Source organism: Anas acuta, chromosome 1 (genome assembly GCF_963932015.1).
Source record: "Anas acuta chromosome 1, bAnaAcu1.1, whole genome shotgun sequence".
Lineage (NCBI taxonomy): Eukaryota > Metazoa > Chordata > Aves > Anseriformes > Anatidae > Anas > Anas acuta.
Genome location: NC_088979.1, coordinates 9,195,222 through 9,483,579, shown reverse-complemented (window position 1 = coordinate 9,483,579; position 288,358 = coordinate 9,195,222). Strand labels below are relative to the sequence as shown.

The following is a 288,358-nucleotide window of genomic DNA, read 5'->3' as shown; positions in this document are numbered from 1 at the left end:
CTGTGGCACAGGGTGCAAGGTGTGTCAGGAAACACGTAGTAGCCCCAGCCACCAGGATGAGGAAAAATCAAGCGTTAACCCCACACTCCTTGTGAAGGGCTTGGGACTGCTGATTTCTGGCTGCAGCTGTCCCACGCAGGCTGAATCCAGTGAACTCAGGAGCCAGCAAGGCAGTGGAAAGGGTAGATACTAGGCAGTATATATTTAACTATGTTAACTGGATTTAGTTTTTCTATAATAAATAGACACTTGTTTGGACACTTAAGATTTTAATTACACTAACAGTAAACTTGGCTTTACTTGTAAAGTGTTTCTTTCTGCCCCTAGTAGGACGGGGGGATGCTTGTGTTTTACTCCTCTGCCCTGGCAGTGGGTGACAATGCACCAGTGCAGTTCCTGTACTTCCGCAGGGCCATGGGCTAAGATAATTCCCTCTGAACTGACCTGTGGGCTAAAGACTGAGTTTTAGGCATAAGGTGACAGCATGCAGGCTCAGATGGAAAGAGTATGGAAACATGGCCAGAGAGAAGCAGAGAACTGAGGAAGCAAAACAGTGCAACTTTGTTCAGGAGGGAGGTGTTTTGGTTCCAGGAAAATCAGAAGGGAGAAGTGATCTCGGAGCTAAGTTTTTCAGTGCCCAGTGCTCGCAGCTGACCGCGCTTCCCCAGTCTGATGTCCTACTGCGTATGGGTTACCTAAGGATGTGTTGCCACAACAGTTGCTGTGTCCAGCAACTGTGGCTTGAGTTTCCTTCTAAAAATACAGCCAAGTTTGGAGATAATGTGGATGGCAGCCTCAGGAATGCGTCAGCAGCTCACTGCCAGTAAGCAAGCTATCAAAGCACATCTGGGGAAGGTGCCATGTAAACATAACAGGTCTATTCTTATCTGATCCCCTCCAGTGAAATGCTTTTCCCATTATCGCTTCTCCTGTTCTTTCCCTATATGGAAGACTATCATACACGTTTACTTGAACCAGGTCCAGCCCCTCCTACATGAGGTGCTTTGCAAGCCAGTCCTCCTCCTCTTCTCCCTCCTACCATCTCCCCTTCCTTCTCCTCCTCCTACATTCTTGGAGCTCCCCAAGGGCTTCCATCCCCAAAATGGCTGGGCCTGACACTGACTTGAAGAAAAAACGTAAGTTTTCTTGGATGAGAAAGAAAATATTTAAAGGTGTCAGATCCATCAGGAAAAACACTGTTGGCACTGTGGTGAGCTGCCTTGACTTGGAGAGCTTTACTCAGAGCTGAAATCTAACCATGCTATAGACACAGCTAAATTACAGGGTTAAACAGCAGCCACTTGTATTTTACTGGAGATACTTTAAGTCTCAGGGGTGTAATGGCAACAGACCCTTTCAGACCCTGCCGGCATTTTCCAGAATCTCCTCCTGCTGCTGTTTTTCTCAGGATTAATTTAGGGTCACTGTGTAGCTTCGCTCTGTGGATGCTGCACAGCAGCACTAAACCCCAGTGGCATCACTGCAGGATAAATTATTTCTGCTTTCAAGCAATTTTGTTATTTTCAGAAGGCCTGTGACTGACATTTTTGATCAGTATCTTTGCTTAAAGAGGGGAACAAGCAAACTTTAAAGGATATATTTATTAATTTTCATGGGTTTCAATCAAGTGCACATGAATAGGGGAGCAGCAGCAGACCCAGAGGGGATGTCTACTTGGAGAAAAGCGCTACTCTGAGAGTGTGAAGTGCTGTCTTTCCTAATAACCCCTCCATCACAAATGTTTCCAGCAGGGAAAGGAATGAAGCAGGCATGTTTAATCCCTCCATGCATGCATATGTTTTAATTCTCAAGTCAGTGCTGTAGGGCCTTCTGATTCAAAGGTTGCATCTGGATCATGAGGCTGGTCTTTTTATGAGCACTCCTTGCATGTGTCTGAGTCTTTTTTAACACTTCTCACCTTTCACGAGCTCCTGTAGCAATGAGTTTCACTGTACAATCACATATTTTGTGGCTAGTCCCTTTGTACGTGTGAACACACAGAGATTTTAGAGGTTATCTGAAGAAGGGCTGAATGATACAAATGGGTGGTGCCGAAAGTCAGCGCGTACGGCACTGGGACCGATTGTGAACATCTGCTCATGGGCTGGGCACTGCTTTGGACCTTTCTCTTGCAATGCCTTCTCCTTAATAGAGACACTGAGTTACACAGTGTAGTTTATCACTGCTGTACAAGAATGCAATTTTAGGTCAGCTGAAGCAATTTAAAAGTTTGACCTGGGCCCGACAAATTGCTTTGGTTAAATCAAGACCACGGACAGGCCCAAAGGCCCTGTTCTAACAGATGAGCAGTGTAGTTACTGAGAAGACATGAAATTTCTCCAGCCCCCTTCACCAGAAATTACAAATTGATGGTGTGCTTGTACTTCAGTTGTCAGGACACTGGAAGAGCGAAATTTTAATCTCGTTTCACAAAGCAGTCTTTCAATGCGTGACTCAATGAGAAGCATTGGCCTCACTTAATCCCAAACACTTCATCTTCAAAGGTATTCAATTAGCTTTGTTTTTATTAAGCTTAACATCTGCGAGACATTTTTGAGGTTGTTCAATATTTATTTATTTATTTATTTATTAAAAAGCACAGCCAACGAGCTATTTTAAATTACAGCCATTTCGAGTGCAAAGGAATGTGTGTTGTTGTATTATCCCTTGTCACAGTAGAGAATGAAGCACGTGGTTGTCCACACCTTCCAACCATTTCTACACTGAACAAGAGTTACAGCTATTTTTCCAAAGGCAAACCAAAGGTATTTCAACCTCAAGAGAATTTGTGATAAACTTCATGGCCCAGTTCCTTTCAAACCTGTTTCCAAGGGACAATGAGCTAACTTAATATCAAGTTTCATCCAAGTTTAATTTTGCCAGATTGTTTTGCAGCCCTTGTCCCTATGCTCTGAAGGATGACAGCCTGCTCCCATCAGGGTGTGTGAAAGAATGGTGCAAACAGAATTTATAAAGGACAGAGCAGGTGACCCAGTGCTATCCATTTGTTTGCAAGGAGGGTCTGAGAAATCCCTACACGTTTTGAAATGGTGGGCAGCTGGAGCTACACAGATAGCTTGCAGGAGCAATTGCTTTGCTGCACATCTAACGAAAAGGAGATGTGACTGACGAAAAGCATGGAAGGCAACATCTGCTCTGAGCAACTGATCCTTTCAGTACCAGCAGTACAGGGCTTTATGGAAATCAGTTAGCATAAGCCATTTATACACGGTTTGGTTTGCTTTTAAATACGGATTTGGTAATCAATCTACCTTTAGAATGTAGTAGAGAGGAAGAGAACGAGATTTAAGCTACTTCATACAGTTTTCAGGATGTATATGCCTTCATAATAGTTACCAATAAAGTCAAGAAGAGGAAGGAAGCAATAGATTCCAGCTGTGCACTTACCCTGATGTGATATTTAATTTCTTTGTACTGCTTCAAAACAGCACATGGAAGTAACAAGATAATATGCTACATTGCAGCTGCAGTGTCATGGCACAGGGCTGCAAAAACTTTCACTGCAAGGGTATCATAGAATCATAGAATATCCTGAGTTGGAAGGGACCCATAAGGATCATCAAGTCCAACTCCTGGCACCACACAGGTCTGCCCAAAAGTTTAGACTATGTGACTAAGTGCACAGTCCAATTGCTTCTTAAATTCAGACAGGCTTGGTGCAGTGACTACGTCCCTAGGGAACCTGTTCCAGTGTGCAACCACCCTCTTGGTGAAGAACCTCTTCCTGATGTCCAGCCTAAACCTCCCCTGCCTCACCTTAACGCCATTCCCACGGGTCCTATCACTGGTGTTTACAGAGAATAGGTCACCTGCCTCCCCACTCCCCCTCACAAGGATGATGTAGACCGCGATGAGGTCCCCCCTCAGCCTCCTCTTCCCCAAGCTGAACAGGCCCAATGACCTCAGCTGCTCCTCATACACCTTCCCCTCTAGTCCCTTCACCATCTTTGTAGCCCTTCTCTGAATACTCTCCAACAGTTTCACATCCTTCTTGTACTGTGGTGCCCAGAACTGCACATAATACTCGAGATGAGGCTGCACCAGCACAGAGTAGAGTGGGATGATCACTTCCCTCGACTGACTAGCGTCATTGTGCTACTTTAATGCTCTCTTATGTGCATGCTAATGAGGTGAGCTAAGGTGACTGCATTTTTCAGAGGAAAAGGTAAGGGATGGACTGTGGAAGTGTAGTCTCCTCATGTCCAAAAGGCTTGATTTGTGAAAAGCAAAGTAACAGTATGTTATGAGCATGGTGTCCACAGGTACACAGTCCTTCCTATTTCAGAGATGCTTATGGAAGTGATGCCAATGCACACCCTTCTTCTAGGTGGTATCTTCCCCTCAAGCCAACTTTTCAAAAGACTAGTGATTGGCATTACTGGTTTCTTTGTCTGAATTCAAGGTATCTGCGATGAAAACAACTCTTTCGGTAGCCTAGTAGCTGTTATGTCCACTGCCCCGTTTTTCAATTCCGTCTTTTTTAGTACCCCATCTGTTCTACTCCCCATAAAAGAGAAAGCATTTTATTCCCACAACCTGCTGCAATTTATGGTTGTGAGATAAGCTGCAGTATATTTTGCACAAGAGAAAATACCAGTTATTATCAGCTCCCTCACAAATTGGAATGTGATGTAATAAAATTCTAGCAACTTTATTAGTTGTAAAGCAAGTGGATGAGAAGTACATTTAAAGGGGAAATGAAGCAAGAATCAATTTTTTTATTTTCTTTTTTTTTTTTTTACAAATTACACAGTTTTGTACAATTATCCTTCTCATGCGTTTCAGTTTCTCTTTGAATGTATATGCAGCTCCTGATGGAAAGCTGTCTCAGGCCTTATTAGAAAACAGAATTACTCCATAATCTCAAGTCCCATTCCAGTAGTGACCACATTGCCATCCATCTCCCTCAACTGGAAGGAGACATCTCTGCATGAAAAAGCCCTCCCAGGGGAAGAAGGGAAAAGAAAAAACAAAAACAGCCGAGATAGTCGTTGCTGCAGTGCTACTCCATTCTGTAGCCATCATGCAGGGAGCCACGAGCAAGGATCCAACTGCTCCCTCGGCTGCATGGCCCAGGGTGCCTCCTCCCACCCCAGAGCCTGTTGACTGTACAGCAGTTGATGAAACCGGAGCAGTGGCTACTCCCTTGGCTACGGTTCCTGGGCACCAGGTAAGCCCAGCGCTGGGGCGCTGTCCTGTGCCTCCCTGTGATGCTTCTGTGGGTGCTGCAAAGCTCCCTGAGGGCCTCGTGCCCACTACGCGTTCTGTGCTTACCTGGTGCCCAGGAAGCAAGGGAGAAGCCAATGCTCCTGCTTCATCAGCTGCTGCTGGGCTGAGTAGATCTGTGCTGTCCTCCCTAAGAGGCTCTGCAGTCAAAGGAGAAGCCATTTCTTCTTCTTCTGGTGCTGCTGCTGGACCAAGAGGGGCTTCACTGGCTTCTTCCCCAGGTTGTCCAGCCCAGCAGAAGCCACTGCTCCTTCTTGCGGCACTGCTCCTGGACCGAGAGGGTCTTTGCTGACTTCGCGCACAGGGCCTCCAGCCAAAGGAGAAGCCACTTTTTTTCGTTCTTCCTCTGCTGCTGCTGCAGCGAGAGGGGCTTCGCTGGCCTCCCCCACAGGGCCTCCAGCCAAGGCAGATGCTGTGGATGCAGAGTCTGCAGGCTCTGCTGTGGGAGGAGGCACGCTGGGTCCTGTGGCCGAGCGAGCACTTGGTGCCTTGCTCACGGCTCCCTGGCTCATGGCTACAGCACGACGTAGGACTGCAGAGATGATGATCCGGGCTGTTTCATACAGATGTTCATCACAGGCACCGGAGGCATGTTGGTCGTGTCCCTATCTCTCGGCCATCGCCACAGTGCTGTGCTCACTGGGAGTGGGACAGGCTGGTGGCTTTGATTCTTGCAACACTGCTGTGGGGGGAGGCGTTTCGTTCTGCCAGCGAAATAGCTGATGGTTCATTGTCCATGGACTTTAGTGAGCCATGAGAGGTGCTTTTTGGGTGTTCTGCTTCTTGTGCTGCAGCCTCCCTATCCGCGCTGCTGGCTGAGCTGCCCTCTTCCTGGGGAACGTCCTGTGCATCCTGGCAGAGGCTGGGGAACCTGGGGTTGATCCAGGAGTTGAGAATGATGATCTCTTCCTCTTCATGCCATCTGAAAGGATTCCTTTATTTCCTGCCTGGCTTTGATCTTCAGCTGTGTCTTTTGCCCTTGCTTCTCACCCCTGCCTGGGCTGGCTGGGCAGGGGCTCTGCCGCCAGCCGTTGTTCCTTCATGTTCCTGGGGATCCTGGCAAAGCAGTGGTCCACCTGCTCTCCATGACTGTCTGGACCTCCACTGCTCTTGTTGGTGTCACTGTGCACCCTGTGTGTGCCACGTCCCCCAGGGCTGCTGGTATTGTGACGGAGCTACGTGAGCACAAGGAGCTACGTGACTCCTGAGAGCACGCACTTCACCTACTTCTAGCTCAGCCAAGTTGCTATTCTTTTTGAGTCTGGTTAGAACCACGGACTCCTAGTGACACTTGCATCTGGTTACAGGACTTTGCTGGCTCCCATGGCTGGTTACTTCAGCCTTCCTGAGGAAACAAACCTTGATCTTCAAGGGCAATGGCAGGGATTATGCTATAGCAGAAGGTGTTACATTGTGGAAATAAAAAGCAAAAATACCAACAAAATGTATTGTATTTATTGTATTTTTTTTTGTTTGTATTTATTGTATTTTTTTTTCTTAAAGGTTTCATCTTTGCTAGTAGAACTGTTGGAGGAGTCTTTAAGAGTTTAGAGAACTCTTTAAGAGTTCTCTAGCCATCTACAAGGTTGCCTCATTTCAGCTTGTGCTGTGTGAGTACTGACGGTGTTTTGTTCTTCCTGTTCCAAACATCTTTTATTTTTATTTCTTGTATTGCTGGATACACTAAGAAACATGGCTATGCTGTCACAGAGCCCGAACTGTTTCTTTTTCTGCTGATGCCTCCTGGAAATTTGATTTGGAAAATAAACGCCAAGCCCCAATTTAAAATGTTGAAATTAAAAGATTTGGATCCATACAAGTCCATGCATCTGGATGGGATTCATCCCAGAGTGCTTGGAGAGCTGGCTGACATCATTGCGGGACCTCTCTCAATTATTTTTCTATGGTCTTGGCGATCTGGAGAGGTCCCAGTAGAGTGGCAGCTGGCAAAAGTTGTACCAATTTTCAAGAAGGGCAAAAAGAAGACCCCGGTAATTACAGGCTTGTCAGTCTCAGGTCAGTGCCTGCTAAAATTAGGGAGAAGATTATCCTTGAAGTTATTGGAGAGCGCCTGGGGGACAGTGCAGTCATTTCTCCCAGCCAACATGGGTTCACGAGGGTTAGGACCTGTTTAACAAATTTCTTTTCCTTTAGAACAATTTTGATTTCCATGGGCAGGCACGGCCCGCAGATCCCAGGCTGCCAAGCCCAACGTGCGGCCGCCAAGCAGGCGCCAGCTGCCAGAGGCTGCAGGAAGGTTCCAGAAGCAGCGGCAGCAGCCCGCGCAGGGGCAGCCGCGAGTGCAGGAGCCGCTCCTGGGCTGCGGGCTCAGGGGCAGACGCCTGCCCCTGCAGGGGATAAGGCAAACCCAGAGCCCAAAACCAACCCCAAGGGTACTGCATCCCCAACTTTCCTAGGCCCTGGAAGCAAATCCCCTAAAAGCGGAGCAGTGGCGGCGTGAGCAGAGCCCCTGAGGCAACCGCGACTGTCTGAAAGGCAGGCATCAAGAATGCGGACATGTCAGAGAAGAAGCAGCAAGATGCTGTTGATGGTGCCACTCAGGCCTCCCTGCCCACGCTGCTGGATGAGCTGCCCTATGTGAGAAACACTCCGTAGCCAATAACTTAGGCTCAGGCGAGGATCTCAGTGAAGTAGTAATTTATTTGCGATTGCAATGGCGGGCGCCCCACAAGCAGGAGAGCGTGCCTACTAGTTCCAAAACACAGTTTATATACCTTTTGGTGACAGGACCCTCCCCTGTTTCCCCACTGAGTGAGTAATCCAGGTTCACAATCTATCTGATGCTTCACAAACAACACATGGCCTTCGGTTGCCGGCCTGTTAAATTTCAAATTTCTTTTGACGTTTTTACTGCTTGAAGGGGTAATGTTTCTTCACTTATCTGACTTGACTTAACACTGCAATTTTCACCTAATATTGTCCTAAGGAATCTGGTTGTCTGCATTTTACAAGGTCGCCTGCTAAGCTTTCTCATCACTGTAAGCATATCTCAGTACCACATTCCTTCCCTCTAAACAATGTAACTCTGCAAAAACAACATTTCTATTCCCACAATTCCCCCCTTTTCTTCTTCATAAACTGTTGATTTTTGCAAAACCTTTCTCTAAGGTGTAATTTGGTAGATTTCTTCTTCTTTGCTTTCTTTGCTTTCCATCTCCTCATTATCACCTTATCTGAGTAAGGTGGTGGCTTCATGGTCATTTGTTTCAGTAGTGCGGTTTCAGTTAACCACTGTACTAGTCCTCTTACACAGGGGATAATGCAGCAACCAATGGCTGTCAAAACTCCTACTACAACTGCAATCAAGGATGTAAATATGCCTACTTTTTCTGCCAATTCACTGGCAAGGGTGGTAAGCCTTTGAAGTGCTTTGAAGTGAGGCAGGATGCCATGGAGTATGAAATTCCCATTTTATTCCCAAGGCTTTTCCAAGTTTCCACTTGACCAAGGCCTCCTCTGAGAGGTACACAATTAATAGTTGATTCTTCCCTATCATTGTTTTTAAACCTTAGGCTTCCAAATAATTATTAATGCAAAGAATAAGATGTACACTACTACTATAATAAACTCCTCTTGGGAGCACTTCAATTTGTTATAGGTCTGTCCTTTTTAGTTACCTGTGAAAATAAAGGGTTAGTTTACAATGGTAAGCTTTTATCCTGCTCAGAGTCTGTTCCGAGATTTTTCTTTTTGATTTTAACTTTCAACAAGTCATCTGTAGGAACAACTTCCCAGGCGCTAGGGTCGGTAGATGCTTTCACTCCAGTATAGTGAGTCCAACCTTTTTCCGCAGCTCTTACAGCTGTTTCAGTGCTTAGCAGTACTTGGAATGGTCCTTCCCATTCAGGCCGAAGTTTTGATTCTTTCCAGGTGCGTATCAGGACCCTATCTCCTGCATGGAATGAATGTACTGGGAATTCCAAAGGCGGAGTTTGAGCCAACAGTCCACGAACCCTGAGAGATGCTAAGGAAGAAGATAATCCAGGCATATAATTTTTGAGGAAAATATCTTTAGTTTCAAAAATAGGTATCTCACCGTTTCTACCCAGGTATGGTAGTCCAAACAACATCTCATATGGTGAAACTCCTACATCTTTTCTAGAAGCAGTTTGAATTCTAAGAAGTGCTAAAGGTAAACACTTTGTCCAGGGAAACTTAGTCTCTAAAACCAGCTTTGACAGATGTTTCTTTAATGTCTGATTCATTCGCTCCACTTTCCCTGATGAGGAAGGATGCTATGGAGTATGAAATTCCCATTTTATTCCCAAGGCTCCCACGAATCCTTGTAAAACAGATGAAGGGAAATGACTTCCTTGATCTGAATCTGTATTTTCAACAGTCCCATATCTAGGGATTATTTGTTCCAGGATTACCTTTATCACCACACTAGCTGTTGCTGATGCTGAAGGAAAAGCTTCTACCCATCCTGACAAATGGTCAATCAACACCAGCAAGTACTTAAATCTGCCTACTTTAGGTGATTCAGTAAAATCGATTTGGATGCTCTGAAAAGGTTGAAGCCCTGGCTCCCGTCCGCCCAGGGGTTGTTTCCGTAGAGCCTTCTTATTCACTCGTTGGCATGTTATGCAACTATTACACGCTTGTTTAGCTACAGCGTACATGCCTATACGTATACATTTTCTTAATACGGTGTCACACATTGCCTGGACTCCCCAGTGGCTTCCTTGGTGTAGAACGGCTAACATTTCTCTCATTATCTGTTTGTTTACCATTTCTCTCCCATCAGGGAGAGTCCACCGTCCTTCGGACTCCTTTGCTCCTAATTCCCTAAAGGCTTCTATTTCCTTTTTACTGAATATTTGCTTTTCAGGTGGAGGTTTTATTTCAGGTACAAGAAGCAGCTTTGCTTCTACCTCTCATTGCAAAGCTGCTTCTTTAGCCTTTTCATCTGCAATCCTGTTTCCCCATTTAACTAGGGAGTTTCCTTTTCGATGTCCTTTCACGTGCACCACAGCAACCTCCTCTGGTAGTAACAGACTTTCCAAAATCTGTCTAATTAATTCTTCATGAACCAATTCCTTTCCCTTCCTGTTTACTAAGCCCTTTTCTTCCCATATTTTTCCAAATGCATGTACCACCCCATTTGCATATTGTGAGTCAGTATATAGAGTTCCCTGTTTCCCTTTTAATTATTTTAATGCTTGATTTAATGCATATAATTCACAGGTTTGAGCTGACCAATTGTTAGGCAGTCTTCCCATTTCTTCGACATTCCCATCCGTTCCTTCAATGATGCAATAACCATTACATCTCTTTCCTTGTACCACCTTAGAAGATCCATCTATAAACAATATTTCCCCTTCCTCTAAGGGCACCTCTTGCAAATCTAATCTTACCTTTGTCTGGTAATTTATTAAATGTAAGCAGTTATGTTCCGTATTTATTGGATCCTCAATTCCCTTTGACAAGAAGGAGGCAGGATTCAAAACAGACTCTGTAGTTATAGTTAAATCATCCTTTTCAATTAGTATAGCTTCATATTTTAGTATTCTGGAGTCTGTCAGCCACCTTCCTGCTTTCTGAGTGAGAATAGCCTTCACTTGGTGAGGGGTAGCAACAATCAGTTGTCCTCCAAAGGTGAATTTCCTGCTCTCTTCTACTAATAAGGCAGTTGCTGCTACTGCCTGAATGCATTCTGGCCATCCCTGGGATACAGGGTCTAATAATTTAGACAAAGACGCTACAGGTTTCTTTTTATCTCCCATTCTTGGGTTAACACCCCCAAAGCAGCACCCTCACTTACAGTTATAAAAAGATAAAATGATTTCTTTAGGGCAGGAAGAGCTAAGACTGGTGCTGTAATAAGGTCTTTTTTTTAAAAAAAAAAAATTTCCATTACTTCTTCTTCCTTTTTAATCCAGTTCAGTATATTAGGTTCTTCCTCCAATAATTTGAGATATAATTTCTCTGATTTCTGTGCATATGCTTCTATCCACAGTCTGCAATATCCAGTTCAACCCCCAAATTTTCTCAACTCTTTCTTTGTTTTAGGGAGAGGAAGTCGCACAATTCCCTGAATCCCCTCAGGGTTTATTCTCCGTCTGCCCTCAGAGACTAAATGTCCCAAATACTTAACCTCTTTTTCTACATACTGTAATTTATCTTCAGATACCCTTAGCCCGTGTTCTCCTAAAAAATTCAGGAGTTTATTGGTGGCTTCTTTTACCTCCGATCTTTCTTCCCTAGATATCAATAAATTATATACATACTGTAACAACATCACCCCTTCTGGAATCTGAAATGTTTCTAAAATCTTTTCCAATTCTTGCCCAAACAAATTGGGAGATTCAGTGAATCCCTGAGGCAAAGCAGTCCATCTATATTGCTGTTTACGACCTGTCTCTGGGTCTTCCCATTCAAATGCAAAAATGTATCGACTTTCAGGATCTAGTGGGCATGCCCAAAAGGCATCCTTTAAATCTATAACATTGAACCATTTGTGCTCATAAGGGATTTTACTCATCAGGGTGTAAGGGTTAAGAACCACAGGGTGGTGCTTTCATGTTATCTTGTTAACTTTTCTCAGGTCTTGTACTAATCGGTACGAACCATCTGGCTTTTGTACTGGTCAAATTGGAGTGTTATATGGTGACATACAAGGCTCCAAAAGACCATCTTTAACTAAAGTTTGCACTATAGGTTTCAGGCCCGTTTTTCCTTCACAAGAGATAGGATACTGTCGCTGTCTAACTCTTCCGCTCCCTTCTTGAACAGTTATCTTTAAGGGAGTTATGTTAAGCCCTCCTCGATTTCCTGCCCTTACCCATACCGTGGGATTTATTTCTTTCTCATCATTTTCTGTTAATAATTTCATTGTGACTGTTCTTCCTTTTTCACAGGTCTTCAATCATAATCCTAATTTGACTATTAAATCTCTCCCTAATGTTATATATGGAGTGGTAATTCGTGTCGAGAAAATGGTTGATATTAATAAAGAAGGGGGAGATTTAGGAATGTGGCCATGGGGGTTGGAAAACCCCATGAGTGAGACAACATTAGACTCTTAACAATGAGGCCATCAGGAATATCAAAGAGTTTAGAGGGAACACAGGGTGATTCAGGAGACTCTGTGCAGTCTCCGGTTTCTTGTTCTCCAGCTGGTTCTCTTTTTCTCCAGCTGGTAAGGCATGGATGTTTCTGTGTGTTTGCTGTTGTTACATTCAAAGTTGTTTGACCAATGAAAAGTTGTTTTGAAAAGAACTGCTGTGGGAAGAAGGGGATAAGAGGGGAAACCGCCCTCAAGATAAAAAAGGCAGCACGATGAAGTTACATCAATAAAGAAGCAGGAAAAAGAAGTGAAGAGGAACAGGCTGGCAGAACGCAGACCAGGACGGTCTTTTGACACTTTGCTGTGCTGCAGGAGCGGGCTAGCTTGCAGCTTAACCTCCCTTGCCCCTGCTTTCAAGGGACTGGGAGGGTTTGGGGTGCATTGTCCCAGTGCATCCCAGCAACTCCTTGCACCTTCTGGCCGCTAGCAGCTCCTGGAAACTTCCCTCTCCGAGCTCTTGGCACCCTGATGGCTGCGTTGGCTTTCTGCCTGAGGAGCCCTGATGCCTTTGCTGGCAAGGGCATCCCTTCCTGGCCATGGTCTCAGCCAGGACTGTCTCTCCTGCAGAGGTTAGGCACAACGGATTTGGCCACATGGGACCGAAGAGGTGTCCTCGCACAGCCAGAGTCTGGAGGAGTCATCGTCTTTCCCAGGTGAGTGTGCTGCGTCTGCAGCCCATGGCTGGCGTCAAGGCCAGGGCACTGCAACTACTGAGTGTGGTGGCCTGGAATCACACTGCTGTCCTCTTCTTGCTTCCAGGATTGGGCTCTACATTCCATCTGGAAGAGCTGCAGGGGGTAATCCAGTTCAAAGTCCCGAGAAGCAGGCTGAAAAGAAGGGAGAGTCAAGGATGGGGGAAGACTCCAACAGAAAAGGTAACATGAGAGCCGTCATGCCCAAGACTCCGCCAAGGGTTTCTCTTACCAGCCCTCCTGTTGCCTCCTTACAGGGATGCCTACGGCTGACAAGAGCTAACTGCTCTCACGGCAGAGTCTCTCTCCAGCCAGATTCCTCAGGGTGACAGAGGAGGCACAGCTGGGCCAGGCTGCTGGGGGAAAAGACGCCTTATCCCCTGCAGGGGCAGGCGTCTGCCCCTGAGCCCAGAGCCCAGGAGCGGCTCCTGCAGTCGTGGCTGCCCCTGCGCGGGCTGCTGCCGCTGCTTCTGGAACCTTCCTGCAGCCTCTGGCAGCTGGCGCCTGCTTGGCGGCCGCACGTTGGGCTTGGCAGCCTGGCATCTGCAGGCCGTGCCAGCCTGCAGCATGGCATTGGCGGCCTTGTTGCCGTCCCCAGGGCACGGCTGAAGGGGATATTGTGGGTTTGATTTGCAAGGACGGGGAGAATTTGGGATGCAGTATCCCACTTCATGCGCAGGCAGTTCGCACTGAACAAGGTGGGCTTTGCAGCCTCATGCTGCCCTCTTACTCCGCTCTTTCCCAGAGCTGCCACCCCACAGAACGCACTTGTGGACCTGAAATCGAAGTCTCTGCAGATGGCAGCAGTGCCTATGAAGCAGCAGCATGTCCTCATCCCTCACCCCCCAGAGGAGAACACTGAGGCAGATCCTGTGAGGAAATCAATGCCAAGCAAGTGTGGGCCAGCTCCCACAAAGGCCAGGGAAAGCTGAGCTGCATCAGGCTGCCCGAGGGATCCAGCATGCGGGTCGCTCAGCTCTGGGCTTTGGCTCTCCATCCCCTGGCTGCTTCGGGGTCAGGCAATGAGCATGGAGATGCCCTGCCTCCAGCTGTCGCCCTGCAGACCCAAAGTCCTGAAGCTCCCCTGCAGCTGACAGTCACACACCTCGTGTGGAAGGGAGCTGTGCCCACTTGTCCTGGGACCAGGGGAGGCCGAGTTGGCGTGTTAGGAAACAGCTGGGGAAGAGGAAGGAGGCCCTGCAGGAAGGCAGGACCAAGAGCAGAGCTGTGGACATCCCCGGGAAGACTGTGGAGGAGCTCCCGCTCTGGTAGTCCTCTGCTGCAACAGCCTTCTTTCCACAGCCCCTTGTTCAGTGAGGCCTCTGGGCTCTCACTGGCACCCTTCTCCCTGAAGGGAGCAGGGAGTGTCACTCAGCTCTCCTCACTGGAGCGGAATCTTGAACCTTTCCAGAGAATCACAGAATGGCTTGGGTTGCAATTGATGTTAAAGATCTTCTATTCCCTCCCGCCCCCTGCCATGGGCAGGGATGCCATTCACTAGAGCAAGTAGCCCAGTGCCTCATCCAAACAGGTCTTGAAGACCTCCAGGGATGGGGCATCCACGGCTTCACTGGGCAAGCTGTTCCAGTGCCTCACCACCCTCTGTGTGAAGAAGTTTTGTGGCCACCAAGGAGCAGCTCTGACTAGCCTTCTCTTTTCCTCCTGTCAGGGATGCCTCCTGCTATTAAGAGCCGGCTGCTCACACCCCAGAGTCGCTCTCCAGCCAGATTCCCCGGAGTGACAGAGGAGGCACAGCTGGGCCAGGCTGCTGGGGGAAAAGAGCCTTCTCCCAGGTGAGGCTGGGGGGCAGCTGGAGGAGGCAGCCCCTGGGCTCTTCCCCTTGAGTCAGCGAGCGGCTTTCCTTGGACAGGGGGACTTGGCCAGCTCCACAGGGGTCCCGACACATGTCCCACCCACTGCCCTTTCCTTGCTGGGCAGCCGTTTGCTGAGCAAAAGCTGTAGCAGCAAATCCTCCTCTTGTGTGCTTGCAGAATGCTGACAGCATTCATTCAGGAGAGCTCCTCGAGGATGGGAGAAGAGGGTGTAATAAATGGCTCAGTCTTCAAAATAGGACTATAATCAAAGTTTACAATTTATTAAAGGAATAGAGGTAAGCAAACAGCGATGGGTGCACTGGGAGTCTCTGCTCCACCAAGACACACACCAGTTACATCAAGCAGCTGATTTGTATGCTCCTAGGCTGATACATATTCATTACTACTTCTAAATAAAACAGGGTTATTATAATTAGTTTCTGGAATCCCAACTGGAGCATGTGTATCAGTCTCCGGTGGTCCCTCTGGGGGTCTCTGGGGGGTCTCTCGTGCTGAAGGCTCATAGTCTTCCTCCCTCTTGTCCTTCTCCTTTGTCCAACTTGGCTGTATGTCAGAGACTTGTGCAACATCCCCTGCAAGCTTTGTCTTTTAGTTGTTCTTCAGCTCTCGCCATCTCCTTAATCTCCTGGCCAGATATCAGACTTGCATAGTGTCCCATGCAATAGTCATAATAGCAGTTATTCTGAAACCCCCCAGATATCAGAGACTTCAAGGAAAAGCCTACAAATGCATTGCCCTTCAAGCTCTCTATTGACACGAATTGCTAAACCATTCCTTTGCAAGATACGAGAATTGTATACATTAACCACTCTGTTCTTCTTAGACTTGTGGTTATACAAGGGTATGTAAGACAGAAGGTCACATTCATCATACCATGCGGCCCTAGCATTGTTCCATACTGACACAAATCAGATGAACATATCTCACAAGGGGAAGGGCAAGCGCTGTGCCGCAGCCTGGCCCCAAACTCAAGCCCCTGCCTGCGAGGCTCACCAGAGAGCAGGACAAGTAGCCACTGCATCTGTGTGCCCATTGCCGGGCTGTTTCACGGGTTGCCTTTGTGGAGATTTGATGTTTCTCTCTAATCGTTGCATGCTCAGCACAAAGCATGTTTTTGCAGGCATTGCTCTCCTGCGCACACTGCCAGTGTACAGCCAGGGAAGCAGCTGCTGCAGCAGCTCAGAGCAGAAGGCCACGGTTGTTCACTCACCCAATGCAGCTGCAAAGGAGCCTCCATTTTTTCGGGGAACTCCAGGCCTCTGGGTACAGCAAGGGACAGGGTTCCCCTATCTCTGGTTCTCTCTCTCCCCTCTTTGCTGGGAAGGTCTGGATGAGGGCCTCTACTTCTCTGATTTGGCAGGTGGATGCCACAGCTTGCACCACGGCTTCTCCTTGGGCCAGACCTCAGAAAAGAGACACTGGTCCTCGCAGAGAGCTGCCGCCTGCTGGAAAAGTAAGACCAGGTTGTTGAGCAAAAGCTATAGCAGCAAATCCTCGTCTTGTGTGCTTGCAAGATGCTGGCAATGCATCAGGTGAGCTCCACAAGGATGGCAGAACAGGGATAGGGTTGTTACAAGGGTAGTGCTTCTGAAGATTTGACGTTTCTCTAACCACTTCATGCCCTTCTCCCCTGCAGGAAATAGGCTGCCTGTGCCGTCAGCTGGGGGAAAGCCATAGAAGGCAGCCCCAGAGCTCTTCCCCTTGAGTCATCGAGAAGCTTTCCTTGCACGCAGGGTCTTGGTGAACTCCACAATGGGCCTGACGCATGTCCCACTGACGGCAGTTTCCTGCCTGGGCACCCAGCAGGTGAGCAAAATCTCTTGCAGCAAATCCTCCTCTGTAAGATAGCCAGTGTGGTCCGCCTACCTGGGTTGTTAGAAGGGAAATGCTTCTGGAGATGTGACATTTTGACAATTATTGTGCCTTCTTCAGTGCCTTCTTCATGATTAAAGAGGAGCTCCCCATGGTGGGCTTTGAGCTCCTTGATGTACAGAAGCCCATCTTCCAGGTTTCAGAGACCTTTGCCAGTATTCATGGGCTCCCTTACAAGAAAGAAACTTTTCCGGGTAAGAAGAGAGATGAATGTCAGAGCTCCAATGTGCAAGGATGTGGGCTGCATGGTCAGCTGCTGCTGGGAAGGCAGTGGAGGGGTTACACAGCTCCTCCAGGAGATCCAGAGAAAAGCCTGAGTACCTCAGAAGCCAAAACCTGCCAATGCTTTGCACCTTCTGGCAGGCAGCAGCTGCCGGAAATGTCCCTCTCCATGCTGTTGGCACCCTGATGGCTGCGTTGGTGGTTGACTTCTCCTCTTGGCATCTGGCACAGCTGCAGGTGCAGAGCAGCAGCAGGGCATCAGTGCTGGAGAGCCCAGCAGCTACGCAAATGTGACTGCCCTCCTCTGCAGGCCTGTGTAGTTACTTTGCTCCTTGCTTCTTTTCCGTAAGGTGTAATTCGATTTGTTTTCCTGAATTATGCCTGGCTGTCCTTGGACACAAGGGCACATTGCAGTGCTGCATTGGGAGGGCCTTGTCCTTCTGGGTCAGACGCATCTCCTGATGAGGCACAGGAGTCTGGCCTCTGCACAAAGCCAGGCAGTGATTTACCAGGTGCAGGCACTCGCTGCGCAGCTTGTGCTGCTTGTAAGGAGGGGTGAAGATTAAGCCCTGCAAGCTGTGCCCGTGGGCTACTTTCTGCCTGAGCAGCCGCGATGCCTTCGTTGGCAAGGGCATCCCTTCCTGGCCATGGTCTCAGCCAGGACTGTCTCTCCTGCAGAGGCTAGGCACAACAGATTTGGCCACATGGGAGAGAAAAAGCATAGTCCCACATCCAGCTTCTCGAGGTGTCATCATCTTTTCCACGTGGGCGCGTTGCTTCTGCAGCCCTCGGCTGAGCGTTTTGGCAGCTTTTCAGCTCCTCTCCGGAAGATCAGCAGTGCCAGGGCTTGCCCAGTGCTCAGGGAGGAGCTGGAGGGAGACTTCTCCAAGCACTGTTTCCTCCTCCACTCCACACCGATTCTTGCTTGTTTTGGACGAGGGGGCATTCTCTTTGTGTAGCTAGGGCTGGGGGAATGTCTATTCCCTGCCCAGCCCACAGCAAGCCCCTCTCAGATGCTGGCACCAAGACCAGCACCTTACAGCCCTAGAATGTGGTGCCCTGGAGTCACACTGCCTTGGTCTTTCTTCCAGGATTGGGCTCTACATACCTTGGGGAAGAGCTGCAGGGGAAGGGTCTCTCCAAGCACCCAAGGGTTCTGCTTTGGAGAAGAAGGGAGACACAACGATGGAGGGAGAGTCTACCAGAACAGGTAAGATTGACTCTTGTAAAGCTGACTCCACAAGCAGTAAGATTGTAAAGTAGGTATGTTTATGCAGCACTGGGCGGCACGGGGGGTAGTCCCACCAAAGTCGTGCGCCCCTAACACGGCAACTTGCTTTGGTTATATGCAGTAGAGATTTACATATGCATGAGGTTTCCCAGTATGCCTATACATATTCATAACCTGTCCCCGCTTAGTATTAAAATTAGTTCCAAGAAGTCATTTCCATAAACTCCTCCCTTCTGCGCTTGCGCGGTGCCTTCTGGTGGTGGGCACTGAGGGTCGTGAGGATGAAGTGAGATGTCTTCATCAGGGTTGAACTTTTCACCTCGTCTCCTTGCGCATGCTCTCTGAGGCCTTGGTCATAATCTGGGCCATAAAGTTGGTTTGGTCCAGTTCTCCGGGCCTGAGGGGCTCCTGTTATCTGGACGCCTTGCATGTTTGACATTTTTTATCTTGTCCTTTTAAGAACAGTGCTCCTTATCTCTGAGCCCTTGATCACAGTCCGAACCACAAGGTTGGTTTGATCTGGTTCTTGGAGTCCCAGGGGCTTTGCCAGTATTTATGGACTCCCTAAAAAGAAAGAAACTTTTCCTGGTAAGAAAGGAGATAACTTGCAGGACCCCCACGCACGGGGACTTTGGCCTGCATGCTCAGCTGCTGCTGGGAGGCTCAGGGAGCGAGATAGGGACAGCAGTGTGACGGGATGGCACCGAGAGCACCAGGATGAGGAGAACGGTGCTGGAGCGAGTCGGCCAGCTGGCCCTGAGCCCCTCTGACCTGGACACAATTATTCCCAAACCTGGGGTTTCTCCATGAAGAGCCCACCCCCAGGACAGCAAAAGCCCACGTGGCCCTGGCAGTTCTGTGCCCAGAGGCACAAAGAGCAGCGCGGCCTAATTCAACCTGGCTGTGCGCAGCCAGGAGCTGCCTCCACCGTCCCTCCATGCGGACAGGCTGCCGGTGCGGTCGTGCCCAGAGAGCGTGCGTCACACTGGCAGCTGCCACACGGAGTCGGGAGCCCCAGGACGGTTCGGTCGAACATCGTTGGCAGCCCTGGCAGCCTGCGATGAGCAGGCAGCACTCGCAGGAGGAGACAGGCAGGGCATTACCCTGGCAGGCTGAGCCCCGCTCTGCATGGGCAGCTGCCAGGGCGTGCCGGGGGCCGCTGCAGGGCAGCTCACAGCAGCACTTCTAGCAGGGACACGGAGCAGAATGGCAGAAATGGCCCAAGTAACTTGGCCTTTCTCCTCGCCTTCTCTTGCAGATGGAGAAGAAACTGCCACACCGTGGGTTGCGGGGCGCCGAGAGAATCCAGCTGCCAGCCGTGCCGACTTTCCCAAGGCTGGCAGCGACTCTCAAGCAAGTGCCTAAAGCAGAGACATCATCATCTGAAAAGGCCACTTGCAAGCTGCCCCCTCTGCAAGCAGCAGCCTCTGCAACTTCTGCCAGAGGAAGAGCAAAGGCATTGGGTACAGAGGCCCTCAGCCACCGAGAGCTTCTGCCACCTCTTCCATGCGTCTCTGCTGAGAGGGACAGGGCAGTGAGGGCAGAGAGGTGGGAACGTGTCCCACACAGCCCTGTGGCCCCTGCTGAAGATGTGGAGTACTCAGTACAGCCCTTCGTCTGCACAGGCATAAGAAATGCTGTAGCTGAGAGCAAGGCAAGGCTTGCTCCATCAGGCAGAGGTCCCAGGACCACAGGCCACAGAACTCCAACTCTCCCCACAGCAGTGCCCTGGCATTTGAAGAAGAGCCGGCACCCTGCCCCACACAGCCCCACCGACTCTTTTACGGTGCTGCAGGACACAGCACTGTCTGTTGTGTCTGAAGCCATGTCAAAGACGATGGCTAAAATGCGGCAACAAGGCCAACGACCGGCAGCAATGGGGGACCCAGTGACAGCAACAACATGGGCAACACATGGGGTGCCCAGTGACAGCAACAAGATCAGCCGGCGTCCAGACTGACATGGAGAGCAGGTGGACCGCTGCTCTGCCAGCGTTCGATTGTCGGGGAGGTGCAAGAAAACCAACTGCCAGCAGAGACCATGCACCAGCCAGCCCAGGCAGGGTTGAAAAGCAAGAGCGAGAGAGAGCCCAAAACATCAAACCCAGGCAGGGGAGCAGCAAGGAGGGGACAAGCCAGGGCTGAGGCAGGAAAGAAAGCGGTCCTGTGGGATGGGACCAAGAGGAAGAGATTGTCGTCATCAACTCCGCGATCAACCCCAGGTTTCATCACAGAATCATCACAGAATAGCTTGAGTTGGAAGGGACCCTCTTCCAGGAACCACAGGCTTTTCCCCCGGAAGAAGGCAGCTCATCCAGCACCGTGGACAGGGAGGCCGCAGAAGAAGCAGTAAACCCAACAAGCGCCTCTCTTGACTCATCAGAGTCCACGGACACTACACTGTCAGCTGCTTCCCTGGCAGAAGGTCCTGGGGAAGAGAGGCACGGCACGCCTCTCACAGCACCAGCACCAGCACCAGTACCAGCAGAGAGGACGCCAGCAAGTCCTCTATCAGCCCCTATTTGCGAAGATGAGGGGTACAAAGAGAGAGAGAGAGAAAGATCAAAAGCTGCCATTTGGCCGGAGTCTAGTGGTGAAAGCACCAACAGCAGGGAGATCAGTTCTGTTATCCCCCACACTCTGTATTTTTGAAAGTGCAAATAAAGGAGAGAGGTGGACAGTGATTTTCAGAGGGGTGGTCACACGCTGTTCATAGGTCTCTGCATAAATGCCTAATAAAATGTTTTTGGATTTCTTCGTAAAAGCAGCTGTTTTCTCTGGTTCTCAGGGAAGGTCAGAAGCCCTTTTGGCAATTAGTCAGAGGACCACTGTTTTATTTTTTTCAGGGAAAGAAAGCAAGTCTGCAAAATGAGTGCTGACTAGTCCTGCAGAATGGATACTAAAATGCAGAAATGCTTTTGGTGTATTGTATAATAAACATCATTAGTAGAACAAGAGAAATGTATATGCTGAGGACTGCTTGATTTTTTTGCTGAAATATATGCTGTTGATCAGAGCTACGGTCAAGATTAGCAGACAGCTTTGCAAATAACCAGATTGTACATCTAAAAGATGTGGGATCTCAAATTGGCAGATCCTTCAGAAAAAAAATCTGATTGAGAATTGAATATTCCTTCTCCCCACCTGCCTGCCCCACAGATTGTCTTCCATCCAGGGTTGTTCTTAAAGTTACAGTTTTGCCAGTATCAGAGAAGCAGTAATTCCTAGCTGCAGAGTTTCTGGAGCACAGAGCTCCTGCTCCCCCTACCAGTACATCTGTGCGATGGGAGCTCAGGTACAGCAGGCAGTTTGCAGAGACTGGATCACTGCAGCCTGACTGCAGGGCGTTCAGACTTCTGCTATTTCAGCTTTTTGAAGCCATTGTCCTATGCTACTTCCTTCAATGTCCCTGCTGCTGCCTGCACAGTGAAGGCTGCAATGGAAATCTGCCTCTTCACTTCTTCCCAGGCTTCCTGCTGGTCTGCTTTGCTTTCAATATCAAACATGGCATCATAGATCCCTGGGAAGGACTCGCCAGCGTACTTGTTGTGACTGCTTGGAGCAAAGATGACATGTCTGTGGGGAAAGGGAAAAATGTAGGTATACTAAGTAAAAAAAAAAAAAAATAACAGAAACCTCAAAAAATTATTGAGCAATTGAATGGTGATGGAGCTGGGAAATTAATGTGAAAAGAGGGGGGAAAAACTATGGGAGAATTATTGAGAAGAACAGATTCTTCAGAGTAGAAGTGATTGTATTGGAGCTGAAGTTGGCAAAACCATGGCTTATTTTTTTTAATTTTTATTTTTTTAATAATTAATAGTTGTAGATTTATTTTCAAATTTATTTTGTTCACATGAAGTAATGAAACACATTTATAGATGCAAAAGATGCCCCCCAACTCAAAATAAATACTAAAACTGTAATAATAGATGCAAGCACAAATAAAATGCATTTTAAAAAATATATATCTCTAAATGTTACCTAACACCCAAAAATAAGAACTGTAGAAAACAACCATTTCATTCTTCCAGAAGTGTGAACAACAGTTTGTCCTAGGAGGCTGGAAGTGTGATTCTCAATTCCACCTGCCTGAGGGGCTTCTGGCGTGGTGTGAAAGCCACCAGGCAGTGAGTCAGATGCACCCAGGCATCAGGAAAAGGGGGATGCTGAGAGCAAAGGTTAGGCGCTTGCACACCTGACGCTGAAAGCTTGCTTCCAGCAGGTGCTCCTAATAACTGCACAGCACTTTTATAAAGGATGTGGTGGTGCATGAAGTATTGTCCTTCTGCAGCCCTGCAGACTTGTACAGAGAAAACTTCAGTAATAACCAGTTAAGGGTTTAAGCTCATGGGAAGCGGCCAAAGCTGGGAGAGATGGGACTCTGCAGCACAGCTCGTGGGCCTTTCTTCATCCTGTGATCTCTGTGCTATCTATCCTGAGGAGAGAGGATACTGTCCAGTCTCTCTCTTCTGGACATCTCTCTTCACTACATACTTGTCCTCTTCCCTTTACTGTACTCCCTTCTTTCCTTTCTTTCCATAGAGTTGTTTATGCACTGAGTCATCACTTGGTAGAGATTTACAAGAACAAGGTGTAACAGAAGTAGTATCTATCACATACTCTCAAATCAAGTTCACAGAGTTATCAAGGCTAATAAAAATAGAGTGCCAGAGCTGAGAAGAGGAATTAGGCACTGTGAGGGTGGTGCAGGCAAAAAGTTCTCCTTGGAGATTATCAACAAAGTCTGCTACTCACTGCATTATACCTGAACCAGAATCTGTTGGGCTTTATAGGGCCTATACAGCAGTCCAACTGATCAGCCTGTGAGGATGGGATTCATCTGCAAAACCACAGTGCTTTACACAGTTAGAAAATTAGACAAGTTCAGAAAGTTGTTGCCTTACCTGTAAAACTTCCTTCCTGGTAAGCCAAGAGGATCAATGAAAGCTCTTTCTATAAACATCAGCTGATCGTTCACGATTCGCACTGCAATGGGACTGCAGAAAATGTAGACAAGAGACATTTTACACAGTAAGGAAACAGGACTGCTCGTTTTCATTCAAACACTTTTCCTCATCTTTGGACAGAAAACAAAAAAAAAAGTGATGAAGAATGTCTACATTTGCAAAAATATGAGGTTTTGCAAATGGAAGTAATACATGTTTTATTAATGCATTCAGATTTCTGTGTTAGACAACTCAATAGACACTTGTTTAGTATTAAATGGCACTAGGAGGATCCCACTTAACAGCAGGGACAGGAAGGCAGAGATTTAGGTCAAGATATCTATATTTTTACTGTCCACCTCCAAATCAAGGGTCCAAACTCTCTACAACATTCATACATACACAGATAAATAGAACAATGTTCTAAGGATGGGATTCAGTTGCCTAAACACAACCGCTATGTACCATACAAGGTACCAAGGAGCACCTGTCCTCCAGCCACTGCACCCAAAGGGCATGGGAGCCCCATAGGGCCCATAGGTTCACAAGCACCACGCAGGAGTCTTAAATACTCTGGAGCATCACCCTGTCTTCCTGAGGTGTGCTGAAAGTACAAACATTTGTGTCACCTACAGCACTCAAGCCAAGGTGTCTAAATACAGAGCGCAATCAGACTTAAACTTCCACTGCTACCTGCTTTTCCCTTTATTACAATAATTGTAATGACTAGCTGATACTTATAAGCTCTACAGCTGATACTATTCATCACTGAAAGCAGAATTAATCTTGGCAGATATTGCGTGTCTCAGAGTTCAAGGGCTCTGGTCCATGCTAATCAGACAGGCTCCTTGTGTAGTCACTGGAAAGAAAGAGCTGCCCTGGGTACCTGAGGAGATGTGATTAATTGCCCCTTCAAAATACAAATTTCACTCCATGAAATATAAAGGGAATCAGGACAAGTAATTATATCTTCAAGGTAGCTAAAAACTGAGCAAGATGAATGCCACCCCAAGGAGTGACCAGACATGCAGACTGCCCTAGGAGCAAGGCCCAAACTGACACAGGCTTTAGATGTTTTTTATTTTTAACTTTCTCTACCCAAAGGCTGATGGAGGGCTTCAGGAACACCCCTGGACAAAGAAAGGAAAGACCACAGGGGAGATTTTACTAAGATGGAGATAGATTTTTCCAGACTTACTCCTTCTTGTCAACTTTTTCAAGTCTCCTGTGAAATTCAGCAGCAGCCTCTGAGAAGTTCACCACAGCAGAAAAAAGAGCATCTAGACAAGGAAAGACTTTTTTGAACAACTTCAGAGGATCCACAGAGCCCAATATACCTTTCAGTTGCCCAAGGGGAGCAAAACTACGTCTGTTTTGCTGTTCCACTTGCATTATTTTGCTGTTACACCTGCATTAGTTTTCTCGTCTCTCCTAGAAGTTCAGATTTTTAGCCTCCATTAGTTTCCCCAGAGCAGACTTTAAGAGCTGCACTCCCAGCAGTAACAGACAAGGACAGAGTGGAACTACGCCAACAGCAGAGCAGGGTGCTGGATACGGCCTTCCCAAGCCCATGTCTTGCCTCTGCCTGCCAAGGAGAAGACGCTGGCATTGCAAACGGAAAACTCTGCTGTTCCCCTTTTAACATCGGGACATACTGCAGAGTTTAGGTTAGATTAAAAAAATAAATAAATAAATAAAAATAAAAATAAAAAGCCTGACATCAAAAATACCAGCTCTTCCAGCTGGCTGTGCAAAAGCTCTTGGAACATAATTTCCTATTCATATCATAACAGAAGAGTGTCCTATTGAATAGTATTGAGAAAGACATTGAAAAAAAAAAAAAAAGTCATGGTGGTGCACAGCCAGAGATAGGTAGGGTAAAGTAACCAAGCCCCACGCTTGCTAAGGTGCAGCCCACGAGGTGTCTGTGCCATGACCTTGTGCCATCCCCTGTGCTGCTGCTTGGCCTCCAGGATTTTGCCTGTTACACCTCACTCTGGGCAATACATGTAAGTCCCATTGCTTTCTTGTGCTCTGCCCCTGGCAGCATGTCCGAGCCACATGGGATAGCTTGGCCTCAGAAGCAGCTACAGATACTGTCTCCTGCTAATGACATCAACTGTGATGATTTTCCTGTAGAAGGGTCGATTTGATACAGACCTGGGAAGAAGTATCGATTTCTACAGCTAATTTTCATGGAACAAAAGGAAGGTGGATGGTTTGAGGAGGAGAACTTCTGGCCTTACCACAGCTCATTACATAGTTTCACAACTTGCACATTTTGCCCAAAAGTTTCAGGAAACTTTAGATAACGCAGAGTATCCTCTCTTTGCACAGGAACGTGGATTAGGTCATCTCCTAAACCCTATCCCCTACGGGGAACGAGGCCCTGCTGTGCTGGTAAACTCATCACACTATTTTAGAAATCACATAGGCTGTCTGTTCCCACGACTTCTGTTGAAAGCTGCTCTGCAGTCTCATCTGCTTTCTATTTCCAGCACACGTGTTTATCCATCACCAGCCCACACTTGCTTGTTCTTGCATTAATATTTTTCTTTAGTTTACATAATCAGAGGCACAGATTTTGCCTCTGCAACCTGTTTATGGACAGTGCTTGTCCACAACTGCATTTGCCCAGGGCAGTAGTTATCAATTTGGCAGAGGACAGGGCTGACATCATGGCTGTATAAAGGCTACAGATTATATTTCAGAAGCAGTAGGAGGGGATTTAAGAGAAAAAAGAAAGGTCATCTGAAAATATATAAGACAATTTGTGCTCGTGTTCATGAGCTATTCAGTGCTGCCACTTTTAGTTATTTTAAAAAATATTATCAATTTTATTTATTCATTTCCCCTACAGACCTTAGCTCTGATAGTATATTATTACAAGTACTATTTCATGTAAAAAAATAAATTAAAAAAAAAGGTTTCCAGTGTTCATTGTTGCAGAGGAGCAGCTGAAATGTGACTATAAAGGCAATAAAAAAAGCTTCATCAATTGTTGTGAAGGACAACTACGTGATTTATTCAGGCTTAATTAACAGCTTTCTGACATTCAGTGCTGTCAATAGGTAGTTCTGTGAAAATGCTGAGTGAAATGAATTTCAATTTGCAAAGTATCATAAAAGCTATCTATTCATTGTAATGCACTCTGGTGCAATAGAATATACAAAAAATAAAAATCATAGTTTCTTTTTAAAGAAATAAATTTGAACTGATCAGGCATCAAAGAAGAGACACGAAAATAATGAAAAGACTGGAAAAAAAAACTTGTAAAAACGGCCAAAGTGCCACGTCTATAAAGTTATTAAGGAGAGAGTTAAGTGATAGTTAGGGAACAAAAGCCAAAAAAAATAATAATAAAGATTGCTTCTAAAACATAATTGACATAAGAACAGAAGTATATACATCAGTTGGAAATTCATTTGGGCAAGTTCTAATTTGAAATGAGAAGGAAACACAATGAAAATAAATTATTTAACAGAAAATTTGGTAGCTGTTCTAACAGTGCAAAAAGAAAGTCCAATCTTGATGTTTCCCCAGATGATATGCTACAGTTAACACAAGAATGTGTTGAAATAAATCTCTTATAAATCTCAGACCAGATAATCCATCCCAATATGCTTCCTCTGTTCCAAGAAGCCTTTTTACCAAAAATAAAAAAATTAAAAAAAATGAAGTCTTTTCAAAATACTCAAGAACTTTCTGCCTAACGAGACTTAAATGTCATTTTAGTTTTTCCTAAGCGAGGATTTGATTTGAATTACTTCACGTTTCAGACAACCCAAATGAGTACTGCAGCATTGAAAAGCCAGTTTATGTCTCTAACCCATGGGTCCATCAGATACCATGTGGATTAGGACTGACTAAAAATTCTCCATGGTACAGAAACCAAGGGGTGAACAAGGCAAGGAGAAAGAAGAAAGAGACAGAGAGGAAAAAAAAATGATTGTGGAAACCATCCTAGTTTGTGATCCAGAGTACTCTGTCTCTTCCATTCTATTTTATGTGCCTCATCAAAATGTTTTCAAGTGCTCAGTGAATGTATTTATGCAGAAGTTGGAGAAGGGTTCTGTTACCTAAATGTGGTACCAGCCACTGACACAGATGGTAAGCAGGTTTCCCAAGGTCAGACAGACTAAACCTCTGCCTGAGGAGGAAATGACACCTGCATCTCCCAGGTTTCAGACAGTTGCCCCAAACATTTAACCTGTCTTCTTCTTTTAAGCAAGAGAAAATAATCTAGTCCGGGGTGAGAAGCAGGTCAATACTATTTCTTTGTTCTGCATTTGATTGTGGTTCATGACTGCTCGTGAGCAGTGTAATAATGAACATAATAACATGCATGAAAATTATTTTAACTCTCTCATCTGACCAATAACGTGCTAATACTGTGTTAGGTTTAGAAATATATTTTTAGAAGACTTTTCTTTATTATGATGGAAGAACTGAAACAGAAAAGGAATTCAGTTTCAGAGAGAGGACAGATATATCATGTCTCTGCATAATTCTAATTAATGCACTCAATAAATTCTGCTGTGGCTATTACTCACCAAATGACACTTTGTAAGTTTTCAGCTGTTCTTCATGTTTCTTGGCCAGTTTATAAATTCTATCGCTATATCCTTTTAAGGCTTCTCCGTAATCTCTACAGTCGAATGGAATGATCTGGGAATCTGCAAGTTCATAAACCAGTTTGCCTCGTAACTTGGCAATTGCTAGCTGTTTCTTGAAGGTGGGGTCATAAAATTTTTCCACTAACTCAAAGGTCTCATACACAGTGTGATAAACAGGATAATTGCTGAATTTGTCTGCTTTCTGAAAAAAGAGCAAGCAAATTTGTCAGTGCCATGTATTCTAACTGCAGTTAAGGGTTTTATTGATGGTATGATATTTTGCACAGCATCCAAATCAAAAAAGCTATTTCCTACAAAACACAATTTGCTATCCTTCCCATTTTTGTGTGTTCATCTTAGGATAATGAAACAACCTGAATCCATGGACTGTCACACACGATTAAGTGAGCAGGCTTCCTTCTCTCCATCTAAACAGACCTGACTTCAGTTCCCTTGTAAAGAGAGTGCCTCCATGGAAAGTGAAATCAGCCTGCAGTTCTCGATTGCAGAAATCCTGTCATGGATCCCTTTTTATGTCGCATGGTTTTCCAAACAATATCAAGGAGGATGTGTATGTTAAGGGGACTACTAATGGTACCGTGGAATGAAATACACACCCCCAAACAGATTTTGTAAATATCCTTTTCAGTACTTGACAGCCTATAAAATAAACATATCACTGTAATGTTTTATTCTCCAAGCTAATAGGTTTCTTATTTAATTAAAAAATGGCACTGATGTACAAATGAGACAAAAAAAAATGTTGAAGCTTCTTTACTAATTATGAATAAATGCTCTTAAAAGATGACTGCTCAGCCCTATCAAACTCCTTCAAGCAATCTACATGGCTTACCCTATTCTTGGTGTAACGCACTCTGCCCGATGCAATTCCCAGTCGCTGGAAGTAAACTTCAAAATCACTGCCTGATCCCAGTTTGTTTATTCTACATGTAGAAAAGACAACATGTCATAGAGGAAGTACTTATTTTATAATATGATGGTAATTTATGCAAAATGTAGATTTTCAAAGAAATGGAGGTCAAGGCTTCTGAAGGGCACACCAGGGACACTCATAAGATCAGAGAGTAGACGAGCAGCAAGCTTAATTACCGTAACTGGTTTTATTCTAACACACTAATCCGGTATCCAATATTACTGGGAGAGTCATTTAAAGGTAGCGACCCTGATTATGACACTGGCCACATTAGGAAAAAAATGTACATAGTATACACAAGAGCTGTAGATTTACATCAGATAAGCCTCTGCAATCTTAAAATATTAAACATCTATTTCCAAACTAATAAGAATTGCGAGGCAATATATGTAAAGACAGATGTGTTTATATACTCAGCATATTCAACAGTACAAAGACTGGTAAATAATTTCCACAGTAGAAGATTAGCATTTATTACTTACAAGTAAATATTGCCATCTGCTGGGTAGGTGTGGCAAGACAGAGGAAAAGAAAAACAGTAATAAAAACCTGAAATATTCTCAGTATTTTCAAATATTTATTTGAGTTTTATATTAAGTTTTAGGGTTAAATATCTAGCCAGAAGAATAATTGGCATTTCTCAGATAAAATAAATAAATAAATAACCCAGCTAAAGCTTTCCCATTAGTATACATTTCTGCAAGAAACTATTTGTTTCAGCTGAGGATTAGATTTAGTGGCTTTTTCAAAAGGAAGAGATCTTAGTGAGTCTAATGAATCTAGGAGATCATATTGCCAAGGCTTGCAAGATGATAGGGTCATACATCCAGAACATTTGGGTCAAATCACACAAGGGGGCAGTTCTACTCACCTTATGGGGGTATAAGGTTTAGCCTTACAGTCACAGGCTTAAACAATGTTTTGAAGTTTTAATACTTTCAAATAAAGATTTGTAATGTACATCCATTACGTAAATAAAAAAATAATTATCATAAGAGCTTTTTCATTACTGTTCTAGGCAGTTTCTTTCAACAGAGCATTTGCTTAGCCTAACAATAGTATATTATCTCATCTAGAAGGGTGACTAAACTACACTTTGAATTCTTTCCCTGCCCTTCATTTCCATGATTGCTCTTCTATCCATAAGAAGCCTTTAAAGAGTGTGAGGTTTCCTCTTGCATCTTTTTTAAAAAGGTCATACCATTTTATTTGATTTTAAAATCAAATATTGTTGGAGACACCACGTACTAAAAAGTTGCTGTCATCAATAGCAATACATCTTGAAGAATTCTGTAGAGGAATTGTGCTATGATATGATTAAAATATTGGGAAAATAAAAGCAAATTAACAACTTACCTGGGATAACTATTATTTTCAGGTGCAGGGTCTTTCACAAGCCAACTCTCATAGAGAGACTTCTTTTCATAACCCTCATCAGGGCTTGAGATCTGGAAACAAAAAGATTATAATCTCACTGGAAGTATCTCTAACTGAAATCAGTGTTAAAGGAGACATTTACAGCTATCTGCATCATTCTTAATAGCATTGCTGTATGCAATGAAGTACACATAGTTCATTTACATTTCTTCTATGCAGTTATGGATCCCAACCGTAAAGAGCATCTGACAGGCACTTGGACTCAATCACGGACAGTACAGCAAGGTACAGCTGAAGAATACTGGCTTGAACCCCTCAGGTTTTGGAAGAAATTGGAAGAATACTTGGGATTTTTAGGATTTCTTACCACTTTATTATAGCCCTTTGTATGCGCATGCACAAGTACATGTAATAGCACTATGGAGCTGCTCCAGCAGCAATCCTTTCAGCAGGCAAGGGGAGAAGAGAGCCCTGAGCCATCACAAATTTGCTTCAAACAGCAACTACATTCTCTCAACAGGTTAAGCCTGAAATTTGCCTGCTCTTTGTTATAGGAATTACGTTAGAAAGAAGGGGCATAACCTGTCACTAACTATATTACAGAAGTGTCAGGGGAACTGAACCAAGACTGGAGCCCTGTTGTGCAAGACACCGTGTGTACAAATGCAGGTCCCACCCCTACCTTAAAAAAATTGAAAGCTATGTAATCATGAAGGGTAAATACTAGTACAGCCAAAATACAGCTGGGAAAACTATGAAGCAGTAGGAAATTAATTGACCAAAGCTGTTAGAAAATCTGTGGCAGAGTTACACATAAATAAAAACTCTGGCCCTAGTCTCTAGCTACACTTATCAATCTTTGTTAGTTATGGCTAAAGCCAGTATGGTCCTTTAAATATCACATTGGCTATCATGTGCAGAGGATTGGGATTTATTTATTTATTTTCAAAATACAAAGCATAAACATGCATGGTTAGATACATAGTTTCACAGTATTGTTGAGTCTTAAATTCTGCACTGAAAAATATACAGACTCCAAATTGAAAATCCTAGGAATTCTGACCTCTGGGGTTATGGCAACAACTACCAGGAAAAAAAAATAACAACTTTGTGAAGCAACCGTTTGACTGCTGTCATTTTCAGGGCACTTTGGTCAAGTTCTATGGCTTAAATTGAAAATGGCATATTAATAAGAGCAAGCTGAGCTCTGACATATGTGAGTAACAATACTCCATGCTCTGGCGGAGATGTTATTCTGACAGCTCTGGTCATGTCAAAACCATTCATCCTGACTTAGATCCAAATCTAGAATCAGCACAAGCTCACTGTTACTTCAAAGAAGACATGGAGTTCTTTAAATATAAATGCAATGTAAAAAGTGATGATGAGAAAAGGGGAATTGGAGTTGGACTATTGCAGATGTTGGCTGGTGAGAAATAATTTTGAGAAATCTAGCAGTCCTGCTGGGCCAAAAGAGATTGCCAACTTCTAAACATCCCATCTGTATGCTAAGGACTGCACTTAAATGCAGAACTCCTTGAAAGATGACACTTCATCTGTACACTACATTTTTTGATGAGAAGTGGTTTACAAAAAAACAAAACAAAACAAAACAAAAAAAAAAAAACAGGATGAGCAAAGAGCTCGTGGGGTTTATGTCAATGATTTTGGTCTAAGAACACATATTCCAAGTTTGGATGTTGGACTCTTTCATGTGAACAGAAATAACTTTCTTTCAGACATGCATAATCACCCACATCTGCACTAATGTTCTTTCACTTACTGGGCTTTCTGAATGAAATCCAATCCCATGCAAAAGCCTAATGCAAATCATAGGCTCTGGTATGTACATCTAGCCTCCCAGTGTCTTCCAAAAACAGCACTGCAGTCAGAATATTAAAACTAAGAATATAATAATTTCAGCTGAATCCTTCTAGTCATTACAGAATTTAGTTGATGTTTTTGTTTGTTTGTTCTACTTCTTATTTTAAGATTATTGGAAAAGACACAGCTTAGTAGAGGTATAGATCTCAGTTGTCTTTATAGCAAGCTACCTAAATACAAGCTGATCCCTCTGCAAAATAAAAATTCCATGTTTTACTTGTTACATTAGTTTCTCTCCCTCTTTTGCTAATTCAATTCACTGGAATTTGTAAAGCTCCAGAGAATGAAGATGTTTGATCCCTTAAATTAATTTTATTCTGTGATGCCAGAATCAGTGAGCCAAGGAAAATTTATGACATATTTCTAGAGTGTCTCTCACTCGTCTGTATACATGTTTTTATGTCACCAGAAATCATGGTCAAGGTAGAACTGGTCTTTCAATAAATGCCCCTTGGTATTCTTTCTCTCACAAAGTTCATCAAAACATCTTTTTCCTTGGGAAAAAATCAACAACTGCTATTAATGATCTTACAGGAAAGTTCAAAAGGGTGTGAGAGAAAGGTTTCACAGTCTGTGAGGCATGGTTCGCTGGAGGTCACCTGTGACACATCAACATCAGTAAATTAAAGATGGTTTGGAAATTTAAACTTAAAATTAAAATTTTCCTCAAAAAAAATATATATATATTTATATATACATATATATATTATGGTAAGGAGTGTCTTAAATGTATTTGCCAAAACAATGGAAAAAATAGTCTAAAGAAAAAAGGGATTATAAATGATATTTTTTGGATAGAGACAATACTATAGAAGAAAACTGCAAAAACTGTTTGAATGTGTACAGAAAGTAGAGGACAGCACTGGATTGGAATGCTGTTGCAGAATTCTACTCTGTGAAAGAAACATAAAAGAAAAAAAAATAGTTGTCTTTTTTTTTTTGTCTATAAGGAACTAATAAGAAAAAGAAAAAAGTCTAAGATGTTTCAGCAGTAGCGTTAAGGAACTCAAGCAATAGTCAGACTTCTCACTGACACCTCTCTGCCTTAAACTCAACCCCTTAACAAATGAAGCTATGAAGAATATGAATAAATAAAGTGTACTTCTAGGAGCTTTTTAGCAAGGAAACAACGTGGAATTATGGAGTAGTTGTCAGGTTTTCTGTTGTTTGTATTACACTTCTACTGTTAAATCTTAAATAACACTGAATAGGAAGATTTTCAAAAATGCCAGTCCTAAGAACTTCATATGGTATGTTAAAGGAAGTTTCCTACCCAAAGCCAGCAATAGTTGAATAGTTGACTTTAGATCAAAGAATAAGATGCTATTTCTAATCCAGAGCATATTTTACTTTGTTTATCTTTTGCAGAAAAAAAATAAAATTTGTATAGGTGAAACAGACTGCCCTGCAGTGTGCGAAGTGTGACAGCAGCTGACTGAACAAGCACAGCTTCTTCCCCTGCAAGGAAGAAAGAATATGACAAAAAGAGTTGATAAGAAAATAAAATGTAGAAAATGGAAGAAAAGCAAGGGAACAGCATAGATAAACTACCTCATATTCACATGATGGCATTTCCAGTGTCAAAAGAAAATGTACTACATGTGAAAATAGCTCATAATGAATGCATCGTATGGGAAGGGATACTCATAGCTGGAGCCATCCTACCAAGTGAAGTTTCAGTGCAGATTTCTAGAACAGACCAAGTCACCTAGGTTCCCTTAATAACAGAGGAAGAAGATTTTTAGAGGGTTCTGTATGCACGAGAGTAGACAACCACATTTGGGCACATAAATTATATCTACCCATTGCCTTTAAAGGGAGCCTATTTTCCTATTTTCCTTAAGTCAGATAGAGATGCCTTCACTTAATTGAGATGAGGATAGTGACAATGCCTCATGCTATGTGCCTCAGCTGGTTAACAACTTATACAGCCAATGAAATTTCATGCCTTAGTGTACCACAGTCCTTCAGCCTTATCATAATTCATGCTGAGAGGTGAAAGCAAAGGACAAGTGTACTACAAGGCCACTTGTCAATCAAATCCACACATCTGGCCTATTACAAAACCCACAAACCCACCCAATCCTTTCATATCTATCATTGTGTTTCAAGGGCTCAGTAAGAAATGGAGGACATTCAGGTAGAACCAATAAAAAATGGTAGCTTGCTAATGTGAAAAGTAATAGATTTTAGATTTTAAGAGATTGCATTTGAAATCAAAATGTGAAACACCATTTATTTCCTTGAACGCTTATTTTAGAGAATTGATTTTGCTCAAGTGTTTAATTATCTGGAATTTATTTATTTATTTATGGACTTATCTATATAGAATTATAGAGAAGTTCAGAATTATCTCTACATAGTATATTATAAATTGCAAATAATATTCCACTTATGTTAGTGATACATTTCAGCCTTCTTACAAATACTGAGGAACCATGAGCTTGGACTGTGTACCACTGAAGGGAAGTTTTGACACTAATTTTGGTAGGATTAAGATTCTTCCAGCATGGCTATAAGACAATAAGAATATTATACAATAATTCAATTTTATCCAATAAACCTCCAGTTTTACATTCTCAGAACATCACAAATAATAAACACTCTGATTCAGTACCTCTTTAGTTAGATTATACACCAGTCTGTAGAGAAGAGGGGTGCAGTCAACTCTTAATGTGTAGTTGCCTGAAAATGAAACACAGACACGGAAATCTTCCCCCACATATCATCAGCATCATCTTCCTAATGGGCTAGTCTTGCAGTCCCTTCTTACACAAACTTCTCCTTGACTCTAAGGCAAAGAATTTAGATCTTGCCTCAGAATTTATACAGAAACAGACTATTTAGTTGGTCACCTTGTAAAAGCTACTGCTCCTACACAACAGCAATGCATTGGTTATGGTACGTACACAGTAATGTAATGAAGCCTTCCCATAATTCTAGAATATGCCCAACTCTCCCTCATCTGCTACAAATCCTTGTAACTCACATGCTCCCCAAAGCATGTATTAAACAGAAGCAGTGGTAACATCCTAGAAAAAGAAATAAAAAATAAGTCAGTGCATTCAGGAACTGACATTTCCCTTGCAAAAGTTTTTAAGAAGCTTCTCAGTGCAGCTGTTTCTTCTTTTACCATGAAGAGGACATTTGTAATATTTTTTTTCAGATTTTATCTGAAAAAAAAAACAACAGGTCATCTGAGTAAGAGACTTGCAAGACTTTTGGCATTTTGTGTTTCAGTATTAAACTTCACCCAAACAGAAGGCAACAAAGCTACAGAGTAGTGTTTTCATCTACTCTCTTCTAAACATCCCCTTCTACCACCATGCTATAGCTTCTTCAGTTTACACCCATGAGGTTTCAACATTGCCTGGGGCTACGTTGAGCTCACTATCTACTCCCAAAGCTGTCAGTCACAGCAGCAAGAGCCCCATTGAAAAGAAACTATTGCCACTACAGTTAGGCTGTCAAGCAACCTTCTCTGTAGGCTACAACCATCCAACAGCAGCTAGGATGGACAATAGCAAAGGGGGGATGAGAAGGCTTTGATGTAATGAAAGACAAGCTGTCAGATAACACTGCTGCTGGGTTTTGACACTGCTTAAGACCTTTTGGCCATTCCTTGCATGGTGTGCACTCACAAGAGGACTTGACTGACAAATTCAGAAAATCCCATGGTGATGAAAAAATTACTAGGTAACATTAATAATGTTTCCAAAGAGGGTCTGTATTTGAGAACTGGAAATTAGAATTACATAAATGCCTAAAAGGATGACCCACTATTCTGTCATGGGTGCTAAAGGACAATCAATAGAAATAATTTGCTGTTCAAAACATGGCACAAGAAACACTGTAGAAAAAGCATGATGATAAACAAAATAATTCCAGAGTATATGGATGTTCTGGCTCTACAGGGGATGCTCAGAGTGAAGTGAAAGACGTCCAATATACTTAAAACAGTCCTCTGAAGATGGTGTTCTTTTTCTTTTCCAGCAGTTTTACTTTTACATTTTCTTTAATGCATAAAACAAGAGACATGTTTGAATAATTAAGATTTGGAAGAAAATTGTTAATGCAGCAGCATGTTGGCTGCAAATCAACTAAAAAAAAAAAAAAAGTGTTATGATCCATGCTGAGAATATGAAGCAGTTGTAAAGCTATTATTTCATCTGTGAGATCTAGGCATGAAATTCTGCTCCACTTTTTACACAGCATGTAAGCTACATAATTGAAGGAACAGCTCTACTCTCCTTATACCCCAACTCCAACTGAGCATTTAGAAACTGGGTTTGGCTTTTCTTTCCCTCCAATCCTTTTGTGACAGATAGAATTTTCAGCTGACATGAATAAAACAAGTTCTTAAATGTGCCTATCGATATCCATTTTATTCACACACAGTAAGCCCAAATAAGTTGGGTTTAACATGGGAAGAGCAACGCCCTAAGTAACATAAGATATGGTTCAGAACAGCTTCACAGGACTCTACTGACTATTATTTCAGCATAAACAATAGGAAATGAGGCCCCTCTGTAATAAAGTTCAGAATAATTTAAGAAGGAAAATGTCCTGTTTATTTTGATTTAGGTCACTGTGCTGCCTTCAGTTTTCAAAGTCTAGTTTCTAAGCATCATTCCTGTATGCATTCCTCTCAGAATCTGAAGGGCATAGTAAATTCCATAATGGGGGATCACTTTCTTGTGAACCACTCTTGAGAGCTCATTTTTCTAGGACAGTGTTGCCATAGTATGTAACTCCTTGCAGAGCCTTCTTGCTCATAGCAATGAACAAAGGTGACTACGCTGTCCCAAAGCAAAAAAATGTTTTCCCACCCCACAAAATGTAAGCCCAAGGTCTTGACACTATATGTCTTGAGACTGTAATAAATTGTAGTGTCTCAAGATACTGTACTTCCACAGTAAATTGAGCTGGAGCTGCAAACAGAACAAGGAACAGTCTGTTATATATCAAATCTGTAATTGTAAATCAAAGCTAAAGCAGTTAAGCACTTAAGCAGTTTTACAATTCAGACTGCTCAATTCATTAGTAAAGAACACTAAATTCTAGAGGAGGCATTCTGGCAGCCAACTGCAGCTCATGGTTGGAACTATTTGCAAGAAGGAAGCAACATGAAAATGTAAATTGTTCTCTCTACTTAATTCTGCATTTGGTACAGTTATGTTGAATGTCACATTATCTATTTTGCATTTACTAGCTCTGGATGCAATGAATAACACACAATAACTACTAAAGTTGACATCTGTAAAGTAAAATGAGTTTAAAAATAAGACATACCTTCTATAGAAGAATCTGTGTTGATGTAAGCAACTGCCCGTTCCTGGAGGACTCTGGCATTTTCCTAGGGTTGTAAAAGTGCAATTATTACTTTTCATTTAGTGACATTTAGTCAAGATATTAAGTATACTGTTTTTTACCACCTTACCTTTAAGAACCATGTCAGGATAAGTAGCACAATGTACCTTACTCATTATACTAGTATTTGAGGGTGGTTAATGATCTGGGCATACGAAATTCACTCTTACATCTGGGACTCAATTTTTTTCTAGGAACCACCCACAAAATAGAGGTCTGTCTGCTGCATCACACAGGAGCAACACAGGACAGGAAAATTAATGCAGAAGACATGAAATTGGAGGGAGTGACCCACCAGAGGGCCGTGCTGCCATCCAAAGGGACCTCAGCAGGCTGGCAAGAACATCATGGAGTTGATCAAGGAGACGTGCAGGGTCCTGCCCCTGGGGAGGAATAGCCTCAGGCCCCAGGACACGCTAGGGGCCACCCACCTAGGCAGCAGCTCTCAGAAAAGGACCTGGGGGTCCTGATGGGCACCAGGCTGAACGTGAGCCAGCAATGGGCCCTTGCTGCTAAGAAGGCCAATGGTGTCATGGCATGCATGAAGCAAAATACCACCAGCAGGCCGAGGGAAGTGATCCTGCCCCTCTGCTCAGCACTGGTGAGGCCATACCTGGAGTGCTGAATCCAGTTCTGGGCCCCCCAGTACAAGAAAGACCTGGGCATACTGAAGAGAGTCCAAGATCAACCACTTTTTGAATGTGCAAAATATGACGACTGTGAGCTGATCTAGAATTCCTTAATGCCTTTAATTCCCAGTTATTCATGTCAGATCCCAGTACTGAACTCATTTTTAACACAGATAAACTGGGTATCGCTGTCATTTCTACACTCTTCCATTTCAAAAAGGGATGAATCAAAGCACTGAATTTGACTGTTTTGAGTCAACCAACCATTGCTTTCATGCTAAATATATACACACGCAGGCTTAATTTTTTGAAAACTGGCAATTATGTTTGAAATTGATATTCTAATCACTAAGTGGTATTTTACTAAATCTTGGCTTTGTAATAGATATTCTAATTAGGTTAGTAACTGATATTTGATTCATTCGATTTATAACACCACACATCATTTGTAAGTCATGTGAACTGCAAATTAGATTGGTAAGTGATAACTCCAAAATGCAATTGGTATCTTTAAAACAAGAAGTAGAGAAGATTCTGGAAACAAACAAACAAACAAACAAACAAAAAAAGAAACAAATGAAGGGAGGAAGCAAACTTGGATATGCATACACATGGCCTTATATATGTGCAAAAGCTTATTTGCAACATAACGAAATTCTTTCACTTATGAGCAATGGAGATTGTTTATGCAACAAAAGGATGTTGCCACAGTTGCAGAGTCTTTTTGTTACTTTACCATCACAGAAAACAGGAAATATAGTGGGTTAATTTTCCTCAAGATTTAGTAGATGACAGATCTAGCAGCTGCAGAAAACACAAATGTAAGCTGTGAGGAAAATCTCTAGAGAAACTAAAATCTAATTTTGGTGTCAAGAGGAGGAATGCACACCACCAAGATAAAGCAAGAAAACAATAATATAAAAACATTGAGGTTCAGATATGAATGGTGTTTATGGCTTTCTAATCTAGTAGAGCTGCCATTGTATGAAATGCAATAGATGATAGATTACCAGCTATTAAATTATTAAACAAGAAACACTGCAGAACAGCAGTAGCAATACGAGAACAAGTATAAAATAACTAATTTATTCATGACATAAGAGAAACAGACCTTTTAAGTATCATGCTTTCATATTCTTCATAGTTAAAACAATTGTGAACAATTGTGTTTTGTTTTGTTTTGTTTTTGACATTATCTAAAAATGAACAGTTAGATAGAGAACAGAATCAAAAATAAAAGAGTAATATACGATTTGCTTTTGTCACCAGTGGAGCTCAGATGACATGAAGTTTTAAAGCAAATCCTTTAAAATCCCTCAGTAAATGACTTTTAAAATATTATAAATTATGCTTTCTTCATCTAATGTCACACAAACTGACAATAAGATGCAGAGAGTCTATTGCACCTGGAAACTAAATGGTTTATGGGAGTGCAAATCCAAGGGAAGAGAAATCACAGCTTTGTTAACAGAAGAATGATGGAATCCCTTTGGTATTGGGAGCACAATTCTGGTTTTCTCCTCCAATGTGTCATTTTGATATGTAATTTTGTAGTTTACTGAAATACATGCCAATAAATTAAAATAAAAATATTTAATTATTTTCTTGTACTGAATTTTAAAACTCTAAGTTTTCTAAATACGGCGTTGTAAATAAAATTCTAAGAACAAAAAAATGTTAAACCATTCAGTACCAATAAACTGATGTAGTTCACCAGAACTGTGTTTCTGTGAGAAGTTAGATAGGTAATTTGCATAAATATATGAGGGCCTTGCAGCACCTGAAGAGGAATCTGTTGTGCTCCAGTTTTAATTTGAAGTTACCGATTGCGGTCTAGTGATAGACACCATTAGGCTCTGCACCTTCCTGCAACAGATGTCCAAGTTATGCCTCACGCTATTCTTTATTTACCTCAGCCCATTCTGTGGAACCCAACAATCCAAATTCTTCTGCATCCCAACTAGCAAAAATAATAGTTCGTCTGGGTCTCCAACCTGCAATCACATAGTTAAATTTCAAAATTCAGCTCAAGTTAGAAAGTCTAGTAAAAGACCAACACAGTTAATTGAATCACTTTTAAAAATTAGCACTTAATTGATATAGCAGTAGAAAAAAAATCCTCTCTAAGCCCTTAGAGGAACGTATTACTACAGAAGAATTTCTTCCTAATGCACAATTTTCATTCTATACAACTAAAAGGTTAATCTTCTACTGATGAGGGACATGAGGGAATAAATTCAGCCGACTAAGATGCAATGATACACATGCAATTCTTCAATAAATTTGCATGTTTCATAATGAGAACTACAACTCTCTGCAGAGGTGAAAAGTTAAATCAACACAACTGCTTCTGGGAACATTCAGCATAGTCTCTCATTGTTGCTGTTTCCCATATCCATCACTTTAAGTCTGCAATAAATAAGTTACCTTCCATCTTCATTTTACCAAAACTCCGAACAACCTCTTGAAGAACAGCTGCGCCTGTAGTTGGATCAATACCACCAAACACCCAGGAGTCTCTGTGACCTCCAAAAATAATATATCTATCTGGAAACAAGCACACAATATCAATAATTACTTAAAAATGCGTTTAGATTATCTGTATTTCCATTGATTCTGCTAGTATTATTTAACATTTTTGTCAGTGACACAGACAATTGGCTCAAACACATCCTCAGCAAGTCTGCTGATGATACCAAGCTCTGTGGTGCGGTTGACACACTGGAGGGAAGGGATGCTATCCAGAGGGACCTGAACAGGCCTGAGAGGTGGGCCTGTGTGAACCTCATGGAGTTCAGCAAAGCCAAGTGCAAGGTCTTGCGGCTGGGCTGCGGCAATCCCAAGCACAAATACAGGCTGGGGGATGACTGGACTGAGAGCAGTTGTGAGGAGAAGGACCTGGGGGTGTTGGTGGATGAGAAGTTCGACATGAGCCAGCAATGTGAGCTTGCAGCCCAGAAAGCCAACCATGTCCTGGGCTGCATCGAAAGAAGTGTGACCAGCTGGGTGTGAGAGGGAGTTGCTCTCATGAGACCCCACCTGGATCCCTGTGTTCAGCTCTGGGGCTCCCAGCACAAGAAGGATATGGAAGTATTAGAGCAGGTCCAGAGGAGGGCCACAAGGATGATCAAGGGGCTGGAGCACCTCTCCTGTGAAGGTACGCTGAGAGAGTTGGGGTTGTTCAACCTGGAGAAGAGATGGCTCTGGGGAGACCTTACAGCAGCCTGCCAGTGCCTAAAGGGGGCTACAGGAAAGCTGTGGATGGACACTTTGTCAGGTGGCGCACTAGGTTTAGATTAGATATTTGGAAGAAATTCTTCACCCAGAGGGTGGTGAGGCCCTGGCACAGGCTGCCCAGAGGAGCTGTGGATGCTCCATCCCTGGAGGTGTTCAAGGCCAAGCTGGATGGGGCTTCGGGCAACCTGGTCTCATGGGAGGTGCCCCTGCCCATGGCAGAGGGTTGGAAGCTGATGATCTTCAAAGCCCCTTCACACCTCCAATCAGTTCTGTGACTCTATGATTGCATCCCTACTTGTGTCAAAAAAATTAATTTTAATATCAGCATTAGAAATGTATTTTTACAGTAATCTTCAATCATTCACTTAGTCTACTGAAGGGTATATACGAAGAAAATAAATATTTTATATATGTTTTTCCACTTAAAATTATTTCACGTGTATGCCCTGCAATGCAGTACTAACAATAGGATGTCAAGGTTTCAAATCATGATTAGTTTTCTATACTTCACATTGTGTAAAGATGTCTAAGAGAAAATGCATGCATGCTGTAATCCCATGGTGAAATAAAGAGTTATAAAATATTCTTTGACACCTATTGTTCTAGCATTCCTATTGAAATATATTATTAGGAATGCTCCTGAAAAAACATGTTATGGGAGGGACAAGACAAGCTATTAAGGATTTGTCAGATTCCAATATTCCAATGTTATCTGTATATCTTAAAAACTTTGTTTCTTGCAGCATTAGAACAATTTCACCAAGCACAAAATAAAAAAGGAATTAAAATTCTCAAGCACTTGATGCTCACCTGGTTCCACTGCTCCTCTGAGGACACCAATGACATTGTAAATTCGTGTTATTTTACTGTCTGTATGAACATGCATTCTGACTTTTCTGAAATGAAAAACAGTGTGGAGTAACCACCTCTGACTGAGAAGACAATAAAAAGTCACAGCTTGTAAGCCATAAAGTTTGTACTTCTGTATTGCTTTGTGTGTTCAGCATATCTGTCATGTTGTATCAGTGTCCTATTTTTTTTATTTCATATTAAACTGTTGATAGAAAGTGGCTTTAAAAAAAAAAACAAAAAAAAACTATTAAGCAGGCTAACCTCCAAAGTTTCAAACATTTACAGAATTTATTGAATTGTTTTTTATAGGAGTCAATTCGTCAATTGTACAGAAGGAAACTGAAAAGCATATGCAGTAACTAAAAATGTTTTAATATTTTGACCAAACTAATAACTGCAAAAATCAATATTTTATAAAGAATACACTGTGATTTTGTAGCACAGTTATGTGAATTGGTGTAAAAGTTGGGGAGAGAGTCACTATAAATAGTTTGCATGAATAAATTGAAATTGCTGTTTAGGACAGCAGATCAAAGTGATCAGGACTTGTCAAACAAACAAACAAAAAAAGGTCTCATGAAATGTTATAAAAAGGAAGGAAATTCAGGTATTAGAAGAGCTAAAAATAATGCAATATTCAGCTTCTCTTAATCTGTATTAAAAACAAAGAATCAAACAATGCTTATTCTGGGTCTGGCAAAACTCCAAATGCTTCACATTTGAAGCTATCTTTTCAGCAGCAAATCTGCATAGCTGTCAAAATCAAAATCTACTTCAGGACAGCTACTGGATTGTTGCCCAGAAAATAATTGACACTAGTGCCTTGAGCATGTATATACTTGCACACTTTTCATGTGCAAGCGACTGTCTACCTAGATTCAAAAGGCTCGCTTTGATCTAGAGTTACTCTGATAGAGAAGTATATGCAGGAATAGCCTTTATTTATAAAAACTGTGTCTCTATCAAGTATGAAGATGTTAAAAGTGCTTTTCAAAAATATGTCCCATGTATATGTTTTGTTGATGAATCATATTGTTTCTTTTCTCACTGTTGGGTTTTATTGCTCTTGAAGACATTCAAAACAGCACTTTAATTATGTCAAATATGCCTTCTTGTTTCTTTGTTTGTTTGTTTTTCCTACTTTATTCATTTTAAGCTGGTGTTAAAACACAGAAGAAAAGAGTAACAATCAATTAAGTCTTTTCGAAATCGTATATTAAGACACTCTCTTGTTCTACAGGAGGTAGAGCAGTAATAATGATGCATAATTTTTACACACCATTTGCTCATTGTTATTCACCAGTCCTCATGAAATAAAATTTTGTGCAAACTGAAACTGTGGGAGGTATTCCTATAGGAAAGTGATCTTGATCTTTATTTAACATAGCTTATCAGTTATAAACTAAAACGAATGCTATGACAGCCCCTGACAGCCAGTCAAATCCTTGACATCCAACTACAATCGTTACATGGCTCAGTCTGTCTGAGAGCAACTCTTAGTGCTGAATACCTTACCAGTTTTATTTCTCCATTAGAGTTGAAAAAAGAAAAAGAGCATACACACTATTGCTAATCCAAGTGTCAAAGTCCAGTTTCTCCCAAACAAGTTAGTAAGATATATGTGTTTTGTGCTCTTATGTCTTCTTGTTGTTAAGGGCTTTCTACCAGGGGGCCTACCTGCTTTGGGAAACAGCTGATGGACTCCCACATCATTTTGATATTTCACAGCTTTAAGTTCAAAGAAATACTGTGAGGCATCCAGTGGACAAGGGAAAAATCTAGGAGAGAACTACTGAATTGGCAGTACTTCCCTGTTGAACCTCTACATATTGGCTGTCCTATTTTCTCCTTGGTCATTACAAATGAAAGAATAATATAGGCTGGATATGTACCCTCTACATCTGTCTACCCACATGTCTATCCATAACTATAGCTTTGACCATTTATTTTCAAATTCTAATAATTATCATTGAGTGGTGCTCACCAAAAACGAAGTTAATTTTTCCATGGCATGGGAGTTGGAACTAGATGAACATTAACACCCCTTCCAACCCAAACCATTCTATGATTCTATGATAGTATCTCTAGATGTATTGTTTCACAGTCTTTGTCTTGCTGACATATTTTATAAATAGGTGAGTGTTAAAACAGACCTTGTTGAAGAGCTGTCTGCAAATCCTGGCCCTATGTTATAAGACACATTGAGACTTCCCTTCCAGCTGCTGTCTGGAGCTGCAGGTCCTCCCATTGAACTGTTAAGTGAAAACCAAGACAAACACACTTGACCAGTGGACTGAAAACAGAAGTTCCCTGAAGAGTTACTGTGCCTAAATCATGGTGGATTTACAAAATTCTTAAAAACATCATGCCAGCAACAGATTGTTTTGCATTTTCCATGTTTCCTGAAGTACACACTACTACAAAAGAACAATAAATACAAGTAACAATACAGTTAGCATAAAAATGTTAATTGCACATTTGCAGATATTAAATTCTGAAGAGAAGAAGGGGACTGATGTATACTCACCGTAGTAACACTTCTGCGTCATGATATCCAATGGGATGAACTGGGATCTTTGGAATCCCTACACCCTCTTTAAGCTTGTATCTGAAAGTGTACTCTGAGAAACCAGAACAAAATGTCAAGTTTATAGCATTTTTATCAGCTTCTATCAAAAATAGGTGCACAAGTCCATGGGGCCCAATGAGATACATCCACAGGTCCTGAGGGAACTGGTGGATGTAGTTGCTAAGCCACTGTCCATCATATTTGAGAAGTCGTAGCAGTCTGATGAAGTTCCTACTCTCTGGAAGAGGGAAAACATGACTCCCATTTTTAAAAAGGGAATAAAAAAGAAGACCCAGTGAACTACAGACCAGTCAGTCTCACCTCTATGCTTGGCAAAATCATGGAGCAGATCCTCATGGAAACTATGCTAAGGCACACGGAAAAACAGAGGTGATTGGTGACAGCCGACACGGCTTGACAAAGGGAAGATCATGCCTGACAAATATTGTGGCCTTCTATAATGGGGTGGACAGGAAAGGAGCAACTGACATAACCTATTGAGACTTGTGTAAAGCATTTGACGCTGTCCCCCATGATATCCTTGTCCTTAAATTGGAAAGACATGCATTTAATGGATGGACCACTAGGTGGTTAAGGAATTGGCTGGATGGTTGCACTCAAAAAGTTGCAGTCAACAGCTCCATGTCCAAGTAATGAGTGGTGTTCCTCAGGGGTCAGTATTAGGATTGTCAGTATATAACATCTTTGTCAGTGACATGGACAGTGAAATGGAGTGCACCCTCAGCAAGTTTGCTGATGACACCAAGCTGTGTGGCACAGTTGACACACTGGAGGGAAGGAATGCCATCCAGGGGAACCTGGGCAGGCCTGAGAGGTAGGCCTGTGCGAACCTCATGGAGTTCAGCAAAGCCAAGTCCAAGGCCCTGCACCTGTCTCAGGGCATTCCCATGCCCAAATACAGGCTGGGTGGAGGAAGGATTGAGAGCAGCCCTGAGGAGAAGGACCTTGGGGATGAGAAGCTCAACATGCGCTGTCAATATGCACTTGCAGCCCAGAAAGCCAACTGTATACTGGGTTGCATCAAAAACAGTGTGGCTGGCAGGGTGAGGGAGTGGATTGTCCCCCTCTGCTCTGCTCTGTTCTTGTAAGACCCCACCTGGAGCCCTGTGTTCAGCCATGGGGCCCCCTGCACAAGATGGATATGGACCTGTTGGAGAAGGTCCAGAGGAGGGCCACAAGGATGATCAAGGGGCTGGAGCACATCTCCTTTGAGGACAGGCTGAGAGAGTTGGGGTTGCTCAGCCCGGAGAAGAGAAGTCTCCAGGGAGACCATACAGTACCCTCCCAACCTGGTCTGGTGGGAGGTGCCCCTGCCCATGGCAAAGGGGTTGGAACTGGATGATCTTCAAGGTCCCTTCCAACCCAAACCATTCTGTTACCCTGTGATTTACCTATATTGCAGACATCCTTTTTTATTTATTTATTTATTTATTTATTTATTTATTTATTTTCTGTATAGTGATTTCTTATGCCTCCAGTAGTAGTCACACAAGCCAGCAAGATTTCCAGAACCACCCCAGCATTCCCAGTTCCCAGCATTGGCAGACAGAACTGGTAGGCGCCTTACTTGAGGATGCCTACAAGGACAAGACATGCATATGGCGCCAAGTTTCAAAAGACTCCAGGCTTCTCTTATTTTTATTACAGAAATTTTACTCCCTGTACAGAGAATCTTAAACTGTTTTTCTACTAGGAATTTAGGATCAGTAAGGAAACATACCTCCAAGCAATCCTATTACTCCTCTTTGATGACAGACTATAATCTAGTTTAAACTGGTCCTCCTAAGAAACACAGAGATTTTAAAACAGCTATAAATTCTCAGCCATTATCTACTGCTTTGCAGTCTGTAAACCTATACACGTCCTGTTTGTCTGAGAGCTATAAAGCTGAGATTATACAAAGAGATTTTCCTAAAAACTTACTTTCTCTGCCTAGCTCAAACGCAACCACTTCAAAGAACATACAGATAGAACCCAAGCTGCAATAGGAAAATGAACAACTGCTAAAAGTCACTTTAAATAGCTTTTCCCTTTGCATCTGTATCAAAAATACATAATAATTTCCAGCACCAGTTTAGAAAGTACTTGATGGCCCAGGGTGCAGATATCTCACCTTTTGCAGGATAGCCTGGTGTCAGAGGGTCCCCAGCTCCATTCAGGTTTAACACATTCCCACGCTGGGCTCCTCCACCTGGAAGGTTCCAGCCATCTGGATAGGGATCTACCCCTGGGGCACAGTAGTCAGCAGGGTCTGAATAAAGTATGATCCCTTGGGCTCCTGCTAACATGGCATTTTTAACCTGTAAAATTATTTGCCTTTAACATTTTTTTTAAATGCAGTAATAACTCGAGATGATGCACTTTACTTCCACGGGGACACAGTTTTAGAAGCTGTATGCGTGGAAGGGTGAAAATGATCATAGACTAAGTAGAAGAACAAAGCACAGCAAAGCATGATCCAGTCATTATTTGTGTCAGTCACAACTTTAGTCATAGCTCAAGGCTATGAGATAAAGCACAAGGCCTAACACTGAGGCACAAGAACCAACTATTATCCTCATTTCCCATGATCATCAGTTTTGTTGGAATTGATTTCTAAAGCCAAATGAGTAGCTATTCAATGTCTGTGCATCAGATTCCTTCTTGAATGCTTCTTCAAAATTCTGTAGCTTTGTGGATGAAAAGTAGTAAAAACCTTGGCTCTACAAACTAGAGTTCCCCAAACTTCGTTCTTCTTGCAAGAACTGCCTAAAATGTGAGTGTCAGGAGATTAATACATTTATCTGTTCTTATGGTTTTGAAAATTATTCTTACAAGGTAGTCATGCTGGATACATTTGAGGCTTCCTTCTTCTCATATGTTCCAACTTACAGCCCTCATTAACTCCCGTTGGGTCTGCTGCGATCAGCATCAGAAACAATGACCCATAGAGGGAAAAATTAAACACAACCCTTACTTTGTTTCCTCTGAAGATCTTCCCATATCTGGCAATGACGATCTTTCCTGTACAGTTAATTCCCATTTCACGCTCCAGCTTAAAAAAATCTTCAGTGCGGCCATAATTCACATATACCAGATCTGACTGCATAGAATAGAAAATTTGTTTGAGGAACTGGTCATTCAACAAAATATCTCTTTTCCAAAATATGCAGTTTTATTCACTACGTATGATATATTTTGCACTTCTACAAGTAAGTTCCAGTACCCCTAAAAATAATAGCAAAATATTTCCATAGTATTATATAGGAAACCTTGGCTCAAACTGCTGGCCTTTCTATATTATCTAGCGCTTAACAGCAGCCCTATTACTGATTTCAAGTTACAACAACTTACTTTGCTAAACTGACAAATTTCTGTGGACATGAAAAGACTGTGCTATTCCTTGGATATACACTCACCATTATATAACTTTATTCATATATATATATGTATATATATATATAATGCAATATTGTCTCTGACTGATCCCTTCACGATGAATTATCAGATTAAGTGAAGGACTTTTGTAGCCTTTGAAGATATGTGCTTAACCCAAAATGTCTTCCAAATTGATTTATATATTGCTATTTCCATTTTAGACTTATGAAAATCCTTTCCATGTGATTGAGTAACATGGAGTAATTTAAGATGTATGAAATATTTCCCTAAAGTTAAAAGCTTTTCATTTGTTTTGTAGTTCAGATCTCCAGCACTTTGAGAACATTTTTTTTTTTAAATAGAACTCTAACCTTCCCACAACACCTGGCCTAACTATGCTTTCCTTCACTTATAACAGTGATTAATTAAAACTTCTACATGAAATATTTTGAGAAGTGGGAGAAATCTATTCCATCAAGTGTTTAACAAAATATGGATTCAGCTAATAATACTCTTTTTTTCTTTTTTTTTTTCCTTTTCCTTTTCCTTTTCTTTTCCTTTTTTTTCCTTTTTTTTTTTATTACCTCTGGCATTCCTTGTGGTGAAAAAGCATTATATGGTGGCAGTATATCGGTAACATTTTCATATCCCCAAGGAGGTGGTTCAAAGGAAGATGTATTGAAAATCTATAAATAAATAACAGAAGTCTTTGGTCAGTTGCTGCACCTCTAGGCACAAGTTTGTACAATAAGTTGGGTTATTGCAAATGATATGCTAGTTTCCATAGACTGTCAGTGAAAAATAGAATGCTAACTCTCATGCATAACTTCAAACAAAAAACAGCTAAGGATACCTAGCTGATTTTTTATAACAGAATGCAGCTGTGCATACTTGTCAGAAGATGCTCATCAGTCACTGCCTAAACCTAAGCAAAGAAATAGCTGAAAATTGCCAAGAGGTGGTGGCAATAAAAAGACAGTTTGTCCATGTCATCACAGGCATTTTTTTGTGATTACTCCCACTTGTATTATTACTCATGTCTTTACCCCTTTCGTAGTTACGCTCCACTTGAATGTGCAGCCCTTCATCACTGCCTATCTGTAACACTCATGTTGTCTCAAGGTTTACCTCTACTCTTTGTCACCTCGTAAGATTCTAGTTCAGAAACTATGTTAGGAAGTTTCTGGAAGAATTTCTCCATTCTTTTACCTCTAAGCTCATATCTTGCCTGAGCACATATTCCTCAGTTCCTACCAGGGCTTCCCTTCCTATATGATGTGATACTTCCCTAGCAGTTCCGGCTCCCCTCTTCACTTAGGCTCCCTGGCAGATTGTACTTCTACTTCTTTGTTCTCCTGGATCTACAAAATGAAGAAGGTGGCTAAGGGCAGCACCTGTGTGACATTCTTTACCTCAGCACATTATGGAAACAAAAATTGCACAGATATTCAAGCAGACACTAGATAGGTACATGGAAAAGAGAGATAATGCAGTTACTAACTGGTTAAATACTTGGAAGAGAAGTCTAATAAGGTTTCTTAAAGAGACTAATTGCATCATGTCCAGTGGACATCTGAGCTGAAAACACCCAGACACTGGAAGAATTATGCACATCAGACACTGTTCTTTGTTCCTAAACTTCCCTGTGCATCCACTTAGAGCTGTTTATGGAAACAGGATATTGGTCTAGACGTATTCTTAATCTGAACCACTGTGGACATTCTTACACATTATGGCCTACGGGTGTCGAGTCCCTGCTTCTCCACACATCCTCCCTCTGCTGTATGAGGCACTGAGATTCCAGCCACTTGGCTCTGCTCTGCTGCAGTCTGGAAAACCACTTCTAAATTTGAGTTCCCTTTCCACTGGTATTTTTATCACATCATAAAGTTCAATGCTGGGATGAAGGGGTGGGAAGACAGTGGAAGATGTTGTTTCTTTAAAGAAGCCTTACATAATCATAGTTTAATCATTAAAAAGATCACCTCAGTGCCTTGATCATCAACTACTGAGATGTAGTTTGGCTGTGTTTCATTTGGGTAAGAAAGAAGCACATCATAATGAACAAGTTCTGCTGAATCCAATCCAAATTCCTTCCACTGGCCTTGAATTTGTTTGGCAAGAAGAAGATTCTGTTTGGTTCCTGCGAGGTGAGGCAACTTGGTAAAGGAGCTAGAACAAAGCAGAAAGTCACTAGTAAGCAGTAAGTGCAGAGGAACACAACAACCAGCTTGGATCAGTGTGTCTAAAGCTCAAATTCAAGCCATAAGCATAAAAAGTAGTTCTTATGGTTAAAGTGGGGGCTATATGCCATGATTATTTATCAGAGTCTGTATCAGGATAAGCACAAAATGTAGTCAGAACAGAGGATCTTTCCTGAGGCCTTAAGATAAGTTTGCTCAGCTTTTCTGTTTGCATAACAGAAATAGCCACATCTACACACTAGCAATGCAAATCAGCATCAAAGACATTCAGCCAAAGAATATGAACAGTATGCGAGCAGTAGGAAAGCTACATATCCAGAAAGGACTTCTCCAAGTACATTGTTGGCATAATATGTACTAATAAGTTTAACTTGAAAATCATTATGTCAAGTTATCTGAACATATTTGTGGTTTTTTTGTTTTGTTTTGTTTTGTTTTTTCCTTAATCAAAAGCCTAAAGAACAAAAGTCTTCTTAACAACATTTACATCCAGATCAAATGCAAAACATAATGGTGATAAATAGTCAGAAATGATATCCAGCCCTTCTGGACTACCTGTCTACAAAAGCTAGTCTACAATTTGCTTGGTCCACTGAACAAATGAATTATGGTGAATGCAGATCAGCCAGTGGGGTACTAAGCACTACCTTTGGATTCCCAACGGGCCACTTGTTAATGGCTAATCAGTTGCCGTTAATAAATAATAACGAATACCATTGATTAGTACCACTTGAAACTGTCAGCGCAGACAGTTTTCAACCCATCCAACAGCTTGTTTTTCGGTATGCTCCTCCACGGCTTCCGTATTAGAATGCAGTAGGAGATGATGCCCAAAGCCTCGACAGAGTCAAGGATGTTACGCCCACTCTAACATCTCCACTCAACCAGTCATTTCCTCACTGAGCACAGGCATGCTGGTCAGGCTGATCACATAAATAAACAGAAAATAAATGCTGACTGTTCCTAACTCTCTCTATGTCTTCATGTTTCTGGAAACAGAGAAGCAACCTTTGCCAAATATATAATTTTTCTGCAGTTCCTGCTTTTTATTTGAATTAAAAAACAACAACAAACCACTATGAAGCATTTGGCCCACCATCAAGACAAGCAGACAAACCGGATATGATTAACATCCTATGGCCAAGAAACTTCAACGTAACTGCTGTCATCGGTCTGTACGTTGCCTGGACTCTCAAACATCATCTTCAGATACCCACCAATCTACTAGCAACAAATACGAAGTAAGATAAGGAAGTAAGATAAGGTCTGCAGATTAAAAAAGCTAATTGATGTTGGAAATGAAACCTTTTAGTTTTAGAATAAATGTACAGAAATCAAATTTGTCAATAAACCCTTGATGTTTATGATGCAGCCGCAGGCTTACATTCTGAATACCAAAATGTCACTAACCAGAGGTTATATATGTGAACTTTTTTAGTGAATATATGTGTTCCTTTGTAAAAGATATAAACATGCATGAGTGATTATGGAGCAAAACAAGAAGATATTTCTATATCTTCAGCATTTTAGATGTTTTGAAAGAACTGCATGGATTCAGTACAATGCAAAAAAGTATATTTAATAACCATTGCCACATGCAAGACTTTACCAAATATTCATACGCACTGTGTTTGAGACAGAGACCTTTACCTTCTGAGAAAGACAAGAGGGTGTAACGGGGTTTCAAGCACCCAATTAACAGCACATTATCCAATCTTGTCACACTAAAGACATTATCAGTTGCAACTATAGATGCAACAGAGTGCCATGCAAACTTTGTAGCATTTTGAATATGTGCATTTTCTACTTAGTCTAAGTAGACTATTAGATGCTCAGACAATGTTTGAGGAGACAACATGCAGATTATTAATTAAATGTAATTAATATCAATCAGATTTTCCCAAATGCAGTAACATCATCTGTCTGAGACTAAAGCAAAGTTCTTTTCTAATGCTAGAGCTTCAGAGACTCACAGGGAAAATAACAGTCATACTACTTAAAATCAAAACTATGGGATATCTTCATAAGGAAAAGGCATGACAAGCACTAGCAGCAATGCGGCTTGAGGGAAGTACAACCATGCTAAAAAAGCAGCTTCAAAAATGGGGGGAAAAGAAAAAGTGGTGTTGTATCTCCTTTTCCTTCTCCTCAGACAGCCTGTACAAACCAAATAATTCCAAAGCGCCTTAACAGCTCTACTTCTAGAGGCTGTTTTTGGAGCTCATTTTATCACTTTCTGACTTTTGTGACTGATAAAATTATTCAGGAACCAAGATGTGCAGGGCTTACCGAAGGAATTGCTTGATGTTTTCGGCTTTCATTTCATCCACAAGTTTCTGTCTCACATTTTCATAGATGTCTGAAGTGCTGGGGGGGGGTTCATTTGGTTTTGTAAACCATCCTGAAATACATTTGGAAAGCTTCCCACTTAGCAAGAATCCCAGTCCTCCCATATTTGAGACAATGTGCAGCTTAAATACTGAACAGCCTCATAAAAACCAAGAGGATGAACAGGGCTTAGAGCACCCTCTGTCAGTAGCTGCTGACTCAAACATAGAAATGAAATAGAAAAGTAAAATATATGCAATTGAATGAAGTGCAAAAAAGTGGCATTATTAAAAGAGCAGACCCTAAATTTCTGGTGTGTGTGTATATATATATATATATATATGTATTTGGGAAGATTCATGTCTCATTAGTTTTAAACTTCAGTGTAAATTTTGAGCTATCTGTTTGCAGTGGGAGAATTAAACTTCTGATACCCATAATTAATTTCCTTTAATTAATTTACATGGATATTAAAAAATAAAATCTGTGCATGAGCATATTCCAAATGAAGGCCTAAGATTCAAAAGTCACCCTGTCAGCATTACAGTAATTATAAAATATGGGAAGGGTGGGGTTGGTCTGTTTAAAAGTTAAAGAAATAACATTAAGGGGGACCCTGGTTAGTTTTAATCAGTTGAAGATATTTCAGTTGCCATAAATCTGAAAGGAGAGATTATAACAAATGTATGAATTTGAAGAAATCGTTTTACTATTACAGCTAGGAAATCCCAAACTAGGAAAACTGTCACCATAAAGCAAAGTGTATGTACTGCCACGTGCACAAAATATAGAACTTGTTAGACTTAAATGCAATTGTAGCAGCCCTCTGAAGGGTGATACTGGATCAGAGCAAAGGTCCACCTTGCCCAGTTGCCTATTTTGGAGCATAGCCAAAAGATGATACTCAGGGAAATGTGTAAGAATAGCACAAGAAACAGAAATTTGCAGCTCGGGGTTCTCTTGAATAAAATTAATGCTTTGTATATTTTGTAGCCCTCATGGATTTTTCTTTCATGCTTCAGCCTTAAGTGAGTGCTGCAGCACAAGATAAAAAGGGCAGACTCAGACATGTAATTTCAGGTTTAAAATCAAATACTGCAAGTGACTGCAGAGAAGAATCTGATGTTCTGGTGAAGTACATTGTACATGATGGAAAATTCAGCAACTCCACTCTTGGCTGTCAGTCAAAACTCCTCCTCCTCTGCATTCCGTCCTTAATTTCTAAGATAACAACTGAATAGGAGCATTTACATGGACCTTCTGTAAAATTCAGGAAAGAAAAATGAAAAAGAAAAAGAAAAAAAAAAAAGCTTTGAGGTTTTGAGGTTTTGGGGTCATAGAAGTCTCAAACTCTTCCATTAACCTCTCCTCTTTGAACATCTGACTGCCCATTATGGGAAGCTGTCAGATTACTGGGGCTCATCTTCTACTTAAGCATGCGACCGCTCTATTCCTGTGAATCCCCACAGCCCCAAAATGCTAGAGAGAACAACCTTTCAGAAAAACAGTGCTGCAAGTGAGTGTTTTATAAGGTCCCTAAAAAAGAGTAAAAGCTCCCTGACGGGGAATTAATCACAACACGGGTCACGTATAAGTATCCATAGCGGGCAAAGGCTGCGGGCTGAGCCCCAGGGGCTCCGTACTTACCCATAAGAAAGCCCAGCAAGAAGCAGCCCAGCAGACCGGGGCAGCCCAGCCACATGCGGACGGTGGCCCAGTTCCTGGCCATGCGGGCACTGCAGTGGCAGGCAGCTCTGCAGGCAGCAAAGAGGGCAGGCATGCAGCTGCCTTCCTTCTCCTCCTCCTCTTCCTCCTCCTCCTCCCGCCCTCAGCCCCGGGGCTGCCCCTTGCTCCTGTGATCCTTGGCTCTGGTCCATGACTAACCAGCCCTAAGCCTGGGATGAAGATGTGATTTTCGGAGTGCAGTGCAACACTTTTGGTTTAGTCTCTCCCCACAAGACAGCCTGTGTATCTCTGTAACAAAGAAACAGCTAGCCTGTACTGCAAGCAACGCTTCACTACTAATTTCTACTCATTTCTAATTACCAAGACTTTCTGCTTTTGAAGGTTCCTGTTTTTAGCTTAATCACAATCAGTGGAAGTGGCCAAGAGAAGAAATGGAGGAAAGGGAAAATTTGTTTTCTCTTTACTGAAGAAGCACTGAATTGTTCCCCCGAGTAATCTGTGGTTACATTAATCCTTGGCAAGTGATAAATACAGCAGCTCAGAATACAATTTAGATTAGCCAATAGGGACACTTCCAGACGTCATCCAATTTTCAGCTCGGAAAAGTTCCAAAATAATCTCCTGTTTTTGTTTTTAATTACTTTTTAATTTTGGATTACAAGGTTCTGCAGATCTAGTTTTGCCAATCTAATTCCACCAAATCCATCAGTATCTCATGGCAAAGGACATAACCTCAGCCCAAAGAAAAGACAAGATGGTTTATACAAACTCACCATGACCCTGTACATCTCTCCCTGCTGATGGGTTCCTGCACATCACTGAAGCCAAGACTGCTCTTTTTGAACTGAGGAGCTGCCCATGTGAGACCTCTGATGGGGATGAGAGCAGGAAAGCTTTTCTGGAAGCCCAGAGCCTTACCGCTTACTCCTGAGAGACCAGAGGAGGCTGATCCTGTGAAAGAAATGGCAGTGCTCCATCTATCAAAATTTTCTCAGATAGACTATGTTGACATGAAAATATTCAGAAACAGCTAGAAAGACCACTTAATGTACCAATCACTTCACCAGGGCTTTTCAGGAAGGCCAGAGATTAGAGAAGAATTTCACCAATTGGGTATTCTGCTCCATCCAAAGCCACAGCTTTAAGAATACGGCTGGATGCCTTTGTTCAAATGATAAGCACGTCTAGTTTCATGATCTTTTTCTTTTTTTTTTTTCTTTTTTCTGTCATTTCCCAACTGCTCAAAAACCATCACAAATTCTGAACAGCAAGGCCTTTTCACACCAACATCTCACTTGACATGTACAAACCAGATGGGATTCCACCTACAGAAATTATAAAGAATGAGCATATTGATGTATTATTAGCATTTATATAGCACCACAGGTGTAGGACTGGCACATAATAGTAAAGTGACAAGAGCTATTGGAGATTAATGCCTAAATTAGACCTCACATGATGATAACATCAGTGGGGGAAGAGGGTAAGAATAGCAACACTGAGGCAGTATGAAGTGTATTTATTTCTATGCCTACATCTTTTTAAAGTGATAATGGCATCAGCAATACTGAAGTTGAACCAGGCATCTCATGTTTAACACTGCAGCAACCAAGTGGCTTCTACCTTTTTAGACAGAGCCCTAACACTATTACTTGTTAGTTGTGGCATATTCTTACACTCCATGGATTGGCCACTGGTGGAATATTTTATGTTCCTTTTAAATGCAAGAATAAAGCTATGCCTTGAATTAGCTTGGTATGTTGTGGAGGCCAGTGTAAGGAGTGGCATTACTATATAAAATATTCTGTTGTCTCACCTGGATCATATCTATTTTACATATATTTATTTGAAATTGTTTGCTGATACATTGCAAGAACATACCTGACCTGTCTCATCTACGCACTTATTGGGAAGATGAGAAAAAAAAACAAACATATAAAAGCTAAATAAATCTCAGTCATCCAGGAGAAACAGAAGTCTTGGCTTGATAACAGAGTTTATAACTGCTTCTGGTTTCTGTCTTGGAAGGGGGAACAGGGTGCAGCAACCTAGATTGTTCTTAGAGTATGCAGAAACAGCAGCTAAAACTAAGTTTTTCAAAAGGGAGAGAGGATAAATCTACTCCCTCCTATACCCACTTTTTCTTCAGTGCCGAAGCTGAAGGAGGGGGTTCTCTTTAGCATTTTTTGCTGCTCATTTCTTATCCCTTTATCCCCCTCATTTTCTACTTCTTTGCCTCTCTTACATTCTCCCCTTTGCTGGTCCTACCAGTTCTAAGACACATGGCATAACAAATGCAGCATCTATCCAGCATGTTCACTGCTTCCTGAGGCATGCCCCGAGAAACCCACAACACACATTACCAAACCACAAAGCCAAAGTCATAGTGCCATGTCTTACATATGCTGAAGCTCCTCAGAATAACTGAGGCCAGGGAAAAATGAGCCTGACACTGTGAAAGCTGAGGTACGGCGTGCCCAGAATGGAAAAGCACATCTGTGAGGAGGTGGGAGAAGCTGCTCCAAACCAAAGCACATCTTGCGGCTACTGAGCATCTCAGTAGCCAAGGAGTGACACCTATTGACTATCTTATTCTTTTTTTTTTTTTTTTTTTTTTTTTCCTGCTAGAATAAGATATTATTAGTGTGAGATGCTGCTATGAGTGCTTATCTGATAATAGTTGTAACTATATAGTAAGATAATAGTAACTTTAGCCTAAGGTTAATTGAAGTTCAAACCTGGGGCTGATGGGAGACACAACTGATCCTAGGTAGTCATAAAGTTTATGCATGTCAAGTAATGGAAAGATTACTAGGAAAAGAGATCCCTTTTCTCAGGCCAGGCAGCATTACTGTGAAAAAGACCCAAAGCAGAGAAACTCCTGAACACACGGTACTTCTTTAAGCTACTAGCACTTCTACAACTAGCAAGAAAACTCTTGGTTACTGTATGGACTTTGTATTGAGCTTGGGAATGGTGAGAATGGCTTGTGTTGAGAGTGAAAACACAAGTGGGGCCCAGATGAAGCTGGGCAGAACTTGTGGATAGGTACATACATTGTTAGTTAAAAACAACAAGAACAAAACAAACAAAAACCAAACTAACCAAACAAAAACCCAAAGCAAAGCAAAGAAAACCCTTTGGTAAACTAGCTAAGCTCCAAAAATGGCAAGGATATACAAAGCAGATTCAAAATTAGTGTACATTTTTGTATTGAATGCATAACAATGCTATGCAGCCGACTATCAAAACCAGCACAGTACATAAGAATACATAATACACAGAACAAATGCCACGGCTTGTAAATAGTGGGCAGTTGTGCTTGGCAACTGGGACCCAAAGGTTAATATGTGCAGCTGCTTGACCTGTTGTTTGAATAAAGGTTGAACTTGTGGCTTGAAAGATCAAAGGGCCCTGCTTTGTGGGGAAGGCAGATCTTGCAGGCAGAAAGACAACAGGGGAATGCTCAACTGCAATTTCAAATCAGCGGTTTCCTTCTGGCTCTACCAGTTTCACAGTCTCCCCAGAAGTCTCTCGTGGCTTCTGCAGTCTATCTGACTCCCAGATTAAAAGGGCAGTGGAGTTTGATGCCTTGAGTGGGGGTCTCTGCTGTCCTGAACTTCAGAAGCCCCTTATCAGATTCCAGCTAAAATGAAGTTTACATTGCTGGCAGCTAAGTTCAGCTTGCAAACTTTGACCCTTTCTTCTACAAGAGGAATGTACCCAGTGAGGCAGAGAGAGTAAAGGACTGCACACAGAACATAAACCAAAGGATATGTTCCAGCAGGCATAAACTGAAACAAGATCTGTCTGGATTTAAGGAAGAGCTTTTCCATCACGAGGGCAGTGAAGCACTGGTGCATGTTGCACAGACAGGTTATGCAGTCTCCATCCTTGGAGTTCTTAAAGACCAGACCAGCTAAATAAAGCCCTGTGCAACTGGGTCTGCCTTCAGAGCTGACATGGCTTTGAACAGGAGTTTGGGCTAGAGACCTCATAATATCTCTCCCAGCCTGAATTACCCTATGATCATATGATTGAATGACATTCTTCTATTCATCGCAATCCCCTACCCTCAGGAGCTGCTGTCAGTCAGGTGAAAGAATACAGTTTATGCATGCTTTGACTCCAGCTGTTAAGTGTTGGCTGTTCTGCTCCATCACACTGTTTTCTGTGGTCCAGCAGCAAACTTCAAACAGCTTACCTATGTGGAGATGAGTACCCTTCTCAAAGATCTTGACGGCTCTGTCTTAGCTGAGCTACCACTTGAAGAAAGATCTGTGGTGACAGCATCCTGATTCAGAAATGATGCTGCCAGGTCAACACATTTACCAGCCAAAAAGCACTGACACTGCTTGTTTCATGACAGAGAGGATGTATTTTAATACAAGTATAGCTTTGACTTCTTCAACACATGGGTATGCACGCCTTCATTTCATTTGATTTACAAAGTGCACATAATGGTTACTGTATGGAGCTCTTTGGAAAATTTTGGCAGCATTCTCTTTGATGATAAAGAAGTACTTTCTTTAAAAAAAATAGCATTGCTTTTTCATTTCTCTTAACAATACAGCTAGGTTCCTCTTTCTGCTTACTAAATACTTCTAAAGCTCTTGTCTTGTAATTAAGTCATCTGCTGCTGTATATAAATCAATGATGTACTGGCTTTGTCTGCAGTGACTGTGAAAGCTATATGAGTGTTAGCAAGGAGCTGCCTGGAAGTAGGATGTTAGTTCTTCCAAATAGTAATTAGAGCATATTAAAAAAAATAAAATAAAATGTGAAAGTTGGTTAGAATAGGCAATTTCCCTACTGACCACCTCTAGATGAAAACATCTGTAGTTACATGAACAACTTGCACACTTATGCTTGGGATAGTCTGAGAACCTGGAGGCTGCAATGCCTTTATCTAAACTCCATGGAAGACTGACAAAAAGAAATGATCCAGGGAGAATAATGATCCTATCAGAATTTCCCTTACAATTCTCAAATACTGAAGAGTACCTAGCCTTCTATTTTTAGTTTTAAAAATGGATCAAGAACTTCAGGATGAGCCAAATGCTACAACTTAGAGCTTGCAGAACTAGACATCTGCACTTCCTTCCTTACAGAAAGGAAGGATTGTGAGGCAATGACATTTACAAGTTCAGATGGGTTACCAAGGAACACTTATCATGTTTATCACCTGCTGTCTGTCTTCCCCTATCTCAGCATGTCACAGATAAAGATGTGAAAATGTTGTAGCAGCTCTCAAAGAAGCCACTAAACAGCCAAAAGTTGCAGCCCAGTATTTGAGAAAAAAAAAAATGGAGTGTTAGTTTGTCATAACAATTCTGCAGATCGTGGTGATTTCCTGTAGTGGGGTCAGGAACACCCAACATGGTGCTGGATAAGCTAAGGCTGAGAATAACAGTGGCTATCTCGAGAAAAGTCAGCCCCGAGTATTAGTCAGACTTCTCACGTTGGAGATCAGAAAATCTTCATGCTGACAAAGGAGTGGGGCAACACGCCCACAGGAAGCATGGAGAACTGGGCTTTGGCCTCAGATTTATTTAAGTGACTGCATGAATGCTTAGGGAAAGAACTGGACTGAGTGCAACTGAGAATCTTCTCTCAAAAAAAAATATGTAAAGGTTTTCTTTCAAAATTCAACTGCTTTCTTTCAAAATTCAACCGCTATAGGTTGTAGCTGGCACTGAACAAATGCAGGTCACAAAGCAGACACAACTCTAGGAGAAAGCACTGGACAGTTTGAATCCCATCTTACCAAAACATCATGTAAATCGCTGTGTTAAAAACACTCTTCTGGGTACCTCCCCTCTCTGTGTGAAGGATGCCCTCAACTCCTTGACCAAACTAGTGGTAGTTTGGTTTAGGATCTGAAGGAAGTAAAAGGCCTAGACCCTGGCTGGGCCATAAACTTCTCTAATTCCACCCTCTTCTTGGAAAACCCACAACAGGAACAGGTGATATGGTGTGCTTTGATGAGCACACTACGATGAGACTGGAAACCAGGATATCAATCATGCAATTAACACATGAATAGCAGCAGGTTCTTCCAAGACTAATTATCATGGAACAAAAGAAATTGTGGGTACAAGGAGTCATGCTTACCTTTTCCATTTTTTATAATCTGAGTACAAGCCAACAACATTATTCCATAACACGATAGTCTGAGGGAGCTGCTTTGGGCTCTCCTTGCTAAGCAGCTGGCTGCACGGCAGTGATCTCCCCTCGAGTTGGGATGCCTCTCAAAGATGCTTACTCCTCCAGGTTGGGGAACACCCTAGCAGCTGCAGATCTTTGGTAAGTGACCGATACTGTGCATAACTTGTATCAGAGGGCATTAAGTTATTGTACTGGTAAATTTGAATCTTTATTATATCTTCTGTGCAGTAAGTTGAACCTTGCCATCGGACTTAGTTAAGCTTCATCTTTACAGTATTTTATTTCAATATACCATTTTTGCTACTAACTCTAGTGGTGATTCTTTAGACAGTTTAAATATTATCCATGACACCCTGCATCAGCCAACCTGTACCTTTGCTCTGTTCTGACGCACAGAGTCAAGAGGAGAGAGCTTCTGTTCCCATGTCTTATTATTTCTAGTGGTTAGGAAACAGCCCACATAATATATATTTTTATACATATATATAGATGCTGCCATATCTAGCAGCACTTAAAGAGTATAACTAGCTTAATATTTTGTGAGGTCCTAGTCTCTGCCATTTTTTATTACGTACCAGCTATTGCCAAAAAGGCCCCTAACTAAACTAAAATGAAACCATGCTGTGGTTAGGTCAGAAATATTTATGAATAAATTACGATTTTATGGAAAATCCCAAATCTATCACAACACTGAAATCCACCTGATCATGGCTCAGTCTTCTAAGAAATGGTGGAAGTCTGAGCTGAAATGGCAAATCAAATTACATAAAAATATTTGCCATGCAAGAGCTTATTAAATCCTCCAGTAGCAGACTGTCGGAAGAATTGACCTGATTTTCTGAGACTTTGGTCTGATCTTTATTGTCCCATTGTACTCTTTTGAGTAGCTTGTTGTAAGAATAAGCTGCATGCCAAAACCAGAAATAGAGATTCCATGAAGATATTAATAATTTGGTATCCTCTCAAATTAAAGACATGATGAATTTTCCTTGCTAATTGTTTTCATATGAAAAATGCCTTGTTATGGCAAGAATTAGCACAAGTACGTTTGGGATAAGGGAATAAAAATAGGTCTTCATCTTGAAAGACATGTTTTGTGAGATCATAATAGTCTGACAAGATGCTTTGCCTTGTTTTTACGCTGGTGACTAAAGGCTTCTTGCTCAACTCTATTTGCAAACAGCTGAAAGACTGCATGTAAAGAGAAGAACATCATGGATGAGTATTTTGGGCTGGCAGCCCCAAACTTGTTAAGATCATGATACATTCCTCACGCAGCATGTGACAGTTTTCCCATCTTCATATGTGAATCTTCATCTAAAAGGAGAGCTGAAAATGTTATCTTGTATATATTATGCAATTCTAAGGTAAAAAATAGAACGTCAACAACAAAGATAGAAACTGATAAAAACATTAAATGTCTTCTGTTTTCCTAATGCACTATGAGGATTACTATATAAATTAATAAAGCAAGCAAAATTCACAGCTCTGAAAATAAATCCGGTGGTTAGCACTTTTTGAAATAGGAAATAGAAAAATCTTGATTTTTTTTTAAATATAGACTCTCACTTCGTTAATTATCTAAAGCCTGAGCTCTCAGAATGGATTACTTTACCTTAACACTGCTAAATGCATTGCACTTGGTTATATTATTTGCAAAGAACAAGACTGTCTGCGTTTTGTGTTCTTTCTAATAATCCTCTTAGTGTTTTACAAGTTCTTGTTTTGAGGCTTCTGCAAGCTGTTATCTGTAGTCTTCATTGATGATTATGTTGTTGATATTTAAGCTACTTCCTTCAGTGTTCCTGCTGCTGCCTGTACAGTGAAGGCAGCAATGGAAATTTGCCTCTTAACTTCTTCCCAGGCTTCATGTTGATCGGGTTTATTTTTAATGTCAAACATGGCATCATAGATCCCTGGGAATGATTCTCCTGCATACTTGTTATGGCTGCTTGGAGCGAAGATAACATGTCTGTAGGGAAGTTGAGGGGGAAAAAAACAACAGAACACAATAATATTGTGCATTAGGAAAATGAAATATTATTTTCTATACAAATCTAAAATTATTGATAATGAAGGGGTAAATAAATAGTTATATATATATATATATATCTAATAGCAATACTGCCTATAGTCTGTTAAGCAAGAAAATAAAATGAGCTACATTATTCCATCTGAATACAAGAACTTTGTAGCTAAGACTTGAGATAGAGTTGAATAAAGCACTCATTCCCTTTTTTTTAGATGAAAGGGAAAGATTAAAAAAAAAAAAAAAAACAAGCCAGCACCTTTTCTCATAGATGTACACAGTGTTTGACAGATACAAGCATGCTTTACAGCTCTGGACTGTTCTCAATAGATTTTTAACCAGAAGTCATGTGAGATATAAGGACTGTAGATATTACATTCTCTTTCTACACTTAATTTTTAGTGGAACTTTTTATTGGAAAGATGACTGATCTGAATACAGAGTGGTAGGAATGACCAAAAAGCTAGGCTAGACTCAACTATTCTGCTTCTCAAACAAGATTTATCTCTTGAACTGGAAGAGAGAACTAGTGAATTCACTGCTGTTGGAGTACTGCCCTCTACAGTGTATTTTCTAGCATGGCTGTTCTGCTATGGCAGGTCAAATTCGAGATGTTTTAAGTATACCCTATTTCACTTTGAAACCAAACCTCCTTTATCAGTGAAATGACTTGAACTGAGACAACAGACAAACTTTTTGATCTGTTTAGAAGCCCGCTGAAATCAATGGAAATGGGTTTACTGATCTGAATAGGCTTAAAATGGGACTCCTACACCGTACAGAGTATCTCACTGAAGTTTTCCCTGATGTTGTTTATGCTTTTCAATCTCATTTGTCCTATTTAATCTAATTTTACTACATTGAATAAAACCATTACAATTCCATCTAGAGACCTATAAATCATAAAGGAATTCTCATACAGTACTCCAGTCAGAATGTAAAGCCTTTCTTACCTATAAAATGGCCTTCCAGGTAATCCAAGTGGATCAATGAAAGCCCTTTCTAGAAACATGAGCTGATCATTTAATGATCTGACAGCAAGTAGGCTAAAAGCAAAACAAGAGAAGAACATGTTAGCTACAGAGTGTTTGGCCCACTGTCCTTCAGTGCCACAATGGATACAGCTGTGCATTCATGAAGGACAGTACATCCACAGGGCTGAATTTCAAACGTAGAAGACAGAAGACAGAGCATGACAGCTAACCTGCACAAGAGAATTATGCTGCTCTATACTGTGAGACAGCCTGGCTTATAACCTGAAAGTTATAAACCTTAAAGCTTTTCTTAAAGGCCAAGAAATACTGTAAAAGAAGAAAGCCTTTCAGGTATTTTCTCTCATGCTGCATTTTATTCTTATACCTCCTTTTCATTCGGATGCTAGGACAAACCATTCTCTTCTTTTCTACAAAACTCCATTTTCTACAAAGCCAGTGAGCAGCAAATTACTTCAATTAAATCACATTTATTTCTATATGTAAAACTACAACATCTGAGAAACAGGAAACTTGTAATGTTAGAATCATCTTTTGAGTCATCCAAGAACTGTATTTGTCTGATAGCAGATTGTAAATTCCCTTCAGCAGAGACCATCTGTTTCTGTGTGCTTTGAATAGCTCTGGGCATACTACTGATGCTTAACAAATACAAGAACTGTGAAGAAGAATATACTGACTATATGTGGGTTTGATAGTTTACATCTAAAGTAACTTACTGTAGAACTTCAAAAGCACTTACCAAGAAAAAGTGGTAAAATTTATATCACTGTAAGTCAGGAGTAATTTTACTACTGTCAATGAAATTGTTTCAAGTTTACATGGGTGTAAATGGAAACTGATTCAGGTTGGCTGAATTAATGCTTAGCTTTAGGACTTCCATCAATGAAATTATTTTGAACTGAACTTTATCAACCGCTAACGTGCTGCAGAATTCTGCAGGACATGTTATTTTCCACACTGGATCACAAAGGTTAACAGGAAATTATTTTCTTATACATATTTTGAAACTTCTGCTATATTTATTGATACACTTTTGCGATTTAGAAAAACAAATGAATTGAAATTTACATGGTAAATCAAGTATGTAAGCTGTGATAACTGACAGAAGTTACAAAATCACAATAAAAGCAGAATAGATCTGACGTGGGGATAGAAGTTATGATTTGTAAATGAAAAATAAAACAGAAAATACAATTAGTGTTCTAACTACTTAAAAGGTAATTTTTTTGCTCATACAGATTAGCGTTTTTCTAGTAACATGATGCAGTGTAAATGCTCTAGAAATATAAAGTTCATACAAATATCATATGTATCATATGCTATAAATGTAATATTTTACTTATGAGATAATTATTTATCTTGAAAGTTGCTGCCATTAAAGGATATCTTTTATTCTCACTTAGTCTTCCATAAGGGCCAGCGTACAGCTAAATTAGATTCTTCCCAATAAATGCAACATACATGTATGTATATATAAAAGGAAGCATAGTTTCTAATTCTGGGCATGGCCTACAAAGAACGAATTAATTCAAGTGCAAATTATGGCATAGGTGCTATACAGAATTTTTGGAAAGCCTGTCAAAAAGCTTGCCATGACTACAAGCATGGTACAGATGTGTTGTTTTGTTTGTTTTTTTCATTAAGTAGTATCAGTAACTTGAAAACTAGAGTGGCAAATGAAGACTACAAGTCATCATTAGTTCTTTAATGATAATCCAGTGATACAATCCTAGGATGTTTCTGTATCTGGAGGAAGTGACACACATGGGCTGGCTCTGCTCATGCTAACCAACAGTCTTGTCACGTCCATGTGTCATCCTGGTGCTGCTCCTGAGCAGAATTGACACTCATTAGCTTGGACACTTTTCAAAGCTAAATGGCTAGATTCCCAGGCTCTGCAGCATCTCTGATGTTCACTAGTTCAACAGTTCTATAGTTTGTTTCCTAGAGTAACGAGATCCTTAAAAAGAAGAATCCATAAGGACTTCAAGGATATTCAGGGGACTAAACGCAAGAGAAGACAATGCCCTCTGAGCCCATACATTTGACTGGAAGAAAAAACTTACTTATTGGTGTCTATGTGCTGCAGTCTGTCATGAAAGTTAGCAGCCACTTCTGTAAAATTCTTCACAGCTGAAAACAGAGCATCTGGTGGGAGAAAAAAGGAAGCATTTAACTTTAAATTCTGAATAAACCATTTAACAAATCAAATTCTTCAAAATAAAACTGCTTATCTTTCACTGTGACCATGATCTGATCATTCTTGATGAACAACAATCAAGTAACTCCACACTCCTATATTAAAAACTATGTAATTCTGTGTGAAAACTTTCCTTGGAAACAATAGAAATCAGTATTTTTGTGAACAGTTTATTATTTCATAATTGAAAAATGTCAAGAGCATGGATTGCCAGAACCAGACTGTTCAGGTAGGCGCACAGTTTTATAGAGCCCAACAGCCTGTGCATTTCCATTATCCTGCCACATAAAAGGAGTTTTTAGTGAGAGTGAGGGAAGGAGGCAGGGAGAGAAAGAAAGCGAGTGTGCATAGGCACATATGTCATTAGCAGCAGTCGCTGTCCTTGGAGGTCTTCAAAACCAGACAGGACAAACCTCTGAGCAACCTAGTCTGATCTCAGAGTTGACCAACACGTGATGGGAACTGTTAGCTCTCCATGGCAGCGGGATAGCTTCTGCAATGGCACACTAGTGAAGGAAACAGTCACATTTCAAATTGTTTGAAGGGGTGGCTCTTGTATTATTTATTGCTTGTACAGCACAAAGCAAATACCAAGGCCTGAACAAGGCTTATACAATGAGATAAAACACTAACAGAGGAATGTGATAATGACTGTACGTACCAAAGGATACGTTGTATGTTGCCAGTTGCTCTTCATGATTTCTTGACATATTATAGATGATATGAGCATAGTTGCTCACAGCTGATGCATAATCTCTGCAGTCAAAAGGAAGCACAACAGAGTTGGCCAACTCAAACACCAGCCCTCCCCGTACCTGAGCTACTGTCAGATGATTCTTGAAAGTGGGATCATAAAATCTCTCCACAATTTCATAGGTCTCATAGACACTGTGGTAAACTGGATAGCTGCTATACTTTTCTACATTCTGAAACAAACAAAACCAAACAAAACCATTACTTTCTGTCAGTGGTGGATACTGCAGGTATGCTTGAAAACCTTTGCTGTGGGATTCAAAGCACTGTAAAGTTAAATGTTCAGGTCACATGAACCCTCTGTAGCCACTACATACAATCAAATGAGAAGAACTGCTTAGTGGTGGCTCTCCTAGACATTAACCTATGATGAGATGGTCACTCAGACACTGCTCTCCACTGACCGCGTATAGATCCTAAAGAAGGTAGCTAAGAATGGACATATAACTGCTAGCAGGCTAAATTAAGATAAGGTTGCCCTTCCTCTCATTGCTTGAATCTCAACTGCCATTTTTGTTTATGTCTTTGGTTATGTCTTTTCAGAGAAAAGATCATATTTAATAGATAGTTCCTTGAACATTTCTCAATTGGTCTCATTTTACAGCATGCTCCAGAGTCAAACTTATCTTCTTTGTGAAACAAGAGCCATTTTTGAATTTAAAGCTTCACATGCCATCCCAATTCATTCAAAAGTCATCAGAAGCCACTCAAGCCTTCATCAGCCATAAGTAATTTTGAGCACATCCAGTTATTCTGAACAAAGGTCTCCTTCTCTTGTCTGATTGACACCAAGCTGACCATTCCTATTTATTAAATATTTGTGTTGTAGTAGCACAGAGTTCTAGTAATGAACACTCTGACACACTAAGCTGACTCCAAAAAGCTGACAGACTGAATGGCTCAATTACACAGTTGATATTACTCAGGCAGTTACATGGGAGATGTAATTACAAAGACACAGACTTACCCAGTTTTTACTGTAACGTGCTCTGCCTGAAGCGATGCCAAGACGTTGAAAAAAGACTTCAAAGTCATTGCCAGAACCCAATTTATTTATTCTTTTAACAAGAAAAAGGAAAACGCCTTGAGTGACAATACCCAAAATATATTTTTTAGTTTGTTTCCAAGTACTGATAGCTATTTATTCTCCAGTACAGTCACTACACAGTCTTTCTCTAGCACGCTCTTTCTGTCAATACACTATGAATTGCCCAGACTCCTGCACTGCATGTACCTCCTACCAACAACTGTAATTCCCAGAGGGGCAGAGTCACTGTAGAGAAATCAAACACTCAGGGGAAGAATTTAACTCACTGTCTTTAGTCATTGAGAAGAAAGACCCAGTGAACTCCTGTTAAACTTCCAATATCCCAGGCTCTAAGCTCAGAGAAAACAGAACAGTACTAGTACAACTCCATATACAAGATTCATTAAAGGAACCCTGCTAATTTTGAAGGAGAGTGTTGTAAGAACCTGCCTGGTATGTTCCTCAGCCACTCAACCTCAGAGGCCTTCCAGGAGACCAGAAGCAAGTGCAAGGGTAGGTCCATGTTACCATCTTGTGCTTCTGCCACTGGCCTGTATATATTAGCCTTATTGTCTAAATCTCTATAAAATACAACAAAATTGTACTTTTCATACACAAAGACTCTTGTTCATTCTACAACTGCAAATTCTCAAAAATGTTGTACAACACTGTATGAGCCGCAATCAACAAAATTCTGAAATCTATACCAGCTGAAATTAACACTCTTTCTTTCAAGTGCTCAGTTTTTCAAGTGTATGTATTCTTTTAAAACCCACACTCTACAATAAATTCTAGCAAAGTTTTGATTTTCTTTTGTCACTGACCTGGGAACCTCTTTATATTCTCTTGACGGATTTTTTTTATACCAGCTCTCATAGAGAGATTTTCCTTCAAACCCCTCATCAGGACTTGGTATCTAGAAAATATGTATTGTAAAAGAAGACAAAGGGTACAATTTCAAATGTTACCAATCAACAAAACTACAACCTGCCATCACTTGGCTATGGCCTAGGGAAATGAATAAATAATACTCTTACGCCCCTCAGCCCTTCTGCATTTTCACTTTAACCTTTTATATGAGTAGCATTTTTCAAAGGAATATTTATTTGCTAAAAATAGGCAACTTTTTAGATGGAAAAAAAACAGAAGGAAAGCAAAACATTTCAAATCAATATTTACACTTTTAATTGTCTTTATTAAGAATTATCAATAACTATATTTATTTATGAATTAATAACTATATTTATTTATGAAGTTATGAATTTCTCAAAATAACAGTCAAAATAAAGCATGTTTGGCTATCTGGTCACAGAGCTGACTGTTTATAGAACAGCGTCAATGCTTTTTGCTACAGATTCGTTTTGGATGGGGTTACACAGCATCTCCTTCCTGATTAGCATTCCCTTCAAACATCAGCTACCAAGCGAGTGTAGTAACAGGCATTCATCAGCCTTTGTTGCTGTTTCCCAGCTCGGGGAAGGTTATGCAACCATGTTTACTGGTATTTAGGTCAACATTTTAATGATAGCTCTTGGTGTCCAAACTGAGACTCTAATGACCTGATTTTCTGACAGTTCTGAACACCCGCATTTAGCACAAGTTACCATGGGAACTGCAGGTGATCAGCTCTTCTGCAGTTCCAGACAGAAATATCTGTAAATGGGCATCTAATTTTAACAGAGTTAAATTTTATTTGTTGCCTTGCAATTGCCAGAAAATTATTATACTGAGTTACTACCCTTCCCTTACTTTCATTGCAGACTAAAGTCAGCTTCCAAGAGATAACAAAGTATTGACCTTGGAAAAGACAGATGGGTGAAGCAGACATAGCAGATGAAGACACATACAGTAAATTCACAGAATACATGGTGCAGTTAAATGTATATTACATGCATATATATAAAACACACAGAAGATGAAATAAATGTTCACGCTTTGATGCAGATGAACAGAAAAGAAACAAAAAGCCCTTATTATCAGCCTCTAAGACCCACTCTCAGAGCAAGGAACATCTTATATTTAAGATATAGATGCTATTTCCTGAGAAATGTCCCTACCTTTTAATTTTATATGCCACATAAATACGTATGAGAGCATCATGGGCAGAGCCATTGAGTATCTAACAGAATCCATGGAAAATGAGCACAGTGACCCAACCTGCCACACCATGTTAAAAACAACACTTCAGCAACCCTAACGTCTTCCCCTGCCTAAAGGGAGACAGACAGATTCTTCCACTACCACGGGCACCTGAGCTGTTGGACTGGGCAGCTACATTTGTGCTTGTTCTTGTTCTCTGGCTCATGGAATTTCTTTAATAGTTTGTTTTCAGAAGGAGAACTTTCACAGGAAGAGAGAAAAAATCATGAATAGCCAATAATTTAAAGGTATAGATTTGAAATCCCTTTGCCACTCCTGGGAAAAAAGCTGTTGACTTAAAAAGGGTGACTGCAGTTAGAAAAGAAAGCAATACCTGACATCATATTTTATGCACAGAGCCCCAGCCAGTGAGTGAGTACTAAACATTCTGGCTAAAAATTTCAAGCAATATTACCTCTTTGGTCACACTGTACACTAGTCTGTACATCAGTGGCGTGCAATCCACTCTTAGTGTGTAGTTTCCTGAAAAACAGGAAAAATTATTTATACGAACAAGTAATGTCTCCTCAGCCAAAGCTTTGTGCCATTATTTGTTAATAAGAAAGGGACTAGAGAGTTACACACACTACAAGGAACAAGCTGATTCTCCCCGCAGAAGGGGTCTCCTCCTGTGATCTAATTAATGCATTTGTATTAATTAGGATGAATTATAGCCCACCTTTTGAAGCAACTCTCAGAGCTCTTCCTATGTCCCTATGTTGATTACATACATTATGAGAGTGGATGCAGATTCAAGAGTTACTATAAAACTGCTGACAGAGGCACAACACTTGTCCTTCCCCATGATTTCCCAAATAGTTCAGCTGCTGCAAAGAACATCTTTCCTGAAGCAACAGGAATACCTGAAGGATACTTTACGATTCTGGGACAGTTTTCTTCCATATCTACTCCTGGACTAAGCCAACAACATTATCATTTTGGAGCTTTCATAGATCTTCAAGTTAAACTGCCTCCTGGTCACCTGTATATACCACCACTACTAAATGCAAATTGAAACCATATACCTTCAATAGAGGAATCTGCATTGATGTAAGCTACTCCTCGTGCTTGCAATAGTTTGGCATTTTCCTATGAGGAGGAATAGAGAAAGAAAATGTTGATGAACTTTTTCTCCCAGAATGATTTTCCCACCCCCAGAACAAACAGCTGTTTCTGGGAAAAATATCATATAACCTACTGCAATGAGCCTTGGTAGTTCCTAAGTGCAACAAAGAGAGAGAGAGCAAGGGAAAGAAGGAGTGCTGCTTTCTGGCACATATTTCTCAAAGATCTGCCACTGTGAAAATTTCTCTTTTAACACTGTCAGTTTACCTCAGCCCATTCTGTCGATCCTAACAAGCCAAATTCCTCTGCATCCCAGCTTGCAAATATCACTGTTCTCCTTGGCCTCCATCCTGCAATAAAAGACCATGAAAAGTGTGTTACAGAAATAAAGATAGCTTGTGTCACTTGGAGGGTGTGTGTGATCTTTAATAGTGATTTGTGGAAAAAGAGGTATGTTTAAGGACCTTTAAAAATAACTTCCTTACTAATCTAATAATGCCTTGCTAATTTTTTTAGCAATCTATTGGTTCAATATGATGATAAAAATGTTTACGTGCTCTTCTCTCAACAGAAACTTCTAAAATTTAACTCTGAACAAGAAAAAAAGAATGTGCATGTGCGTAAATCCTTGAAAGAAACCTTTTCTTTTTGCTCAATTCAACTTAGTGCATATTTTTAAATAATGTCTACTTTGTCAGAAAAGTATGTTTGGCATATTTTCATATCCATTACTGAATTTCTTTGACCTGTTTCCCAAATACCAGATTTCAATACCTACAAAATTCCTTGTAACCTTCAAAGCAAAGATCTTTCTCTTGAAGTTCTGCATTTAAACTCATACCAAATGGTACAGGCTCTATATTGCCTTGCCTTTGTCTTCGCCCAAAGTTTGAGGTTACTAGAACCTTTCAATCTTTGCTCCCTTTCAACTTTATTATTTTTTTTAATTTATTTTCCACTTGCATTCTAAGGAGAGTATCCCCTTATATCCAATAACTTCCATGGAATGGGAAGGAAACTGAATGCTAATAGGTTTTAAGTGCAGTGGGTAGGCAAAGAAAGCTCCTATAGCACAGTATTTGAGTTATGTCAAAGCTTATTTCCATGGGATGTCAGGGACGGTAACAGCGTTTGCTCTGACAACAACAGAAATTTGGTAGTTGACATTTTTTTCCTATTTTAATGAACTAGGCATGAGGTATTTTTAACCATTACCTCCTATACTATGCTTGCACACCTCATTCTTTGCATTGCACAGACTTTATTCATTCTTGAGTCTGTCTCCAAACTCGAGTCAAGTGATGAGAAGACTCCCAATGCTGCCCTGCTGAAGTGTTGTTGATAAGATCACCATGGTATCAGTTTAGTAGGACCACTGAAACATCTGGTATGATCAGCATCAAATACACAGCAATCAATTGTATCCGACTGTCTCATTTATTTTATCCTCACATCTTCTACTTTGTGTTTTGTTTTCTTTCAGATCTATTTTCTCTTGAGTAGAAATAATTCAGAAATACTGATGGGTTGTAACTGGAACTAGTTAACAGCTGCAGAGCAGTGTGCTTATCTGAGAGATCACAGAGATACACGTTTACTTTTAAGCACATGCTTCAATCCCAGCCATATCAATGGGCGCTGTTGACAGTGGTGGTTTTAGTGTGCTTTAGTCTTTCATTACAATTACCTTCCTTTTTCAGTTTTCCGAAGCTCCTCACAATCTCATGAACCACAGCTGCTCCACTCTGAGGATCAATACCACCAAACACCCACGAGTCACGGTGGCCTCCCAGGATAACATATCTGTCTAGAGAAATAGGGAAGTTTACTTAGAAAAAACTTTTTTTTTCCCCATAGTGTTGTTAGTTGGAAGCAATTTTTAGTTTTCCATATAAATGTGTAAGCATCAGGTAACAAAGCTTACTAGTTTATCATACATTTAATGGAAACGCAAAAGACATTTTAAATCTCCAAAGACATTTTTCTGCATTTTCAGCAAGTGTTAAAAAACTTGTCAAGCACAGTAATTCAACCCCATATACATAAAATCTCCTAAATTCCATAATGCTACTTCTACTATTAGAAATACTGTGGCTTTCCTCTGAAGACAGAACCCCATTTTTTCACATTTTACAATACTGTGTTTCATGGTGAAGCTGACCAGCTAATTATTTTTGTACAGCATGACAACTCACAGCATTAAAACGTGTATTTCAATGGGTATATGTATTACCAATCATAAAAAGGAATGCCTACAATCATGATGGAAATGTGATTAATATGATCCAAATCAGACTAGATCTATGTGATACTACAATACGGTTAACAGTTTTGTTTCAAGCAACAGAGAAGTGCTGCAGTTACAGATGAAATGCTGTTATCATTCTAGGGATGTCTATATATCTGTTTTTTTATAGTGTAAAGATCACACTGACTACAGGAGACTGTAAGACAGGCAATAAATTAATAGTGGTGGAAATTATGTGTTCAGATGGAATGCAAATTCTTTCAGGACTTGTACTGTTATACCCCATTTCCATTTGGTTTTGAACTCTTGTGATTGATAATAATGTTCCTCCATTAGTAGGGAAAAATATCCACTTAAGGGTATTCTTTCAGTTGCAAAATTACCTGCCTGAAGCAAAATATTTCTGTCTAGAGTATGACTCCACCTTGAAAAATCAGCATGTATAGTGAAAGTGCTGACATACTCTGAGACATATGAAATCTGCTGCAGTAAATATTTCAACACAAAGATCACACGGTCCAGTATTTCAGAGAAAATTATCTTCTTCATTTCCCCTAACTCTGAAGTGTGTGTAGGAGTCATTGCACACTCACATTACACTGAAGACAAACTATTTTACCTGGTTCCACTGTGCCTCTGATGGTACCAATCACATTGTAAATCCTTGTTACTTTGTTGTTGCTATGAATGTGCATTTTCACCTTTCTAGTGCATTGGGAAGAAAATCCAAACAGAATATCCATCAGATTAGATATTAAAACATCAACACCTTTAAAAATTGTAAAATATAAAGTGTAATGAAAGGATTTCAGCTAAATTTACCCACTGTTAAACCAAAGTAAATTTGAAAATATTTCAGTGTAATTTTTTTTCCCAGATTTATACTTGTGCTATTGAGAACAAACAGCATTTGGTGTGATGTCAGTAGGATTTATATGGATAACGATCTCAAGAGGTCCAAATTTTTTTTTTTTTTTGGCTAGGAGCTAGTTCTTAAATTAGAGTGAAAGAAAAACGAAAACCGTCTAATATTAAAAAGGTAAATAGTTCAATCTAATCTAGAGGTTGGTATAAATCAGAACCAACTCCAACACAGTCAGTGTGATCATACTGATGTGCCACCTCAGACACCACAAGAATCAGACAGCCTGAGCTGTGTCAGAAACTTTGTTTATCTGCAACACAGTTGAAGGTGCAACAACTCATCCTCAAGGGTTGCCTTTTTTAATTTTATTTTTTCAGGAAGAATTTTTCACATGGTTTGACTAAGACAGAGAGAAAAGGTCAAATGTTTCACATTGAAATCAACAAGAACTGCAGCCAATAGTGAAATACCTGGACTTAATGCTAAACTGTAATTACTAAATCAGTTTAAATACAAAACTAAACCAATAAAAATGAGGTTGCACTTAAAGCATTTCTTTCTGGAAAACTTAACGTGTAGTTTATAATGTTTTATATACAGCAATTGGTAAAATCAAAAGCTGGACCCACATGAATTTAGAAGACAAATTCAGTTCTCTAAAAATTAACCATTCTGATTAAATTTTTTGTTTGAAAAGCTAGATGTTTTCCAAGTGAACCTGGCTCAAGATTAGCTTGAAACTAAAGCAATTCGTTCATATCCACCCAATGAGATGAAAATCTACTGCAGCTTTGCAGTGAGAGCATTTTGTCCCAGAAAATGGTCAGAATCAAAGGAATGATGCAAATAGCCCGAACTATTCTACTTTTCATCAGATTCTCTACCTGTATTTCTCTGATCTCAAACAAGTTCCTTATGAAACAAAACTGACCTTGTAGAATAATTTGATGTGAAACCAGGACCAACGTTGTAAGACACATTCAGATTTCCTTTCCAGCTACTATGTGGTGGTGCAGATCCTCCCATATTACTGTTATGAAAAAAAAAAGTATTATCATTATTAGTTATAGTCATCTTACAATAACACCAAAGACAAATGAGGAACCAGGAACCCATCTTATTATTCTTGTTAAGTCCCATACAAATGTAGACCACAGTAATGGGTCACTGTCTTAAGCATTTTGTACTATAAGCTTTCACAGGGATTAATCTGTATTTTTAGCTACATTAATATTAGTAAATTAACATAGAGGAATTCCCCTGCACATTGAGGTCAGCTTGGAATGGTCTACAGCTATCCTGGAAAGCAGTCTTCGTTTGCAAGGGTTTTGCAAGCAAACTGCCTCTTGAAAATGGCCCATGGATCTTTCTACTGTCTTGAACTGCATTTACAGTTTATTCAGGAGTGAGTTATTTGGGCCATTCTAACAGTTTAACAGGACAAGCAGTTGTCTTTCAGTGCCTGCCTCTGGACATTTTTTAGTATGTTACCATAGACAGAGTTGATGTGATTTTAAGATGTCTAAAACTGAAGAAATATGAGTTAAAGTCATCTTTTCTTGTTCTAAGGTGAATATACAAGGACAATGCTGCACCTGCTAACTCAACTGCATCTTGTTTTTCTTTTCAACTTATTTAGTTTGTTTAGATAATTATGAATTTTAATACCATCCTCTGGAAAGATGGGAGCCTGTCTTCATGTCAGGGAAAAGGTGACTCCAGCTCAGACAGACCCAACACACTTGCATACTTAGTATATAAAGTAGTGAAACATACATGTCTGCTAAATCTCCTGTGACACTGCCTTTTTTCCAGTATCGTTATATTGGTTTGCTAGCATCATTTCATATTTATGCAACATAATATAAAAGATGAAAGAAAGCTTCATAGAACTAAAACCAGAGTGCAGATAATGCCCCCTCAAAGATACATGGTACGAATTTACCTGGATAAATGAATGATTTTATTTTTGGTCTTTTTCACAAGGCAGGTACCATGGCAGTTCCACAAATCCTTGCCTTTACTCAAACTGAGTTATATTATAACTTCAGTATGCTTGATTGCTAATTGTTATAATTGCAGTTCATACTTGATGTGTTACAAAGGACCTTTTCTAAATCCCTTTGGACGTATCTGATATGCAGTAATAGGTAACAGAACGTCCACTTCCTACACAGAACCTAAGTACAAACATACTATTTCAACAACTACAGTGGAAGAAGCAAAGTGAACAAGTCTTTTCCCTTTCTTTTCAAATACTCTTAACGCTTTCACTGAACAGTCTGTTTAAAATTCTTCATGTCTCCCAAATACTTACCGCAGTAATGACTCAGCATCATGATAGCCAATGGGATGAACTGGAATTTTTGGGAGACCTACACCACTGGCTTTGTCTAATCGGTAAGCGTATTCTGAAAGCAGAAGACAGGTATTTCCATGTTTACAACTTCCAGAAGGTGTCTGTACAATTTACAGCACAGTCTTAACATAAGAGTCAGGGATAATCATTTCAATTCACTAGAAGTTGGGCTGACATTTCCTCAGTGACTGCCTTCTTTATGCTTCATCAACATATTTTCAGAGACAAAATAATAATAATAAAAAAATCTCCCATTCTCCCACAATATCTACAATTATGCATTCAGAACTGCCTGGAAAATTTAAAATTATTTCTTGGTTTGTGTTTGGTTTTTTTTTGCACTGAAAAGGTTTTTGATAGACGTTTTTCTCTTCATTGAAGGAACTTCAGAAAAAGCCAGAGAGAAACTACAAGAACAAAAAGGGACCCCATATCCTGATGCATGGAACACTGAGCTGGGAACTAAAGCATTTACCAGAGAGATGCAAAAACAATGTTACATACTAGGCTACCTAATATTCTGTTTTGCTGTTTTTGCGAACAAAATGAGGTCCAGGTTTTGTTTGGACACAGCTAAAATACAAATGATTTTTTTTTTCTACAAACCAGGATATTACTTTTCACAGTATGTACAACCATCAACATTTAGAAGCCATTTCTCTAGCAGGTATGGAAAAGAATGGATTTTCCTCATACTCCCTACGGCACTGCACTGCTCTCCCTATTCCCTACAGCATTCACAGGAACCCTTATTGAGGGGGCGGACAGGGATCCATCTGTAAGATCACCAACTCTAGCTTTTTTCTTTGCAACTGTACAGACGATAGATGAATTTCAAGTACCACAATAACTTCCAGCACCGCTTTAGAAAGTACTTGATGGCCCAGGGTACAGATATCTCACCTTTTGCAGGATAGCCTGGTGTCAGAGGATCCCCTGCACCATTCAGGTTTAACACATTTCCACGCTGGGCTCCACCGCCTGGAAGGTTCCAGCCATCTGGATAGGGATCTACTCCTGGGGCACAGTAGTCAGCAGGGTCTGAGTACAGAATAACTCCCTTGGCACCTGCCAATTCAGCATTCCTCACCTGCAAAGCACATCTCTGGTTCCTATCCAGACAGTTTGACACAAATGTTCAAGGGGCAAAAGAAAGTATTAAAAATTACAGTGATTAGAGCTCAAGGCCTTTTACACAGCTTGGACTAAGTAAAGGTCCCATAATAGTCTCATATCATAAAATTTCTGGAAAATACATATATAGATATGTATTATTATTGTACATATACAGATATCAGATATCAACTTTTGTGTCAATGAGGACATTTCACTTCTAAATCAAAGGACAACTGCCCCTCCCTCTAGATACTAGTAACTCTGATGTGTTTGTATTTCATTTTAATAAATGATTCACAGACAGTGATACCTTCTTTAGTCTCTTCCATTCAGATAGTATCTTTAAGAGTGGTAACCTTTAAAAATTTAGTGAAATTATTACCTGATCCAGAATAAAAGTCAAATGTCACTTCTCACTGCTGAAAATGGCATATATGTAAAACAGTGAGTTATCCACTTAAAGCTTGCCGAAGATCAGTCAAGAGTGTTCATTAAGATTTGGCATTCCAATGAGATTCCATGAGATTTGGTGTTTGACACTCTGAAGTAATCAAGAAATTAAAAATATAGCCCTGTCCAAGTTATGGTCAAACTAATTTTCATTCAAGAGGCAAACACGCTTACAATAGACTGTCTCTTTACAACCCTTTTGAGGAAATAACTTGAGTGTGCACCTGAAGTATGCACATGGTTATGTACTTTCCTGTCAGGCCACAGAAATTTGCAGAAAAATATCATTTTAAAATGTTTACGTGATAGGGATATGGAATTAATAAATACAGAATTTAAAATAACCTCCATGTAGATCTGCCTTTGTCTAGTGTACAGAAACCATTATCAATAACTACAACATGGGGATCTTAAAGCACATCTGAATCTACAGGAAAGAACACCTTAGTTCAGAGTGTATCATCCAAGCTTATCAGTTACATTTTGGAAAAATAATATAGTATGCAGCTGAATACTAAAATATTTAACATTTTCCAACTTAATTACATTTATCTTTTAGATGCATTATGTAAACATCAAATAAGTATTTTATATTTCCTACTAAAGAATCCACTTTGAATGCACCTCTATGTAAACTCAGTTGCACTAAAAGCTTCAAAAGACCTTAGTTAAGAGTTTCAGTCTCTTGAAATCAACCAAAGGATAGCGCAAGTAATATTCTTACATGGAGTCATTACCTTATTTCCTCTGAAGATCTTCCCATATCTGGCAATAACAATCTTTCCTGTACAGTTAATTCCCATTTCACGTTCTAGCTTAAAGAAGTCCTCTGTGCGGCCATAATTCACATACACTAACTCACCCTGATAGAAAGAGGCAGAATTTGAAACAAGAATGTCAATAAACATACCATGAAGGTTTGACCTAGGAAAAGAATAAGCTGAGAACAATGGGCTCCAGGACAGGTTCTTGTATGAATTTTTCTTTGATCCTAAGACAATTAGGTAGGTAAGTGACTCCTAATAGATTCATAACATCAAAAATTGTGTGACCTCAGACTATGGAGAATACAAGATGTGACTTCTGAAACAGAAACTGAGTGTAAATGCTTAGAGTATGGCCCTTACTTCTCTTCATAGTCTATTTAAGCTGTAAGCAGCCTTGGACAGACAGAGGTATTTTAGATCCAGACAATCACAGTAAATAGTAATTGCATCCTATGCACTAGAATCACACACCAACTATTGTATAATATGTTTGAAACACAGTCATGAATACTTTATTTATGTGTAATGTATATTTATTTTGATTGTCAATCATCTGGAACTTCTACTGTATTATTTCTAGATTTCTGAAACAACATTCAAAGGTACTTATTTGGAGATTCTGTCATTCCTGGATACATTTTGGCAGGGGTTTGGACCCGATGATCTTTCAAGGTCCCTTCCAACCCCTTCAATTCTGTGATTACACAGCACATCAGGCATCCTTAATGAAATTCATTTAACATTCTGAAAATTCTTCATCTTTAACTTTCATTAAAAGGACTAAGAACTACACCAATGGTATCAATGTCTCAACAGAGCACTGCAACAATTTAATTTCCTAGAAGTATCATAAAATCCCTCATGTTTGTAGAGACTCCCCTTAAAAAGTATTAAAAAACACAAGCTATAAGTATGTAGTGTGGACTCATAAAATGCCTTGTCTGGTCTCTTTCAGCTTAGTTAGAGGTCTCAAGCACACATCTTATCTGTGACCATTATTACCGAGATGGGGGTACTTTTGCAGTCACTTAACAAGGAAGGAAGGAACAGAGATTAGTACTGCTGTTTAAGAATGTGACTTCACCACTTTGTGTATTTTTTGCTAAAAAATTCTATTAAAAGAAACTTCTGCTCAAAGCTTATTTTTTTTTCCTCTGTTTATTGGGATCTAATTGAAATACACCACACAGAACAAAAATGCATTATGACAATTCGTATCGGAGACCAGGATATATTCCATCTACCATTTACCGAGAACCAGAAAGTAGCAGCTATTTCTACATCTCTGCAGGGTCTCACTCTAACTGGCAAGTAGCTACTATCCTACTGTGGCAGTATTTAACTTTCAAAACACAGTCACTACCACTTATTTTTAAAGAGCAACTGCAGGAAACTGTAATGGTGCCCAATGGTATTTCCACAACTCCCTGATTAGAGCACTCACTCAGAAAACATGAGAGCTGAGCTCCTGGTCTCTCTCAGTGTGAAGAACTTTGATCCATTTCTTCCACTTTCCAGGGGGCTGTCCTACTTGTAAGACTGCAGTTACCCTGGCATGCAGGTACTGTATAGCCTTCTCCCTTCATTGAATGTGGACCTTTATGCAGGAATTGTTTGCAAGATTTGTGAGCACAAAGAAAGCAAGAGACTGATGAATGCACTTGGCAAGTTCCAAATCTCTCTCTCCACAGCTTAGATCTGTTTAATAGAATGGCTTTTAACATGAAGTACAGAAACGGATATGGGAAAACTCAGAAGAGCCCATAACCCATGGAGCATTCCCACTGCTGAGCTACATACACGCTCCCTCCTATGCTATTTGCAGTATAGATGCAGACAAGTGCTCACCAAAGAACATTATTGCTAACTGCACTAGCTAGGTACCTGGAGCTTCTGTCAAAGTACTACGCATTAAGGGAAGCATAAGCAATGTATTTTGAGAAGATAATCCGTCTTTTAGGTATTGTTTCATTCAGAAACAATGTTTTCACATTTAATTAAAATAAAATCATTTTCTGAAGAAGGAAGCTGCAGCTTTTTAAACTTGTTCTTACTATTTCTTATATCACATCCATTACCATAGCTCTGAAGAAACCAAATAAAGCAGTGAAGTTATTCTGTCTTTCTTTGGGGATATTATATTAAGATACAAAGTCAGAATCCAGTAATTTTACCTTACGTTACATTCCAAAATTCCCACAGCAATTCTTGAAATGCTCAAAGCTCTCATATCCTAAGGGAGAGGCTACCTGCCTGGTTCTCCAGCTTCCTTTGAGTATCTGAGGCAAATGAATACAGGTTATCTTTTGTCTTTTGGACTTGCACAGCTTATTAACAAACTTCAGAAAGTATAAGAATTTAATACTGGGCTATATGATGACTAAAGGCATTGTTATCAGGTTTCAAAGTCACATCCACACTTCATAGCAGAGCTTGAACCAGATAATCTCCAAAGGGCCCTGCCAACCTACATTATCCTATGTATAGGCAGGAAAGATACTGCAAACAAAAAATAATTTCTATTCTTATAAATTACTGATTGAATCCACTAATGTTCATAGGATAGAAAAATCCTGTTACAAAGGCCAGCTATGCAAAAGAAAGATCGTCAACTGGTACCATCTGTACAAGATAGAATGGATTAGTGTTAAACTTCAATCACAGTAACACCTATTTCCACCAGCTAGAAGTGCTGGCAAAGGCCATTTTAAAGCTCACCATAAACTTGCACAGTTATACCTGTGTGTGAGCCTTTGGAAAGCAGAATTTTGAAAATCAGTTTTTTAATTTGGCTACATAAATATAAGAGTCCTATTTGTTCACCAAAATGGAAAAGAATGGTGTGTATTCACAGAATAATCAGCAAAAGCTTAAAGCAGCTGACAACTTTAAAGATTTCTTTCCACATTTTTCAGGCTGAGGCAGAACAGTCCAATTTTAACTCCATCTAGAGAAAAAAAAATCATAGACAACAGAGCTAGCTCATCTTTCCCAATGGTGATATGTCAGGTTCTGAACAAATAATGCCTAAGATCCGGGAATTTCACATTACTCTACTCCATTCAATGCTATGCTACACTATGTTACAGTATCCCATCTTTGTCTATTTCCATTTCCTATTTCTGTTATCTCTGTTTCTTTTACTATTTTATTTTACCTCAGGCATTCCTTGGGCTGAAAACGCACTGTAGGGTGGCACCACATCTCTAACAGCCTCATACCCTGGAGGAGGAGGCTCTGATAATGATGTGTTGAAAATCTATTGGGAAAGAAGAAAAGAAGAAACAAAAACGTAAAACAAGCAACATGAAAAAGAAGTACTGTCTACATAGGCACATTTCACAGACATTTACAGTTTAAAGGACTCTAGTTTCATAACTCAAAATGAGGTGTGACCAAAACTTTAACAAGCACTGGGCATCACTTTCCATATGCAGGTTCAACATGTGATCTCACAAATCCCATCTCCACTCTTTGCAGATAATCTCATTTAAATGAACACAGGTTACTCAAAAGTGGTCTCAGTATAGCACGTAACAGAAGGTTAGATCATAATAGTAAAAAAAATCGTGCATTCTGCTCATCCCCAGAGCTTCTATGAACACTAGAGCTGCTCTGTCATGAACTGATTTTATTTGTCAGTCTCAAGGCATAAACTCTACGATCTTCAAGAAAGTGAATTTAGCACAATCATCAATACTGTATAATGAATCAATACAAATAACAATGCTGACAATGATTGATTTCCTCTTTCTTAATAAAAGAACAATTTTAAAACAATTGAATTACATAAAGTAATTCTAATAAATAATTCTCCTTTCATCCATGTATGTCAGTATGCTGCATGAAGTAGGATAATTATTAGTATTCTTAGCATACAGCTGAAGAAACGAAGATACAAATTTAGGGAAAAAAATAAACAGTAACCACTGATTTCCATGAGCTTTGGATCAGGTGCAACATCATGAACAGAGCAGAGGATGGCTTTCCCTCCCAGTCTTCCCAGGTATATGAAGGTATTTTTTCCCTGGTTGCAAAAACAGATGTTTTCTGTACCTCATTTCCATACTCATCAATTATTGAGATGTAGTTTGGCTTAGTTTCATCAGGGTAAGAGAGCAAGACATCGTAATGAACCAACTGAACAGAATCCAAACCAAACACCTTCCACTCAGCTTGGACTTGCTGTGCCAGATGCAGATTCTCCTTTGTTCCTGCGAGGTGTGGAAGCTGTGTAAAATTGCTAGAGAAAAAGAAGTAATCGGTCAGGATCAGGAATTGCAGCTCGTAATCAAAACCCTTCTTAGCCTACCTGGAAAGAAACCCCCATGTAAGACCATACTGAAACTAAATTAGGACCCAGACTCTTCTGAATTTAGGTATTTGCTTATCTTACACTTAACTTGAGGAAAAGGATTTCAGTTTGTTGCAGGTGTTTACATCTTGCTAGCAGTGTGGCTTAGCAAGAAAGGCCTAATGACATCAGCTGTGGGGTCTTGTCCTTGGTTTATTCCTTGTCTTCTGGGCAACCCTGGGCCAAACACATCTGTGCATAAGGAGACTGAGCTTCCTTGCAAAGCGATAAAAGAATCAAGTATAATTACCTCCAGGTATCCGATTGAGAAATGTGCATAATTACTCTGATCCCTGCATTTAATTAGCTGGATATTCTCCTTGGATGCCACTATTTTAATTAATTTTGGCATAAATACTGATTTATCTAAAAGTTCACTCTGAGCATGTCTTGTTGGCAAATAAGAGTTCACAGTGGCTTACAAACAAGGAACAGAAAAACTAAGCACCTTGTGACTTCAGAGACATCCAGACTCAGTAACAGTGAAAGATACCATGAGTAGTGAGCAACCCACTGCATGAAAAAGAGAAAATTTGCTCAGACCACTGAGCAGGCCTAGTGGTGAACTGAGCCAAAGAATCTCCCAGATGAATGAGGTTTGTCATCATGTCCTCATCTAGTCATATGACCATGCAACCAACATGCCACAGAAGCACGTGTCACACGAGACGGTGTTAATCAAAGAAACGGGTTCTTGGATAAGAAAGAGGTATAAGGTTGGGAAAAATTTTCCTTCTTGAGTTCCAGTGAGTGTTATAAAAGCAGCAAACAAAGCACTTACTTCAAAAGAAGTATAAACTTCTGCTTTTTGTACCAAATGCTGCCATATTCCTCTGATAATGTCAACAGCTTTTATCAACACTATACTAGAGAAGTCCCTGGTACAGTGAAGGCACCATTTTCTGGATAACATACTGAACCAACACCATGGTTATGTTTAGAGCCAATGGCTGTTTTCTTTAAGATTTAGAATATTTAAGTGTCAGGTTTTTATTACAATTTGAGTTATGCAATAACATTCTCCTGTATTATATTCCCATTTAACTGACTATTGTGTTTTTCTTCATTTCCTGTTCTAAGTTGTTGACTGCCTGCATGAGTAGTTCTGAGTAGTGACAAAGGATCTGCTGTATTTCACCACAGAATTGGCCGCATGTCAGCAAATGCAATACAATGTTTACTGTTAGCATAGAGACAGGGAGCTTTGAGGGCAGAAAGTTCCTTTTACAGGGTTCTTTAGCAACAGTTGGCCTTGTAGGAGCCAAAACACAGGTTGACAACTGAAAAAAAATCTTAAGTATTTGGTTTTCAATGTTTACATAGTCCAGTACGTGTCTATTATGTAGTAAAGAGAATGTACTTTCCAGCTAACTTATTTGCAAAAGTTTGTGGCAAGTGCACTTAAAATGAAATGTGTGGGATTGCCACAACCTATAAACTGAAAATGTTTTTTTCTAGTAATTTGGTTTTGCAGCAAGACAGAACTTCCTGCTATTTAATCAGGTTGGGAATAAACAGCACACCCAGTTCTATTGTCTACACCTAAAACCATTCATTTTAACAAATGAGCAGCTTTGCTTTTAAGATGTAATAAAAGAAACAAAGTAGTGTTAAAATCACCTAATTTTATTACTAGAAGATACATGAGATTAATAAATTATTGGGGAAAAACACGGTCTTAAAAAGACCCTACAGCTTAAAAGGTGTTTGTTTTATTATCAACAGCTTAATATACTTCTTAGATGACTAACCTTTATCTATGATGACTGTTCTAGCTATTCATCGTGCAGAGGGTGAAAGCATTGAAATCTATCTTTCTTCATGAAAGTGAATAATTATCAGTCATCATTCTGACCATGTAGATTATCTAATAAATTTGGTCAGAAAGTCAGAAGGGAGAATAACAATAAGGTATGAAGCTCTAATCTGTAGGAAGAACTGCAAGCTCAAATACTAGTATGATTTTCTTCTAAGTTGATGTGGCCCACTATTTTCCATTGAATCTCTCCCAACTTAAGTTTAGTCATACAACCTAATCCTAAATAAACAATTTTTACATAAAAAAGAATGTAAGGTAAACACTGCTGTAGGCTGAAACAGGCCACACACAAGAGAAGGAGTCAACCTCTACATCATTGTACAAGCATTCACCGAAGGCTAAGCAAGAACTTGGCCATTTTTAATTACTTTAAGCACTGAGATTACTGACAACAACTCAAGTGTTCTCAACACAAGTAAGACTGGAAGGAGCTGAGATGGACTGCACTCATCTCACTGGAAAACATGTAAAACCTATGGCCAAAAACCCATACACCATGCTCTGTCTGGTAATATTCATGGGCTGGTTCCTGCTTTTTTCCTGTTTTTTTTTTTTTCTTTTTTTTTTTTTTCTTTTGACTGATAAGCCTACACACTGCTTACAAAAGAAACTGCTTGATGTTTTCAGCCTTCATTTCAGCCATAAATGCCGCCTTCACCTCTCCATGAGGACTCGAAGATGTCTTCTCTTCTACAGGTTTTGCAAACCAGCCTACACAACACAGCAAAATACAACAGTAAAAACACCAGAATATCCCCATGACACACATAATTTTTCTTCAGTATCACCACAAGTATTTTGCTGCATATTTTACAGCTGTTTTTTATCATAGCACAGTCAAGCGACCACAACCTGGTAATGTCAGCGGTAGTCCCACACCACAGTGAGACAACTTATTACCTGGGCACATATTGAGGGGAATAAAATACTGTATTGTATCTATTCATCACAGTCATTTTACTGTAGATGCTGAGGAGTCCAATCTATCTTCCTTGAGCACCAGCACATCACGCTGCCAGTCACCTCAGAAAGGCAGCAGCTTTACGAAAACGTACAGAAACAGAGCCCCTTTGTGAGAAACAGATGTCCTGTAACTATTTTTTCACTCTCTGGCTCTTTTTCTGGAATTGTTCCCTTACTGTAGCGGTGTTATCAGACTTAAGTGATGAGAGAAACACCTGTCTAGGGAGAGTTTTTGACACCTCTTTGTAAGCCGGGGCCTGTACGTGTTCAGTGCAGACGCAGCAGCCATTACACAGGTGGCACATCGGGGACACGGCAGGGAGCAGAGCGGGCAACAGGCTGGCACCACTCAGTCAGGGCCCTTCCACCAACTCCAAGCACACTACAAAAGCCATTTCTCTTGCCTAACTACCACATTTCAAATGAAATTATACAATAACTAGCCAAAAAGGCACTCTGGACGGAAGACAGCCGCTGCTGCTGGGCAGATGGCGGCTCGGCCGGCCACAGATTCACCTCGGGCACGGAGCCCCCGGGCTCTGGAAGCCCTCCCAAACCTTCCCCCCTACCCGACCGCTCCTCAGCCCGGCACCGAGCCGCCTCCCCCGGCTGGAAGCTCCCAGAGCCGGCCGGGAGAGCCTCCCGACCCGCGGCGGGTGAGTCCGCACTGTACCGATGAGGAACCCGAGGAGGAAGAGCCCCACCGCTGCTCCCAGGGTGGCAGCCCAGAAGCGGCCGCTGGCTGCCCTGGGCCCGGGGGGCTCCGAGAGGGTGCCGAGAGCCGTCCACATCGCTCCGGAGCCGCTCCCCGCCTCGCCCCGCAGCGCCCGCCCCGCCGGCCGAAGTCCCGCCGCTGGCCCGCCCCGCGGCGCCTTGAGGCGGGTCCCCAGTGCTAATATCTGCCCCGGTGCCTCATACAGGGCCTTGTGCCACCCGTGAGGGGCTTTCACCCCGCCATCGGGACCTCAGCCCGCCCAGAGCCTGTCTTGAGGTCTCGCTGTCCGCTTGGACGTGGCCAGTTCTCCCCTGCTTTCCCCTTCTAACCACTGTCCTAGATATCCTGGCACCCCACGTTTCAAATGCCCTCAGGAGGTGAAGCAATGATTTCCATTCCTGGTTCACTGTGGCTGTTACACACAGGGCTGTGCCATCCCCTACAGGATACGTGGAAGAGTGAAGACCAAACAAGGGGGGAAAAAGTAAAAACCATTACTTTAACACATTTATTTTCTCAAGGAGTGTACCCCAATTCCCAAGACTCTGAAATGCTCTATTCAGAAACACAGACGCACCTGTGAATTCATTTACCAGGAGGAAGACTGACTGCTTGATGTCTCAGCACTCTGGATTTCCATTTTACTGAGGTTCAACCCCTAATCGAGTGTGTGTTTCACCTGGGACTGCCAGCTCCTGGCTTGGAGACTGGCCTCTGGCTTCCTACATGCTTAATTTTGCTTGAGTCTTTTTCCACGTCTTAAAATCTCAACTCATTCATTTTGGTTTGGTTCTCCATTTCAGTTTGATCTCATGTTTGAGAGGAAGTGATACCTTTAGGTCGATGAGCAGAGAGGAATTTGTCATGTAGGGATGACCTCCCGGGCTCTTTACAGATTTTCGTGCTCAGAACCCTTGCTCCAATGCCAGCTGAGGAAGCAATGCATGCTTAAGACACATTTCCAGCTGTAAAACTCAACAGTGAAATCCAAGTCTATATGTAGTAAACACATAGTTAATTGACAAGTCTATTCCTATTGCACCGCACGTCTTGCTGATATAGACAAAACCTAAACCTAGGATGAATTCCAGGCATTGGACTTTGACTGACTTCAACTGCAGAGCTCATCACACTAGAAAGTCATAGTACAAGACCACTAGATGAGCCCTGCAGAAGTGTTAGTGCCTCCTTATTAGCAAAGTGCAATACACCAGTGACATGGCAGTAGCATGGTTTGAAATTTTTTAAGACAAAATAAAAAAAAAAAGAACCTCAAAATATCTGACCAAAGACAGATATTAAAACAACAACAACGGCATTTTTGGTAGTAGTCCTGTCTTCTGCTGTGTACCATCCTACACAGTCTGGCCTCACTGTGTGATAGCCCTGCTTTTAATGATCCAGCTAACAGTCTAAGCAGAGTGCCACACTGTCATGTCAAACCCAGATGTCTGCCAAGTTACCTTCAGCATTCAGGCTGTTGCAGATACCAGTCTGCAATGCCTTAGCTCTCCCCTACAATTTATAAGGAATGTGAGATTGTAAAAGACCACAGTGGAAGTTTGTATCCCTGTGCAGCAGCATACCTCACCGTTCTGTACCTGGAGCAGCATAATATGCCCATGTTCACTGCTCTGCCTCTACTCATTAATGTAAGCTGAAGTCAATGCTCTGTTTAAGTGAAGTGGGCTAAAGAATGGACACGTTTTCTGGTGTTCCTTCTGGTGAATTAGCCTTTTCAGCTAATATGGCCAGGGCACCTTTTGGCCTAGGAACTTAGAATCCTTGATCAGCTAATTTCTGGTTGAAGGACTTGGAAATGGAGTTAATGAAGCACCGTGGGACTAGGTACTGAGCACAAAAAAAAAAAAAAAAAAAAAAAAAAAAGTTAAAAAGTTTTATCTTTAGATTAATACTCCAGAGGGATTTAACCCCATTGGGTTCTGTCTGCATTTATTCAAGCAAAAAGTAACACAGAGGAAACTGAGATTTTGTGAAAAGTTTGGTGCTGTTCAGCATTCTTCAAGTAGTTGAGAAGTTCACCCCAATTAGAAGCTCTGAATTACTGCTTTCAGCCGTTTTATGCATAGCCTTCGGTGTGTCTCAGCTTGGACAAGACATTAAGATTCTTAAATACACAACAGCAGCAGCCAAAGAGCAGTGGAAGAGCTCTTTAATTATTATTATTATTATTATTATTATTATTTACAGCCGTGATAAATTCATAAAATATTATGCTTGTTCCTATACAGAATTATATAGCTCACTTTGCAGGCAAAACATTTCACTAAAACAAAAATAGTAAATAAACCAAAAAGTAGGAAAAGTTAATCCCTCTCCTTTCTCCATGGTTTAGTGGATTTTTTTTTTTACTAAAGATACTAAAATTAAACTAAAATATACTAAATACTAAAAGATACTAAAAGATACTAAATTTTTACTAAAGTACTACTACGAGTACTGTGTTCAGTTTTTGGCCCCTCACTACAAGAAGGACATCAAGGTGCTTGAGCGGGTCCAAAGAAGGGCGACGAAGCTGGTGAGGGGCCTGGAGAACAAGTCCTACGAGGAGCGGCTGAAGGAGCTGGGCTTATTCAGCCTGGAGAAGAGGAGGCTCAGGGGCGACCTTATCGCTCTCTACAGATACCTTAAAGGAGGCTGTAGAGAGGTGGGGGTTGGCCTGTTCTCCCACGTGCCTGGTGACAGGATGAGGGGGAATGGGCTAAAGTTGCGCATGGGGAGTTTTAGGTTAGATGTTAGGAAGAGCTTCTTTACTGAAAGGGTTGTGAGGCACTGGAACAGGCTGCCCAGGGAGGTGGTGGAGTCACCATCCCTGGAAGTCTTCAAAAGACGTTTAGATGTAGAGCTTAGGGATATGGTTTAGTGGGGACTGTTAGTGTTAGGTTAGAGGTTGGACTCGATGATCTTGAGGTCTCTTCCAACCTAGAAATTCTGTGATTCTGTGATTCTGTGATACTAAGAGGTTGTTTGTTTGTTTGTTGTTGTTTTTCCTTCTCTCTGAACTGTGAGGAATCTATGGAAGTATGATTTTTTTTTTTTTTTTCTGATTCATTCAACTGAGGAAACAAACTCTTATTTGAGGTGCATATCAGATGGTGTTTTGAGTAAGATTGTCATTTTACATGCCATTTGGCATGACACAGCTTTCCTTAGGTCCAACTGAAATGATTTTTATGTGACTATTTTATGTAGGAACTGTACTTGCTGGGTGATGAGAAACCTGTTTGTATGTTAAGGTGCTGTTCAGATACAGATAGATCAACTTCTGTGATACTTTCTTTCGATATACCTGTAGGATTACTACCTTATTCTCTGTTAGTCCTTCTGCATGTGCAAACGTAGTCACATTAATTTACAACAAATAAAGCTTTTGCATACTTGTGGGCAGGGTTCTTGATGTCCCTACTAGATGGAGTGAGCATTCTGGGAATTGACTCAGGTTTTTGAGTTGGGGTTGGGTGGGAAGAAGGCCTCTCAGTGGTAGTTTTTGTAGTCTTTCATTCCTCTGAGTCACAAAGCTAGTCTGGTCGGTGATTAAGACAGGAAGTTCCGAACTGTTTTAGTTATAGCATAAGGCTAAGGAGGAGACACCAGTTACTCTCCTTACAACCCACTGGAGGAACAGTCTGTTTTGAGGGGAGGTACAAGTTGCTCTAGTGTCTGAGGACAACTTTTGTAGCTTATCAAATAAAGGTGAGTTATCTAGAGATAACGGTTGCTAGTCTTTGTTACAGTTTCAACTGTGAGAGAGAGGATTTAAAGCAGATGCTCCAGTACACAGGTCTGCTGTGGAGCTGATGACAGGTTTATGTGTCAGGATTAGAAGGGAAGCCAGCAAGAGGGACTTCATGCTGTCTGTCTGCAACTGACTGCTCACTCAAGACAAGAAAAATAAGGAAGCCTTTTTTTAAATAACTGGAAGTCTTATAGTTGCAGCCCCTTCAACATGGGAGTGCATAAGCATAGGAACAGGCTAGCAAAAGATGGAGCTCAAAATTTCTTGGAACTTTTCACAATGTCTGTACAAAGCCCTTGTGACCTGATATAACCTTGAAGTTAGTCCAGCAGGCGTTTGGTCCAAATTGACCTCATGGGTTTCTTTTCAACTTTTTTTTTTTTTTTTTTTTTTTCTGTAATTTTAAGGGAGAGTTGCTTGTGGATTAATATGCTGTCTGCTTTGTAAATATTAAATATCTGTGTTTCACTGTTATGTATTTGCCATACAGGCAGTGAAATGAAAAGACTTGCCTAGCTCCCAAGGGCTGCGTAGGTTTAATTTATTTTGAAAAAGTGAAGAAATTCATGAGTTCCAAGTCTCTATTATGCTATAGAACCACTCACTAATTAAATCTGAAGTGTTTCTGATAGAACTTATTATTAAATGTTTCATGAGAGAACTAAATGAGGTGTATTGTTGTAAAGTGTCAATAGAAGAGAAGAAAATGAAACCTTGAAGTTTGTTTTCTATTTCACTTAGAAAACTTTTCTTACAATTTATTCTAGCTTCATATTTTTAAACTATTCAAAATACCAGCTTCTTACTTTTTACTGATACAAGGCACAGAAATAATACCTAGGTTTAAAACTTGTGTTTTCTTTCCTTCTATATACTTTTCTGGTTGTATATGCAACAGGATTTGTATGGATGAAAACTTTTACATGCTGCTTTTACATGCTGCTTTTGATCTTCACTACAGGGCTTCTGAAATGTCCCATTCTGCAAGGTGCCACATACACCTATCTATTTGAGACAAAACTTGAGCTTTCTTAATATGGTAACAGTTTATCCCAGCCACAGTGTTGCAAGGTGCGGAAGGATAAAGTTATGAAAGATGCTGAACTTTTTTAATAGCTTGGCATACCAAGCAAAGGAGCTTTTGCTGTTTACTTCTGCTCTTGGCTTCACAGGTCACTTCTCTCCTACTTGTGGTGCTCAATGGGCTGCATATTTCATTAGGTTTCATCAGTATTCAGTTTGCTGCTGCATTATAATCACAGAATGGTTTGGGCTGGAAGGGACCTTAAAGCCCATCCAGTTCCAACCCCCTGCCATGGGCAGGGACACCTCCCACCAGACCAGGTTGCTCAAAGCCCCATCCAGCCTGGCCTTGAGCACCTCCAGGGATGGGGCAGCCACAGCTTCTCTGGGCAGCCTGTGCCAGGGCCTTACCCTATGAGTAGTTTCTTCCAAATATCTAACCTCACTCTCCCCTCTTTTAGTTTAAAATCATTACCCCTTGTCCTATCACTGCACCCCCTGACAGAGTCCTTCCCCAGCTTTCCTGTAGCCCTCTGTAGGTACTGGCAGGCCGCTGTGAGGTCTCCCCGGAGCCTTCTCTTCTCCAGGCTGAACAACCCCCACTCCCTCAGCCTGTCTTCACAGGAGAGGTGCTCCAGCCCTCTGATTATGCTCGTGGTCCTCCTCTGGACTCTTTCTAATACTCCCATATCCTTCTTGTGCTGGGGGCCCCGGAGCTGAATGCAGGGCTCCAGTCAGGGTCTCACAAGAGCAGAAGGAGGGGGACAATCCCCTCCCTCGACATGCCATTGGATTGACCCATGAAGGATCTGGACAAGCGGCAGCCCTGGCACAAGGTGATGTGGGGGATATCTGCCTCTTTTGTGGCAGCAAGATGTTAAATCGGTTCAAACTTGTTTGTGTTGATGTCACCATGATAACATAAATGGATTGTAATTAATTCAGAATTCACTTACGAAGGCTGAAGTTCTTTGAATCTTGCTATGGATTGAGAATGAGTTCTTACAGAGAAGCAGTTTATTCTGTGGATATTTTCAGCTCTTTGACTTCCCAGGACATTGATCTTTCATGTGCAGCAAGCACAGGTTCTTCAGGTGATTCTTCTAACCTCACTGGCACAGAATGGGATGCTGATGTGGAAAACAGAGAATGGAGGAGGGCTAAAGATGTACACATGGAAATCCTCTGTTTTTAGAGCATAGCTGGGACCAAAATATGTGCCTTTCTGGACTGAGAAATCAATAAACTGCAACCTAGTTATGTTACAACTGTTTCAGGATGAGATTTCCTTATAGCTGCACGGGAGTGCTCCAAAGGCTGTTGGTATTCTAGTTTTTGCATGTTACAGGAGTGAAGGATAAGATTATTTATTTATTTATTTATTTATTTATTTTAATGTGCTTATCTACACAGACTTGTATTGTACTGCCTTTTAAATAGCCCTCTCTACTGATGGTGAGTCACAGCTACCCAATACATATTCTTTGAATTTTACAAGTAGTCATGTTGCTGTGATTATCACTGTTATATGTGCTTTGGCAATTTTGTCTGTTCCTAGCTGTTTATTCTTTCTGATCTTCTGTTGCAGCTGGAAGAGATTTGGTGTATGTAGTCAGAGGCAGGGAACCATTTCAGTTCTGTTGATGAACAAGACACAGTGGCTTTAAATTTTAAAAACAAGTTAAAAATAGGCACCACTGTTCTGGACATTTTTGTTTGTTGTGTGATTACATCGTAATGCAAAGTATGAAGCTTATTTTTTTAATAGTTTCCTGTTCTGAATTTCATCTCAGAAATAAGAGGCTAATAATTCCCAGTGGGATCTTTTGTGGTCAGACATAAGACATAATATTTGCTCCAGAAGTTTGCAATGTCTGTTTCAATTTTTGTCCTATTCCAGATTATTCTGTGATTGGAGATATTACCTTATTTTGTTTCCTTTTAGGACCTCGTTGTTCAGGAAAAAAAAAAAAAATAGACTATGTGGCTGCAGATAACACCATTTCTCCTGGTTAGTTTGAAGCAGGGTGCTTCTTTTAGCCTTCACTGAATCTGACGTACAGTGTTTTTCTGACTTGCCTGAGGTCGCTGTATTAGACAGGAAGGTCTCTGGTTTCCCAGCCCTGTATCCTGACCACAAGACTACAGTAACTCTCCTCAACCCAAAGCCTGTAGTATTCCTTAAGTCTACACTTGACTTTCAGATGATGATCTAGCTACTTGGTCTTTGCAAGTGCTGGTACTGCAAAAACAAGTTGTTTTGATGGAGGTAGTTGTACACTGTGTGCATGCAGAAAAAAATGCTATCAGGGAAAGTTCCACTTCCACGATCATGATTTCTGCTGTCAGCAAAAAGTAGGGAGTTTTTTTGTTTGTTTGTTTGTTTGTTTTTATCCTTTCTCTGTATATTTCAAGTGATGTCTTTCTTTGAAAAATATCCCAGTGGCTCAAATAAGCTTCTCCTCCAAACAGACATCTAAATACTTCACTGACGTTCAGTGCTGCATACAAATTGGTAGCGTAGGCCTGAATCTCAACAGTCTTATTCTCTGGTCACTTCAAAAAGAAACTGTGCTGGTGTGAAATGGGAATGATACACAAGAAAATCAGACTCCTGGACTTTCTGTGATCACTATGTGAAGGACAAATTGAACTACACACAACCTCCTGATAAAAAAAGCAATTGAGAGGGCAATAAAAAGATATACAGCTGCAGAAAAAATAGGAGGAAAGGCCAGAGTTCAGATTGGAGACAGAAGTTGAAGAAAGGCAAGACAAGAAATAAACAACTCTTTAAAATAACTCTTGTGAAAGTCCTGCAGTGTAAGGGGAAAAATGTTTTCTCCTGCCCTGACCTCTAAATAGAAGTCATTGGTTCTCTGAGACTCGATGTGAAAAGGAAGCGCTAACATCTGTTTCTGTGTGTTCAATCAGTGATTTTGATATTGTCTGAAGAAAAAAAAAATCTCATAAAGAATTCAGTCACGTTAGCTGGCTACCCCTCAGAAAAAGGAAGGCCACCTTCTGCTGAACATTTTTGTGCTGAGAATGCATCACTCGAGCAGAGCTTGAAACAAGCACTAATTTAAATTGACTGAATGAAGGTCTGGCACTGCTGTGGTTCACTTAAAATCACCATCTGCCTTTCAACCATCAAATATGAGGTCAATGAAATTGGTGGCTCTGAGGACACCTGCCATGTCTACTGTTATTTTGTCTTTGCATGTGAATGGTGGGCGTGAGAGGGCAAGTCCCATTCATGTCTATTGTTTATTTGTGTTTATTTCCTTTGCTGAATATTGTTATCCTTGGAAAAGATCTCACTATGTATGAGGTGCAAGCCAAGAATGCTCCCTGCACCTTTGTGGAAGGACGAAGTACAAGGATGCACAGCAATTGGTGTGGGGGGATCAGTTGAATGTGTTGTGCGGATACTACTGGCAACACAGCATTTAGCTCTGTGAAAGCATTTCATGTAATGCCATTTAACTTGGGTTATTTCCTTTAAGCAATTTGATAGTTAAGCTGATATAGACTTTAGTTTTTGTTACTGAAAGACTACTAAAACAAACCCATTGATGAAAACCTACAGGGTCTTTCTTGGATGCTAAGAAGGAGATCGTAAGTTTGGCTGCATTCTGCATCCAAACCTGTAAATATGGTCAGCTGAATAAGTTTACAATAGTTTTCTGTACAAGTATCTGATATTTCATATATGGTGTTATTTGTGTTACATAAGCATCTGCAGCCTCAGATCACAGAATCACAGAATTGTAAGGGTTGGAAGGGACCTCAAGAGATCATCAGGTCCAACCCCCCTGCCAAAGCAGGTTCCCTAGAGCAGGCTGCCCAGGGAGGCATCCAGACGGGATTTGAATATCTCCAGAGAAGGAGACTCCACAACCTGCCTAGGCAGACTGTTCCAGTGCTCCATCGCCCTCACCGTGAAGAAGTCCTTTTGCGTGTTTGTGTGGAAGTTCCTGTGCTCCATCTTGTGGCCATTACCCCTTGTCCTGTCCCCACAAGCCACTGAAAAGAGGTTGGCCAAATCCACCTGTCTCCCACACTTAAGATGTTTGTAAACTGATAAGATTCTCTCAGTCTTCTTTTTTTGAGGCTGAAGACAGCCTTTCCTCATAGGGAAGATGTTACAGGTCCCGTATCACCTTTGTGTCCCTCCGTGGGGTTCTTTCCAGGTGATCCCTGTCTTTTTTGTACTGTGCTCAGAGCTGGACACAGTACTCCAAGTGAGGCCTGACCAGGGCAGAGTAGAGGGGGAGGATCACCTCTCTTGACCTGCTGGCCATGCTCCTTTTAATGCACACCACGCTCCTTTTAACGCACATTGGCCCTGTTGGCCACCAGGGCACACTGCTGGGACTGGTGCTATGCCTACACAGGGGTGCCTGTGAAATATGGCACCGTATCCATCCCTGTAGAACACGTACTGGATTAAAGGGTTTATACCTTAGTATTTTACCAGAAGGTGTAATCATTCCTTCCTCACATGAAGAGCTTAAATAAAGATGGCCTGACTTACTATTGCATTTCATTTAGTCCTTGGAGAAATTGTGTTCTCTGCTCCAAACCCACAGGGTGACTCCCTCAGACTGTGCTGCACAGGGGGTTATAAAAAGAAAGGTTGCCAATAGCAACTTGTTCTTCTGCTGGAACAAGCCAAAGTTATTTGAAAAGACAGCATAGAAATAGGGAAGCTGGGGAGAATGAATGGAAAGCCTTTGTGTTGTTGTTTTGAAAATACAAATGAAACAGCCTTATTTTGCAGTGCTTGTGATAGGAAAATGAAAATGAACAAGCCCTCCTACAGAAGGTTTCATGGGATTGCATCCTGGCTAGCACCAAACCTTGGACGCTAGCCTTCCTCGCAATGGCCAGGTCATCAGTCCTTCTTATGCTCTTGGCCACCTGTCGCCCTGAATCTCACAGTCAATGACCACCGTTGGTTGGTACAAAGCCTCTACAGGATATAGTGATGTGGTGGTATGGGGGTTGCAATGTCTGTAGGGCTGGTGTCCTAGCAGATGATGGGGGCCGTGTGAGAATCTTGTTTGTTTGCGTGCAACTACTTTTAAGTCTTTTTAGAGATGGTTTGCGGGGAAGAAGCTACATGAGGGAAAATGCGGGTGAGATCCATGGAAACCAAAGGTAAAAGAGAATAACAGCGTTCCTGAGAAGTTTCATGTGTAAGTAATGGGTCTTGGAATAACTTATTCATGTTCCTAACCCTGATGGAAGAGAAAATGGTGACAACACAATCTTTAAAAACGCTGGTAAGAAAGATATAATTAATACTTCCTTATTTTCCTGTACTTTTCATGCTGAGCCACCAGATGGCGACCACAGACTGCCTACAGATCTGAACCTGTTCACCTCCTGTTTATTTAACTTCTGTGACCTGAGATGGTAGCCTGACAGGACTGCTTTGCTTTCAAAGCAAGCAAAAAGAAATACACCTATAAAATGAACGTTGCAGGTTTGGTTCTGCTTTACACTGATACTTTCTTCATATCAGTGCAGCTACAGCATTTACAACTTGGGAACGTGAGGAATCAGGCCTGCTGAAGCTGTATGTGTGCAAAGATGTGCCTACGTAATGCATTTAAAGCCAGAGCAGTATTTGTTTGTAGAGGCTGTGGTTATGTTCTTCTCATACCTTACAGCATCTGGTGGGACCAGCTATACTGAAGCATTAAATCTCATGCATTCAATGTCAGAACCTCTTTCTTTCAACCCCATTCATTCTTCATTTAGTCTTTCCTATCCCTTCTTTCCTCCTCCATCACTCCTGCTGATGCTTGGAGCATGCTTTCCATACGGAACCTTCTAGGATACCAGCTCCTTGTCACAGCCCAGCCATTCACCCCTGTACATTAATGTTTAAAAAAGCCTCTGTTCTTCCACTCTTTCATCATCAATAGAATGAAAGTTGAAATCTGTCCTACACACATTGAAAGCAAATGCTCAAAATCTTTTTTTTTTTTTTTTTTTTTTTTTTTTTTTTTTTTTTTTTTTAAGGAGGTGATTTGCAGGCATCTCCAGGCTAAGCAGGGACATGCCGCGGATCACAGGGCGTATCGGCGCAGAACGTGAGACAGCCCAGGTATGCGAGGTTAGTAGTGTTATGGCATTCACTGAACAAAGAACATCACTCAAGCCTATTGTTTTTCTGAGCTTGTAGAGCTGGCTTTAACACTGGTGGCTACTTAATTTGGGAATTATTGTCTAAGGAGCACCCAAGAATAGCAGCACATGAAGCTGAGATTTCCTGTGAGCTGCCAGATGTGTGCTTTGCATTTGGCTTTTGTTTTGCCTGGTTGCTGTGGGTTTTTCTCAGCTGGCAGGATTTAGGGAACATACAAAAAGACAACGTTTTAATACCCTTGCTGCTCCAACAGATAATTTGAGTAGGCAGCCTGGGAGGGGTTATACATTGCAGAGACATGCACGAAACAAAAGGAGTCCTAGTGACTAAATGACATTTGTTTATTTCCAGAGGAAATCTCTCTGTGTTTGTGGAGTTTCTCTGGAATTCTTACATGCAAAGAAGGGCAGCAAATAGCTTTCTAAACCTAACTGAATTTTGGTCCACTTTTAGAGTATTGAACTAAAAGAACTGTGGGTTTTTATGTTTCTTTAAACACCTTTTTGAGTGTTTTTTGTTTGTTTGTTTTGTTTTGTTTTGTTTTTTAAAGCCTTCAAAGGAAGTTTAAATGCAAAAGAAAAACTTGCATGGGGGAGTGGAAGACAAGAAAGGATACTAGAGCTTCCCCCAAACTGGTTTGTAAGGTAGAATTGTGCAGGGTACAGTGAGTGTGATGCCATCTTTTTCTTTTCTTCAGTCACCATGTGATGTGGAGGAGCAAAGGGAGGGTTTCCTCCTTGATGCAGAACTATTTCCCTACAGGTAAGTCTGATCACTCTCAGAAAGCTCCTGGCTTAGCAGGGTCTAGAGTCACCAAGGTTTCTCTGGGCTGATAGAAATCCAGTCACACCAGCTTAATGGAAAATTACATTTGAGTACTGGGATCACTTAATCCCGTAGAAAGACAGCATGCTCCTTAGCAGAATCCTGTTGGACTGTAAGTCTGTAGCTGAAGTACAGCACCACAGGCTCTTCACTTGCTCTGTTTACTTGATGGAAAGGTGCAGAAAGGTGGTGGGTTGCAGCTCAAGTCAGCTGGTAGCATCCAACATCTTAAGTTCGTTAGCAAAAAGGAAGCTGTGGTGATGTAGCTTGATGTATCATGCACAAAGTGAAAGCCACTTGCATAAGTCCCTCATACTTGCACCCGTTCTCTTATGCACTGACTTAGAGTGCAAGAGGCTGAAGCAGGGTACGGTCTTGGATCAGCAAGCAGCTATATTGGTTTTCTTACCCTAGGCTTTAATTTGGGGACTGCTCTTCCAAAGGGATGTGGCTGTGAAGCTGGTTCAGAAGAACTGAACTTGTCTCAGTTCTACCTTAACCAGCAGCCCACACATTTGGTACGCTGCATGGATGAGAAATCACAGGCCCACTTGTTTCCTTCCCACATATTTCATTCGCTGGTAGCTTTTCTGAAAGGCTTTACCATTGACTGCTTCCTGACCTACTTTATTTCACATGTGGAGACTGGGAAGGATTTCAGGAGTTACTGTTCATTCTCTGCTGCAAGAAAAACCCAGCAATTTTATTTTTGTCTTAGGAAAAGAGAATATTACTCACGTCCTAAGGCAAGGTCATCATTTGCCTTTGGTTTAGGTAATTTGAGAGAACATGACTATTAGAGTTTTTGCTTTGAGTATTAACTGCCAGTCCTATGCTCTGGCGAAAGATGCTGCATCCCTGTATCTGCAGGATGTTTTGAGTCCAGCATGGGTACCCAAAGCTGCTGTGTTTCCCATCTGGAAGTGTTTGGTCTTGAATAGCTAAACTAATGTTAATTGCTGTTAGAGCTCTTGACAGTTCCTACTGTCTATAAAAACAGCAGCTAAAAGGAATTTCAGACAGTTGAGATTATAAAACTGGCCGTTGCTGCTGTGCAACATCATGATTCATAATAAAAAAAAATGTTTTTATTCAAGTTAGCATTGTGCTGCAGCAGTGTTAAAACCAGACCTCCTAGAATGTATATTGGGTAACTTATAGACCTCTACTAGCTGCTGTATGATAGACTTCTTCACTTTCTATAGACAGATACATGGGAAAGAGTGAACATGTTATATTGCTATTACTTAAGAGGGACACAGGCTATAGAGCACTGCAAGAGCTGTAAATTACTTGTCAGAGTCCTCTTTGCTGCAACACCAAAGTTATTCTTAAAAAACTGAATTTGCAATGGTGCTGTCTACGCAAGGCTTATATTATGAAATATCCTTCATGGTGCTAAGTGCTTTGGCTGGGGCTGGGAGAGATCTTTTTCTGTGAGATGAAGTACTCTAGCAAACTTCTTTATCTGGTACTTCCCTGGGCTGTTGGGGTACTTCATCATTTCAGGAATGGAGCTGTTACTAAGGCTGGTGCTGTGGTGCCTAGACAGCCAGTACTTTTACCAAAATAAATGTTTGTGAGGCTCAGTTTGACCACTGTTCCTGGCCCATTTCAGGTCCTGATCTTTGTGCCTCAGGATCTGGTTGTGTAAGGACTGTACCCTTGGACCTTTTTGATGTGCTCAGTGCTGCATGGCAACAGAAGAGCTCAGCAGTTATTTTTACCAGATGTTATACATGAGGAAATTCCATCTTGCATATTTGTTTTTTTAGAATAGAAACATCTTGAACTTTTATTATTATTACAGAAGATATCTGTTTATATTCCAGTGAGCAATGTTGGTGCTACTGCAGGGATCGCATGAAAACGTCTCTGCCCTTACATCCCTATCAGCTGTATCCTTTACAGTGTGTGCTCTTACATCTTATTCCTGCCTCTCATATGCCACACTGGGATTGTGTTTGGGGAGAATGTTATCTAACAACTGCCACAGAAGCCTGTGCTAAGGCTTTCAGAAAGGGCTAGTTATTACCAGTATTCAACTGGAGAGGAAGCAAAATACCTTATCTTTTTGTTGCTGCTGTTCATCCACTTTTGGCAAATCAGTTTTGTGAATGTTTTGTATCTGGAGATCCTGTCTGGCTCCAACTTTCTATGTGAACTAGAAAATGTTTCCCTGTGTTATTTTTGGTATTCATTCTTCTGTAGAATAAAACACAATTTTATTCAAATTTCAATTTCATTCACATAAGTGTATAAAACCAGTCTTCAAATGAAAATTGTTACAGTGAAACAGATCTTTCCACATCCCACACACATCACCCCCCCCTCACTTATTCATACGTTTACAACTATGTATACAGGACAGTAGAGCAAAAGATGAATGTTATCAAGCTAGAAAAGAAAGACTGCTTCTGCAATGATAGCAATAGCATAGAAATTGTACCTATGAAGTTCTTACTGAATAACATAATTATTCATTGCAACCAAGGGAGGGAGCAGAAAATGAGATGGGCAGAGCTGAAGGGGTCTGTTGAGCAGCCTAAACCAGCAAGAAGTTGGCTAATCAGATTTTCTGCTTTGAATTACACCCCAAAATAATTTAGAGGGTGCTTTTCTTAAAGGACTGCAGTGTCTTGTGTCCATGTTGCCATAAAGAAATCCTTGTGGTGTTCCAGGCCCGTGGGCAGGGGATGTGAATGGTGCTGGGGTTAGAGATGAGTACTGCAGTCAGGTCAAGGAGCATTGTGTTGTTGCTTAGACCTGTTCTCTAATGTGTGCGGTGGGCTTCTAACATACTGTAGAGCTGTGTGAGCCATGGATTCCTCAGTACATGAAAGATGAGAAATGAGCAGAAGATGAAGACATCCCAAACCAGAATATTGTCCACTGTACAGTGACGTAGCATCCTTTTCTTTTATGCAGCCTACGCTACCCCGTCTCCACCACTGCCTCACTCAGATAACCTAGCTCCCCCAGATCAGACTGTTTTATAAATGAGATCCTGTTCTGTTTGAGGTCAGCAGATCTAATTAGGTTGAGGCAATTGCTTTCCTGTGACTCCAGGTAGAAGTTACTTTTACAGAACTTTACATCAGGAGGATGAGGACTTGCTCCTTTCATGGCCAAAATCTGTGACCTAGATATTTAAAAGAGCTTTGAACAGTTTTATTATTTTTTGAATGATTCAGGGAAACAAAAATCAAACAAAAATAACATTTGACTTTTAATTCTATTTATATTCATTCACTATCCTTGTTCCTATAGTGTCTGACCTCCTTTTAGTTAAAAATATGACTAAAACCTAATGCGTGTGAGGCTCCCTATTTTCTCTCCTTGCAGGAATTTGCAGTTGCATACTCTATCCACCTGACATTTCGATATTCCTGAATATACTCTGTCTTATTACACTGCCTTGGTCATTTCTGGTAGTAATGTTAGTAGTATTGTAGCATTGCTGCAATACCAACCTTATTTATTTATTTATTTATTTATTTATTTATTTATTTATTTATTTATTTATTTTGTGCCTTCATCTTTGTCTGGTCCTTTACATTACACCCCAAAATAGGCACATATGAATTGATAAACTATTGATAAACCAATATAATAATAAACAAACAAACAAAAAACAATATAATAAAAAAACAGAATAAACCAATTGATAAATCCAAATCTACTTCTTGGTACACCTTCCATAGTGAATTTCTGCTGACCGTTGAGCATGTATTCTGATGTCACACTTTCAGAGTACTTTTCATGATGATTTCCAGAGCAGTGATATTCAGATAAGAACCCTTTGAATTGCAATTTCAAATAACAGTGAATAACAGTGAACAGTGAACAACAGACAGAAGATGTTTAGTTTCTAGATCAGGTGCCATTTATAGGAGATGATTCAGTTGAATGGTCAGACGCCTCTCTTGCATCCTGTTTGAATAACATTTACAAACTTAGTCCTGCTTTTATTAAAGTCAATGACAAAACATTGTAATGAAAATAAAGCTACACCTCTTTGTTTGAAACTTATTTTAGGATTGCTGCCAAAGCCTGCAAATTATATGAAGAAGTCTTGATATAATGCAGTCTGATGCTACAGCATAGATTCAGCTTCAATTTTTGTTGTATACATCACATGTATTCATTTTCTTGAATGTTTTTTAAATAACAATGGTGAAAGCATTTGTTTCATGTACAATGAAACTTCCCTGTGCAGTGTTTGGAGCTCGAGAATTGCAGTTGGGATAAGAGCCAAGAAGTGAAACTAGTAAGAAACAAATGAGCAATTCATCAGTAACAGCAATACTGCTTCAAATATACAATTGCATACTTGGAGTGAAGTCAGTTAGCTCTTGACAAACTAAGGAGATGGGAATTTTTTTGTGGGATTACAACATTACATTAGGAGATTTACAAGTTTTCTTGTAGAGCATAGTCTGGATGGGGCTGTCCCTCCCACAATTAAGGTTGCCTCGGATGGTTTGTTTAGATAAGAGTAGGATCAGATTTGATAGCTTTTTTAAAAGCAGGACTAACCACTTTTGCTCTCCAGGACTCATGTGTATGTCTTATGAGTAGTTTAAGTTTGAGGATTTTGTCACAAAGTCTCCATTACGATTAAAGCTGTCACTAACTGAAAGCCAGGCCAAGCTCAAAAAGATTTTCAGTTATAGTCTATCATTCTGCCAACATCCCTTTCTTGCAGGGCATTTACACTGCTTGTTACAAGAGCCATCAGAACTGACTAGCAGGAGCACTGTCAGTCTTTTGTGAACTTTGCAAAGATGTGCTTCCCTCTCTTCAGAAAGGGTAGAAAGAGCCAAGAAAATGTTCGCAGTGGAATGAGTTTGGGTTTTAGTGTTTTTCTTTGGGAGGTGGCGTGCACTGGCTGATAAGAGTTTGGAGACAGTAAAGTACCTTTTTTTTCTGACAAAACGGAGTGGAAAAATATCAATCAGTTTCCCTGGTGCCAAGCTCTGGAGTTACCTGCTTTCTGTATTTCTACTTTCCTCTGCTATTTTTCTTTTTATGCCTTGGGAACTACACTGAACAATGGACTTTTAATGCCTTTTTAAGTAATTTCTCTTCACCATTCAACACAATTTCTACAAGAATTAAGTAGAAATTAAGGGTTGAGTCACTGAATCTTAGACCATTTCAAGAAGCATCTTCATTCTGTACCATTTTTCCCTCAGTCATCTTATTCAATGTAGTCTTATTCATTATTCAATGTCTCATTTTTTAGTTTATGAATTTCTTAAACCCACCATGGTAACAGATGCTTGGCTTTTTTACAGAACATTCTGAATCTTACATTTCTTTGGCCATAACAAAGTTCCACCATTTTTCTTCCTGCATCTCTAGTGTTCAGCTACACACATGGACTTGGCAGCAGACAACATAAGATGATTTTGTTCACAAGATATCGAACATCTGAGGTCTGTTTTCACTCATAGTTTGAACCTGGCACAGTCCTTTCTGCAGCAATGTCTGTTGCTGAAGGGCATGTCCAGAACTTTACTGCCACTTTATTTAGTGTAAACTGGATAATTTGAAGCAGGCATCCTAAGGCCTGGACATCTCTTGTTAGGCTTAAAAAGGGTTTAAAGGAAAGACTTCAAAGTGAGAAGGGTTTCTACTGCACATTTGACTGATGTTGTCAGACAGAGAGGGCAGAAATACAGCACCATATGAAAGTGGTGAGCTCACAGAAGTATGGGAAGCAGGACTGATGATGAACTTAGCTGAATCCAAGCAAGAGATGTTTATTTGACTTGACTATTGATACTTGGCATGCTGTGTGCTCCTTCTGCTACTGGAATGCCAAGGATGCTGTCCTGTTTTTTGTTTTGTTTTGTTTTGTTTTGTTTTGTTGATGTTGTTGTAAGCCTAATTCATTATTGATGTTGCTCTTTTTTCCTCTCAATGTGGCAAAAGGAATGGCCATCACATCGTTAGTGCATATGTTGGTGAATCTGTGTCTGTGGCAACAAAGTAGTGCTGCAGCCAGCACTGTCAGTGAGGCTTGCAGGGCAGCTGGAGCCTGCAGCATCAATCTTGCACAACTTGGGAAGTCACCAATTCACTGTGCAGCTACTCTGTGCTCAGTAGGTCTTGCACAGCTAGAAAGGGCTATTTTTTGCAGAGCTGCTTTCACATGCGGGGTCAGGGACTGGCATGATCCATGTCTGAAAACAGCACTGTCAGACTCAATGGAGTCTTGTACCCCAAAGCACCCAGGCTGACTGAAAGAGCTCAATAGCCACTGGAGCTCAGGAGTCCTCACCTAGTCATCCCAGTGCCACATATCTGCTGCAAACTGACAAGCCTGTAAAAAGTTATTTGAGTATTTATTTTTCTGTTTACATAGCTCTTAAGAATCAGAAATCTTTCATGATCTTGGAAGCTTTCTTTGGAAGAGGATCCCAATTCATCCTTCAATGTAGCCATGAAACGAAGGCTTTTGACACCGTCTCCCACAGCATTCTCCTCAAGAAACTGGCTGCTCTTGGCTTGGACTGGCGCACGCTTCGTTGGGTTAGAAACTGGCTAGATAGCCGGGCCCAAAGAGTTGTGGTGAATGGAGCCAAGTCCAGTTGGAGGCCAGTCACTAGTGGCGTCCCCCAGGGCTCGGTGCTGGGGCCGGTCCTCTTTAACATCTTCATCAATGATCTGGATGACGGCATTGAGTGCACCCTCAGTAAGTTTGCAGATGACACCAAGCTAGGTGCGTGTGTCGCTCTGCTCGAGGGTAGGAAGGCTCTGCAGGAGGATCTGGATAGGCTGCACCGATGGGCTGAGGTCAACTGTATGAAGTTCAACAAGGCCAAGTGCCGGGTCCTGCACCTGGGGCGCAATAACCCCAAGCAGAGCTACAGGCTGGGAGAGGAATGGTTGGAGAGCTGCCAGGCAGAGAAGGACCTGGGAGTGATGGTGGACAGTCGGCTGAATATGAGCCAGCAGTGTGCTCTGGTGGCCAAGAAGGCCAACGGCATCCTGGCTTGTATCAGAAACACTGTGACCAGCAGGGCTAGGGAGGTGATCGTCCCCCTGTACTCGGCTCTGGTGAGGCCGCACCTCGAGTACTGTGTTCAGTTTTGGGCCCCTCGCTACAAGAAGGACATCGAGGTGCTTGAGCGGGTCCAAAGAAGGGCGACGAAGCTGGTGAGGGGCCTGGAGAGCAAGTCCTATGAGGAGCAGCTGAAGGAGCTGGGCTTGTTCAGCCTAGAGAAGAGGAGGCTCAGGGGTGACCCTATTGCTCTGTATAAGTACATTAAAGGAGGCTGTAGCGAGGTGGGGGTTGGCCTGTTCTCCCATGTGCCTGGTGACAGGACGAGGGGGAATGGGCTAAAGTTACGCCAGGGGAGTTTTAGGTTAGATGTTAGGAAGAATTTCTTTACTGAAAGGGTTGTTAGACATTGGAACAGGCTGCCCAGGGAGGTGGTGGAGTCACCATCCCTGGAAGTCTTCAAAAGACGTTTAGATGTAGAGCTTAGGGATATGGTTTAGTGGGGACTGTTAGTGTTAGGTCAGAGGTTGGACTCGATGATCTTGAGGTCTCTTCCAACCTAGAAAATTCTGTGATTCTGTGAGCAAGCCACTGCCATCAGGCTGTCTTTTCCTCCTCTAAGGTTTGTATGGTGACCTTACAGGGTTTTAGACGCCTTGTGCATGGACAACTTGCAGTGCTTGTCTGGTTTGCTGACAGCACTTCCATGAACTGTGCATGCCTGTTTCCTTATCTGCTCTTCAGAACAATACTTCTGTCATCATATCATTATGGATCTTTGCAGAAGGACAGTTAACCCCTTTGCACTTCTTCAAAAGCAGCCAGAAATCATTTCTACTAATGCTCACTGAAGTGCAACTGCTTTACTCCTGTATCTTAAAACAACATTTTAAAATTCCTATAGTTAATAGTGTCTTCTGAAGAAAACTCCCATTACTGAAGCTTTGCAAAGGCATTTGCCCTTTATTTCCACTTTGGAGCACCCACCCCCAGAGTAAGTTTTTTCCTCTGGATGCACCACCTTACAGCTAATGAAGACCTTGGGTATTCCAGGACAGGAAAGGTGAGCAGGTTTGTATTCCAAAGCTGCTCTATATAGCTCTAGTTAAGCATACTATTTATGCACTTACCCTTTACAGATAGGGACTTCAGTGGAGAGTTTCAGGTTTTTAATTGTGCATAGGTTCCTGTGTAATTCAAAGGTCTTTTCACAATTTCAGTTTATTTTTTAGAAACAGTATGACATATGATGATATATGCATATTGTTTGTATGTCCTAGTCTTTTGTATCCTATGTGAAAAAATCACCTCCTGTTTTTCTGTGGTTTTGATTAATGCAAGAGAGATAAAAAGAAACTCCATAAGTTGGTTGTTCAGAGCTACACACCTGCATCTAAACAAAGGGGTCTTAGGTGTTTAGGTTATCTACCAGTATTCTTTTCTCAAATATTTGCCAGGACTTCCATAAGCAACAAAACTAAAATTTCATTATTTATTCCCCTTTTCTCTCTCTCTCTCTCTCTCTTTTTTTTTTTTTTCTTTCCCTCAAAGTCTAAAATCCCAGTTAATGAGCTGCACCCATCCAAGAGGATCCATGCTGGGAGAGGAAGAACGAGAGAACATCCAAAGAAGGTTAAAACAACTTTTCTGAAACCACCTCATAATTTGGCTTGAATACCAGCTCTCAGCCCAGAGCATTCTGAAATTTGGGCTGGTATTTCATTCACTTATGTATTTTGTAAAGTGGGGAAGTCATGGTTTTGTTAGTTAGTTTGTTTTTGTTTTTAAGTTGTCTTTTGGCAGCCTTTGTGAATCAGCAATTCAAGCAGTTATGCCACTACTCAAAGGTCCTCATGCAGACCTCATAAGGCTACATTTGAAAATGAATAAATATCTATATTGTTTCCATCGTATTTAACATTTTTCACGTCAACATAATATGCCAACATAACAATAGGCCTGTTGTGCTAAATAGATGGCATTCCACGTTATTCTACTGCTTTGGCTATCTATTCACTCACTAACAAATAAAACCATGTGATACCATTTTAATACTTTCAGAATATGTTGCAGAGAAACTCCAAAATCTAGGAATTAGTCTTAGCATGAACAAGCCTTTATCCTGAATTTAGAGAAAGTATTGAACTGCTGTGTCATCCAGCCTAGCTTCTTGTTTGCTGCAGAATATAGCCATCTAAAGTGCTTAATCTTTATAAGAGGCAGAAATTAATCAGACAAATCAAAATAAAGAAGCAAATCACAAGTATGATGCGGTGCATCCTTAAAAATTAGGACGTTAGATTGAAGTTAATTAAATAATGATTTTTAAAAGGCACACAAGCAATATTTCTAGTAAATGTGACGTGATTTTTCATTCCTTTAACACCTGTTTTATTAGTATGTATTTCTTTGGTTAACAATGCTTATCATCTCACATTAGTAAGTACTGTTTTTTCCTTTCCATATTTTTGAAGCAGAAAGCAATGTATGAGAAAAAGCTGGACAAGAAAATGAAAACTCCTGAAAAAAGGGTGGGCTAGATGTTTTTACTCCAAAAGATTAGGAAAAAAATTGCAATTGTTACTTTTTCGTTCAACTTTCTTTGTTGAAATCATAATTTTCCAGATTTTTTTACACATTCATTTTTGCCTACCTGAAAGTGAAAATATCCTGAAAGAAACTACTTTTAGATTACCTTTTGGAAAACAAAAGAGAGGAAAAGAAACTTTCCAAGTGGAAAAGGAAAGGAAATCCCCTATTGTAAAAATTTTGAATTTAGTGTTGGTTTACTCTAGTGTGGTAGGTTGTACTGAGTCTGGCTGGGATGTTAACTTACCCTGTAGCAGCTCATACAGTGCTGTGCTCTGCACTTGTAGCTAGAACAACAGTGCATGGGCTACTGCAGGGAAAGTTAACATCCCAGCCAGACCCAGTACATCTAGGCAGCCAAATTTCTTAAATATGGGACTTGAATATTTTCCTGAGTCCAATTCAGAGCACACTGAAGTCTATTAAGAGCCATAGGAGAAAGTGGTAGTGGTGGGGAGAGGTGAAGTGGGAGATAAAATCTGAGACTTAATTGAATACCTTTGAAGAATTTCAGCTGATATTCACTGTAATATATATTGCAAGACTGAATCTTGAATTTACTCTTAGGCTGTATAATTCCTTGGTATAGGCTTTCCTTATTCTGCATAAAATCTACCCTTTGCAGGTGAATTTTAGGTTGTTTGTTAGGAAGAATATTGTGCAACACTGCCTCAGTGACTTCCTAAGCTAGAATTCATGACAACCAGTGAACATTGTCCAAAGAATTACTATGGTGTGTTTGTTCTTTTATTCCACTCTTTTGTTTATAGCTGTTGGAGATAAAATCCTGGACTACAAGGACCCTTGAGCTGACCTGGCATGGCTACTCTTAGGCAGTCTAATTATTGAGCTCATGAATGAAGAACAGGAACAGACTATTCACAGAGAGGACATAATATCATTTCTGAAGGCTTTTAAGGGCAGGTGACATAAATCTATGCAGTTTTGGGGGAGAGAGAGTAGAGAGAATGACTAGGCAGGGAGATGGGCTCTATCTTTCTATTGTTCTTGATAAATACTATGCTAAAAGTCAGGGAAATGTGCCAGGAAAATGGAAGAAATGTGGTACTAGAAAAGAGCATAAAGGTTAATCTGAAGTATTTTTTTCCATTCGCTTGTGCCAGTGACATACATGAATGATCCAGCAACTAAGGATAATGTGATAATGGCAATGCCATTGTGGATTGCATTTCTGTCACATCTGTCCACTGCTCATGGCCCTTCTTCATATCAGAGAGAACAGGGAAGATGTGTTTCCAGTTAGGCCAATAACGCTCTGTCAGGAAGGTAAGCTTCATCATCACTTACTGAATAAGCAATAACATATTGATCATTCAGGAAACATCCCCTGTAGAGCTGCTTGCCCTGGAAAATCAATCCTTGACTAACTGGTGCATTTAGTAGAATCAGAATCTACAATAAATCCTAAAAGGCTTGCATTTCACTTTCTGTACTTTTAGATGGGTATCTGCTTGTGTTTGTTATTTAGGATGCTCAAGCATTTGTTCTAAGTTCATGATTTTTTGTAAAAAATATGTATACTAATGCTTTTTTCTTTAGATCTTCAATCACCTCAGATCTTTTAAATTTCTTCGATTTTCAGTGGCCTCAGAGTTTGGAAAAAATAGTGCTTAAGTAGGTAATCTTCCTCTCTACTGCCAGGGTACCATGAAGAGAAGAAAACTGCAAGTAGCTTCCAGTGGCAAAGAGACAGGATGAGTATTAGGACAACTTTTTAATTGTAGGTGGACTGAAACATTGGAATAAGCTGTATAAGGCACTACAGAATACTTTTTCTTCTGTAATGTAGTGTTCTTCTGCTCGTTAGCAAAAATACAGTTTGACATACATTGATGGAACTAGTGGCTGATTGTACTTTATGGTCATCATTTAAGGGTCTAGATCAAATTGCTATGTTAATGAAAGAAATCACCAAGCGACTAGAAAAATATAATATTATTACAGCCTTACTGTTTTCCCAGAACTCATTCAGATGGATCTTGGCAGCTTGGAATTTTGATATCAAAAAAAAACACATAAACAATTATTTAACTTTCTAAGAGTATTGTCCCCATAAAAATTTGAGTAGAGATATATTTGCATCTTGTGCAGAAAAAAAAAATAAAAAAATGGCAAACTAGAGAATTAACATGAACATAATCAAAATCCTATGGCCTGACTGCTAAAATCCAATTACCACACAACCCTTCCTAGATTTGGTATCTATGTAGCAAAAGAGAGTCATTAGCTGGGACTCCATAGCCGTCATTTTACCCAATCAATGAAGAAGTCTAAAGAGAAGAAAAATGGAATATATTGGAGATGCTGCAATTGTATTGTGGAGCCATGGAAAAATCTATGACTTAAACATCAAACAATGAATTTTCACCTGAAACATTTTTATATTTCCTGAAAATGTTACAGTTGGAAGTACATCAGAAGTCATAGGCATGTTTAAGTGCTTTCTGAAGTAGAGAGGGCTTTGAACCCAACTTAAAGGGCAGACTTGGTCATAAAAAATAGGGTTGGAAAGAATCACAGAAGAAAATGATATAGGTAAAGCTGAAGTGGATTTCTTTCCTAAAAGATCCAACAGATCTTTGAAATCTTCTGAGATGGAGGTTCCACCAACTTTGATTGGCAACTTGCTCCCGTGTTTCATTGTCTGTATTGATAGAAAGCTTTTAACTTCTGATGCAGATTGAAATCTCAGTTGCTACAATTTTAGCACACTGATACTGGTTTTACTCACAGTATGCATGGAGATTATCTTTATCTTTCTCTAGCTACCTCTTACATATTTGAAAAGCCATTATACGTCAATATATTGAAAAGTGGAAAAGTGAATATACACTACTCTTTCCTCTCTAAAGAAAATAGCACTTTTTTTTTCTTTTTTCTTTTTTTTTCCTTTTTCACATTTCTTCTATTAAATGTTTGTTGTCTTTTTTCTAGCCCTGTTCCCTGAACTTTCCAGTTGATACACATCCTTTCTGGATTGCCATGTGGAAAATTAAGAGACTTTACATACCAGACATGTAAAGAGGTATCCTGGAAGAGACACAGCCGGTAGACTATAGTCTTTAGTCTGACAGAATGGAATGCTTCTAGACTCATGCCTATGGAAAACTGAAGTGCAGGCAGAGGTGAAGCTGTGCTTAATCAGTCAAACTGACTGTCATTGAACTTCATCAAAATCTGACACCCCAGATAAGGTTGTCAGTCACTTGCAGATGATGTATCCATTACATTATGAATTCAGTATATCTGGAGTCGGGTTCTGCTGCACCACACCCTTGTGAAGCTGAGACTTCTGTGCTTTAGCAGACATTAACTAAAGTATGAAGTAGCTGTCATTTTCCTTTGAACAAGCTGTTAGCATCAATCAGTTGGATCATTGTGCTTGAGTATGGTTGACTGAGGTAGCTATTCTAACAGACAGATATCCTGTGTGATTGGTAATACACCAATTTTATCGTTGGTTCCCTTAAATTGAATTTGATGTTTTGGATGAAATAAAACACCTATACTGAGCTCAACAGTGCAGGATTTTGCTGGAAAGTAAAAGCTTTCTCTGATGCTTCATAGAAACAGCTGGCATTTGTCTGTAAGTTTGAAAAAGAAAGGATTTTTTAATATGATATTGTGCTTAAGAAATATCATTCTGTGGAAAAAAATATTGACAACGCAGAGGATTTAGAGCTGCATTTATTAACTTTTCTACATGAGTCTACTCTGTAAACAATTAAGTACATAAGATTAAAAGGCTAAGGCAAACTTTACTAAATCATTGCCTTTCATGTAAAATAGCTATAAAAGACAGTTAAGCACATATTTCACCCAAAACAGAAGAAGACGTAATGACATTCAGTAGTTAGAATAACCTTTTGAAGGGTATTTGCAGTAGGTGATATAAACTGAGGTGGAGAAAGGAACAAACTTGGAAGAAAGAATCAATCCAGATTTAAAAGTGTGAAGAATGGATTAGAAGATTTCTGGAAAAATGTTTGCTGTAAACCAGGAAACTGCCTTCATCTGTTTTCATCCTTCTTGTGTTCAAGAGGGTTCAGATGCTTATAATACAGGAGCAGCATCGAATGCATACTGTCATCTAGCTTTTTCACAAGTTCTCATTCTGCCTTATTTATCTTCAATTTATCTTCTCTTTCTGGTCAGGAAGATAACCCCAATGCTAGAAACAAAGTGTGTTGTCACAAAGATATATTACGAGTTAGGACTCACCTATTGTAATCCAGAAGAAATAGTGGATATGCGTTCAGACAATACAAAGATCATTTTATCTTTGTTACTATAGAAAGAAGAAAAAAAATGATTTCCCTTTGAACACTGTTGTTTGAACAATGACTGCAAAATGTCTAGGCAAGCTGAAAAGCACAGTTACAAAATTCTACTCTGTAATAATAAAAAAGATTAAACAGAGGGCCATTTGGCCAGAGGTCAGGATGTCCCAGCTTACATGAACAGCTATGAGGATAGCTTAGTTTCTTACTTCAGCATTGTAGCACGAATAAATGGCTAGGTGTGAAAGCGTATCTTAACGGCCAAGCTCAGACAACCAAGTCTAATAAAACAGAAGAATTTACTCTCAGAAAACAGATTGTCCTAGAAATGATGCAAGTCCTGGACATGCAGTGGAAACATCAACTAGCCAAAGTGTGATGCCAAAAGCTAAATATTGAGGAAAAGAGTCAGCTGTCTCTGAGCTGATGGATGTCCTGTGGAGGCCTACAGCCATACCAAGGACTGTAAAGATAAATTAGCAAAACAATTTTTGAATATTTTCCTGGACTTGAACTTAAATTATAACAGCCTAAAGAACACCAAGGATGTGAGCCAACAATTTGCCCTTGTCTCAAAGAAGGCTAATGGCATCCTGGGCAAAGCACAGCCAGCACTTGAAGGAAGAGATCCTTCCCCTTGGCCAATCCCCCAGATGATTTCAGTGAGGCTTTAGTGCATAGTTCTGATGAGAAGAAAGATGGGAACACCAGACTCCACACAGAATTAGGTGAAATATTTTTGAACACTTATGGATGGTAAAATAGGTGATACCCTGGAGGATTTGGCAGCTCATTGTGACCTCTGGCACACAATGTTAAAAATAAGCATAAGGAAATATAAGAAAACTTCAAAGATGGCGGAGGATGGTATTTTTCATAGCAGATAACTTAGAGGTAAATTTGGGGCTGTATGCCTGTCTGATCCGAGGCTTTGTAGCAGTACTCTGTGGTGGGTTGCCGGCTTCTTCTAGGTCTGTTAATACTGATACGTCAGAAAGGGGTAGGTTTGACATATTCAACTACTGTCTGCATAATTTTATTGCAAGCCCTTTGGAAATCAGTAGGATGCCCATTGACTCAGCACAGAACACTAAAGGCAGTACTTTACTAGTACTAGCCCTAGTGGAAGGGCTAGTCCATGTGGCATGGATAACATTTACAAAAAATTAGCTGATATATTTGTAGATTGGCAGTGCATGGAGTTGAAAGCTAACAACATGAACTGGAATTAAAAAAATAATAATAATTTGGGTTAGGAGGAAGTGGGCATATACTTTTGCTAACAAGGTAATGTAACATTGCATGGAGCACAACCCTCCATAAGCTTACACTACCAGAATTTCATGTTTCCCATTAAATAATGTTTAGATTTTTTAAGGCTTTTTTTCTTTTAAGCAGTTTTGATGTTATTCCTATGCTACTGCATGGACTGAACAAATCACTGCAGGAACTGACTTGATGTTGCTTAGTATTTTCAGGTTTGAGGTCTCTACTCAGTCTTCCTGTTCTGGGCTAGCTGTGGTTTAAAAACCTTTTTATGCTAAGCAGTGCCAGTGCCATTAATTTGAGGGGAGGTATTGATGCAAGAATATAAATTATTAAACAAAGAAATTACTTGCAACATTGAAAGTCTAAATTCCCCTGAGAGGGAGCACTGAACCAGACTGATGAATACCTAGAGATGATTAATGATTAGAAATGAACTCTTCAGTCATCAGTCATGTGGGGAGGGTTTTGTGAGTGAAGTCCCTGTAGCATATCCTTGAAATTGCTTAGAATGCTGCTCTTCCAGTCAAACGTGGGTGTAGACTCAAGCGTGGCAATCCTCATGCCTTCTTTAAATGATGAAGTAGAAAATAAAGGAATTTGTTGCTCAGGGACACGACCATACTCAGCAGGAGAATCATCTCTTCCTTGTTTTCCATATTTTGCAGAGGTGCAAGTGGTGCTGGCCTATTAGCTAACACAGTAATTACGAGGCTGCCAGTGCAGACTGATGTAACAGAAGTTTTGCAGAGGTAGAAATAAATGAATATCCCAAGTCTGCTATAATGTGATGTTTCTATACTGCTGCTTGTGGAGCTCTAATTTGCTAAAAGGAGATAATACAATGAGTTTACATATTCTCATAACAGAGTTTCTGACACTAAAATATATTAAATTGGTTTATGTTTTTACATGTGCCTTTTCTGCCTCCAATACTCCTTGTGTTTTGTTTTATTTATTTATTTATTTATTTATTTATTTATTTATTTTTATTCTGTTCACAGGCATACATTATTTTTCTTCCTCCTTTCTAGCCCATGTACCTGTTATGATTTCCCTGGAATCTATGGAAAACCAATCAGCATTCACATTCACCCCTACACCAGTTTGTTACAAAGTGTGTTGATGAGGAATGTCTGATGAATTCCCAGCAACAGATGTTCTGTCCAACTGCTAACAGTTAAATGAGAACCATGCAAAAGTATACTGCTCAGTCATCATCATGTTCTAACAACATCTGGTTCATTTGCAGGTGCCCTCTGCTTCAGTAACATTATATTAAACTCCATGCATTATATTATAAAGGTAACTGATGTTTTTTGTGTCAGGCTGTGGGGGAAAATAGCTGCTTTTGTCAGTAAATGAGTCTACTGCTAACTGTTGAAATAAAATGACTGGAAATAAATGAGTTTATAAGCTGTTGTTTAGATTCCCAACTTCCAGGTAAGCCAGAAATTTAAGTGGCTGTTTTCTGTCTAACAGAAGTTTTTCCTACACATTTTTTTAATGTTAGTTGTATGTTCTTACTTCTGATAATATTATTACTTCTGGAAATACAGTCACAAGTTGTTAATCTCCTCCTGATTGCGAAGTTTCATAGTCCAGAGATTCACAAAGTTAGGTTTTTGGAAGACTAAATAATTGGTAGAATGTCAAGCTGGGACAAAATTTATCTGCAGTATAGTAGTTGGTAGAGTGAAATGATGTTGCCTTGTCAGTATTAGAGTATTACAAACGGGAAAACTCAGCATTGCTGTTAAATTCATGCTTGACTGGGATGTGTACAGGTTATTCCCATTGCTGATAATCTGAGTCAATTTTTATTCCAAATTTCATGATGTGGAGTGGAGAACTGACTGAAGATTTCCAGGTCAGCCATGTTGTTAATACAGTGTCTTCTCAAACTTCAATATTGCTAACCAGGTTATTTGTACTTAGCTCCATAGGTCCTACAGCTGATGCTCTCTCTTTTGCATCATTGAAGAATGGAGCTACCTTGCTACCACTGAAGTGGTTGGTACCTTGGACCTAGGCAGTGTGGTATCTTCTTGGCCCTCCAAATCAGTGGGGAAAGCAGAGAGAGTTGCAGGACTCTGGAACTGTAGCTGTGGAGCTCTCTGGATTTAACGGGATATGCATTCTTACCTGTGTGGAAGGAAAGGCTGCTGGAAGGTCTGATAGAAGACATTATAGCCTTATCAATCAGCAGTTTCTGTTGAGAACAGCCACAAATAAAGCAACCTTGTTGCAGAAAATCTACAAAAGCTTTGTGACCCTAAGCCGTCTTTTCTTTGAGACATGAAAAAATCTAAAATGAATTCTGCTTCTGCATACAAGAGGCCAAGTTAAATCTTTAATCAAACATATGTGGCTCATCCAGAGTCATTTTTACTCTTTTATGCATTCTCGTACTTACCATGATTTAAAGACTTTTTCCAGAGATACAGAGATCCAGATCCAGAGATTTGATGGGAACACAATGAAATTCAATTCTTACTTGCTCATCTGAGGACTCACTCTGCTTTAATTTGATTTGTCAGTGAATCTTCCAAATTAGTAGAACACAGGGTACCTGTATGAGGGGACATATATATTCATGCTGCTGAAGTAGAATTTCAGTTGTCTGGTATTTGGGGACTTATGGTGATACTATTTTTGTTTCTTTCAAAGCATTTATTCAAATATGTACAACTACTAAGGGTATCACAGTTTATCAGCTAAGCACTGCTACAATAATCCAAATGAAATATTGGGTTGGAAGTCTAATTTTATAATTGGTTACATAGATGAAATTACACAGATAAAGTTTCCATCAACTGCAATGGGAGCTGCATATATGAGAGTGGATCTGAACCAGTTCCATCTTGGGAGCTGTGAATACTGCTTGGAAATATGAGCCATAATGCCCTCCTTGGCTGGCATAAATCTGGTGTAAATATGAGCGGCACTTGGTCAGCATGCTGGTCACTTTTGACCCAGACATCTCCTTGATCATTTGGTAACCACAGAAGAAATTCTCTGTCTGCCGCTGTTCCTCATTATGTGTCTAAAGACTTTTTGTTGATGCAATTAGTCCAGTCTATTGTGGTGTGGTGTGGTTAGAGCTCTGACTGATGGTTGTTCTTCAGTTCAAACACCAAATATAAGAAGCTTCTATGTAATTAAGTCTTTTAGCTCTGCAGTGAATACCAAGACTGCGGAACGGTACTTGACATTTATGGCTCCTCTACAGAAGCATACATGAGATCCAGCTCTTCTGCTTTTTTTTTTTTTTAAATTTATTCTCAGATCAGTGTAGCAGTATTAAAGATATTTCTCCCAAACAATCAATTTAAAATGCACTGCCCTGTCTTGCTCTTCATGCCCTTACTGACATCTTCACGGTAACATGATGCACTTACGGTAAATGAATTCACAAATGCTTCAATGAAAAAGAAGGTTTTTTTTTCCTCTGCTTCCTAGAATTTGTCTCAATTAGATCACAAGCTCTTTTTAAGCGATAAGAGAGAGATGAACTTGGGTGTTTACAGTGCTGAATGGCTGCTGTTAACAATTTTAGATAGGGTTGAGGTTTTGAGATACATATCTGATTTGCCAGTATTGACCTAGAGGAAAGGACAGGGTTTAATTCTTAGAAATAATAGATCAAAGCCACACGGAAACAATGTGGCAGAAAAATCCCTGAGCTGTTGCTTGGTGGTTTTCAGACAAAGGACTTGGTTGGTGTCAAGAGCTCTCTCTTTAGCATTTTTCTCCATTGTATATAATGCATGTGCCCATTTGGGCACATTTGTCTACTAGCCCCATTTCTTTTGTTGTGGTTAGGTCACAGATGGGATTTCCTTTGCTAGTGATAGTATCACTGACTCCTGTATTCTGTTTCAAGGCTGAGTTTCATATTCTGCAGGGAAGCGGTCTGTCAGGATGACAGCACCAGGCATGTCACTCAGTCAAGACCAGTCACTGAGCTCTTAAACAGGGATGTTCTGGGGAGAATCTTTGTATGCTGTTCTCCATATAAAGTAGTTTCACAGGAAGCATGGAGATGTGTTAGTGTTGTTCAATACTAAATCTTCCTTCAGAGATGCAGCTTTGATTAAATTTGGCAGCATTTTTATTTTTGCTGCGTTCCACCTCATGCACCTCACCATGTAGCAAAGAAGGCTGTGTAGGTTAAATGTGAGAAGATGAATATGAGTGACACTGATTTTTGGAGCAGATGCATTGTACTTTTGGGGTATTCAACTGTTAGCAGTAGCTTTTTTTCTGTCTTGGGTGAGATCAGCTGTGGAGCCTTTGTTTTGTAGTTGTTTTTAGTACTGTCTCTTCTGTGCTTGAATTGGTTTGAAGAAATCTGATCTATTGAGTTTTCTGTCTAAACTGAGATAGCTGACTGAACATCGCGTTTTCACCCATCATAACAGAATATTTACAGGAAAGTTGTCTTCTGAATTTTGCTGAGAGCATTTCGTGCGCATGTATAAGGGCATTCTCTGTGAGATTTTGATCTCTTTCTTCTGGATTCATTTCTACATTCCTAGTTCCTTCCTAAGAGCATATTTGTTCAATTTGCACTGCATTTCTCTTTTACCTTTTCTTCTTGATCTTGGCAGTTTTTCTTTACTAAGTGTAAACCACTCATCCATGTTGTGGTTTAACAGCAACAGACAGCTAAGCACACACCATCACTCTCACTCCTCCTCCTCAAAAGGACCAGGGGAGAAAATACAATATAAAAGTTCATGGGCTGAGGTAAGGACAGGGAGTTCACTCACGAAGTATTGTTACTGGCAGAAAAGGCACAGTTTACAGAAGATTAATCTGTTGCCCATTACTACTAGACTAGAGCAGTGAGAACTAAAAGGAAACTACAAACACCTTCCCCTCATCTACCGTCTTCTACCTCCTCCGCCCCGAGTAGTGCAGGGCAATGGGGAAAGAGCAGCTCCCCTATGGCTCCATACCACAGGGTTCATCCCCCAGAAGCAAACTGATCCAGCACGGTTCCCCCATGGGCGGCAGCTCCCCCCAGGCCCCCTGCTCCTGCATGGGCTCCTCTCCACGGGCTGCAGCTCCGGCCCGGGGCCTGCTCCTGCGGGGGCTCTCCATGGGCCGCAGCCTCCTCCAGGCCACATCCACCTGCTCCACCGGGGGCTCCTCCACCCATGGGGGGGCTGCAGTGTGGAGATCTGCTCCATGTGGGACCCATGGGCTGCAGGGGGACAGCCTGCTCCACCAGGGGCCTCTCCAGGGGCCGCAGGGGAACTTGTGCTGCGTGCCTGGAGCACCTCCTGCCCTCCTGCTGCACTCCCCTCTCTCAGCTCTCACCCCTCTCTCCCAGCTGCTGTAGCGCAGCAGGTTTTCCCTTCCTTCAGTCTGGTCTTCTAGAGGCACAACCAGCGTTGCTTATTGCCTCAGCTCTGGCCAGTGGCAGATCCCTTTTCAAGTTGGCTGGAAATGCTCAATACCAATTCTGTCTGGCATGGGGTAGCTTCTGGATTCTTCTTACAGAGGCCACCCCTGCAGTCCCACTGCTACTAAATCCTTCCCACATAAATCTGATGCAATCTGTGATTTGGACAATATCAGTGCACAATATCATTTCTATCCAATAGAAGCTGCTAATGATTTTACCTAGATTTCTTTTAGATAGTACATGTATTTTCAAGAGGTTTTGAGTTTTCCTTACAGCGCTGTCCTACTTTTTCTAATATTAGATTTCATGGCCCATTAGATTGTTGTTATTATTGACTTTTTCTTCCTGGTTTTCCAGAGGATTTAATGATTCTAGGAACTCATGATTTTTCACTAGATTTTCTGGCTTACTTACATCCCTTTCTCTTTAAAATCTCAGTGTGGTTTCATTCTTCCTTTATTTTCTGTATTGGATCATCGATCAAGAATAATTCAGACCCATTGTCTGATAACTGGGCTATCTGTCTTGTAAAGAAAGGGATTCATTTTTAGTTACTCCTTGTTCCTATGTATTAAGTATTTATCATTTCTTTGTATTTCTTCTCTGTAGTCAAAATACCTTCTCTGTTGCCCTGAAACACTACTTTCTGTGTAAGTTTATTATTGTAGTGATATGTAAGGCTGCAAATCAGAAAAGAATATTTTAGGGTTCTCCAGAACTCCCTGTTTCCTGAAGAAGTCCCCGATTTTCTGATGAGATTTGGATTTCTTGTACATAAAATGTTGTTACAGTCATGAATTCACTTTTACTTTATTGCTTTGCTTTTCTTCTTGACTTGAAGGTATGCTTGGTGATTTAGAGTAAGAGGGTGGATACTCAGGTTTGAAGCAAGCATCAGATAAGCCTGAAATTCTTATTGCTTAATGCATGCTGCTTCAGTCTTAACTTCATTCTTCAAGGGGCTAACAGCTGGTTTGTGATGCTACTGTCCCTCTGAGAGGGAGAAAACATACATTAGAGTGCAGACGTGTGCTAGATATTGTATCAACAGGAGCTGATGTGATGTGAATCAATAGATTCCTGGGTTTCCACTTTTCCCAGTGTTGTGGTTTAACCCTGGCAGGCACAGCACCACACAGCCGCTTGCTCCATCTCCCCAGTGGGGATGGGGGAGAGAACTGGAAAGGGAAAAGTGCAAGAACTCATGGGCTGAGACAAAGACAGGTTGCCAGGTAAAGCAAAAGCTGTGTATGCAAGCACAGCAAACCAAAGAATTCATCACTGCTTCCCATCGGCAGGCAGGTATTCAGGCAGGAAAACAGGGCTCATCACATGTAACAGTTCCTTGGGAAGACAAATGCCATCACCACCAATGTTCCCTCTTCATCCTTCTTTACCCCAGCTGTTATTGCTGAGCATGACACCACACTGTGTGGGACATCCCTTTGGCCAGTCTGGGTCAGCTCCTGGCTGTGTGCCCTCCCAGGTCCTTGTGCACCCCCAGGTACCTTGCTGGCAGGGCATCACCAGAAGCTGAATTTGTGGTTTTACAGCAATGGACAGCTCTGTGTGAGCACTGTTCTGCAGCAACAAAAGCATCACCACCATTTTAATCAAAAATCCAAAACATGGCATCATACAAGCCTCTACAAAGAAAATAACTCTATCCCAGCCAAAACCATGACACTTAGATATGTGACTGAGATGAGAGCACACAGACAGTGTGTTGATTGCTGTGGTTCAGCAAAAGCTGGGGACACATTCCCTGCACATCTCTTCTGAACGTGTGTGCTTCAAAATCTGGGCAGCAGTGTCGGGCTATCTCTGCTTTGGACTCTCTGTGTGTGAGTTACTGAAGTGGAAGACAGGGAACTGGAAATATCTATTGTTTGAAATCAGTCTTTTACCTGAAATATTAATTTCAGTTAAGCTTTCTTTTCTAATTTCCAGAAATCAATTTAAAAAGTAATGCTACAGATAAAGCTGTTAATCTGGAGATTCAGCCAGTTTTCTGTGATGTGGAGAAATCCAGATCCAAGCAAGTGCCCTGCTTGTTTTAGAGTATGTGTTTTCCATCTCCCAGATGATTATATTCATTAAAAAAAAAAAAAAAAAAAAAAAAAAAAAAAAGCTTAATAGCTGAAAACATTGGTCTTCTTTGTACGGCACATTTTAGTCTCAGATTTCAAAGAACTTCTCAATTCCAGAAAAGTTGCACCATTCCAGTTGTTTTGGGAGAGAAAATGGAAGTATCAAGCAGATAGCAAGCCTTGCTAAGCTCGTAGAGGACATAGAACTACAGCCAATGTCTCTTAGTGATCCACTTGTCTCTTCATATACCCTCTATTTCTCATAGTTATTTCTATACACGGTAATACTAACAGGCTCTTCAGATGGAGATCATCTTTTTTATTCCATAATATTATTCATCTTATTAGAGCTTATCTTATAATATTATTATATATTATCAATTATATTAATTATACATTATATTATATATATGTATAAAATACATTATATTAATTATATTTTATTCATCTTATTAGAGCTTATCTTTCTTTGAATGGTATCTATTACTTTTCATGGCAAGCAGGTTCTTTGATTTGAGAACAAAATGTATTTATGGAAAGCAAGGTCCCTGGGATCTAGTTCTGACTGATGCTTTTCTTCAGTTTTGTCTGAACAATTATTCCTGTGCCTCGGTTTCAGCAGTTCTTATGGATAAACTGTAAACAAGGTCTGGCTTAATCAGCGTTGTGGGGCTGAAAACAAAATAACTGTATAATGTGAAAAAGTGTTCTCATGAAGAAATTACTGTCACAAAGCAAACAATGCCAGAGTTCTGCTCCTAGTCTTGTTGTGAGACACTGGGAAACTCAGATGTAATTACTACCCTGCCTCAAAGGGATAACTATGTGAGGATAAGTATATTAAGACTTAAATGATCTGTGATGGTAGAAGATGTTGGCCAAGGAAAGTCCGCATGGAATTTACTACTAACCTTTTGTCAGCTCTTGAATTTGATTAAACAGCTACCATTTTGCTCAGAATAAAAGTCCCAATTTTAATGTATTTTTCCCTTAAAAAAAAAAGAAAAGAAAAGAAAAAAAAAAAAAGAGGCTGTATTTCATGTTTATAGAATAAATCTCCAAAACATGTTCAAAGTAGTTTAGATATTTAGATGTGAGAATCTATCTGCTACTTTAATTACTTTTTGCCAGTTGCATTCTTTGGGAGCTGACTCATAGATGTATTTTTAATGCTTGGGTTTGGCAGTTTTGCACTAACTGAACTGTCATCCAAAGGTAAAATCAAAAGACTATCATAACTCCTATGCTGAGAAACAAACAAACAAACAAACAAACAAAAACAAACAAACAAACAAAACAAACATAACAACAACAACAAAAAAGCATTTTTATGCAGCAAAACAAGGTGAAAACTGAGCTGTTTCTGCATGGGATAGAAAGATCATTGGATATCTCTCATTTCTCAGATGTCTTGTCAGAGTTTTAAAACACTTTTTGATGTGGTCATAAGTTAGCTACTATGGATTTAGTACCTGATACAAAGCTGGACTATTTCAATATGTGGTAGAAAGAGAAAGAATTAACTTTGTTTACCTTATGTATCTCAGCAGTTTCTTAGTCTGAAAATCATCCTGAAGATAGCTCTTTGATCTAAATACATACTAAGGTTTGAATTAACAGGAATAACTGAGTAGCTATTGAATTTCTGGACACAATAAACTGAATGATAGCTTGAACTCTGAAGTTCAGGTTAAAACATGCTTTCCTGAAAGTCAGTTCCTCTTCTGGGGGCTAATTTTACCATTTTGGGATATGAAAACTCTTATTCTCCTTGGTGGAGGAATGTTCTTCAAGAGATGATCCAAGACACTATCTGGGTATGACAAAGGACAGACATGACAGAGTTTCCAATTTCCTCCTTTAACAACCACATTTTGAAGGAAATGGAGTCTGTGGTTTTCCTCCAGCTTTCTGGTTTGTGAAAATACCTATGGATTATACACTGTGTAAAATACTGCAGTTCTGAGTATGATACCTTTTGTACATAGGGTTTGTGTAATGAACAGAGTAAGATTGCAAGTTGCAGCTCCTTGGTGTTGTTGTAACCCAGAGCAACTAAGAAGAATTGGGCCTGCATTCTTAACTCCCATGTTTCTTTGAAAGAAACATTGAAGGACTGGAACCTGTTAAAGTACAACTTGCCATTTGGATCACTGGCTTGGGAAAAAAAAAAAACAAGACAAAAACTTGGGCTATGCACTACATCACTCCCAAGGATACCTCCCAGCCTCAGAACAGTGAGTGAGATTGTTGTTCAGAATGGTGAGATGAAATGAAAATGCTCGGTACCAGAAGCATCACCCGCTTTCCAGAGCTTATTTGCTTTCTTGGAAAAAGGCTGCCTGGGAGCTGTCTGTTTTTTCATATTCTACAAATGAAACCTGAGCCTATCTCCATCTGTGTGTTGTTCTTGCTTCCCAAAGCTGAAACTCTCTTCCCTGGAAGGCAGCACTTTGGCTCTTCCCTCAGTCTGAGAGAAGGAAGTTTTTACCTGTACTGATACAAACCTGTGTCCATGGATCCACAGTGCCTGCATCATTCCTAGCTCTCTAACACTTAAGTGCAAAGGTGATGCATGCATGTACTGCAAAGTCGACAATGCATCAGAACAAAATGGTTCTGTTATATAGTGTTCAGATGCTGTCTGAACATTAACAGCATTAGACTAGTCTATACATTAAAGAATTTCTATAAACAGTTCAGAAGGACATAAAAATCCTTCCTACATTGTTTTTGTTTAGAATAATTAAATGAAAGTAATCGTATAAATCATGGTTTCTACTGATATGTTAGGAAATCCATTTATAAGGTGCAAGCAATAATGTACATGCTGCCGAAAGCCTAATTTTTAGAAAACTAAGCACAATAGGGATGACTGGATGACTGCTCAAGTTAAAGATAACAGATGAAATTAAACAAACTTGGCAATGCTTTTAATGTAGGTGATGTCCCTTGGTCCTACATCTGAGTCTTGTAAAATACTCACTCATAAAACTTCTGTTTTCTGCTATACTGATTGTATTTTAGCCACCTAGCTCTTCCTACTATTTGATGTGGTAAAAGTGTTACTTTCAAGAACAAAATATTTTCAATAGCCATGTCTCTACTGAGCAATGACTCCTGATCCCTAGGGAATGGGAAACAAGCATTGCCAACGCTGACAAAGCCAGAGTTACAGTGCTCTGTCTGTCCTCAGAGTACTGAAGGTAATTGCCTCCTTTCTCTGGACAAGGACAGCTTTCTTTACTGCTAGACCTCATGCTCTGCTCTCTGCTGCACCTGCTGCTTTTTCCTCCCACTTACCGCTTCAGCAGTGCCCTTGATTTATAGCAGTGCAACCCAGTGATACTTCTGTGAAGGACAGAGAAGTGTAAATAGTCCAGTCATTGTTATATACCATAACTGGTGAATTTTTCAACAAGTGAAATTGGGACCAAATAATATCAATGGATAATATACATGTTTTTGCACATTCTGTACAAATATAACCCAGTGATGGTGCCTACTCAGGATACCCAGTCTCTCTGACAGGATACCCTGTCTACCCTGAACTCACTGGGTGAGTTCATGATCCACACAGTGAAGATTTTGTCAGTTTTATCAGTTTTAGCCTTGATTTTAATGGCTCCTGATTTAAATGGTTATGGAGTCCTCTGTGGATGCCTAATCCATCCCATGTTGTTTATCATTTTTGGAACATATATACAAGCAAGCAAGCAAGTAAGTCTTGCAGTAATTCTAGTGATTTCTGCCATACCTGTGTATGGATGAGAATTTTTGTAGAAATGGTCTGTCTCTATAAATGTGCTTGTACATGGGGAGAGCAAAATAAGGCTACCAAGCAAACTTGGATGATAAGAAAGAAATCCATTTTAATAGGAACATATGCTCTGTTGCTGTTAGGTTGCTGAATGGTCTGTTATCTTTCCTCAGCCTATAAGTTGTCTTTTAACAAGATGAAAGAGGACTTTGATGTTACTGCATTTTCTTGGCAGTTTTACTGACTGAGAAAACTGATAATAAAGGAAATTGCAAGCTCATCCACAGCAGAGATGCATGAGATGTAAATGTCAGTTCACAAATGTTATGACTTTGAATATTTCCAGTATCACTTGTACCTGCACAGTGGCACTTTTGGGCTAAGGCATTGCTGGGCTAAGGCTTGGTGTCCCATACTAGAAAGAGTCAAATTAATTTTGCATCAATAATCTTGAAGTGTGTTTGCTTGGAATCTGCACATGTATACCTTGAAAAAGGGTGCAAACTCAACATCTCATATGCTAGCAAATTTAATCTGTATCTATTTAAAAGAAATAATAAAGAGAAAAAAAAAAAAAAGTAGAACTCTGGCCTTGAACACCTCCAGGGATGCGGCATCCACAACTTCTCTGGGCAGCCTGTTCCACTGCCTCACCACCCTCTGAGTAAAGAATTTCTTCTTTATGTCTAATCTAAATCTCCTGTCTTTTGGTTTACAACCATTACTCCTTGTCCTATCAGTGCACTCTGTGAAAAAGAGTCCTTTAGCAATGCTTTGAGAGGTGAGCTGTTGAACACTGGAGCCCTTTCTAAACTTTTCTCCTTACAGACCTGTCCTTTTTGGCCTAACTTTTATTTCTGGTGACACTGAATGTGTGACTGCTGTGATACACACTGATATCCTAGAGAGTGAACCAAGAATATCATAAGCAAGACCATTAATTACATCTAGCATTAATTACATCTAGAATTAAAGAATCAGTTGGTGCTAACACCTCGCTGGTGCTAGAACAAATTCCTGTCTTTGGTCATTCTGGCCCCACAGGGAGTGATGTGCACTATGAATGAGAGGTGAAATTTTACAAAGATTTGGGGGACAGAGCATGGTTCTTAGTGGGCTAAGTACTTCCATGGATTCAGCTGTACTATTTGGTTCCTATTCTATCCTAGATCTCAAATATTTGATTTAATCCAGCTTATTTAACCTGGAACAGTATAAACTACTATCCTTTTAATTCCATGTTTGATCAGTGGTACCACAGTTAAAAACCATTGTTTCTCCAGAACTTTATGAAAAGAACTTTTTCCCCAGAAAACTTTATGAAAACCTAACAGATCAAATGTTCTTTCAGAAATTTGTCAAAATCTATGGTATTGCAGGTTGGAACAGGGACTGACTTTGATCAATGAAAGAAGAGAAAATGGCAAATAAACCATTGATCACAATTAGTTTTATATCATCTTTTTTTGGTTCAATCCTATGCCTCAAAAGAGGCACAAGTCTCTCATATGCTTCTATGTTGTATTTACTCGTTCTAATACACTTAGGAAGATAAGCATTAAAAGATGTCATCAGGATAAGACAACTGACAACCTGGCAGCCAGGTATCTCTACTCCCTGTTTATACTTTAATTAAATTTAAAATCCCAGGTAAATATATATATATATATATATATATATATATATGTATGTATATATTCTTGACAGATCAACCTTCTAAACTTTAGTTTATCTAAATTATCGGAGCATCTCAGGGGCAAGAAAATAGTTTATTTGTCCTAAATTCTACCCCTCTATAATCATTATATATCTTTCATGGAACAGATCAGGAAAAGACTGGCAAAATCCGAAGAGCTCATGTTATCAGTCCCACAGATGGGCTCAGAATATTATGCAGACAAATTACATGCTGCCTCCTCAGGTCAACAGATTGCCCATTAAGGATAGATAATCTGATAATGATTTAGGATACATCTGTGGGCAGAGGGGACCAAAAGCTCTGGCCAAGGCTGTTCCCGTTGAGTTGGAATAATACCAGTGGACAATAATTTATCACCTAGAGCCCTGAGAACTGAGCTAACTGGATATACTAGCTAAACCTACCATGCCAGAAATGGGCAGCTGCTGAAAGCTACTGATGAAATATAAACTGAGAATACATTGTTTTGGCTCTCTTCCATAAAGTGAAAAGTGAAGTGCACACGGTAAGCTTGCCACATCACTGTGAACTCAGATGTGTACGTCCTATCACTTTGTATTTTGACTTCCATTTCTTTTTTTTTTTTTTTTTTTTCTTTTGCAAACTAAACACTAGCAGTGATGCTGATGACGTTTGCATTCCAATCCAGGTGGCAAATTTTAAGTTATTTGATGCTGGAGGCGAATAAAATATTGCTTTTTAAGCACTGAAGGCACAAAACAAGAGAGCATATCACTAGTTAGCCTTAAAATCCAGCTCCAATGTTTACTCCAGTTCCTGACTTTAGTCTGTGTTCTTTATATGTAGTGTTTGAGAGAGTGATTAGTAGGTTGCAATGAGTTGAATAATGAAGTCAATAAAGATCTTCTCTTTGGCTCACTTACATTTTATTAGTAAATATCTTTATTTCTGCTTTCTCTCCTTATTTCATTAAGTGTTATTCCAACTGACAAACAGATCAGAAAGATGCTATTTTATGTTGTATATTTCTCATGCTTATAAGATTTTTGCACTAAATGCACTTATTTATGCATCACTATTTAATATGAATAGTTATTAAAGTCTTTTTCTGTGTTGAAGCTGAAGTACTTAGCTAAGTCATCATCCCGGAATACTTTGCTCTGACAGTTTTGCTACCATTGTGGTGTTGGCTGGCAGCATGTATTTAAAAGACTGCTTACAATGAAATCTTCTGAAGATGTTCCACAAGCACTTGCTCTGTACTGGGGACAAAAGATGGCTTTAAAACTGCATTACCTTTAGGTAAACTCTCTTTAAAAGGACATGGCAAACTGCTCAAAATATTCCGATGCATACACAATGACAGATTTACATTTGGGGTGTTTGAAGGCAAGCTGGGAACTGCAATGGGAATGCTGCAGCACTGAACAACTCCACAATTGGTAATGGATGCATGGATGGTTTCTTCCACCTATTTATGATTCTAAAATAACTGGGTCTGATCACTTTGACCTTCTAAAGCTTTTCGTCTTTAGACAAAATATGTAATAGTCAGCAGTTCCAAAACTTCAGAGGGATCCAGACTCTACCTTATTATTTGTACAGCAATAATTTTTACAAATCTCTGATTAGATCAGGATCCCCACAGGCTTGATACTGTACTTCCATCTTCCCTGATAAGCTGACAATCTAAATTAAAAATGAAAATAGAAAAAGATTGCTTTCTCATACAGTTCTGTTGTAATAATCTGAAATATTTTTAAATATTTTATATACAAAAAGCTTGTAAAAATCTATAAATTAAACAAGCATTGATAGTCCGCTGGGAAAACTAAAATAGTGAAAATAAAGAATGAAGGTCAAAAAGACTCCCTGGCATCCATGGGGTTGTGACTATCCTGTATAAAGATTCACTTGTCTAGACCTACTCTGGGTGCTTGGATCCTCAAAACACTCAGGGTAATTCAGACAGAGATCTGATCTAGCAGCCTGTTCTGTTTCTAAAGCTGTATTTGGATTCTCGGCAGGAGAAATTAGCCCATGTCAAGCTCTGACATTACTTGACCAGACTGCTTCTTGCAGCCAAGCTAACTTATTTTCTGTACAGTCAGTGGCGGAGCACAGTGTAGATAAGATGCTGAGACCACAGGAATTCTTGCCTCAACATTTGTGCCAAGATTCTTCAAAGTCTGGTTGTACAATTAAAAATGATTAGTTCTGTTGTGGTTGCTACCTGCCTGCTGAAGGGTGGTGATGGACTTGATAACCACTGTTAGATGTCTGCAACTGGGAAGTAAATTACCTCAGTTTTATGACTAACAAGCAGTAAACTGCTATGCTGCAGGAATAAAATCACTTCTGTATGCACAGCCTTACCCAAGCTGTTCCTTTTGTATATTGCTTTTTTTTCAATGTGTACAGGATGCTTAGGTAGAGTACAATATAAGTGCTTGCTTTTCAAAGTAGCACCAGCTCTCATTTTTGTATGTATTGATACATTTTCTCGATATTAAAGGTAACAATGACAGAGCTCTTTCTAAAGTGTGAGACAAATCAGAAAATCTGTACTAGAGCCAGGTATGATATTCAGCCAGGAGACACTCTTGGTAGCTTTGGGACTGGGAATTTATGACATTGAACTGTTTCACATGAATTGTTTCTCTAAAGAAATCCCATCTTTGAGAATCAGGCAGACAGAAGATGACATTTAGGCTGACCTTCCAAGAAAACAAATTTTGTTTTTATTATTGTAACAAGAGCTACAGATGTTTATCTGAGCATCTGCTAAATTTGACTAAGATTCCCTAATTTTGAAATTTGATACAACAAAAGAATGCTCAGTGCATTAAAATGAATCATTATTATTATTGTTGCTATTATTTTTAATAAAAAGGAAGTTTTGACCCATCCTGGGTGAGCAGAGGCTGTAAAGCTCTGACATGTGCTTCATTATATTGTGAATCCAAGTCAGCATTATTGTAATGTCAGTGGCACTGCTTCCATTTAAAGCATTAGGGTCTGTAGTGTAGGATCATTTGGTTACATATTTTTTATTGATGTAAAATGTACAAGTTGTGGCAACTTTCAAAAGTTGTACAGTAGCTATGTGGTGGCCTGGAGAATCACACAGATCCTGTAAACATGAGTCATCCTGGGTGACAGTAACTGAGACTATGAATAAACAAATGTTAAGCACTTTTCCCCTAAATGTGCCTTTGAAAAGGAAGAAACTCTTCTGATGGCAGTCATCGTATTCCAGTTACCTTATAAAAATAAATTAAATTAAAAAAAAAAAATCTCAATTTCAAATTGCATTAAAAAGCTGTAATGCTTCCCATGTTTTATATAAAGCTATGAGTTATCTAGCTCCCTTTAAATTTGCAACCCCATGAACTGTTTTATGCACAGCAATCACGTTAATGAAATTCAAGTGTCTTAGACATTTCTGGGGTGGGTTCCCTTGGATGCCCATAATGAAAATCACACAGATCCAAAAGGGAGTAAGTGTGGCAAAGCCTAATGTGGCCAATGAAGTTTCTGCCCCCCGTTGTTTTCCTGTCCATGCTGCACGATGGATGGAGCAGGATGAATTATCTTTGTCAGTCTCAGCACATTAAAAGTAAGCTGCCCTCTTAATGCACAGGGTTAATGAGCCGTTGGGCCACCTCGCTGCTGGAAGAGGCAATGAAGCTGGGAAGACTGACTTGGTCAGCCATCCTCAGTGCTGTTCTTGCTTTTGTGTAATCAGTTGGAGTACAAGGAATAATTTACCAGAGTAGCATGGGGCTCATCACTATATAAGCAAACAGACTCCAGACGGTCCTGCTTCATGGCTGAGATTGTAACCATGCTGATCCCATGGCCATTGCAACCTAGTGAGTCTGACTATGATTAAAATGTAGTAACATCCCATATCTTTTAAAATTGTATACATCCTGTATTACAAAATGACCACCCATATCGCAGGGATTTTTGACTTTGATTTACCAATGGGATTTTAAAGACTGTATAATTAAAAAAAAATAAAAAGACTAAAAATGTACTTATGCCTACAAAATTTTATAGTTTACACAAAAATGAGCTGCAGTTTAAGGTCTCAGTCATCGTGGCTGCTTGGTTTATCTGATAATTGTAACAGCCCCCTTCCCTTCTGTCTGGATGGATTCTGCCTCAGAATTCTCAGATCACAGAAGGATACAAACGGTGTTTAGGAAAGAGCCTGACAACAGCAGGAAAAGGCATGGGGACAGATCACCAGTTGACTAGATGAGATAGCCCTGCTGAGAATCTGCCCTCAGAAGCAGATCAACAGCCTACCCTATTTCCAGGAGAAGGTGCTCAGCTAATCACTGTGTTGATCTTTTGTGGTACTTTTCCTGTGTGAGAGCTGTACTGATCAGCTCTGTGTCTGGCTTTGCCCAGCAGCCAACAAGTGGTGGAGCACCATCTGGGTTGGAGTGGATGCACAGCATGGGACAAAACCAGCTCTGCTGCAGTAGAAACAAAGCAGATATGTCCTTACTTTCACTGGAGGGCAACTGGTCAGCTTCCGGTGGAGCTGGCAACCTGAGCCACCGCACACGGGACTGGGCAGCATGCTATATTTGTTTAGGGAACTGACCTTACGGTGCTATTAATAACCGTCAGGAAATATCTGGTCTTTCTCTCCTTGCTAAAAGAGAAAAGTACTTAATTTGGCAACATGTTTATTAGCTCCTCCCTTCCAAGGCATTCATGATTGATGTAGTGGGATGCTAAATGTCTTATCTCCTGGAGTTAATTAGACTTAATTTCAAACTCAGGCTTGAAGATGAGAGGCTAGATCTCTGAAGGACACATGCCTTCTGTTCTCTCAATTAGTGTGAATTCACGTTAATTGACATTTTGGTAAAACATCCTGGATTTGCTATTTTAAGGTGAAGCATAGAATTGTCTTCACGGTGTTCAGTCAGGACATTTCAACGTATCAATTCAATGTGTTTCCTCCACAGTGAGAGCTTTGTTTTTTCCTTTACAGCACTTAGTGGCTGAACTTTGAAAATAAGAATCAAGGGTTGAAAAAATAGGAGATTACTCAATTATTATATAAAAAATATGAGAAGTTCCAACTTCAGAGGATTCCAAAAAAGGGTGGGAACAACAAGAAGAAAAATAAAGAATTTCAAGGAAATCTAGTTTGGTTCTGACCAGGTTCCTTCTGAAAGCAAGGGACATCATGAGAAGGAACAATTTCTAGTTTTTAGATACCACCAAATAACCACTCTTAAGCAAGAACCAAAGAAAGGAAATCACATTTTAGTATGCCTGCACACAGCAGAATTACTCATCTAATTCATCATTAGTTGTAAGAGATATTTTGGATGTCAATGAACAAGAAAGATCAGAAGAGGCTAGGATAAGGTAGAGGGTTTTTTTTTTTCCTTTGCTGGGAAATTTTCACTTTAACAATATAACAATTTTTTCTTCTATTCCCTTCTACTAGGTTACTTTGTTAATAAACAACATCTAGTTTTTAGTGAAATAGCTTTAATTAAATAGACAAATTCCAAATCTTGAAAGCATGTTCTCCCCTTTCCACAGTTTTTCAAGGAAAGTTTAACAATCATGAGACAGAATAAAATTTATTTTTGTAGTGAATTGGCAATTTTTCTCTTCTTTTTTCCTTCTCCCCTTTTTTGGAAAAGGATGGAACAGTGTAGGAAAAATGGGAGATTAATGCCCAAACTCTCTTGATACGGTACTATAATCGTGAACTCACAGTCTAAATATTTATTAGAGACATGAAAGTTAGTCTTATACATTCCTGTGCAACTCCTCCAGTTTCACTTTTCAACTCCCTGTCTCTCTGGAAAATCTGCTGAAGGAAGTAAGCAAATGAAAGGATGAGAAAGGGGATTCCAGAGCCAATGGGTGCCAAGCAGGAGTACTTGGGGTTGCTTTTAAAACTAGTCTTGAATTTTCAGTCCTCATAATTTCTAAAGGTTCCTGGAAAATGGACACTTTAATGTCCCTGCACTCCTTTTCTGAAAACTGAATCCTTCTTGGGGAAGTCTGCTTGGATAGAGGAGAGGTTTCATGAGTAAGGCTGAGAACAGACTGAAGTGGCTGTTCCCTGTCCCACCCCACCCCACTTCCCTGGAAATGGGCTCCTGCTCTTCCCTGTGTGCTGTGTCCAGAGCTTGTCTGATTGGAGTCTGCTTTCTAACTCCAGTAAAATTATTAATTTCATGGAGATGAATGTTTTTTTCTCTCCTGTTTTAGTGAGCACTACCAGCTTGTGGAGAAGTCAGGAGAACATGAGCCCAAGGAAACACTCAAGCACAGGGAAGATGGATGTCAGGACTGCCCCTTTCAGAGACAGTAGTCCCTCAGATGAGACTAGATTAGCTGCAGCATAACTCTTACATTATGATTTAACCAGTTCAAACAGCACCTGGATGTTCCTTAAAACCAAAACAGTTTTACAAGGTGATCGAGCTGTGTACAGGTAACCTGAATGTGAAAGTAATAATGACAAAACTGCACTTTTCCTACAATCATCTTCGTGTTTCTCCAATGTTAATTAAGACTTCAGCACTCTTGCCAGATAACTGAGGTATGAGAATATGAGGAATCTTGCCCAAGGTCACATAGCAAGGAACTAGTGGCTCCCAGGAGTCTCTGCCTTGCAGCAGCTGACTTCCCTGCTGGTATCAGAGGAAACAATAGTGTTGCTTAATTGAATTGGCATTCTGTGCCTTGTTCTTTTCCCTGAAAACTGCAGAAATCTAGTATCAGTAAAGGAAAAATATTCCTGCTCTCTGATCCAGGACTTGATTTGAACCAGATGCCCTTTTTAGTCCCTAATGAAGGCTCTTTCCCTTTGGGAGTAATTCCTTGGCATATGAAAAAATTCTTCTGGAGGAAATGCTACTGGGTTTGGCAAGTCTCAAGAGGAAGCTAAATGAAGAGGGAGATAGGTGATATTTCAGCACAGTGCCAGGCTGCCTTGGGAATCTTTTTTGCCCTTAGCTGAAACCTCCATAATCAGAAATTTGGCATTGTTGGGGGCTGCTGGTTGCATTTATTTGTTTTTGTTTGCTATTTTGTACTATAAGTAGCAGAAATGTGGAGTACCTTGCAGATTACCCATGAGAAATTGTCTTTTTTCCTAGGCACTGTCCAAGAAGAAAGTTTTCTGTTTTCTTTTTTAATGTGACTTTGGTCTTTTACTGGTGACCTTTCAGTCCCAGTACTCCCTCCAATCTGCAGTTAGTTAACTGTGAATATATTTAATTAAAGCTGTGTCACACAGAGGGGGGGAAATATTAGCAGTCTGTATATCATTAGTTGTTTTTTGTTGTTTGTTTGTTTTTTTCTTATTTTATTAGTTGTAGTGTGTTTTAGGACTCTCACTATGACAATATCGTGACATCCCCATCTGCTTTCTCTTGACAGAAGCTGTAGCCAGCTATAAAATGCAGATCCTGTGTATACCATGCGCTGAGATAAAACTGCTCCCTCATCAACATTGCCTTAATTGTTAAGCACTGTGATTGCAGTCATGCTTTAGATTCATGTCACCAGATTTGGAACTTCCTCATGTAAAATATTTCAGTGATGAAAGTTTTAGTAACACCTGTCAAAGGCTTGTGCCAGAGCAGTCAACAGAGAGTGGGAAAGAGGAATTAAGAAACAGAGGAAAAAGCATACAGAAATTTGGGAACACCAATCAGAAAATCATAGAATCCTAGAATCATTAAGGTTGGAAAAGACCTTCAAGATCATCTGGTGCAACCATGCCCCTACCACTAATGTCACACACTAAGCCATGTCCCTTTGCACTAGATCCAACTTTTTGTTGGAAAATGCCAATGATACAGTATAAGCCATCGAGGAAAAATGAAATTCTTTTGAGAGGTAGTTGTCTGACAGAACTTCATTTGCTTCCCCCTCCTCTGACCCCTCTCTGCCAAACACACTCCAGACAGTTGCCATCAGCATTCCTGTGCTTAGGGTAGGACATCTACCTGCTTGTCCAGGCCATGCTCTTCCACCTTTAAAACCCGGAGTCCTTCAAAACCCAAATATGTATCCCCTATCGTTATGTGTCTGTCTATCTTATGCTGCTTTACCAACGAACTGGAAAACATTATTGCAATGTTTTCACTTTATAGTTTCTTTGGTGATATCCTGTTGACAAAAAAGAAAAAACTTTATATAAGGGTATGTAGTGATAGGACAAGGGGTAACAGCTTTAAACTAAAAGAGGGGAGATTTAGGTTAGATGTAAAGAAGAAATTCTTTACTCAGAGGCTGGCGAGGCACTGGCACAGGGATGCCCCCATCCCTGGAGGTGTTCATGGCCAGGCTGGATGGGGCTTTGAGCAACATGGTCTGGTGAGAGGTGTCCATGCCCATGGCAGGAGGTTGGAGCTGGGTGGACTTTAAGGTTCTTTCCAACCCAAGGCATTCTATATTTCTATGATCTATCCCAGTTTCTTGCCTGAATTTTGAACCTATCTTTCAGACTTGTCTATAAATCTTTCTCCAGCCTCTGTTTTGCTGCTTTAAACCCCTTAGATACCTGCTTGACTGGATTCATCACTTCACCTTATCTTGGGCTGCTTATGTTAGCAGAACCCTGCTCTGCCCTGTTAGCATCACTCTGCTCTGCTGAGATATGTGGGACTCACACTATGTCTGGGTTGCATGCACACTATGAGCTGGGTTGCTCCCAGCTCATTCTCCCACTATGCAGTAGCACTACTCTTGCTGCTCCCTGACATATGAAACCTTTTTTTTTTTCTGTTTCAGAAATTCCAAGGAACAGCTTAGGTTTTATCTCACAGAGAGAACTCATATGCCATTCAATCAATATCTTGATTAAATTGGTAACAGAAATGAGAATTGCCACAACTGAAGTGGAAGCTAATCTCAAGATGCTTAGCATCTATGAGAAAGTATGGGGAGAATGAAATGTATTTCATTTCAGAGTTCTGATAGTCTGAGTGCATTAAACATGGGTGTATTAATGAGGATTATTGACAAATGCAGGGAGAAAAAGGGGAGACATGAGGGATTATATGCAACTTCCAGAAAGGATAAAGCAGAATTTGAATGTGTTGGACTGACCTTGGTTATATGAAAAATTGTTCAATGTAATTTGAAGAAAATCTTTTACCAGTGGGATGGTGTATGGGAAATGGAGAAAATGCAAGACGCGTTTTCCAAGAACAAACATTATTCAGTAACTCAAACTTTTTTTTTTTTTTTTTGTGATAAGATTTATGATTTTTTAATCCAAATAAAGGAAATGCAATAAATTTCCCTTATCTGGTCTTCAGTTAAGAATTTTAAAATAACAAACATAATGTTATGATATATTGTACAAAACATTTCCACTGGATCTAAGGAATTATTAATGCCATTGACCAAGGCTCTGGAAACCTGTGTGTGATTGCAGTCTTTTCCCAGCAAGGAGTCATAACACAGCCTTGGTACACTTGTGGGATGTAAGATTTCAGATTACCCAGAAGAATATCCCTGTCCAATGTTTGGCTTAGTGAAGCAGAGTTTATTTGGACAGGTCATGGCTACTTGTAAGTGTGTTGGGAAGTAACAACTGGGAAAACAAAACAAAACAAAAGAAATTAAAGATAAAAAGTTTTTTTTTAGATGGAACATATTCAGTGTGAGTTTCAGAGAACACAAATCCACTTAAGCTGGATAACAGAAGAAAGTGTACAGCTATATGAAAAATGGAGCTGTGTGATGATTGTTCAATAGGAGGAGATGAAATGAAATGAGAATGAATTTTAAGACAAATCTTAACCATTTTATAAAAACAAACAAACAAACAAAAAAACTCAGTGAGTGGTTCCTCGAAGGTCTAAGTTCGCTGACTGAAAAAGTTCTTTTGAGTCATGTTATGATTCTTTTTCCATGGGCTAAGAATGGATTGGTTTTGACAGAGAACAATATTATTCATCAGCTTTGACAATTGCCATTTACACTTTATATTTGGATTTTGTCTCTTATTTACTATTCTGCCCTCCAGCTTCTTGCAGAACATCCCAGCCTTTCCGATCTTCCCCTAAATAATGAGAAATACCTAAGTTATGCCAAATTAGCTAGTTCTATATTGTTGGTCACTGGATGACTTATGGAGAGGTCTTCTCCATTATTGAGTGATGGCATGACTGTGTCCACTGTGATTTATAGAAAGTCCACACAAAGCAAAATGAGGTTCTTTGCTCCGAATGGCTGCTTATGCCTATTTTCACAGATATTTATCTTAAAAATTCTTCCCTGTCTGCCAACTGCTTGGAACATTACAACTTCTGGTGCCTTCTTGCAGCATTTGAAGAATTAGAGCTGCAACATACAATTAAGACAACGACAAATTTACTAAGAGCAAAAGGACAGCTTGCCCCAAAAGGCTCCTTTTAATACATAGGGAAAAAAATTATCATTGTCTGCTAATGAGAACAGCATCTCTTCAGCTACTAACAAGTTAGGATGATGAAGAAGTGTATTGTAAACAAAACACAATGGGGCAGTTAAAAATTTTAAACCATGAATGATCTTCTAAGTAGTTGTAGTTTTTTAAGTTCAAGGACCTGACATTTCTCTAAAAGCAGTGACAAAAATATTTTTGTTTTTATTTGCATGGAATGAACCAATTAAGACCCACAAAACTGAAATAATTTGTTCCACAGTCACATCAAAAATCAAAGTCAGTGGTGTGCAGGGGTTTGACTGTTAAGTTTCATGCTTGAGGAAGCCTTATTAACAGAACTTTCTGCTTTTGAACTCCTGTAAGGAAATAAATTATAAAAAGATGTTTGAGATCTTTCTGCTCACATTATTTTGCCTATACTTGAAGTCAGCCAATAAGTCAGTGATGGAGGGGATGCCACAGGAACATTGCTGCTCATAAGTTTAGCTTTTTGTTGATAAGCACTTCAAAATAAATATGAGAACCCAGAGAGTTGCCAAGAAAGGATCTGCTGAATGTCCAGTATTAATGAAATGAGTTTTCTTTTGCTGAAGGGAAAGTTGTACCTTGTTCATAGTCTCTTAAGCATGAAAATGTACTAAAAGAAAATTGAAACACAGTAAAGTACCATATGAATTTCCAAGAAAATGTACATTGTAGGTCCAAGGCAATATTTCTTGTAAATGCCAAGGAGACAGATTGGAGAGGGACTCCTTGTCAGGGAGTGCGGTGATAGGACAAGGGGTAACAGCTTTAAACTAAAAGAGGGGAGATTTAGGTTAGATATAAGAAATTCTTTACTCAGAGGGTGGTGAGGCACTGGCACAGGTTGCCCAGAGAAGCTGTGGCTGCCCCATCCCTGGAGGTGTTCAAGGCCAGGCTGGATGGGGCTTTGAGCAACCTGGTCTGGTGAGAGGTGTCCATGCCCGTGGCAGGGAGTTGGAATTACACAGTCTTTAAGATTCAAACTCTTCTTTGACAATATTTTTAATTTATTTATTTATTTTCCCACAGCTGAGAAAATGTAGCTTGAACTCCCAGAAAGAATTGGAGTTAATGATTTCTTACCGGGAATAGAGTTATATACAAGCATCTGTAAGAGCATCCTTTCATATGTGTGGTACCAGCACAGGCTCTGCAGAACAAAAGCATTAATTACTACAGGATCTACCTGGCTTAGAAGGAGAAAATTGGGTTGGAGCTGGAGCAGGGAGATGAAGGCAAGTTAGTACCCTGCCCCAAGGCCTGAAATGCCTCAATATGGCTCTGCCAACTCTGAACAGAATGACGCCATGCCCACTCTCCTTACAACTTTGCAAAAGTAGTCTGAGGGGGTAGAATCTCTGTGAAGCAATTGAGCATCTTATAATACACAAATTCCTGTAAGGGTATATCAGGGAGCCTGGCACCCTGCTGCTTGGGAGTGTACAGGAGGCAGCAATCTCCCAACCATTATACCATTAACTAATTATGCATCTCAGTAGAATTAATTACATATAAAATTCATTCATTCATATTCATAAACCTTGTGTCTCTGTACAGTGGCTATGATCTTTCTCTATTACAGTTTGAATTATAGCAGCCGAAATCTGTTCATTTTTCCACTTCTCATCCCTTTGTGTCTTTGGCACAGCTGCTATTTCTGAAGCAAAGGCAAAAAGGAAACACATTTTCCTGTCTTCTATGACTATGCAGAACTATTTTATTGCCCCACTGGGAAAAAACATTTTAACAGGGCTACACATTATGCATAAAATGTTCTGTTTTCCCTGGAAGAAACCATCATGCTTTCAGCTTTATGGTCTAGAAGGTGATTCACTGTCATTACAGAGCTCATGTAACCTAGAAACCTTATGTGTAATGTAAACCTTTTCCATTACATGCAGCAGCTCTTGGAAACCAGTTTTTACTATCAGAGATGAGGATGTGCTGAAGGAAGTCCTTAAAATCCCCACAAAATTTGTCAGGTGGTTATGCATACACACTGAGAATTTGTGACACAAACTTTGGATCAGGATATGCAGTCCTTTCACCTTCACTTCAGCACAAACCCTTCAGGCAAGATGAAAGAAATTGGTTGCACAAGTGTCAGCGTACACTGCAAACACAGCTTACAGATTTGGAGTCAAACTGAATTTCATTTGCACTGGGTGATCTAGAGAAACATGACCAAGTTTACTGAAATAGTTTTGGATAAGGCTTGAAGAAATGGCAGCAGAATTTAGCTCCAGGCTTACAAATATTTCCCCTAAAATTTTAACACATTTTTCACTTGTAAAGAGCTGCCAAGAAGATAATATTTATAGGCTACATGATGGTGGCCTATAGTCATGATTCAAAAAAAAACAAACACAAAAACACCACCAAAACCCACCAAAACCAAACAAATATAAAACCTAACCCCAAAATAAACTCCTCCTGGGATAGTACTAACATTTATTTTGATAATTTCACAGAAAACATGAATTGAAAATCTGGAATATTTGGGGGAAATATGTTTTGGTAGCGTTTTCTGTCAAAACATTGGAGAGGTTATGAATGTGTATGTATACTTATGCCTTACTGTAACAAGGACAGAGATGTGCAGCTCCCTTGCAGTCTGTAACCTGTGCTCCCCTCATTGCCTTTAAAAAAGGAGAAATCCATGTCCCAGCTTGGGTGAGGGAAGCTTTGTGCTGGAATCAATGAATGTGGACAGATGATGTAGACAGTTCTGGGTGTGCATAATGACAAGAAGACTGGTTTAGCTCATATACTGCATGGCGTTCTCCCAGTTTGCTAAAAAGGCAGTCATAGCTAGTCTGAGGTCTTTATTAGGAAGCATGTTCCTGTGGGAGAGATAACCTTTCAGTTTCCTTAAATTTTTGTGCAATTTAAGCTTCCAGAAAACCCACTGTATTAACATGGGTGAAGACAAACTGTAACAATAGAACCATAGAATCCTCCACATTGGAAATAGCTTTAAACATCATCAAGTTCAAGCATCAGCATGACCTACAAAATCCCATCACTAAACCACATCCCTGAGCATCATGTCCACATGTCTCTCCAGGGATGGGGACTCCACCACTTACCTGGGCAGCCCATTCCAATGCTGGGCACCCTCTCTGTGAAGAAAGTCTTCCTGATCTCCAATCTATACCTCTCTGGGTGCAAGTTGAGGCTATATCCTTGTGTCCCTGTCACCTGAGGAAAGAGACTGACACCCTTCTCACTGCAGCTTCTTTTCAGGTAGTTGTAGAGAGCGATGAGGCCTCTCCTGAGCCTCCTCTTCTCCAGACTAAACAGCCCCAGTTCTCTCAGCCGCTCCTCATAACTCTTGTTTTCCAGTCCTTTCACCAGCTTTGCTGCTCTTCCCTGCACTCTTGATCAACTCCACAACCTGCTTGTGGTGAGGGGCCCAAAGCCGAACACAGGACTCTAGGTGCAGTCTCACCAGTGCTGAGCACAGGAGTACAGTCACCTTATTTGTCCTGCTGGCCATGCTATTTCTGATGCAGGACAGTTTGCCATTGAAATTCTTGACCACCTGGACACACTGCTGGCTCACTTTCAGCCAGATGTTGACCAGCACTGCCCCTCTTAGCGGTGAACTTCAGTTCTCCAAAGAATTACTAGAGCAGATGCATGGCTGGCTCATTTCTTACAACCAGCCGGCTCAGGCAGGAGTAGGATGAAGTCATCTCTTTCCAGTGTCTGAACATTTTATGCTGTGCTACTGTTCTGAGCACATCTTCTTTTCCCTGAGGTTCATGTGCATCTCTCCCCAGACAGGCAAATGGTTTTATTTTATTCTTTTAAATCAACAAGTTGGCCTAGCAAATTCAAAACAGAGAATCTTGCCAGGAAAAAAGATATTAAGACTTGGTTATTCAGCCTCTGTTTATCTCAGCTGGAATGACTGATGGCTGTTTTTCTTCTACTCTTTGGCTGTTTCCTCTTCTTCAACTTGAGTTTAAAAACTTGGTAACAATATTTAAACTTCAAGTAGTAGTAATATCTAAACATCCTAAATCTCGAAGTGTGGATACTTAAGATACTTAGCTTTGTCTTCAAAATTGCTCAGTGTGCATTTCATTAACTTCTCCCAGGACTGTCTCCAGGAAACCAATGATAGCAGTTATGTACAATGTATTGATAAATTTTCATTGCTTTAGGACTAGTTAAGAACTAAGCTCATATATGCCTAAGCATAGCAGATATTAAGTGATAAAAATATTACTATTATTTAAAAAAAATAGTATCAAAAATCTAATTTTTCCTCTTAATGGTCTTGTCCTAGTGCTTCTGAACTTGCTATTAATGGTTAAAGAGAAAACTTGAAATGAAAACATGCACAGTTTTCAAGTAACATGCAAGTTGGAGGACAGGTTAGTCATACAAATGGGTTTCTACAGCTTGATAAGGAGTGTACCCATGAATGATTTGCTGTTTAATAAAGCCATGTGGAATGCCAAGGAAAATGGGGACACATACACAGTGAGGAATTGTCTCCTGGAAAAAGTGATTCTGAGGTAGGAGTTGGAATATAAACTGTTACAAAACTAGTGAAGGTACCTTTTAGATACACCAACAGAAGAGAAGAACTCTGACAATACATGCTCTTTGATTTAGGAGAGCAAGGTATGCCTGAGATCAATTCCAAATAAGAGAAGAGCAAAATATTTGAACAGGGATGTTAGTAAACTGCAAAGAACTATTACCAGTGGCCATAGAAGACTTTCTATCACTAGTATGTTTAAATAAGAGTGGATATATTTACCAAAAATGGCTTTGGCATGAAATGTTTCTTCTATATGTTCAATGTAAGAATTGCTGAGTAAAGTCCCTTATACTGATACACTCAGAAAATAAGCAGGATGACCTTAATAGTACATTGCTTTTAAAATGCTGACCGTTTGGAGGAAGTAGGTGCTGTTGAAACCCCCAGTCTATCATATATCAGGTTTGACAGAATTTCTTAACTGGATCTCTTGAAATCAAGATTGGCTGACGAATGTCATCTTTCTTTTGAAACTGTGATCCAATCAAAAGGGAATAATTCCAAGTACTTCACAACATGTCCTGAAAAACTGGAAAGAATGGAGCTAGATGTAGTAATAGAGTGGGGAGAAAAATGCTTAACAATTTCTAGGAATTCTTGTTGATGCTGAAGGTCCTGACATTGTCCAGTATCATTGTCCATCAAGTTATTTTGAGAGTAAAATGATCTAGAATGTCTTAGGGAGAGCATTATGGCCACTGCAAATGACGACTCTTTTATGAAATCATGAAGAGGACCACTTGCTCTCCTCTTCCAGCTGTGTCTGCCTTCCCATATCCTGGCTCTGTCCCTGTCACTTGTGCAGTGACCACTTGCTGTCAAAGCAGTCGAAACACAGTGAGGATTGTATGAAGCAGAAGGGGAACACATTTATAGCACTATTTTAATGTAATTGGTTGCTCCACAAGAAAGAAGCCCTTTACTGGTCAGATTCATCTGAGTTCATTTAAATGAAGCTCAAAATGTGAGTTCGATTTGTAGCAGAGCAAGAGATTCAGTTCTTGGCTGCAAAATTAGAAACACATTAGAAAAGAAATCCTGATATAAGAAAGCATTAGTTGCAGAAACACATATTGCTGATATCTGATGTTTTGTCCTAGCTAGCACTTGGGACACTTTTTAATCTTCTCTGAGGTGCAGACTCAGATTTGCAGATTTCCAGGAGCCTTTGGAAGCTGCTCTCACTTCCTTCTGCACCTGCACATGAGGGTTATAAGATGGCATTGAATGCAAATGATAATTTAGTCCCTAGGAACTCTCAGTTCTTCCTCCATAGTAATGGAGATTTATCAAACAATGACTTTTATGAATGTTGTTCTTTGTGAGGACACTCCAAGTTTTTACCTGAATCTGAACTGCATTTTAAAATGCAGTGAGGTTTGGTTGTGCTGCTGTCTGCCTCAGGATGACCTTCCTGTTATGAAGGCAATCGCATTACAGTCTGATCTGATATTTTCCCATCATGGTTTGATGTGCCCTGTGAAACTTCGTATGGCTTCAAAAAAAAAAAAAAAAAAAAAAAAAAAAAAAGATCATAACATAAATATTTACCCATATAGACTTTGTCAGTCTTACAATGCTTGACATTGTCTCTGGGTTTGCAAGACATCTTTGATCTTTTGATCTTACTGATTTGATCTTACTGATTTGATCATTTGATCTTACTGATACAGAAGTCCAAGTCAGTATTTAGGGTGGCTTGGCTGAAACTTGTTAAAGTTTTCTCCTCTTGTATGCAACTTTTGGTCGGTTTGGGGGGCCAGGCCTGACGACTCACTCTATGAACTGCTGCAGCAGTCTCGTCTTTGTTTTTATGCTTTCTGTGGATTGTTTGTTATTTTTGAATGTTTTACAGAATTAAACTTGACAAATTCACTTTTAATAAGGACAAGACTGGGAGTTCTTCCTCTCCTTATTTCTATTTCTTATTTTTTAAATGTTGTTTACAATTTTCCTTTCTTTCTTAGCAGCTTCACATTCTTTCAGATGACCTTTCTTCTATTTGTCTTCAGAAGAGGCTAAAACCAGATCTGTTGAGAAAATTAAATCATATTCATTTCCCTTTCCTAGTTTCCATTTAGCTATCTTCTGTGCAACAATGTGACTAGAAGCTCTCATACTTTAGCTTCTTTCAAGCTGGCAGTAACTCATCTCTCCCCACTCTCTTCTCACAAAGTACTTCTTCAGCCTCTTTCAGATCTCTGATGTACCATCCTTCTCGATAATTTTTTCAGAGTTTGTTTCTATTTTCAGATACTTTTTGACACTGCTCATTATTTCTGAGGCTTCATTTTCGTTATCTTTTTAGTTTCTCTTTCTGTGTGGCCATACTGTACCATTCCTTAGTTAAGTAGGACTTGTCATTGGATCTAGTAGTTAGCAAAATGGCTCACAAGCATCCAGAATGTTTGTAATTTAGGTCACTGCAACTTCTAGTGATTCCAACTCAGCTCATTAAATCACCTTCAGCTCCTTGATGCTACCAAAATGTTGGTGCATGTCTTTTCTAGTTTAGTTGGCATTAAAAATAAATACGAAGCCTTTCCTTTTTACTTCCAATTGCTCATTTTAACATTTCATAAATTGAGCTCATGTGTGACAGTATTCTTCCATATTTTGCAGTAATTTTTTTTCTGCATATTCAGTAAAAAATTTACACATTACTATATTTTTTGTTTCTTCTTTTTTCTGCTTATCCATGAACATGTTGATGAATATGTCTATTCTGACCAAACTCAGAGATTCTCTTAGGTTGTGCTAATTTGTTGCACTTATTTCTAAAATTATCAGTTTGTTCTATATAAACCTTTGCTTATCAAACATGTTTGAATTACAGAGTCCTGAAACAATGTTGGAGCTCCATTGAACCAAATGCTATACAAACTGCGTGCACACCTTTCCAATAGGTTATAGTACAACTGTGAGAGCAATAGAGAAAGCAAGCAATGTGATTCAGCTTTGAGAAATTACTAATAGTGAAATCTGGGGTGGTTGTCCATGAAAAAATGAACAAACAAATTTAAAAACAAACAAACAAACAAAAAACACAAACAAACAAACAAAAAAACCCCACACCTTTGAGCAGAAGACTATACAGGTCTTCACAATCCTGAGTGTTCTTTAAAAGTTGGTACATAATAACTGTACTTCTAAAATAATAAACAGGTGATAGCAGGTGAATCTGGTGGGTGAGTGGTCTGAAGTAGGCATAGAAAATATTTCTTCATCCATAGTTCAGATGTAGAATTTCTTACCAATGGAGGCAGTGGATGCTGAAAATCTACATGGTTTTCACAGTAATGGAAAATCAAAGTTAGGAAAAACACCTCAAAGATTGAATAAAAGACTGACTCTCAGGACCTATGATTCTATGGTTCTACCAACTCCCTGGACCACTGATAACAAGGAACAAGAAAATTGTTCTGCGGAGGTATCCATAAGACTCTCATTGTGCTTGGCGTTTTTCTTTAGGCATCTGTCCCCGGCTGCCCTCAGAGACAAGGCAGTGTATGAGGACACTTGCCTGACCTCACATGGATATTGCATGTTAAAGCATTTTTTCAGGCTTTTGCAATCCTGAATAACTTGGATGTTTGGAATACAATAAATAATAACACAAATTGTATTTTTTCTTTCTGTATTTCAGGTCATGTAACTTTGCACAGAAACTGGAGCCTCCAGGACAGTCAACTCTAAAAACTTGACTGTCTTTGTTTGCAGTGTTTGGGAGACATATCTGGTCTGTTTAGTCTACTGAAGCACAAGTACTTGTGGGCTGGAGAGCACATAGTCCTTAAGGAATTGCCTTGTGGACTGAATCTAGCCCATTGCCTGCGTGCTGCATAGCCTGGATTACAGAGCTGTTTTGAAAAAGAGGAAGCAAGGAAAGGGTAGTGAGAGTCCAAGCTTTCACTCTTCCACAAACTATTGTTTACCTAACTAATACTTGACATGTGCCTGGAAAGATGTCTGGAACCGCAAATTCCTTCTCAATCTGTGTGGGAGAAAATATTCTCTTCTATCATCCTCCTTTGTTTATCTAGCACTGACAAGGCACAAAGATGAGGAGGACCACTGGTCTTTGCAAAGCTTGAAATATAGCAAGTGAAAAGCCAACATAACTGGAGATCAGAAGAGGAAAAAATTGAAGGATGTAGGAACTGAAGAACTTCACCCACTCAGCATCAGGAAGCATTTTAGGGACAAATATCTGCTTTGTTTTTTTATGCATATAATGAGGACATCTTGCAAAGGCTGCATACAAATTTTTGAAAGCTAAAGATGCTTATTATCTGCAGTAATGTATACAATAAAAAAGCTCCTTAGGAAACACAATCCTCTGTATGCAATGCAATGCAGAGAAATATGAGGCCACATACTGAATGAAGGATGAAAATTCTGAACAGCAAGATGCTTCATTTGCTGAGCGTTGCTGAGCATTCTCCAACAAAGGAACTATTAAAAAAAAATAAATAATAAGAGCAGAGATATATTCTTTTAAAGACAAAAGAAAGCCTGATTACCACAACTTTTCCTACAGTGGATCTGGGTTAATGTGAAAGAGATAGCATAATGGCATATACATATTATTTTTTTACTTTCTATTTTTTTTTCTGAGAGATTAGGAATTTTCTATTTTTTATTTTTTATTTTTTCCCTTTCCTAACTAGCTGGTCTGCTACCATTTTTTTTCTTCTCCTTCTCCTTCTCCTTCTCCTTCTCCTTCTCCTTCTCCTTCTCCTTCTCCTTCTCCTTCTCCTTCTCCTTCTCCTTCTCCTTCTCCTTCTCCTTCGCCTTCGCCTTCGCCTTCGCCTTCGCCTTCGCCTTCGCCTTCTCCTTCTTCGCCTTCTCCTTCTTTGCCTTCTCCTTCTCCTTCTCCTTCTCCTTCTCCTTCTCCTTCTCCTTCTCCTTCTCCTTCTCCTTCTCCTTCTCCTTCTCCTTCTCCTTCTTCGCCTTCGCCTTCTTTTCTTTTCTTTTTCTTTTTCTTTTTCTTTTTCTTTTTCTTTTTCTTTTTCTTTTTCTTTTTCTTTTTCTTTTTCTTTTTCTTTTTCTTTTTCTTTTTCTTTTTCTTTTTCTTTTTCTTTTTCTTTTTCTTCTTTTTCTTTGTCTTTGTCTTTGTCTTTTTTTTTCTTTTTCTTTTTCTTTTTCTTTTTCTTTTTCTTTTTCTTTTTCTTTTTCTTTTTCTTTTTCTTTTTCTTTTTCTTTTTCTTTTTCTTTTTCTTTTTCTTTTTCTTTTCCTTTTCCTTTTCCTTTTCCTTTTCCTTTTCCTTTTCCTTTTCCTTTTCCTTCCAAATATCTGTCCTCTGGTCTTTACAATCTTCTGAGGTTTCTGAAATGTTTCTGGGCCTTGTTACACAAATGTCTGTTCCCTGCAGCTGTACCCAAACTGCTCATTTTGTTGCTGCTCCATTTTCACGATTATGGATTTGAATGTCTTATGGCATTTAGGTGGTCCTAATTACCACAGTTCCTGACTCTTCTTCCCTGCACAGTAAGATGATATCTCCATTTTCCCTATGCTTACTCACTAATCCATGTTCTGTTAGATGCATACTTTTAACACTGGCAAGTCTCAAGTGTCTTGAAAGTTACGTGCCTACTCAGGCCTTTGTTTTCAGCAGGTATCGAGCTGCTCATTACAAGTTCTCACCCACGTACCATTATTTGAAAATTTTAATTGCAGTTGGGCTACACCTGGTAGGTCTTCTCAGAACTCTTATCAAACTGGGAACTTTTTAAAATGCTATGGGATATTTGTGCTTTCAAATGCAGAATAAGATGATATCTGTTCTTGATAATAAGAACATACAGGCAAGATGAAGGGGCATTATCGATGGATATGCCTCAGGGAATTAAGCTCCCATGTGTGCTATGCAGGAGGGCATGCTGGCCATCAGGCTGTTGGGCAGTCTGTGCAGGGGGCAGTGCCTTTCATCCCATGCAGTTATGTACATATGTATTCATTTTAGGATACTGAAGGGCACGAGATAAATCTCCAAGCCAAGGGGGAGAAATCCAGCAATAAGGTTTCCAGTCTCTGCTCCAAAGTCTTTGATGTCTAAGATGTCTGAATCTAAAAACAGATATAGAGGTGTTTGTAGTTTGTTGTTGTTGTTTAATTGTCTCACAGTCAAATTAGTTTTTTTCTATTTTATTTTTAAACTGCCTTCGTCTGCTAAATTGCTGACATAAAGAGCCATGGGTATTAGTCCCATAGGAAAACAAAACAAAACAAAACAAAACAAAAATAAGCCCTGCAGCTGTCTTTTGCCTGCTTATCTAGGTTTCTATGGCTCTGACCCCCTTATGATTAGGAAAAACAATAATAGTTCCCTGCATTACATGAAGGTTGAAAGATTAGGGATATATCACTAATCTCCTTTCCCTGACTGGATGAGAAGATAGTGTGACTTGTCCCTGGCACCACTAGAGTTTTGACACTGATTTATGAAGTGTCCTTCTTCAAATGGAAAATTCCTCTTTATAAATCACTGGGGTAAATTGCTCCTTTTCACTGACACATCAAACATAAAATACTTAGGCTGTGAATTACCTTGGTGGTTATTACCTCTCATTTGCTATCACAATGTGAATCACCAACCTTCTTTCTCAGTCCATGTGCAAATTCATCAGCAGGCAGCAACTGGGCTTCTTCCCATTTTGCCTTTCTTGCTAAAAGGAGCTTGCTGCAAAACTCCCCAAAGCCACTTTGCCCTCCTCTAAATCCTTCAGTGCCATGCTTGAGAAAGAACGTGGTGTTGCTGGTGGGCTTATACCCCTAGTGCACTTGATACACTTGATATTTACTTCCTGCATTTCAGTCCATTTCTTTTGTTTCTTTCCTATCTTTGGAGAAGATGGAATGTCACAGGGTTATGCTAGCTGGGTTATGCTCTGAACAGGAGTGGTTGCCTAGATGCGTAACACACTTCTGTCATTCTCCTGGTGCATTCACTCATTGACAATGTTTCTTGTGAGTGTGTTTTTAAAACATAAACATATGAATCTCAGTGTAAACCAGTGATGCCTATTTAGATATAATATTGCCAGACCTTTTCCACATTATGTTAGCTTTGTTATCTCTGGAATAAAAGCAATGCAAAAGTAAACTTTCCAGCCCCTAGGCTAGGTTACCCCAAGGAATTAACATTTTTGGGAAGTTTCTTGTAGTGTTCAGGGTTACTTCATTCTAGTTCATTGAAATAACAGAAAGACAAATTTTAATGTAACAAACATGTTAAATAACAAACAGCCTCTGAAAGTTATGTTGTAGTGGTTTCCTTTCTTTTTTATATGGTGTGATAAAGGCACTTGTTATACATCAGTTTATGACTCCCTTATGTTTCTTTCATTTATATTGTTTGATAATCAAAGCAAGAGAGATATACAGCTAAATTAGAATTGTATTGATCACACTTCAATGCACGTCTGACAGACCTTTGAAATATCATTGTCTCAGCAAGCTTAAAGTAATGCAAGTGACAAAAGGGCAACAACGACTGTGCTTATAAATGTTAATATAACACCAGTACTTTGTCAATTATTCATGCTTTTTGAAAGCTGATATGCTATATGAGTTGTGTAAATTAATGCAGAGCACTGTTGCAAATCTCCAACTGCTTTTTTATTATTATTACTTTTTTATTTTTATTTCAATAACTCTACACATGCAAGTCATTCGTGCTGTCTTTGTTCCTGCAGAAGGGAGGCTGCGTGAGCAAGCGCTGTTCCTCAGGATATGTGGCTATTTACTTTCTCTGAACAATAAGGCTTCTAAATACCAGTTTTTCATTTCTGAACGAAAGACAAAGAGTAAAGCTCAATGGGAAACCTAAAGTCAAATGTTGTCTTGGCATTCAATAGACAATTGTGAATTCTATCACTTAGAAATTATATAGAACAACAGGTAAACCATCAAAACACTCCCCAGAAAGAATGAGAGTTTCTCTGTGGTAGGTGCAGAGTTTTTTTTTTTTGTTTGATGAGAACAGTTTTATTTCCAAGCACTGGGAGTCCTTTATTTAAGAAGATAGATTGCATATATTTTTATAGTTATGATGATCATAAAAAAAATAAATGGATTTAAAAAGTGTTGCTATTAGGCACTAAAAATTGAAAATAATGGTACTTTCAAATACTATGGGACAAAAAATAAATGGATAAAAATATAAAATGCAATCAGGATCTTTAAGATGCCTTTTAAGGTAACTGTTTTTCAACTTATCATTACAATAGTTTGGTTCACTGTGGCTCTAACAATGATATATTACTTTCAGCAAATGCATATATATTTATACATGCATAAACACACATACTGTGAATTTCTGTGAAACAGGACTGTAGGTCTAGGACTGCGGCTATACAAACAGTTCTCATTTGATATGTAGATTTGCCTGGAACATGGGCTGAACTCTTGTAGCACTGCTTAATATTAGCACTACTCAGTGAGTGCCTATTTTTGTGTCCTGAGGGATGTGGTGACCACGCAGGTGCTCAGCATGCACATCCAGGCATGGCTGATGCCTTGCAGTATATCCTGGGGAACACCTAGCTGACCAGTGCATAGCAGATGACTGCTGCATGCTAATGGATGGCTGCTTTCAGCTAGAAGCGAATATTTCCATTAGTGCAGCAGGTGATATTGTTCAAACTCCTCTGAGATATACATATATTTATGTATTTACTAATCATACTAGCACTCTTAGAAGCAGTTCAATAGCGTTTTAGGTGCCTCTGGCTGTGAGCAGAGTTTGTCTTCTCTTTCTGTTCTTCCTTCCCTGCCCAAACTTGCTGAGACACTAAAAAATCCCTATGGAACTTCATCTCATGGTGAGGGCTGCAGAAGGTTGGTAGGGTCTCCCTGTTTCTCATCCACTTTCTAAATCATAGAATCATTAAATCACAGAATACTAGAATCATAGAATCACGGAATAGTTTCGGTTGGAAGGGACCTTTAAGGTCATGTAATTCCAACCCCCTGCCATGGGCAGGGACACCTCCCACCAGACCAGGTTGCTCAAAGCCCCATCCAGCCCGATGTGCAGGACTATCTGCAAGCTTCTACCGTCCTCACTTTCTGAGACTGCTAATCTCAAATGCTCAGTGGCACTGCTTGAGGAAGGGAATGAGCCCCTGGGGAGGAGGGAGCAGGTGTGTGCTCTGCTTCTAGCTCTGTCTCCTTTGAGTTGCAGCAGAAGGAAGCCTACGCAGATACTAGAGAGGAGTGGGAAGAGAGAGATCTATCAAGGATGGAAGTAGAACTGAGGCCATCATGGATTCTGCAGTAGACTTAGATCATATCTACAGCATTAGTTTATTGTCCATCACTGGCTTCTTTCAGAAGAGGTTTTTAAAAAAGGTGTCTATTTGACAGAAACTTTTGGTATTCTGACTCTATTTTGAACCAGAATGAAAACTGCCTTCCAGATTTCCTCCAAAGTACAAATTATAAAGATCTTGTTTTGGAAAAAGATAAAGTTGTCTTTAATTGTTATGGTTATATGTTGTAATGTCTTGTTAAAATTTACCACATCTTCTTGAAACATATCACAGCCTGTCAGGAGAAATGCTGTGAAATTCTCTATTTCACATTACAATAGTCACTGAATACTAATAAAAATATCTTATTTTATGGATCCATCTGGTTCTATTGTAATAGTGTGACATGTCACACAAAAGAAGAAGGTAAGCACATGGTGAACTAATTTAAGGAGCAGCTGTTTTCAACAGGTTGTGTTAGCTTGTTAACGTGCTACTCTGCAGCAGTGCAAGGAGATGGGACTGCAACTGGAAATTTATACTTTCTACTTATGCTCCTCCACTTGTGGCAGAGTCAAGATATGACTTGTTCTCTTCTTTCTTCTCACAGCCTGAATTTTGAACCATTTATTGCATTGGATGAGAGATTCAAAGGCATATCCTCACTCCAGCCAACTACAAAACCTGGTGGTAGGGAAATACAGCTTCAAATCTCCTTGGGCTGAGGACAAAATGTCTAGGTCCAACATCATATGCCACCTAGGATAAGCAACAGACCCTCACTGATCTTGGATACATTTATTTGTTTTCCTAGTCGCTCCCAGCATCTTCTGCCACCACGTTTTGCTTTCTTGGAGTAAATTGATTGTGCTTGCAAAAAGCTCCTCATGAAGGACCTGCTTCCAACAAAGAGCTGAACTCTGCAGAAATCAACTGCTATCAATAGGTTCAGTTGCTCTGTCCTTGGAGGTTCTAGGTGAGTAGCTAAAGTCCCCAGGTTCCCTCAAACACTGTGTCTTCACAGAAAATGCATCCAGGACAGTCTGGATGACAGGTAGATCTACTTGCAGAGAATCCTGATGAGACCATGTCTGTGATTTCCTTTACCAATGTGTAGTAAGTAACAAAAGGAGAGAAACATTGGGTAGAAAATTAAAGCGAGCACCAACCAGCTAATACAAACAATTTTCTGCTGAACAAGCTCTTTCCTATTCTAAGTATTAATTCTGGTCAAATAACATTTTATAAATTTACATATTTAAACATGCCATTACTGTAATGTTCCTGCACTCTTGTTGTAGGCGATGGATAATGTTATCAGATGAAAAACTCTGGCATTGCACTGAAGAATGTATTTCCTTTGGGGAGCAATTTAATTAGAGAAAAAATGTTTTGTTTTGCTTTGTTTTGTTTTGTTTCCACAAGGGATTGACTCTGTCTTGTTTGTTTATTTCCTTTTGCCTCTGATGTCAGTCAGTTACCTTTAACTGGCAGGAAAATGTGAATGCGTTTCATTCCTGGCAAGCATATTTCACCTTCCCCTAGTCTCTCTTAATCAACCAGCAAACTTTGCTTTCTATTAAATTATTGAAAAATGTTGCTGTTTACTGACCTTTGGATTTTAAACATCTTTATAAAATTTTCCACTCCAAATTCTTGAAGATTAATTAATATTAACTATTTACTTGATATCGCAGTTCACATTTTTGGCTTCCAAAGTAGATGATGATAACCGAAATTCCACTGAGGGTACAAGGCAATAAAAAGACCATCCAAAAATCTGCTCAAGAATACTCAGCATATCATTCTTCGTTTAAACGATTTGATGTGCTTCAAATTGTGTATGTGAGAGAAAACCTTTTGCTTTTTAATAACAGTTAGAGAGTGAAACTGCTTTTAGGCAACAAATTACCGTGCAAGGAGGAATTGCTGCTCTATGTCCAAAACCCTGGTATAATTGAAAAGAGATGTTATTCATCTATTCCAGTTTATAAAGTGTTCGTAATACTTTACACACACACACACACACACAAAATAAAAGGATGAATAATGATAGAAGAATTCTTACTTGGGGGAACAAAAACATTTTTTTCAAGCTAGTTATATTTTATATATTTTCCCTGAGATGAAAATTTGAATTACTGAACAATTTTGAATGTACATGACTGAGGAAACAATTACATTATTATCTACACTATTCCTTATTTTTTTTAATCACTGGAGAAAAGAACTGGAGAAACTTGCAGAAAGAAAAATATGTTTAAAGAAAATATACATGAAGAAACCAAGCACTTACTGATTGTAAAAGCTGTTTGTTCATGAAGAATGTACATCTGTATTTTCCTGGAAAGGGCTCCAGTAACAGAAAAGATTGTCTTTGAATGTACTGTGTTTTTTTCAAGCAATTTACCAGCTATGAGTCTTGATACTCTTACTCAAGATGTTCCAGCTTTTCAGTTTCTTTCATTCATTTCTTTTGTTTTCAGCTTGCAATACTCTTACATGCAAACATAAGCTTAGCTCATCTTTATCACCAGCAGGTCAAGAGAGGTGATCCTGCCATTCTGCTCAGCACTGGTGAGGCTGCACCTGGAGTGCTGGGTCCTGTTCTGGGACCCCTGATACAAGAGAGATCTGCATTGCAGAGAGTCTGACATGGGGCCACCAAGATGATGAAGGGACTGGAGCACCTCTCCTGTGAGAAGAGGCTGTGAGAGCTGGGGCTGTTCAGCCTGGAGAAGAGGAGGCTCAGGGGGGTCTCATCCATATCTATAAACACCTTAAAGGGAGGGTGCAAAGAGGATGGAGACAGGCTCTTTTCGGTGGTGCCCGGTGCCAGGACAAGAGGCAATGGGTACAAATTGGGACATAGGAGGTTCCCTCTGATAACCAGGCAGCATTTCTGTTCTAGGCAGGTGTTGGAGCCCTGGCACAGGTTGCCCAGAGAGGCTGTGGAGTCTCCTGCTTGGAGATCTCCAAAAGCTGCCTGAACATGGTCCTGGGCAGCCTGCTCTGAGTTTCCCTGCTTGGAAACTCAGTGTCCATCCGTCCATCCCCAGATGGACACAGAGGTCCCTTCCCACCTTAACCATTCAGTGATTCTGTGGAATCAGTATCTAGCAAAATCTGCCCTATAAAAAATTCAGCTTTGGCTCACTTGCCTTTTGGCACAGTTACGTTCCCCTTTGCTGGAGATTTCTCTTTTCTACAATCTTTTTTTGATGGACCTCAGAAGCTTCTGATACTTCTCATAAGTGAAGGAATTGAGGGAAGTGAGTTTGGTTGCAGTCCTTAGATTCAGTGAGGCTTAACATAATCCACAGTGGCACTGTTCTCAGAGGGAAGCCTTTGGCAAACATATTTTGGACTTACAATACAGAAAGGTGACTGCAGCAGGTTTTTCAGAGGCAGCATGTAAATAAGGAAAATGAGAACACTGCAGCCATAAAGCATGGTTGGGGAGTACTAAGTTGTTGTGGAAATAGTTCTCTTTCTGAGTAGGTGTGACTGCCATGCAAAAGGATTTCTCAGCTATGGAATTGATCTCACATACACTCAGTGTTGTCCCCCCCCCCCCTTTCATGATGCTGCTGGGTTGCTTGGTTTAAACACCCTCAGCAGAAGCAGTATTTCATTAATTTGCAAATGTTTGTATAATGCTTGTGGCTTAAGAGGAATTAACTGTAATGTAAGTCCTTATTATACAATGAGACCTTCAGCTTCTCCCAGAGGATAGGAAAGCCCAAAATAGTTTCAGATAACAAAGACTTGTCCCAACTTTTGATCTAGATACATTGCAAAAGAATGAAATAGTCTGGGAAAAAAGAAAAAAAAAAAAAAAAAAAAAAAAAGAAAGATGTTATTGTGACAGTTACATGCTTATCTATGTATGTGAGTAAGTCATAAACCTCTAGATTTTCAATAACACTTAAATGTCTTATTAATCTTTAGACACTTTTAAAATGAAAACTCCCAAGCCAGCAGCAATTTGTGTTAGGTTCTGTCATGTATTGGCCATCTCTGAGAAATTTGGCTCTGCCTGTTCAGAGTACAGAGGGGAGAACAAGGAGAAATGCTGGCCATGTTTTGTTCCCACTTAAATTGGCACAATTCCATGAACTTCAGTAATGTTGCTTCTCATTTACTCCCGTGCAAGACTTTGATTCAACAAAGCACTTACATATGTGCTGAAAGCCCTCACTGAGCAACAAATCCCTTTACTTACTGTAAGCAAAGTTACACTGGACCTCAGTGGATATGACTTTTTTTTTTTTTCTTTTTTTTTAAGTTAAATGTGCACTTAAAACCTTTACTGAATGAGAGCCTAATTTAATAAAAGATGGGATTCTGCTCTATCCCTTATAATCTTCTCCATACCATTCAGAGTCTTTTTTCTCTAAACTATCTGGCCTGATGCTGTTTATCTTGTCTTAGCACTAAATGCAGCATGATCTGCAGAAGGCTCCAAGTGGCGTTGGGCTTTATCAAACTGAACAGAGATTGGAGATGCTCTGACTTGGTTAGATTGGCCCTTTATGTTGTATGAAGCAGGGAATATGAGTTACTCTCTTTTGTGAACCGATGTTTAATTTGCAGTGCTGTTAATTGGCAAGTAAGAATATTAAGTACTTTTGCAAAAATAGTTGAATTCTGCAATACGGCTCCAAAACTCTGACAATAATAGGATTATTCTCAAGAAAGTTCAAGAGGATTTTAATTGAAAGAGAGAGAAATGTTGTGTTCAACATTAAATTGAAAATAAAACTGAAGATATTCTACTGAAAATAAAGCAATAGCAGTTCTTACCCAGGGAACCGATAACTGAAAATGGAACAAGTGGTCAAGTGGGACAGTGTCTGACACTTTGAGTGCTGGGTGGCAGGTCCCTGGCCACTGTCATGACTGTGAAATTTTTGTGTTTGGACTGGAAGAAGTTTTCTGAAAGTGGATCATTTAACAACCTTCCACTTATTCTGGAAGACATTATGCAGTCCTTTTCATAAAACAAAAGAACACTAATATTTAACAAGTTCTTTTTTCCCCCTCTCCTTTTGTTGGAAATCTGTTCCAGCACTTAGCTGCACCTCTTCTGGTTTCCAGGCTAAATTTAATCATCAGGGGATAAATATTTACTCATGTATTGGTATTTCCCTTTATTTGAAGAGTGGTAGAGTGCTTTCCCTTGTTAGTGTTTACTCTTTCACTGCCAACTGTAGCAGTGCACTGCTGGTTTGGCTGGCTGAATCCCATACCACCTTTTTTCTCCAGGCTAAGCAGATCTTACCCTTTCACCATGTTTGCATTACCCAACTCCTCGGCAAGTGCAGATGTAAGTGTGGCAACCTGCCTTAAATCTGTACTGGCTTGGCACGTCCCAAATGTTGTTTATGTTGGATTTTTTTTTCCCCTTTTGTTCTAAACTTTCAGCTGCATGTGGGCATTCGGAGATGTTTGCGTCTCCAGCAATAGCATGTATCACACTTTGGATTCCCTATCTGTAGAGGCAGCAAGACTCATCTTGAAGGCAGCCTAAAGGCATCTTTCAGAAGGCAAACATTAGGAGCCTTTTAAGATAATTAGGGGAGAAACATCTGAATTGCCCTTTTCTGCATTCCCATGTGAATTTCTTTCTCCAATGCAGAGACAGCTGTGAACTTCCATGGAAGCAGTCTACACTAGTGATTCGAGCAAGTTTTTCAGACACAAATGTAATCCTAGATTAAATAAAAGCAATAAAACTTGACTAGACACTTTTGCAAGAGGATTCTGAGGTGCAACAATGTGAACAAAGAATGAGCTCTTGTTCTGGTGGGAATTTCTAGTGTCTGGGATATCTGACCAAAATTTGGTCCCATTTTTATTTTGCTATTTTAAAGTGCTTTTCTGATTTTACTTTTTGGATCACAGATAAAAGTCAGCTGTAGTCCTCAGAGCTCCTTTGTTAGTTCCATGCCCTCCTTTGCCCTTGCCATTCCAATCTTTTCCCTGCCCTGCTAACTTTGTAGTAAGAGGACAGACACCAGTTTGGCAGAGTTCATGGAGAAGAACACGCCCATCTCTCAGATCTGCAGTTTTGGTTCTTTTAACTTCATACTATTACAAGGAAAAAGTTTTTCCAAGAATTGGGCAATTATGAATGTTTAGTCAACATTGATATTTATGATGCTTGCAAAAGTATGTTGTTGCATTTTGTACTGTAGTCTTCAGGAGTTTCTGTAAACTATGCTCTGTAAACTGTAAGAGCTGTAGCTTGTACTGTAATTGTTTAAAATTTTTCAGTTAACTGGGACTGACGTGTTCTCGATGAGCCCCCTGGGAAACTTGGATAGTGCAGATTATTTGGCACTGATCTTTCTGTCTTGGCACTGGATCAGGATGCCCTGGCACAATGTGAGAGTGCACTATTCCACCTTGGATGCAGAGATATAAAAGAATGTTTGATTTTTTGTCTTGAGTATTACTGTGCACTCTTAACCAGCTTTCCCCTTCCACTTGAGAAGTGGCTGTGCTGATATGACTTCTTGCCCAGATTTTACTTATTTCTTGGATAGTTCCAAGACTCAGTTATTAATAATTCCATTAAATCTTTGGCTTCTCTTCGAAGGACATCACTTTTTTATTAAGTGCATATCACAAGGGATTGTTATTCAGTGGTGGTGTGTTGGTATGATTGTTCAATAACTTTTTTCTTTTCCACACCAGCTCTGTTCCATAGCCTTTATACATGGCTTGGAAGCATTAGTAATCTTCAGTGCAGCGCTGTAACTAAATTGGCAAATGCAGTAACTTGGCATATAAGCACAGAAATATCCTGTGAAGTATTAAGATACTAGTACTCCTACATATAATATTAGTGAAGCTGATTTTGGACTGTTATATAAAAAGTTGGTTTCCCCCTTCAGAAAGGAAAATGAAATGTCTTCTGAAAGACCTTAAGCTCTGGAAACCCTGCCTCAAAGGAAAGAAATAAGAACTGAATGCTCAGTCTATTCAGTTAACAAGGAAACAGTTAAAAAAGTGACAATATAATGCTATATGAGTCTGAAAGTGTATTTTTGAGGGTAGATTTGTTTTGGTGTAACATCAAAATACGTGATAATGCCTGTGCTCCCATAATGGTTTTAGTCTTGTTTGGTCTAAAAATATAAAATCATAGGAAGGATCATAGAATCTTTAAAGTTGGAAAAGACCTCTGAGACCATCTGGTTCAACAATCCCCCAACCACCACTATCACCCACCAAACCATGTCCCTTTAAAAAAAAAAAAAAAAGTGAATAATTAATAAAGAAGTCATTTAGCATGGTAGGTTGTGTTTCTTTCACTCTGCAAGAGTTTTAAAATAAGGCAAGCTATTTTTCTAAAAAGAACTCCTCAACTCAAATGGAGTTGGTTGGCCAAATACAGAAATAATCTCTAGAATTCTAGAATACCCGTTTGGGGGATATAATAATTTCTTTAACCTCTAAAATCAATGCAAGATATGTTTTTAACCTCTGCACTGTTCTCAGGCCTGGTTCCCACTCCTACTAAAATCAAGGAAAGTCTCAAAATTTGGTGTAAGGTGGATTGAACCGAAAGGCTTTCAAAAAGGTATAAGATGCTGTGTATTCATTATCCCTAGATATGGGGTTCAGTTCTGAAGCAAGTGTTTGAGAAGATCTTCCAAACAGTTGGAAAAATAAATGTAACTGACATTTCTCTCAAATTGTTGTGGAATGCACTCCAGCTGTATTTATTATACACATTTTCCTTGTGTGCTATGTGCTTGCATTCTTTCATGATGAATGATGTTGCCGTGTGTTGGAGTTGTCATGCTATCTTTCTTGTTTGAATCAGGAATGTGTAGGAGGTTATTTGAGGACAAAATACTGTAGGACCTTCCGTCATATTTTTGAACTTAATTCTTGTAGCGGGGAGCTGAGCGGTGTCTGAGTGGCTTGGTTGAGGGGAGATTTTCAACTGAAGCAAAGCATGACCTGCTAATGCTACCAGTACACTCGTGCCTTGTTGCTGCTTTTGCTATGTCTATGAGAATTGAGGATCAGACCTCCACTTACTGTTGTCTGATTCCTTTTTTCAAGTCTTTGTACATAGGTTTTGTTTTCTGACAGGTAAGGCAAAGAGCAGGCCTGGGCCATACTTAATGCTCCTAGACACTGTGGCAGCTGTAAATAATGCATTGCTGTGAATCACTGTAGCTTCAATGAAATTAATAAACTTGGCTGTCACCCAAACCTGGAGAAGCATTTCACCCTAGGGAGGCCTCCGAGTCAGTCAGGGAACATACGAGAAAGAAAGTTGATCTTGTGGTATGCAGCAAATGTAAAGATCCAGTTTCAAAAAAGGAAAGAAATGACACAACATGTAATGCCATAAAAAACATATGCCGTTACACAGGATATTACTCAGATGGCACAGACCTTAATAGGGACATGCATTTTGATCACTATTTTACACTTTTGTTGTGCCTACACATTAGACTAACAGAAAACAGATAAACACAAACAGCATGTAGCCTAAATTTAATAAGAAAGTTCTACAAAATACAAGTTGTTTATGGGGAAACCTGTCAGTTTCTGTCTTCTCACATGATTTCAGTTTTCTCCTGAACATTTTTAATTTGCTCAGTATTTTGTCTTCCAGTGGAAAATAAATCCGAACCAGTGTCCCAAATCTCCTCTTCCTCAATGATCATCTCCCTTCCTTAGATGCATGATGTTACCACTTGGCCAGCCTCCCTTTCTGATTTTCCTTCTGCTCCTCCCCATGCTTTCCAGGATGCACAGTGGCTCACTTGGAGGTTGCTCCCTTCCTTGATCCTGGTGAAGTGCAGTGGTTAGGAAACCTCCCTGGGATGGGAGTGCAATGGCTTCAGTTCTTTGTGCTCCAGCTCTCCCACTGCTGGGCAAGTGCTTCAGCTGTTAGGCTGAAACAATTTTTCCCGTGCTCTGTAGTGAAACCAGTAAAACATTTCCCTCTCTTCCCACGAGCCCAATATTAAGGATAAATACTGGGCAGAGTGGATCGGTCCCCTTTGGGATGCAGGCAGAATTCAGGGGCTTGCCTGCCTAAATCTAGATTGCAACAGAGCCAGTGTGATCCCCAGATCTCTCTGCAGACTTGATGAATGCAGCGTCATCCTCACAACATGGGCGGTCACTGCAGGAGTTTGCAGGATGATCATAATATTCTGAAAGATGGAGATAACTAGAAGTTTGGGTGATTAGATTGTCGATCACTCTCGGGTACTTGAGGAAAATTTAGGCACCAAAAGCCTTTTAAGCCATATTTCTAACATATAACACATCTCTAATACAACACATCTCTAATACTACAACACATCAGCGAAATAGTGTAAGGTAACTGGATAAGCTCTGGGAGAGTAGATTTGAGTGTTGCAGATGTTGATGGGATGTAGACTTGAAGGTGAGCATGCAGTCAGGGTGACAGCTGATGCAGGAGAAACAACCTTGCAAGAAAAAGTAGGTACTCAGTCCTTAAGAGGGACCGCCTGCTTTGACAGTGGTGTGTCCAGCTGGTAGAACAAAGCAAAAAATTGTTCTAACTGGCAAATGGATGTTCAGGAGGACAGAAAAAGATGAGCTGGTGCCCAAATGATGTTTAAGAGTCATATAACTTTTGCAGTTCTTCAAGTTATAAGTAGTATCTACAGCCATTTCTGAGTACTCCTTCCAAGAAGTTTAAAACACATGCTCAGATATCTGTGGGGTTGTTTAAAACAGAGGAAGAAGACAGAAACTTTCAGAAACACCTGTGAAGGCATGTTGATTCAGCCACCTGCAAACCGCATTTTCTGTGGAGGAAGAACAAAGTTGTCCTAAGGTCAGCCCTGCTCTCCGTCAGCCAACTTGGGACACCAGTTCAAAAACCTTCGCTGTTCCTAGGGAGAGAGAGGGAGACATTTTCTACAAAAGCACATTCCTCACTGTGTACCTAGAAATACTGTAGGATCCAATGCTGACAGGAGCATGAGTCATGTATTCCACGTGCGGTGTGGTGATCGTAAGTGGGCAGTGAAGTACAGTTGCCGGAGTGTGAGTCATCAGCTTCATGTGAGTGGGCAGTCAAATCCTGCATGAGCTGATTTTCCAGAGATGTTTCTAAGGGTATTTTGAAGTATAGCATATGGCACAGGAAAATTATTTTGGTTTTGTTTGTGCTTGCTCAGGCTTGAGCTTTAGCCAAGGCCCCATGTTATTAGGCATGACATATCCTACAAGTTTTATTTTCTGTCATTCTGGCTTTGACATGCTTGTCTAGGGAAATTTCATCATCTGGTTCTCTGTAAGCAGCTTCCATTTGTCTTTATGTTCCAACAGAAATGAGGAAGTGAGTGGAAATAGCAAGCAAGATACATAAACTATGGTATTTCATTTGCAGTTAGTGCTGTTTTGGCATCAAACTATGGTTCTGGTGAGTTTTAAATTTCCAGATACGTATTTTTTCTTTCACCAACTCTCCTTTTAAGGTCATTTGATGATGCAAAATAACTGCTCTACTCTGTCCTGCTTTTCCAAAACTTCACCTTCTGCAGCTGCAGAAATCCTGCCACTATCTGAGACTGGGCTCCTGCCACAACCAAAATACCCCCAGCTGATTTTCGTAGGAACCACATCCTACTCATACACCTTAGGGGCACACATAGGTCAGGCACTCTCCGTCTTTATAGGGACTGGAAAAGGATGGTGCTTTGCTTCCTCCCAGTTTTATCTGGACCCTTGTTGTCTGGATCATAAGGCATGGCAACTTTCCCAGTTGTTAGAGGAAGACAGCCAGCTCAAGCTGGACTGCATGAGACTTCTGTGGGCTGCTCTTTGGACTTGGCATCTCCTGGAGAAACCAGCTTACTCCGCTGTCAGCTGTCACCGCCGCTATCTCAAGGAGCAGCCCTGTGCACCACAATGCCTGCTACGGAGTGGAAGCTCCCCTGGTGACTCACAAGAGGCGTAAAAGCTGCTGGCAGCAAAGCTTTATTTAAAGCTTTCATGTTAAAATCAGTATCCGGTGCGACCTCCATTCAAAACCTAAGCCAAACCAAAACCTGATCACACAGTGGTAGCAAGGTGGAGGAGTGAGAACCTGGGCACCCCTCCTTGTGCCAGGGTGGGATTGCGCCCCATCACTGGAGGTGTTCAAGGCCAGGCTGGATGGGGCTTTGGGCAACCTGGTCTGGTGGGAGGTGTCCCTGCCCATGGCAGGGGGGTGGAACTGGATGGTGTTTTTAGGGTCCCCCTGGACCCAAGCCCTTCTGTGCGCCACACAGCCGGGACGAGGCAAGCTGAGGGGCTTGGTGCCGGGACCTGGATCCCACCTCTTCCCCGGCCACCTGAGGGAGCAGGATGGAAACGACACCAGCAGGAGCTGCCCAAGGACCTCACGGGCGGCCCTAAGAGCGGCTCCTCGGACGGCCTCTGTGTTTTCCCCTGAACCCTCTCGGGGGGGCGGCCGCCGCCGGGCTCCCCTGAGGGACCCCTGGCTGACCGCGGACAAAGGGGCGGCGGGGCCGTCTAGGGGCTGTGTAAGGGCCGTGTAGGATCGCAGCGCACGCCCCGGCGGCCGGAAGACAGGGCGGGTGGTGAGGGGTGGGGAGAGGGGGAGGACCGGCTGAGCCCGGCTGAAAAGGAGGGCTCGCCCTCCTGTCGCACCCCCAAAACCCCTTCCCGGGTCCTGCCGCTGGTTTTTGTGGTGGGCAGATCCCCTGCACGCCCTCCCCCCCCCCCTTGAGGCACCATGGCGGTGTCCTGGAGGAGCTGGCTGGCCAACGAGGGGAGCAAGCACCTCTTTTTGGTAGGGTTGCCGGGCACCTCTTGGGAGAAGGGGTGAAATGAGGAGAAAAGGGGTGAACAAGGGGTGAGCCGAGGAGAAAGGGGGGTGCCCGGTGCCGGGGGTGCTTTAGGGGGTGGCGGCGGGAGGCGTGCGGCTGCCGCTGGGCTGCACACGTGGGGGCGTTTGTATTTGGGACAATGCCGCTGCTGGCCGCCTTCGGGGGGAGAATTTGGGGAAGAAGGGAGGTCGGGGGGTGTGGGGTGGCACTCTTCCTGCCTTTGTGTCGCTTTGTTGCCCGTTTGTGTTCCCAGGGTCCCGAACGGCGGTGACCGGCTGGAGGCAGGGGGTGGTGGTGCTGCAGGAGCTGTGCCGGCGGTGGCCGGTGCTCACTCACCGAGCTGCACCTCTGTGGCTTCTAGGGGCAGTGAAACTTCCCACCCATCACTTCTAGGGTGCTGCTTTTAAAGTATTTCTGTTAAATGCGAGTTTTGTTCTCTAATTCCATTTAAAACTCTTTATGAAACTATATGCATATGACTTACTAATGGAATGAAAACTGGAAAGTTTGTCTGTATAACTTCCACTGACAATCTCTTGTTTCTCTTTTAGTTTTTATGGCTCTCTCTCAATGTGTGGCTCTTCTGGAAAACCTTCCTGCTCTATTATCGAGGGCTCCAGTACTATTATTTGCATCAGATGTTAGGGGTGAGTGACCCGGCCGTTCCTTTTTGCTCTGGAAGTTGGGATGCTGGGAGAAGGGAAAGGGGACAGAATGAGTTTGCTAATCAAGGATGACACAAACTGCCTGCAAAAGTAGGGAAAGATCCAGTAGGAAATTACTGGGAGGCTGCTGACAGTTATTTAGGAGTAGAAAGTTGATGGTGTTGAAAAAGAGTCACTCAAGTGTGGGACTTTCTCCTCCTTTCCTCCCTTCCCACGTCCTCAGCTGCAGGCGGTCTCACAGGACACAAACGTGCTCTGCAGACCGGAGCTCAACTTTTGTCATCAAAACATTAGCAAGGCTTATGGGCTTGTGCGCCTTTTAGTCTTAATTTGCTGAAGGAACTCATGAGATTGAAAAGAACTAAAAATTATCAAGTTGTCATCCTCTTGGATTCTATGTTCTGTGTAAATCTTTGTCATTTTATGTAACTTTAGTTTTATTTTCTGAAAACAGTCTTGGATTCTGAATGGTATACTGAAGTTTTTTTATATTTTAATCTGGCAAGGGTAACATCCACAACTACCACAACAACCCAGAAAGATAACTTTAGGAAGTGATGTAGGGGTCTGTCCCATATCCAGTTACATGGTCATGGTTGCTTGAAATGACTTCTGACCAAAGGGGCGGATTAAGCGATAACAACTTTATGAAAAATTCTATAAGGTTGCTCAGTATTTTAGAATCCAAGTACAAATAAAGGAATAAGGTGATGCTTTGTGACACTGTGCCATTCTTGGTAATGGATTTCAATAGTCAAGTTGACATGGGGCTGAAGCACAGATGATGCACATCCTAACCTGCTGTAGAACTTCCAGGTTTTATGTTTGGCAGATCCAGGGTATATTTTTTCGTATGATGGATAGCATTGCCATGGCTAACCAGTTCCATAAGTTTTTGTGAAACTTGCTTGAAAGTGAGTTGGTTAGATTATACTTGTCTCTATTTTTTTTTTTTTCCTTCTGGCTGACTCAGTTGTGTTCCAAGAAGTGAATCTTAGCAAAGGAAGTGCAAAAGCACAGGAATTAAAATACTTAAATACTTCATGATTATGATGTTTCATGGGAAAAAACATGAAAACATGTTTAATTTTATGATAATGTCTAATGGCTTTGCAGCCCACTGCATCCATTTGGGAAGAGATTTTGTTCCTGGCAGAGCAAGTCAGTTGTTTATAAAGTGAATGTTCCTGGGTCAACATGTTGGGCCAGATTGTCAGCTGATATCAATCAGCAAAGTTCCTTTCAATTCAGAAGACTTGTCTGCCTTATACCAGCTCATCGTCTAGCCTTTTTTTGGTTTTCTTCCGCTTCAAAATCAAAAACACACAAAGTAGTACAATGCAGTTGGATCTGGGTATTCAGAACCTGTGAGATGATTCAAGCGACAGATTCATTGTCTTGGTTAGGAGTTGACGACCAGAAGGCCATGTATTTGAGTTTGTCTAACACAACATCTTTAACTGTGGAAACTTAGACATTTTTTTTGAAATGAGGAGGAAAGTGAAGTCTAAAAGATACTTTTAGTCAAAGCTCCAAAAGTGATTTAGAAACTTTGAAAACATTAAAGACTAAAACATTCTCAAAACTCGCTTAGTTACAGTTTGTCTAAATACAACTTTTGGATGCCAAAGTTAGGTTTCTCCTTTCTTTTTAATATATTTATATGTGTGCATAAATCATACAGATTGGGCTCAATTTTTCCAAACCTTGCAAAACAATTTTAGCCTCTTCAGGAAACAGGGAGTAAGCACAGCCATACTACAGCTGCTTTTAAAAATCCATGTGGATTTTTGCACCTCTGCATTCTGTACATTGGTTTGCATAGCCACTGGCCATCTCTTGGTCTGTCTCCATAACCAGCCTGAGTTCTGTTCCATACATTGGTGAGTGGTTTGTGGTGTCTCTGTAAGCTATTTCTTGCTGTTTAAAATTTCTGACATCTAGATGAAAATTCTTCAACTGTAATTCAACATTTGTTGTGTTTTTTGTTTGTTTGTTTTTATCTTAACAGGATGAACTTGTTTTACAAATACTTTCCTGAAAATTAGTTCCTTTTTCCAACAAGGCAACACCTAATGGCAGAAAGGAATGGCTGCTTTTTTAATTAAAAAAAGTCTCTTGTTTCTCAGTGAGGTCTATTCAAGATTTTTTTTTCTCTTTATATGTTGTGTTAAAGTAAAATCTTCTTAAGAATTTGCTCACTTGCAGCACTAAAAGATTTACAACTACTTATTTTATTGTTTAGCAAGTAACAGGACGAAGGACAAGAAGAGTTGCTGTAGGAATCAGATTAAGATATAAAATGCAATCTTGGACTGAATATCCAGAATATATTCAACTCTGCTGTGTTTTCATGCCATTTCTTCTTCATTCTTATGTGAAGAAGAATGAGGTTATTTTTTCCTCAGTGGTCACTGAAATGGTTCTCTTTCCATCAGCCTTCTACAAAGGAAAGCTCAGTTTTGTTCCATGCCAGTTGTATCTATTGTGACCTTAAACAAGATACTTAGCATGGGGTTTTAGAATTATTTTACAATTATTTTAACAATTTAAAAATTATCTGAACTCAGATATGTCTGTGAATCTTTCTGATACTTAATTCTACGTATGCAAAAAGGCAATAATAGCACAGTGATGTCCAGGGAGCCCAAAGAGAATAAATAAGTCAGAGACAGTGATGTGGTTAGGAAGAGCACATCATTCTACACCACAAAATTTAGTGGTTAAATTTATGTTGTCAGACATCACCACTTTGTTCATTTTGAGTCTTGCTGAGGAGGCCATGAACTCTTTGCTGTGGAATCTCCATCCCTGGAGGTTCTCAGGAAAATAGAATTATTTAGGTTGATCCTTCAAGGATCATCAGGTCAAACCATGAACCTTACCTACCGAGTCTGTCACTTAAACATGTCCCTGTGTTTATGATACAACAAGACATAGTAGACATGAATTACAGAAAGGAAAAATCATAGATAACTTGATGTGAGTCCAGAATTTTCATTATTGGAGGTTTTGTCTGCTCAGTCAGATAAATTGTCCAGATGATTTATTTCCTTGCAGACTTACAGATTTATCCCTTCACATAATCTTGGCTTTTTTTTTTTTCCTCCCCAAAAGCTTGCTTGCATCTGACCAACAAATTTAGTCCCGTGTTCAGTATTGGCCTTACTGTAGAACTCAAACCTTGCTTTTAACAGTGTTAAACAAAATACCTTTTTCTTGGTGCTTGACTTCAGCATTAGACTCATTTTGTCATGGCATAAAAGGTCTTTCTTTCCTTTTTCCCTCACTAGTCCCTGATCAAGTAACTCTAATGTAGTCAAATGGACATTAATACATGAGATAAGCTTCTGGGTTTCACACTGAAGTGGAGAAAACGCATTCTCAGAAAGGGTCTTCTTGGGAAAGGATCGAATAACTGAAAATTGATCTGAAAAGGAAAGTGCTTTCTCACTTTTTTTAATCTATACAGTTGTTGCCTTCTTACTGCGCTGGCTGTACTGTGCATTACATTTATGTCATCTTTATTTACTACCTGGAATACATTCTGGATGTTCTAGCATCAAATGGAAATTTGTCTCTGCTAATTTATTATGACAGTAACGATTTTGGTAATTTTGCCAAATTCTGCTTCCATTGATCCTTATGCATTGGCTGTGTAGCGTGTTTCCCCCACACATGTAAGCATTGAAGGGAGCTATGTATCTTGACCCTTTATATTTTTTAATGTTAGTGTGTTTCTGCTACTTAATTGTTTTGTAAGTAGTCTATTTGGGATTTGTTTTTCAAGGTGCTACATGTAGCAAAAATGTTTACTAATAGAGTTAGGTTACTATGGAAGTGTATGTAAACAGGATTTCCTTGTGAAGAGTGAGGCCATTAATCCACAAGACCTTCTCTTTATAGTCCCCTTGAACTATAAACAGATCTTTTCTTACGTTCTCTTTGCCTCATTCATGATTTCTTGTTTGCTAAAACATTTTTCTTTCATCCCTCTGTCCTTCCTGGACATTCCACAGATCAGCATTATTGCTAAGATTAGTTTCAGTTATAAACCAATGTGTTTATAATATGTTATTTTGTGAAATATAGTTCTTGTATTTGCTTGTTTTTTGTTGTCATTGTTTGTGTTTTTTTTTTTTTTTTTTTTTTTTTTAAGGTCAAGTGGCAGTTGTCCTGTGAAGGACATCTAAATTGCAACCATTTATGAAAGATCTTCCACCTTTGAAGAACTTCTTGTGAAACTTTTAACAGTGGGAGTATAGTAGAGCTACCTCATAAATGAGTGCTGGAATTTTTACTGCTGTGTATGTTAAAAATACTGTGTCCTGTTGACATCACTGCTCCTACTTCCAAGATGATCATGGTGTAATAATTTGTAGAACAGGACGTAATTATGGCCAAAATGTTTCTTTGTAGGTTTCCTGTAGTAGGCCAACAATGGCAGGTCTTAAAATGGCTTCATTACATTCTAGAAGACTGTTTTTACAGACCATATTATCCACTGTGTTATGGTAGGGGGAAATCATTCAGCGTAAAGGTGGCCTTAGTAGCAGGTGTTGGATCACTTCTGTGTGGTTGTGACTCAGATATGGCAATAAGCAACTTACTGCTATGGCTCTGTGTTGCAGTGTGTTGTGGCCCTCCTGGGGGGCTTAAGTATTCTGAATCTCTAGATTTCATGACTGACCTTCAGTAGTTGAGATCTTGCATCTTGCATGATCAACCTTTCAAGCTGTTGTTGCAAATTAACACATAAAATGCTGTCATACTTTTATATCGCTGCAGAATGTGAGTCAAACACTTGATCTGGAAGATAACTTGTAATCTTTTCCAGGCCTTGAGTGTGTCATTCTGCCTGGCACAAAAATAAACCTGCAATTTAGCAGCACTGACAAAAGTATTTATTAAATTTCCTGGGGTCAGGATTATAACAGATTAAGTTAACCAATTAATAAATATGAACATTTAGTCTGAAGTCTAAGTGAATGCACTATTTTTGGAGATTATCTGAGAAGTTGGAAGCTAATACAACATTCCAGTTTAAAACGGCTGCTTTCTTCAGATTGTGTGACTGATTTAAGCAGAATGAGGAGTGTATCTAACACAAAGGGATTGTATATGAAATGAGAACATGACCTAAATATGTGAACAGATAGAGAAGGAAAGTCATTAAGGAATACCTGATAGGTGAGGTTTAAGTGAACAGTGGTAATACTGATTCTCATTAGTGCAGGGAAAATAAACCATATTACATTAAAGAATTAAAAATGCTGTTGCCATCCACTCCTGATATTTCTCCATTTCTATAATGTCATATCCAAGTTCTGATTCACAAATACATGAGAAAAAAATGAGCTTGAGACTTGAGTTGACATAGAGAACTGAGATTTTTTTTTTAAAGATCTGCTGTTTTTTTGTTTATGTGTAATATATTTTTCTTTACGATTGTGATTCAAATATGTTACACTATTTAATCTTAAAGTAATTTTAAAGGATTGCAGTACAACAGGATGTGATTTAACATAGTCCTGCCTTGAAACCTTCCATCTTCACAAAGAAGACCCAGTCAAACTTTTTTAGAAGTTTTCACATGTTCCAATAGATTTCTACTACCCTTACATTTTTCTTTCATTCAGCTGCTTTTTTTTTTTTTTCTTCTAAATCTCCAGCCAGATTTGGCATGCCTATGGGGTAATATTTCTATCCTGTACAATTCAGATCTGTCCTTCATCTTAGATTCTGTGCTCTGTTATTCAAAACAAGGAATACTCTATGAAGAAAAGGAAATCAGGTGAGTTGGAGGCACAGTGTGCAGCACAGTTTATCCCAGCTATGAAAATAAATATTTTTAGCAGCTCTGGTACTGATTTGGGGAGATGATCTTCAGAATCTGTCTTTAGAACATGTTGCTTATGGCTCTTCCCACAGTCATTGAAGTTGTTCTGAATCCTAGAATCATAGAATATCCCAAGTTTGAAAGGACTCACAGGGATTATCAAGTTCAACTCCTAGAAGACTGAGGAAGTTCAAAGGAAGGTCTAGCGAAAGAGAGAGAGAGAGTGAGAGAGAGAGACAGTATCAGGTATGATGTCTCTTCTCCATCATGACTTGGTTAGGATTGTTGCACATAAACAGTGAAGGCATGAGAATCAGAGAAATGTCACTTAGGGAAGGATTTGTGATAGTGTGACATTTTTTTTCTTACAAGGTAGTCTTAAAAGGTGAGGTAGGGTAATATATGCTGAAGTCTTTCTAAATTCTCCTCTCCAGTGCATTTTGCAACCACGTATTGAATATTGGATTTTTCTGCACAGCAGTTGAATCTTATGTTCACTGTTTGGCTAACAAACTGGGGCAATTCTGAGGTGTGCAGTAAATTATTTTAGCCCTCAAACAAATAGTCAAAGTTTTTGCCTAGCTATGGAGAAGCACATTTTCATAACTTTGCTACTGGCAACACTCAGAACATGCGATGAAAATTGACTCGCTGCTTCTCTGTTCTACTTAGCATGTTGTGTTAGCATGCAGTGATATCTAGAGTACATGCACTATATATCTCTGGAGCCTTTTTCTGCTGCTGTGTAGAAGGAAAAATCTGTGATTGCTTTATACTTGCCTGGAGAATAAATCTTGCCTAGTTTTTGGGGTACCAGCTTCACGTTTATAGTGAGTCCAGTTCTGTGCTATAGGTGCTGCAGGTTTCCTCTGTGAATTTGATTAATCCTTTAGTTTTTCTATGCTTCTTCACCCCTCCATGAAACAGGATAACAACATGTGTTGTACTGGGTATGCAGAGTACAGAAGGAGGTTGTCAACTGCTTAGATTTGGTATCAGTGAAATTAGATGAAGGAGAGTGTCCAGCAGAGGTTTTGGGAACGTGTTTTATTTCTTTTTGATCCTAAAGCAATTTCATATGCTACTAATGTGAAATAACACTTTTTTTTTTTTTTTTCTTGACACAATGATAATCTTAGGGAGAAGAGAGGATTATATTTCTCTTATTTCTGAGCTATAATGAGGCTATATATTCTCTTCTAGAAGCAATGAGTTGCCTGGGAGCAAAATATCTTCTTTTCATTCTATTGTTGATTAACAATTCAGCAATGCACTATGTTAATTTGTTTCTGTGCCACCCAGGCAATGCAAAGGAAATCAAGAAAGAGACCACTTGGAAACCATTTGGAAAGAATTAGTTTCATGGGGATATTTTAAGCCTTTGGATATATGTTAAGAGTAAACTTAGTACTCTGTTATTCTTCTGGGTCTTGCATGAATTGTGATTCTAAGAATTGCTGACTGTATTTCTTTACCATTGTTTTCAAATTGTTCATGAGCTTGCTTCAGCAAACATTGGTTCATTTAAGCTTTACTCTGAAGAAATAAAATTGGACATTCATGAAACTATCTCAGTCACACTTTCCCAGAAGTGCACTGCATTACTGGGTAAATTCATTTCCTGATTTTTTTTTTTTTTTTTCCCTGTTGTGCATATGTTGATAGCATTTAATTAGAATTAATGTTAGGGCATTGTTCCATAGGAATGGCATTATGAATGAATATGTGCTATTTGTTAAATAGTGGCATGGCAAAACACAAAAGAAGGTTAGTAGGGTGTCTTCTTTGACAGCCTCACTACAGCATATTGTATTTCAGTGGAGGGTAATATTCCTTCTCCCTTTGCTGCTCTCCATTGTCTATCTGTGTACTTACAAGTTGCATGTTGTGAGTTGTTCACACAAAACACGAATTTTTTATTACCAGTGAAATCGAAGTGTGACTCCAGTAACTTGAAACAATAGTTTTTTCTTCAAAAACTGGATTTATATGACAAGTAATGCAAAACTAATGATGGACAAGCCAGGCTAGATTTAAAAAGCAAAACAAAGCCCTGTCTTTTCAGAAAACCTTGTTTTAAGAAGTTCTCTAGCCACATTTCATGCTATAATCTCCTTGTGTTTGTGGAAGAACTTGAAAAGCTGGAACCAAGTTTTTCCATAATCTTTTTCTACTTACAGATGCTTCAAAAATTTTTAGTTAAATTGTGTCATTTTCCTTATTTCTTACAAGAAGTTATTTTATTCATTTAATAATACATATTTGAAAAGTAACTCTACCTCAGAATATTCCACATCAGACTATTCAGTTGAAGTTTTCCAAATAAAATAGTTGTGCCTGATAAAGGAAGTCTTGGATAACTGATACTTTGTCTGGTTTATGTTTAAACTTGAAGAAAACATAATTTTTTTCAGAAGCTCATGATGTATCATGTAGGTCACAGGATAATAGAATATCCTGAGTGGGAAGAGACCCACAGTGATCATGGAGTCCAACTCCTGACTATACACAGCACCATCCAAAAATCAGACCTTATGTCTGAGAGTGTTATCCAAATACTTCTTGAAGTCCAGCAGGATCCATGACATGACCACTGCCCTGGGGAGCCTATCCCAGTGCCCTACCATCCTCTGGTTGAAGAACCTTTTCCTAGACCCTCCCCTGTCCCAGCTCCATGCCGTTCCCTCAGGTCCTGTCACCGTCCAGAGAGCAGAGCTCAGCGCCTGCCCCTCTGCTCCCCTTGAGAGGGAGCTGCAGGCCGCCATGAGGCCTCCCCTGAGCCTGCGCTGCTCTGGGCTGAACAAACCAAGGGACCTTAACTGCTCTTCATACATCTTCCCCTCTAGACCCATCAGCATCTTTGTAGCCTTCCTTTGGGCACTCTAGTAGACTTATGTCCTTTTCATACTGCAGCACCCAAAACTGTACACAGTTCTTGAGGTGAGGCCACACCAGAGCAGAGCAGGACAATCCCTCCCTTGCTCAGCTAGCAGTGCTATGCCTGATGCACCCACGGTTGACCCTTTTGGCTGCCGTGGCACACTGCTAGCTCATGTTCAACTTGCTGGCAACAAGAACCCTCACATCCCTTTCTTCAGGGCTGCTCTCCAGCCTCTTGTCCCCCTGACTGTACATACAGCCAGGGTTGCCCCTTCCCTGGTGCAGAATCCAGTGCTTGCTCTTGTTAAACTTCATACAGTTGGTGATTTCCCAGCACTATAATTTGTCTAGATCTCTATGCAAGGCCTCTCCACCCCCAATGGAGTTAACAGCTCTTCCCAATTTAGTGTGGTCTGTAAGCTTACAAGTATACTCTCAAGTCCTGTGTCCAAGTTATTTCACAGAATCATAGAATCACAAAATAGTTTTGGTTGGTAGGGACATTAAGACGATCTAGTTCTAACCTCCCCCCCACCATGGGCAAGGACAACTCCCACTAAATCAGGTTTATGAAAATACTAAAAAGAAATGGTCCTAAAATAGAGCCTTGTAGAACCCCACTATAGTGACTGGATCATATAATACATGACCAAATGAAGTAGTAGCGACTAGGTTGTATAATAGAAATTTACTATCAATTTCTAATTGTTTTACTTAGAGCATCACTCTTTTTTGGGGGGGACATTTATCAAGAGCTACAAGAACTGTTAAGTTTACTTCTGAGTTTTGTATAAATGTTCTATATTCTTGTTTTTCAAACCGTGCTCATTTAATCACTGAAATGCTGTAGCACATCAGCAAGCTTTAATAAAACTGCTTATATGCTTCTAATGACCATGGTTTGAATTTATTGCTTTTATGAGGTGTATAGCTCATTTTTCATTTCCCTTTAGAGGAAGAATAATTAATGAAAATAGAGATAGTTTTGTATATGCAAGTGGCACATTATAGAGACATTTTACTTGTTATTAAGTTTAATGATTTCAAGGGTACTGCTATTTTCTCTAATAGTCCAAAAATATTTATTGATGTTCTAAAGTCACTTTAAGCTAATGTTGGTAAAGATGGAGAAATACTTATTGTGGTTGTTCACACCATTTTTTTAAAACCATACTTTGAAGTGGAAAGTGAGATTCAGTATTCAGTAACATCTCAGTTGCTGAGGTTATGGTCATTGTAGCTGGTGCTCAGATGTAGTCACCTGGGCTCTGGACCAGCTTGGGGAGTCCAGAGGAGGAAAGACAAGATGATCTGAAGTCTAAAGAATGTGGTGTATGGGGGAAGGGTAGCTGGGAAAAAAAGATTGTTTAGCCTATAGCATCTTCTGCTTGCAGCCTAGAAGGCCAAATACATCCTGGGCTGCATCAAAGGAGGAGTGGCCAGCGGGTGGAGGGAGGTGATTGTCCCCCTCTGCTCTGCCCTTGTGAGGCTCCAGTTGGAGCGCTGCATCCATGTCTGGAGCCCCCAGCACAAGAAGGATGTGGAGCTGTTAGAGAGTCCAGAGGAGGGCCATGAAGATGGTCAGAAGGCTGGAGCATCTCTTCTAGGAAGACAGGATGAGAGAGCTGGGGCTGTTCAGCCCAGAGGAGAGAAGGCTCTGGGGAGACCTTGTTGCAGCCTTTTAGTACTTAAGGGGACTTATAAAAAAGATGGAGAGTGACTCTTTACTCAATCAGATATTAACAAGACAAGGGAGATTTAGATTAGAGATTGGGAGGAAATTCATCACTCAGAGGGTGAGAGGGTGGTGGGCACTGGAACAGGTTGCCCAGGCTGTGGGTGCCCCATCCCTGGAGGTGTTCAAGACCAGGTTAGATGAGGCCCTGAGCAACCTGATGTAGTGGGTGGCATCCCTGTCCATGTTAGGGGGCTTGGAACTAGATGATCTTCGAGGTCCCTTCCAACCCAAGCCATTCTGTGATTCTAGGATAGAAAACCAAAAAGTCAATTAGTAGCTCAGGTATATGAAGAGTTACTGCTGGAGGGTAGAAAATATACTTCTGTCTGGGAACAGAATGAAGTTACAGATGAAATAGAAGCAAGGGAAGTTTTATGCAAAGGAAAAAGGACTAACAACTTATTGGAAGAAATAGCAGAGGAGGGGTAGAGTGTAGGAATGGACTAGATTATATGGTCCATTCTAGTCTTATTTTCCTTAACTCATAAGGTTGGAGATGCCTCTGTTATAAACGTCCCACTTGGTGCAATTTCTGTAGGATTTTCTCACTGGATATTTGCCAGAGATCATGCTCTATGTGGCAGACAGCAAGGTAGAACACGTTTTCTAGGGTAACTGCTTCTATTCCACATGACCAGCTTTACGAGAAGGTGCTCTTATGACTACTTTGTTTTGTGGAAGCTGGTAATGTCTGGTGAGACAGTCCCTAGTACTCAGGTCTAATTAAATAACATAGAGTAGCCAGAGGAGGAAAGGGATCTAGGTGGAGAGCTTGATTCTTCAGTTAGGCTGAACATCTTTTTCCTTCTGTTTACCTAGTGATCTTGTGCCCAGAGGTACTGCAGAGAAGACAGGGTACGTGGGTTACAAATTGTGAGAGCAGGCACAAAGCTGCTTTCCCTTCCAATGGTAAAACCAACAATTTATATACAACATAATCCTTCACGGTGTGGTGTTTTTTTTTTTTTTTTTGTGTGTTTTTTTTGTTTGTTTTGTTTTGGTTTTTTTTGTTTGTTTTTTTTATATTTTATGATACTGAGAACCTCCTGTCATGACCTTGTGCTAGTGATCTTGCTAGACGTGGTGGATTCCTGTTACTTTTCTTTATTTTAATAGTTTGTATTTTATCCATTTCTGTAACGCATAGATAAGTCTGTAAAAAAACATGTAATAAGCACTAGGAATTTTCAAACAAAAAGGCTTTGCTAATAATTTTGTAAAAAAAAAAATAAATTAAAAAAACATTAAAAAAATGTTTTTCTCTGATTATTTCTTCTTGATAAGAAAGATGCGAATGCAGTTGATTTTTGCTTTTTTTTTTGACTGAGAAATGGTAGATGCCCTCTTTTACATGAAGTACCATAATGGAAAATTGATAAACCTTTAATAACTATTAATTATATGATGTGTATATGTTCAAAACACCTTTTCAGGATTTGAGTTATCTTATGGAATTATGCTGTTTTCTTATTAATTTCTTCAGGAATTGAAAAAATTATGTTTTAGAGAACATTGTAAGACATACCATTCTAGAAATCTGTTGATATTCTAAAAGCATCTTTTACAAAAGCTAATAAAATGGTAATTCAGCCTAATATCTGGGAGAACAATGGCATCTTGCGAACTTCTTTAAAATTCATAAATGAATGAGGAACTATAAAAAGCTGAAAAAATACAGGGTTATGACACTAATGCATGCTTTGTTCATTTATTTGACAAGTGTTTTTGTTCTAATTATGTAAGTTCCAAATATACCAGTAAAAGCATTAGTGAAATTAGATTTCAATAATTTTCCCAGATAGTGAGTAGTTAAGAGAACCTGCTTTCTTTGGGCCCAAATATCACGTTGAATAGTGTGAATGGATGAGGAGTTCCGTGATGATACCTAACGGTCCTTGGAATAATATTACCATTTCAGTTTAAACAAATCAGTATTTTTTACATGCTTTTCTGGCTTGCTAACTGGAAAATCATTACACTTCTCTTGTATGGCTCTCTAGGTTCTTTACAGTATTTATCCCTCTTTCCTACTTTAATGATATCTGTTGAAGCTTTAGGGTGATTTCTCAGTGGACACTTCTGTTGTCTCAGATATGTTTTGTTGCATGTGGTTGTGAGCACTGATGAGGGTATCGGCTCTTTGAAAAGAAATTTGTCAGTTGCTGACATTACTGCTGTTACTTCTGAGCTGGTGCAGTTCAGCTGAACTCAAATCTTATATCAGTTTCAGTTCTTTATGAATTAAGCTAATGATGAGATTATCTGTCTCTGTTCTATTCTCCTTTTATGCAGCAAGGAAAAAACTGTTATGAATGGTAGGTAGCTGCTATAGAGCACTTGTGACACTGAATCAAAATGCATACACTGAAAACCAGGGGACAAAACCTGCTCCTTCATTTCTTGCATGAAATGATAGCCACATACTTCTATACTTCTTAGTTCTTTTTAAGGTCTGGTTTTAATAATTCTTTTAGGGTCTTCAACGCCAATCCTTTCCCACAAACAAAATTATTTATTATTATTATTTTTATTATTATTTGATGCAAAGGCGAGAGCTGTTTCCCCTCAGAGAACAGGGTAGCATGACAGGCATACAGTTGTACATGTAAAACATTGTGTAACTCCACTATTCTGATCAGCCAAGAGAACATGGGAGCTGTTTAAGGAGGAATAGAAAGCAGTTTTAATACCGGCGCCTGAACTGTTAAGAGCATTTTTCTCTCCTTATTATCTAACTCTTGCTGTATTTGTTCAGCTAGGATTGTGTGTTAGCAGAGCTTCAGCATCTGTCCTCAATCTCAACTGCTGCCTGGTCCTTTTACCAATGTGCCGTGTTCTCTTGGCCTTCCTCCGAGGGTCTCAGAAGGTAAGCACTGTCCTCAGAATGCAGCAGGTAAGAAGAAAAGGGCCTTGGTTTATATAAAGTCTAATAATAATAGACAGAAACTGCTACACCACTGTTTATTACACAGTATATGTTGTCATGGTGCAGGTAGCACAGAGATTCACGACAGTTTTAAAGACAGTTGGAGTTGGCTGGCATTATCTGGTTTGATTGGACTTTTAATGTGGGTTTCTTGAGGTCATTTTTGAGGGATGTAGACCTACTGAGAACTTTGACCAGATGAGATCTGCTCCTTCTTTCCCAACTCTAATGTTAAAGCCATCTGTGTCCCCTCTACTGCTTCACTGTAGTATTCAAGAGTGAAATGAGCTTCACCTCTGTGTGACCTGAAGTGTCCCATTGGAGATGATGAAATTTTAAATAAAAATACCCAAGCTGATATATAAGTTATCATGGGAGAATAAAAGTTATCATGGGAGAATAAAAGGAAATCTAAGAGGGCTTGTTTTCTATATTCGTATTCAGTAAACAGTAGTTGAGCTTGTTAATGATTCACCAGTTACTCTGACAGAAATAGAAGTAATGCTTTCTGGGAAACAAGTGTTTTGTAGATGACTGCAAACCCACCAGTTCTATTCATTGTGTGACAGTAACAATAAGATCGGGTGCCTGTAGATGCAATTATACGTAGATCATAGGTGTACATCTCTTTTCGTCTGTTCTGCTCACTTAAGAAGTCAGTGACTCCTAGAACAATTAGTGCAAGAATTTGTGAATTTTAAGGCCAGAATAGACATTATTTTATGGGCTCTTAACATCTTTGTAATAGATAGTAACTTCAATTTCATCATGAGGACCTCAAAATTGCCTTGTGCTTATAGTCCTGTGTTTTTTAGGTTTGAATATTGTTCTTACAAGGTTATTAAACCTAGTAAAAGATGAAGGTGCTGTTAAATTGCTGCATTTGCTGTTAGCATTTTTTTTCTTTGCTTTGTTTTAGAAGAGAGATTGCTTGAATTCTTCTCTTATTAGGTTGCCAGCAGGAAAACCAGAAGGCTGATAGACAAAAGTAAAACTTTCCATGTGACATGTGGTGTAACAATATGCATCTTTTCAGGTAAGATTTTATCGTGCCGAGCAGCACCTTGTTTGGGAAACACATTAAACAAAGCAGTATTTTGTGGTTTTTCTTTTACAGTACGTTTGGGGGTAGTCTTGCTCTGTGCTTCCCTGCCTCAAATTGTGAATGCTTTCTCAGCTGTGTGTGGGTTTTGTCTTATTTTTCCTTTAAACACATAAGCTTACATTCTAGGGCTGAGGTTTTCCCTAAAATTCCAGTTTCTGGAAGGAGGAGGCAGGTATATGAAATCAGGTCAAAGTCTGCCAAGTGATTCTAGGTTGTGCCTCAGGAATTTGAGTGAAGAGGCAGGGTGCTACAGATTGTATTGCAAATAGCTTGTTCAGTGAAGAAGAAACATTCTTTGGTGGACAGCTTTGAATGTTGTCTCCCCACTGAAGCATGATGGTACAGAAATGATTGCTTATAGTGTAAAAAAAAATTATAAAATGCATGCTAGGAATATCTATTACCTGATTTACTTCAGAAAAAATATTCCATAGGCCCTGATGCATCCCATGCAGATGGGATTGTTACTTGGCATTTGAGTAGCTGCTTTCCTTTTGTTCAGGGCAACGTATGCCTCTTTTTTTATAGATCTCAGCTTTTCTGTGTTGTTGTTTTTTTGTTGTTTTTTTTTTTTTTTTAGTCTTACATGTTGCTGCTCATCTGGTAAATGCTCTTAACTTCTCTGAGAACTACAATGAAGACTTTCTGGCAATAAATGCAGCACACTACCGTGGTGAGGTGAGCCAGCCATCTTTTATATTCTGATTTTGATTATAAAATTAAAATATTTGAGTATTTATTTATCCAATTCTACTGTATGATCCTGTGATCATACACATACTGCCGGTTTTGTGTGGTAAAAATACGCTGCCATCTATATGCTGTGGATTTTATTTCCTCCTCTGGACAAAACATTTATTAAGGATATGGTTAAACCAGCAGGATTCACACCTATTTGACTATGAGGTGGAAAATATTGCCATCAAGTCCTTTCACTTTGCTCTTTCTTCTCCTAATTGTCTCCGGCTTCTCTCTGTTCCTTGAGTGGACCTAGCTGAAAGGCTTCTGTTGTTGGGGAGAACCCATTCTGCATTTCCAGCATTCAGGATATAATGCTGTGTGATATATAAATATATGCTGGGAATTAGAGGACAGTGAGACTTGAGACTAATTTGCACTTTTAAACTGCAATGGGAACTGTGGTATATGCTAAGAGTGGAATTGTCTACATCAACTGGGCTGCAAGCTGATTTCTACTTACGAAATACTTTGTTTGTGTGACTTGTCTGCCTGTGATGCAGATCTTTTGAAGGCATACCAGAGCCCTAGTCCTTCCTGCAGGTGCTTGCTTCTGCATTTGGCACTGGAGAGGTATTTGCAGATTTCAGAATTGAGAACAGAGTCCAGAACTTTCTTCCTTGGGTTACGATCAGGTTCTGTCTTGTTTATATTCATTCTAGTCTCAAGTCCACATTTCTTTTCTACCAGCTTCATTGGGAAAGATTTAGAATGATCCCATCCCAGCTGCATCCTTTCCTGGAAAAGGAGAGCTTGAGTCAGCCCTGGCCCAGAAGGACCAACAACCAAGGTCTTCTACTCCCTGGTGAATGACCTAATCACAGAGCTATTCTATGGGAGACAGACATACCAACACCAACTATTGTGCTGAAGTTCTGGATTGAACTCAAGTGTCTGCATGTGTTAGGAGTGGTCGAGTTAGACATACTCTCATCAGGAAGGTTGCAAGGGTTTCCTCAGGCAAGAACATGCCAGGGAGTGCATGGCAGCCTGTACTACGCAGGCCTAAGAATTTTTCAACAGAAAATGGACATAGCAAGTTTTCAGTACCTCTAGGATGAGGTACCTCCTGGATTTTAGGTATTCTAATAGCTCTTTAGTATCTCAGAGTAAATTCTGCTTAAACCTGTTTTGGTAACTGTTGTGAGCAGTCTGGATGCTACTGTCATCTTCCATTCATGGCTGGAAGAGTGCGTTTACATTTGGATGCAGAGAGGTCAGGGAGATGAATGCCTAGTTTTTCCTGATCTGTGTGAAAATCTGCCATCTCCCTTCTCTGGGTTTTACTGCATTTTTTTTTTAAAAGCTCTTCTCCACAGTGAAGACAAAAATCTCATGAGACTTAGGACTTGGAGTGAGGCACTTTTCTATGACGATGACAAATCTCCTCTTCCCCTCCTCAGAGAAGTTCTCTGCTTCCATCTTTTCAATTGTGGTGAAGGATACAGGAACATCTGGCCTTATATTGTCAGCTCCTTTGAGTTCAGTCCTGCTTCACTGGAGTTCACTGCAAATCTCTTAGTGATGTAATTGGCAGTAAAATTCTCTTTCATTTAACTTTCAAATCTCTCACTCTTCTGCTCTCTGTATTCCCAAAGGTATGAGGTAACTGAGTTAAGTTAGGCTTTCAACAAATAATTATCTGTAAAATCATCTGAATCCCAGTTTTCCATAAAAGATCAGAATTATCTTCACTGAAGGAATGCAAGGGCAAAAGGTTTAGTTTATGTTGAATTGCAGTCACTGTAAACTTTTATCAAATCCATTTCTGCATCCTGAATTAGAGGCTACTTATGCTATCAAGTGTGTGAGCTTTATGGGCTACTTGTTATTATTATTATTACATTATTCATATGGATGTAAATCATTTATGTTGACTCTTTTTCCTCTGACTGCTTTTCAGGACCCAAGGAAACTGCTTTTTGCTACTGGTAAGTCTGTTGCAAAACTGACTGAGAAAGTTTGCTGCTTCTTGTCATCACTCTTCAGACAAAACATTTTGATCCTTTGTTTGCATGCCATTTGTTATATCTCAGCTAGGTTGAGATGTGTTATTTGTGTTAATATAACCTGGGTTTGCTTATCCAATAGTCAGGAGGGAGGAGTTACATAAGCCCCTGTAGCAGGATGAGCAACATCTTCAAAGCTGTTGTTGTACAGATGAGTCAGTGGAAAATCGTTAGTTTCAAACAGAGATTCTGCATAATATTAAAAGCAAATTCCTAAATGATTCAATTTCTAGAAAAAGAAACATAACTAAAGAGCTGTCTTCTTGCTTCAGCTGGTTTATTGAAGGGTTGTTTTGACTTCAGAGAAATCTAAACTGTTACCCAGGAATCAAGCGCTTATAAAGAGTAAATAAGCAAAGACATTTTTGGTGCAGGAATTTAGAAGGGAGCAGTGTTTGGGTGTGGATGGGTTGCTGTACTGAGTTGTGGTGCTTTACTAGCAGATAAAGGTCTTTCCTTCATGATGTCATCACTTTCACCCTTATTTGGACCACATGCAGAACTAATGACTTGGTCACATTTAGAGCAAGACCCAAAGGAATCTGTCTGAACAGCAGTGAATTTGGGTTGCTGAATTGGGTTGTAGATCTGTCAATCCAAATCAGTTTAGAATTAGCCATCTCTGGGAAAGTGCTTTCCAACCCCCCCCTAGGTGAGGTTTAGATCAGTTAAAAGCAGAGGAAGTGAGAAACTGAAATACTAGAAATTGGTGTATGAGTGAACTGCAAACTGGAAATAGGTTGGATAATTGATGTCTTTAGTGAATCAGTGTCTTGAAAGAGGGTCACCCGTGGAGGAGGGACTACAAGATGGAGAGGGCGAGTATCAGAACAAGCAGCCAGGATTATATTTAGAGTCTTAGATGAAGGAGAAAGACTTAGGGTGAAAGAAAAAACAGTGCAGAGGCTCCATTAAATATTGTCCTAGCTTCTGGGTACACCTTGAGACTTAGGCAGTTGAGCAGAGGACCTGCAAGGTAGAACTCTTTATCCACTGACAGTTAAGAAAATACTGGATTTTCAAGAGTTTGAGCACTGTTTTGCAAAAAGCAGTGGTTCCAAGTTATCTTCAATTTAAAATGACTGGATCACTCCCCATCCTGACAACTGGTAATTGATATTGATTATTTGTACTGTGAGAGTGCCCAGAAAGGGACCAAAATTTTGCTATACTGCGCGCAGTACAAAAAGCAAAAATAGGATCTCACTTTCCAAACAATTCGGAACTGGATTTACTGACTTTTTTTTTTTTTTTTTTTTTTTTTTTATCACAGTGAAGAGAAGGAATAAGAAGGAGCTGGAAGGATTTATGGTGTGCTGGGTTTTCAGATCAGTCCAGGAAAGAAACCTCCTTGCCTGAGGGTGTGAGGGTTACTGTGGGAGGAACAAGTATTCAAGAGTTATAGTTAGTGGAGGAAAATAGTTTTTGCTCTCCTCCCTGTCCCTTTCTCTAAAAATGCATTGATGAATTAGGGCAAGGTTGTAAGTGATTTCATGTGCTCAGTTTGATGGAGAAGAGAGCTGAAGAACTGGATGTAAAAGGTGACCTTCTGTGGCTTGAGTGACAATGTAGGATTCTAGAACAAGCCCTGTATTACAAGTGGATTAGAAGTATTTGTCAAAGGGAAGATTGATTGCATGCTGAATATACAACTAGATTAAAGCAGTAGAAATGAAGAAGGAGGCAGCAGAAAGAATTTTTTATTCAAAGCATTTTTTATTGCAACTGCTTTTAATTTTAACTTTTCCACGAAGGGATGAAATTAATGTAGTCCGTGAAAAAAACTTCCACTGATTGTAGGACCAAGATTTTACCTACAGTTTGTAAAACTGAGGAGTGATTTGGGCTGTGTCAGATTTTGATTATCAAACTTGCTAGTAAGCAGGTGATGAGAAGTTTATAAAAAGATAAGATTGCAAAATGTCTCTTTATCACTAAAAAGTCTAAAAATCACAAGTAATTATTTTTAGAAAATTAACATGATCATATACTATAGCTAAGAACAAGAAAAAGATACTGAACCCTTTAAATCTATAGTTTCACTGTTTCCTTCTAGGAAAGCAGGTTGAGACATTTATATTCTGGCACTAAAATAGCACTTATTTACCTTTGTGTTTAGTGATTGGAATAGTTGACTTTGCTTAAACCTGAACACATGGTTTTTAGGGTGACCAGGGGCTATGCTTAAAAACTTTTAAGAGTTTACATTCTTCAAGAAGTAAAATGTTCCAATGTAATGCTTCATGGCTCTTAGGTTCTTAGTTCTTAATTCAGATTTTTTGCTACCTGGTGTGGCAGTTTTGAAGATAAGGAGCTTATCATTAAAGTGGTAACTCTGGTCAGGATTGTCCAATACATCTTCAGGTTGATGGTTTACTCTACTTTTGGGGTAGGATTCTGCTTTAGGATGAGATGAATCATGCCCTAGAAATACTTATTTTTCTCCTTTGACTTAAAAAGGAGCCCAGAAGAGACTAGTTCTGATATAGCAGTCCGTATTTGAGCAGATGAGTCCAATCCTTAATGTTTTTAACCTTCTCAAATTCTGACTGTAGATCATTCTCACAGACCTTGCTCTGCAGGCAACAATTTCTAGCATGATACAATGCCATAGAGAATAATTTCAGGCTCTTTCTCATTCCAGGATGAAATGGGTTGGCAAACAATTGCAGTGACAGCTTGCATAGAAATTGATTTGCCTGAAATTCAGTCCCTGACCAGGTTTATAATTGTAGTGTTCAACAGATTTTAGGGTTGGGAGTAAAAAAGAAATATAGAAACTTGTACAGTCAGTCTTACAAATAAAAAGACAGGATTAATTCTTAGTTACCTGCTTGGAGACTAATATTATGAGCAAAGGATTACAGGAGCAAAGACTAATGGAAAATCTGTGATGCGTGGTGAAATGCAAGGAAAAGGGTATTTTTCTCTTTGCAAGGTGGAAAATAAGACAATTCTTCACACCATGTGCTCAACAGTAGCTTGATACATGAATTGTCTGCAAGAAATATGTATATGTAAAGTTTGACTGAATCTTGATTTGTATTTCAAATAATTTCTACTTTCTTAAAAGGTTATAGGAGACAAGTATGCCTCCCCACAGTTCAAATGTAAGTTATCATGTTTTTTTAGTTCCAGGTCTGACTGGAGTCTTTATGGTGCTAGTATTATTCCTAATGTGTACAGCTTCTACGTATGCCATCAGGTAAGATATAAACTGATCATTACGCTGAAAAATGTCATTTAAGTAATCATATTCTCGTACTGATTAGAGGGGATGAAGTGCAAGTGTAATATGAGGCAAGAAGTATTTAAATGAATGTTAAAAATAAGTTTTCTTGCCTTTTTTTTTTTTTAACTAGTTTGCAGCTAAATTAGCACAGTGATTTTTCTATTTCCAAATATACAAGAACTGATTCAATTGCCTTCAGAGAAAAGCTTTTTTTTTTTTTTTTTTTTTTTTTTTTAAGGGACATGCTTAGTTAAAACTGTAGACCTTTAAAATTTTGAATAGTTCCTTTTTCTTGTTTAGTTGGTACCAGGAAGCAATAACTAAGCATATGGAAAGTTCTGTCCAATGTATAAATTAGGTCATCTGGAAGAAAAACAGGATGATATTTTTATCTTGATTATTTTCACCAATTATTTGTAACAACAAATTAAATCAGCAACAACAAAACCAAACAAAAAGAAAAGACAATTAAAAATAAAATAAAACAAACAACAACAACAACAAAAAAACACCAGCAAATCTAACCAAAACAGAACTGTGCTGCTTAAGTTGAATGTTGCTATTTTAAAGCTCTGCTTCTCGTTATCAAATATGTTCTATTTAATGTAGATGATGCTTTTGAAGCTGAGTGTGTTATTGGCTCAGAGTAACTGCAGGGATTTCTAGAGGCTTGGTCCTCCGGTGGGTTCACATTCTGCACCAACATTGTTGAACATACATTGTAGTGCTTTTAAGTGACTGGTATCTTGCAGGATCTAGGCCAATGTGGCAGCCTTTTATAGGCTTCTGGCACTGAAGCAATCTTTGGTGAATTCAAAGACTGATTATACATGTACATCATCTTGATTCAGCAAGCACTGCGTGATATTTTGATTCAGTATCTTAATTTAAAAGATGTTCTTTTGCTGTGAGCTAGTTAATTTGAACTTTGTTGAACTAATCTATCTTCTCTGAGAAGTGGTGTTATAAGGTGTTGGTCAAAGAAAGCAGTTCAGCAAATACTTGTGCAACTTCCCAGCCAAGGGGACTTCCAGAACTGAGATTTCTGTGAGGAACTGGAGGCTACAGAAATACAGGATAAGACTGCTACACAAGATGTCAGGCTTGGTTGCACATTACATAGTTCACACAGATGCCTCTACTTGCAAAAGAAAGCCAGTTTTGGGAAGATGGAAAAATGAAACAATTACTTCACACTGCAGCAGTAAGCCAGAACAAAGTCCTGTTTTCTCCAAGGCCATGATAAATTAGAGAAAAACAAACAAACAAAAAAAGGAAAACCCACAGTATTTATTAATGATTGGGAAACTTAGGAAAAAATATATGTAGTTGTAAACGTATTCTTGGAAATAATAATTTTACGGTTCATGCAAAAAAGCTTTCCATCTTTCCAAGTTACATGCTTGTTATTTCCTTCTTCAATTACTGTAACTGCAAATGCTTTCTTGCCTTTCTGCCACCTAGCCAGCAGAATCAAAACCCTGAACAGATCATCTGCATCTCCTATTACTATAGCAGTAATTCTTACTTAGAAATTTTATCCTGGCTTCTCCCTCAGGCGTATGGCTCAAGCTTGTCTTTGTAGTCTGTTTTACAAAGAAAACAAGTTTCCATGTGCATCTGTCTGTCTCTTCTCAATCTCCTCAGTTACCTAGTAATGGCTAAACTCATGCTATGGTTTTAGGAAAATTAACTGTAAACTTTCATTGCTTATCCAAAACTTTTAAAAAGTATTTCTGAGTGTGTTATACTATCCTGGATTTCAGCCCTAGTCCACTCTTGCACACTAAATTGCTTAATCATTTCTTCCTTCACATGTACGTTCTGAAACTTTTCTGTGCATGATTTTCATTCCATTTTCATGTCTTTACCTGTTCAGTAAACTGTATGAATAAGTATTAGGAGGATTTAATTAGTTGCTAATGGTTTAAAGGGGGAAAGTCAGTGTCATTTGAAAAAAAAATCCTAGTTTTTTTACCATGTCATACCTGAGAATCAGACCACCATTTTTTTTCAGTATTTGTTGGAAAGGTTATGAAGTTACCAGAAAATCGAATAAATCATGTGCATAAATGTTGACATTTCAGGTAACTTTCAAATAAATGTTGCTCAAGAGCATTTCCATTTAATATAATTGCTGGTAATTTTGGAAACCGTGTATTTAAAGAAACATTGAAATGTAAGTGGCTCCAATGCCATTTCTTTTTATAATCAAATATGTCCGTATTCAGTTCCATCTTCTAAACTACCACATATATCTTCTGTTTCAAAACTATCTGTAACAGGATTAGAAACATTTTTTCCAGAACTGTGCTGTTCACTGTATCCCTTTAAAAGCACCACAGTCTTCTCATGCATTTCAAGTTAACTCTTGCAGACCTTGACCTGCCAAATTCTAAAGTAGGTTTACCAAAATTAAAATTAAATATTCAATTTGATCTCAAATTTTCAGGAAGTTGGGTTGCTAGGAAAAATATTCCTTCTTTAATTAGTATCTATTTTAAGCCCTAAGAAGAAGTATGTAAAATAATCAATGTTTTGAAGAGTTATAAAAATATAATAGTTTTACGATGTAGATTGTTGAATGTACTAGAATACTGCATATATCTGAAGGACACAGTTTAAAAAGGATACAATTAAGAAAAATATAAAGATTAAAATGTCCCAGTAAGAGGTTAAAGGATCTTGACACTTTTAGTTTAAGTAGGTGAGGCTGAGAGGACTTGATTACATTTGGGGAACTTGACACATGTAAAGAACCAACATGTTATTACAGAGGTATCTGCAAGAAAGTTGAAGAAAAGGTGAAATGCCCATGTCTGGAAGCTGACATTTCGACATATTCAGACAGAATATGTATATTTTAATCAGTGATAACAGTAAGTTAATGACAAGTGTTGAAAACTTGTCAGAAGTTGGAATAGACTGTCCAACTGTCCATCTCTGAAATTTTGAAAACTTGGTCCATTCTGAAAACAGTGCTCAAGATTCAATGAAAATGAGTTTGGTGTGTAGCTTCTGATATAGTAGCAATATGCCAAATTAAACAAGATTCCTAAGACCTGTTTGCAGTCTGGGCATAAAGGATATTCTCTCTGCTTTCATCTTACTGATACTCACTCTCACAGCTCCTTCGAGATACTGATGAATAAGTACATGGAAATGCCTACCAGGGTGCGGGAAGTTAGAAATAGTTTAAGAAGTCTCAAGGAAGAAAAAGTTAGTATGATGCTCAACTGGGGAAGGATGGTGGGATGAAGGAGGTTTTTTTTTTCTAAGCACTTTTCAGCTGCTGGGTTGCTTAGAACTGCCCTTACTTGGGTTTTCTTCTTGGTTGCCCTCCGACAGATTATCAAATGGTTTTTTCTGCCTTGAAAAAGGACACAAATCGTGTATTGACAGAAACAAATCAAGTGTGCATTTGAGGTGTATCAAAACAAGTGTAGCTAACTATTTATGTAAAAGACTGTAGGAGGGAGAAAAATATCTGAAAAAGAAAGTTATGTCTGAAGAGTAGCTTCTTGAACGATGTTATCTGAGTTAAAGTTGCTTTTTATTAAATAGTTACTTTGGCTTGAGTCAGGGTAGGGTTTTTGTTTTGGAAGGGACTCCTACTATGCTGTGTAGTGGGAAAGATGTTTGTGTGCTATGAAGTAGAGTATTTTCTTAACCATTTGGTTGTGTGTTTTTTTGGTGACTATTTTTCTCAAGAAAATGTGAACGGTCTTAACACAGAACAATTCCAGATGGGCATTTTCTTTGGTCTTTGGTTGTTTTTAAATTTACTAATGAATTACTGATGAAAGGAAATCCTCTTTCCCTTTCCCCTGTCCTGATCCTAATAGTGGTAGTATTTCTGTTCATCCCAAGGCCATCAGTCCCAGAGACTCACCATATGCAGCCCTCCAGCCCCCCAAAATTCCTCTGCCTGTCCTCTTTTTGCCTTCTTGGTCTAGTTTCCTTTTCTCCTGTATCTCGTTCTGCTCCATACCCTCAGAAGTTTCCTTTCCCACCAGCCTTTCTGCTGCTACTTGTTAGTATTCAGTTGAGGCACAGTACGCTGCAGCCCTGTATTAGGGCAAGGAGAACACAAGGAGGCACTCACTGTGAAGAGGTTGACTTCTGAGCCCAGAAGCTGAAGAACTGTTCTAGCAGTAAGGATCTGGTAGAGACTCTGTATGACTTATGAATGTAGGGAAGTTTCCTAATCTGGGGAGAGGTCTTCAGCTGGCTCTGAGCTTCCATGTCCTGCTCTTTTCCTTAGCTTTTTACTTCTGTGCCAGTCACCTGTTCTTCTCAACACTTAGCTGTTTGCAAATGCAGTGGTTTTGTAGGAATACAAACTGGGCTTTGACTATTCTGTGACTCCGTGCTGAATAATAATGTGCTGTGTGCACAGATCTGCTTTTAATTAGCAGTGATTCTGTCTGAGTGCAATAGCATTGAACCATGGTTTATTCTTTTCAGGATTTCAAACTATGACATCTTCTGGTATACACACAACCTTTTCTTTGTCTTCTATATGCTGCTGATGCTGCATGTTTCGGGGTAAGTAAATGAAAAACACTGTCCCTTTTCCTGAAGCACGGCATAAAGACCTGTTTCCTTGACTGTTACCTTTCCTGAGATTGCTTGTGCACAAAGGGCCAACCTCTTATCCAGATGCCATCAGTCATCTTCAGTTCTTCAGCAGGTTATTATTTAAATAAAGTTCAGACTGTAGCTTGGAGAATCATGTGTTACTACAGCCAGCTAGCACAAATTTCTTCGCTTTCAAGTTTGTTTATTGTCCATTTTACCATTTTCTTGTGGGAAATCAAGATAACATTATTACTTCTTTCTGCCCTCTCTAACCTGGCTGTTGAGAGGAGGATGTGAAGTTACACATCCCTTTCTCTTTCCTCTCTGCCTTCCATTTTGACTCCTACGGAGGTGGAAGGAACAGCCTCTCAGTAATTATTTCTTATTGCTATATTACAAAATTTATTAGTTTTTCATCTTATTTTCACAAACATCAGATGTTGATGTGCCATCAAGCTGATTCCTTTTGGTCAGATCTGTATCTGGAACAAACAAGCCCAGTTCTACCGCAAGGCAAAACAGCTTCCACAAGTTATGCAGTGTGAAAATCTGGTCCGTTAATATCGGCAGAGCTTCCTCTGGGGATATAGGCGCAGAGACTGGTATAGGGAAGGGGTGTTGGAATAAGGTTAATTTCATGTCATCAAGTATCTACTGCAGCATGGAGTGCTGGAATGTCTGCACAGCGCTGAGTACTGCTGTTTAAACAGTGAAAGGTAATTAGGCCTAGCCAGATCACAGTAGGAATATGTTGTTGAACAACATAAATGCAGCTTGAGATCTGGTGAATTGAAATAATGAGTTGAAAACACTGAAACTCCTGGATGCAATTCCAGTTTTTTGTGTGTTTCGCCCCCCCTTTTTTTTTCCTCCTTTTTTACCGTGGCATAGCTCTTGTTCATAGTTGAAGAACATGGATTTAAACTGTTCTTACCTTCCTGGGTCAGGATGAACTTTCACTACTAGAAATTATTCTAATTTCTTCTTGAAAACATATGGTGATTGAGATCTTCTAACCTCCCTAGACAATCTGTTTTAATGATTAACTTTTGAGTATTTTTGTGCCCATTTTAAATCATCTTCACTGTCTTTTCCTTTGCCCATTGTCTTCTCAACCATGCTGCTAGTTCATGAAGGAAGAAGTCCAGTTGGAGAAATTTGCAAACCAAGGCTGCAGGAATATACCAAATACTAAACAGGCATCTCCTCGTACAGATCCTCCTTCATATTGAAGTGGAAAACCTTTCAGTGTGCATTGAAAAGAACTGAGTGGCAGATAAAAGTGAGAGAAAGATGAGTCATGAAGAGTGGGAGTCAGTTCAAGTTTAACTTGCCTAAATTTAGGTCTCTACATGTTCTCTAAGCGTCTGTCTCCCATTATAGTCAAATGAGTTCTAAGAAATATAGTCAATGGAGCCTGAAGAATGCTTCAGCTAACCTGCTGCTACAAAGATCTACGTTCAAGTGAGCTGGATTGAGTTTTTTGCGCTCCATTGGTTATATTGATTGGAAGATCTCTTCTGAGAATAAGGAAATTTAAGCTCCCATGTGTAGGTGTCCAACTGACTCCTACGTGGCAAATCTAAGAGATTTGCAGATGCATAGTCAGTTACTCTACACAGCAAGTTGTTTCCTGTGACTGGATGGTGTAGACAGGTTGGATAAGGATTTACCTGTCTTGGAGTGTCTCCTTTGGAGTATTTTCACAGTATTCTTGTATTCTTGCTTTGTTTCAAATTACTATGGGTATGTTCTTTCCTCTTTTTCTGGGTAGCGAAGCAATTCGCAGCCATATATAAAGTGGCATGATTCATCTGTCAGTTGTTATTGGTGTGTTCTTTCCTCCTTACCCTAAGAGAGAGGGGAATCTTTCAGAGACTTATCCTTAAAAACTTTCCTTCCTCTTGTACTCCTTCCAACATGACTTTAAAATATTTTAGTGGCTAAGGGCTTACTGCATATCTACATTAAATTAACTCTATTTTAAGCCTGCAATAGCAACAGCAAAAAATAGTTTGTGCAAAATAAAAGCTTGATGTTTCTATTACCAACGTAAGGAACTATAAAACCTACAAAATATTTGGAGTCAAACCTTCGATGGTTTTCATTTGGTATTACTGTGATGTTTAACAGGTTATGCTGGTTAATTGGAGCTGAGAATAAGGTCTTTGTGCTGTCACCAGAGTTATCCAAGGATTTATCTTTGGAAGGGAGAAAATTCTTAAGATTCTACCCAGGCATTGACCTTTAGTGGAGTGAGGACCCCTTAAGTAACTCACCTTGATTTGAGCAGCGGAAGTTGGATGAGAGGATAGGAACAGTGTAATTACCTATAAAAACCTCTAGACCATTGACATCTAGCTTGTCATCATAAAAATCTAAAGAAACAGTAATATAAGGTTTCCAGTTGTAGCCAGAAGTGAACATTGTCTCTGTTTTAAGGGTGGAAAACTGGGGTAGAGTCTGATGTATGCCCATGTGAATAGCCTACATGCTCAGCCTATCTGCTGCTTCTGTGTGTCTCTCATCTCTCCTTTCTCTCCCATTTTTGTTTGCTAAAGATATGTTTTTCCTGCTTAGTGACATCCTTACTGAGTTTTTATAGATTCAAATATTGTACCAAATGAATATATGAGGATATATCTTAGGCCCTAAGAGTTGTGCAGAACTTGACCTTTCTGGGTACCAACCTTGGGTGTGTAGGACCACTTGCATTTCCTTGACATCTTCAGAAAGGGAAGTCGTTGCAGCTGCTGTTACAGGCAGCTTTGTTATCCCGGTTTGCCACTCAGCTAGCATGTTTGTAATAGTTTAAACAAGCTAGAGATCATTAGAGGAGATGCACATGTTTGCAGTTCAGTTATTTGTGTCACAAGAAAAACTTTGAATCCTCTTTTGGGGATGTTCAGAGGCCAGATAAGCCGTGTGAGTAGCTGGCAGGTGTGTGCATGAGGCTGATTGGAAAAATATCACATGTGCTGTGATTTCCAGCTAAATCCATGAGGCACCATAATGTTTATGGAGCGGGGAGCTAGCATAATGCTCAGGTTATCTGTCACTTTGCAACTGTGCAATGACCAACAGCGATGGCAGATGCAAGTGATAGGCATGATTGGGCAATAAATACAGACAGAAGCATGGGTGTAAGCATGCGAATGCTTCCCAAGTGATTCTCCCAGGGTTGGACGTGGAGTTGAGAGTGAGCAGGATTAAATTCCAAGCTATACGTTACTCACTGGACCATACGGGAAGCATGTTATAGCTGTCAGGGCTGCATTTCAGCAGGGAAGGTTGCCAGTAGCCTGTCAGAGCCCATTTAAGCTGGGAATGTTTTATATATCCTACGTCCTTCTGTTCTTGTGAATTAGACTGTCACCGTTCCTGTTGTGTGTGTATGTTGGGGAGAGGAGAGGAAAATTTGTTCTTACGTGATTGTGTACTTGAGGTAAGCCTTCACCACATGTCCTATTGCTCATCAGACATTGTGCCAATGGGCCTTATTTCCCATGCAGCACCATCCTATCTGGCTGTCATTTAGTTCCTCATTTATTTTTTAATATTCCTTCTTGTGTTTTACCTGTTAAGAAATTTATATTTGGAAGAAATAATAGTAACAGAATTCCTCAGACGTACTATTATAGGTTCTTCCCATCTTTCAATGACTCACGCACACATTGAAATATCCGAGTGTCACAGATTTCCTTGTCTTTCTTGATAGTTTCTAGGTGCAGTTGCAAAATTCCCACTTCATTTTAGTATACATCTAATTTCATCTTAAAAAACAAGCATGGAGTTCACAAAATAATTTGCAGGATAAGAGAGGTTCGTGGGTTATTGTGCAGGACTTTTCTTTTTTCCTTCTTTCCTTTTGACAAGATAGTATTCAAAGGAGCAGCAGTGCACACAAATTAGGCTGTTGTGTGCAAACCTGATAAACACCAGGTAGTGGGGACATTCCTGCAGTTTATGATGTGGCAACTTAAGATGTTTCTGCTACTGATTGCCTTAAAAATCGGGGCTTCCTGACTGTAAGGAGAATGAGTGAAAACAGCCTGAGCGTGAATGAACTGGAAATGTGATTATTTATTTTTTCTTCAAGGCTCCCACAATATCTCCCTCTTTCAAGCAATACTAAGCTTGAGGCTGTTCAGTGGGGAAGGGACAAGTAAGCTGGAAAAGTTGAACCTTGCCTCTAGCAACAGAAGGCTCTGCAGTTGCAAAGCCTCTATCTGATTAAAAGTCCTGAAAGCAAACTGAATAAAAATCCTTACAGAAGTTGAGCCTTAAAACTGCTTTCTAAAATCCTCTCCAAATGAAAAGAAGTGGCTTGGTTTTGGCCATTACTTCAGTGTCTTTGTTATTTTTCTTTTCCTGCAGGGGTGTGCTCAAGTACCAGACCAACTTAGAGGAACACCCTCCTGGTTGCTTTAATCCTAACAAAACACTCCGAGAGAACATGACAGTGCCAAAGGCTTTTGAAGAGCCGTTTCCTAACCATACTACTGAACCTTTCCCAGAGGACTTATCAGTACCAGAACCCTTTGTACAAAATAACTTTATGAGAATTTGTTCCGAGGAACCCAAGTTCCAGTCACACTTCCCAGAGGTCTGTATGATCCGACGTTTCAGGTATTACAAGCCATGCCAAGTCTTTCAGTCAGCCATAACCACTAATTATTGCTTTCCCAGACCAGATGTTTTAATAATGGAAAATATTATTAAAACCTTTTCAGGCATTCAGAGATTTGGTGGGGAAAAACAATCTCTATTAAACGTTGTATTGCATTATTATGTGCCTAGAATAGGCTGGAAAAATATCAAGAGATTGGCTGTAATGTTCTTTTTTTGTACAACATGGTAAGAGATGTATTGGTCTTGCTATAAATGTGACTTTAAATTACAGTGTAATACTTCAGAGCAAACATTTATATAACATATTCATTAGGCCCTTTTGTATGCATTGTGTGGCATTAATAAATTGAAATAATCAAACTCCATTTGTTCTCTTTTTCGCCATGCAAGTCCTAATATGCATTTTTGGGATGCAGTTGATTGTGGTTTGGCTTTGTGTAGCCTGTTTGCAGAGAATAATACTACACGCAGTATGGGTAAATGAATATGATGACAGTGGGGACAGAAAATCCTTTTTGTTTTCCTTTTTTTTTTTTTTTTCCCTTTTGTTTCTTTATGTTTTGTGCAAAACAGCTTTTACTTCATCCAAATTTACTCATTTCTTTTAAGAAAAGATGAGCAGGGCTGTATTGGCAAGTAGGCTGAGGAGGTTTGGGAATGCTGTCTTCACAAAGCCTAAGGCCCACCATTCAAGGTGGCCTCGTAACAGACCTCACAGGAGTTTCTCTTTATTATTATCATTGTTTTCTGTGTGAATCACACATGTCCCTTACTAGCTGCAGGGGGAACCCATTTTACTATTGATCATGTATTCATAATAAAAAACAGCCAATGCTACACTAAAGTCTTCCAACAAAGTCCTTTGGATTCGTATTTTGTTGTGGTAATACCAAATTATGTGGCAATAATGGCAATGTGTATCGGACTCCATATGACCCAGGCAGTGTTTTCCATGGGGCTTATGATGCCTATTATAGAGTGATCTCTGGGGGAAAAAGGAGCCATGGAAAGAAATGGCCACTCTGTTTTCCTGGCAGCTTGTAACTTTATCCGAGAACTTTGATGTATTTGAAAGTTTTATGCACTTAGAGATACCAGCTCTGAAAAAACAGCTCTGCAGTGTGCTTAGCTCCTGTGAGCTACTCAGGTTCTCAAGGCCAGAGGTGCTTGTGGAAATTAAATACTAATTGCAAGAGATGCTGATGGGTAGCTTCTAGATTTGAGAAGGGTTGAATGACTGAGCAGATGTGGAATTGATAGTTAGCCCTGCCATAAACTCTTAATAATTGACTCTGGGGATGGGATCTTGGCGAACAGACACAAATGTCTCCATCTAAGCTGGTCACCCCGGGCTCCCTATGTAGTCTGTGCAGAGACACAGGCACTTGCAGGGCCCCATTTGCCTACCATACACATCTTCCACAGGGGCAAATGAACTGTGCTTCAGAAGTGCCCTTTTTTCTCCCTTGTCTCGTTTAATACAAGCATAAATCCTATAGCATGAGGATTGCTTCTTCGTTAATGTTTTTGCCTATACTTGAGATGATAAAAAGAAGGTAATAGTCAGATAATATTGCAAATCAGACAGTGTTCTTCCTTAAAGGTTAATCAGTTTTATAGTACTCCGGTCTGCTAGATTTTGAAACAGGGTATGTACTGTGTCATTCCCTGCTGAAACCAGTTCCAATCCAACTACATAAAACCAGAGTAACACGGTCACAAATGAGGTCATTAGCATTTTCTTCCTGATTAGTTTTATGATTGAAATCATTTGTGCCTGTGGAAGATGCTGCCAGTTAGACTGACTAAGCCCCCATAACATGCTTGGATTTCTGCATGTGGAAGGGTGTGGAGATTTCTTGTGATCAAACACTGTTCTGCAGTAGATGAGAAATGGGGTTCTGCAGGCATTCATGTAGTCTTGAAACTAGAAAACACAAAATGAAAAGCCCTTGAGGTAACTTTGCTGTTCTCCCATAGACCTGGTTTTGGATTTCTGGACCTCTCTGCTTGTACTGTGTAGAACGGCTGTACCGCTACATCCGCAGCAATAAGCCGGTCACAATAACTTCAGTGATAAGCCATCCCTCCAATGTCCTTGAAGTAAGGATGATCAAAGATGACTTCCAAGCAAGGCCTGGCCAGGTGAGTTAATGGGCATCTGATAAAAAATCACTCTTGCTCACATAGCATTGTCTTCAGGGATAACTTTCATGTTCTATGTGCTAATCCATCGCTGTGTTTTGGACGTCTTTTCCATCTCTTACTCTTTTCCGGTCCATTTTATTTCAGTATGTTATTCTACACTGTCCGAGAGTGTCTGGACTGGAAAGCCACCCATTCACCCTTACAATGGTAAGAAATAAGAGTTTTTTCTGTACTTTTCCATTTATTTGTATTTGGTAAGCAAATGGTATTTATTGCTTTCAAGGTGAAAATTCCCTTCAGAGTAGTTTTTATGTTTCATTTATGAGGGTACCAATGAATATGAAATGGAATGATTATTATGTATGACAGTACTGAATACATATTTAATTTTCTCCACTATTGAGAAAATGATAATGGGAACTTTTTTCAAAGTCTTCCGTAAGTGGAAAACAATAAAAAATAAATAAATAAAATCCATGTGATTTTGATTATTCAATTTCATAAATGAGGTTTTAACCATCTGTTTGTAGACCTTAGTATGTAATGAGCACAAACTCTAATGAATTTTATTTTTTTTCCTGTTAAGTGAAACGGAAAGAGATTCTTGCAACTGCCTTTTCCAGGGTTAAAACAAACAAACAAACATCTTTTTCTCTTAAAAAAAAAAAAAAAAAAGTATTAAAATAGACTTATGCTTTATTTTTATATTAAGAGAGATATTAGTGACTTAAAATAATATGAGTGAAGTCGTATAATGGGATTATTACTTAAACAGCTCAATTTATCTAGAATGGGAAGTGGGCCCTATGGAGATATACTGGAATAAGTTGAAATTGTAAATAAATAAATAATATACCTGAAGTTCTCCAGGAGTGAACAGTGCAGAGGCCTTGGAATTTCTATGGCCATATTACAATACTGCACTGTCTATGTTGTTATAAAAAGCAATGTAAGTCTGAATATTAGTGACAGCGTTGTCCTTTCACTGGCAATAAACAACTAGGTCCTGTCCACTTTCAGTTCTTTGGCTTTGTTTGGTTTTGTTCTGTTTTGATTTGATTTATCTAAATGCCAAGCAGGCAGGCAAGTGCTGTCACAGGTGAATCCACACTGATTTCCACAAAAATAGATTTTGTGCTGTAAATCTGGCAGTGAATCTCACTTAGGAAAAGCAGCTTCTATATAGCTTGGCCAAGCAATATTGACACTTACATAGCCTGATATTTGCAGAATTTTTCTGGCTATTCACATAACCAGTAGAAAGCAGAGGCGTGTGCTATTTATCTGTTGTTAACTCCAGTAGGCAATTTTTAAGGCACACTACAGAGTCCCTAAAGATAACTAAATATGCAATGCTGGAAAATGATGTGCATTGCAGTACTGATGGAATGGTAGCTGGATCTTTGTGCAGAATGAGTCAATTGGTATTTATTTATATTTATGATTTGTTTAGCAATCAGAAGATAAATTTAAAGCACTCAGCATAAACCTCAGATTGCTCTTTACACTCATTTGGCACTAGCATAGCTATGTTTAATAAAGCTGTGCCCGTTCTATACCACTGGACACATCTCATTTAAATGCTAATCTCAAAACATCTTGTTCTTATTTTCTGACTGTCCAACTCAGTGGAAGTTTAAATAATTGTTATAATTTGATTATTAGTAATAATTGCACAGTTTGGAAAATACGGGGCTCTTACGAAGATTAATCTTGCTTATATTAGGACACTGCTAAAGCAATGGATAGTGTGATATTGACTTTGAGAAATAATGTCATCAAAGTATTAGGCCTGGTTCAGTAGTCTTTTTTTCTGGCAAAACTTCTTGGTTTTGATTTTTTATTTTTTTGGTCAGAAAAAAATACTCCTGACATGAACCTATTGGTTTAGATCACAGGATTAAGTTAGTTAGGGTGTTGTATTAAAGTCGGATTCTTTGCATGAGTTGAGGATTTCATCTGCTATTTAAAATGGCATAATATAATATTGGATGTTATAAAAAATGAGTTTTGAACAAAAATGTAGATCTAGGAGCTATGGAAAACATCTCTTGTTCTGAGTTTTCTGAGTGCATATAAATAACTCATTTATATTCAGATATGATGCAGTTTCTTCCAGTTAGATACACAACTAATTGAAAAATTACAGTTGGTGTAATTTTTACACTTATATTAAATATGTAATATTAGAATTGGCAATTTTCAGTTCGTTTTCACAGTGCATTTTATTCTAAATATATAATACTCTACCTGGCAATTTCTGTTCATGCTCAGTGCTTTATACTTTGAAGTGCAGCAATATCTGTCAGCATCACAGTATATCGTTCAAGATTGCGTACATGTTTTAACTATTATAAGATATGAAATTACTGCTAGGTTAGTGAGTCTCACTTTTATTGCCACAAACATATTTCAGTGGAACGTCAACTGTGCTGGAGAAAACGCTATTATTGGGTAAATGGCTGTTTTATAGCATCATAAGGATTTGAAATGCCTGGGTTTATGGCAGTCTTCTTGCCCAGCTTAAGGAGGGGACAGTCATTTCCATATATCTTTCTAGGTCGCAGAATATGCCTTGGGCTGCTGTCTTGCTTAGAAAGCTTTGTTTTTTTTTGGTCTAATACTATGCCAGACATGGGATTGTGCTTATGGAGTGTGTAGGCAATATCTTAACTTGGTATATTTTTCGTGCTCCCATCTGACCTACTTGTCATTACCAAGCAAGTTGGAAAACTATTACTGCTGCTTTTATTCGGTGAAGGTAATGCCAGGGTTATTTTCTCGGCTGGGGTAGGAGCATGGGGCTCAGAGATGTAGTGAGAAAAGCGTGAGGGAGTGTGGGGCTTCAGGTCCTGAGGTGCAGTGCAGCGATGGCTGCAGCAGACCTACAGGAAGGCCGAAGCTTTCTTCCCTGGCACCAGTGTCCTGCTTAGGTTCTGTGTGATGTCCTATATAAGCTGTTAAACCATCTCATCTTGCCTGGAGCGTGCTTAAAAGAGAAGTGACCGGTTCAGGCATATCACAGCGAGGACTGTAAGCAAAGCGGAAAGGAAGGGGTGAGGCGGCATGAAGGAGTTGTGCAGATGTTTTACTAGTCCCTTCCCTTCTTGGGGTTATGTAATATTTACAATTTAGCTCAGTTTCTTACATAACGCCGGGGTGGAGGAAAACACTGGGAGGCTGTGTAAAGGGCCTGAACCTACTCCCATCACACTCTGGCAAAGCTCCCATGGATTTCAGTCAGAGCCAGAGGGAGCTCTGAATCTCAACCAAGTGAATGTAAAGAGGTAGGCATTGTTCAGAAATGTGTGCAGTGGTGTTTGTTTTCTTTTCCTTTTTGTCAATTGAAAGCATTCTTCACCCTGATGGAAGGAATGAGCAGAAGTAATTGGTGCAAAAGGCACACAGGAATTTGGAGGAACAAAACTTCCGTTCCTCTGAACTCAGAGCTGCCAGTCTGATTTCCTTGCTAACCTGTGACCTGACTCTGCTGTTAGAGGCTTTGTGTGATGGAATCATAGAGTGGTTTGAAGGCCATCTGGTCCAAACCCCCTGCTCAAGCAGGGACACCCAGAGCAAGTTGCCCAGGAGGCAACTTTTTTTTCAAAAGCCCAGGGGGCTTTTGAAGCCTCTCTGGGCAACCTGTTCCTGTGCTCTTTCACCTGCATAGTAACGAAGTGACTCCTGATGTCCAGACGGAACCTCTCATGTTGCAGTTTGTGCCACTGCCTCTTGTCCTGGCACTGGGCACCACCGAAAAGAGCCCGGCTCCATCCTCTTTACTTTCCCTTCAGGTATTTAGAGAGGTTGATGTGATTCCCCCCTGAGCCTCTTCTTCTCCAGGATGAACATCCCCAGCTCTCTCAGCCTTTCCTCACAGAAGAGGTGCTCCAGGCCCTTCATCAGATTGGTGGCCCTACATTGGACTCTCTCCAGTAGCTCCATGGCCATCTAGTACTGGGGAGCCCAGAACTGGACCCAGCACTCCAGGGGTGGCTTCACCAGTGCTGAGCAGAGGGGAAGGCTCACCTCCCTCAACCTGCTGGCAATGTCACTCATCCACTCTAAAGTTCAGCACTCAGAGATCCCATTTTTCTCATGATCATTGTGGAAGCTGGTATGTTGGAGCTCTGTTTTTGAAGCATGCTTCCACCGTTTTTTATTCACCTGTGTTTATTCCTTGACTTTGTTATCCATTGAAAAAGCTTTGAATGGTAACATAGGATGACCCAACTCCTGCAGGTGACCTGCTGACCAATTCTAGGTATTGCTGTGAGCTACTCTTCATATTGTCTTCATTGTTCCATCTGATTTGATTTCACTTTAACAAAACACTTTCTATTAAACATTTACTTTTTTTACCAGTTTCCTTGTTACTACACACAACTGTTACTGTTCTCTGTATAACTGTAAAATTTGTATGCCCTTGTGTCTTTACTTATTTTAGTTAGGATACTATTGCATCTTACAATTGCATCTGAACAGAATATAGTCAGCCCCAAGATATTTCAGTCCATAATGGAGATAAATATTTTCAGTAAATCAATCTTTTATCTACTCAGGGCTTTTCAAAGGGACAAATTAATTTTACATGCTTCTATTTAATGAACTGAGGAGATTTGAGGAGATTTGGTTTTCAGACCAAGTGTAGAATATGGTCTGGAGATCAGACCACTTAAGAGATTGGGTCTGTCCCATAGATAAGAGGAACCTAAAGAAACATCTTCTCTTTAGTGTTTTGCTTCCAGACTGACATTTCTTGACATTATTTCTGTGGAAAAGTGCAGAACTCATCTGCTGTTGAATACAGTTTAAATATTGTCATCTGTAGCATTCTTTAAAGCCCATGGAAAAGAAAACATGTGTCAGTAGTGGTACCAACATCTAGTAGTCAGATGGCCCTTCACTGCAGTTCAAGTATCCAAAACATTACTTCCACTTTCTTTAGTATACAAGGGTCAGAAATAATCTGCACTTCTTTCCAAAACTAAAACAAATTGAGTTTCTGGAGTTTCTCCTTTTTTGCTGTTGATGTTTTACATCTTAGATAGCATTCAGTTCTTCTGACTTCATTATGGTTTCTCTTCATTTTAATCTGTATTGATAAGAAGAGACTAAGGGTTGTAGTTTATGGTACCACTGATTTTCTTTCCACTCCCATCTTACATTTTCCACTTAGTATTGAGTTCCCTCTCTTTCCAGACACTTAACCACACTCCTGATTATTTGCAGCAGCAAGAAACCGTTTATGGCTGCGTGCTTCCTTTTCTTTTTTTGCTAATGAATGACTTTAGAAGTAGATTCCCACTTAAAATATACATTAGTGTCTTACCAGAAAAGGTGACTTCTCTTGTACATTTTTGGAATTGCTTCTTGCATTGGCATGCACTAATTGGCAGTAAGCCCCTTGGAAATAGTCTTATGTTTTGCGGATGTTCAGTGCTTCAGAAGATGTGCTAGGTCCTTTCATGTGGTCTCTACTACAGAGTTGGTGCAAGCCACGAACTCTCACAACTCTGCAGTTTTGACAGCTTGTCTGCTAAGACTCGTGTCTATTCCCAGCACCTCATAAAGCTCAGGAACCATAGCAATGTTGATTTGCTTGTGGCAAAAGAAGGTAGGAAACAATTACATCGCTTCAGATGGAACTCAGATTGTGACAGACCAAATGACAGCAACAAGAGTTGAATTCTTCTAAATCTGGAGGTGGCTGACATCTGAGGTTTGGTGAAAGCTGCTCTGCAACAAACATCTTCAAATGCAGGATCAATTAATCCTCTATTCCATATTTGTGATGGTTTTGATAGCCACAATCTACTTCCATACTTCCATTTCTTTTTGGAATTGAAATCTACATTGCATGGTGGGAGATACTTTATTGCTATTGTGGTGTGAATTCAGAGCTCGTTTCAACTGCTGGGTGAATAGCTTAAAGGTTAAAATACTTCCCTCTGGTGCATGCAGAGAACAGTGTTAACATTTCAAAACTGTTCTTTCAGTGGATACCATTTCTAAACCAGAAGTATCGCCTCTGAGGAGGAAAGAAAACTTAGTCCAGATGGTACATTGAGTAGTGAACTGAGTCTTTCATCAGAGCTTCTTTACTGCTGCTTTTTATGGTGGCAAATATGCAAGAAAGCCTAGCAAGAACTGCAGTGATTGAATGACTCAGTTTGCTGTATGCTCTTTGTTGAAGTTGAACTGCTATAAAAAGACTTCATTAAATTTTGTTTTATGGCAACAACATAGATCTACTATTTGGAATACTGTTGTGTTGTGTTTTTTTTTTTTTTTTCAGCTAAAATTTTGCGTTTCAAAGGATTGCCTCATTTCTTACAATTGCATGTGTGTATACTAAATTAAAATATACAAACATTATAAATTAATAGGCTTTTCAGGTGTTTTGACACCTCACCATAACAAGAGCGAAGTATTGCCTTAGCACCCAAGAAACAAGAAGTCAGAGTTTTATGCATTGTATGATTGTATGTAGACACTGAGGAAATACCGCCTCTATAGTGGCACTGTCAGTGTACAGGAACAGGTGAAGGGAAGTGCTTTTGGCTTGCCCATTCTTCTGTGGTATGAGGGAGAGAGACCTTTTCAAGAGACATTCAGGACAGAAGCCAAGAACTTAAGTCCTCTGAATGAATTGCATTGACTAGTGAAGGTGCTAGAGTGCATGCTGGAGATGCTGTGGGTGCTGGAGAGGAGGGAGACTTTAGGAGTTTCTGGGATCTCAGTTCTGCACTGTGTGATTTTCTAGTGATTTCAGTGAACTGACCTCAATTTCTTTCTTCACTGAAATCACTCAGGCAACTAATCCATATTGAATTTCTCTGAAATTCAGGATATCATTTTGTTGGAAGTGATAAAACTGTAAATCTTAGCCCACTAAATTCAGTCAGAGAAAAGGATTACCTGGTCTATGTAGGTCAGCCTTCACTGCCTGACTTCATGTAGAGATTTCATTCCTTTCACTATCATTTCTCCTGACAAGCACCATTGATAGGATTCCTCTTCCCCTCCTGCAGTTCCCCTTTACGCATCCAGAATCCCTTTTGGAAACAGCTAAAAAGTCACCCATTATTGAGAAAATAGTTAATTTAAAGATGTTCATCTACATTGTAAGAAATTGACTCTCTTTGTAGAGGAAGAGTATGACGTCCTTTATCCTGAGAACAGTGGAACCTTACATATGTTGAGTGAATGCCTGTGTACTTCACTTGCCTCTAGAAAGCTGTCCAGGACCTCATTTGTCATTGAAAAAGATATATATCCTGAGCTTGATGTCTTTTCAAATGGTACTGTTTTAGTATTGGAGTTGTCCCTCAGAAACTTGTTCTTAAAATAAAATCATATGTGTATCTCAAGTTAATCTTGCTGATACTCAAAAGCTTGCGTAAACTCTTGTGGAGCTTTCTTTGTGTCTGTGTTCAAAATGTACTCTGCGTATCCTCTCCGATGAGTAGTTCACAAGACAGAATTAACAGAGGAAGATGGCATGGAAGTGGCACGTATAAAACAAAAAAATAAACCAAACCAGAGCACTCAACGCTCCATGTCTTTATGAAATACCTGCTCTATATTAACATCAGTGGTTGCTGCTTCAGATCTTGCAGAGAGGATCACCTACCAGCAGCAAGTAGAATTCTGTTTCAAACAAGAAGTGCTCTCCTGTGTTATAATGTGCTCTGATTTCTCCCACATCAGTGCTGCATAACAAAACTGCTTTTAAATCCAACTGAAGTTGAATCTGGAAGAGTAGTAATGAAAAGATTCAAGAAATTCTGTCCTTTTGTTGGTCTCTGTCTTTCTTCAGAGATGGTTAATTGGAAGCAGATCACATGAGGAGGATGCGTAATGCAACATCTTTCTTCCTTTGCTTCCACCATACAGTTCAGTATGAGTAAGAAATGAAAAACTACTCAGGGATTGAATTCTTCACTCATGTGCATGGATGGCCAAGTCTTTGCTATGACGTTTACTACACCAGACAAGACTGGGGGAGGTTCATGTGTGTGTTTTTAGTCAGTCACAGCTGAATTTTGAGGAAGGGAGAGGGTAAGTTTGCATATGCAGATATGCAGATTTACAGAAAAAAATCCAAATATACGTTACTGAGGAAGAGAACATTGTTTGATTCATATCCAAATTAAAACTGTAATAATTACTGAACCCCAGGCAGAGAAACTCCTAAGTCCATTAATCATCTCAGAATAAGTAGGAGAATTAGCTGAAAGAGGTTTCTGCATGTACATGACAAATTATGGTACTGAACCTACATGTCTCTAAGCCATTGTTTATTTGTACATTTTCTACCTGTAAGTTTTATTTATTTATTTATTTCCCCAGTGAATGACTTGTCCTTATTCCCTCCCTATCTCTGTTTAAATCCAGATACCAAATGAATTTGGTCAGGATGGGATTACAAGCCAATAGCTGTGATGTGCCCATTTACAGTTTGGGGCTGTTAGAAAGAAGGTCTCAGCAAATAGTACATGAGTATAAACAACAGTGTTACTTGTTGTAACATAGTTGATTTTATAAGAGAAAAACAGTGTTTTGTAGAGCCAAGATTGTCTTTATCCCTGGGTAATCTAGAATTCATCAGTGAGGGTACGAACAGTTTATGGAGTTGATGAAGAAACACATGCGTTGTACCATAAACTATTCACTGCAGGAAGAGCCTAGGAGCAAGACTGTGAATAACTATATCAAAAAAACTGAGAAGTTATTGGAAGTTTGCCTGAGTAAAAAGTATGTAAGGACATCAAGAGCTAAGTTCATATTGACAGACAAATACAATAAAAACAGTCTAACATGATGACATTCTAGTAAGCTTTGTTAAATATCTTATGCAAATGGTTATGAAACTTGGCTTTATAAGATGATTTACGGAGTGTTTAGGGAGATGCAGATATTGTGAAGTATCTTGCTGGCAAACTGAAGAAATCCCTAGAGCATGTCTGCTCTTCATAGAAGTAGAAAATCTAGCAGCTGCTTGACAAAGAATTTAAGTAAAACAAAAATAGAATAGATTAATCTTTCAGATGCCTTTAAGTACTTCCTTAGACTTGTTTGTTTGGTTTGTTTGGCTTTAGGCTTAATAGTTTTGGGGTCTGTATAAAAACCCTAAGTAAACATCCATTTTCATTTAAATCTGATTCTTTTGGATTGAGGGAACAAAGAAATTGTTACATCCAAGTTCACTAAATCCTATGCCTTCCTTCTGCAGATGCTTTAAACAGAAGGTGTCAGATCCCTCTCAGGAGCAGTTTTATTTTTTGATATTGTAAAAGTAAATTTACAAGATATAACAAGTCTCTACTGACTTTAGCAGAGAAGTTTTTCTCCCATCAGAGGCAGTGCTTTTAGGTTAGTTTCTAGGTTAGGTTATAGAAAGGTCTAGGAAGTAAAGGAGAAACCTCAAGATGAAAAAGAGAAACGGAACTTCTGAGCATTAGTACAGTTAATACGTGGATGAAGTATTAAAGGAAATGGAACACCCTCTCTCTTGCTGTCTTAAAATCAAGAGGCAGCTCACAGTGTCTGCTTAGGGATGATGGAAGGAGCCTGTGGTGCCATTCCATTTCCCTGCTCATGCATTTGTCAATTCAGGGCGCTGTTGGTTGGCACTAGGTCTGGTTGCCCTTGGAGGACTCAAAGAGGCAATCCTGGGCAGAAACACTGCTCGGCTGCCTTTTGCTCTGTCAGGGACAAATGCCTGCAGTACAGTAGTGGTTTGTTTTAACCACTAGCTAGCAACTTGAAATGCCTAAATTATATGGGCTGAATATTGCTAGGATTGATATATTTTTACTACATTATAGGAAGCGTAATGCATCTGTTGGGGATGAAGGAGTAGACTGCAAGATTTTTACCTTGGTTAAGCTGCAGCGTGTAAGTGTTGCTTAGTAGTGCATCTATAGCAGCAACAATTTATGGGGTGAATCTGTTGCAAGCTTACTGTAAAACAAAGACTTTGCCTATTATTTAATTAATATGAACATCAATTTCTGAAATGCAATACGAAATCTGTTAGGTATCTCAGACCTCTCAGAAGTCTTTTCCAAAGTCTGTGTTTGAATCTCCACTTCCTCTTTGGACATTTCACAGCCTCAGGGGCTGATCACCTCTGAAATCTGGCATTGGCTGTGTAAAAATAGAGCTATTTAAAGTTAATATGTATTTTATTTACAATTACTGGTCTATTTACAGTCATAAGGCATTTTCTGCAGTAAAAATTCATGTTTTTTTCTTGGCCCAAGAGTGAAATCAAGGAACAAATGCTCATAGATTGAGATTTAAAAAAATGTTTTGAATACTGAGAGTAATTTAACAACTGTAGGCTGCCGGGAGTGAAGTAGCAAATGCTGAACTCTGGACTCATAGGAATTAGAGGGTGTGGGTTTGTGGTTTACATTACAGAAGTTAGACCCCAGATGACCAGAATGATCCTTCTTGGCACTGCAGCTGACCACTGATGCATCCTGAGCATCCCACAGTGTTGCGGTGTGTTTTTTCCACTAGCCAGCCTGCAGGTGTCTGGGGTTGGACAACAAGGAGTATAAGGGAATGGAAAGTGAAAGGCAAAAGTGCTTGGGATATGTTTCTGCAGCTGGACTGCTTACAAGAAGCTAGCTCTGCAGTGGGAGGGCTCTGGCTGAGGCAGTGAGTATTCATTGGTGGTCTTGTCTCGATCACCCAGACACCCTTGATACTTAAATCACGTTCCATAGTTAGGATTTCACCACATTCGGAGATGTTATGATGTCTGCTAATGTCTGCCAGTAAGGTTAGTTGCAAGGCCAAGTCTCTAACAGCGAGAGCTGTTAGACAAAATCTAAGCTGTAAAGTAACCCTAAGCAGAAAAATAAACAGAGCCATTTTAGACAATCTCCTAGCCTCTGAGGCAGAGATGTGTTTAAAAGAGAAATGCTGCACGTGAACTTTATTTCCCTTGAAATTTGCTTTGTATGGGATTCATTAGTTAAAAGAGGGGTAGCCCAGTGTAACAGAGTTCACCTCCTATGAGTCAGACTGAAGTCTAGCTACTATTTTTTTGGCTACCTTTATATAGCATGCCTGTGTTTGTCATCACTCCTCTTCATTTTCTAATGTCAGGATGAATCATTCCAGGAATGTTTATATCAGTTCTGTATGAAGCCAGACAAGCTACAGCTTACTGAGCTCCTGACGTTCATGTTTTCTTGTCAGTTGACAAGTTCTGCCTCTTTCATGTCTTTTATGTGCTTTCCTTGATCTGTGCAAGGGCTTGTCTGAGTCAGGAACAAGGATGGGCTGAAGGAGCAGGGGGCTGCAGCACAGCTGGTTCTCGCTGGCAAGACAGCAGAAACGTGGAAGCAGAGCAGGGGTTCAGCAGTGTTTGCAGTGCCTGCCAGGGTATCTGCAAACTCCATATTAGAATCATATCATGTGGTGTGTTTTTTTTTTTTTTTTTTTTTTTTTCCCAAAGTGAAAGCTTCCTTTGAAGGGCTTTCCCTTTGTTTGAACAAATTCTGCAGTGATCTTTATAGTTCTTGACACTGGAGAAGATGAGCTTTTTCTTTGCTCTTCTAGCTGTGGCACAGATCTTAAAATCTTTGGGCACAATTCAGGCCACCAGTGCTACAGCACTGAAGACAGAAGTTGATGTTTGCTGTGGTGCATCAGTTTGAGTACAGTATCTCCAGAATTGCCCAGCCTGTAGATAAATGTGCAGCTGTGCAGGAACTTGTAAGGAACTTTATTCACACAGCTGCATGAAGGTACATAGCTTGGATCTCTCCTCTTCTCCCTTTCCTTCCCCTCTTCTTCTCTCCCCTTCCCTCTTCTCCTCTTTCCTGATAATAGATATTCTCCAGTGTTATTCTGGTGTGTCCATGACAGCACTGTAATAAATAAAAAAAAAAAACATATCTCTTCACAATTCATATGGACAAAGGTAGAAAAGAGCTAGAAAGTTTCAGGAATTATTATTATTTCTTTTTTCTTGCTAGCTTGCTGTTGACTCTCCTACACCCCAAGGTCTAAAAAAAATGTTTTTAAAATACTCCAGTATTTTTTAATATCATTAATATTTCAATAAGATGTGTTCTGTTTATTGTTGTGGACTGGATTCTTGACTGGGAATGGATACCAGTAGTGATAAATGTTTGGGGTGTTCTAAGCTGGAAACACAGATGCCGACAACATAGTTCTCATTTGCTATATGTTGTGCTCTCATATGCACAGATTTCTCCATTTCTCATCACCTCCAGGAGACTTTTATACCAATATAAAGTGGGTGTAAAGTATTACCACTATGATCTCATAGTAATTAGTTCACTCACTTTATATATTCACATAAAAGCAAGGCATAGAGGACAGCAGAGAATTGTGTTCAGTCTGTAAAGCTGATAAAATACGTTTCAAGTATGTATTAATCTAGTACTGAGTTAAACATTCATTACTTAAATTATTAAGATTATTAATTAAAATTATCATCTATATTTTATCTCAGTATAGACATAAATAGTAGAGTTACAACCACTGGTAAGTAAGTGTTAGTTCATTTGCTGATTTATAAGCATAAAGTTCTCCAGGGACTGTTGCTAATTCCCTATGTGATAATTTGCATTTGTATTACAGTTAGCTTGGGGAAAAAAAATAGGAAGAAAATATTTTTAAAGGTAATTTTTGTCAAGATACAGAATAATCTGTATTCCATATGTGTTTTTTTCTATGTACAAGGTACTATTTTCACTGCTCTGACTGTGAAAATACATGCATAAACTACAATAAAAATATGTATTATAAACTTTCTCACTTGTGATTAACAGCTCTGTGAAAATCTACCAACGTCCTATGCTAAGAGCATAGTTTGTTTTCTCCAGGGGTGTAAATCTGCACAGTTCTATTAAATTTAACAGAATTCCTTTGGTCTTCATTATTTTTGGAGGCTGGCCAAATGCTGGTGTAGATAACCTGATTAGCATAGACGTTCCTACCTGTAAAATCTTTCACTTTTTGAAGATACGGATAGCTTGAGGTTAGAATAAAATTAACAAAGCTTCACATAATTATACCTATCTGCTACAGTTAATTTGTGTATTGTGTCATCTTAATCAAATGAGTGCATCAAATGAGGTTGATTATGGTGCAGAAAGTGCACAGAGCAGTGCTCTCCAAAGTGCAGAAAGAACTACTGAAAAACATGTGACATTTTGTTTAATAGTGTCCAGTGTTCTTTCTTATTATAGACTGTTTTCCAGTTTGGAAAACAGTGTTTATTTAAGGAAAATAAACTACGAGAGGTGTTTTTTTTTTTTCCCCAATTTATAAATATATTTGTATGCTATTATTATTTCAGGATTGGCGAATCTTAATAATCTTCTCTTGGTGTGCTGGGATAAGGAGATGATAAGGGGCTGCATGCAACTCTTGCCACAGTTTTGTTAGTAGTCACTAGCTTGTTTTTAGGACTCTTCAGACTAAAAGGAGCTGGGGGAAATCCAAGCACTGTTTGCCAAAACACATTTTAAAAGCAATTTTACTGTTCTTGTTCACAGCTGCAGAGAGGACGTCATGCATTTTGCTGAGGCCACCTTGATAGCCTTTATTTTACCAGGGCTCGTTTACTTATTCTCTTGATTTCTAATTCAAGAGGGCACTTCAGCTTGTGCTTGACTTTTACTTTATTGAACATAAATAGATATCAGTTTAAATGCCTGTATGAGCTGACAGTAATAAGGATCATGAAGCAGTGTTTAGCTGTGCAGTGTTTTTAAGATGAAATATTGCAAATCAAATGGAATAGGTGATCAGAGACTTAGGTATGTGAAATGGGCATAATATTTCTCAAGGTTTTTGATGCTGATCCTTATAGAGAGATTGGTGAAGCATGGACTAAATGAATAGATTGGGAGGTAGGCTGAAAACAAGTCGTGCTCCTGGCACCCTGGGGAATAAACCCAGGTACATGATAGGAGCTGACAACTGGAAAGCAGCTCTGGAGAGAAGAACCTGGGGGTGGTGGTGGACACCAAGTTGAACGTGAGCCAACAATGTGCCCTTGCACCAAACAAGGCCTGGCTGTGTTAGGCAGAGCATTGCCAGCAGGACAAGAAATGATCCTTGCTCTCTGCTCAGCACTGCTGAGGCACACCTGGAGTGTCCACTTCTGGGCTCCCCAGTACAAGAGAGACATGGACATAGGGGAGCACAAACATGAAGATGATCAAGGGACTGCAGCATCTCTCCTATGAGGAGAGGCTGAAAGAGCTGGGGCTCCCTGACTGGGCGTAAAGAAAGCAGAGACAGACTCGGTTTACAGAGACAGGATGAGACAGTGGGCACAAACTGAAATACAGGAAGTTCCATCTGGACATAAGAAGACTTTTAATGTGAGGGAGGTTGAACACTGACACATGTAGCCCAGAAGGGCTGTGGAGGCTCCTTCCTTGGAGATAATCAACACACAACTGAACATTGCCCTGGATAACTGTCTCTCACTGACCATGCTTGAGCAGGGGGGTTGAACTAGCCGGTCTCCAGAGGTGCTTTCTAGTCTCAGCTATTCCATGATTCTGTGCTTCCATGAAGAAAATTAAATATATAGGACAATATTTTCCTTGCACTTCATTTCACATTCTCAATGGCCTGTCAATGACACATGAAAGTTAACTTGATCTTATCATTCAACTTCTGAAAAGCTGTCTGAATATTTTTCTTAATCTTCTTTAACAGCCTGGAAAAAGCTACAGTTGGGAGACTTACTGTGTTTATGGAGATGAGAGACATAAAATAAGTGTTCTGTGCATAAAATTGTAGATAAAAATTTAAAAGTTCAAATTACAAAAGTTCAAATTGTAGCAGTCTTAAGCTGTATGGGGCCTCTGCAGGTCATGAGGCCCAACCTTCTGGTGCAAGGGTCTTCGGTTAGGTTATCCAGGGATCTGTGAAGCTGAATTAGCACGAGAAATTCTTCCTTTTCTCTGGAATAGCTATTCTAATGCTTACTTGTTCTCACAGTGAAGAATATTTTAATTATATACAGAATGAGTTTCCCCGAAACAGTTTTGTCCCTTGTCCTGCCGTCACACATGGTGATGAAGAGAGCATCTCCATCTTTATAGCTTTGTTTTAGGTGTTGGAAGGCAGTGATCACTCTGAGTATTGCTCTGAGCCTTCATTTTTGGGGCTAGACACATATGTTCTTGGACCTCTCTGTGTATGTCAGGTTCTTCAACCTAATCATTGTGGTGGCCCTTTGCTGGACCATCTCCAATTTTTCTTTCTCTTGGACATGGGGAATTTCACACTGTGTTGCCTTGGTGATGGGTGTTTCCTCGGGTAAGATTTAGTAGCACAATAAGATTTTTCCAGAACTCTCCGAGGAACTCTCATAACCAGTTATAAATATCAAAATAGGCTTCCTAGAGGCTAAAGAGAAATAAATCTCTCTTTTTTTATTGGATAATTTTTCAAAGTAGTGCAGAAAAGAGTTAGTCCCAAGGGTAGTGTAAAGGATAATAGGTTTGAACCTATTTCGACTTGAGTCAAGGGGTATCCTGCCATTAACTGTAATGGCAGGAGGGAATGACAGGCAGCTTTATAGAAGATGTGCTGACCTGGGATTTTTCATGGTCGGACTAAGAAAATCACTTAGTCTCCTGTGAAACGCAGGGAACCATAGGACAACCCAGACTGAAAAATAAACTCTGCTAAAGGCTGTTACAGAGATCCCCAGGAGAACAGATGTTTTTGCAGCTAGAATACTTCTTTCTAGCAGAGAGGCAGCATATCTACTTTCATGTTGAGAATTGCTCCATATATTTTTGTTCTGGAGGACAGTGTAACCAGCCACAAAGAACATAGGCCTTGTTATATGGAGTTTTCCTGAATCCCTCCCTTAATGCCTTATTTTTGAAGGCTAAGACTGGCTGAAATAAGTATCTGTACCAACATTTTGTAGGAAAATTTGAAACATAACAAGGAATTACATGAGTCTGTGTAGTGATCAGTACTCCTAACATGAATGCTCTTCTCCTTCATAAAAATGAAGTGACTGGCTGGGACATTGTAATCCTTCTAGGTTTGCCAAGATGTAGTGAATACTAAATTTTTATCTGCTTCTTTACGACTAAATAAGGAGGGATAGGAATGGATCCTCAGCCCTGAGGCCAGTGGTTTAACACTCCACAAGAGATTATCTTGAGAAAGCTCGTGGGAATGGTCCAGACCAGAGCCAAGAAATGTTCTCTCAAGCATGGTGGATGATTGAGGCTTCGGTTCACTCCTGGAGCCTCCATTGTTTAAAATGTAGTTGTGTTCCTAGAATCTCAGCCCTCTCTTCAGCATTCATATTTGTCCGTAGGAGGAGAAGAACAGAAGCAGAAATGGCATTGATTGGGTGTTGGATTCGTGATGGACTTTAGATCAATCATTAAAAGGTTGCTTCTAAGAAAGGCGTCAAAATGCAGTAATAATATTTTTTGACAAAGGGAAACCAATTCGTGTTGGTTTATAGAAGGAAAGTGAAGAATCTTTGTTCAAGGAGTAGCTGCTTGTCCTGTTTGTGTGTGAAACCATTCAGTGTACCTGCAAAAGCTGTCTAGCCAGTGAGGTAGAAGTCTCCCGGGGTCTAATAACGAATGAAGCTGAGAAGGCTCTTCAGACCTTTGACATGGCTTGACTGGAGGGTTTTAGGTATCATGGTGTGGATAAGGCTGTAAATAACAGGTCATTTATTGATAGTCACAACTAAGTAGCATCAAGGTGAGGGCATAGGTGCAGAGTGAGAGAATAGTGGCAGCAAAGCAGTTTCATGGTATGCCATGCAATATGGTGTTTTGCCTTTTTGAACTCTAAGCTCCTGGGAAGGGCAGCAAAATCTTGGTATTAATTTAGAAGAAAACAGCAGTTGTGAGAATGATCACATAACTTGGAATTATGAGCCCTGACACTCAAGAAGCAGAAGTGTCTTAAAGGAAATATGTTTCTTTCAATGGTTTATGGATGATGGGGCAGTTCCTGATTTTTGAATGAATTTTGAATGAAGGGTTGGTAGGAGGGGGAAGTACTTCTGTACTGCTGCATCCTCCGTTGAAACCGTTGTTGAGTAATGCTTGGTGAAGTGGTCGTTCCAAATCACATCCCTGGACGAATCCATCCCAAACTCCCTTGACCAGAAGAAAGGGTTAAAAGCAAGTAGAAAGTAGCCATGCTTGGCTTCATGAACAGAACTAATGCTTGACTTGCTTTCTAAAGGGTATAGCTGCTGGTATGGCTCCTCAGGATTGACCTGTTTACACCAGGTTCTGTCTTAACAACTGTATTTTGAATGCATTTTGTTACTTTCTTGTTACTCAGAAGTGGTCCTTAATATATTTAATATTTTTAGTGCCCTACAGATACCAAAGCAACGTTTGGGGTCCACCTTAAGGTAGTAGGAGACTGGACAGGTATGTAGAAAAACAATTCCTTTTCAGAGACAAGTATCTTTACTTGAACTTTCTGGCTTCAGCACAATTTTACCTTGATTGCAACATACTCTCACTAGAGATCATTTATGCTTGTTTTCTCAAAGTTGTACTTATTACATTCTTGATGCAACCCCTGCTTTATTTAGTTGTGCATTTCTTGAGATAGCATGTTTCTCCAACTACTAACAGATGTTCTGATCACAACTAAATACTTTGCAGTGTTCCTTGGTTTCTGCCTCTTTTTCTTATTTCTTGATAGCCTGCTGCTGCTGTACAATGCCTCTGTGCACAGTAGAGACTGCAGAAATGCTGAAATGTGCAGCCCTCAGATAAGAGGATTTTAATGCCAGCAGTTTGGATGGCTGCCAGGTTAATTAACGCCCACGGTACAGTGAGATTATAGGTTGCTTTCATGTTCTTCCATGTTCTTCCATTGGTCTCTGAATGTCCTCCAGACCAGGGGTGTAAACCAGGATTCCCTGCACAGCAAAATGGTAATTTCCTGCTCCCTGTCACAGTTCTATGCTCAAGTGATAGTTGTCATCATTGCTTGGCAGCTGACTTTCTTCTTGCTTAGCATAGCATTTCCTTGTAAGGAAAATAAATACACAACACCATCTTGTTCGTTTCTTAGGAAGAAATGTTTTCTATGTTAATTTGTGTCAGCTCATGTTTTTGTGGAACAGAGTCAAACTAATTTGTCATGCTAAAAGGACTTAGAGCAATTCAAGGAGAGTAAGTCCATGAACGTCCAAGTTCAACTTGCTGGTTCAAGTCCTTACTTGGTTGTGGAAGTCTCTGAAACTTTAATAGGCAAGGGTTGAGAGGGTAATGTCATGTGCAAGTATAATCCATAATTACCCTGATTTTCTGTTCTTCCGTAAAATGTAGGATGTTGGCAAGAAAGAGGCAGGATATGGGCCTGATTATCCCTGGTTCTGCCCCAATATGCTGTTATTACACACCATTCCTACCTGGGAGAGGACAGTAGGCTACTGGAACAAGTAGGGTGGAGAAGTGCTAAATGGGTTTTCCAAATAAAGTGGCATCTTTGAAAGTTTTTTGCCTCTGTGGTGTAAATTGCTCTTTAATAGTATTTAAAGATATTTCTTCCGACTCAGTATCTACATTCTCCATTATGAAGCAGGTCTGCCTTAGGTAGGATTGTGTAAGATTTAGGACACTGTTATGTTACAGGGACCATTTGTTGTAGTTTGGCTACACAAGGACATCTCTTCCTGGGTCAAACATACTGTTGGAAATCAGGCTGTTTACCCAGCCATTTACCCTGAATCTGTACCATGGAGCCCTCTTCTCACTCATTCCCTTAAGCCCTGTGACAGTTAATGGTCTCTAATCCTCTGGCTGTTTGAGGAGGATACTGAGGAAGGATTATTATATTTGCCACATTCCTTATAATCTTTCTTAAGCATGCTCTAATGGCCTCTCCTGGAGACACGATATTGGTCTGGGGGAGTTTTTATGCAGCATGCTGTCATTTAAGCTCTTCTCACAACCTATTCTCTCAACCTTTATCCTATTTATTCAGATTCTCTTTTGTATCACATTTTCACATTCCTGACAGTTTATGCCTGACACCAAAGAGAGTTAGCAATTTATTTCAGAGAACTCAATTACAAGCCTAAATTAAAGGGATGCAAGAAGAGTGCAGATATGCTGTGAAATGCAGAGGACTGGTTCACTTGAGATGTTGCTCCTCTCACTGGCTTTAGCTTCTGCTGCCTGCACCTCGGAGATGTCGAGGAGGAACAATTTCCTTCCATTAGCCATAAGGACCTGAGCTGAGGATACAAACTGCTGGCAAACCAATTCTGCGAGTTATGTTTCAGGTCAAGTGTCTGACACTGAATCTCGTGTTTTGAAAATTGAATAGAATACCTTGTGGCCTTAGTGACTTTGTTTTATAGGTTGGGAAAGCAACTGCACGTCAAGAAGAAAGATAAGAGGTAATCGAATTGTCAACTACTGATGAGAAGTTGCTGTTAAGGGAAAATCATTTATTGTCCATATCCCAATGCATAAAATTGTGGATATCCAATAGCTTGCAAGAAGTGGCTTCTGAAAGAAAGCAGCCACTTTAGAATTTATTTTTTTTTCCACAGGAACAGATACTTAGTAGATTTTCAGATAGTGTAACTATTTGCTTTTGAAAGCAATAATTTGAATATCACAAAATGTGGGACAGAAGTAGGGAAGAGAGGAAGAAACCTCAGAAATTATAGCTCTGAGGCTTTTGCAAAACTAAGAGTAATCCAGATCCTTAAGTGATGTATTTCTTGCTTTGTCAAAATAAAATGGTGCTCTCTGAGTTTAGAAGAGCTGAGAACCTGCCCTTATTAAGAGCAATTTCAATAAAGGCACAACATTTCTATATAGGCAGCAGCATTCTTGAGATAAATTTGCAATACAGATCTGAGCTGTTTCATTTCTTATCTGTGTTATGGTGGTATTAGTAACTGTATTGTGCTTAGCTTTCATGTTCATTACAGAAAACAGAGACACACAGGCACTAGTATTCCTGTAATGTGCATTTAGATGCCTGTGTAGGTACTTTCACCTGAACTGCTTCCCTTTGTAGACTTCTGACCTATTGCTGTGTCTTTTTTAGGATGAGACAGGCCAGGCCCCAGGCATGCCTTTTTCTCTTCTTTGATTGTAAAGAGAGCCTAGATATGCATCTCTACTTTAGAGATAATTAGTTAATTAATGCTTAGGTGTGATTTTTTCCCACCTAAAGGTTCCTGACATGATTTTTCCAATTTTCACCATGTGCAATGGGTATTGAGCATAGCGGTACAGCTCCTACAAACCCACTAAAGAATGTTTAATAATAATGTAATTATTACTATTACAGATACATGATTAATTAAGTCAGAGCCTGTTGTATTAACAAAACATATTATGGCATTGTGGTGGCTCACGCTAGTAACACAATTATCTGGTACTGCAGAGGTAAAACCTGCGGCTGTGGACTGCTCAGGTAGCCTGTTAGGACTTAGGCACTCAATTTACAGTGCGTTTCCAGTGGCTGATCTCCAGTAATTGCAAACCTGAAGCCGTGCAGCTTGGGCTAGCTCTTCCTCTGAGCTACGCCAGTGTGTCTTACTGTGCAGCTGCCTGGCAGTTTCTGCTGGTGAGCTGGCAGATGGGAGCCTAAACCCCAAAGGATCACTGAGAGCCCTGCAAGGGCTTGTGTGTGTGGATCAAACCAGTGAGATCCAGAGATGAGATAAACATCTGATTTTGCTATTAACTTCCCCTTAAACACCTTTTATTTTCTGCTTCTCTCATGTCTCTGTTGTCTCCTTTAGCTTTGAAAAATGAGCTGGCTTGATATTTACAGAAGGATTTCTTGAAAGTTGTTTTTTCCCTGCTTACTGTCTTGTTTGTACTCGGTGTTGTCACCTATCAGGCTTGTGCTTCCTCCATCCTTGCTGCTGCCTCAAGTACCAGTGCTTGTTTAGTCTGAAATTGACATTCCATCTGGCATCTCCAGAGGGAAAAAGAGAAACCGTGGACCATGCCCGATGTGTCCAGCCGCTCAGCAGCAGTGGAAAAAACACAGCGGTGTATCAAGACAATGTGTCTCATTCACTAGACAAACTTCAGGGTGCTAGACAGAAAGTAATATTGATGATGTTGAAACAACAGACTTCTGAAGCCATGCAGCATGTTTTTGTGGAAAACAAGTAGACAGCACTCAGAGGTGTTGAGGTGAACTGTGTGCTTTAAGGCCATAAAACACCGCTGTTATGCTGCAGGGTGTTGCTGGTACAAATTGATGGGGGATTGTGTTTAAAACACTGCTGCTGCTCTGTGCTCTACAGTATTTTTTATCTTGTAGTGACATCAGCCTGCTCTTCAGTTGTGTGTGGTCCTAGAGGTGTTTGCAAGGCCTGTCCACCACTCTGAGCCGCATGGTATTTTTTATGAGGGTATCATAATTACACGTTAATGCCACACATTAAATCTGAGACTTTTGTCCCATAGGTATATATGCCATATTGTGGCAGCCAGAGGTGCTGAAGTAGAACCAGAACAGGTATATTTTAGCATACCAAAGCATTTATGTAGAAAACTCTTGGTTTCATCAGAAAATACATCTTTGCTTGGCTCTTCCTGCTGGAGATGAGGATATATGTGGTCATGAGGTCCTTGGGGTACTGACTGTCTTATTTTGAATGTGATGTGGTTTGATAGGAATTTTTGCCAGATATTGTCACAGTTCTTTTTCTGGAAGGTTCAGATTTGGAGCAAGAAGTTTCAGGAAAAAACATTTTTCGGTTAAAAAGAACAAAACTGTTTTTACAGAACATGGCAAATGTATGAAAACATGGCTCTTGTTTAACTCCCTGTGGACTAAAACCTGAGTACAGAACACAACCTTTTTGTTTTTAAACAGACATAATTTTTAATGCAGTTGTTTGACGTTCTGGAGATGGAGTAAGGATTTTTTGAATGTTCTCCAGAAGAAAAATAAACATGCCTTTTAAGTGTCCGAAGGAGGCATGACCTAAACTGCCTGGCCAGGGAGTCAAATCTTTGAGGACAATCTTCATGACCCTGTTAAGTTTTTGCCACTCCTAATATAGAGAAGATCTGAAGCTTCCCAAAACTCTGCATTGCTGCACTTAGCTGGGATTTATCAGCAGGTATAGGAACTAGCAAAGAAACAGTATTTTATTTTCAGTAACCCAGGGGATGGTTTTAGAGATATTGAAGTAGTGGATCATTCAGTCGGTATCAATTGTATTCTCAGTGGATCTTGATTCAGACTGGAGGAGTGTGAAGCAGAAGATGACAAGAAGGAGTAATATGACTACAAAGTATGCCCTCAGGATGTGACAAGGCTGTCCCAGGATCACGATAATTACTACCAAGTTTCTCTAAAGCTATCTAGTCACTTATAGTGAGCTATTGCTCAACTCTTTTTCTATTACCTCAAGCTCTGTTTGATTTGGGCCTCTTTCATTTCATAGTAACATGGATTTTGTTGCATTTAGTTATTCCATGAAAATTCCTGGCAGTAAAGGTGTTAATGATGAGGTACTGGTGGTTGTTCCAGCAAAATCCAAATGTGGTTTTGGAAGCCGACAGCAGGGATTGAATAGATGTTATTTTTCCTGTGCTAAACTTCACAACTACTGATTCTTATCTACCCAGTAAATCTTATGTACGCTTCTGAGGAAGGTATCAGAATTGAGTGCTAAAAAGGTTTAATTGTGTTTCTTTTTATATAATTTGACATTAGTAATAAAAGCAATACTGTTACATTACTGCGAGATTAAAATACCTTAATATAATTAGCTAGAGCATGCCATAAGGAATACTAGTTTTATTCTTTATTACTATTAACTTTTTTTTTTTTGATTTATGACTGTAAACAAGCTCATTAAAGGCAGGATTAAGAGAATGGAGAAGGAGGATAACACTTGGTTCACTGGCTTGATGCTGAAAGCCCCTTTCCTCTGAGTAAAGAATTAATGCTGAGGATGAACATGTCTGAATTTTTGACTTCAGAGTTGGATTGTTTGACATTAGTTGAACTCCAGCTGACTTAGCACCACAACTGGTATAACTTGAGTCAACTCTGAGTTGTGCAGTTCATGAGTTTTACCTCTGCAGGGGAAAAAATCAAAATTGTTAGGCCATAAGTTTCCCTTGAAGGAAAACTTCTACTTTATTCAAGCATCCTGTTTTGTGTAATCTGCCTTTTTGTATATCTCAGCCTCTGTTTAATTATGTAATGATTATGGAAAACAACATGTCCGAATGGTATAAGTTACTTACTTTTATGTTTTGACATAATATACACAGGATGCCTGGATATTGCTGTAGTTAGGAGCTGATCCAAAAATACAAAGTTTGAATGTTTCCTTGCCATGCTTCAGATGTTTTAAGTACCCTTATGCACTACAGGAATGAAGGCTGGGATGCTAGTGTGTAGCAGCTGCTGGCATCTAAATGAATGTAGTGAAAACAGATAAAAACCTCTCTCTACCTAAAAATAGAGTCACAAAATAGAAGGGCTCCAGGACATATGGAGCCCATTTGAGTGGGCTTCCAGGCAAATTTCTGTTTTTGTAATCACTGTTTATATGTTGTCTTTGACTAGTTAAGATACAAAGTTGCCATTCTGGAGTTGCCCATTCCCTGTTTTTCTGCTAATTTTTGTCCTGATGCCTAGGGAAGTCCCTTTCTTGTGGCAGTTTCTGTGCAGAAGAACATGGCTGCAGTTAATAAGCGAAGTCTAGCTGGACTTTCTGGTTCCTTTGTATGAGCACATTTAACAGGTGTATAACGGTTTCCAGAGTGTGGGAGAGTTCACAACAAAATGCCAGCTCTACATCCATGCCTGCGCTTCCCTGGGGGCAGTAATCTGCTCGCCTGGACGTCACTCAAGTTTTGCTGAGGAATCCCTTCCAAAACAACTTAATGTTTTGTTCCCAGTTCAGTGAAACTTCTCCCTCGGACAGAAGAAAAATGCAGACCCAAATCAGTCTTGAAATTGTGAGTTATCACAATAGTTAGTAACAAGTGTTATTTAAAATATCTTAAAGGTAGATTTAAAGGGTTCCTTTCTGGGATCCTTTCTTAACAGATTGTGAAAGTGCTGTAGTGAAATAGAAAGAGAGTATTTCAGATTGGGAACATTAAAAGGATAGGAATGGCTGCTGTAGGAACTGTTGATGTTTATAGACTTCATGATCAGGGACAGTTACTTATATGTGCTCCCAGCTCCTGCGTGATGTTTTAGAATTTTATAGTAATTTATAGTATTTTCTGTGCAGAAGCTCATATAAGCCAGAAATAAAAGTTGGCATTTAATTAGTCAGCAGATTTTTTTCAGCTTCAACCTTTGGATGTCCATAGGACCTTTCTGTGAACAAAGTTCAGCTCTGTGATGGTTCCCGAAATTCAGTGTTCTGTCTTTTTTTAAAAAAAATATTTATTTCCCTCCTTCTTTTCAGGATAAGAACCACCACCAGTGGAAAATATGTTTTTTGTTGTTGCCCCTTTTGGTGCAAATACAGAAAATGAGCATTGTACCTTTGAGCTGTCCATTTAGTCAATCTGTTATGCAAGGTTCAAGTTTTGAGACCTTGGATTCATTTGGCTCTGTATACACCTTCTTCACTTTTAACAGTCTTTTTAAATACAGAATTAGTCTCACCGTTCAGCAGCATTGTCGTTATTCATGTGGGCTGTGGTATGATTTGAAGTTCAGCACTCCTGTGCTGTAAAGATTGCCAACAGCTGGTGGTTCCTGGGCTATTGAGATGACTTCCTATTATGCTGCCTTGTATTCCTTGGCCTCTCTTACCTATCTGCTTATTTCTGTTGGTGCCTTAGCTAACACTTGGATGGGAAGAGAGAGGGTACATCATTTGTTCTGAATTTGTTCTACGCTTAGTATAAGACAGTTGTGGTTCTCAGTAAAATCTCTGATAATATTGCAAATGTTACCGTGATCAAGTAATATCTAAGTTACATTTTCATCCTATTTACATACAAAATATTGTATAACTCTCTGTTGGAATGATATTAATGTTCTCCTTTATTACTTTTTTTTTTTTTTTTCTTTTTCACTCTTTAAGTATATTTACCCCACTTTTGGCCAGTTGTGTGTCCTTACCCAAAACTTCAGACCACATTAAAACTGCAATTATCAGCTGCAAAATCTCCTCAAACTGCATTATCATCAGTGATAGTCTTCTTCAGATGAGGCAAATTCTGCATCAGATCCCTACAGCCCCTGGCAACACAGCTTTCCATTCACAGGCAGCGCACACTTTCCTGTTGCTCCTTCCAGAACTTTGACTTGCACTAGCTGGAGAATTTGTTTTTTGTTTTGTTTTGTTTCTCTTTCCTTTCTTTCTGTGAAGCATTGCAGCCAGTCTGAGATACAACACTTTTTGAGGAGCATCTTGCAAGCACAGCTCTTCTCTGTCCCAGGCCTCCCCAGGAGATCTGTCGTAAAGACTATTAAAAAAACAGTCACCAACCAACTATATAATTATCAGCTGCAGAAATCAGGTTTATATGGAAAAAATGAGTGTGTGACAGCCTCAGAAATGTCCCTTACCCGTTTTCCTTCAAGGAAAGAGCAACCAAACTACTGAATATGCACTGAAAGCATCATGTCATGACACTGGGCCAGCAGCAGGTTTCTATGCTTGTCACAACAGATATTTTGGCTTCTGCTGTAAACAGAGTAGAAACATTTACCTAACAAGGTTTATGGCTACACGTTTTACATGAGCTTAATCCACACACAAAAATACGTGTTTAGCAGAGCTCTATACTGGGCTGTGAACCTCAAGTTGTGTGAACCTCTGTGTACCTCAAGCAGGTACCTCTGTGGAGACACATTCCTAATGGGAATGGAGTGAGACTGCCAGTGCAATCCATTTGTTAACCAAAGAGCATCCTTCTGTGAGTGTCAGTGATCTAAATTCTTTTATAACTAAAACCTGATTTTTATCTCTTAATCAGGCTTTGAAATTTCAAAAGAAGGCAAGGCAGAAATGTTGTAAATACTCTATAATAAAGTTTGAGAAGCTGCAAGGTAAATTTCTAGCATTTCTGAATCATGAATAAAATGTGAAATGGCACATTACATGCTGAACATGGCATTTTGTAATGAGACAAACGACTCAATTATCTAATTATTAACTAATATGCTTCAAGGAGAATCTGTAGGAGGGAATTCACTTAGCCGAAATGTGAATGGGATTGCTATGTTGTGCATTGGGATGTGCGGCACAGAGTGTGTCATGACAGTAATAAATAGTGTGTTGGTATGAAGTGCAGCAGCTGATAGGCAGGGTGCAGCTTGTATTTTGTTTCACTGACATTATAACCCACATTTCTGCAGCTCAGCTGAGGTCTTGCTCTTCCTCTTTTTCTTTATTTAAACTACATCTTGGTAAGAATGGAGATAAAGTGTCAGAGCTTGCTTAAAAAAGGATATCAAGATGCTTTTTATTTATATAGTTTGTGACATTTGTACCAGATTAGTCCAATATACACGATAACAGAATAATATTCCATGAGAGGCAAGTTTTGTACGGAGAGGTAATATCTTTTATTAGATAATGAGAAACAGCCGGAAAAAAAAACAGGCAGGCTTTCAGGCATGCAGAGCCTTCAGCAGGTTTTACAAACGGGCAGCAAATTCAAAGCAATGAGCAGGGAATGAAATAATATTCCCCGTTACTTTTTAAAGCTATTTTTTTCCTTGAGAAATGTACACATTAGAACGGCTTGGTAAATTAATAGATGCCCTCCTTCCCCCTTCAGTTTTTTAAAAGTTGATTTACCTTTTCCATACAAAATATTGTTTGTTTTTCCAAGAATTCATCTTGCCAAAAATACTGTCTGAAAGCCAAAAATATCACTTGCAAATGCTGTCCCCATTGCATATTAGGATTTGTATGTCTCCAGCTTTCTTTATCTTCTCCTGGCTGGGTTCCCGATGTAGAGTGTATTTGCAGTAAGAGGCTATGGTCTCTCCCCTGGAGAGAGAAAGCACTTCCATCATGCTAGATACAGTCCTGGGCAACTCTAACTGGGAAAAGAGATGAACACATGGGAAAACTCTACTGGTCACTGTGACTTGCATGAAGTACTAAATTTTATTTGTATATACATGCACACACACTTTCTCCTACTTTCAGCATTTGGACTTTTTACTACATTTTAATGTTGTGGGTTTTTTTGTTTGATTGTTTTTTTTTTTTTTTCCTCTTAAGATTTCAATATGCTATCTTTAACAAGTTTGGATTGAAAATGCTTGACCATCTCTGAGAGTAAAATTCGGACAGTGCTTTATGCAAAGCATCATTGTGTTTCTAGTAGTTTGAGGGGAACCTTTCTCTGTCGAAGCTGATAAACAATGGATGGCTGCTTGGATCTGTGACTTACCTGAAACCAGAAAAATTTGACTTGTGCTGTACTAATTGAGTATGAGAGAAAGCTTCTCTGCTGGGGGGGAGAGCCCAGGACTGTGAAGCCAGATAGGCATGGTTTTGAACTGTAGGTGTTGGACAAGGGGAACTCACTCAGGAGGAGAGTTTACATAGAGCTGTTGACAGATTTTTTTAGTGTTGAAAGGGTAGATTGGGGGAGAAGAGGAGTTTTGGTGATTATTGGTAGCTGGAGTTTTGCTGAAGTGGCTGCTGTGATGATTTTAGTGGGTTATTGCTGATAGCTAGCACACCTAGAGTGTCTGAAAAGCCTCCTCCTGTACCAGGAAATGACAATACATCAGTGGCAATTTGTGCTTGTCATTGCAAGAAGCAAGTTGTAGGACCAGTCCTTCCCATCAATTTAACATTCCCTTATTCACTGTGAGCTCTGTAAGTGCCGTTTCCTCAAGGAAAATGCCATGGACACCCACACATGGTTTCAAAGAGGAATCTGAGATGCTTTACTGTGCTCTGCCAAGTGGCTGGTGCCAGCCTGACAGCACAGGGCTTTGCCTCCAGGATTTCACTTTTACTGTGTTAGCTGACTGTCTCTCGAGCTTAGCTCTGACGGGTTTAAAACAGAATAATATATAACTAAAGGTAGAAGTTTTTATAACTTATCTTATTTGATGTTTGCATTTTTTTGTAATGGGTTGAGGAGATTATGCTAATTGTGCCCCATTATTAATGAGCATGGAAATGAAATTTTCTCAGTGTAGTTTCCAAATAAAATAACATTTCATTAATCCAAAAAACTAGTTTAACAATAATACTTCTTTAAAAGCCTCCCATACCTCTCAAGACATATGTGCCACCATGTGCCATTTCTGCATTCAGAGGGCTTTATTACTTCTGTGCCATTTTGTATTGCTGAAGCGGTGATGGTGCATCCATGCATTGCTATGTGCAGGTCGTGGCGGGTAGCTAAAGGAATCAAACATTCAGATATCTAAGGGCATCTCATAGTTAGAAGAATAGGCAAAATAACTTTTTTTTCAGTAAAGTACAACTGAAAACGTTTCCTTACAGTGATATGAGGAACTGTGAGATGTAAATCATGTTAAACCACTGGTTCTTTGTTCTGGAAAACATTTATCAATGTAGTATTATGTAGTAACATTTTCAAGATTTTCTGGCCCATTCAGGGTTGGGAACAATTGTTCGGTTGACCTGATATACTAAGACATTTAGTAACAGACTTTCTGTCATGTAAACACGTTTATTTAGTATTTCATGACATTCGTAACACTATATTTAACAGGTTGAGACAACAAACCGATAGAAAATCCTGCAGCAGATTTTAAGAATCTGCACTATAGCTTGTACTGCAAATATATGTATTTTTAAGAACTTATTAAGAGTAAAATAAAACTACTCAGACTAGGTTATATGTAGTAGTTCATCTTCAAGGAGTGGGCTGGCTTAAGTACTCGAGAATGGCTTCTCTAATTCAGATATAAGAAGAAATAACAGGATTGCTCACAGCAGGGTGAAATTAAACCAAACTTCTGGTTCATTTCTTGATATCCTGTGTGCATTAGGTTTTATCACCTATCCAAAAGAAAAGAGAAAAACAGTATCTAATGGCTCATTTCATTTGCCAGTCATTCAAATGATTTCCTGCTAAGGTTTTGATATTGCCCTTTGAGAGATGTTATAAGATTGAAGTCTCAGATGTGATTAGATCTTCGGAAGAATTCTGCATTTCTTCCCAGTGGATCATCCCCAGTTGACTAGCAAAATTTATATAGAAAATAGGATCCAGCTGAGCTCTGATCGCTTTATCCTGTGTTATGCTTCAGTGCAAGAAAAGAACTTGCATGTCTTGTCTGAGAGAGACAGGCAGCTGAAATCACAGGAGAAATGATTTTTATATATAAATGGAGTCCCTCAGTACTTTGTTTCATCTTTTCTTGGACGAAGAGCCTTGTTACTGTTATTTGCAGCATTTTGGTTTAACTAAGTGGTCAGCTAGACAGGGATTGAAGGTATTTCCACCCCAAGGAAGTGTATCAGTGCTGGTGTGTCCAAACACGCGTCTGGATATTCTTTGGATTTCAGCTTGGCTGGCTCTCAGCACAGGCTGCAAGAGCAAGGTAGCACCTTTAGGGTAGGTATTCCCACATTTTAGCTGCAAAGAACTGAATGTTGATGTCTGTATCTAACAGATGCTGGGTTGAGGTCAAAGAAGCTTGATATGCTTAGTGACCTCACTAAAAGAGGTTAAGCCTCAGCGATTAGCAACATCATTCTCAGCTATGTTTTGAGGGAAGAGGGTACAGGACAAAGGCTGGGCAATCTCAGGGCTACCTCACATTACAAGGCAGAGAGTGTACAAACATTAACAAGGAAACTTTTTGCAAACTCTTTTGTCTTCAACATTTTCCCTTCCCTAACCCAACTAGGAAAAAACAATGTTTAGCCAGCACAGCTGGCACAAAGACTATGGCAACAGCACAAAATACTGATATTCAGGGTAAAAATGCATCCTTTACACACACACCCCAATACCCAGACTTGCTGATACAACAGTAAGTGAACTTCAGTGTGATTTTTAAGAAATGAGGCAGCGCGAAGACTTGGAACATACTTAGCAGTGATGTCTGTATAGGGGTACCCTCATCTGGGCCAAAATCTGCTAGGGCTTCCCTCCTGTTCTAGTGTAATGGAATAGAAGTGCTTTGTACAAGACTGGCCTGCTTTGTGTTTTGGGTATGCAAAGCATTTTGTGCATCATCTTCCTCCCCCCAAAAAAACAAACAAACAAAAAAACAGTAGCTGAAGATAAAATATAATCTTACCTACCTTAAATCACCCCTTATGTTGCAGAGGGGATGGGTTCATTAGGTCTTGAATCCAAGTCTCATGGTATCCACTGGCTCCCTCCAAAATCTCATCCTATCTCCTTCTATCGTTCTATTTGGGAGGGAGTAAAGAAGATGGAGACGGATTTTCCTCACTGAGAGAACAAGAGGCAATGGAAGTGAAGTACAGGAAATTCTTTTTAAATGTAAGAAAAAAAATTCCACTGTGAGGGTGCTCAAACACAGGAAAAGGTTCCTCGAAGAGGTTGTGGAGTCTTCATCCTTGGAGATACTCAATTCCCAACTAAACAGGACCGTGAGTAACCTGCTCTCGTTCCCCCTAAGCAGCAGGTTGGACTAGGCAATCTCCAGAGGTGCCTCCCATCCTCTATCATTCTGTGATACTGTCAAGTTATTATACAATGAAATATTTGCATAGTTGAATGTAATAATGAAGCTGTGTCTGTAGCAGTAAGAGGGTAAAATTATCCCGTACATAGGGTCTAAACTGAGACCAAATATACAGAGACAGAATCCCCAGAAGAAGTTCCCAGAGCCTGGTGGTGTTACTGTTACAGTGGTTGCAAAATTTTAGCCTTGGAAGGGATTAATTCTATTATTTTGTGGTTGACATTTAAGTAAGTTTAATTAAGAGTGCTTGTAGTTTGTTCAAATGAATATGTATAAAATATATAACTCTTACAGAACTGGCTAAAAATACCAGTACACATATGCGTGTGATGCATATTGATGTTTGATAGATTTGGTGATGCACACAATGGATGGAGATGATGTGACTGTTAGCCCAAGAATGATGCTCTGGAGTCATGACAGTTACTTGCATGAAGGCATCAGCTCAGTGCTCAGCAGTAGTGAAGAAAATAAAATCATTAGGAGAAAAGCAGAGAATAAAGCAGAGGAGAAGCAGAGGAGATCACTGTGCAGCTATGTATCTCTGTGGTGCTCCCAAGCCTTGAATCCTGTGTGCAGGTCTGGCCCTCTTGTTTCAAGGTTACATTAGAACTGGACAAGCTTCAGGAAGATATTCAAAACTTGAAAAGGCTTCTAAACAGGGATCAGCTCAGTATATGAAGACTTTTTAGTCTGGAAAAGAGAGAATTCAGGAAAATGTAACAGTGGAGTACCAAATCATGCCGGAAGTGGGTAGCGTCTGACCACAGTTTTTGCCAAACTTTTGGCAGTCAAATGCAGACACTAGTTCAGAGCAAACATAAGGTGATGGCTCTTTATTCAGGAGGTGAGGAACACCTTGGGATTCCTTGACAGAGGCTGGGGGAGAGACAAGGAAGTTTACATGGAAGACTGAACAAGTACTTCAGGGAGAAGTCAAAGAAGACAAAGAGAAGAGAAGACAAACCACGTAAAGCTCAGGGGATGACCTGTGGTAGAAATGGTTGGAGGCTAGGAAAGTGACAGCAGAATGGACTTGCCCCATGCTGATTTTTCCATAGGTGAAGCGTGTGAAGCAAGATACAGGGTAGGGAGCCCTTGGTCTGACCCAATACAGCTGTTCTGATTAACTGTGCCTTTCCTCAGCTTTTTACCTGCTGCAGTAGTATTGCCATGATTGCACAGCTGGATGGTAGCTCCATTTCAGTGTTAAAATCCTGTGTAGCTTTTTAAAGCTTGAGCTTTTGCTAGTTCCTGTATCAGATTGCAAATTACAAAGAGAGAACCAGTTGAGTCCCCCCCTGCCCATACATAATTTTGAGAGTCTTTTTTAATGAAGGTAAGGGTGTTTTAGATCAAGTGTCGTGACTTTATATTAAAGCCAAAAAGGGGTAGACCTGGTGCCTTACCAGTTCTTGTGGCACGTTGTGAAAGAGGAAAGTGGAAACAGAAAAGGTAGTTGAACTTCCCTGTATTGACTCCTGTGGAGTTCAAAGAACAAAGTACAGCCCTTTGTGGCTAAAGGAAGCAATTGGAGAACTCAGTGCTTACAAAATTCAGTGCAAATAACGTTTCTTTCATAGCATGTATTTATAAAGATATTTTAAGGTTACCTTTATTATTGTTAATGAACCCTGTTTTACTGTAGCACTGTGTAAGCACCATATTGAGGGATAAACTCTCCTCTGATGAAAGAAATAGTTTGCAAATATAATACATCCATGAAAAAAGAAGTCTCATGATTGAGATACTGGGTTTTAACTTTGAATGTCTAGCTAATTCCCAGCTGTGGCGGGGAGCTGCTGTGTAACCTCTAGAAGGATTTCTGACAGTACCAAGCACTGAGACTGCTTATGGTTGGTGTTGTGTCCCTTCTCTTCACTGTCTGGCAGTTCAGGTTAGGCATAAACAGCATAGACTAAATATGCTCCTGAGCATCTCCTTTGCTGCTGAAACAAAGCAGGTGATGCTTTTTTCTTCCCATCATTCACCTTTCAACCTTATAAGGTTCCTTGAACAAGAGCTGCCTTTTACTGCCTTTTATTCTGTTGGCTGATACATGAGTATGCACGCACAGTAATCATGCAGTATGTGCGGTTGTAATGGAAATGAGGGAGGTCTCGTGAGAAACAAATCTGTCCAAGTTAATTTTGGCATATGAGGTGAGGCATTTTGAAGACATAAGAAAGCACCTGCAGGGAAAGGATGAGCAGATAAGCTGGAATCAGGGAGCGAGAATGATTTCCAGCTGGTAAGCACACAGCTCGAGAAAGAGGAGGAGCTGACTGCTTTCTTAGAAAGTAAATGCAGGTTAGGAAGAAAAGCTGAGTGTGCAGAGACTTCATGTTTCAAATTCACTGCTGCCCTGTGTAACGATTAGTTGATTTCCTTATTTTATTCCCTCAATTTAAATAAACTAAAATCTTGCTAAAGGTAATGTTGAACAGAGGGTTGATGTCTATTTATTAACCTAGCTTAAAAAATAAAGAGACCACTCTCCTTTCTGTGAAAGCTTCTCTATTTGACTTAAATAAATATAATCTGCAAGTCTTTTTAATATAATTTTCAAGTTTCTGGGTTTTCTCAAGCTTTGAATTTTATGAGTAGTTCTGTAAGTGGTGTGCTCTAATTAGTCTTCTGAATGACTAATCAGGAGGGAAGGAAATGGTAGTACAGAAACAGAAGAATTAAACTGCAGGCTTAATGGAATGAGAATCACAGAAGTTTGTTGGTCAAAAAGACAGGCTTTTTATATCAGCAAAATATACATGTATATGTTTTAGGGGAATTCTGAGGTTTATGATGAAGTCTTCTGGAACCTTTAACATTACTTAATTGTTTTAATCTGATGGAAGATATCTATAGCATGGACTTCTGACAAGAGGAGAGAAGTGACACTTCCTTTGCTTGAGAAACTTTGGCCATTAGTAACTCGCAGGTCAAAGTAAAATATTGGACATTTCAGTTTTATGCCATCTTGTTGCTCAGCATGTTTTTTATAGCCCTTCACTGGCAAAGGCATCTTCCTAAATAATTTTCCTTTTTTTTTTTTTTTCAACACACTGAGGAAGTACTTATGACAGCATTTCCAAATTTACAGAGCTTGGGAACAAGGCAGATTAGTGGGTCTCAAATCCTTTATAATGCTGCTGGCAGTTTTCAAAAAGCTGGCTTAATTATTATTTTTTTATTATTGCAAGGTGCTGAGGAGCTATCGATAACACAGAAGATCCTCCAGACCAATCTGCATTTTGCATAAAACCAGGCAGATGTTTTTAGGCAGAAATTATGGGGCTTGCAAATGCACATGTAGTGAAAGATGAAACTGAGGTTTGTGTCTCCAATGAAAGCAGAAGTGCTAAGGTTAATTACTGAACCGTGATCGCAAAATATTCAAAGGTATGTATGTAGAAATATGGATAGAACTTTTAGTAGACAAATAGGCTTCTAGATCACAATGTTCTGTTCTTTATAATTTATGAGGTTATTTTGTTCTTCCATTCCTGTATTGCTTTCTAATCACATTTCTGTTTGTTCTTATTAACTTTGATTTTAAAGAATAATGCATAAAACCAATATTAAAAATCCTTATCCCATAAAAAAGCAATTACTGTCAGTTTTTCAGTGTTCCTAATTGAGTTAATTATATGGAATTCAACGTTTTTTATTAGAGTATCAGAGTGGTCTAAAGCTGCTGGGTGAAAAGTGTTTGGGATAAACAGATAGTAATATCTCAGACTTCATTTATGTACTGCTATGACCCCATACTTAAAGACCTGTCAAACTCCAAAAGAGCAGGAATTTGATTTTTCAAGACCCTTGGCACTCAGTGGAGTGACTTTGCTATTTTTTTTTCTGTGAGGTATTTTTTTAACAAGAAAAGGAGCAAGGAAACAAGATGTGCAAGACCTGACTTTTAAAGCCAAACCTGATACAATTGCAGAGAGCATTACTTGGCAAGTTATTTTGGCATCATCTTGCAAGTGTGAAAGGAATTAGAGCTTCAGAGGCATGACATCTTGGAAAAACAAGGCCACTGCTCCCTGTGAGACAGTATCTATGTCTACAGAATGTAATGTCTGATATCTATGTCTACAATAGTAATGTGTTTTAATTCACAGGGACCTTCCATACAAATTATTTTTCTTTGATATTTCTTTATGATACTAAAATATCATAACATTTCCCTTCATCTCTCTTTCCACCTCTCTAACAGTGTATGCTAGAAAAAAAGGAAACTTAATTTCATAGCCAGTTTGAGTGGATTTCAGACCATGCACCCATTATTGCTCACATTTTTCTGACGTTATTGTTTGCTCTCCATACTAAACATAATACCCATTCTTACCTAAGAATAACATTGGCATACATATAAATATTTCAAAGGGAAAATTTCACATGAAATGCATTCTTCTATCCTTGGAAGTTGGTAAACTGTTATGTCAGAACATATTTTATAAAGATATTTCCCGTCTGTACACCTACCTGGGCAACCTGCTCTAGGGAACCTGCTTTGCCAGGGGTTTGGACACGATGATCTCGAGGTCCCTTCCAACCCCTACAATTCTGTAATTCTGTAATATTAGGACGCGTTTATTCTGAGATTCAAGAGTTGACTTGTGAATATTTTGAGCTCAGGTGGGAAAGGAGGAACAAAGAGTGAAAAAGTGAAGAAGAATTATGTGAGAGAGGAAGAAGAGATGTGTATCAGAGGACAGATTAAATTTCTTAAGCTCTTCATGACAAACTTTCTCTCCTCCTTGATAGTCTACAACCTTCACAGGGCATAGGATTGTTTTACTACATCCAGTCCTAGTCATCACAGTTAACTATGCTACACGTTCAGCTAAACATATACGATCCCAGTGAGGTGGCATAAAATTAACTGAGGACTTCTTGCCAAGCAAAGATCTAGAAGAAACTGTAGACCTAAAATGAAAGCTAGAAAGAAGTGGAGACACTCAGTATGTTGACAAGACAAGTCTGGGCATAAGACGGGACTGTGAAACCATTCTTCATGTTCAGCATTCTTGATGAGAATATTGACCTGTGGGCAGACATACGGAGGACTTGGTGAGAGTGACATCTACAGTGTCACACTGAGCAAAGTGGCAAAAAAATCAATTATTATTGATAATAGTAATAATAATAATTAGGACACTAATACAGACAAACTAATGCAAAATACATCCATTGAATGAGAGAAAGATAAGGTGATTGCAGATTTTCAAAAGTTTTTAAAAACACGGTTGAGTAAATCTTATTCATGTTTTGTTAACAAACCAGACCAACACCTAGCAGGGAAAAAAAAAAATAATTTTATGTACTAAACTGTAGGAAGTGAAAGAAAACACTCAATTATGGGAGATGTTTCAACATCCTAAATTATGGAAAGGATAATAAATAAGAACAGGAAATGCAGCATGTCTCTCTAAAATAATCTGAGTAACGATAAGACTGTTTGGGACTTGGTTTATGTCTCTTGATCAAATAGTGATTGGAAATAAAAGTAGTCTAAAAATGCTTTTCTTAGTTTCATCAATTTTCAGATTGTTCATCTCTTATAGTACGGATTAAAAGAAAAGATCGTCTTTAAGTTACTTGAAAGCCTCCAGCAGAGGCCAACAAATCTGGTAAAAGGCCAGGAAGGCATATGCTGTAAGGAGAGGCTGAGGAGCCTTGGGGTGCCCAGTCAGGAGAGGAGGAGGCTGTGAGGAGGCCTCACTGCGCCTGGCAGCCCCCTGAGGAGAGAAGCGCCAAGGGAGGTGCTGCTCTCTGCTCCCTGGGACTGATGGCTGGACATATGGGGACGGAATGGAACTGCACCAGGGGAGGGTCAGCCTGGGCGTGAGGGAAAATTCCTATGCCGTGAGGGTGGGCAGATGCTGGGACAGGCTTCCTAGGAATGGGATATGATATTCCTTTGGGAATATCATAGACCTGAAGGGAGAATCGTGTACATCAGGATCCTGCGGGATAAATTAATCCTAAAAGCTTCTGTTCAGTGTGATGTTTCTCTGAAGAGCATTTACAGGACATGTAGGATACATGTACAGGAGGAAGTTGTAGGATGTATGTGAGATGAGGTGGAATGCTACCATATAGTATAAATGTTGCTGTGGAAAAACGAGTAAAGTCATATGGTGGAAAGAAAACACATCTGCCTGGGAAATTTGCCATAGTGAAGAAAAAAAAACACACAGCAAAACAGCAGTTGACTTTAACTAGAACATGATCCAGTAGGGGAGCTGTTTAGGCCAGTTTCAGATGCCTTGGCTGCCTTAACTCCAGTTCTGGCCAGCCCTGTCACATTACTATTCAAAATATTTTCAAGATCGCAGCTTGTTGAATTGAATAGTGGAATGAATCTGTCTGGCCTGGATCACGGAGAAGGGGCAGCAGCATAGGAAAAAAAGTCAGGGAACGAAGATTGGAGGTAGACTATGGCTCTCAGCCTGGGTCCTGTCTGTCTCAGGCAGGCAACAGCATGGGACACGTCTGCACCCTTGGCGAGATGTATTTTGTCTCTCCTGAAGAGTTGTAAGCCCTTTGCAACATCTGCCAAAATGGTTTCACACACTTAAATGTAATGTGGTGTCTCCCAGTGCTTTCCACTGCTATAGCACCTGGCTATGTGCCCTGAAAAATGCATAAATCAGACACCCAGAAGACATTGTATTAAACAAATCCTTAATTGTGGTTACTTGCACCATGTTCTGGAGGTCAAAACCCTTAAGTCATAGAGGGAAGTCCTATAGTTCAGTGTTTGCCATTGAAAACTTCCTCTCCCTCCTCCACCAGGTGTATTCAAAGGCTGTTCATAGAAAGCCTATGTATAAAGGGTACCTAGACTGGCACCAGTAACTTGACTTGTGTTGGGAAGCATGAAAAATACACTAAGATTCCTGAGATGGTAGTGGTGGAAGTTAAAGTGCTCTCTCTGACACATACACAGTTAGATATTTTGCAGTAGTTAAAGCTTCCTGAAATCTTTCAGTTCTTGTCCTGTGTCTTTTGAAGATCATAACGTGTAATCTGTAAGGGTGACAGGTCATGCCTGCATGCAGCACATTGCCACATGCCAGACAATGGGGAAAAAAAAATCTCTGCATCTTCCTAAAAGTTCAAAAACAGGTAAAAAGTAGTTGTAATGGCAAGCTTTTTGTCTAGACAATGAGCAGGCCCTTCTTTGAGAAGCGCCAAGTGAATTTCATTTCCATCTTTACAGTATTGCATTTATCATTGTCTATCACATCCAGTCTCTGTCCCAGTTAGGTACAGGGAAAGCTAAGAGCTTGGATTCTGAAGATGTGGTAAGAATTTTGTAGGTACAGGCGTTTTCAAAATTGAATTTGAACAGATGTGGGATGAAGATACTAAGTATTAATTCTCATTTCGTCACTGGTGGATCCTGGAGTTTTCTGTGGGATATTTGCAAAACATCTTAGCATGCTGATAAAAGACAAGATCAGACCGTCAGAGATGCTTTACCTTTTGAATTTATTAGAATAAATATCTTTGAAGAATAATCTTTGAAGAATAAATTCTTCAAATTAATATAATTTTATGAAGTATGTTGTTTTTTTATTTTTTCATTTAAATGGCTACATAACAGAATTGTATCCAAATTGATGCAGTTACGGTGACACAATATTACATAAAAAAGTGATGTTAGGAAAACTATCATATACTAAACTGCAAGAAGTGGGAAGGTGGTTATGATTCCTTTCTGGTGTTGGAAGATTTAGCTTTGTTAATTCTCTTTCCCTTGATTTCCTTATCTGTAAACCCTTTTTAGAGGATATTTTGAGATACCTAGGAATGCAGAGGAAGGAAGGACTATATTTGTTCTACAATTCAGTTCCCAGAAGGAGAAACATACATGGAAGAGATGGCTAGTTTAGAGAAAGCCATGGTACAGCTACTACACACACCACAGACTACAAACAGTGGCTCAGCAAAGGAGTGAGGCTTAAAACCTGCAGCTAAAGCCTTCAAGCCTCAGTGACATGGTATTGCAGGAAAAGTAGGAGATGCAAAGGTGGGAAGGGTATCATCAGGGTCCAGGGTTTCTCCGTGCTGCTAGATGTCCGGTTAAATACAAGTTGCAGATGATGGAAGGAAGCAGAGCGCGTCCCATGCTATGGAGAGCTGAGGGGCAAGCTGAGGAGATTTGACCTGAATAGGAAATTCCCTTCTATCCATAAGTCTAGATATTGAGATAATTTTGACCAGGTTCCCATATTCCAGAAATTGAGAAATTGATTCTGATAGAAACTCCTACAGATCGCACTTACACATTGCGTGTTGCACAAAACAGCTGCCCCTGAACCCACTGGTCAGAGAAGCTACGTTACAAAAAGCTTATCTATTACAGATGACCCTACAGTGCAGTTTTTGAAATTCATAGTTGTGAACAAAAAGTGATCCAGTCTTTCAGCCCTCCTTGGAAATATCCATGAATCAGTTACCTAAGGACTTATGTTGTGATTTAATTTTAATTAATTAATTAATCTTCATTTAGACTACTGTGATTTTTGAGTGCCTGATGAATTTTTAGTTATTCCTCACTCTGTTTAGACTAAATTCTTCAAGACAGGGAAGGTTTTTTCCTGTCCCTGATACCCAGAAAACTTATACACAGGCCTCAGAAATTTATAAGCCATACTTGAATTCAATACTAGATTTTTAAAAAATGAAATTTTGAAATACTAGTAAAAGGGTTTACAAGAAAGAGTAATTTCTAGTCTTAGTTTTGTGTGTATGAATATATATAGATTTCTTTGTTGTAAATGTAGCTTGGCCCTTTGCTAACCAGTGCTGCACGAGAGAATTCACGGATACTACTGCTTGCTTACTGGTAGCATAAACATGTACTGCAGAGTCACAGCCTGGGTTTGTTTTTGTTTTGTTTTCTTCTTTGTCCTGACAGAAAGATTTCGGGATTTACTGCTTCTACATTCAAATCAAGACACAGAGATTCTGCCCATCTTTCAGCAGAGGCGCTATCCCAAGTAAGTAAGATTGCCTTCTTGGGAGAAATAAAATCTTTATCTATTTGCAGCAAAGGAATTTGTAGCTCTGTGCATGCTTTTGCTGTGAGGTCCTAAGGCAGAGCTGTCAAGGAACCACGCTTACGCTGAGCTCTGCAGTCTTTCAGCAGTGTCAGGAAGAAGCAGACATACTTTGCAAGCGTGCCCAGCTGTCGGGGGGAGGTGGTGGCAGAGTGCAGACATTTAGCTGCCTGGATCAGAGCCTGGTGGAGCTTTGTTTCACTTGACACTGTGTGTTGACATAGGCAGATGTTTTGTCAGGCTAATCCCCTCTCTTGTCTTGTGGGATTCCATCATTTATGGTGACAGATTCCCTTGGATTTTAACAGTCTCTTCTCTGAAAGCCTATGAACACTTAAAAACTTTTTTTTTTTTTCCTGACACTTTTAAGGATAAACATGCAAGTAAACCAAAAGAACGGTGTTGTGTGTTTAGGAGGTCTTAGATGGTGTAATCGTAATGAGTATCATGGACTAAATTTATTCTTTTTCTAAATTCACATGCCTGAATGAAACAAGAGATGCTGCTTGTTGTTGTATTGGTTACAGAATCACAGAATTTCTAGGTTGGAAGAGACCTCGAGATCATCGAGTCCAACCTCTGACCTAACACTAACAGTCCCCACTAAACCATATCCCTAAGCTCTACATCTAAACGTCTTTTAAAGACTTCCAGGGGTGGTTAAAAGAAACAGTGACTTTCAACTAAGTCTTGGAAAGAGGCAGGGAAGGGAAATGAAGAAGAGAGTCTCTTCACAGTAACTTTGGCCAGACTGAGTGAAGGAAGGAAGATAGTATGGGAGGAAAAGAGGGAGTAAAAGAAATGTTTGGAGACAATTCAGCAACAACAATGAAAATCAGTGAAATTGTTTATTTTAATCATTATTGTTAACTGATTCCTGAAATGCATGAAAGGCCAGTGGAGTTATTTGTTAAATATAGCTCCTAAAATCCTACAACTTCTTTTTTCTTTTAAAAGCATGCAGCAAATAAAGGAGCTGAGTGCTGAAAGCCAGTTACCTCTTCACTGTAAATATTTGAGGATAAAAGCACTCAAGGGTGAATCCTGATTCTGAAGACGGTGAAACTCTTCCACTGACTTCAAGGGAGACAGGATTTTATCCCCCTGGTTTTAGTGCTTGCATTATCTATTGTCATTCTTTTTCTGGAATACCATTCAGGTCTAATATATGTCACTCTCAGAGATACCTTAAGTTGATAGACTGCTCTGCTTGTTTTGCTACGACTTCCATTTACTACCTTGGTCCCTCACCCTTTGGAGCATGAAACAGTTATTTTTCCACAGTTGTAAAATGCTTTGCTTGGCTTAGTTGTTTTCACGTATGGTATGGATGCTGTCAGACTGGTCTGAGAAACTGGTTTATTCTACCCATCTGTATAAATCATTCCTAAGGTGTCTGACTTTAAATTTTTGCATACAATTTATTGCTAGCATTGTTGGCTAGTATGGAGTATAGTAGTATTGTTAGATCTATGGGTGAATGAGTGTCTGTTGCCATCTGATCATGGGATGTTCCAGCTCCTTCAAGATCATACAACCAATATTGTGGTATGGAGCTGTTTGAAGTTATGGTGGCTTTGTGTCACAAAGTGATGCCTGTTTTCAGCCACGTTATTTGGCCAGATTGTGATACCCTTAATAAAGAAAATCAGCCATACTTTGGCATCTAACTGAAAGAAAAGTTTGCATATAAGCAATATATAAGCAATAGATTTCTATTTATATTATCATTAATTGGTGCAGATTTGCTTGCTTGCTACAGAAATTCATCGTTTATTATAGTTTATTTACAGGCTGGTTGGAGACTATTGACGTGTCCTAATTTCCCCAGGGGTTCTCTTGTAAGCGAAATCTTTGTGTTCAGCAAGGTAGAAAAACTGTTCATCTTCATAATATATGTTGTCTTACTCCCATTTCATTTTTTTCCCTCTGTATGCTCATTTTCATTAAAAGGTCAGTCAACAGAAATCAAGATAATGAACAGACTGATGTCATAAATCAGTGTTCCTTCATTGGCTTCAGCTGAGCAATAGTCATTTGTACTACATAAGGAGCAAGGTCATTTTAATAAGGCCTTGTTGTGGGGCACAAGCTGGATCTTGTAATCCTTAAGGACTTCCTAAGAATATGGAAGGTTAAAAATAAAAGGGAAATTGTAATAATGACCTAACTGAATAGCTTAGCAGAGCTTGGTAGGTAGAAAGGGCAAAAGTTTGTACATATTTGGGAAATATATTCCTAAAGAAAGGACATGGGAAAGAAAGATAGATGTTCAGCATCTCTCAAGATATTCAGAGTTTTAGTAATAAAAGTTACAGGCAAAATGAGTAAACTGTAATCCATCAGTTTTTGAAAGAAGTAGAAACCTTGACTTTCTGGGCTGAATTATGTTCTTGTACATTTGCTATATTAAGATCTGATTGCCTTCCCATGGAACAGCAGGGTAGTTTAAGGTCCATGTTTGTTCTCAGAGAAAATGTCTATTCATTGGAATGGCTGGAAGTAGTTTCCTAGAATATGCATGCATATTGTTCTGGATTTGCTGGGTAAATGTGTCAAAGAAATACTCTTTGCAATCCTTGTTGATGTGGGAAGAAACCCCAGATCTTTTGATGGTTTGTGTTTGCCTGAGTTTATTTTGCTGGTCATGGCTTAACCAAAGAGGAAGTATGTGCTTTGATACATAGGGCAGGTTATGGAGAAGCCTGAGCTTACTAAGCTTCAAGCTTGTAAAGCCACTGGGCACATCACAGTGCTTCCGTGACTTATCAGTATATGTCTCAAGTAGCGTGTCATCATGAGCACCAGCCTATGGGCTTAGATGCAGCACTACACAAGTACATCTGTATAGCATCATAGTATCATTCAGGTTGGAAAAGACCTCCAAGATCACCTCGTCCAGCAGTCAGCCTGGCCAGCAGTATGCTTCCTCTCACTTTTTATTATGAGCTTGCAGAGCAGAAGGAGCTCAGTATCGCCTTGTGCTTCATTCACATGACGATGGAACTGTGTAACTGTGTTGGGGGGAATTCAAATTATTGGGGAAAGGATAGGAAAGTATGTTCTCCCATAAATGCCTACAGTAGCATTTCTTACTGTAACATCCTGCACTTCATGTAGTCACAGGTTATTGAGCTAGGGGGACCAGTCTAATCCAGGCAAGTCTTTTCCATACCTCAAGTGAATGTCAGAGGACAAAATCAGACATCACTTGACCCCTCGCCCACCTCATCAGGAAACTGCCCTATCCACAGAGAGAAATGTTGGAGGACAAAATTGATCTCCTAACTAAATTGAAACCATCACCACATCCGTGAGGATTCGCATTCCTGAAATTAAGAATAAACCTTCAGCTGTGGGCAGCCAAGCCAGCAGGGGCTCATGAATAGTACCCGCCTGAGAAGAGTCTCGGCCTTTGAACCAAATTGCAGACATGCTTGCAGCTTGTTCCTTTGTTCCCTCACCTCTATGAGCCTGAGGTGGACTACACTAACACAATCAGAGCTGTAAGCAAATTCAACTTGTTGCAATGAGTCTTCATTCCTGACCAGTTGCTTTGACACTGAGCATTAGGGCTCCTAAATCTCTTTAAAACATTTTAAAAGCTGGTATCAAACTTATGCTTTTCTTGGTTGCCTGCTTAGGCCATGAGGTTCATACCATTTGTCATGTGAATTTACTCATAAAATGCCAGAACTGCTGAAGTGATGACACATGCTACAGGGTGTTGATCCTGCCAAAGACAACGTTGTTATGGTCATTAATAGGGCTGTAGGGTCCTGCATGTGGCAGCGAGTTTAGTGCCAGCAGTATGGGCCTAAGTCGCTGACTGGAACCAGGGTGATTTCCTCTCTGAGCTCCAGGGGAGATCACATGGTGGCCTTGACCACTACCCTGCAGATGGGCCTGGTATGTCAAACTGGACAAAAAGAGACAGAATGGTAAGGGAAATGTTAAGTGTGAGAGTGAGGAATTAGTTTGGTAGGTTAAAAAAGCAGGAGAGAGGCCGACTCTACACGAAACTCTGCTTGTTGCCCAGAGAGGTTGTGGATGCCCCATCCCTGGAGGTGTTCAAGGCAAGGTTGGGTGAGGCTCTGGGCAACCTGGGCCTGGGTCCTGGGCATCCCTGCCCATGGCAGGGGGCGTTTGAACTGGATGACCGTCAAGGTCCCTTCCAACCCAAACCACTCTGTGATTCTGTGACTGTGATTGTGAAGAATGGGCCAGAAACCCTGTTGGCGTTACAGCTCTAATGCAAATTTCTCAGTATGCAAGAAACTTGAGGGTGCAGCTGCACTTTATACTTTCAAGATACTACTGAAATCCTCAAGTATGTGTGTGTTTTTTTAGAGGGATTATTTGCCTTTTTTTTTTTTTTTCCCTGAGAAATATTTGCAGTCTTCATTCTTATCTTCTGTGGGCTTGGTGGAAAAGTTCTCGGATGATTCACAGATTTTAAGAACAGACGGAACTGTTATATTCTAGCTAATTTGAGTTCCCTTCTTAACATAAACCATAGAGCATTACCCTATAATCCCTGCAGCAAGCTTCTGGTTCAACCAGAGCATAAATTTAGAAATACATCCAATCCTTAAATTGAGACATTAAAAACTGGAAAATGGAAATGGAAATGGAAAAAGGTTTGCAAATGGAAAATTTGCAAACCTTTAGATCTGCTTTTTTCAATTGTTAATTATTTGATATATGTATAGAATGAATTTCCTTAGCTTTAGTTTCCAATCTCTGTTATTTAATTCTATCATTTTCTGCTAAGTAAAGGAGTTCTATACCATCTGAAATGACACCTCCATTAAAATGGTTAGAGATCATTTAAAAACATATCTTTCTGTCAGACATATTAAATAGATAAAACTTTATTACAGGGCAGGATTTACTTAAAAGGTCTCTAATAACTTGTGTTCTCTTTTTAAACCTCGTAGATTCTCTCTCTCTCTCAACATGGAGAGGAATTAAGAAAGTATTTTGGTAACTATTTCCTTAATGTTTGTATACAGAAATAGCAGCACTTCTTTGTAGTCAGAGAGACTATGTAAGTTTCATATTATCTTATTATTTATATTTAAATGGAATGACAAGGTGTTGAACTTTGGAGAAAAAAATGAACTTAGAATGTAGCAGGTGTAATAGAATCTTCCAAATACATTTGCTTTCCATCTTTCATAAGCTTCCAAACCTTTCTTTGGCATCTAGTCTTGGTAAATTAAAATAGACTTTGTGTGTGTGTAGCAAAGTGCTGGTCATTTTCATGTCACAAAGCCCAGAAAATCCAGGATCCTTGTTTCTATATATATGTCTGCTTAAATATATATTTTGAAGGTCATCTTTGAAAAGCTGCTGAAATTTTTAGCTCAAACAGAGCCAAATCATGTTATTCAATTCTCGTCATGGAGTAGTCTAGACAAATAGGCGGCAGAAAGTTAGTGCCCTTAACTGTTGTGCCATCTGGTCCCCAATTGCTACTCATTTTAATGATAATGGATCTATGATGGATCCATGCCAATTTACTACAGGTTGAGAGCCAAGCCAAGAAGCTTATGATATTTCATAAATAATAGCCCAGGAATAAATCTTGTATCTTATTTGTAACTGTCTTAAGAGTGTTTTAGAGAGAAAATTAATTTGTGTCTAACCAGAAAAAGCAGTGGGTTCTGGCATGCAGCTCCTGGAAGCTACGATGCACAAATGTATCACATCCATGGAGATTCCCTCTGTAGCCCAGATTTAAGCATGCACAGGAGTAGCTAGCAGGATCATGGCACAGAAACCCAGTTCAGTTCACATTAGAAGCAAAGGCAAAGTCTTCCTTGACATTCAGCAAGGGGAAGAATCATGACCTATGCATTTGTCACTTGGTCTTCATTGTAAAGACAAAGAGGCTTATAATTTTAAAAAGAGGGGAAGAACTTTAATGGAGTCTTTTTCTATAAAAGTCTTTCTTTGAAGCACTTTACAAAAGATGTTCTCTATTGTTACAGAAGGGAAACTGAGGCGAGGCAACAACTGATGTATGTTACCAGTGTCACCCAGGACCAGCTCTCCTGGGGATGAGGACAGAAATAGAAATCAGGTCATCTACAGTCCTTTCAGTTTTGTGCAATTGGTTCTTTCATCTAAAATAACATCCATCCTGTTTTCCACTGCAAAAACACGTGGCCTGCCCACATTCCTGAAATCAAATGGGAAGGTGCCAAGCGAAGGAGCCATTTGCCCACACAAGCACTTCAGTGCTTTGTGTACTGTTGTACATTAAGCATGAAAATTACTGTTTTTTAAGTGCTCCAAGATTTATTTAAAAATGAAGCTATCTCACCAGCAGCACTGAGTCCTCAGAAAAGGTGATTCTTGGGTAACTCAGAGCATTTTGATTACTAGCTAAAAAAGAGATTCTTGATTAAGTAATTTGCAGTGTCATTTAAAAGAAACTCAAGTTGTTTATAGAGAGAAATGTTTTGGGATGATTTTAATGCTTTGTGTTTTTTCTTTCCTTTATCTTTTTTTTTTTTTTTTTAAATATTACTTGCAATGGTGCAGTGGTAAGTTATCCTGTAGAGTTTGCAATCTAGTGCTGGGTTGAGCTGCATGACAATAAAGCATTCAGTATAGGAAAAGGGCATTTTTCTGTCATTTGGAATTTTTACCAAATGGCAAGAACAACAATGGCAGTAGAGTAAAGGCTGGTAGCTTTTTATAAAAACAACAATCATGTGATAGGGCTAATCATGTCAATAAAAACACAAGTATTGGCTCTGGATTTTGGTTAAACCATAAATAAGATAGAAGGGAAGAGTACAGTAATTCATTCTGTACACTGCATTTTTGGGCTCTGATCCTACAAAGACTTGTGTGGATATATCCACATAATATCAAGCAAGGCCAACTCAGTATCTTGAAATATTTAAAATGGCACATTAAACTCAAATGTGGGTCATAAATTCCTTGAGACAGAGGCTGTATTTGTTTATAGCACCAGTACAATGCCCCAGTAACTTCTAGTGCAAAATAAAGAAACTTTTGTTCTGTTTCCAAAGGCCTTGAGTTCAAGTACTGGCAATGTGGATTGAATGGGTCCCCTTAAAGTCAAGAGGGATTTTGCTGCTAACTTAAGCAGAGCCTAGACTTCACCTGAAATTGAAGAAACAAGTACAAATATTTCAGATGTAGAGGGATGTGGGCAAAACCCCATGTCTTCTGGGGGTTTTCTGCAGGAACATACATGCAAAATTGAAGCTCTGTGTGCATATATATTCTCTTTTAAGCACCAAGCAATCTACAATTCAAGTTCAACTTAGCTCTGTTTATCATAGCATAGCTGTGGCTCATTAGCAGTCATGAACTGTTTTATGCAAAACATTGCAATGCTCCCAGTTGAGAAGGGGAAAGGGCTGGCTGAAAATAAAAGATTCCTAAACCTTTCAAAATATTTAGGAGGTGAAATCATTACTTTGTTCAAAGTGAATGGTATAAGACAGAACATTGCAGCTGGTTTTCATTTTGCTATTTGGGAGCATGAGCACGGTTCTTGATAAAGCCTGTTGATTTAATTAATATATACCTGCCTACTACTGAGCAGCAATGTGAGACTGTGGGGAATTATCTGTCACCAGATGTCTCAAAGGATGTTTTTTTTAAAACAGCTTGAACAGAAGTTATAGTAATTTGATGCAGAAATTATTAGTGATGTTCTTTGATTCATTATGCAAGAGAGAGTTACAATGATCCCTTCTGGCCTTATATCTAGTTTTATCATAGTTTTAAAAATAATGGATTATAATAGTTGAAAAAATAGTTTTGCAATTACCATAGTTACAGAAATCCAAGCACCAGGCTCTTCAGAGCGAAAATAAAGTGCTAACAAATCATGGTTGTTGACAACAGTGACTTCCTCCTTAAGTCTATGAACAAAAGGGAACTGCTTCATTCATTCAAACCTATACACCTACCTGCACATTAGCAATTTAATTTTTGGCCCTGGGCTTTCATTGGGGGACCCCTGAAACTGTTTTTTGTCACAGAACCTGTCAATGGAGCCAGCATCTTTTGTTGGTGTTTTGTTAGTAAGTCCTGCTGAAAAAAAAGAAAAGAAAGATGTGAATTGCAGTTATAACAAAGGAGACAATGGACAATATTGTGCTCCTAAACATGTGGAAGAAATTGGGAGGGGAAAAGGAGTTGCCTAGCATGTCTTCCTTTATATTTCATATAAGACATAAACAAAAACTGTATTTCTTGGTCTCTAAGGAGGGCAGAAATCTAGCAACACTCATTGCTGTTCTGGCTCTTGCCCAAACAAGGTTTGAAGAAGCAGGAAAGCTGTTAGATCAGCATCTCAACTGTACTTCGTCAAGACATTAATACCTCAGAAAGCAGCATACACTAGGGCTGCCCCTGGGGTAGCACAGCAAGTATAAGCTCTGTCTAGGAGGAGAGAGGAGCACAAACTGTCAAGCCAAAGGAGGCAATTAAGCTGGTCTAGTTTTGCATAAAGTGGGCAACCATGGTCTCTTCTTTTTAGGTTAGAAATGAGGAGATGTTTCTTCTCAGAAAGAGCAGTCAGGCATTGGAACAGGTTGCCCAGGGAAGTGGTGGAATAACCGTCCCTGGGGGTGGTCAAGGAAAGGTTAGACATGGTGCATGGGGATGGTTGGACCAGATGATCTTGAAGGTCTCTTCCAACCTTAATGATTCTATGATTCTTATCAGGACATGAGCCTAGATTTCAGTTTTAGCAACCTCTTGTCAGGCAGCACTGATAGAGTGGCTCAGTTCCGAGTGCCAGGCTCTTTTATGTATGAGACACACTTCACGTTTCTTTTTCAGGCAGTAAGTCAGGCTTTAAGCTCTTGGTATTAATCAAGATCAGAGAGAGGCCCATGTTGATCTCACAGCCATCCGGCCATCCCTTATCTCGTCTGAGATATGTGTCGGATAACCCGACCGAAAAGCCTGGGACAAACAGACACAACGACCAGCGTTCTGTGCCGTAAGCCAATTTATTGCTGCTTGACAGTATCTTATATAGTGTCAAAGCGTCCCACCCAGGAACCCAGGATCCCACCCACTGTGCTAGCAGGCACCTCAGACCCTTCCCTTCGTGCACGCAGGCACAACCCAGAATAATCCCACATCACCCCCCTCTTTATGCAGTAACGCACCCCCTTTAACCCGTTACGCTAAGTGTGATTTAATCATAACTACTTAGGAACGAGTATCCATCCTAGGAACAAGTGGTGACAATGGGAACTCCTCATGATTTTTGGTGAGAATGGTCAGCATGCTGTGATTCATTACACTGCTTCTAGCTATTTTTGCTTTAATACATGCATATACTAACCCTGTCACAATGAATACTATTACTAGTAGCAATATTGTTTGCAAAAGCAATTTAAGCCATCCTTCTAGGTGAAGGCCTAGCCCCTCAAGAGTTGCCCCCAGCCAATTCTGTTCTGTGTCACGCTGCTCTTCTTTTATTTTGTCTTCCGCACAATTGCGTCCCCGGCAGAACGGCTTCTTTTCCGTCCTCCGTCGCATGCGTGGTGCCGTCTGATGTCAAGTGTGTTTTCATGTGTCAGATTGATACCTGTACGCATCTTCGTTCGAGCCCACTCTATAGTGAGGGCAAGGAGTTCATCCCATTGTGGAAACGCAACGCGGGGGCACAGACACATAGCCAAAAAGCAGTAGGCACTGCAGCTGGCCCTGATGTAGAATTATAATAGCTCCCTGTACCAAAAGTTTTCCGGCCGGACACTGGACGGTGGACTTGTCCACCCCTGCTCGATGGGGGTTGGGACCCACACTTCCAGCCAAGACGGCGGGTCCCTTTTCGTCCCGGCGTTGGCGTCTCCCGACTGCCCCCCCCTTTTTTCCTCGTTCACTTCCCCTTTGCATTGTGAGCACTCCCAAGCGCGGTGGCCAGACCGCCCACACATCCAGCAACGAACACGGCTGTCTTCGACCACAGGTTCCCTTTTCTTGGGACATTCACGAGCTATGTGGCCACGCTGACCACAGCGAAAACAACCACCAGGATGCATCTGGAGGGCAAATGCCTGGAAGGCAGACGTGACTCCCGCCATCTACTCACTGAGGGCAGCAGCAAGAGCTTGCATTTCCTGAGCCTTGCCAAACGCACAGCCATGAGCGATCAGCTCGCCCGCGCTTGCTGAAGCCAGAAGCGCTGCAAGAGCGGCCTTGAATTCAGGCAGAGCTCCTGTTCTTAGGCATTCCCTCAAAATAACATCTTGTGCTTCCGGTGGTAAATTACTGCTTGCCACAGCTGTCTGCACCCTGTCTGCAAAGCGCCCAAAATGTTCCTCAGGTTTTTGCCGAATATGGAGATAACTGGGAGTCGGGCTGACTACAGAATGCATCCGCTCTAATGCTCTGCGGCCCAAATCGGCGGCGGCAATCAGCACAGCTTGCGGCAGCAATAATGGTTCCTGCGGAGTATTCCACCGCCCTCATCCCAGCAACGCTTCCCCAGGCATGCCATGTAAAAGATCCTGGGGGTTTGCCCATGCACGTGCCATTAAGACTTTGCCTTCGTCTTCCAGCAAAGACAAACATGGGTACCTGCACTGCCGTCAGGCAGGCTCGGGCAACCTGCCACCAGTCAAACATCAGGGGCCCTTGCAAAGCCACCGCATCCAACAAAACCTGTGTCTGTGGGCTAGAGAATCCACCCTCCTGTACAGCCTTTTTTAACTGTAGCAGCATCTTGTAGTCTACCGGCTGCCACTGATGTCCCTGAGACCCCGCGAAAACAGGATAGCACCCTATCCGCACAGGACTAGGTGTTATTTCACAACCCGAGAGAAGACATTCTCGCGCACTAATAGTCCATTTTTCTCTTGCCTTCTGCACCTCCTCGTGGATGTGCATCAGCTGCCACGAGGCAACCCGTCTAGGATCCCGAGACTCCTCATCTGTTGAACTCTCACTATCCACTCGTTCTCTCTCTCGGGGCGCAGCATCCGATGGAATGGGAACGCGACACATGGACGATGGTAGGGGCTTCTCTGAAAAAGACTCCACCCGTGCTTCCCCCCCCTCCCGCTCTCCAGGGTCAAACGCGGGGGGGACTGCATACAGTGGCGGCCAGAGGGAGCCCGAAAACGCCGGCACTTGCCCAGATGCCACCCCTGCCCCTTCTGGACCCCCGGCAGGGAATAGGATAAGGGAGCCCTTCTTATTTACCCCCCAAAAGGACCCGTCCGATGAAGTATGTACTGCACTCCCTTCTGCCGGGGGAGCACTAGGCATTGCTATTTTTTCATGATCCAACCGAACTTGCAGGGGGGCCACAAGGGGGTTCCCACCTTCTTCTTTCTCCTGCTCCTCATTATTTTCATCTCCCGATCGAGCCTCCTCCTTCACCTGCCCTGACCCCTCCTTTAGATTGTTTTTTACCGGCAGCTCCATAGGAGCCCGCTTATCCTCACTGTCCCCATCGGACAAAAGCATGAGGTGCACAGCAGCCCACAGGCACGTCACATTGGCTACCTTTTCCAAAACCGCTCGCATCGACCCATACGTCAGTAATAAAGTCAGTGCTTCTTTGTTCCCGATGCAGGCGCTATTAAATAAATCCCGTCCCACCGTTTCTAAAACGGTCTGTCTCAAGCAATGGACAGGAGACCCTGCCAGATTCCAGCGTGTCGCCCAGAACAAGAGGGACCGTATGTCCTTCTTTTGTAGTGTTATCCCTACTTCCTTGGCCAAGGATTTTAAAGTACTCACCACCTCATCGACTCCAGGCCCCATGACCACCCGCGTACCTAGCATGTACGCACCATGCCTAACTCGCGCCACGCCTAACTTGTGCCAACCAGTTTCACGTTGAGATTCGAATCACGTCGAGGTCACCATATGTCGGATAACCCAACCAAAAAGCCCGGGACACAACGACCAGCGTTCTGTGCCGTAAGCCAATTTATTGCTGCGTGACAGTATCTTATATAGTGTCAAAGCGTCCCACCCAAGAACCCGGGACCCCTCCCACTGTGCTCGCAGGCACCCCAGACCCTTCCCTTCATGCACGCAGGCACAACCCAGAATAATCCCACAATATGAATAGGAGCTCTGGGCTGTGGGATGCCAACTGGACCACCCTAGATTGAATATCTCCAAGTAGACTTACAGGCTTCATGGAGGAACATGTCTCAGCACCTAGGCTAGAACTTTGCTCAGAAGTAGCTTTCAAGTCTTAAAAACTGGCAGTAGTAGAGAATCCATCTTGTCCAATAGTGTTATTGCAGTAGTCAGTTATCCTCAATCATGGGGACAGGCGTTGGCTCCTGGGAGATGGTGACCTGTAGGCCTGTCTTGCCCCAAGGAAAATCCTTCTACATCCACAGTTTGTAAGACCCACAAGTCATTTAGCACAGCCAGACAGTCAGCAGCTGGAAAACGTTGTTAGCAGCTGCAGAGCAGGAATGGCCTGTGATATTAGCTGCCAAATCCGTTCTGAGTGTTGCCTAATCAGCTAGCTGAGGCTGCTCACGAGCAGAATTGGAGACAAAAGTAGATAAGTCTTAACACAAAGGATGCTTGAATAGAAGATTTGTACAGAGTTATTGCATGGGGAGGATAAATTGGGTGATATTCAGAATTTCTGGTGGTTGTTTTTAATGGAAAAATTTTGTGGGTTATAGATTTGAGAGAAAATTACTAGTGTAAGTATCTGCACTTGAAGTGAGACATTACATGTACAGGGTGAGGTGCCTAGCAGTGCTTTTCCCTCAGTATCATGAATGTAATGACATTTTTGCTCCCCTCAAAGCAATAGCAGAAGCTGTGTTATAGTCACTGACTGGAAAGAAGAGATACTAAAATCATTTGCTTTAGAGCCTAATGGCTTTCATGTAGCACTTTCTTTATGACTTAATTATCCATTGCTGTCAAGGTGTCTGTAGTACAAGGTTTAAATTAAGTTTGTGCATGGTAAAAACTCATTTAGAACCAAACTCTGCAAGGAGCTTTCTTCGCTCCTCTGGGATCTTGTAGCTGGCAAAATTGCTGCATGCTCCAAAAAACAAAACAAAACAAAAAAACAGCAAAACAGCAACAACAAAGAAAACACAATACGAGTAAGGTCAGTGCTCCTACCCCAACTCCAGTTTATCAGTTTGAGACTGTAAGCTGTCCTACAACCTGTACAGCGTAAGTGTTCCTTCTATGTGTCCTCTTTGGTTCAGAAAATACTCAAGTTTCTAAAGCCAACTATCTCAGCACTCACAAGACTGGGCTCTTGCTTACCTCTGAATGGTGCCTCATGATGTTACCTAATGATATTATAGTTTTGTATTTCCCTTCACTGTTACTATATCTTTAAGGCATGAGATACCTTTAAAATGTATTAATGTTGGTGGTTTCTAAGATTGGAATGTTTAAGATATAATTACTTCCTCTTTTAGATAAATCACCATAAAATATTGAATCTCTTAACCGTACCGCTATCCCATTTCTAAACCAGTTCTGAAATCCTTTAAATATGGTATATTGTTCTTTTTGCCTGGATAACTGAATCTTCCTGAATGGTATTTGAAATGAGTCCATCTATTTCTAGGGTTTTCTGCAAAATAAGTATTTGCATCCCTACAAAAACCTCGAAAGATTTTGAAAGCTATTAGTAGTTTATTTTTTGTACCATAGTATGCCATTTTAACTGGGATGAGGCACATTGTACATGGAATTAACTTGTGAAAGCATCATAAACCTTGAATTCTGGGCATTTGGGCATGGTGAAGATGAAACTGTCTTTGCCTTTGCAAAGTTTTCAAAAGAAACAGTAGTAGGATTTCAGTTCATCACTGCATCAGCAAGAGTTTGAAGGGTGTTGGAGAAAGACCCCTCACTTTGCTCAAATCTAGGAAACTGGCATTTCATTCAAGCTGGTATAACATAAAATCTGGGATATTTGTGAACTGAACTCAAGCTTTCCATAAAATTTGAGTATAATCTGCAAGATAGACTACAAAGTACCAAAATCCATTCATTAGGTAAGGTGTTTCAGTAGGAAATTGAGTGGCTGTGCCAGCATTTCTGAGTGGAAAGGGCAGGCACTGCAGTCCTGAAGGATCTCAGCAGATCTGTAGTGTAAAAGTCACTGGTTACATATTTCGGTTATGTTCAAGTGAAATGCTATGCAGCTTTCCCTTCAGAAACAGCAAACTTTCTCTGAAGGACAATCACTACATGCCAGCTTCTCTGTCAGCCCTGTTTTGTTTCAAGGAGAAGACATGAAATTTTGCTTCAGCTCACATAAGTCAAACCTGCTGGTGAACCTAAGAAAAAGAAAAAAAGCTATGTAATTAGAGTTGATGTCTGAACGGCTTGGAAGGGAGCAGACTGATGCTGAATATTGTGGATATTGAGTCTGAGTGAGAGGAGGGTGGGAGGGGGGGGAAAGACAGATGCAGCTTTCTGTTTTGCACACAGTCCACACGTTACATGGAGAAAGATACTTTAATTCAAATGAACAGGTTTACCTTGTGGGATCAGCAGAGCAGAATTTAATGAGCTTGTTCAGCTTTACAACACTCTAATTGTAATGAGAGCCTCTGGGTGCTTCGGTGACAGGCAAGTGATGCTGGTATTGACTGACAACTTGAGCTCCTTCTGTCCTCTGCTGGAGAGGAGGGTTTAAGGAATGTCTGGCTAATTTATTTGCTGATCGCTGTGTTCCCAGGAGAAAACAGGCTGAGTTTGGTGTCTTCAAAGCTTCTTTGGCCCATGGTGCCATTAGCATGCACTTGAGCATCTAATTCCAAGCTGTAACTGCAGCAGAAGGGCTGTCCCCTGGGGCTCAGTCCCTGCTTCCCTCTTTCAGAGTCAGCAGAAGCAGCACTCCTGAGGTGGGGAAAACTAGCTTTTACTGCCCCATCCACAGCAGCATTTTGCTGCCCGAATGCTTTTTTTTTTTTTTTTTTTTTTTAACTCTGCATTTTGCATTCATATTAGTAGATGAAAGGATCTAGCTTTGCAGAGGTATTGGTGATGAACTTTTCTTTATCCTGGTGCAGAATTGCACTATAGTTAAGGAATCCACGCTAACACATCTGTGCAAATGGTGTTTATAAAAAATTGGGCTGGCTTTCTGAAGTCATTTGATAGCAAAATAGAGCAGGTTGGCTGCAAGCAACTCTAAAGAGCATCACTGGAGTTTAAGAAATCAGTTTATCTCTTTGTTGCCTATGCCAGCTGTACCTGGTCAGATGAACCCCCCTCACTGTATTAACTTAGTCTGTTGTTAATTATTTGACCCTGCCCTGAAATTCTGGCACCAGTGAATAACATCTGTACCACATAGAAATATTATGGCAATTAAGAGACGATTAAATTTGACTTGCTTCCCTCTGTCCATTCATCCATCTTATGATGTCCAAGGAGAAGACTCATGCTTGAAATACTTGATGTGTGTCTAAATATTAGAAGTGTGTCTTGTCTTTGCTGAGGCTAGGATCTGTTTTTCTCTGCCCTGAAGTTTCCTTAGAGGATGAAAACTCAAGGGACATTGCACTATAAAACATAGAGAAAAAAAAAAAAGAAAAAAACATCAAAAGTGTTCTTAAACTATGGTTTCATTATCGTTAGGTCATCGGTGGTAAAAACAAACAAACAAAAACAACAGAACAACAAAAAAAAAACACTGTTCAGTCAAGTAAGTATTTGAACACTGCCAACTAAGGTTAACCAAACTGATGAAATAGAATTAACAAAGAAATGACAGGGCTGGTGCCTTTATCTACAGTCATCTTTACCCTCTCTTGTTTGGCTTGGCAAGAGTTCTCCAATGATTGGAAGCTATCACTTAGCCTTATTTAAAATGTATATGAGAGGTCTGCAGATAAAAGCCATCAGTTACATGATAAAATAGAACAATGAATCTCTAGAAACACTCTACTTGTCCTTCCTTCCCTTTTGTGTATTCTGTATATACTGCCATCTGTATATTGACTGGGTTTACGACCACCATTATGAATGTATCCATAGGCCCGACAGCCTTTTAATGAAGTGATGGTCGCTTTGCTGTGTTTGAGAAATCTAATTATTCCTCTGTGACAGGTAGATGCTGTCACGCAATACCAAACTGACATGCCCAACTTCTGAGGAAGGCACGGCAGAGAGCAGGTTTGATCTGAGGTCTTTCAGTCCCAGCACATCACCTGAGCTGCTGTATTCATCCGTCCTCTTTTTACTTTACAGTTTGTTAAATGTACAGTTGAAGGAACCCTGCAGCAGAAAGAAAGTAAATGGTATGTGGAACACCTAAAACTCTGCAGCTGATGGATATAGAATGAGATCTTGGAAAAATGAGGTTCGGTAGATGCACAGAACCCACAGCATTGGTATTTCATCCATTGTGTACTGCCCATGTCCTTCTGTAGTTACTTACAAATATAAGTACCATAGCAGCATGAGTAGTAAAAAGTAGATAGTATAGACTATATAGTCTTTATTTGTTTAATAATATCTCTTTCAGCCCTGCTGAACTAAATCCCAGTATCATAGAATTCCATGTCATTTTTGCACTTCTTTGTCCTGTAATCAGACTTTTTTTTTTTTTTTTTAAGAGAGAATTATTTAGCAAAGTATTGTCTAAACAAGAATTCTGCACAGTATATTCAAATGAAAAATGAAAAAATGAAAAAGTCAGCTGCTGGCAGGTGGCAACCAGTGAAGAATTCTCGCACAGACAGTTTTAAATGGAGTGAGGTATCATATATGCAGCAATTCATCTTGGGACCTGTTGTTTTCAATATATTAAGTAATGAATGACAAAGAGGGAAATGTAAACATCAAGTTAATTAAATCCTCCAATGATATTGAGCCAGGGAGGATAGTATATTTCAGAGCAGATGGATTGAAGTTTCTAGATGATTTGGGAAATTTCAGGGTGAAAGAAAAGTAAGATAAGTCGAAATAGGCAGAAATTTCAGACAGTTCACCAAGAGACAATTTATCATAATTGAAGCAGAAACAGTGACTTGGGGGAAAAAAATGTTAGAATCGTATTTAGCACTTTGTAGCAGCCTTTTGTCTGCATGTATCAGAGTATTTAACCTATTAAATTAAGCTTTTGAAGTGGGAATCTGAGCAAGTGTTACTACCTTGGTACAGCAGAAGGAAGAGCATGGCTGAGGAATTGAATGGAGTTCTGGAAAGGAGGGTGGATCAAGGAGATGGGACTAAAACGCAGGAGGACTTCTCTTCCTCTCAGACTGATCAAAACTGTCATTTGAGGTCAGGCCTGGGGCACTGTCTTGTGATCTGCATTTCACAATGACAGAGAACATGACAGGGATCGGCGCAGCCAGCATGGAGCTGCAGGACACTGATTTTATGCAAGAAGTCTCACAAGTCAGATTTCCCGTGTGCCCCTAGAGTGACAAGACCAGGCACACATACACTGTAGTTTCTGTGTGCATTCATGGAGCGACTTCACAGTGCCTTATCAGTAGGAACTGGTATCAGGCCTACAGAAAAAGCCCCAGGGTGCCTTCGTCTTGGACCCTGAATCTGTGCCAGATGTGTTCTGCAGTGACATCCAGCCTCTGTTCTCCTCGCTGCCTTCTAGCTACTGTGCCCTATAGCAATGCTTTGCACCCAGTGGGTTGCAACCCTCAGGATATTTGTGAAAAGTAAAGGTGGGAAAGGTTATGAGAAGAATTTCATTATTTGAAGTGCCTGGTGTGAACTTAAACACTTGTTCCCTCTCCATCTCTTGCAAAGTCTTTTGCTTGTCTGTCTTGTTCGGGGTCACCTATTTTCTTTCAGCTTCTTAAAACTCACAGAAATGCTAAAAATAAGATTCTCTCTGTTATCGTGGATATTCTTACAGTACACAGAAAGAGAAGAGCATGAAGGAATTTTAAAATTGAAGGGATTAAAAGCTCTTTGTTTTGAATAACCTAAGAGACCAGAGGGCTGTACAGAGTTATCTTTGTATGTCTAGAAAGGTAATAATAATGACACTACCACCTATGAATAATGATGCTATTATATAGAGTCTTGGCAGGACTGAAATTGGAACACTGCAGACAATAATGGGCCATTCACTTTAAATACAAAACTTGAAATAAGAAGTTGGAGCATATTCAGAGGAAAACAATGAAGAGGTCAAGATGTTCAGGGCTGGCTTGAGCTCATCTATGATGTAATGCAGTATATTCTCCGGTAGCTTGATAAGCTTCTGCTTGTGAGTTTGTATGGACAATCATCTTTAGGCTTATATTGACTTCAGAAATTCTTTCTCCAAACTGAGTGATCTCATCCTTAATCTGACATTTTACTGCAACTGTGTGTGGTTCCCTCTAGCTTTCAGCAGGTGTTCTTTCTTTCCGTTTTTGCTTTGCAAGTTTTCTCTAGCCCTGTCCAGATAAGAGGCTGCCCATCTAAGGAAATGAGCTTCTCTGACCATCAGTGAACATCTGGAAGCCATTTGGAGTTGCCTTTCCATTATCTTGCAGACCTCAGTTCTCAACCGTGAGGGCAATATTTGGAGATTTTCTTTGTGGGCTTCCTGACAGCTAAGTTCAAGCAGAGATGTTTTACAGACCCCCAAGCCAGTGCTTATTTGCTTCATGTAGCTGCACTGAAGGAAACCTACCCCTATAGACACATTAACAGTCCTGTATAGGATGTGAGTCTCATGGAGAGCATTGTTCCTTAAAAGAATGTGGTTATGAGAAACATGTCCTTGCAAAGAGAGTTTTCCAGAGAAAATATGGGCTTGTGTCTGGACTAAATTACTTTGCTTACACAATGTACACCCAAAGGCAGAAAAGAGTCAACACTGGGACATGGTAATTTTTTCATGTGGATCTGTCACACTCTATATAGTGTATTTCTGCTCAGGTTTACTCTGTATTGAGGATCCAATTTTATTCCAGGATTGACTATTTCATTTAAATTGCAGGATTTGTTGTGTGATTTATCCTTTTTCTTCTTTTCTTCCTTTCTTTCTTTATGCTTATTCCCTCTTTTAATTCTTCATTTCTACTTAATGTAGTCCAGAGCCAGAACAAGCTGCGTTTGGAATGGACTGTGGTGTTCCTGGTCTTTGTCTTCAGATAGATTTGCTACCAACTGTATCTTCTGGCACACCAGTCAGCTTCTTCTCTCCTCCCTTTTTGTTTCTCAAGCTACCTAGCCAGGCTTTTAATTTCTTCACTTGTCATCCTTAAGATTTGTCAGCAGGTACCAACTTTTCTTTCCCCAACCCCTAAGATGTATTAGAGCTTTTTTGGGAAAGCCTACTTGCAGTGTGGATGTCTTGTTAGTGTTCTGCAGTTTCCCCCAGCCTACTACCAAAAAATGTATTTTGACCTTTGATATAGTATGCTCCTATCTTATGTATCTGTAAGTAAGCTCAAAGCAGCTTCCATGGGGGGCTACTATGTCTTATGTATATACTCCCATGTAAATATTTCAGACTTTTCCTCTCCTTTTTTTTTTTTTTTTCTCTTTTGTAACTTAATTTGAAAATATCTGAACAATGGCTAAGGGAACTATGCTAGACCTCTAGCACTGGTTAAAAACTTCAAAAAAGCATATGTAATAATTAGAGGTGCGAAAAACTTGAATCAGCACCTGACGCTGGCAATCCACCTTCTTCAGTTGCTTTAGGTATTCCACAGTACCCTTGAGACACTGAGGTTGCAGGCATTTCCACTGACACAGGGAAAGGGGAAATCCCATCTTAGCAAGTATAATTTACTAAGGGAGGAAAAGGGCTCAGTGCTAACATCAGCACTCCCTGTGAGAAGGACCCATGCTGTCTGCTAGATGGCAATGCTGTAATGGCCACCAATGGCTCCAATACAGGCAAGAAAAAGCTCCAACTATTAAGACACAAAAGAGCGAATATGGAATTTGACTACTTCAAAACAAAGATACCATGAGATGGGCAGATAACTCCTGTGGTGGCATTAAATGAGTTGGGGTGAAACATGGCCACCAACATGTTCAACCTAGTTGTTGCTGCTGGTCTGAAGCAGTATCTTATCACCCAATGATACACTAAATTTTCAAAAGGCAAGTTAAAAATAGGTGGTACAGACATTACAAATACTCTTATTTTTGTTTTACTTCATTAGCTGAGGCAGAATCGGTAGGAGACAAGTTTACAGAGGCAAGGCACCTCATAAAAGTTACCGTAATTGTTAACGAAATAAGTAGAAAATTGGATTTCTTCTTATAATAAAATTAAATCAAGTGTGATCTTTAATCAAAGGAATACATTTTGGAAACATTTTATAAAAATGACAGTAAAAAGGCTGCCATGGAGAAGAATTAATGTAACATTAATTAAGAATATTGAACCAAGAATTTGGTACAGAAAGTACATGTACTTCTTTGAGAGAACAAAGTTGTCTGAATACATAATTATACTTGATTGTAGTTCTTATAATGGTTTTACATACCTTTTTAATGAAGTAAGTGAATGGTCTAAACTGATGCTTCTCTCCTGTGATAGTCAGCAATGAGAAATACAGCCTGTCCATAAATATTTTTGGGAAATATTTAGACAATTTTGTTCAGTTCTGAGGAAAAATAACTTGGTCTGAGAGAAGGCAATATTAAATTGCAGAGTCGTAAAGTGCTATAGAAGTTCTGAAGAAGGAAGAGCCATACTTGCAAGGGTGTCCATCAGTAGTGTCTGTTTTCTGTTGTCTTCAGTGGAAGTGCCATCTCACTTCTTCAGTCATCCCTGGGCTTTTGAGGATATAATAAGCTGAAGAACAGATGATTTCATTTTGTTTTACCTAACCAAGGAGAAATCAATGATACTGAGATATTTAAATCCAATGGCTTAACTAGAACTTAAATAAAATAATGATAAATTGCCATGTTGCTATGAGAAGAAAATCTGGTGATAAATGATTCAGTATTTTTTTAAGCCGTCTACTTTGTTACAATTGGTTGTTGCACCAACAGATAAAGGAAGCAACTGCTATGGAAGAGAGAAGGAAATTTCTAGAAGCTCTAGTACATACTTTAAAAATATTGTTTGAAGTTGAAAAGAAAAAAAAAAGTGTGCGATCATAAATTAAGCTCAAGATGTTTAAAAAAAGATGATGCCTAATGAAATCTGAATTAGAATGATAACACTTTGCAATCTCGTGCAAAATAGTATATAAAGTTAATTGGACCCACTGGGTTTTACAAGCTTACTTGTCCAAGGGAGTGCTGTTTTCTGTAATGAAAACATCGTCCTTCACAATGTCAGAAGAACACGTGGGAACCTCTGATCTCACATGCCAGATGTCACATTTTGTTACACTTACAAGTCCTGATAAGCCATAATAGTTTTGGAAATCCATCCAAACCAAAGATGTCATACTTTGTTCAAGTGTTGGTTCTTAAGCTGTAAAAGGATGTTGGTAATAAAATGCTTTCAACAATCACAAGCATTCGGGAAAAATAATGTCAGAGTATATGCTTATTATTTGAAGTTTAAATATTGACATGACTTCAAAAGATGAAGCAGCTGTCCGGATTTTTGAAAAATGTTTGAAAATGGTTGAAAATTTTGCATAGTAGTAAGTACAGTGTCTTTGAAAAGTAAAATTTGTTGTAACTGTGTTTTTACTAAGAACTGTGAACTGAGACCTGTGTCCAAAGTGTGCAGGAACACTTCAGCAGTCCATTTTGCTTTATGCAAGCCTAGCATGTGAAAGATTTCCTCACATATAAGTTTCAGAATTGGATGGTTTGCAGTATTATTTATCTGCATTATTATTAGTGCCCTGAAGAACCATACATCAGGAAGCCCTCCTGGTAGTGCCCAGCCACACAGCAGAGACTGCCCTGACCAAATCAATGCCAACTTGAAGAACAGGAGACAACAGATGGATACCATCAGACAACAAAATTCAGGGAAAGAGTGAAACGGTACTGGGCCAGAATATAACTGAGCTATGGCAAGCAAGTCAGCAGACTGACTGCTGTAAACTTCTGGTTTATTGTTTTTTTTAGATATTAGATAAACCAGGAGTGGAGCCTTAAGAAGGAGTTTGAAGGGAGATAATGAAATAGCTCTGCAGATGTTTACAGAAATTTCCTCCAGGCATGAAGGGCAATGTGGGAGGAACATGAAAGCGCTTGTTGGAATATTTATCGCATGGGGGTGGGAGCTGATGTTGTGGGCTGTCAGAGGGAGGTGGTGGCATCCCTCTGGTGCATAAGAAGGGAGAGGAGTTAGAGTCACAGGAGAGCACAAGGAGAGTTGAAGCCAGCAGAGATTCAGTTCCTTAGAGGTCTGAGGCTCTATCCACCATGGTGGTTCCAAGCTGAGGTTTTGGTAGAGAAAGTTAAAGAGAACAAATGTGGGAAGATGGTTGTTCACTTGGTTTTGTTTTGATTTTGGGGAACTTTATCCAAAATCTGTTGAATCCAAGGACGACACCGGCTCTTCACAGGGAATTCAGCTGCAGCTGAAGATATCTAAATGCAGGTGTTTGTGTGCGAACTGGGTATCTGATGTCCAGTTACCTCCGTGGAGATTTGTGCCTGGCTTCAGGTGCCTCAGGCAAGGTGTCTGATGCCACTTTAGGTCTGCCTGGTCTTCAGCAGCCATTCAGAAGGACACCTATCTCCAAGGACCTGTTGAATTGAGTCAGTACAGTCAGTAGACATAGAGCAAGCAGTTCATCACACCCTGAATAGATTAATCTGCATCTCTTTTGACTGTACTAGGGACTTAGTATATCTTTATACAGAGATATCTACACTTGGGTCTTAGCAACAAACTGACTACTGCTCCATGGATATTGAATGTACTGCTCAGTGAAATCTGTGCTCTGCACACGTTAGCAAGAGTTTTGACTTCAGTCAGATGATGACTTACTTTCTGTGCTTTGTGCAGCACTTAGTATCCAGTCATTCTGTTCAGCTTGCAAATGCCGATGCTTCTTTAATTAAAATTTCCTACAAGCTCTTGAATTAACACCCCATCCATCTGTTATTCCACTAATATCCGTGATAATGTCTTGCGGTAGCTCCCAAAGCTGCAGCTGAGCAGTGAAATACGAGGCAAGCACTAAGCTTTTCGAAGTCCAGCAGAGGTGTGGGCAGGTGTCTCAAACATCACTCTGCAGTTCCTGATGGAAGATGACAAGTAGGGTCTCAAAAGCAGTGCAGCTGCCCCTGTCCCCAGGACAGCGTCCATTGGTTTAGGGATAGCCACGTGTTACTGCAGATGCATTGCCCAGTGCTGGAAAAAGCTGTCTTGGTGCTTGTTGGAATACTTATGTACTGCTGTACTGGGCTTTAAACAGGAAATATGCTCACCAGCTATCTGTAAGACTGTTTAATACTGTGCTCTGCTGGTTTTTGTGATGCATTCTGTTTTAAAGGGCTTTTTTCTGTTTGTGAGCTGAGAAATTGTGCCAGAATAACTGGAAGCAGTCTAAAGACAAGAAATGAATACATGTGAAAAGAACAACTCGTTATTTGAATAAGTTTGCCTGAAGGGCGTATTTCTAAACTTTTACTAAAATTCTATTCCCTTCCTTCATGTTAATTAAATTAAAGCTTGGGGGGAGACCATAATATAGTAGTGTGATATATCTGGGACATAACTCAAGAAACAAAAAGACATCCTACTCCCCTTGGCTCATCTGTCTTTTTATTGAATGCTGTGAGATTTCATTTGCAATAATGAGCCACTTCTGTACAGAACTTTTCCTTTCTACCAGACGAAAGGAAGAGCATGTTGACAGGAAGTGAGAGTTGCATAATCCCTGCACAAGTCAATGGCTGAATCAGTGCTCTGTTCTTCACCGCGCTGCTTTATATGGCATCTGATTTTTTCCTTCCTCTGACTTGAATGAAAGAAGGATCAGTTCCTAACAGACCACCTCCATCAGGGCATCAGAGACACATTTCTTTTCGTTATAAATTATTCCCATATCATGCTGGGGTTAAATAGCGTGTTTATGACATCCATTCAACAAAATCATCCAGGGAGATTATGTTATCCTTGGAATCAGCCTTTCCAAGTCTTGTAGAGTGGGCTAACGCAGTAGCAATATTTCTCCAGCTTTTTCCCTGTTTTTCTTTCTTGCAGTTGGAAGTGGTGACTTCTGGCTGTTCTGTGCTGGGCCACATGCAGGCACAGCAGGAGGCCCTTGGCTCCTCTGACTGCATTTGCTGTCCAAACAACTGCTCCTCACCCCCTCAGAGGAAGAAGCAGTGGGCAGATAAAAATATTTTGCAGGCCAGATTTGGCTAATGGGCCATGAACTGAAGCAGCCTAATCAAAATACATGTTTAATTGAAGCCTGTTTCTTGAATTTTTGGCACGGAATAGGACACGTGCTTGTCTGGTTTGGAGGTTTTGCATGTTTCAACTTATGATCACATCAGTGGTATTCAGTGGCACTCAGACTTTCCAGGAATTGCTTAGTCCCATGTGAGAGTAAGCATAAATACTTGAGGTAGTCCTCAAGCAGGCTCAAGTGCAAGTCTGCTAAGTGGCACCTTTACAAAGTATGACTATAGTCAGATCAACTGTGGACATTTCTGGGAATATCTGCTTTGCTGCTTTGCTTTTGTGTTTTTTGTTTGTTTGTTTGTTTGTTTGCTTGTTTTCCCCAAAAATGTTGGCTTTGCCTGTATATCTAAATGAAAATTAGTGCTTCATATGTAGAGTGCAAGAGATTTCCCTCAGGCCTGTGCTTATATCCTTAGTACCATAGGGAGTGATTCTCCAAATTTCACTTCCAGGCAGGACCTTCCAGGCAGGACCTGGTTAGGGTAACATATGCGTAAGAGGTATGCCAGGATTGGCACTGGATTTCAGTCACTGGTCTTAGTAATACTGTGCAGATTTTTCACCTTTTTGCCCACACAGATATCCCCAAATCAGATCTCTGTTGAGACACACATCTGAGACCCGTAACATTTGTGGCCTTCTCTCAAAACATCCCTGGACCACACACCTTTCTATGCTGGGTTTCTCTACATTGCCTCTGCTGCTTATTTAAATAAGATAACACAGTAGTGACTTCAGAATATAAAGACATAAATAAGTATTAGCATGTTTAGTTTTCAGATTGATTAGTTATGAATTTCAGATGCATTTTATCTATATGCTATTGCCAGGAGTTCTCATGCCCTCTGATGATAGGTGTGGCTGGCCCCCTGTCTTATATTTCTCTCTCCAGGTAGGACAGCAAGACCAAGAAAGGAGTTTATAAGACAGAGCATAGATAGGGATCAGCCATTTATCTATCTCTAGATCCATCAGAAATTAGGTAGTTAGCCATCTTTAGACAAGAAACTTTAGAAGAAGGAGCCTAACATAAAAGGCATTGAGATGTCAGTAATAGCAAAGGTCTGGAAGAAATTTCCCAGAGAGGACTATATTGGCTGAAGATAACCCAGACAAGATGTTGACTTGACTGGTAAGATGCCAAGGGTCAGACCACAAAGCTAAAAGAAAGGGAATCAGTCTGTAAGATGTTAAATTATAACTAACAGCCAGCCCTCAATAGGAAAGAATCAGATAAGGGGTGGAAGACATTGTCTGGGAAAAGAGACGCCTCTTCAGTGTTTAAGTCTCTGGCTGATGCTATAAAGGAGAAGCCTATGTCCATTTATTAGGTGTACACTGTGCCTAGCTTGGTTGCATAATTGCACAAGTATGTATAAAAATGTATATGTTGGAGCTTTTTTCTGGAGTCATGCCAAAGGTTGATCTCAGTCAGCCTTGCTGTGAGCAAATACTTTGTCACTGAGCTGCTGAACACAGCGCTGGTCCCACTGGTTACCTAAAACGTGATGATCCAGTAATTCACTCATACACAGAATGCACCTTAATGGAATATATTGTTCAAGTTTTCTTCATAATTATTTGTAAAGATTAATCTATTACTGCAGCCAGGAGATGCACTTGCTTTTATGTAGGTAGAATGGGGGTTATGTGAATCTTAGCAGAAAAATTACTGTCTGTAAACTTTAGTGTGTCTGTGTGTGGCCTTGGTCAGACTTTCAGCAGAGTAGTGAATATTTGGAGGTCAAACCTGTGAAGATGTCTAAAGTCCTGTTTTCTAGTTACAGTCAGCTGACCTTTCAGCAGTCTCTGAAATACTCAGAATGGGTTGGAAATGGAACTCAGTCTGTTAAGCGATCTTTATAAACAGGTAGGCAAAACTATTTTAAGAATGAGAGGCATGAGGCAAAGGGGTACATCTCTGATTTTTTTCCCCTCTTCATAAATATATTTATATATATTAGATCACATTCCCAAGAGTCTGGACCTGAAGTGAAGGAGTAGACAGGTGGTAATTCATTTCTCTTACATGCTGTAGGATGGATAAATATCACTTCTTTATTTTCTGGAGGTCCTTGAAAAGCATTATGAGAAGCCAGGAAAAATAGATGTTTGTACCCCTTTGTCCATCTCAGCAGTTTCTGATGTTCAAGGAACCTTCTAAGCAGGGCTAGCCAAATTCTGTCTTCCTGCATATGACCCACCGAGCTGTTATTGTTTCCAGTGGAGCACTTTCTTTGCCCTCTAATACCAGACACAAAGGACAGTAATAATTAAGTCATTTACACTGCTTTGATTTAAAAAGGCTTGTCTAATCATGGAATGTGCCAGGAGATTTTATCTGACACAATTTTTTCATGCCACCTGTACATTGGTTTCTCTTCACAGTCATCCACATCAAGCTTTCAAGCACAAAGGTTTTCATATTTTGCATCCCAGGAGTAATAAAAAATTGAAACAAATTCTTTGTAGAATTTTAATTCCAGTGCTCTTTGCCTTCACTCTCTCCTTTGATTTTTGCAGCTTTCTCTAAAAGTGTTCTTTTTGCTTTTCTTGAAGACTATATGTGGATGGACCTTTTGGAAGTCCCTTTGAGGAATCGCTGAACTATGAGGTCAGCCTCTGCGTGGCTGGTGGTATTGGAGTTACGCCATTCGCATCGGTACTCAACACACTGCTGTAAGTGAGCTCAAGCTTTTAAAATCCATTTCTTCCCTCCACCCTGCAATTTACCATAGTAGTGCATGTCAGAAGGGGTTTGAGAGTATTTCAAAACTTCTACTAGCATAACACAAGTGAATTTCCTTAAAGAGAGGTAAAGAACCGGGATGTCCCCTGGAGAGCATAAATAATCTCATACAAGCTGTGTAACCCAAAGAATTCTGGCAGAGTTGTGCCACTAATGCACATGAGCTGGGACACTTGGACTAGCATTTATATCCTACCACCAGCCTCACCTGCGACTATTGATCGCTATAGTCACAGACCCTTCAGCTAGATTTGTTCCCCGGTCTCTGCTTAGAGGAGGCTATGCACCATGGTAGTGTGTTTTTGAGATTCAGGAGGTCATGACAATCGTGCTGGAAATGCAGGGCAACTTTCCAGTTCTGTTTGAATTTTGTAAAAGTGTAAACTTAGGGTTTTAAAGGAATGGGCTTGACTCGGATTCAGGTCATGTTTGGATGTTTGACTCTATTTGAAGTTTTAAAATTTTAAGTATGAATTTTTCTTTACTTTTTTCCCCTTTATTTTAAATTAAAACCTTTGAAATTATGTTCAGACCGAAAGTTTCATCTCCTGTTTCTCTGTCACATTGGCAACATGCTTCCACCAAATCTTACACTGTATGATGTAGACTTGCTTTAATGATTGCTGCTGACTTTTATTGCTGGAGCATTGGCTAAGAGCTCCAGTCACAATTTAAGCACCCCTGTTTCATAGGCACAGTATAAACAGCCAACCAAAGCAGCAATCTTTCTCTGAAGTGTAGAAAGGCTAGCTGCCTTTGGGAAAGTTTTACAATGCACAGCTGAAGCATTTGTTCTAAGATGTAAATGCCAATAGCCAGCTCTAACTCCAAAATTAAAACTTGGATTTTAAATGCCATCCACGTTCTTCTGTCCTTGATCTGGGCTGGACTTGGCAATGCTGAGCACTTCAGAAAATTATCAGCCTCACCTGTCTTATAGTGTAGCCCTCAAAGACCATCTTGGGCTCCCTCATTTTCTTTTCCTATTAGTGTATTGATCATCTTCTCAAAGTTAGAAAGAATGTGAAACTTGGGTACAATTTTGCTGAAAGCCTGTAGTCCAGATGGGTAAACTGACCATTTTTCTTGGGATGGTTTATCCTTGACAGCATTTAGCTAAAATGTCACAGATCATAATGTTGGGCCAACAGCAGTTAATGAGATGGCTACCCCAACCAGAGTGTTATTAGAAGCCATAAGAACTTGCACAGACATTGCTATAGAAGCTTAACATCCAAAAACTTGAGCAATCCACGCTTTTGGTTAAAGCCATAAATTACTTCCAAGCAGCCAATCCCATAATCTGGCTTTGTAGCCAATCTTCCTCATGTGCACTGTAGCATTATGCTGGGGAATAATTTTGTGACTCTAGAAAAAAAAAGTAACAATCTCAGCCTGCTTTCATTCTCAGTATTTAAACATCTACAACAAATCACAAGCGTACTGGATGAGCTGCCTGTTGTGTTTGCCCTGGCTGAGAAGCAGAAATTGGCAGGTGTGAAAATGAAAACTTTCTTATGATGCCAGCGCTGCAGAGCAGCGGGGCCAGTCCTGTTGTGTCAAGGACAGGCAGTTCTGGAGGAGACCAGAACCCTGTCGAGATGGAGAAGCATTTTGTTTCCAGCTCAATTGTGTTCCTGTTGTATGAGCACAATTTAATTCCTGCCCCTGCCCTTGACTGCACTTAACTGTTGAATCCTGCACCTATTTTTAAGAAGTCATGATTTACATTAACAAAAGCTAGTGGCTTGAAAGCTAGTGTCTTGCAATGGGAGGATCCTTAAATAACAACTTTTATTATGGGCACTGGTAATATTTAGAAGCATGAAAGAAGTATTATTTGCACGTGGATGTGGTTATAATGGGAGACTGCACCTGGGAGATTTTCTCTGAACTACTGAGCTACAGCAATTCCGTACAAAATTCCTTGCATTTTTCTCTTCTTCTTTTGTCTGTTTTTATGATGAAAGGCACTTATTTTCCTTGCTACTGCTTGTAGTTATCTTGTCACATCTGACCAGATTGTGACCCTTCCTAAGGGTTTGTCTTAGAGGTAGACAGAAGCAGATGGAAGAAATCCTAGTCTACAGGTCAACAGCTTACAAATACAAAAGCTGAAGTCAGAACTTGAAAGACACTCCTTCCCAGCCTTAGTGCATGTTTTTCTCTCTGTAAGGGAGTGATCACATAAAGGTGAGCTCTCAGCTGCGGCATGCTGCTGAAAACGTCTCCGTCCTTGCTCCTCATGCTTATAGTGGAGGTTAATAGCATGGAGAGTTGAGACAGTGGTTGGAGCCATTCTTTATGTGTATTTGTTAGTGCAATACCATGTCTGAGTATGCTGGCAGCCTTAGAGTTTAAATAATGCACAGTGGGAGTGGTGAGGTGTGTTATGAAGCTTTTCTACTGGAGTTGGCTCCTGGGACTGGTATTTGAAGTTGCCATTCATTGGTCTTCTCTATCTGAACATTATTTTAGGAGGAGGAGGAAACAATTTTTTCACTGGCCATTTCAGTGAACTACACAAACAGCATTGGCTAACTAAGAAAAGACTTCCTGGATATTTTTGTTTGGTTTGAACTCATTAATCATCAGGAATTTTTTTTTTTCACTTCTGTTTTCTATTTGAGTTCATTCCAATACTTCCTTTGTGCTATATTTGCATTTTGTTTGCATAAGAAATCTGACATAAGAGTCATGTTTTTCTAAACGAAATGTCAGAATCTGTCCATGACTGCATTTTACCCACCAGCATTTTCAGAGGACTGTATTATATCTCACAGTTGCCTAACACAATGGAGCTCTGATTTGATTTGGTCTTTGTGACTCTGCTGCAGTATTAATTATAATCAACTAGAGCCTTTCACATATACTGGCAGAATTTAGTCCTGACATTATTGCATTTGTCAATATTTCTTCTTATGGGTCGCTTTATAAACCTAATAAAGAATTGACATAATACACTTAAACTTAGAATGTCTACTTTGCTTTGAAATAAAAGTCTGATGACGATACATGAATCTATATTTGCAGCCCAGATCATCTATATAGTTGACAACTTCCTAATGCAGAAACGGGAGCTGCGAGGGGTGTTGGCTCTGCATTAGAGATTTAATATTCCCAGAATCATCCTTATAGACCACATTGGTCATTTCAGTGTCTGATATATCATAGGATGAAGAACAACTTAGCAGTTGGCTTCTAATAGAAATTCACGTTTCCACTAATGAATATGAAGCAACTTAGTTAATGTTGCCTTTTTAAAATGATAATTTTTAATTCCTCAAACATTTCATTTTCAAGTGATGGCTGGAAACGCTACAAGCTGAGAAGACTCTACTTCATTTGGGTGTGCAGGGATGTTGAATCTTTCCGCTGGTTTGCAGATTTGCTCTGTATGCTGCATGACAAGGTAACGGGTGTTGCTTGGAGGGATGCCAGTAATGTAATAAATGCAGGGTATGTCCACACAACACATGTGGCATGCTATAAAGAATACCAGCAAACTTCAGCTCTGCCTAGGCTACCTGGCCTCCATTTGTTCATTTGGCATAAACCAGTTTATGTCACACTGGTATTTCATTGCACAGTGTTGCTGGACAGCTTTCTGTGAAATTTATGAGATGGAAGAGGAACATACAGGTTGAGGAGTCTGAGTGGCCTTTTGCCTTTTGGCTTGTAGACGGATTAAGAAGGGAGGGGGTTTACAATTTCATGTGGATTTTAAAAGGAATGTGGCCTTCTAAAATAATATTTTGCACACAGCATAATGTGCAACATTCCGTAGTGCACAAAGGGGTGCCACGTAAACACATCTTCATTAAAAAACTTACTTCAGTGATGCTGAAACCTGAGTCCATCAGCATAGTAGGCACAAGTGACTTTATACTTCCTTTAAAGAAGGGATATTATTTCACTAGCTGTTTTTATCATCCTCCCAGCTTTGGCAAGAGAATCGACCAGACTATATAAATATCCAGCTGTACCTCAGTCAAACAGATGGAATACAGGTATGTGGTTAAATGCTGTTTGTAAACCAAACTAGACCTTGGGGTAGCAGACAATGCAAACTGTCAGTCATATGCAAAAGAGAGTTGTTGCATATGTTAAAAACAGGAAATGAGGCCATAAGATCAAGTGATTGATTCATTGCTAGGGCAAGAGAGCAAGTCCATCCCCACCGCATAAAAGAATCTGGTCTAGTAGCCTTAACTTGATTATATGTGGGCAGAAATCCATATCTTCTTTTTCTAGGAAAGAGGTCCTTCCAGGCCAGGCCACAGACCAGACAGTTGGCAGGGTTTGATGGGAAATCTGCATCATTGCTGGGCTAAGAATCAAAACAGGATAGTTGTAGCAGCATGCAAGCTCAAATCTTCCTTTAAAACAAATATTTTGAGAGAAGATGGCTATTTTTAAAAGCTCGGGATTTTTTTTTTTTGTTTGCCTGAAATATCAAAAAAAGTTACAAAGTGCTTGATGTATGAGACTGTAAGTTAACTGCCAGTTGTTGTATATTGTCAGCCTCAAAAACGTTCTCTTTCCTCAGCTCCTGGAATCTCCTCCCACAGATATAGATGCTTATGATATTCATTTTACATTATTTAGCATGTAAACCTAGGCATGATTCTTTACCCAGCTGCGTCTGGAAGCTTTACCATTCACTGCAGTGGGCCCAGGACCAAGCCTAACAACTACTACAAAATGTGAAATGCAGTGAGAAACCATGCCCAAAGGATTTTGATCTGCGTGGTATCAGGTAGAGACAGCATAACATTCCCAGCTCTGGTAGGAATGCTATCCAGTATTCTAGATGATGTGATAGCTACAGCAGTTATGAACAGTGCTCCACAGCTTTAATGCCTGGATGACATATGTCATTTTGAATGGTGTGCTTGAAAATATCTAATTGTGAACCTGTTGTGGTTAAAATTTTAACCTGGTTAGGTTAAAAATGAAACTTGAAGCAGGATTGCATTGCAATGACACAGCAAGATTGTAATGACAGCCAATTCAAAGCAAGTTTTCTGATCCTGTGTATCAAGCAGCTACTGAATTTATTATTTAAGTCAACTTTGTTTTAAGTCTTTCTTTAAAGTCACTTTTCTTTTGTGGCCGTTGAACAAAGCTGGCATGAACTACAATGCTGATGATGATTTCTCAAAGGGGGTGTTAAACTCAACTCTCCATTGCCTTACAGCTTATGTGTTCACTGATGTCAGTCCAAGTGCTGACTGCTACCAAAATTAGGGCAGTTTCTCTTTGTGCTCCCTTTGCTTGGGAGCAGTATACTTTTGTGACAACAGGGAGTCAATCCCTTCCTTCAGCAAATGCCTCTTGAATATAAAAGGCCAGGGGAGAGGATGAGTTGGCTAAGGCTCTGTGTTTGCATTGGTATGAGCCATGTTTCAGATCATTCCACAGCAGAGGGAATGTGGGATGCTAAAGATGTAATTCCTCTCTGCCTTCCTGTTGTGTTAGGACACAAGAACCAAGGAAAGGTAATGGCCCTGCAGTGGAAGGGCATTTGACCTTATAAAATTGCTGGTGAGTTAGCATTGCTGCAGTGGGTTGGGTTCCATCTGGGGACCAGTTTTGGCTGCTTTCTGCTGTTGAGGCAGCACAAAGCAGCTGGCAAACTACTCTCAGGGAGAAATGTAAGATTTCCCTTGTTACTTTTTCAGGCCTAGTCATCTTAATAGTACCTTGTACGTAATCGAAAAAAAATTCTTCAGACAGAAATATGATTTTTGCATCAGCAGTGTTTCTTCCAGCTAAGCATTAAAGGCCAATGAGGGAATGAATAATAGGAGCGTAGTTATTGTTTTATGGCTTAAATAAATTGGTTTAAAAGTAATGGGGAGATTAATGAGCAGCTGCAAGAGGAACAATGTATAATAAACACCAAGGAGAGCCATTGAAAAAGGCAGTGAGCAGAGGTATTGATGTATGAAATGGCTTCAGTTTTAATCACAACTGTCTGATACTTGGGCTTGGGTTTTATACCTCAGCGATACGGTAAGTCAAGCAATGTCAGAAATGGGAGCCCTGGGTGATGTGAGACAATCTGCAAATCAGGCAGCTTGCAGTTTTTTGTTTCTTGCAGAAAATAATTGGTGAGAAATATCAAGCCCTAAACTCAAGGCTTTTGATTGGACGACCCCGGTGGAAGCTCCTCTTCGATGAAATAGCAAAGTGTAACAGGCGGTGAGTACCGGTCTGCTAGAGGGATAGTTGTAGCCACTGTTTGAGGGGTGGGGATATTAGGTCTTTGCAGCTCTGTGTTGTATGAAAATGTTCTTAGAGTTCTATCTTGGACTCCAATGTTCAAGCTACTGATGTTGAAATTAGCTGGTATTTGCTCTGAGAGATAGCCTGTACAAACTCAAACATTAAAAAAAAAACAACAAAAAACTCAGCATAGTTCATCTTTTCATGCAGCTTAGGATGTTCAGTGGCCCAGAAAGTGAAAGTAATAGATTTTCATCTCACTGCACTGGGATTGCATGTGTTTTTATCCATTGCAGTATCTTGCTTGCAACATAGTCTGTTTCTATATATAAAGCTGCAGGTTTTTAAAGTCACTGACTTGTCATATAATTTTAATGATTTATTGTACTGGATTACAACAAATAAATTGCATAAGGAAGAATCTGGCTGTCCTATATTGTTTTTATTCAGAGGATATATTGTCTTCAGAGATTCCTGGCACTTTTTATTCTTTGTTAAGCTCTGGCAATGCCTTTTTACTGTGCTAGGTGAACATACTATGGTCTAAAACAAGACAGTTGTAAAACAGAAGACATGCAATTAGACTATGGAATGTCTTTTTCCAGATCCAGCTTTGTTGGTTGGTTATATTACACCCTACTGGCAGTGTCCTGACTTAAAAGCTGGTGTGGTAGACAGGATTGTGTGAGTCTTCCCTAATCTGCTTCTGGCAAAGTCAGTAGGGTCGGAGCCTCAAGCCACCCGCAGTAGCTTTTGAAGGTAATCTGTCTGCACCAGACTGAGAGGTGCTCTCACAATCCTTTTCACCTACAGACCTTTCCCTCAAAATATTTTTTGTCTTCTGTTTCACTTATGAACTGTTGCCCATGGCTTATTCTCCAGTCTCCTGGAGCTGAATATGACTAGGGGATTTGGAGCCCTGTATCTTAAGAAATATTGAGCACCACTGTGTATCACTGTTGGCAGTGTAAGCTGCTGCAGCCATGTATCTTGTGTTCAGGTCTTAGAGTATGTTGTGGAAAGGATACCCCAAAGGCTGCTGCAGAGCAAACGAATACTACTTCAAGAAGGGCAGTAGTAAAGAGCCATGGGAAAGACGGGGAAATAGGGAGGGCAGAGAAGCAAGTTGACTCTGGCTCAGGCTCCTGCACAGAGGTCTGCTAACCTCTTTTTGCTCCATTCTAATGTGTTTTTTTTTTTGCTTAACTGTGTGAATCCAGTTTCAAAAGATGAAAATCATAAGGCTTCTGCCACTTCCTTGCAAGGCTGCAAGTGCACATAATACAGATGAAGCTATTAGTGGTAGTCATGCTTGCTTTTTCCTTTGCGCTTTCCATTGCATTATGCCTAATTAGACCTTCAAGTGCCATTTCCTCTGCATTTTCACGCCAGGTCTTTAAATTATACCACCATTTCCAAGCAAGGTGTCTCTTATTACCTAAATAATTCTCTGCCTCTTTTTCACCATCCTGCAGCTTACTAAGATGTAGGCTTTCTTAACATTTGTCACCCCTTATCACAATATATAGATATAGGTCTGTTTCTATAGGTGTAGTTACGTGTAACATGATAAACAGTAGTGCAACCTGTAAATCAACTATATCACAGAAACATGGATATCATAGATGAATATTCTGTTTCCCTGGACAAGACAGAAACTTCAATTTTTCTCTGTAGTCTAATTCCTGGTCTCCTGCTAACTTTATTTCAGTTCTTATTTCTGAGTAACTTTCTACCTAAATAACCCTGCTGCAATATGGAGACCAAAAAAAGAGCTGGGCAACCAAGTTTTTTTCCAACATCTGGTGCCAGCGTTCAGATGTTCACATGTATTTCAAATCATCCCCTTGGGCTTGTTTTTGGCCAGCCAAGAAGCCTATATATTTTCCATTTTTTATCTTGTGACTTCAGTCAAAGCTGTGCATAAGTAAACACACAGCTGGCAAACCTCTCATCAGTTCAGCCATCTGATTGGTTTGTGGTTTGTGAATTGTTGCTCTTGTTGCTGCTTGGGTCCCAAATAGCCAAAGTGCATTTGTAAGTGTCTGAGCCTTGCCAGAGCTTCAGAGTATGACATGGGACAACCCGGCCTCAGGCTCCTATCTCTTCCCTCCAAACTGAGTGGAGCAGACGCATGCCATCTACTGTTGATATTTTATATGACACCTGCAGTCTCAGGGATGTGCACTATGATGGTTTATGTAATAAATTATTGGTCTTGTTTTTCGTGCTGTCTTTTTGGGGACAGAGCAGCAGCCTTATTTCTGCTCAGTTGTGTCCTGAGTGAAAAGCTTACACCATGCTGTTGCAGAAATGCTTTCTCAGTTTTGCTTTGTTCAAATAGCTGCATTTTTCCACATGGGAGACTGATCTAGAAAAAGACACGAATATCTGTAGGAGAGGAAGGCGTGGAGTACCATGACACATATCCCATGCTTTGTAAAGGAGATACTCTCTCTCTAGGAATGGATGTGGGATTTAAAACTGGAATATTTCAAGTCTTGAGTCTGTCCTCTCTAGGTCGCAAAATATTTCAGCTCTCCCTCAGCTCCCACTGTTCAAAAAACAGATGTAAGAATACTGCGGACCTACTCATCCAATAGGAACATTAAGAAGTCTTGAAAGGGTAGTTATTTATGTAGCGCTTTGAGTGAATAAAATCCTATATTAATAATTATTCCAAAGAGGGGCCTATAACACAGCTTCCCCCATTGTAAACATGCTAGTGGTATTTAAAAGATTTTCAGACATTATGTCCCAGCAACACCGTGCTGTTTTCCTCTGGGCAACCAGGTAAATCATCGACCCAAACAAGTGATAGGCAATTAAATCCCATCAACTTGGGGCAGTAGCGTACTGCTCCATGCAGGAGCTGCTTTCAGCTCCCTGCCTGCTTGTGTCACAGCCTGTGCTGCAGCAAACCAGGCAGGAAGAAAGTATCTGCAAGCAGGGAAGTGGTGGGCGTAGGTGGGGGAGGACATGTGGGGTGAATTGTGGGAGGTAAGTAGTACGCAGTATAATATTCAGCTGCTGATGCTGGGTATCTGTAGGAAGAACACTTGAGAACCTCTGGCTCGCTGTATGGGGCAATGCCAGGAGCTCTTCCGAGTCAGCCACAAACCTCTTATGACACCTTAGGCAAAGCATTTTACCTTTTGGTGATTTTGTTTACTGCCCAAAAATTCTCTGAACCTTGGAAGGTTGTTGCTAGGATGGGGGGTACATTAGCAGTATGTGCCGCTTGGATATGCCTGTGCTTACGAGGTGTGTACATACATACATATATATATATATATATATATATATATATATATATAATGAGAAGGAGAGAGATAGATGATCTCTGTTTTTTATTTAGCAGTTGTCTATACTAGTTAGACTGATGAAAGCAATAACATTAATTCCATCAATTAAATGTGCAGTAGAAAACATTCTTGCTACCAGCTTACATACCCTTTTTTTCCTCTGTGCACAGAACAGAGGATGTTCAGATTCTGCAAGTGCTGAGAAATCGTGTTTGAGAGCAACAAGCAATAGTGTGCTCATTATTTCTGCAAATCCAGCCACCAACGCAACACCCTTTGCCATTAAGAGGAGTTCTGTCAGGGCATGAAAGTTTAATAGATATACATAAAAATGAGAAAAGTGTGAGTTATGAATATCTGACGTGGATTGATATCAGAGATGATGTAATATATGTCAATTAAAATGTCAGCATTGTGAGGTGCCTGCACAAGGACACGGTTGCACTTACCTCTGTAACTTTGTGATGCCTTTTGATGTTTGAGTCCTCAGGTGTGCCATGCCAGTGTTTGTGTCCAGTTATATAACATGGGCTGCCATGCTGTTTGCACTGCTGTTTGACATCAGTGACATACACTTGGCAGTATGCATCAAAGATTTCTGTTTATAGGCATTAGTTCCCTTTTTTCACTGAACGTATACACAGGCAGCTTTAAACTGTGCATTTGAGTATCTTCATGTGCTAAGATACTTTGTGTTAAATAGTCACTGGATAAAATACTGAAACAGTCCTAGAGGCAAGGACCAGAACTCAAAGTCTCCAGCCTCCTGGTGAGTGCTGTAAATGATAATAGTTAGAGCCATGTTCCCCTTTATGTTCTCTCTCCATCCCACTAATTCTTATAAGATTTTTCTGTGCAGTGGCACAATTTCAGCAGGAAGATGAAGAATTTTTTTTAAAATAATATATAAGAGACAGCACCACATCCTCTTTTCTTGCTCCTTCCTTACTCTTCTCCTCATCTTTCAAGGGAAGGGAGATGATGAATATCATGAGTGGCTCAGCTCTGCTGTTGTGTATTTGCCCTGTTCTACCGCTGGCTATTGCCCAGAGTCTTTAGATGCTGTGTGACCATGAGTCTGACTTAAAGCTTGTGTTTAAGGTGATCAGAGTGCAAAGTGGTGCTGTCAGTGGAGTTGTTGTAATGGATCTGGCCTGATAGCTATGGATAAAATGATCTTTTTCTGTGTTTAGCTTTTCACAAGACTTTCCAATACAGCTACTGGAGGAAAGATTGCATGCTAATGTGAAACTAGTGTGGTAAAGTTGTTCTGCTGCTGCCAGAAATAATCGTGGGTTAGTAGTGTTCTGTTTTCATTGTTGTAACAAATCCCTGTTAGTGACTTGATCTCCTACTGGTGTAAATCAAAAGTTACACTAATAAAGTTGTTAGAGTAAGACACGTTTCTTTAACTCCCCTCCCAAAAAAAAAAAAAAAAAAAGTGATTAATTAGCAGTTTCTCCTTGCTTGGTATCTTGAGACTAAGATGACGTTCTTTTTTGCAAGAGTCGTCTTAGTCAAGTAAGTAACAGGATGTGATGCGGGGATAGATGGGAGAGATCTGGTGGCTTCTGTAATACCAGCTACATGACCTAATGAGTTGTTCTCACCCTAAAATCTGTACATAGTTGGCACTTCTATAATACTATGAAAGCAGAACCCAATTCTGTCAATTGTTAGAAGTTAGCGTTCATTCGCAATGTCATAACTTATTTTATTTTCTCTTTCAGGAAGACCATTGGAGTTTTCTGTTGTGGACCAAACAAAATCTCTAAGATACTTCATAAACTGAGCAACAGCAGCAACTCTTATGGGACAAGGTTTGAGTATAATAAGGAATCCTTCAGCTGAAAGTCTGTTGGACTAGCAAGAGTCTCTAGAAGATAAAAGTGCAATTTTTTGTTTGTACAACTTAAAAGTTCAGCTGTGGTTTAAACAGACAGAAATGTACCAAAGAATAGCACAGTTTTTCTTATTTATGATTATTTAAGAGTCTGGAAAATGATGGACATGGCAGTATACCAACAAATAATAAGTGCTTATGCTCAAAGCCAAATGTGCTCACACAATATTTGTGGCAGCAGTGATTCTTTGGAGTTGTTTCTGTTAATTGAAAAGTACAAACACTGGGGAGAGACACAGTTGCTTTAAAAGCCAATGGAAGGACAATCTATGGAATGTTCTTCCACTTCAACCCTCTGAAGTTGGATCAGTAAATTAAACCCCAGGTTAATCCAAATGGCAAAACAGTGCATTTCAAAGACCTATTGCTTTTGTTGGTATACAAACCTTATGGCTTTGGGGTGAGACGCTCCATACTACAGGTTTTATGCATTGCGGAATTGAGATTCTGTATTTCAAATATACAGTGTTACTCTAGTCTGCTTCTGTCATGGGTGTCAGTATTCCCACCTTGAATGGAAGAAAGGGAGGAATTTAGGCACATGAATTCAGCATTCAGCAGTTTGCAAAATAAGTGTGATTTGTGCAGCCAGAAATATGGGGCAAAAAAGTAATTAATGGGAGGACATGATGTTTTAGTATACCACATGCTCAACATGGAAGTAGCACTCACTTTACACTCACATGCCCTGAATGTCAAATACTTATTAAAGCATTCAGATGTTCTTACTGATTAATTTCCAATGAAGCAGGTTGAAAACCAGTTTTGGAAGCTGCAGATTGTCTTTGGTTGACTGTGATCCTTGGGTTACCATCACTGGAGTTGGGCTTGTTTATTCAGTCACACTGGTGGCCCTAAAAGCTGGATCAGACCAGATCTACAGCAGAGTAGGATTGAGGCCTCCATTTCTGTGGCTCTTGACATCTTTGTGCAGATCAAAACTTCTCAGAGTCATAGAATGGTTCAGTTTGGAAGGGTCCTTAAATACCATCTAACTCCAACCCCCCTGCCACAGGGAGGGACACCACCCACTAGATCAGGTTGCTCAGGGCCTCATCTAACCTGGCCTTGAACACCTCCAGGGATGGGGCGTCCACAGCTTCTCTGGGCAGCCTGTGCCAGGGCCTCACCACCCTCTGAGTGAAGAATTTCCTCCTAACCTCTTAGCTAAATCTCCTCTCTTTACATTTAAAACCATTGCCCCTTGTCTTGTCACTATTTGATTGAGCAAAGAGTCACTCTCCATCTTTTTTATAAGCCTCCTTTAAGTACTGAAATGCCACAATGAGGTCAGCCCAGAGCCTTCTCTTCTTTAGGCTGAACAGCCACAGCTCTGTATTATATTTTCAGTATGTTCCATAGGGGAGGATCTGAAACATTCAAACATAAGTTCTTCTTCCCTGTCCTTATTACAGCTGTTTTCCTGACTGCTGATAGGTGCCAAGGAAAGGCTAGGGGTTGAAACAAGCACTTGAAAACTTTTTGGTTCTGAGAAGCAATATTTTGTTCCCTCATTTCAATAGCCAATCCAATTTCCTTTATTTTCTCTTTACTCTTTTTATGTTATTTTGCTGAGAAGGGGACATTTAGGCTTGAGCCAGACACTTAGCTGGCATTAACAGGAATCATTCTACTGCATCTGAGTACAACAGCACTGCTTTACACATGCTGAAAACCTGGCCCTTCATCTTCAGCAGAAGCTTGGAAACAAAGCCTGTAGCATCTGCAGAATAAGTTCATCTCTCATACCTCTGGTTCACCTGTATTTAGAACAGTGCATTTGATTCAGTTTACTGCTTTCCAATGAATGCATTTTTCATTTCAGTAGGAAAGACTTACTAATTTTCACCTCACAGCACAAGCTCTGTATCAGTATCAGTGTTCAGAGGAAAGCATTTTTCTGGTAGGTGGTATATTGGCATGTTGTAAGTGTAACTAGTGAAGATGAGTTTGATCTTTGCCTTGGCAGCTTCTGCTGTGGAGTTGCCCCAAGTGCAGCAGCAAAGCCCCACTGGGATGTGTTTCTTACTGCCTGGACTTTGCAGGAAGTTCCTGCCTCTGGCTCTGCCCAATTTGAAATTCAGAGGGGAAAGAAAGAGCCAGAGAAGGACTTATTCCTACTGATGAGAATTCTCAAAGTAGCCTAGAGGAGACAGAAGCCAAAATAGAAATGCAGTGTGAGATTGGAGCCTACATTGCAGCTACTGATTTTTTTTTTTTTTTGAGGCTGGAAGGATCATTATTTTCCTATTGGATCTCCTTCATCTGTCCCTGTAAAACTGGAGGTATGCAGAAAAGTGTCAGATCCTTTTTAATCACTAATATTTCTAATAGTGCCTGCATGGATTTCATAATAAGCATAACACTGATGGCAACATGCATAAATGTCAGGTATTGCCTGCACTGTCGGCTTTTGTGTTTGTTTGCAGTTAGCTTAAAGCATGACTGCAATCATGACTGCATCTGTTAACTACAACCACACAGTGATCATTTTCCTCTCGTTTTAGGATCTAGTGTCTAATGATTTTTAAATACAGTGTAGAGTCATCTAATCACGATGTTCTTTGTGGATTCACATCTCCTCTCTGATAGATATCGGTTCCATTACTGTATAATGAGCAGCTAGTTTTTGTAGTTGGTTCTGTGCTAAAACAGATGATATTTTCTGGCTCAGCTCTTACATAGGTAGTATTTTATAATTAATAATAATAGTCCTGTGCTCTTGCTCTGAATACTAGCAGGAGCTGACACTGTGGAGGAATGTTATCTCCTGTCGTTACATGCTGTCAGAGCAAGATGCAGGCAGAAGCACACTCTCCTCTTTCTGCCTCTGTCCTATGCCAACCTCAGCTGACCTACTTGTAAAACAGGCTGGGGACTGTCTACCTGTCTGGAGTGTTGTGAGGCGTAATTAATGTTTTTGGGATCACTTCAGTGCACCTGCAGTGAAAAGGTCTGTGTAATTGCTATTCAACAGTGTTTGTGTTTTATTTTCGTAAAGCTTTGTTTGACTGAGCCTTTCTGTTGCTTGTGTGAGTATTGCTAGACCGGATAAGTGTGGATTTGGGGAAAGGTTAAAAGCTTCAGTTGCTCTTTTCCTTTTCTTTGTGCTGTGCTTTTTAGAGGAGCAGAAAGTTTAAGGGTTAGTGACTGTGACTTGGTTTCAGGAATGGCAAATGTTACTGATAAAGGCAGTCGGGCTGCATTCTCCTTGCTGCTTTTTCATGTGTCACTAGCTTGCAAAACTGAGCTGAGCTTGCTTTTAAACTATGCAGTGTTTCTCTCTGTAAGCCAAGCGTACATGAAAATATTAACTTGGTGCCAGACAAGTAAGTGAAGGCTGACAGCACTTAATTCCACGTTTACAGATCAACCGGATTTACGTAATTGAATGTCTCTTTACGCATTAAACTGAGTCGTGGAAGTGAGTTTGTCATAAGCTTCTTGCTAGCAGGGGAAGGATCCCACCCTGTGTTATGCCACTTCTTGTTTAGTTGTCCCAAATCTTCAGACCACTCATCGGGTCTTTGTGTTTTATTCATCATAAATGTTTCATGATTCATAAATGTTTATTTAAAACGGGAGGGTTTCATGCCATGATTGAAGCCAAACCCTTTCTCTGCAAGGAGAGTCCAGCCCTCTCATACAACAGTATGAAACCTTTACACAGCTAACAGCTGAATAGTGAGTCAGATTTACTCGAGCAATCCTGTTCTCACAGCACGGAGATTACTTGTCTGAGTAAATGTTCACTGCCCTAGTGAAGGGCTGCAGAGGTGAGCCCTGATGGAGCGTGGGAAGGCCTGATGGGGAGTGACCTTCACCTCCAAGGTCTGAAGGCCAGTCCTTCTCTCTCCATGATGATTATTCCAGCAATTTGGAGTGGCACTTTGCCTAACATACCCTGTTTCTGCATATAGTACTGAGTGCATGAAAAGTCTTCCTTGGTCTTTTATCAGCTCTTCTAGGGGATGGCACTAAAAGGAATATGAGAGACCCCTACATGCAACCTTGAACCTGGGCTAGGATGAGGAGACCAGGGTATACCACAGCCTCTTAGCTGATGACTGTGATGACCTGGTAGAAAGTTTAAGCCAAATATGCTTTTCTGCAAAATGCTGTTTGTTTTGCCACAACAAACTTGAGAAGAGTTGCTGTTAAGGGAAAGGATATAAACCCTCTTTCTGTTTGAAGACTCCTGCCCACGTGAGCCTGATGGGATGGAAGATGCGTATGAAAGCACTGCACACATTCAGCTTCTACTAGCACTGCGGTGTGCACACGCTGCATCGCTGTCACGGGCTTACTACCTCAGCACTCAGCCCCCAGCATTATTCTTGTCTGCAGATCTTCACCTGTCTTGTTGCTAGATGTGTCTTGCAGGTGAGAGAGGTACTGCATATGCTTGCATGCATGCAGAGTCTGATACAAGCACAGATCAACCTGTGAGCATGTTGTGCAGCCAATACAAACAGGTGCAGAATTGTCCCTTTGCCCCTAATGCTTCTCGCACATAGGTGAGAAAGAGATTTGGAGCTGGCTGAGAAGGGGTAAATAATCTGAGTGGTAGCCTGGCCCCTTGGGACATAGTAATTCAGCTGTAAAAAAACTAAAAAATCAGAGAAGCAATGGTTTGGTAAGAAATTTGTTTTTAGAGCAGAAGCCTAAGAGAAAAGCCTCTACACAACACTAACACACTAGGTTATAGTTTCAAACTCTAAGCCATTGCTTAGAGAAGCCGGCAGGAGGCTAACTAGTCATTGCCAGTAGGAGCCTGAGCCCCTTAAGTCAGAGCAGACACAAAGTTATTAAAATGCAATGTTTACTTGTTTAAAAAATAAAAGGGCTTCTAGGGAGATTAATTTTCACTTCAGCCTGGCAATCATTTCATAAACATGCCAGTGTGATTTAAGACAAGCTGGATCTGTTCTTCTCTGGATTATGCAGAGAAGATTTGTCTGCAAAATTCCCACCCCTCACAAATAAAAGCAGTTTTATTGTTTTAACAAAGATGATTTAACAGCAAAGTTTAATCAAAATGCCACTGGCGCTTGTGCTGAACTGAGCTTTTCTGTAATGAATGTACATTTATCAGGGATATATAGAATACAGCTGAGGTCTCAACTTTGAATGGTGATTTGGGGTTTGAGTCATCTCTGCTGCTGGTGTATTTCATTAAAGCCACTGTGATGGTGCACTAGTGGATACATACATGGAGCTGAAATGAGACTTTTGAAATTCCCATGAAGAACCTGTTCCTTAACTAAGCACACTAAATCCCAGAAGTCTGGAATTTCCTTCATAGGTACAGGAGATTGTTTAGCCAGCATCATTAAGGTTGAACCCTGAGTCCTCTGCTAGACTCACAAATATAATGAATGCTCTTAGAAAAGGTTTTGAGCAACAAATGCTTCTTCAAGAGCTGGCTGAACATTTGTAAAGGTTTAGTATTCTGCTAGCTGTATCACACATGTTGTAAGCGACATGGGGATCTGTTTTGGTCCCGTGGAAATGCTGTGCACTTCCTCTGAAGGTTATGAATAGCTCCAAACTTGCAGTGGACGCTCAAGGTTTGTAGTGTAGCATTATATTCTCCAGAATGATTGTGTTTGTATGCTGTACAAACAGCAAAAGATCTCCCATTATTTGGAGGATACAGGGAGAAAGCTGGTGGAAGAGACTCATCCCAATTGTAGGTTGTCTCTTAACAGAACCCTTGGGTTTCTAAGGGTGTCAGACCTTACAAAAATGCTAAGAATATTCCAACTGCTCTTTCTGCTTTTTTTTTTTTTTTTTTTTCCTGCTGGTCCAGCGTCCTGAAATCTGCACCATCCTCCTAATGATCTGCACTGTCACACCAGGAGGGGGAAGTCATGAGTAGCTCCTGAAGCTTCAGGAGAATTGCTGTCAACTGAGGAGCAAACCAAGGAGGGCAGGAGAGGATGATAAATTCCAGCACTGAACAGTCTGAAATATTTAGAACCTGGAAGTAAAAGGGAAGGAGAGAGTCATTCTTCCTGGCTCCTAAATTCCAGACAGTGAAAGCAAACCCCATTGCCTGATGTGAATGCAAAGTCTCCCTGGGATTTGAGAACTAATGTATGCAGAGATAGCCTTTCAGTGCACAACTCAAAGCTAAGCACAGAAGTAAACTAGTATATTTTAGTAAATGCCTTCAAAATAAGTAATTTTTGAAATAAATCTATCATTGTCACTCTCTAGTTAACCTGTTTCAAGAGCTACCTATTTCTGTTTTGCAGCTTTTGGGTTGGGTATGGCTTTTTGTGTTAACTCCTTTTCACCAAATTCCTAGAGTATATAGTTCTCCATGCTAGCTGTCAGTAGCCTTAACAGTTTAATAAATACATTTTGTGTTTGTTGCTGCTGTGACCCTAGGTACAGACAGCCTTGAAGATGCGAAGCAGTGTTACATAAATGTGTAGTGTACATAGCAACACTGAGAAGAGGGATGCTGCTGCATTGCTTTTGGTGCACCAGTCACACATTAAAATTCTGTCATTGCAAGGTCGTGTTGCTTGTCTCATACTCTACAACCCTGGGGAAGAAATTTGGAGGAGAGGTGCGGAAGGAAGATCGAAAACTTCTTCCTTGTGCTGTAGCCAATAATATATTCATTGACAGCAAGGTATTTCTGTCTGTTTCCAAAGAGCCTGTCATTTCTTTTTCAGGGATAAAGGATTCTCTGCTGGTGCTGAGTAGTGGTGTTTGCATGTTATAAATGTAGCACAGTGATAATGTGTCGCTTCTGAACTGAATAAATAACACATCTGAACCCTTTCTTCTCCCTTAAATAATCTAGGAGAAATGCAAAATACCAGAGAGCATGCAGAGTGGACTGTGTCCTGAGCTGCTCTTAGTGCAGCCAGGTTAGCAGTGCTGCACAGAAACCCTGCAAGCTGCTGGGAAGAAGGAAACGAGGTTTGGGCAAAGAAGATAACAACTCTTTAAGGAGAAGCACAACAGTGATACGTGATCTGTAGCCAGAAAGAGGCTATGTCACAATGTTGACTATCACATCTGTGCATGGTGCTGAGTCAGAGCCTACCTTAAAAGTACACTTAGCATCGGGGAAAGTTGAGGGCTCTCAGACTGAGTCTGCAGTGTGAGATGAAAACAGTTTTTAATGCAGCTGGGTTAGCCACCTGTGTGCAGTGTCCAGCTTGCAGCCTAGACCTGTCATACCTGAGGGCAAACTCCATAGATGATGAGTCGGTCTCAGACACGAGTGCAGTCTCAGATGCCTGGCTAACTGAGGGTATGGACACACCCTTTGTATTTCTCTGGCTCTGAAAAAGCAAGTTGCTCAGTGACTGGGGAGCAGGGAGTTATCATTAGGGGTCAGATGCTCGAAAACATGTACTTTCCTAGTAAATGCAACAGCCTGAACAGGTAAGGATGATGGGTGCCAATTTCCATCAGTAAATGTATATAACCCACCCATATTTGTACTAGTGTTCACAGGGAACAAAGAGAGAATTCTGCAGAGAAGGTACAAGTGCCATGTTTTTCCTTTGTTGTGTCAGAACAACATAATTAGCTGATGAAAAAAAAATAAAAATTAATAGGAAGATTCACCCATGGCATTCTTTTTGATTGCTTGAACACTTGTAATTGGTCAACTCATGCTTTTTGAGAGAAACTTAATAAACATAATGCCCTAAAGGAAAGATAAAAAATGTGGCTTAGATGCAGTGTGGCAAAGGGTCTCCACCCGACAGTGAAGTATCATTGTCTGTTGGAGCTGGAGGCATTGGTGCTTTCATTAATCTCAGCCTTTTCCCACTCTGTGAAAGCTGAGCTTTCAGCTCCATCTTTTTCTCTCTGCATACCTCCAGTCAGCTCTCACCTCTGGATTGCTGGAAACAAACTCATCTGTGTGTCATATAATCACAGAATCACAAAATGGTTTGGGTTGGAAGGCGTGTTTAAAGATCATCTAGTGTCTTCCTTTTCTGCTGTCACTTCCCTGCCTCAACAGCACACGTTGTGTCTAAGAGGCTTCTCCCATCCTCTGCGTCTCTTAACTCAGGAAAATTCTACTGTGAAAAATGCTGAGGTTGGTTTAGTCATAGCCATAGTCATGACCATAGTCACTAGCCTTTGTAACTCTTATAACGTACCTGATCCACGGAGGGTCTTCTAGTCACTCTGACTAGCTTTAGGTAAGTGATGGGATGCAGGATCCTAAACCTGAAGATACTTTTTTAGAATGGTAAGAGAGGCAGTGCCACAACGATGGGAAAACAGAAAATGGGAAAAACACGTAATAACAAAGATTATATCATCCGGTGTATAAGCAACAGGAACCCATCTGGTGAAATTCAGATCGTTTGTGGCCATCCCTGACATGTTTCTGCTTTCACACATAGGCGTTGCAGGACAGTGAGTAGTGATGGAAATGGTTGCTTCTTACAATGACATCCTTTATCTCCATACAGCTCCTAGTTTATCAAGTGCCTATAAATTCCTCCTTTCACTGATTAAATGTTTCCTCACCTGGTTCCTTTGCTTCAGGGAGCCTGAGAGCTCGTTGTTTATAAAGAGAGAGAAGAAGGATTCTGCTGTTAAGCAGACCACTCCCAACACATAAGTTCTGCTCTGCATCCTTGAGAAGGAGGCACTGATGCTGCTGCAGCTGCAGAAGGGCAGAGCTTTACTGAGATTCAGAGGCAACAAAGAGCTTCTTCCAGGATTCTTGTGTTGTTGAAGCTCTCAGCTTACTAACTGTTTTTTTTTTCTTTAGTTTTAATTAGCTTTAGCGCACCAGTTCTAGGCTGCGAGACCCTTAATCCTACTGAGCTTTTCCCTCCCCATGTTCCTTCCAGTCACTTGCAAGAGCAAATTTGATGAAGTTCATGTGGGTAAGGAAAGGTTTCCTTGGTCTGTGAGAATTTAGGAGAAAAGTCATAACTGTGACATTTTTATTCAAACTGAGATATATAGATAGGGCCAGCTGTATTTATTTCATAATGTGCATATGTTCTTGTGCATGGATTTCTTTAAGATTCTATGATTTTACAATATTTATATACTATTTTCAGAACAAAAAAATCCACCGACTATTTGCTTAGGAAATGTCAGCATGTCCCAGACATCTCTATTTATTAAAAAAAAAAAAAAAAAGAAAAAAGATTCTTTGAAGTTTCTTTGAGGAGGAGAAATTTCTGGAAAACAGCACACACCACATTCAGCTGCAGCAAACTATTATTTTCTAATGGCAAAACATTCTTTGTGGTTTTTTGTTTTGTTTTGTTTTGTGTGTGTGTGTGGCTTTTTTTTTTTCTTCCCAGCCTTCACTGATGAAAAGTACTGTTCAAACTACACAAGGCACTACCACAATCTGAGCTTAGATAAGTGAATGCCTTTTAAAGCAAAGCACCTTTAGTAATTTGTCTGTCTGACCCCTCAAGATGGTATTTGTGACACATTTAGAGCTGGGCTACCCTATAACTTGAGCCCAGGTATGAGCAGGCTGCTGGGGGCTTGCTGGACTTGTTGGCACCCACCAGACCTCCTGGGAGAGACACGTGCTGAGGGCAGGCAGCGTGTTGGGCATTGTCTTCAGCCACAGGTTACCTCGTAATGGCTTGTGAGTTGATGAGGATATAGAGTTATAGAAAGGAGGAAGACAATTTCAATCTCACTTCAGATACTTTGGGACTCAGAAGATGTGGAAGAGCTTAACGTGGCTAGTGTCCAAGAGCTGGGGTGCACTGATACAAGACTGGGGTGTCCTGTGGAGACCTTGGCCTGTGGTCCCACTGTTAAATGACTTCAGTGGACGAGTTTGCTACATGGATAGAAGATAATTAACCACAATCCAGTCTTGGGAAGGACTGACTTTAGATGAAAATATCTACATCACTAAAATTTGGAAAAGGCAATAAATAACATTCAACTTCCCAATGTTTTCCTTTTAGGAAAGGAAAACTGTTTCACTACGGACCATATTCTTACCTTATTCTTATGCAGTCTCTTCCCTGTCCCAAAAGCAAGAGGCCAGAAAATTTGTCCTGAATTTCCAATTCTGTAATTATTTAATTTTCCTACTAGAGCTGAATTAGAAAGAAAGTATTAAAAAGGAAGGTGACATTTACTTCTTTATCTGTATACAATGTGCAAGATAACCATTTTGGAAAGTAAATAAATAAATGTCCATGCTTTTAAGGATTCAGTGTTCTTTTCAGAGATCCCTGTTTACATTAATGCAATTTCATTCTGTTCATATGTTTTTACAGATCAGGATGTGGTATGATTCTTTGAAGGGTAATGACTGCTTAGTTTCCAAGCGGAACAGAAAGCAAAATTTGGTCCTGAACTTTAATTTACATTTTTTCCCCCAGGCTTGGCTTTAAGAACAAGAGTAGTACTTAGAGGGTTCCTGTCAATAGCAAGTCATACCCTTGTCATATGAAATACCCCGTTTTGTAGCTTCAGTTTGCTGCCCCCCAGCAAGACACAGGACCTGTGTTTCACTGGCTGGAAGCATTTAAATAAGTCTCTACTATGAGCGCGTGCCTAGTAGACCTTCTTGTAAGAGTAAGCAATAAGATTTTTGATTCTATGTGTCCCCATCAAATTAAGTAAAACGTTTACCAGTTAGATGTATAACAAGGCACAGGTACAAAGTTGATCATAAAAAGTCATGTTTGTTTTGTTTTGTTTTGTTATTATTCTCTCCTTTTTCTGAGTCATGGAGAAATCTTTTCCCTTAGTGCTCCTTTCTTAATTACACAGTTTTGTGAGGGCAGGTGCAAACTATTGGCTAAAGAAGAGATAAGACAGGGAGGAATCCAGGACTCTATCTGATGTTCTTGTAGAGTTAACTTACAAACCAACCACTCTCCTTTGATTTTCAGAAACATGAGGAATCCAAATTCTCTGAAGTTTTGATACCCAGATGCATTAAAATCTCATGTTTTGTTTGCCGCATCACACTTGACTTTGCCTGGCATCACAACCTGTTGTTATACCAAGTGCTTGTGAATCCCTAGTTTTTCTTTTCAAACTTGTTTAGCTAAATTGCAAGATCCTGGTTGCAGTAAGGAAAAGATGCTTCTTTCCAAAAATATTAGACTGAGTTAGCCATTTTATGTTAATGGCAATGCTGGCAAGTAAAGTATTCAGCTGCTGAGTTCTGTTGCTGTTCAGATGTTACTGTTGCATTCTGTTATACTAGCAGGACGCCCTAACTTGAGTTTATGTCTCGTATTGTATTTGACAAAGCACCATACATTTACTTGTCATGTAATTATAGCACTGTACTCTCAAGGTATTTGTTTTACAGGATGCTTCATGACTTTGGAATAAACAAGCATTCCAAGACTGATCAAAACATGGTTGAGTTGCTGTTTGTGACCTGGTTTTAATTAATGAAATACTGCTTTAATCATGGAAGCATTGTGTATGTGCATATATGCATAGATATTACTGCTGTCAGGGGAAGATGGGATTTCACTGCTTAAACACATATGCTACAGAACACCCATGATCCTCTGGAACAGCGAGCCAGAAGTACCGAAATGATGCTAGACACCCTTGTTTAGTCACCCAGTGCCATTTTCTGTACATTTTAGGCATGTGCTTACTTCATGTGCCATCTCGTGGAATTTCTGATAAATCATTTGAAATGAAGGACTGTGACAGATACATTCCTTTTGTATCTCTGACTGTGTGACCATCCCAGAAGCAGGATGAATTTATTTAATTCTCATACGCAGTCATGCTGCTACTGTAACTTAGGAGAACACCATTCCCTTGCACTCTGCATCATGTCTTTGCCCTTTTAGAGCACAGTGGGAATAGAAAACAGTAGCTGCCTGAACCCACTAAAATCAATGAGGAACGAAGTTCCCTCCCATACCAGAAGTGTATAGAAATCCTTCTGACTTAATATGAGCACTTGAGGTCCTAACTGAGTGAAACAAAGTGGGCATTTGCTTTAGTCTGCTCAGTCTGGTAAAGTATTTTACAGTGTGTTTTATTTGAAGTACCTGCTCAGACCACATTGCTTTTGATAGAACTTAATAGAGAGCTGATATTTCACTATGATCTTCAAGACACTGCCAATTCTACAGCGTATCTGAAACCAAATTGTTTTAAAATTCATAATCCACTTCTCAGGAATGTTGTTAGGAGTCTTTGTGGTGCACCAAGGTCCAAGGCACCCACTCAATCAATCTGCAAAATGTTGAATGTCCTGGTAATGGTAACTGTCCACCTAATTATTTCTGCATTGGCAGTGTTATTTTTTCATGAAAATTCCGTGTAAAACATGTATTATTTCAGTGGGGAAAAAAAAAAAAAGTGTATAGACTCTTGAGATTTCAGAATTGCTGTCAAAAGTTCTGGTTCATTATTTATTTTTGAGAAGTAAGGATACACAATTAAACTGCATATATCAATCTCAAGGTTGTATTTGTCACATTCTCTTTCCAGAGTGGTGTTGATAAAATGCTGCCAGAAGGGTACCATCCCTCCATGATGAGGAGTTTAAATGTGGCAAGACGAGAAGAAAAAAAAATATTTCAATTCCTTCAATTCCTTCTCCTTTATTCTCATTTGTTATGGTATAAACATGTACAGAAAGTTAACATTACCAGTGAAGAAGGTTTTGAGCAGTGGAAATGGATAAAGTGTTTGTTTATACTTAACACAGTGTCGATGGCATGCTGGGCAGAGTTATCATAGGAAATACCAATATTTTCAAATTACAGGGTTTTTCATTTAGAATAATATCCCCGTTCACCTTACCCTGGCCAAGTAATGAGGTCTGGCAAAAATGTGTTTTCACTCGAGCTGTGATTCTCTGTCTGGTATTTGGAGAGTTTTTATGGGAAATGGCACATTTCACAAATGCATTTGGTCAGGAGGAAAATCTCATTGTTGGAACAAGAGTAAGGGGGGAGAGCACAAAAATTGGGCCACTATTTTGACAAAGCCTAGGTAAAAATGCTGAAGTAACAAGGGGAGCTCTCCTTTACTGGACAACAAGCAAAGTTCTGCAGCCTTTTGATGTTTTTCTATCATAAGCCAAATATTCTGTTTCCTCTTCTCTTTTTCACCTCTGTATAGGCATCATTGATCATGATAAATTCTTGTTATCACGGTGAGCAGAAGGATGGGCAATGACAGGCAGAGATTGCTCACAGAAACAGGTGAGCCTTTCTAGAGGGAAAAAACAGCAGCCAGGGGCTGAACAGCAGCTGTCCCCTTAGCTCAGGTACCAACCTCTCATAGATTTCAGTTAGTTAATGTACCAGATTTCCTAAAGTAAATGAACACTTTTCTTGTATAACCACCAGGGAGATGTGAAAGCCTTTGAAGGCCTGCAAGGAGGTCTGGCTCACTTTTGCATTTCAGGATACAAAATCTTTAGGTGTGAACTAGCTCCCACAGTATCTTATCCAGAGGATCAGCTGAAGAAGGAGTGAGTACATGTTACAAAATTGAGAGTATTTGAGGAGCACACACAGGTGGTTCCTCACCTGTTTCTGATTCTGAATTTTGAGGTGAAAGGGATCCATACCCTGATGCTGGTCCCACCAGACTCCTAAGAGCTGGTGAACAGCCATACCATCCAATTAGAGTCCTGTTCATCACAGTGAGCATAATACTTAAACTTACATGTGCCCAAAAAGGCATTAAATCCAACTGGATGTTTCAGGAAGGCTGAAGATTGGCACACTGAAATAATTTGCAGTCAGTGCAACTTGGATTGTTTTTCTTGAAAACCCATTATCGTTTTTGTATGTGAGATGAGTTCACATAATCTGCAATTTTCATCTGTTTCCCTTTTCCAACTCCTCCCAAATTTAATTCCCATGAATTGAATAGCTCCGTGATTTGTCATTACCCTTTATGATGTCTTGTTTAGCATATGCATTTGCATTAGACTGAGCTTAATAACTGCACTTTCTAATATGAAATTGTGCATTGTTGACAGATGACTGATGGTCTGAATAACCAACAACTTGTCCTGTCTCCCTCCTCAAAAACTGTTCTGCTTTTCCTGGAAATTAATTTTGTTAGCTCAAAGTTTCTGATATTTCTTTAGATACATTTTCCAAATAAGCCTTCCTCTAACTATATACAGTGATGCATCTTCTTGTAGTATAATGGCACCTTAACTATGATGACTGCAGTGATTCCCTGATCTGTCATGCATATCCATACCTCTATATACATTTTCTAAAGTGGCAACCTCCCTGAAGGCATCCCTGTTCAGGGTGCTAGAATACCATGTCTCCTAGGATGAGACGAAAGACCATAATTTTTAAGCCTGGCTATCTAGCCTTGTGGATTTAAGCATCTTTGTACCACTGAAAGGAGTAAGTTCTTCTTTTATATAAGTGACTTCATTTTTAAAAGTTCCAAGCAACTTGTCTGATAGCAGAATGGAAGACAAAAATGTCTCATTTTGATTTAGGCACCTAAATGAGAGTTGTCGAGAGCCTGATTTTCCCTGAATGCTAATGGGAGGTTGGTACTTTGACAGTCAACCCTCTGGATTAAATAACTGGGACTTCAGACTGTAGAATAAAAAAACTACGAAGAATTTTAAAGCAGCTTCTCAAGTCCATGGTGCTGTAACAGGACATGAAGCCCAGATTCTTTGCTGGCTTATGTCTCCTGTGGTCACTGTGGCATTAATTAACAAGGTCAGAGTGAAAACAAATTGCTACTGTTCTGATTTGACAAACCAGATTCACCTTCTCTTTATACAATGTCCGTAATGTCACCTGTATGAAAGGAGAGCAGGAAAAAAAGTCCTTATAGGGCTTGTCTACACACATACAGCTGCATGCACACATATATACATGCATGTTGTACAACTTTCACTAAAATAGTAAAAATACATTTATATAGCACCTCTCTGACACCATGAATGTATGTATCTTGCTGTCAGCTAATGGTTGTAGCTTTATCACATTACCATGTTGTGGTGGTTTTACCCTGCCAGGCAGTTGAAATCCACCACAACCGCCTTCTAACTCCCACTCCTCAAAGAAAGTACAGGTGAAAATGTGATGAAAAGGACTCAAGGGTTGACATAAGGACAGGGAGATCATTCAACAATTATCATCAAGGGCAAAACAGACTCAGCATAGAGAAATTAATGTAATTTATTGTCTATCGCTAGCAGACTAGAACAGAGAGAAACTAAAAGCAAACTAAAACCACCTTCCCCAATCTTCCACATGTTCCACGAGGAGTGGCGCAGGGCAATGGGGAATGGTGGCTGCGGTCAGTCCCTGACACTTCATCTCTGCTGCTCCTTCACAGTCCCCCTCTGCCCCTGCTCTACGTGAGGTCCCTCCCACGGGATGCCGTCCTTCCTGAACTGAGCTTGCGGGGGCTGCCCACAGGCTGCAGCTCTTCAGG

At 40.1% G+C, this 288,358-nt stretch overlaps 3 protein-coding genes and 1 long non-coding RNA gene across 19 annotated transcripts; 2 read left to right on the top strand and 2 right to left on the bottom strand.

Moving 5' to 3' along the window:
- Positions 1 to 12,510: 12,510 nt before the first annotated feature.
- On the top strand, positions 12,511 to 13,428 carry LOC137849402 (uncharacterized). Its single transcript, XR_011091872.1, has 3 exons — positions 12,511 to 12,990; positions 13,097 to 13,212; positions 13,287 to 13,428. It is a non-coding gene; the product is annotated as an uncharacterized lncRNA (long non-coding RNA).
- A 7,086-nt stretch (positions 13,429 to 20,514) lies between these two features.
- On the bottom strand, positions 20,515 to 56,654 carry NAALAD2 (N-acetylated alpha-linked acidic dipeptidase 2). 5 transcript variants are annotated; one of them, XM_068668912.1, is made up of 21 exons: positions 54,163 to 54,298; positions 52,477 to 52,588; positions 49,969 to 50,155; positions 48,568 to 48,669; positions 47,583 to 47,708; positions 46,740 to 46,926; positions 44,564 to 44,657; positions 44,190 to 44,288; positions 41,995 to 42,080; positions 40,375 to 40,494; positions 39,859 to 39,941; positions 37,241 to 37,304; positions 34,566 to 34,633; positions 30,044 to 30,135; positions 28,607 to 28,697; positions 27,691 to 27,955; positions 24,336 to 24,417; positions 23,979 to 23,984; positions 23,626 to 23,727; positions 23,096 to 23,197; positions 20,515 to 21,764 (listed from the first exon to the last, which is right to left on the bottom strand). In XM_068668912.1, the coding sequence occupies exons 1-21, from the start codon at positions 54,293 to 54,295 to the stop codon at positions 21,575 to 21,577; spliced, it is 2,391 nt and encodes a 796-aa protein (XP_068525013.1). In that variant the 5' UTR covers positions 54,296 to 54,298; the 3' UTR covers positions 20,515 to 21,574. The 5 variants fall into 5 exon arrangements, 4 of the variants coding, with proteins under 4 accessions (XP_068525013.1, XP_068525001.1, XP_068524992.1 ...); XM_068668900.1 differs by lacking the exons at positions 23,626 to 23,727; positions 23,979 to 23,984; positions 52,477 to 52,588 and adding an exon at positions 54,975 to 56,654 and having other exon boundaries at positions 23,096 to 23,188; positions 54,163 to 54,489; XM_068668885.1 differs by lacking the exons at positions 23,626 to 23,727; positions 23,979 to 23,984 and having other exon boundaries at positions 20,520 to 21,764; positions 23,096 to 23,188.
- Positions 56,655 to 56,790: 136 nt separating this feature from the next.
- LOC137849357 (glutamate carboxypeptidase 2-like) lies at positions 56,791 to 86,363 on the bottom strand. Of its 6 annotated transcripts, XM_068668930.1 has the most exons (20): positions 86,192 to 86,363; positions 85,158 to 85,266; positions 82,439 to 82,625; positions 81,540 to 81,641; positions 78,353 to 78,478; positions 77,140 to 77,161; positions 76,953 to 77,066; positions 76,008 to 76,101; positions 74,622 to 74,720; positions 73,445 to 73,530; positions 72,265 to 72,384; positions 70,845 to 70,927; positions 70,538 to 70,601; positions 69,928 to 69,995; positions 68,198 to 68,289; positions 67,314 to 67,404; positions 66,255 to 66,519; positions 65,460 to 65,541; positions 63,352 to 63,444; positions 56,791 to 62,341 (listed from the first exon to the last, which is right to left on the bottom strand). In XM_068668930.1, the coding sequence occupies exons 1-20, from the start codon at positions 86,307 to 86,309 to the stop codon at positions 62,152 to 62,154; spliced, it is 2,205 nt and encodes a 734-aa protein (XP_068525031.1). In that variant the 5' UTR covers positions 86,310 to 86,363; the 3' UTR covers positions 56,791 to 62,151. The 6 variants fall into 6 exon arrangements, with proteins under 6 accessions (XP_068525031.1, XP_068525024.1, XP_068525039.1 ...); XM_068668923.1 differs by lacking the exon at positions 77,140 to 77,161 and having other exon boundaries at positions 76,953 to 77,139; positions 86,192 to 86,361; XM_068668938.1 differs by lacking the exon at positions 77,140 to 77,161 and having other exon boundaries at positions 76,953 to 77,139; positions 86,223 to 86,348.
- Positions 86,364 to 161,722: 75,359 nt separating this feature from the next.
- On the top strand, positions 161,723 to 284,311 carry NOX4 (NADPH oxidase 4). Of its 7 annotated transcripts, XM_068668760.1 has the most exons (20): positions 161,728 to 162,185; positions 162,774 to 162,869; positions 176,100 to 176,210; positions 177,222 to 177,306; positions 177,956 to 178,053; positions 180,017 to 180,044; positions 183,255 to 183,327; positions 187,822 to 187,902; positions 192,313 to 192,541; positions 194,548 to 194,712; positions 194,860 to 194,922; positions 212,102 to 212,162; positions 234,323 to 234,404; positions 261,325 to 261,444; positions 264,818 to 264,926; positions 265,456 to 265,524; positions 267,621 to 267,721; positions 272,781 to 272,870; positions 275,180 to 275,238; positions 278,766 to 284,311. In XM_068668760.1, the coding sequence occupies exons 1-20, from the start codon at positions 162,129 to 162,131 to the stop codon at positions 278,771 to 278,773; spliced, it is 1,785 nt and encodes a 594-aa protein (XP_068524861.1). In that variant the 5' UTR covers positions 161,728 to 162,128; the 3' UTR covers positions 278,774 to 284,311. The 7 variants fall into 7 exon arrangements, with proteins under 7 accessions (XP_068524787.1, XP_068524611.1, XP_068524861.1 ...); XM_068668510.1 differs by having other exon boundaries at positions 161,727 to 162,185; positions 275,180 to 284,311; XM_068668573.1 differs by having other exon boundaries at positions 176,104 to 176,210; positions 275,180 to 284,311.
- The last annotated feature ends 4,047 nt before the right edge of the window (positions 284,312 to 288,358 follow it).

Excerpts from the sequence above, each read along its gene's own strand:
- NAALAD2 (XM_068668912.1), bottom strand. The coding sequence starts at position 54,295 with ATGCCTGCCCTCTTTGCTGCCTGCAGAGCTGCCTGCCACTGCAGTGCC. Across the intron at positions 44,658-46,739 it reads ACCAGGCTATCCTGCAAAAG|AGTACACTTTCAGATACAAG; the intron begins GTGAGATATCTG and ends CTGGTTTCTCAG. Across the intron at positions 40,495-41,994 it reads CAGAGGAGCAGTGGAACCAG|ATAGATATATTATTTTTGGA; the intron begins GTGAGCATCAAG and ends GCTTGTTTCCAG.
- LOC137849357 (XM_068668923.1), bottom strand. The coding sequence starts at position 86,309 with ATGTGGACGGCTCTCGGCACCCTCTCGGAGCCCCCCGGGCCCAGGGCA. Across the intron at positions 78,479-81,539 it reads CAGCCCAAGGAATGCCTGAG|GGTGAGTTAGTGTATGTGAA; the intron begins GTAAAATAAAAT and ends TCTTTCTATCAG. Across the intron at positions 69,996-70,537 it reads TGCAGATTCCTCTATTGAAG|GAAACTACACACTAAGAGTG; the intron begins GTATATGGTTTC and ends CCTGTTTTTCAG.
- NOX4 (XM_068668510.1), top strand. The coding sequence starts at position 162,129 with ATGGCGGTGTCCTGGAGGAGCTGGCTGGCCAACGAGGGGAGCAAGCAC. Across the intron at positions 178,054-180,016 it reads CAGCACACTACCGTGGTGAG|GACCCAAGGAAACTGCTTTT; the intron begins GTGAGCCAGCCA and ends ACTGCTTTTCAG. Across the intron at positions 264,927-265,455 it reads TCTGTATGCTGCATGACAAG|CTTTGGCAAGAGAATCGACC; the intron begins GTAACGGGTGTT and ends TCATCCTCCCAG.